Source organism: Callithrix jacchus, chromosome 9, assembly GCF_049354715.1.
Source record: "Callithrix jacchus isolate 240 chromosome 9, calJac240_pri, whole genome shotgun sequence".
Classification (NCBI taxonomy): domain Eukaryota; kingdom Metazoa; phylum Chordata; class Mammalia; order Primates; family Cebidae; genus Callithrix; species Callithrix jacchus.
The window spans coordinates 43,529,997-43,814,965 of NC_133510.1; the positions used below are offsets into that span (position 1 = coordinate 43,529,997).

General features: G+C 39.5%; 3 protein-coding genes and 3 pseudogenes across 53 annotated transcripts; 1 reads left to right on the forward strand and 5 right to left on the reverse strand.

The window, feature by feature from the left end:
- Positions 1 to 4,461: 4,461 nt before the first annotated feature.
- On the reverse strand, positions 4,462 to 5,366 carry REP15 (RAB15 effector protein). Its single transcript, XM_078339055.1, has one exon. It carries the CDS (start codon positions 5,250 to 5,252, stop codon positions 4,542 to 4,544), a length of 711 nt encoding a protein of 236 aa, XP_078195181.1. The 5' UTR covers positions 5,253 to 5,366; the 3' UTR covers positions 4,462 to 4,541.
- Positions 5,367 to 6,266: 900 nt separating this feature from the next.
- On the reverse strand, positions 6,267 to 190,921 carry PPFIBP1 (PPFIB scaffold protein 1). 50 transcript variants are annotated; one of them, XR_013522727.1, is made up of 32 exons: positions 190,764 to 190,921; positions 133,312 to 133,401; positions 74,110 to 74,201; positions 72,486 to 72,691; positions 54,616 to 54,702; positions 52,874 to 52,987; positions 50,567 to 50,698; positions 45,454 to 45,546; positions 45,037 to 45,129; positions 43,554 to 43,668; positions 41,387 to 41,419; positions 39,333 to 39,394; positions 35,461 to 35,545; positions 32,597 to 32,751; positions 29,427 to 29,542; positions 28,505 to 28,561; positions 27,170 to 27,230; positions 26,765 to 26,794; positions 24,125 to 24,296; positions 23,627 to 23,659; positions 21,413 to 21,563; positions 20,990 to 21,118; positions 19,384 to 19,534; positions 18,591 to 18,702; positions 18,384 to 18,472; positions 13,816 to 13,938; positions 13,007 to 13,132; positions 12,210 to 12,398; positions 9,590 to 9,769; positions 8,861 to 8,926; positions 8,448 to 8,722; positions 6,267 to 7,327 (listed from the first exon to the last, which is right to left on the reverse strand). XR_013522727.1 is itself a non-coding variant. In XM_078339029.1 (32 exons), the coding sequence occupies exons 4-32, from the start codon at positions 74,171 to 74,173 to the stop codon at positions 8,636 to 8,638; spliced, it is 3,102 nt and encodes a 1,033-aa protein (XP_078195155.1). In that variant the 5' UTR covers positions 74,174 to 74,201; positions 133,312 to 133,401; positions 171,271 to 171,354; positions 190,764 to 190,921; the 3' UTR covers positions 6,267 to 8,635. The 50 variants fall into 50 exon arrangements, 43 of the variants coding, with proteins under 43 accessions (XP_078195155.1, XP_035111863.1, XP_035111864.1 ...); XM_078339029.1 differs by adding an exon at positions 171,271 to 171,354 and having other exon boundaries at positions 6,267 to 8,722; positions 35,470 to 35,545; XM_035255972.3 differs by adding an exon at positions 171,271 to 171,354 and having other exon boundaries at positions 6,267 to 8,722.
- Positions 110,583 to 113,669, forward strand: LOC118144161 (uncharacterized protein C12orf71-like; annotated as a pseudogene). The gene is made up of 3 exons (XR_013522734.1): positions 110,583 to 110,692; positions 111,903 to 112,577; positions 113,257 to 113,669. The product of XR_013522734.1 is annotated as an uncharacterized protein C12orf71-like (transcript).
- A 21,283-nt stretch (positions 190,922 to 212,204) lies between the features above and the next one.
- SMCO2 (single-pass membrane protein with coiled-coil domains 2) lies at positions 212,205 to 244,043 on the reverse strand. Its single transcript, XM_035255989.3, is given in 12 exon segments — positions 212,205 to 212,467; positions 212,470 to 212,518; positions 212,521 to 212,617; positions 218,259 to 218,434; positions 220,046 to 220,102; positions 227,040 to 227,127; positions 234,440 to 234,467; positions 234,470 to 234,588; positions 235,244 to 235,368; positions 237,883 to 237,982; positions 239,964 to 240,107; positions 243,931 to 244,043. Coding segments are annotated over 11 exon segments (1,029 nt in total). The 5' UTR covers positions 240,098 to 240,107; positions 243,931 to 244,043; the 3' UTR covers positions 212,205 to 212,411.
- Positions 215,597 to 216,467, reverse strand: LOC144577729 (arginine--tRNA ligase, cytoplasmic pseudogene; annotated as a pseudogene).
- Positions 216,466 to 217,244, reverse strand: LOC144577730 (arginine--tRNA ligase, cytoplasmic pseudogene; annotated as a pseudogene).
- Positions 244,044 to 284,969: the final 40,926 nt, after the last annotated feature.

Consider the following 284,969-nt stretch of genomic DNA (forward strand, 5'->3'; position numbering starts at 1 on the left):
CCCAGATCATGCTTTTTCTTGACATTACTTCTGATTTTTAAATTAATATTATTTGAGACAGGGTCTCACTCTGTTGCCCAGACTGGAATGCAGTGGCTGGATCTGGGCTCACTGTAACCTCTGCCTCCTGGGCTCAAGTGATCCTCTCGTTACAGCCTCCCAAGTAGCTGGGTCTACCGGTACACGCCACCACACCCAGCTAATTTTTGTATTTTTAGTAGAGACAGGGTTTCATCATGTTGCCCAGGCTGGCTCCAAATTCCTGAGCTTAAGTGATCCACTGGCCTTGGCTTCCCAAAGTGCTGGGATTACTGTAGGTGTGAGATGTTTTGAAAATATGCATTTAAACATCTGTATGTGTTTGTCTGTCTTCCACCATTAAGATAGAAACTCTTTGAGACTAGGAACTTTGTTCTTTTTTACTGCTGGATTGGCAGGGCACAGAACAAGCCATACATGTAATAGGCACTCAGCAATTATGTTTGAATGAATCTTTCTTTCATTTACACTTTTTTTTTGCAACATATTACCCCAAATTGCAAAGGCTGAGCTTGACTCTATGCTATTGGAGACCTCTCTACCAGAAAGAGGAAACAGTTGTCTCTGCCAATATCACCTTCTTTAAAAAAATCATTTTTAATTGCCAAGTAATTGTACATATCAATACTTCATTTTATTAAACACTCTTTCATGCCAATGCCTAATGAAGGATAAATACAAGTCCGCAGCTGTGTTCTTCCTATTCCGGGTTCCTCAAGGAGAGGGCTATGGGGGTGGATAAAGAATCAGAGTGGATTTAGATTATTGTACTACGCACTGTTTTGGAGGAGGGAAAACAAAGCCATTTCTTGATGCTGAAGAGAATATACGTCATGTTTTTTTTTTTTTCCCTGAAGCTGCAGGCATCACAGGGATTATAAACACCCACATCCTCGCTTTCCCCCAGGATTTCTTTGAGAGATAAGTTGAAGGAAGGGATTTGGGGGCTGGTGTTCCCTAATGTTGCAAGGCTTATTTTAATTGGAAGAACACCCAGTTAATGGAAAGAAAATAGCATGCTCTTAAGCCTAAATCTAGATTGAAGTGAACGATGCGCCTTTACATTCGCTGTGGATCCTGTTTACTGGGCTGGATAAAGAATCAGAGTGGATTTAGATGATTGTACTACGCACTATTATTATTATTATTATTATTAGACTGAGTCTTGCTCTGTTGTCCAGGCTGTGCAGTGGCCTGATATTCACTTGCTGCTACCTCCGCCTCCTAGGTTCAAGTGATTCTCCTGCCTCAGTCTCCTGAGTAGCTGGGATTACAGGTGTGTGCCACCATGCCCTGCTAATTTTTGTATTTTTAGTAGAGACGGGGTTTCACCATGTTGATCAGATTGGTCTCTAACTCCTGACCTCACGATCCACCTGCCTCAGCCTCCCAAAGTGCTGGGACTACAGACGTAAGCCACTGCTCCTGGCCAATTATTCTTAATTTCATAATGAATAGCAGTCCTACAAGGTAGATATTGTCATCTCAAGTTTTTAGATGGGAAAATCAGGAGGCATTAGGGCTCCAGAAGAAATCCAATGGCACTCTCAAGTCTGCCTGAGGAAAAAGGACATCTCCATGGTAGGGGCAGGGTGCAAGGAACTAACAAAGAATAATGAAGCACCCTGGAACCAACAATGGCCTGAGATGGGAAGGGGAGGAAGCTGGAGTCTCAGGGAAGGGCCAGTTGGACAGGAGCTGTTGGGAACCAAGCGTAGTGAGGCGGAGAGGGTTGGGCTAATACATTCCAGACTTGTTCCCCTTCTGATTTCAGGCTCTCCACTGAATGGAAGCCATAGTGATGCAGCCAGAGCCCAGAAGAAGACAGAGAAGGTGGGGAGTAGATGTGGAGGTAGAACTGAAAATAAGTAGCACAGAGGTTTGGTTGGGTAAGTCTAAATGAAAGAGCTGGGATTTTAGTTTGACCTTAACTAAACTCAGAAGTTCTTTCTCCTTCCTCCATGACAAAGTTTTCACAGCTCTGGATTGTGACCTATTGGTGGTCATGATATCAATTGGTGGCTTGCAGTCAGCATTTTACAAACTGATGTAGAACAAACTATCAGAGTGCACTGCAACATGTTTCAATTATAAAGATCACAGCGGCCAGGCATGGTGACTCACACCTGTAATCCTAGCACTTTGGGAGGTGAAGGCAGGCAGATCATGAGGTCAAGAGATGGAAGCCATCCTGGCAAACGTGGTGAAACCCTATCTCTACTAAAAATACAAAAACTAGCCGGGTATGGTCGTGCCTACCTTTAGTCCCAGCTACTTGGGAGGCTGGGCAGGAGAATCACTTGAACCTGGGAGGTGGAGGTCGCAGTGAGCTGAGATCACGCCACTGCCCTCCAGCCTGGCAAGAGTGAGACTCTGCCTAAAAAAAAAAAATCACAGCAACAGAGGTATTTCTTTGGAATATACTGCACAACGCCATATTGCACTTGCATGTCTTAATTTAACCTCACAGGAAGATGCCCTAAATTCTGAAATACAGAAAGGGCTAAGGCCATAAGAAGACTGTCAGAAACAGAAGCAGTTTTAAGAGGTTGGATGCAGGCGAAAGGCTTCAGTCCACGTTTCTAATGGCTGCATATCAGTGAACAGGCTGTTCAACAACAGGAAAAGGAGCCACAAATTAAGGTCAGGAAATGGAGAAAAAATGAGCAACAGCAACCAGCTAGCATCTTTGCAGGTGAACATCTTTGTGGTCTCAGCAATTCCAGTAGTTCAAAATCAGAGAATTCTCTTTTCATATATTTGTTTATTGAGATGGGGTCTCTGTTGCCTAGGCTGGAGTGCAGTGGCATGATCACAACTCACTGCGGCCTTGACCTTGTGGGTCCAAGTGATCCCCCCACCTCAGCCTCTCAAGTAGCTGGGACTACAGGCACACATCGCCATGACTTTTTGTATTTTTTGTAGAGATGGGGTTTCACCATGTTGGCCAGGCTGGTCTTGAACTCCTGGGCTCAAGCGATCCTCCTGCCTGACTCCCAGAGTGCCGGGATCACAGCTATTCCTCCTTGCCAAAGAATTTTCCTTTCTTTTATTTTTTGTAAATTGATTTTACTTAAAATAATTTATAAGCTTACAGGGAATATTCTTTTTTTTTTTTGAGACAGAGTTTCGCTGTTGTTACCCAGGCTGGAGTGCAATGGCGCGATCTTGGTCACTGCAACCTGTTGTTGAACTGCCTCCTGGGTTCAGGCAATTCTCCTGCCTCAGCCTCCCAAGTAGCCGGGATTACAGGTACGCGCCACCATGCCCAGCTAATTTTTTGTATTTTTAGTAGAGACGGAGTTTCACCATGTTGACCAGGATGGTCTCAATCTCTTGACCTCGTGATCCACCTGCCTCGGCCTCCCAAAGTGCTGGGATTCCAGGCTTGAGCCACCGCGCCCGGCCCAGGGAATATTCTTTACCTGACTGTAGAGTATGGGCTTTGTAACTGGACAGACTTTACTTTTTTGTTGAGTCAATAGATTTATGAGTTAACTAACTAACCTCTTTAATTTGGCAAATAGAAACCTCTTAGAGTCATGGAAGACACATGCAAATTACGCTAATATATGTAAAGCATCTGACTTGACTTACAAGTACAATAAGTAATGGTGATTCCTCTTTGTACTGTTATAATTCCACACTGGCGTTTAAGCAAAAATGGTTATTATATGTGAATACATTTTCCTTACTGCAAAGGCTAAACAAATATTATTATTAAAAGGACCTGTTATATAGGTCACTGTTTTTAAACCATAGGTAGAGCTAACACTCAAGTGAATCTCAAAGTAAATCCCATCAAAGTCCTCTCAGTGCAGAGACAGCAGATAGGGAGGAGGCAGAGTAGGTTAAGTGTTGGAGGAGAAGAACACCGTGAGTTTTTCTCAGGAGTCCTGAACCAAAACTATTAAAAATATATACATATGAGGATTCATTCTGTTGCCCAGGCTAGAGTGGTGCAATCATAGCTCACTGTAGCCTCAAACTCCTGGGCTCAAGTGATCCTCCCATCTCAGCCTCCCGAGTAGCTGACCACAGGTGCAAGCCACTGTGTGTGGCTTGAAACTGGTGTTACAAATGTTAATTAAACCTGCTCAATAGCCTTACCCACTACTTTACCCTACCCACCTCCCACCAACAGATGCAAAAACACATTTTATACTTTTGAGTGCTAGACTTAGTATTTCAAACAGACACCTTTTTTTCTTTTTGCAAATCAAACTTTAAATGTGACTGTATTATCTCTTCCCATTTTTATTACTAAATAAGTAAATGAAATATTAAACTAAATTATAAGTTTTCCTGAACTACAGCCAGGGTTTTTTTCTCTCTCTGTAATTGTGATACGAATATATGTTGAACCCAGTGATCATTTTAGGTCAATGGGAAAATAAAAGAAAAAAAAATCCCATGCTGGAATGATGCAAATAGGTGAGCTTGTTTATTAGAATCTTTTTCTCTTTTCTTCTTACAGGCCAGTCACATCATACATATCCAGGTCAGAGAATGCTAATATAAACCTTGCCCACCTCTCTCAGCCCATCTTTCTTACTCAGACAGCTTCCAAGCAGCTCTTTGATGAAGATACAGTCTTCAGTTTCCAGAACAAATTGAACCACAGCCTTCCCTCCTGGCAGACGGCTCCTCACCATCTGACTTTTGACACTGTCCAGGACAACTGCCCTGATGTCTTTAGGCTTTCCCGGCATCCCAAAGATGAAAAACAGACCCAGGCAATCCTTTCCTATCAAGTTACAGAATTCTTCCAGCTTATCAAATCTACTTTTCTTCCAGGAAGACTCCTCTACCCTTGATTCTGGATTGGAAAGGTCACAAGGCTTAGATTCCACGAAAGAAGGTGAAGACATCTGCAGAGTCTGTACTGCCAGCTGAAGCTTTATTTGCCTGTCGGATCCCCAAAAGGTCCAAATCCAGTCAGCGCCAAATAGTAAGGCTTGGTGCTTGGTCATCTTGGTGGTCGTCAGCCATTCATCAATTCCCTTTTCTTGACAGAAAGTGATGAAATGGATTAAGAAGATCTCATTCAGAGTATTTGCAGCTGGGCAGAGTTTACTCAGAGGATATTCAAATCCAAGGTACTCCTTCAGCTTCTGAGCCGCATGGACTATAGCTTCACTGACCACCTCACAGACCCTGGGCACCTCTTTGCTGTCCTTCAGAGCCAACTGTTGTGATGCTTTTTGCCCCATTTTCTCTGCATTCAAATATCAAACAGGTGAATCTAGTTCAAAGCACTTCTTTTTCAAAGAAAAGGTTCTGCAGGGAAGTCCCATCTGTTAATATGGTTCATGTTTTAACTCTACAGCTTCCTTGGGTGTAGTTAAGCATATATACATACAGCTAAATACACGTTAGGCCTCTGTTTGTTAACTGGGTGTTTTGCATTCATACAGTTCCTGCTGGTTTAAGTTAGTGATATCAAATTTCACATGAAACATCTGTTCTATCTAGGTTATATCCACTCTACTTTTAATCTTTGGTAATCTCTTCCAAGATATGTTTCCTCTTTCCAAGTGTTAAAGTAAAAATAGCATGTTAGTTCTTTTTGTTGCTGTTTCTTGAGGCAGGGTCTCACTCTGCTACCCAGGTTGGACTGCAGTGGCATGATAATGGTTCACTGCAGCTTCAACCTCCCTGGCTCAGGTAATCTTCTCACCTCAGGCTCTTGAATAGCTGGGGCTACAGGTGTACACCACCACACCTGGCTAATTTTTACGTATTATTTGTAGAGATGGGGTTTTGCTGTGTTGCCCAGGCTGGTCTTGATCTCTTAGGCTCAAGCAATCCTCTCACCTCGGCCTCCCAAAGTGCTGGGATTGTAGGCATAAGCCACTGTGCCCAGCCCACTATGTTAGTTCTTCAAAGATCCATATACCTCTTTCTACAACTAACTTCTCCCAGTCTGTAGGTGAGTCATTTCCATTTGCTTTTTCTATATCCCTTCTGCCAGTACTTTTCCTTCGTTAATTTTTTTGTTTTTGTTTCTTTTACCTTTTGCCATGATTCTTCATTCCTCAGCTCAGTTGATTCTTTTCCTACAAAATCTTCTCAAACAAAGGACTCAAATTCCTACCTGTTAATACATGTTATAAACTCCATTCAAACAAATTTATGGCAGTTTATAAAGGGATCATGTTATTTTCTATACCAGAAACAAAGCCTGTTACTATGAACAATGGAAAATGAAATAACGGCAATAAAAATGAGGCAATTATCAATTAACTTTATTTCTTTCGTATGGTAACACCAGCAATGTATGATATTTTGTAAATAATATACATCATAAAAAATTAACCTTATTACATATCATCAGTTAGGTTATACTGTCCTGAATAAAAAATATTTGGCATCTGTAACAGTCTCCTTGTATTTTAAACCAGGTTCTAAGGAAAAATTGATTTTTTCAAATGGTGACATCTAGTCACATTAAAATAAAATCCAAATAAAGTCCAATACAGTAACCAAATAATGAATGGTAGAGTTTAAAGAAAATTATTATTAGCATTAAATCATTTTAGTTATGAATAAATAGTAATTTGGTACTATAAGTTTTTTAATGAATAACTTGGTAACTTGCTGACAACTTAGAAGATAATACCGCTGATATTCAAATACATTTTATAATCAAGTCCAATGGCAGGTACTGAACTGCCCACTTCCACCTCAATTTGCGAAAACCTGTCTACTGTAAGGTTGGCTACCATGAGTAATTATGTAGCACCGAATAAAAAATAGAATATTTTTCTAATATTCCTACAAATATAATAAACACAGTAACAGTTTTTGCTGCAGCGATATTTTTTAAAAAGAATATTTGGGCCCAGTGCTACAGAAAAACATGAACTACATCTTATTATCACAAAACAGCCATTACGAAATGAATTTTGTAGCCTCTGTTTTTTCGATCTTTGAAATAAAATGTTCAGACAAATATTCAACTTTTTAAAAAGCTCCATTCATTGATAGCCTGAGAAATGTACAATGAACATGTTTAGGCAGACTGTTAGTATTTTGGTGTAATGATGTAGTTAACGAAGAGAAAAACAATACTGTGAAGGTTTCTGCTTTGATTTTGGTTTCCTCAAAAACTATTTCTACAAATTTTTTTAGTGGGGGAGGGGATTCTGAATGTATTCCAGTTAGTAGGCCGGGCACATGCAGTGACTCACACCTGTAATCCCAGTACTTTGAAAGGCTGAGGTGGGAGGATCGCTTGAGGGCAGGAGTTTGAGACCAGGCTGGGCAACATGGTGAGACCTTGTTTCTACAAAAAAAAAATTGAAAAATCAGCCAGGTGTGAAAGGTGGGGTGGGAAGCCACGTGCCTGTGGTACTAGCTACTGGGAAGGCTAAGGGGAGAGGATCACTGGAGTCTAGGAATTCAAGGCTGCAATGAGCTACAGTCATGCCACTGTACTCCCTCCTGGGCAACAGAGTAAGACTCTGTCACTTTAAAAAAAAAAAGGCTGGGTGCGGTGCTCACGCCAGTAATCCCAGCACTTTGGGAGGCAGAGGCGGGTGGATCACGAGGTCAGGCATTCAAGACCAGCCTGGCCAACATGGTGAAAACCCATCTCTACTAAAAATACAAAAATTAGCCATGCATCGTGGCGTGTGTCTGTAGTCCCACCTTCTTGGGAGGCTGAGGCAGAAGAATCACTTGAACCCGAGAGGTGGAGGTTGCAGTAAACCAAGATTGCGTCACTGCACTCTAGCCTGGGCAACTGAGCATCTCAAAAAGAAAAACCAACCAAACAAAAAAAAGTATACTAATGTCCCTCAGGTTCTTCCATATGAGGTAAAGGGATCCAAGATTAAGGGTGAAATTCTTAAACTGTTCAACAATTTTGTGGTGTCATCAAAAAGGAATATTTTATATATATTAATTTCTCCTCAATGATCAACATTGTCAAAAGTCAGTATGGAGAAAGATCATTCTGACTTCTTCAGAAACCAGCTGGTATATGAACATTCTGATCACCACGTTGTTTCAAAAATGTGATCTTTTCACCATCGTCCTTATGTCACAAAATAAAAGTTCTATTTTCTATGTTCTGTATATATACATATATTTAGAAAAATATATAAAAATAAGACGATAAGAGGCAAGTGGAGGTGCGGCTGGCATTTAGTGGGCACACCGAATGCTTAAAGAAGTTCCACATATTGATTCTGAAATCATATGATGTCCTACTTAGGTGGCTACAGTGAACACTGATGTGACAGAATCATTCACATCCTGGTTACTGTTCCCCAAATCCTCCATACCATGGATGTGAATGGATGCACTCTGGTAAAACACTCATCTTAAATCCAACACTTTAAATATAATATATCACAAATTTTTACATTAAATAGAAGAAAAACAATTATACTCTCATTCACCAGTGTCTTATATTTTTGCGGCAACTTCAGAATCGGCACGTTACTCCTGCTTTCTGTGTAAACGTCTCAAGGAGCAGAAGTTGGAACAAACAAGAGACCATCTGTTGCCTGCTGTATCTACTGTGAGTATTTGGAAAAGAAAGTAGAAAAGAGACTAAGCACTCCTCATGTTCATCCAGGTGCAATGGTCAAACATTTGAGTCTTCATCTGTAATGCTGGCACTGGGGGAACGGGCAGCAAAATCTTTAAACATGTCATCTTCTTTTAACATGTGCTGGAAAACAAGGAGACAGGGAGTCACATTGAGAGCCAAAGCTCAGAACTACACATTCTCCAAGAGACATGAGGTCTTTTGGGGTTGTTGTGAAAGACAGTTATAGAACAACATTTTCAATTCATTTCGTAAACTCACCGTCAGATTGTTGATGCCTTCAGAGAATGCACCTATCTGTCTCACTGTCCCTTCTGAATCTTCCATCTGCAAAGAACAAACCAAAATGTGACATATGTGTTTTCACAATTTCAGGGAAAGTGCAGCAAGAGAAACAAGAATCTAAGAAGAAATCATGCAAGCAGCACTGAATGGGGTAGGAGCAACAGAACACTTCTGATGATAATCTCCTCTCACTACTGCAATCAGAAGTGAAAAATCAGAAGAGACACTTTACTGACACAGCTAGTCGAATGCCTTTGCTAACAGTACCAAAGGATTGTTGATTAGAGGGGAAATATGTAGTCCCACAACTTGAATCTGAAAAGGCTAGGTAGAATAACCTGTCCATTCCTAACATGTTTCAATACAGAGATGGCAAAACATAGGTAAATATCACAGGCTTTGGAGCCAGAGTGACAGGTTGAAGACCTTGGGCAAGTTACTTAGCTCTCTGTGTCTCAGTTTCCTTATCTCCAAAATGAGAATAACAACACTCTCCATGTCTTAAGGTTACCATAAACATACGTTAAGTGCTTAGGATGGTACCTGGAACATATAAGCCATCTCTAAGTGTTCACTATTTTTTATTAATATCTGTATTTTTAGTTACTTGAAAAAAATATCCTCCATCAGACACAGCATACAAAGTTCCCGTCTAGTGTCTGAATGCTGGAAACATTTGAAAAAGGTATACTGTGTTGGACTAACCTGCTCTAACCGGTCCAAATCATCTTCGTCATACAGGCGCATATCCAAACCAGCTTTAAATCCTTTCTTAGAAGCACTTCCTGATGGCTGTCCCAATTCCATCGGACAAACATATTCTTCACCATCTTCCTGTTTCTTCTTTCTCAAATTCCCAAAATTGCTAAAGGCAAGTTTCTTTGGCTTTGAAAGAAAAGCAAACAAAAACATCCAAAGGATCTGATAAAATTCCAAAGGACTGATAACATGTAATTTTTTTTGCATCATCCCTCTTCCCTACATGTCTAATTTAATTTTTTACCCCATGTAGAAAGAAAAGTAACTGGATGTTTAAATTTGTATAAAAAAGAAAGGGCATCCTAGGCATACAAATGATGCAATGATAAATGACCCTTGTTATGAATCTCAGAAAATTAATCTTATTCTTCTTCATGTCAACTGGCTGGATAGTCACTGTCTGGACTGGCTTCAAACTCCTGGTCTCAAGAGATCCTCCTGCCTCAGCCTCTGGAGTAGCTGGTACTACACGCACATGCCACTGCACCTGGCTTCATAGTTTTGATTAGACATGCCTTAATGCAACGGATTTCTCAGGGCTAAGTCCAATTTTGCAAGGTTTTTCAATCTAAGATTAGCAAAATAAAATGGACCTTACTCTATTTTTTCTTGGGCTGAGGCTATGGTTATCTTGTGTGCCTATTCTGCTTCCATAATAGAACTGGTAATTGCTAAAATAATTTTTTGGAGAGAAAACTTCAGCAACACTTAGAAGAGAAACTCCACCTTGGTCATTGGATGACTCAGGCAGATAGGAAAAAAAAAAAAGTAAAAAAAAAAAATTAAAAAGAACTTGGCACAAATTTCTGGAGGACCTGATAACCCATCAAGTTGGTTGAGATAACATATTTAGAAGAGTTAATCTAGGATACATTTAAAAGAAGAAAAAGTAATCTGAATTTGGTATAATCCATAAATCCAGGTAAATTAGGAAATATCCATTCTTTTCTGGTTCACTTTGAATCATTTCTTAAGTATCTTTTCCTGTTTACAAGGCTGGTAAATCATAAGCCAGACAAGCTGAATCTGTACAAGAGAAATCTCTCTTCTATATTTGACTTATAAAAACAGAGCAACTGCAATCAATGGTTACAGGCTCTCTGCACTACCAATGCATGGATTTTGGAAGCTCAACATCATGCTCCTCATTATGATTTTTTGAGAGACAGGATCTGGCTCTGTTGCCCAGGCTAGAGTGAAGTGGCATGCTCACAGCTCAATCATAGCTCATTGCAGCCTCAAACTCCTGGGCTCAAGTGATCCTCCTGCCTTGGTCTCCAAAAGCACTGGAATTACAGGTGTAAGCCACCATGCCCACCTAAGAAGGAGCACTCAAAAAGGGACATGAACCCTGGATCTTCAGATTAAAAGTCTGACGCTTTACTGACTGAGCTATCTGGGTGCATTACCTTAATTATTACACTTTTAAAAGATATATACTTAGTTATCCCTCAGTAAATACAGAGCATTAGTTCCAAGACCCTCATGTATACCAACATCCGTACATGGTTCAGCAGTACCTGTGTACCTAAAAAGTCGGGCCTCTCTATATGTGGGTTTTGCATCCCTCCACATTTGCTTGGAAAAAAAAAAAAATCCAAGTAGGAGTGGACCTGTGCAATTCAAACTCATGTTCTTCAAGGGTCAACTGTTCCTTCAACTTGTCAGAATAGGCAGATAGCTAGACATGAGGGGAAGCCCCTGAGAAAAGAGAGGTCTGGAAAATCTCATACCCCAGAAACCACCCAAAACATGCATGCTAGATATGAGCAGAGAGGAGGAGAAACACCTATGCAGAAAGAAATGCCCCTTAAGATGCCCAGTAATCTCTCACTCTGCAGTTTACCTGCCAGAATGTAGCTAGCTGCATGCTGATAAAGAGGAGAAGAAGGCAAAGGAGAAATTCCTAAGAGAAATGCAGGTACAACACATATAGATTTCACTGCTACACAACCATTTTAGGGCGGCGGGAATGAGCAATGCAGCTTTTAGGTAGAACTGTAGCCAATACCCAACCCACGCATGCGTACCAACTATAGTAAGGGAGGGTCCTACAAACCTGGGATGGGAACTAGGCAGGGAAAAGGTGAGGACTTAAGGCAGGAGCGGGAAAATGAGATGAAAAAGACAGAGACTTAACACAGAGGCGAGAGCTTCAAGAAAAAAATTGGACATCATAAAAACCCAACACATAACTCTTGGGTTCATTCTCTTTCAGCAGCCCACTGTGCCATGGTTTCCGGAGTACACTGTCCCTTTAAATAAACATTGTTACTGTGACCCTGCTGTTTTCCCTGCAGGAACAGCTCGTGTACTTTTTTTTTTTTTTTCCTACAATAAGCTCTTTGCTCCCTATTTCCCTTCAATAAAGCTCTCTGCTATCTGTGAACTGTCTCCCAGCCAACATCTTGCTCCTGAGACAACTAAGCACTGAGGATTCCTGCATTTGCTGGAAAGCAACCCATCCACAAAACTTAGTATATCCCAGAAAACAGAATAACCAGGTAATTGATACAATGTGGCCTTTGCGCCAAGCAATTATTAAACCGTATGAGCCTGCACCAACCTTCACTTTGGCAGTAGCTGTTAGAAGGACATAATCTGGCAGCTCCATGGCATCTCGCTTCTGGTGCTGGGCCTCAGCCCCGATCAGAAGGTTGAAATGAGTGGCCAAATGTCTTCGCAGCAAAGTCTTATTTGGTGGGATGTTCAATAACTGAGCCATTGTTTCTACATTAAAACGAGGTTCTAGAACCTGTTAAAAAAAATTAAGCTCGTCAAAAGTCACCATAAATCATACATGTTTGTATGGTGCTTTATAATTTGCAAAGCTCTTTCACTTAGGTGATCTCCAGTGATCCTCTCAACAGCCTGGTGAGGTAAACAGGGTATGGACTTCGATCTTTAATTTATATATCTTTTCTCCATTTTGCCCAAGTTAGTGAGTGATAGAGCTGGTACTCAAATCCAGGCTTCAGGCATCCCAATATCAGTGCTCTCTACCTCTCTGGGGTGCAGTCCGTGGGAGCCAACTCCTTATGCAACATCAATGTGCAGAAATACAATCTGCATCCTTGCAGGGGTTTTCAAACATGAGCATATGAGAGACAGCAGCTACATGTTATTCAACATGAAGGGGATGATAAAAGAGAACTGGCTTTAAATCCAATCTAGATTTACATGATATCAATACAAATACTCTGAAAGGAAAGATTTACTAGAAATAGTGTAGGAGGGTTGGGTCAGATGACTTTAGGATTATGATAATAATAATAGGATATGATAATAACAAACTGATAATATCCTACTCACTAGACTGATGGAAACAAAATAAGTCAATTTGAAGTTAAATCAGAGCCTTACCATGAGCCCGCCATGGACGCCACTGCCTCTGAGGTTGGGGGCATATTCTGCCAAGTCCACAGAGCGCAGCCACTCCATCACTCGATGGTTTGTCCACTTCTGAACTTCTGATGGGGTGATGCTATTCTATAGGAACACACAACCAGGATCCTAAATACTAAATTGCATTTTCTGTCTAAAAGGTCTGGTCCACAGAGAACAGTTACTCAACATCCCACTAAATGCATAAAGAAAAGGAAAAACATTCTTTCTCTAACCTAGGCTGGAGTTGCAGTGATGTAATCAGGGCTCATCACTGCAGCCTCCACCTCCCAGGCTCAGGTGGATCCTCCTACTGCAGCCTGCTGAGTAGCTGGGACAACCAGCGTGCACCCACCATGCCTGGCTAATTTGTTATTATTTTTGTAGAGACAGGGTCTCCCTGTGTTTCCCAGGTTTGTCTCCATCTCCTGTGCTTGAGTGATCCTTCTGCTTTGGCCTCCCAAAGTGTGGGATTATAGGCATGGGCCACTGAACTCGTCCAGAAAAGGAAGTCTTTGTAGATATTTATCTCTGTGGATTAGGGAGTCAGGAAAAGGAAGAAAGCATAAACCCAAGAAAAGGAAGAAGCACAACTAAAAAAGAACCCTTGGCTTTGGTTACACAAGTGGAACCACCATGGAGAAAAAAGGAAAAAATACAGAAAAAGCCTAAGAAGTGAATGAGGCTGGATTTTAAGCGTCCAAGAAAAATAGCTCTTAGTTTCACACACACGGACAGTCCCATGCCTGGGAAGTGCATGCTTACAAACCTCAATATTAAAATGCTACCTCATCAGATGGCCGCCTCCGTAGACAGTTTGGTTCAAAGTTATTGATTCTCAGGACCTGGATGGCCCTTTTGATACTGAGATGGTGTAGCACACTCACAACCTTCAAAGACAGTAAGTCATCCTGCAAAAAAGCACAAAAGGAGGAGCTCACTGTGCTGGGCTGTAGCTGAGGACTTTCTTAGGGAACCTCAGAAGACTGGAGTAAGAGGAGAAGAGCCCTTCAAACCAATATGGCCCAAAGGCTTGTCAGAGTTCTCAAAGCTTTTATACAGTAACAGAACCCACTTTTCCATTAGGAACCACTTTCCCAAAACCCCAAATTAGTATTTGCCAATGAAGCTGGCATCCACCTGTTTCTCTCTCTTCCAGATGCTCTGAGACAGGACTGTAGAACCCCACAGCTCTGGAAAACACAGAGCTCTGAAACAGCTCTGAAAAACCCAGTTTGAAAAGCACTTGCTGGGTCACTACAAAAGGTGATTTGCTTTGCCTTGATCTGCACATACCATAAATAGGGAATGCCTTTGTTTCCTCTTTAGTTTTGAGAACTTTATCTGCAAATAAAGCATGTAGGCATTGACTAAACTGCCCTCTCTATTTCCTTTCAGCAGATAGTGAAGAGCAAATAATGCTCGCTGACGAACAGGATCAGGCCTTGGTTTTCTTGTCTTTTTTTTGGAGAGACAGGGTCTCACTATATTGCCCAGGCTCTTTCAAACTCCTAGGCTCAAAGAGTCCTCTGGCCTCAGCCTTCCAAAAAGCTACAAGCCACCATTCCTAGCCAAGGCTTGGTTTTCTGAACTAAAGCACATCATAGTTTTAGGGAAAATCAGAAGAGTGCTCTTGTTATACTATTCCCTGATCTTAATAATTCTCTAGTTCTAGATTATTTTTTTAGTAAGGACCTGTTTGCTATCGAATAGCTCTAGATTATTATGGTTTATCTAGAAAACATTGTGAACCATTTTGGAAAAACTATAACAATCAGTACAAAGGTTTTGGTCAGAATTAAGGAGAGAAAAAAATGAAGTTATAAGTATCATATATATATATAACCAATCAACCCCTTCAAGGAAGAATTTTCACCAGGCTGTGGCTCTTGGGAATATTTTCAAATATGGCAAACACACCAAAACAATTCTTTCAGAAGAAGGTAATAGTGGGGGCAGTGACAAGATAAACACCAGTCTACTTCCAAGCACACCCAGAAAATAAACAAGGAAAACATCTATCTTAGACACACCTTTCTGATAAAACATTTCTCGTGAAAAAAAAAAATGTGATCTACTACAGAAATATTGAATACAAACATTAATTAGTTTAAATCCTTGAGGCTACTAACTGGGAAAAAATGATTTCCTAAATTTTTTTCTGGATTAATTTCTTAAAAGTAGTGCCCTAAGTCAGAAAAAGTATTTATTTTAATCTAAGATTGAGACACCCATTCCAAACATTTCAATGTAGGCTATTTTCATCTCACTAAAGTCTAACAGCTTTAAAAAATATCTGAATACACAATGTTTACAGTGTGATTAAAATGTTAATTATTTTTGAAATTCCTTATACTTTGAAGGATTTTTAAGAGTTCTTTTATATCAAAACAGACTTTCTGGGTGATTTTCTTCTTAATTTGGATTTATTAAAACTTTTTATTTTATAATGATTTTAAATTGTGGAGGAGTTGCCAAAGATAGAATAGAATTCTGTATACCTTTCTTTTCTATTTTTTTTTTTTTTTTTTTGAGACGGAGTTTCACTCTTGTTACTGAGGCTGGAGTGCAATGGCGCGATCTTGGCTCACCGCAACCTCCCCTTCCTGGGTTCAGGCAATTCTCCTGCCTCAGCCTCCTGAGTAGTTGGGATTACAGGCACACGCCACCAAGCCCAGCTAATTTTTTTGTATTTTTAGTAGAGACGGGGTTTCACCATGTTGACCAGGATGGTCTGATTTCTTGACCTTGTGATCCACCCACCTCAGCCTCCCAAAGTGCTGGGATTACAGGCTTGAGCCACCTCGCCCAGCCAAGAATTCTTTATACCTTTTACACAGCTTCCTCTAATGTTAACATCTTACATAATCATGATTACATTCATCAAAACTAAGAAATTAACACAGATGATAATACAATCAACTAAACTGAAGACTTTATTCACATTTCACCAGTTTGTCCAGTAAGCTCCTTTTCCTGTTCCTGGATCTAATCCACATTAAAACACATATTTTGTGACTTAGGACTTCTGAGGTCAAATTTTCAGGGTCATTTACTCTTTAAGAGCCATTTCACAGATTTCTTGTGATTTTAAGCTTGAATTTGTTCACATTGTCGGGGGGAACATACTCATACTTAGATAGGAAGGCAAATATTTACTGAATGGGTTGCAGTCATAATCGTGAGCGATTAAAAGCAGGGATCTTGAAACAGCCAGAGTTCAAACTCTCTATGACTTTCTATTGCTAATTGTGGAAACATGGTTACCAAGTTATCCAATCTCTGGATTCCTTCCTTTATACGTGTAAAAAAAGTGGGGATAATAATAATGTTATAATACTATAGATACACAGAGTGTGTGTGTGTATGTGTATCTACACACACATATGTGTATGTGTATATACATATACACACATAATACCATATTTCTATATAGCCCTATATAATTATATGTATATATGTGAACAAATTCAAGCTTAAAATCACAAGCAGCGTATGTGAAATGGCTCTAAAAGAGTAAATGACCCTGAAAATTTGACCTCAGAAGTCCTAAGTCACAAAACATGTGTTTTAATGTGGATTAGATCTAGGAACAGGAAAAGGAGCTTACTGGACAAACTGGTGAAATGTGAATAAAGTCTTCAGTTTAGTTGATTGTATTATCGTCTGTGTTAATTTCTTAGTTTTGATGAATGTAATTGTGATTATGTAAGATGTTAATATTAGAGGAAGCAGAGTGAAAGGTATACAGAATTCTATCTTTGGCAACTCCTCTAGAAATCTAAAATTATTTTAAAATAAAAAGTATTAAAAACATGTATATATAGTATACACACTGTAATAATGGTAATATTAACTAAAAGGGTTGTTGAGAATCCAGTATTAATATGAGCAAAATGCTTAAAAGAATGTTTGACACATAGTAAACGTGCAACATATGCACACATTCATATTATTTCACACAGGTTTACATGATGTGCCCACGAAGGTAAGGGCTTGGGTTCAATGGTAGAGAAGAAAAATCCATGAACTGAACTCCAGGTTTTTTTGATACTGAGAAATGCCTACTTAAATTGGCTGTTTAAAACTTTCCACTTATTTGAAAAAGATATACTTCAAGTAGTTGGGTTGAAACCCATCTTCACCAAAAATACAAAAATTAGCTGGGCACAGCAGCACACACCTGTAATCCCAGCTACTCAGGAGACTGAGGCAGGAGAATTGCTTGAACCCAGGAGGTGGAGGTTGCTGAGTCAAGATTGCACCACTGCACTCTTGCCTGGGTGACACAGCGAGACTCCATCTCCATAAATGAATGAATGAATGAATGAATTTTAAGTAGAACATTAGTAGTGGCGTGGAATCTAAAACAAGGTTCTCCTGGAATCCATCTTTCCCACTGCTGTAAAGCAGGAAATAGTCGTATACATTGGCTGGAAGGCTAGAAAGTACAATAATGAAGGAACCAGATGAAAGTCTGGCCTTCCTCCCTCCTCCTTTAACCCCAGTAAGTCCTGCTGTAGCAGAACCAGGCTGAAGTGAGATGGGTGATAGAGTTTCAGGTACCAGTTGTTCAAGGAAAAATGGAAGGGAGAAGACAAGATCCTGAAGATGTCAGGTCAAAAGGGTAGCCTCTTCCAAATGGTCACCGCACATAGAAACACATAACTTAGAGACAGCTTGGGTTTCAAAACTCTACATTCTATTTTTAAAAAATCTTTAGGCCAGATATGGTTGCTCATGCCTGTAATCCCAGCACCTTGGGAGGCCGAGGCAGGCAGACTGCTTGAGGACAAGTTTTGAGACTAGCCTGGGCCAATATGGCGAAATCCCAAATCTACTTAAAATACAAAAAAATTAGCTGGGTGTGGTGGCGTGGGCCTGTAGTCCCAGCTACTCAAGAGGCTGAGGCAGGAGGATGGCCTGAACCTGGGAGGTGGAAGTTGCAGTGTACCAAGATTGTATCACTGCACTTCAACCTGGGTGACAGTGCGAGACTCCATCTCAAAAGAAACAAAAAAGGAAAAAATATATTTATGAGACATAATTTGCATACCAGAAAATGTACCCAATTAAAGTGTACACTTCAGTGTTTATCTTGTTGAATGTATTACATATAAAATCAACCTTCTGAAGAGCTTAAATTAGGCTTCCCTTTGCTTACATTGGTGTTTCAATTATCCCAATCACAATCACCAAGTGCTACAACTTCAAATATGCCCGCCACTCCCCTCAATTCAAACACACCTTCAAACTCTGGTGGAATCACTGAAAACACTGTGTTTGCCCTACTAAATTTCTGTATTTTTCAGAGAAAAAGTTTTCCTCCCCCAAACCCCAGAAGTGAGCCACTTACAACAGTCATGTAGTGTAGCATTCGACCATCAACCCGTCCTTCATCAAACTGGGTCTTATACTGAGGGAGGCCAATATCATCCAACCATCCTAAAAGAGAGAGAAAGCAGTGTTGCCACCATGCCACAAAACACCTGTTCTTGTGATTAAAAGGAAGAAGCGGCTATGCACATAATTATTCTATTTTGTTAGAATAAAAACTTCTTACTAGTGACCCAGTTGAAATCCAGCTTCCCATGATTGGTTTCTTCTTCAGATCCCAGGGCTTGTAGTGCCAGCTGGAGCTTCTTTCGATGAAGTAAATGCTTGATTCCAAGTTCCTGAAACAATAAACATTGACTTTATAACTCTATCTATATAGGCTGGGTGCCACTGGCAAAGGATGCAAATTTCTCCAAAATGAAGCTAACACTAAAGACCCAATTCAATATTAAATTACAATACTAACTTGGTCTAAGAAAGTGTTGAACAAAAGGTCCCTGAAAAGCCAAGCCCACCACAATTAGCTTAGTGATGTGTTAGGTATTCCCCAGTGACTCATTTCTTTGTAAGCTAGGAACTGTAGCATGCATAAAGAGAATTTGACTCTTACTTTGTGCAAAATATTATAATTGGAATGAAATTTTAAATAATTAGACATAAATTGTAGGGTACTTTTTTTTCCTTTTGCAAAGTGAAATGAGTTGCATATATTACATTGAGAAAACAGGCCAATGATAAAGCCATACAATGATTTTGAGAAAGATGAGGTTAATTATTCTTCTGTAATTATTTTTCATTAAAATGCCCCTTGGCTTAAGTGTTCCATAAGGAATTATCAAGACCAGGTCCTCCCAAGACCATCAGAAAAAATAAGCATAAAGCAACTGAAAACCAAACCTTTTGTTTAGAGAGTATTTACTGGCTTCACTCATTGCCCTTTCTGGATTATAACACAACCCTACATTCATACTGTCTTCTTCTCAGTACCCATTGTGAAAACAAAACAGAGAAACAATCACCTTCTCTAGATCTTGTTGAGAAGCCTGCAAAAGCGTTTGGCCAGATGCAATCCAGTGCTTCCCAGAATTCAGGTAGGAGCCCAAGCCCTGTTCCATGAGCCAATTGCAAACCTGCTCCTTGGTCCACTTGGCAAATGGCATATCCAAGTCACTACAAGAAAATGAGTAATTGCATGAAAAATAATCCAAAGCCAATCCTGTGGCTTATACATTCAGTAGACATAGAAGTTCCCTGGTGATACACAGTTGACCATGAAAAGCTTAATTTTTTGCATACATTGAAGGAACGACTGGTACTGGAGTTGAAAGTTATCTTCTAAGACCACTGTCTTCATTTCAAATGAAACCACAAAAGATTTAATGTGACAGAGCAAGTTCCACAGAAAAAGACTAAGTTGGACAAAGATAAGTCATTGTATCAGTTTCAACCAATGTGGTTTGAAGTTTGGATTTCCAAACAGGAAGCTCAGTTGGACTGAAAGAAACTTAAGCCTAATTTGAATTAACTTCAGCAGAATTATGGTTTCTTTCCATACGGTAACCAATGAGAAGAGGGCAGTGTGTTGTCACTGAGTGCAGGAAACAATAATCAAAGCAAAATTCCTATTTTCTTTTACCTAGATACACAAATAGTGTTCCTGTTCCAGGGTGGGGGCAGGGTGCGGAGGAGGGGATGAACGTGTTTTTTTTTTTTTTAAAGAGCACAAGGAGTTCTAGTGTGTTCAAAGATAGCATATGGCAAATGAAACTGTTTGGTATTTGAAGAAAGCTAAAGAGAGTTTCCTCCTTGATGAAACTTGCGTTCAGTGTTCCACCCGTATGGGCGGGGCTGTATTTAAAGGGTTTCTAGCCTATAACACTGTTAAAAGATTTGTTTCCAATGCCTTGTACTTTATGTTTGCCAACCCCACCCTTTTATGCTCAGTGAGTCGATGTAGTAGTTCCAAGCCAGCCCTAAATTTTGATAAGAGTGTCGGAGCAGTTCTTAAAGTCTTAATGGATAAAATATTATATAGTCTTGAGATAAATATAAGAATTCTGATAGAATTTTTGTCTTTAAGTGCTTTCATAAATTTTGTTGTATACTATGTCTCTTGAGCAGTTATTATCTGCCAAATACTTAACACATATTAACTTATTTATATTCATAATCAGCTTTTGGGGTAGGTACTAATTATGATGATGAGAGAACTGAGGCACAGGGCATGGAAGCCATTGCTCAAGGTCACCCAGTTGGTAGAAAATGGTAAAGCCAGAAAGCAAATCCAAGTGGTCTGATTCTAGAACTTACTCTTAACCATTATGCTATCCCATCTTTCCAAAACTATGCTTTAGAGTACTTACAACTACCATCTATGTAAAATGTAAGTCTTAGAGCCATTCTAACACAGATGCTGCTGATGCTTTAGCTCTGGTCCCTCCCCTAGTTCACACAGCCCTCACCTTCTGTATGTTCATTAACCATGGACAAATTGCACTGCTCTAAAGACGGTGGCTCCTCCTTTCACTAGGACAGCATTAAGCAATGACTTCGTTTAACTCCATGACAGTACTAACTTTGCAGGATCCGTGAGGTCATGATGCTTCATCAGTTGGCTGTTCTCACCTGTTAGACTGTCCCAAGTCTCGAGACCAACCCAGTCGGGGCCCTGCAGTTGCCCTTGTCCCTCCTCTTTTGAATTCAGACTCAGATATGTCATCTGGGTTGAATGTAGTTGATTGACTTCTCCTAAGTCTGTAGAAGACATAACACAAACGGCCAGTATTAGACCTGAGGAGGCCTTAGACTTGCTAATCACAGAGTTTTTAACTAGTGCAGCTACTGGAACTAATCCTCTTTGTGTCGTTAACATAGACATTTAAGTTTAAACTTTAACTAAGACCCAGTGAGTTAATAAATCCCACATCACAATCCAAACTTTCTTCCATAAGAGGAATACAAAGGCCTTACAAGTTCATACCCATTTTCAGCCACTTCTAAGCAACATGTAAGACAGAGCCCATTCCACTTGTTCACTGCTTTACTTACTTTCCAAAGAGTTTCATGATACCTCTGGATTTCTTTTTGGAATCTGGAGATGGAGGTGGTATCTGGAAGGGACTGTTCCCCTGTGAATCTTTTGGCTGAGAAGAAGCACCAGCCAGGTCTAGGTGCTCTGCTGTCTCTTTTTCTGTCTCAGCTACTCCAAGAGCAGAATAAAGACAATGAATGTTAAAATATGGAATGAACATGGTAAGATATTAATCTCCTTGGTTTTAGAACTGTTAAGAATTCTTCCATTGTTCTATAAGTCAGTGATTTAGAAAGAGCACCTTGTAAATATTAAAAATGGAACACACATGTTCTGTTGCATAGTTTACGGTGTAAAATTAATAAAATTATAACCCCTATGGAGATTAAGAGTGTGATAGGACTGTCATATTCTTTCCTTGAGTGATTTGAATTCATAATGGAATTATTTTCAATCTTTCCACAGCACACAGTACTGTCGATTACCTCCTACATCTTCAAAATCATCTCCTTTTGCTTCTTGACATGACAGTCTCCTACATCTGTCATCTGATAGTGTCTCTGCTGTAGCACCCCTGCTTTTTTTACCTTCCCCCATGGCATTTTAAGATTCTGTTCTAAGTGCCCTCTAGAGGATCAAAATCTCTGGGCCTAATCTCTCTCTCTCTAAGCTCTATATCTAAATGCCTGTAATATTCCCAATTCAGTGTGTTGGGACATCTGGGACTTCACAAACTCATCCAATTTCCCTGAGAGTCTTTTCCTGTCTTAAATGTTCTTATTTGACATTTGGTTAATACTAACTAATACTGCCCCTATTGCTCTAGCTCAAACTTCATGTCATTTTCCTTTTACTCCTTCTTCTTCTTTGGCACTTATTTCAAACCTAGTTCAAGCAATTCTTTATTTATGAAATGTATTCCAATCTATTGTATCCTAGGCACTAAGAGTAAAATGAATATGCATATATTTTTCTTTTGATATAAAGTAAGTGCCTGTTGATGTTACCTTAAAATAATCACATCCACATTTGCCAATCTCAGATCTCCAAATATTAACTATTTTAGTTATTTTAGCTGTCCCTTAGTGGACGATCCCATACTAGCAAACACAAGGGCTACTGTTGTCTTCAGTGTGAGATTTTAAGCTTTATAAAGGAAAGTAAAAGTTGTATTAAAATCACAGGAACAGTGTTTCAGCAAGATCTACAAGTTGCAGAAAGTTGGTTTTTCTACAAAGCAGAGCTGTGATTACAGGTTATAATAAGCAGCATTTACCTCTTAGCATTAACAATACAGTTCTTCTAAGAAAGATGCAAAAAAACTATTTGAAAATAGTTATCTGAATAGATCAGTTTATTTTATGCATCCAGTGTTCATTCTAGACATTTAAATCCAGAGAGAGAGAAGTCCCGTTTGCCGGTCCACATGAATAGATAGGTGGATATCTACATAAGGTAACAGCACCTATTGGAAAAACCCAAAGGAACTTTTCCAATTCACATTCTTCAACCATGATGGGTACAGGTGCCCCTGAAAATGCTGCCTGGCTTATCCTCATCTTAAAACCACCATATTTCTCTTTTTTATTTTGAGAACTTTTTTTCCCCAGTTGTCTCCTGCCTTACAAAGAGGAAAACTGAGCTGTCCCTCTTCTAAAATCACTTTAGGAGTAACTCCTCAGATATCAAGTAAAGTTTCTTCTGTCATCACTGAATATTATCTCCATCTTCAAAGTAATAAAATGTCAGAAGAATGTTCCCCTATGAGAAGTAAGCCTAAAACTATAATATTCAATGTCTTCTATAAACATCCTTATTTGGCTAAACACATTTCTTTTTGGAGGCTGGGGGAAATGTAAGCATGGAGAACGGACTGTAAGGATCTGGGAGTTAGTGTGTGGTAATGTGCACTTCAAGGCTGCAAGAGCTGTAATGTACAATGCCAGGACATTCCTGCCCTGCACTCTGAGGGATGCTGCACACATCTATGTCCTCTCAAAGCTACTCACATAGTGAGTGTTATCAGCATTGGTTAAAACAGCGTTTAGGCTTAGAAGCAAAGCCTCTACAGAATCCTTTTTAGCAGAAGGTAGAGAGAACACTCTGGAAGAGAGAACTACATTTTCTGATTGCTGTCAGATTGCTTTCTAGAGATCACAGATGCTAAGAGCAGGGATTAGATTGGTTTGGAGCACAGCGCTGACAAAGGCTGGCATGCAGGGGTACAATACCTAAGGTGGGTGCACTGGCACTTCGTTTACGATCTTCAGATATCCCAACAACGCACACAATCACACGCAGCCCAATGGAGAGAACACAGAGATGACAAAATGAAACACAGATCAGACTCCTCCTCGCCAGATGCACACCGTCGAGGAGAGGCATGCACCACACTGTGCTTCTGATGTTACACACAGGCTCGATGTCAGTGTTAATTTATCCACTATTACAATAGATGGGAAATGCCATGATGAAGTCAAAGGGAATCATGATTTTAGGTCTTTCCACTAAGTTTATATCACAGGAGAGAGCAGGGTGAGAATCTATATATCTTCACAACACTAAATTAAATTCACTGATGCATTTTTTGTTAACTTCCCCCTAAGTCATTCAAAAACGTTTCTGAGAAAAAGAAATTAATCAATGAATGAGGGAATAAGGGAAGAGAAGACACTGCTCTTTTCCTTCTTCTGGAAGAATTAGGGCAAAGGCATTTTGGCCACACGTACCCAAGTTCGGTGCACTTGCTGTTCTCTTGTTACTTTTGATTTTAAAAAAGCCCCGGCCAAAGGAAGATCTGACTTTTCGAGTGCCGAAGGGGTTGTCGTCCATGGAGGTGACCTGCCCTGGGGGTCTGGGAGGCAGGGTCCCAGATGGCCTGCTTTCTGCCGGAGCTCTGTCCTGAGAGGCAGATAAGAATAGTGAAACAGCTTTCAGGTATAGCATCCTTAGCACACGCCAGGCTAACAGCAAATACTCAAGCCACATCCATGAGTTTATTTAAAAAGTAACTGAACTAACACATTGATTACCAATGTCAAATGCCTTATCGCAAGTTGAAAAAAAAATCAGTTCTGAAAGCTACTTAAGAAACAACAACAACAAAAAAAAAACATGTTCATCGCTAATCTAGAATCAATATGTTTAGGGCTTTAAATATTTAGGATACAAAAATTCTTAAATTTTGTTTGCTTCATTCCTCAAAAGACATGGAAATGTCACATAACCAGAAAAATAGCAGCAGATTTCTGACTTTTCTAACAATTATGCCACATATTTAGCTATAATACAGTTTATATTCTTATAACTATGCCAATAGAAGCCCAATATAATATAATTATTCTACAAAGCAGGCATTAGTCCAAACTTCTATGCCAGCAGTATAAGAAGATTCTACTCCAGTTATTTTAAATATTCTCCTCAAAAATAATAAAATGAAGGCACACTGAGCAACTTCATTTTGAGCTTTTTGGTTCTTTGACTTAACAATTAGAGCTGGCTATAACATAGTATGCTATATTGTTTTACCATTCAAAGATGCTTTGCCTAGACCAATGTCCTGAAGTGTTTCCTCTATGTTTTCATCTAGCAGTTTCATAGTTTCGGGTCTTATATGTAAGTTCTTAATCCATCTTGAGTTGATTTTTGTTGATATGGTGACAGGTGGAGTCCAATTTCATTCTTCTACATATGGATATCGAATTTTCCCAACACCATTTATTGAAGCGGGTGTCCTTTCCCACTGTATGTTCTTAGCATTTTATACAAAGATGCTTTTGTCTGCTTGCTCTCATTTCTCTAATAATTCTTGCCCTCTGCTTCTTTTTTTGCAGAAGTAGAGAGAAGGGTAAGGGGATATAAATATTTTAGGTGGCCGGGCGCGGTGGCTCAAGCCTGTAATCCCAGCACTTTGGGAGGCCGAGGCGGGTGGATCACGAGGTCAAGAGATCAAGACCAACCTGGTCAACATGGTGAAACCCCGTCTCTACTAAAATACAAAAAATTAGCTGGGCATGGTGGTGTGTGCCTGTGATCCCGGCTACTCAGGAGGCTGAGGCAGGAGAATTGCCTGAACCCAGGAGGCGGAGGTTGCGGTGAGCCGAGATCGCGCCATTGCACTCCAGCCTGGGTAACAAGAGCGAAACTCCGTCTCAAAAAATAAATAAATAAATAAATAGATATTTTAGGTGGTTATTTTACTCTATATATTTGCAGATCATAGAAACTAAAAGTTTATAGATGGCACGATTTAATGGTCTTTCTATCCACGGCTCAACAATGACATCCAAATCATTTAACCATTTATTGAACTGAGAGGACAAAAAGGACTCTAATTATAGCTGTCATCACTGGCTGCTTTGTCAGTCCTATCCACATTTGACTCAGGTACTAAGAGCCAACAGTCAAGAGAGTCCATCTGGAAGTAGCCTATCAGGCTATAATCTTTGCAAGGTTAATGACAGAAAATCAGAGGACAGAACAGGGACAGTGGCTCATGCCTGTGATCCCTGTGCTTTGAAAGGCAGAGTTAAGAGGATTACTGGAGTTCAGGAGTTCAAGACCAGCCTCAGCAACATAACAAATCTCATCTGTACTTAAAATAACAATAATAATAAAAATCCCAGTATGGTGGTGCACACCTGCAATCCCAGCTACTTGAAAGGCTGAGGTGGGAGGATCACCTGAGCCTAGGAAATTGAGGCTACAGTGAAATATAATGGCACCACTGCACCCCAGCATGGACAACAGAGCGATACTATCTCAAAATAAAGGAAAGAAAATCAGGGGACAGAAGAATCAAGCACATATTGATGACATCTTGAAGCACACCAAAATGTTTGCTTTAGATGGACACTGGTTGTATAATCTAATGGTAATCTAAGAAGGGACGTCCAAGGAAGCTCAGTTATGGTCATTAAGAACATGAAGTAGCATGATTGGGAGATAATGGTTTTGTTTTTTAATAACTTATTCAAGTGACATTCACATAACAACACTAACAATTTTAAAGTGCACAATTCAGTGGCATTTAGTATGTTAATGACATTGTGCAACCACCACCTCTACCTGATTCCAAAACATTTCCATCATTTGAAAGCAAAATCCCTTCCCCTTAAACAGTTTCTCCCCATTCTTCCCTCCTCTCCCTACTGGTAACCATTGATCTGCATTCTATTTCTATAGACTTATCTGTTCTGCATAGTTCACATAAATGGAATCATATCATATGTGAACTTTGTGTCTGGCTTCTCTCATTTAGCATAATGTTTTAGAGGTTCTGAAAGTTTTTATCTACTGGAGACATTTAAGCAATTTACATGTAATGGAAGTAGAAATATTTTGGCATTGTAATTTGGACAAAAAGTTACCTCTGAAGTCTTCTGAATAGATTCTTTTTCCTGTTCAAAGCAATAACAATATTTGAGGTTGTGAAGGAAATCTTTTATATAATCCTGAATTTGTCACATACAACTCTATAAGTTAAAATAATTTTATATCTACTTCTAAGCTACAAAATCTTAGTATCATTTATTTTCTAAAATGTTGTATTAAAGTCTCCATTTTTGGTTTTACATACTATTTTCAATCCTTCATATTCATACTTCTTAATATTTACTGCTAACTCTAATATCAAATAATTGTCCACTAGAGAAACCACAAACTCTTCATAAGAGTTTTATTTGCAAAAAGGGAAAAGATGAAGATCCCTAACTATTTTTTTCTCAGAATAACAGACCAAAAAAACCCAACAACAACAACAACACAGAACCCACCCCATCAGACGTCTCTTTCTTCAGACTGCCCAGGCTGCTGGACTTTTGCAGACTTGAAGTTCTAAAAATAACAGTAATAACAATTAAGATTAATAATATAAGTGGCTCTGGTGCCACTAAGTAAAACATCTTGGAAAGACACTAAAATTGTGTGTGGCTTGAATCCTGGTGATAAAAGAAAATCTGGAATCAGGCAGTCACTTATATGCTTAACTAAATGACAACATTTAGTTGTTTTAAAAGCAGGGGTGATTAACTGTCCTGCCAATAATTCTAACTGTCCTGCACATGTTAGAAGAGCTGGATAAACACTTAGGACTAGCCTTGTGATGTTAATATTAAAAAATAAGCCAGTGCTTTCCATGGACTAGTGGTGTATCCTTTGAATGTATACATTTAAACTAGGAACTTTAAAAATATTCAAGCACTATTTATATCTAATCCTTCTAATTAAAATAAAGAATGAAAGTTTTACTTTTTAATTCACAAGGGAATCACGTTTCTGAGTCTGGCAAAGCAATTCACTTTATAGTTCTAATTAAAGCATAGTAGAGGAATCGCTAATGCTGCCCATAATAATTCATTTTCTATGATAGTGAAGGCAACATGACACTATAAACATCCAGAGACTTTCTCTTTCACATAATTAGTATTCAATAGAGCCGGTGTTACTAAAAAATTGAAGGCAGAGATATGTGACCAGTTTAGAGAAAGAGAGTGACAGAAGTCATGTGTTTGGCTCTACAAAACAGAATATAAATGCAAATTTACAAACTTCTAAAAGGCATTTCTTCTGTATTTATGTGTATACGTCACCAGAAATATCAACTACCAAAATAAAGTAAAAGATAATATAGTGAGAAAAGAAAAAATCTCATCTTTGAATACTGCTCTGAAAATACACTTTCCTAATTTAATCCAGACTTTGACTTGGATAAACACAGGTATAGGTCAGCTCACAAAACTGAAAGTGCAAAAAACCCATCCCAGCTTTTCCCGCATCACATCATTCTCTGTGATGCCTTCCCACTGGACTCAACACATGCCAGTACAAAAGTGAATTTGAGCACTGAACTTCAAATGAAAACTGATGAAGGAAGGCTAAAGACCTGCAAAATTCCAGCATGAGATAACAACAAATGAGCAAGTATTTATTTGTAAACTTACAGCTCCCCGCCTTCACCCCCACCCAATTATTACAGCTGCATTAATTTATTCAGGAATTTAACAGCCTCAGTCATTTGCTGTTAATATTTAGTTATTGTTAGTATAACAGAACTCTCTTCTTTCTCAAGCCTCAATCACATATTTTACATCCAATAAAATGTAACTTACGAAAGACTATCACACAGTTGAGTATCAACAGTAGCACCAAGGATCATCTTCCCATCACTAAAATGTAAAGAACGAAAGGTAATTATTAACTTCATGAATAAAACATCATATACGTTATAAGTGAACGGGTATGTCAAAAACAAAAAATTGTGCAAAGGAAGCTATTTCTATTTTTTTTTAATGTTCTATTTTATTTGGCCTAATGTAAGACTAGACAATTTGGGAATATGTTGGCAAAGCATTCTAATTGCTTACAGACAAACTACTGTTACCCTTTTCCTGTTCCCTTCAGATCCATCCTTACATAGTAAATGACTGTGACTATTTAGTTTACAATCCTTTGACAGTAACCCATGACATAGGATATAAAAATCTAAGTTCCTTAAACTCTTTTTTTTGAGACAGAGTCTCACTCTGTCACCCAGGCTGGAGTGCAGTGATGTGATCTTGGCTCACTTCGGCCTCCGCTTCCTGGGTTCATGATTCTGGTGCCTCAGCCTCTCAAGTAGCTGGGATTACAGGCATGTGCCACCACATTCAGCTGATTTTTGTATTTTTAGTAGCGATGAGATTTTGCCATGTTGGCCAGGCTGGTCTTGAATTCCTGGCTTCAAGTGATCCACCTGCCTCGGCCTCCCAAAGAGCTGAGATTACAGGCATGAGCCATCACACCTGGCCAAGTTTCTCAAAATCTCTTTTTAACCTGACCACCCCACCTCCCCAGCCTCATCTCTTATTACTTCCTGCTTCACACCTTTTATTTCCATTAATACAGAACTGATTACAGATCCCCCAGTGGATGTCTTGCTGTTTCTTGCTTCTCCAGGTAAAAACTATGTCTGTAAATAAATGTAATACATCCTCATCTTTGGTTGATCTACTTTTTTGAACAGCTATATTGCACTGTTAATAAATGACATACTTTTCTTCAAATGAAGTCTCTGGCTTAGGAGTCAACTTTGATTTTTCAGAAGTTTCCATGCTTATAGTTGCTGGCAATAACGAAGGGACGGAAACTTGCAAGACGGTGCTGTGGAACTGTAATGTAATTATAAAAAGTCAAAAATCAATCAATCAAAACAAAACACAAGTCACAGAGTAATTAAATAAAAGTAAGACAATTAAATGGTCTATTGATAAAATCTCATAATCAGTATTCAGAACTCTATATTTGCAAAATGATTTCAGAATATAAACATCTACATAGATGAAATACTAATCAAGGAATCATCCTGGAGGAAGAAAATTTTTGAACTTGATTCTGAATAAGACACTGAGTATTGTGAATAAAACTTAGTAAGTATCATTGGGCAAGTTAATGGTAATTTTTTTTCTCTTTTCTGAGATGGAACCTTGTTATGTTACCCAGAATGGTCTCGAACTCCTTGGCTCAAGCAGTCTCTTGCTGTAGCCTCCTGAGTAGCTGAGATTACATACCTGTGCTACCGTACCCAGGTAATAATAGGAAATTCAAACAACCTGAAGCCCTGGCTCAAATCTTGGCTCTGACACAGTTGTCTAAGTGATCAGTGATCTTAGCAAATCACTTCACTAGGCATTCATCAGTTTCACCCTCTGTAAAACAAGAATGACAAAGCCTACCCTGCATGTTGCAATGATTTAACATAAGACTTCAGTAACATGTTTTGCTTTCAACATTCTACTTTTTTTTTTTTTTTTTGAGATGGAGTTTCGCTCCTGTTACCACCGCAACCTCCACCTCCTGGGTTCAGGCAATTCTCCTGCCTCAGCCTCCTGAGTAGCTGGGACTACAGGCACATGCCACCATGCTCAGCTAATTTTTTGTATTTTTAGTAGAGACGGGGTTTCACCATGTTGACTAGGATGGTCTCGATCTCTTGACCTCGTGACCCACCCGCCTTGGCCTCCCAAAGTGCTGGGATTACAGGTGTGAGCCACTGCGCCCGGCCAACATTCTATTATTATTATTATTTGAGACAGGATCTCACTTTATCATTCAGGCTAAAGTGCAATGCTGTGGTCATGGCTCACTGTAGCCTTGAACTCCTGGGATCAAGTAAGAGAAATGACCAAAAAGGAACTGCTAAATATAAGGAAGTCAATATTGTTTAGACAGTGAAATTATTTCCCATTCCCTCTCTCTCTAGACAAAAAAATTACACTAAAATTAAGAAACAGTTTCAGGGCAAAGACCAAGCACAAGTGCTATCAGGAAAACATGGTCTTCAGATGAGCCAAGGGTGTGGCTGTAAAACCCTTTGTTAAGACCTCGAGATGGACTAGACCAGAAACAAATAAAAATAGGAAAAAAAAAAAAGCCTTTGGAAGATTATAGTAGTACTGTCTCATTGAATCTCTGAAAAATGATCAAAGTCTCTAATAATAATGGGATGTCCCATTGCAGCTTTGTAGGGAAACTTAGCTAGAGATAGGCTTATGGTGAAGCTGTGGATGGGTTCTTCTCTAATACAGTAAATTATAACATGATTTATATGAAATTCTAAATGTTTTTTTTTTTTTTTTGAGACGGAGTTTCGCTCTTGTTACCCAGGCTGGAGTGCAATGGTGCGATCTCAGCTCACCGCAACCTCCGCCTCCTGGGTTAGGCAATTCTCCTGCCTTAGCCTCCCGAGTAGCTGGGATTACAGGCACACGCCACCATGCCCAGCTAATTTTTTGTATTTTCAGTAGAGATGGGGTTTCACCATGTTGACCAGGATGGTCTCAATCTCTCGACCTCGTGATACACCCATCTCGGCCTCCCAAAATGCTGGGATTACATAAATGTTTTAAGTATTATCCCAAGTTAGACTCAAAGGAACAGAGATAGTAGAAAATGAAGAGGTGGATTTGGACATCTTTGGGCATTTTTGCAGGCACGAAACTGAGAAAACTACTCATCTGCAAATATAGGCAAAGAAAGAACGACTTGGAAGGAAGAATCAATAGCCCAGATGACTGCAGTATGTGCATGGCTGGATTTTGGAACTGCTATGGACTGGTGACACCTGTGAGCCTTCCACCTCCCCCTTTTTAATGGGAGTGGCTACTGCTGTAACATTATGTCTATCCAACCATCATATGGATGTGTGGAGGACAAATAACTGTCCTTGAAGTCCACAGCTCCTTAAGTCACTGGAATAGTCCTCGAGAAGCTGTGCGCAAAAAACTGTACCTGAGGAGCTTCACCCACATCTCGACCTGGTCTGGATGACAAGATCTTGGGATGCTGATGCCTCATTGGAATGAGACTCAGGGGTCTTCGGAAAGGGGCGAGTGTATTTTGCATGGGAGACGGTTATAAAGTGGTTTAGCTAGAGGGTAGAGTGGAAGATTGTATTTTCCAAATGTGGTTGCACCAATATATCCCATCCCACCTGTCCTTACAATGTAATGTAGTCACTTGTCCATCATGGGGTAGGGTCTATGTTTCCTCTCCTTGAATCTGGGTGGGCCTACAGGCCTGTGTCCACAGCAGAAGAGATGTCATGTGATTTCTGAGACAAATCATAACAGGTGATGCAAAGTTGCCTGGGCCTCTTGGAATGCTCACCCTTAGGACTGTGAGGAAGCCAAGCAGTCATATGTAGTTGTTCTAAATGGGGCCTCAGCTGAGGTCCCAGCCAAAAGCCAGCCTCAACCACCAGACATATGAGTGAGTTAGCCTTCAGATGACTCAGGCCCAGGCCTTCACGCCACTCCAGCTGATGCCAGATAAAGTAGAGACAAGATGTTCATGCTGAGCCCTGCTCAAACGGCAGAGTCATTAGCAAAAGAAATGCTGTCATTGAAGCCACAAGGTTTTGGTGTGGTGTACAACAGATAACAAACATATTTTGATGCCAGTTTGATGCAAAGTAAGGAGTGTATAACTGTTTACTCCTTTCCAGTTGCTTCTTCCAAGTCTAAAGAAGTCAGAGGAAAATTTTATTCAATTATCTTTCAGAGTCGCCATCAGAAGTGGCCAAAATCAATTTATGTATATAACTTCGCTTGAGTTGGTAATGACAACAAGAGAGGAACCCATGTTTTTCATGTTATGAACAGTGCTTTAGCTTTCAACAACACAGTCTCTTCAACATGAAGGAAATCTTAAAAGTCTATTACTACCTCTTCAGGAACACTTGTGTTAAATGGGTCATGACTGGGAGATCCCGTTACTGGAGTGGGTGATGAACTTTTCTCCAAATCACTGAAACCCTGCGCATCCAGCAAAGTTGAGATGGAACTGGAATTGAGCAGATCTTCATATTCCCCATCTTTGCCTAGGAAAAGACAAAGCAAAGAGAAGAGAACAGTAGGTTTTCATTTATATTTCACTTTGACAAGAAGATAAGAATCCCAATTATATTGAACATAAAATTTTTTTCTGGAGCTTCTCCTGGCATCCCTTGAAAAACAACATAGGACCTAGGAAACAGCATCTGAAGCTGTGAACACCTAGGCCCAGGAGCTCTTGGGCCGCAGTGGGTACCTGTGATATTAATAGACAAAGTCATACTCATTGACTCATCAGATTGAAAGAAAATTTAAAGTTAACTTATTCCAACAACTCTCTTGTAATTTTGTTTTAAAATAAGGAGCTCAAGATTCTTAGTATAGAAATAATCAAGCTGAAGAATACCTGGTACAAAAAACAAATTCCGAATAGCAACAAAGTCCCATTTAAAAAACTTAGTTTTCATCACTGTTGTGCTCTTGAAAAAACATAGAAAGGAGAACAGGAAAAGCAAAAAGACAGATGACCTTTGATTTCTCAAGTGGATCCTTTTATGCCATTTTAAAGCAAAAAAAAAAGTCTGATGGATAAAAGCAACCACATATTCACCAAAGTTGCAACCTTGAGAATTTTTTTTACATATCTAGAGATGAAAAGGATTAACTGCTGAACAGAGCAGTGCCAGGTACTCTTTTTTAAAAAAAGAAAAAAAATGATACTTAAGACTCTAATCTACAAATAATATGAAATGGCAAAACAAGAGCACTTGTTTAAAGATCTTAATCAGACCACAGCTTCTTAATTTAGGTTTCACTAGAATGTTATCCTAATTATAATAGAATTTCGTGTTATTAGAATTGGGTGAGGATTAACTAAATATGACTCCTAGTGAGAAATCACTGTTTAGACAACTCTTTATTGTAACAGAACACAGTTTTCAATGGTTTATGAAAAGCTATGCTGCTGTACATGGTTGAAAACTACCTCTTTTGTTTACATGTTCGTATGCAGAGGAAAAAAAGCTAGAAAGAAACAATACTCAAAAAAGCCAATAGTAATCATTCCAGTGCAATTACGAGTGATTTTTATCTCCTTTATTTTCCAAATGTTTTACAATATAGTTTAACTAAAGGAATTAATATTTTTCTGCCTTGGTTTTAAACATAAGACTTGCACAGTTGAAATTCTATAAAATCAAACAATATTTTAAATGTTATGCATATGTAAAGTTAATCAGTTACAAATTTGCAATATTCCATAGAATAGAGACTTTTCTTCTGAAGGCATGGAAAATGCTGAGTGATGAGAATTGCTAGTCAACACTGATAGTTAGAGGTTCATTTGCTTACTCAGATATTTATAAAATCTAATATGCCCGATCCTGCATACAAAAATATGTTGCTGATTTTTTTTCAAAAATCCTGATCCAAAGCAGGATTCTTCTTCTCTATTAACTAATCAAAATTAAAAATTCAAAATCTGAGTGTTTCATGGGGAACTCACAAAAGAATTATTTTCAGTGCTTACATTAAGAGCAGATAACTCAACCTATGCATTACTAAAAAACAAGAGCACTTTCAAATTTCCTCCACATTTAAAGATGGCTGATGGGCCCATCTGCAGATAAAATAATAAATACAACAAAATGCACAACTATCTTTATGTATATGTCTTACAGGATTTTTCTGAATTTACCATGATCAAAGCTGAACTCAATCCCCTTTACCCAGACCAATTTTCCTTCTCTGGGCTTCTGCATATCAGTAAATGGAACCATCACCTACCCAGCTGCTTTAGTTGGAAATGTCTTTCTTGATTTCTTTCCCCTTCTTCACTCTCCTCCTCTATCTCATTACACTGCTGTGCCAGTCCACCATAACATATTCCCAATTAGTAACTACTAGATTTTTTCACTCGGAATCATGCAAGTCTCTGAATTGGTTTCTGCTGCTCCCAATACTGCTCACTTCCCTCCATGGCCCACATGTCAGACAGATCATGGTGCTGACCACTTTTTTTTTTTTTTTTTGAGACAGAGTCTCACTCTGTTGCCCAGGCTGGAGTGCAATGGTGCAATCTCGGCTTACTCCACCTCCCAGGTTCAAGTGATTCTCCTGCCTCAGCCTCCTGAATAGCTGAGATTACAGGCACCCACCACCACGCCTAGATCATTTTTTGTATTTAGTAGACATGGGGTTTCACCATGTTGGTCAGGCTGGTCTCGAACTCCTGACCAAAGATGATCCACCTGCCTTGGCCTCCCAAAGTGCTGGGATTACAGGCATGAGCCACCACCCCTGGCCACTGCTGACTTTTAAAGCCCTTCAGTGAGTCCCTCTGCATTTGAGCAAGGATTGAACTCCACCCCTTGCACGACCAGTGGTTGCTCATCATACGGTCTCATCTCATCCCCTCTCCCCACTACTCACCACCTTGCAGTTGCACAGGTGTTCTTCCTCTTAAGCATGCCACATTCTTTTTCCCTGGGTTCTTTGCCTATGCTGTCATTTTCTCTCTCTGGAATGCTATCTCAACTCCTTAGAGAGGCGCTCCCCAACCAATGACTCTACAGTACACTCACTCCTGAGCCTGGACACTTTCTGGTAGAGTGCAGTTGCTAATTGTTCAATTAACAAATGAGCTACCTAATTTGTGACAATGGGTATGATCCAGGAAAGAAACTGAGACCAAATGTGTAAGTTTATAGCCACTTAGAATCAAGCAAAGTAGAAAAACTTTTAGAATTACACTCTACCTTTTTTACCTTGGGCCAGTACCACAGTATCTTGCATTTTCTTGTACCTGTTCAGGCACTGTCGAAGATCTTCTATTTTCCGATCCTAGGAATAAAATAAATTATAATCTTTAATCCTATGATCATAAAAGATTAAAAGTGACTGATTTTTACATAAAGAATAAGCATGATTCTGCTGAGAGAGCATTTTAAAAAAAGAATAAGGAGATATGCATTATTTACATTATTTAAAGAATACTTCTAAGCTTCAGCAGAACTAACTGGTGATAACTAGACTATGTTTCCCACATACATTAAAGATATGAAAAAAGTACCTCTAAATTTAGAGATCCTATCCTTTAACTGGCATCTTTAAAAACAAAAACAAAACAAGGTAATAAGATACAAAACAAAACAAAAAAAACTTTAGTTTCATTTGCTCTCCTCTCTAACTTATAAGTCATACCTTGAAAGAAAGGCCTCCATCTTCTGTCTTTATTAGCCATCATTAATCACCATCTGGCTTCTCCCCTCTCAAAACCCTCTACCAAGGTGACTGCCTATCTATTAAAAACAATGAACACTTTTCATTCTTTTTCTTTTCCTTTCCTTTCCTTTCTCTCCCTTTCTCTCTCTCTCTCTCTCTCTCTCTCTCTCTCTCTCTCTCTCTCTCTCTCTCTCTCTTTCTTTCTTTCTTTTTTTTTTCAGGGTCTCCCTGTGTCATGCAGGCTGCAGTGCAGTGGTATAATCTAGGCTCACTGCAGCCTCAACCTCCTGGCTTAAGTCATCCTCCCACCTCAGCCTCCTGAGTTGCTGGGAGTACAGGCATCCACCACTATGCCCAGCTAATTTTCATATTTTTTAGAGATGGGGTTTCACCATGTCACCCAGGCTGCTCTTGAAATCCTGGGCTCAAGTAATCTGTCTACCTTGGCCTCATGAAAAGTTGGGATTACAGGCATGAGCCACCATGTCCGGTCCCAACCTTTTCTAATTTGACCTCTCTGTGGCACTTGACTGACCTCACTCTTTCCCTCTCCTTTCACTTCTCCATCCACTCTTTCCTTTCTTTCATTTTGATTTCTTAATCCCTTGACCAGATAGCTGTCAAACTTCCACAACCCCCATTAACTTCTTGGACTATAAAATGCTAAGCTACCAGGTTCTGTCTGTGACCCTCTTTGCTTTTCCCATGTGCTCAACTGTGTTATGAAAATGGCCTCCTTAGCTTCTCCCATTCTCATTCTGGGACTGGACATGTGGCTGGCTTTGGCCAAAGAGATATCAATAAATTTGATTCAAGCAAAGGCTTGAGGAGCATTTGCCCTTTGTGGCTGCCCTGTGGCGTGGCTCTAGGGAACTCCGAGGAACTACGTGAGGAAGCCTAGCTCAGTCTACTGGAGGATGGGAGATCATCTGGAGAAGAGGCAAGTCCTCCTAGCTGGGGCCAACCTAAACTAGGCTGTCAATCACCAGACATGTAAGTGACACTATCCTAAATTATGCATGCAGTCTCATCTAAGCCACCAGCTGACTGTAGATGTCAGCTAAGCCAAATCAGAATAATCACCTAGCCAACTCACAGAAGTACAAGAAATAATAAATGTGGTCTGTCACAAAGCAAAAACTAACTGACACTTCAACTGTGGCTTAGTCTCCACCAATTTACAACTCTGCATTTCTCCTAAAATTGATGGGGTTCACTCCCCACCAATCTATATTTCCATATTAATCCTAAAATTTAGATTCATGTTCCAACTTTCCATAAGAAATCTCCTTTACAATGTCCCATAAGCATATTGGACTATATCTACAATTAAGCTCATTCTTTCCCTTTAGTACTTGAGCCTGTGCTTGGCTCTCCAACTCCTTAAGAGCACCATCCACTGACCCAGTTGCCCGAGCCGGGAACTTACTCTTGTTTCTCAAATCCAGAGATCTTAAATCTTGTCAACCCATAAATTTCTCTAAAACCTTTTCCCACCTTACCACTTCACTGCTATTGCCTTACTTCAAGCCCTCTTCATTTCTGTATTTTTTATTTTTTTTGAGACAGAGTTGCGCTCTTCTTACCCAGGCTGGAGAGCAATGGCGCGATCTCGGCTCACTGCAACCTCCGTCTCCTGGGTTCAGGCAATTCTCCTGCCTCAGCCTCCCGAGTAGCTGGGATTACAGGCGTGTGCCACCATGCCCAGCTAATTTTTTGTATGTTTAGTAGAGATGGGGTTTCACCATGTTGACCAGGATGGTCTTGATCTCTTGACCTCGTGGTCCACCCGCCTCGGCCTCTCAAAGTGCTGGGATTACAGGCGTGAGCCACCGTGCCCGGCCCTCATTTCTGTATTTTAACAGACTCTTCACTGTTTGCCAGTCTTCACTCTCCCATTCTGCTACCAGAGTTAGCTTTCTAAAATGGCAACTCAATCATGTCACTGCTTAAGGTTTACGTGCTAAGACCCTAAATCATGAGCATGGCGTCCGAAGTGGCCTGCCCCCCACTGAGCTCTGTGGTCGGCCTCACAGCCCCTGCTCCACCAGCATCTCACGTGCCAGCACCATCCCATTATGCACCGTGTTGTTTCAAGCGTGGTCTTGAGACAAGTTTTGTCTCGTGGACTCTTTGCCTGAGAAACCTTTATTTAAATCCCAATGAACAACTCTTGCTTTTCCCCAGAATTTGCTTATATGTCTTCTTTGAAGTCTTCTGAACCCCTGAAGGCATGAGGAAGTTATGTTACTCTGGGTGCTCCTATAACAGTTTGAGCATCTCATAAGCCCTCATTCAACATTGGGAGTTTTGTTTGCGGTTGCTTTTTGAGGGACAGAAATGAAAACAAAATGAATTTCAGTGATTTTTAAAAAATAAAAGAGCGGGCAACTTGCTAATTACTTTTCTTTTTATTCAATAGTCGGAAACATTAGCAAGAAAGAGCCTATATGAGTGGGTATGACAATCAGTTTATTTCCATGCAATAAAGAGGATTCAAGGCAAAAATAAACAAGGAGATAAGAAAAAAAGAGTAACCTAGAATGTGAGAAAGAAACTTACTCTCATTCTTGAGAGAAAAATGATCAAGCCAAAATTCTTTGGCATTTTGTGTTTTTTTTTTACTTCCTTGAAGTTACTCTTTCTTTGGGAAAATGTCCCCTAGTTCTATTCATTCAAGCAGGTAAGGGGAGAGACGTTCTGGTGACATCAGCTGAACACAACTATGGCTGCCTGCTAGGTATATGGAGGTAGATGGTCAGGTAAGCCATGAAGAAACCCATTGCTTTCGTGGGGTAACTGCATCCCAGCCCTTAGCAGGATAAACATCAGATGTGGGTAACAAGAACCAACTGGGGTGGGGGGTAACCTGTGGAAACCTTGGAATGAGGCCAACATAGCTAAAGTAAAGCCTGTGCCGCTGTTTTCTGATATTTACTCTCTCAGGAGAGCAGAGACAATCACAGATGTGAAACAGGCCAGGAGTGTAATAATGACTAAATGGAGAAGAAAATTACCATGACCCTGAAGCTGAGGTTTTCACGAGCTCCCTCCTTCGCAGCCTGCAGGTAAGCCCAGAATTGTCAGTGCCCACAGACAGGATGTACTACGGAATGTATCCTCTCTATTATATGTCACCTGAATATGCAGAACCGATCAGAACTGATCAGACAGGCTGAACATTTCCTGAATACACAGGGGCAAGAGTTCTCAGTGGAGCCAGTGCTGCTGCTCCATATTCCTGTGCACAACAGCACGGCTGGGTGGAGAGAGCACACCTGCCCCTCACTGCTAGCAGTGTTCTGGGTATGTTCTTTTAAAATGGGATAGCTCATGAAACTGCAGGGAATGGTCGAAATGGTGTTAAAAAAACATCTACATGTGTATTTAAATTTCATCTGGATACCTTTTCTTCATTTGCTGCCATCAAAGACTCCACAGCTTTTTTCATTTTTTGTACTTCGATGTCTGAAAATAACATCAAATCAGAAGTCAGTTTAGTTAACACGTGTGACAGTGATAAGAAGTCATTTACTCTCCAGACAGAAATGTTTTAAGGTAAAGATGTTAATGATTTCTTTTATTTATTCTTTAAAAAGGGCATATTTAACATCCATATTCTCTTTAAAAAAAAAAATCTTAAAAGATGGACGTCTTTTATCTCACCTGAACAGCTGCCATTCTAGAAAGAAAACAAGGGTATGTGAGAACTAGCTCTCCTCTCTTAAAGCAACAGGAGAATCTTCATGAGAACACTGAATATGAAATTTCAGTGTTATAGTAATAAACACATAATGTTTTTAAAAAAGGAATTTATAGAGCAGTGCGTGAAAGCCATGAATGGTATATATAATGACAAAAGCAGAGAAAATGATAGTTATAACCAAGATGGAGGCATGAATGGTAAGCGCCTGACGGAGTGTAGTATTTACATGAGTAGTCATGCTAAGAAGCTGGTTGTGGTTCCATACATAAGAATAATAAGTACTTTGCTTCATCTATAAACTTCATTTCCAATACTGCCTTAAGATAGACTTCAAGACATAAAGGCCAAAGTAAGCTGAATGTGATTCTCCTTAAAATTTGATATTCAAATACAAAAGCATGTTACTTGAATAATAAAAACCGTAAATATTTTAAAGATGAAAAGTCACTCCAGGGCCTGGTGTGGTGGCTCATGCCTGTAATCCCAGCACTTCGGAAGGCTGAAGTGGGAGGATTGAGCTCAGGAGTTTGGGAACAGCCTGGGCAACATAGCAAGACCCTGTTTCAAATAAATAAGTAAATGAAAAGTCACTTCAAAGTGAAATCACAAACTAAAAAATTGAAACAGAAAAAAACAAATCAATAAAGTTGCCTGCTTCTGAGAAAAAAAAAATTACTGAAAATAATATTTTTTTTAGAGACAGGGTCTTACTCTGTCATTCAGGTGGAATTCATGGCACAATCACAGCTCAATGTAGCCTTGAACTCCTGGGCTCAAGTGATCCTCCTACCTCAACCTCTTGAGGAGTTGGGATTACACGAGTGAGCCACCACACCCAGTCTTCTTAAGATAATTTTTAAAACAGTGGTGCATCATTCAGCACTGCTGTAACATTTAAAATTAAAATATATTCTATAGGAATTGAGAATTTAATGTCTGAGGAAAACAGCCCCTAAGGATTTAATGTTCTTTTTTTTTAAGAGATGGGTTTCACTGTTGCCCAGATGTAGTACAATGGCAAGATCATAGCTCACTGCAGCCTCAAACTCCTGGATGCCTGTGGCTTAAGTGATCCTTCCACCTCAGCCTCCCGAGTAGCTGGGACTACAGGCATGTGCCACCATGCTCAGCTAATTTAAAAATGTTTTTGTAGAGATAGGATCTTGCTATGTTGCCCAGGCTGGTTTTGAATTCCTGGCCTCCAAAATGATCCTCCCACCATATATGGCAGGATTTATCTTGATATTGCATTAAATAATCAGGCTCTATTAATAAGCTGGATATAATCTCTGTTGTAATAAGATAATATGTTCAAAGGAGCTTCTAGACAAATAGGATCTCAGACAAACAGTGGACTTCAGAACACTGAAAGGCAAAAGCAAATTTCAAAATTATCTTTCAGTTCTGGCAAACCTTTAAAATCGTGAGTTTTCATAGTATAAAAGTGATTTTCTCCTCTGACGCTGTATCACCTAAACTGCAGGGAAAATGTTTCTTTATATCCACAACACTGTGTGCCCTGCTGTACCTTGTAGAGTGGAAGGGTTGAATCAGACAAAATCTTCAAAATAATCTTTTACCTTATTGTTTTATTATCCACCCTCTGTTTTGTACACTCTAAAGAAATGGAGGGCTTATTGATGAAGCAACTTTACATCTTTGGTGACAGGAATATTTTAAAACACATGCAAAGAACAGTCCAAGGTAGTATTTTTGGTGAATGTAAAGGCTGATGGAAATGCACCAAACCTTACTTTTTTCTTTGAGCTTCTTTTTAAAATTTTCATCTGCGCAGGAAAACCCATCAAATTGGAAGTTAGCATATATTACAACAATAAATATTTTCAAATCACTATTATTTAGTCTCCTTTTACCTAAAATAAAGGAAATCTAACCTTATAAAAACTTATTCAGCACTATTTTGTGACTGTAGGAATGGTACAATAATACTCTGTGTGAGGTTAGAAAGAGAATATAAGACTTAAATTTGAATTACTACCTCTCTCACTTCATCTTTCTGGACCTTGATTTTCTCACATTAAAATTATGTTTATGGAGTACAAGTGCTTCTTATACCATAAATAAAAAATTAGCTAATGTCATTTTGGTTGTTTTTATATTTCCGTCACAGTCTGATACCTGGTCCTCCCGAAGGTAACTAAACGCTACTTGTGTTACATGCAACTCACCACTCAAGTTCAACAACACTGAAAGGATCTATCTCCTGTCCAATGAGATGAGTCCACTGAGGATGCAGTTGGATGCCATCCCAATATCACCTTGACATGAGGTTCTAAAGACTTGCTCTCAATCCCCATATTTAGCTGGTGGGCACTAGTAACATGCAGTTGCCAGGTTGGTTCCAGTCCTCAGATCAGACTTTGGATGACATTACTCTAATATCTTCTAGCCCACAAGTCCTGTGATGCCATTTTATTCTTTTTTTCTTTCTAGAGACAGGATCTTGCTCCATTGCCCAAGCTGAAGTACAGTGACACAGTCATAGCACACTATAGCCTTGAACTCCTGGGCCTAAGCAACCCTCTCTCCTCAGCCTCCCAAGTAGCTGGGATTACAGGAGTGAGCCATCATGCCTGGTGAAATTTGAAATTTAAAACTTTCAAATTAATTTTTTTTTTTTGTAGAAACAGGGTCTCATTGTGTTGCCCAAGCTTGTCTTGAATTCCTGGCCTCAAGCGATCCTCCTTCCTCAGTCTCCCAAAGTATTGGGATTACAGATGTAAGCCATTGTGCCCAGCCCATTTTATTCTTAAAACCATAAAAGCATGATCAGCATGACCCATTTCTGAATGTCCCTTATCAATACACAATTCTATATATGCCATATAGTAGGTGATATGGGTTGCGCAGGAAAGGGTTGGGGAGAATCCATTTCCCTCAGGTTTGATGAATTTTCTGACGGACAGGGAACTGTGATACCTACAGGTATATAATGCCATGGGATTCTAGAGCCAAAAAGGACTTTAGAGATCATCAATTTCAAGTCCCTCATTGGACAGACAGTAATGTTATTAATTTTCACATAATAGATAAACATGTAACAAAGCTACACTGACTAGAATTTGTACTGCTTTGAATGACTCAGAAATTGCTTTGGTATCTCACAGTGCCACAGTCATCATTCATAATTACAAAGAAAGGTTAAATTTAAACAAGTGTTGTCAGATGTTAACATCTATTTCCAAATTTTATATTTTGAAATATAGAATTATATATTTATATTTAATATAAAAATTATTTTTTCACATATATTTCCAAATATAATTTTAAAAATATATTTCATTCAGGCTATTTTCTATCATGTACAACCTACTTTATTAGAAATTATGGTCCATATAATACTCAGAACAAACTTCTTCAGTTATATGAAAAAATATTTGGACAAATTCAGGCATTTTTCCAAAACAGAATTAGCCCATTTTTGCTTTCTAAAAGGTGGAGGGCTCAATCCCTGGTATAAATTTTTTACTAATTTTTCCAAAGATACAGAGCCATCTTTCCCCTCTCAAAAGGGCAGGAACATTTCTAAGTCCCTTACTTTATCTAATTTCAGTTCTGAGGGCAATAATCCTGGGACAGTGATGGCTCTTTTTAACTCTTTTAGCATTCCCTTGCATTGCAATTGAGACAGGTCCATCCTTGTGATGAGAATTTACAGTCTAGTAATCTTAAACACCGAATAAAGTGCAGAATCCCCGTTTTCCAGCGCTGAAGAGGAAGTTAATGGATTCCCAGTCACAGCAGAGAATCTTGGAGAATTCCCTGTGGTTCTGGGCCTGGCTGGATTCTGCTACTCTTTCTTTTAGGCTAAAACTACACATTGACTATCATCAGTTTCTTTTATAGATTTTGGAGGACTTTAACAAAATAAGATGACAAATATGAAATATATCTTCTTACCTCTATCAACAATTTCAATCCCTTCTCCTTTCATCTTGCAAACCAATTTTTCTTGTAGTCTTTTTACTTCAGATTCCTTTTCTTCTAGTTGTTCTTTTAAAGATGCCAGTTCATCCTAGGAGTTACAAATTCATTTAAAATCAGCAGATCATGACTAAAAGAGAACATTCAGAGAGCATATTAGCTCTATAAATCAATAATCAGATTTTATGAATGAAACAAAATCTACAAGAATTTAGAGGCAAGCATCAGAAATCAGACAAAGGCAATGAAAAGCAGGAAGCAAGACTATTAGCAGAGGTCCCATTTATAATAGTTATGGTATAATTATTTCAAGTTTCTTTCTAATCAAATTAAAAAGATATCTTTTAAAGTATAATTAGGGATGGGATAGCCCTAAGGTTTAAATCTTACGGTAAATTAAAAACTACAACAAAGTTAATCAAGGAAGATAATCAAATTAGATACTTAGTGTCATAAACTCCAAATAAAATGCAAATTGAAAAAGACTAGCTTGACATTTATTCAGCATTTCAAGATGGCACTTGTGCTTCCTTGACAAGCACAGAGTTTCATTAATGGGTAAGGTAGCAAGTCATGAACAACTTTAGCTAAATCATAGAACTAAATAATTCACCCTCATCACTAAGATAAAAGGACAGAATCTCCTACAATAATGGGAAAAATAAATTTAGAAAACAGATATTTAAGTCCTCTTCTAATTTTTAACTATACAACTGTGTAAGATGTTAAGTCCATCCCTCTATGTACTAACACTTAAATTTTCAGTTTCATTTCAGTAAAGAATTAGCGTTAGCAAACACATTTTGCTGGCTCTATTTAACACAGAAAACAGCTACGCAGTTCTAAGAAGTACGGCTTTATACTCGATATCACACTTTACTTTCAGAATCTCTAAAAGTATGTTTATTACATTTAGTACTATGAGAAGATGTAGTTCTCCAGTGAAGCGAGGCAGTTGGCCCTATAGTTTTGACTTCTGGTAGGAGCAGAGTGGACAAGTTCAGAACATTTCCAGCAGCAGTGGCAGGAAGTACGAACCTGTTCTCACCGTGCTGCTTCTCAGCAGTCATTTCTATTCACAGCCATGATAATGTCAACTGCTGTACCTTCAAGAAAGTCCCTAAAGAGGAAAGTGATCTCTACCTCGGATATAAAACAGAATTCTTTCACAGGTGAATGTTTACAAGTATTTAACTAGGCTTGGGTCTCAGTCTAAGAGAGTAAAATTTAATTTATAATTTTTTTCATTTTACTTGTTTATTATTTTTCACTATTGCATGGTTTCTGAAAACAACATCAGGGATCCCACTATCCCTTCCATCAGATTGAGATGATTCCTAATCAACAGGTGACACACATACAGAATGAATGCACATGCCACTAAAAACATCATCACAGCAAAACAACACAAGCCAGAAAGCAACAGGCCATGGACCCCATCACCCAACGTCTACTACACCTTCTGTGACTCCCATTTTTGTTCCATCCGCTGCTTTTCATACTGCATCTGACCCACCTTGATTTTCATGCTAGAAAGTTTGGCCATTAAAGACTGGTAGAGAGACAGAGGAGTGAAAGAAAACTACAGAGAAAAAGACAAGCTAAATAACCAAGAAAATAGTATCCATTTATAAAGGAGGTTAGATACAACTCAGAGAAAGGGCAGGTTATGTTCTGGGTGAGTTAAACCTTGTTTTTCAATTCAGATGGGTGGTGTTTAAATTCAAGAAGGTTTCCAGCTTGGGGGAAGCTTCATTTACTTTTAAAATACTTTCTTTATCATACATTAAGTAGAAAACATCTTATTTATATTACTGGTCATAGATGAATAGTGGAGTCATTTGTCTGAAAAGGTTAACCTGTGAGAAAAACTTACTTTGGTTGATTCAAGCTTTTTTTCATACAGAAGTTTTTCACTGCCCATTTCATTAACTTTCAACCTCAATTCATTGATCTCCTGAATCAGCCCCTGTCCAAGAAGAAAGAAGAAAGTACATCAGGAAAGTGGCAACACAGTTACCTATACTTATAAAGGAGCAGCTTGGAAATCCTAAGAAGTCACCAGCACCTAGGGTTCACATTCTATGAATCAGATGAGACAAATGGAAATAAATGTACTTCCTTACGAACCAAAGCATGTTTCCATTTAAAACATTCCTTTAAATCCCCAATGCTTGGTAAAAGGATCAATGCAACAATAAGAGATCTTAATACCCAGATCCATAAGACCCATAACGAGATTTAGACTCAACGAGACAGAAAATTAATAAGAATATCCAGGACTTCAACTCAGATCCGGAACAAGTAAACTCAATAAATATTTATAGAGTTCTCCATTTTAAATACACAAAATATTGATCGGCCATTATTAATACCCATTTTTAGAATGAAGCAATATTCCTGTTCTCTCTCCCTCTTTTTCTTCCTCTTTCTTCCTCTCCTTCTCTCCTTTTTTTACTTTTCAACATCCTAGTTCCTCACCTCTACTCAATACATTCCTCTGAACACCTGATTCCTTGTGATTCTCCCGTAAAAAAAAAAAAAAAAAGAAGAAGAAGAGGGAGTGAAGGAGCAAAAAAAAAAGAAAGAAAGAAAAAAAAATAAATCCCCAAGGCCTCTGCCCTAAGGTGATGGGCTTATGAAAATAAAAGGTGACTGCAATTCTGATTAAGAAAGGTAGCTTAATATCTATTATTTGTCAGATATTTCTATCCTAAAAATGACTCTCTGCTATTTCATAGAGTGCTATTTAATTCTATTTCATAGAATGCTATTTCATAGTTTAAATATATCATATTCTTTAGTAAAGGCATTTACCTTTCGAAACTTCTTAGTGATATATGGCTATTAAAAAAATTTGTAATTTCTTCCTTTGCCCACAAAAATATGGATTGCTCATCAACCCAATATGGGAGAATGGATTGAAAATTAAATCCTTTGAGCCCATGAATCCTTAAGATTCATGAAATGGCCTGGAAAATGTTTTATTTTTATTAAGTGAATAACAGGAACATGAGACTATTCAAACTCATTTTAATTTTGAGAACTATTTCAATTATTTTCATATATTACATCACAAAGTTTATCGACAGTTTTCTAATTTCTGGGTATGTGCATACAGTTTAGCAATAGTGTTGAATTTTTATTAGGAGATTATCAGGGATCGAGTTTATTATAAGTTTGATGACAATTCTCAACTTGAAAGTGCATGATGAGGGCCCTGCCATTTACCTAATTTTATAATTAGAAAATGAAAGAGAAACCAATCCCAGTGTTTACATGACACAACATGATTTTGTACCTCTTCTACAGCCACTTTTTATTTTACTTTAGTACCACTTTTTAAAGACCCAATTTGCTCATAAAACTTGTCCAAATATTCTGAGAAGTAGTGGTGTATTTTTGTCCAGGGCCCGGAGAGTAGGAAGAAAATTAGTGTTACACAATATTAACTCCTCCAAAAGAGACACTCAAATACCCTGCATGGGAAATGACTTATATTTTACAAGCCACAAAGATCCCTACAATGGTTACTATATTTTTCCTTCTCTTCTTCCTTTTTTTTTTTTTTTTTAAAAAAAAACAGAGTCTCGTTGTGTCTCCCAGGCTGGAGTGCAGTGCTACAATCTCAGCTCACTGCAACCTCCACCTCCAGGCCTCAAGCAATTCTCCTGCCTCGGCCTCCTGAGTAGCTGGGATTACAGGCACCTGTCAACATGCCCAGCTAATTTCTGTATTTTAGTAGAGATAGGGGTTTCACCATGTTGACCAGGCTAGTCTCAAACTCCTGACCTCAAGTGATCTGCCCTCCTCAGATTCCCAAAGTGTTGGGATTACAGGCGTGAGCCATGGTGCCCAGCCAGCTTCTCTCTTTTTAAAAAGACATGCATGTATTTCTGGGTCACAAATTCATATATTACAGGACAAAATTATCCAAGAATGCCAAATATTACAAGTAGAACAATGTTATAAGAAATACAACTTTGTGAATAGGGATTGTTTTAAGCTTCCAAGTGTAATGATTCAAGTTCATCAAGGCTAAGAGAAGGAATGCTACAGTGAAATACACTTCCCAGTAAACCCACAGACTTTCAATTGTGGTTTCTAATAAAATGGGCAAAATATTACCTATCATAGTTACACAATTTCTCCTTAATAAACACTTAATAATCATACAATATTTCTTAGATGATACCTATTTTCTTCTTATGAATTAGGTCAAGAACTGTTTGACATTATTCAATAACATATTTGTGATTCCTCATCTAACAGGTCAGAATTCAAGTTCAAAGAGAAAAATCAGCTTTTCCTAGTTTTTGAAACTAATCATCCTTGAATAATATGAGTCCTTAGTCATCTTTATCAATATGATCTTTTAAAATATATATTTTCCAACTTTTTCATTGTTAAGAAATAGCAGTGAATTCCTTTCTGCTATTGTTATATGTTATGGCTTCCTTGAGAAACTGGCAATGTGCAAAGAAGAAACCATGGGGAAAAAATGGAATTATAAACGGTGATAATTTATCTGTTTTAACAAAAACTATTCAACTATATTTCATGGCAGTACTTTTACATATGGTCTACATTTCCAACCTGAAATAAATCATATCTTCCCCTGATAACACAAGCTAGAAAATCTGGAAATAGCTCCCTATGTAAAACTTTATAAAATGAAATACAAATTATTTCAATCAATTTCTTATCAGAAGTTCAGTCCTTTTGAAAAAGAAAATCCCTGTTCCTTTTCCCTTTTCCCTTTCAGAGAACTCTTCAGGATCCTCGCAGGAACTGTCTCTAATATCTATGCTCTTACCAGAAGGGGGCACTGTTGAAAGATGCCAACCATCTCTCAGCAATTCCAGGGACAAGCAAGTCCTGAATCTTCCAAAGTTTAAGAACTTTTACCCTCAGTCCTTTGGAAATGTCTCTACTTCTTCCCCATGACACCATTTTCTCGGAAATTAATATTTAAATAATATAAAATTCTAAGAGAAAGTTAAATAGTATGGATTCATGAAACAGCTAGGAAAATATTTTTTATTAAGGGAATGATAACAGGAACATGAGAATATTCAATTAGTTTAATAATAAAGATTATTTTAATTATTTTCATATGTAACATCACTAAGTTTACCATATAGTTTCTAATCTCCAATATGCACATACGTTTTAGCAATAACACTGAATTTTTATTAGAAGATTACCAGGAATTGAGTATACTAGAAGTTTGATGACAAGATGACTTTACATGTGATTGGAGAGAGCATGAGTGAAATAACGAGAAAGTGGAGAAAAAAAAGTTTGATTTAAAAAAGCAGCCAGACTCAGGGGATGTAAATATTACCCTGGAGTCTTACAAAAATAAATAAATAACATGTCTACTGCAGTTTAGTCCCAACACTTGGTTAGCATCTCATACCCATATTAAGTTAACAGCAGATGAAGATTTCCCCTTGACTTTGCGGACACAATGTAGAAGACTACCTCTATCCACATCTACTGTAAATTCTTCCCTGCAGCAGAGCCAGCACCACTGCCATGTGCCCATCTGTTGACAGAGTTTTACTAACACCTTACATAGCGACTACGGGGTTATGACCTGACAAAAAAAGGGGAAAGAGGAAAACATCAACAGATTTTTAGAGAAAGCACAAAAGCAAGAATTTTTAATTGGGTAACTTTCTAAGTCTTCTGTTAAGATCCCCAACTTCGATCAAATGAGAAACATGCTCATATAGGTGACTGACAAAGAGTTTTAAGATTAAAACACGTCTGGCCATGGTGATTTATGCCTATAATCCCAGTGCTTTGGGAGGCCAAAATGAGAGGACTGCTTGAGGCCAGAAGTTCCAGACTAGCCTGGGCAACATAGTAAGATCCCATATAAAAAAAATTAAAACATGAACCAAATGAATTTTGCTACTGCGGAAACGAGACATATACCAAGATGTTCCACTACAATTGAATCTTTGACAGAAAATTTAATTTTGAAAACAGCAATGGAGTAAATCTTCCTATTTTCAGATCTATAAAGGACTTTCCTATAGTGGATAATGTATGTGATGCCTGGTACCATGCTGGCATATAGTCAGCATGAAATACATGTTTGAAATAAAAACAGAAGAGAAAAATAAGTAAAGTATTTTCTCTCCTCTCTCCATTTTCTAATCCAGCGTGACAGCTTCCCATACTCCTAACAAGGAAACAAAATACAAAGAAAAAAGGAGGGGAGATGGCCTGCAGAGAGAAGGAATTTCTGCAACGTTTTATACTTCATTTCAAATGAATATATTTCAAATGGATATGCTCTCTCCCTCCACCAACAAAACAACAGAGGTTAAGAACTTGCCAAATGTCACACAGCAAACAAACTAGAAGGCCTCAATTAATAAAATAGAACAACAGTAAAGCTTGTTTAAGCCACTAAACTGGATACTTCAAGTTATAGAATGGACCCTGAGTTTCGTAGAAATACAGCAAGTCTTATTAGAATAATTTACATGTGGATTAGACCAAAAATAAAAAGTCAAATTAAAAGACATTGAAAAAGCTCTGTGGTTTTGCGATTACAGAATGTTAGCATGTTTTCTATACAGATTCTTTAAAATCCAATTACATAGTAAATAATCAGTGTGCCTAAATAATAACTACTAGTAAAACCATGCATTTAAGCCCATTATTTACAAAATTAAGAAAACCAGTATGGGTGGACAGATGCTCCAAATATCCTAAAGTCAAAAGTATTCTTAAAGGTTGATAAAAGGATTAATATTGTATATCAAAAGTCTAGAAATAGAAATAGCCATTAGCATTTAGTGATAAGAATAATCCAAGATTATTCTTAAAATGAAGCAGGATGAGGACACATAGCAATTAACTGCCTTCCTTGTACATCTCCAGGGAATTTCAGCTTTTCCCTAGGAATGTATGTGTGTGAGAGAGACAGACAGAGTAACCCAGCGAGAGAGAGAGATTGTATCACTTACCTCTGTGTCTCTGAACTTATCTTCATAATCCAATCTGTCCTTCTCTACAGCCGTCAGTTTCAACTTCAAGTTAGATATTTCAGCCATCAGATCCAACTTCTGAGTTTCTAAGGATGTCCTACTCAGAAGCTCCTATTGGAATTTAAAAGATACATTCAAAAATTCTTTTATTATGAAAGCCACATGTGAATTTACCTCATTTATGATTGCAAAGCAGCACCTATCAAGTAGAGGATGTACTAAAGTATAATTACTAAATATACACAGTTTAAAAAAATTATTCACTTGAGGCTGGGTGTGGTGGCTCACATCTGTAATCCCAGCACTTTGGGAGGACGAGGCGGACAGATCACTTGAAGTCAGGAATTTGAGGCCAGCCTGGGCAGTATGATGAAACCCTGTCTCTACTAAAAATAGAAAAATTAGCCAGGGGTAATGGCAGGCACCTGTAATCCCAGCTAATTGAGAGCCTGAGGCAGGAGAATTACTTGAACCCAGGAGGCAGAGGTTACAGTGAGCCGAGATCGCGCCACTGTACTTCAGCCTGGGCAACAGAGTGCGACTGTCTCAAAAATAAAATAAAATAAAATAAAAAATTATTCACTTTAGTTACCTTCCTTTGATCAGAAATAAGTACATGTCAGTTTCCTGAGGAAAACATAAGTTATGTAGATACACATGCATAAACCATATATATTCTTCAGTCTGACAATGACATTGATGATGATGATACTGTTTGCTATATGCCAGGCACCCATTGTGACATATACTGTTTCAATCCTCACAAAAATCTTATCAGGTAGAAATTCCTATTATCCTTAATCAAAGTATGAGGAAACAGTAACACAGAGGTTAGGAACTTGCCTAATGTCATATGGGGGGAAAAGAAAATAAAGGCACAGCAGTAATGGAAACCTACGAGGTTTAGCTCCAGTGCATACTCCATCCTCGGCCTTACGGAGCCTCTCCTATATGTTATAGATGGTACTCAAATTTTTTCTTTTCTAATTTTGTGGGTACACAGTAGATATATACATTTATGAGGTACATGAGATGTTTTGATACAGGCATGCAACATGCAATAATCATGGAAGATGGGGTCTCCATCTTCTCAAGCAATTATCCTTTGTGTTATAAATGATCCAGTTATACTCTTATTTCAAATGCACCATTAAATCATTACTGACTGTAGTCACCCTGACGTGCTACTAAACAGTAGGCCTTATTCATTCAAACTATTATTTTATACCCCTTCACCATCCTCCACCTCTCCCTTCATCCCCCACTACCCTACCCAGCCTCTGGTAACCATCCCTCTACCCTCTAGCTCTATGGGTTCAATTGTTTTATTTTTAGATCACACAAATAAGTGAGAACATGAGATGTTTGTCTTTCTGTGCTTGGCTTATTTCACACCTAATGACCTCCAGTTCCATTTATGTTGCTGCAAATGACTGAATCTCATGCTTTTTTATGGCTGAATAGTACTCCATTATGTATAAGTACCACACTTTCAATATCCGGTCATTTGTTGATGGACATTTAGGTTGCTTCCAAATCTTGGTGACTGTGAACAGGGCTGCAACAAACACAATAGCACAGATATTTCTTCAATATACTTAATTCCTTTCTTTTGGGCATATATCCAGCAGTGGCATTGCCGGACCATATGGTAGCTCTATTTTTAGTTTTCTGAGGAAGCTACAAACTGTTGTCCATAGTGGTTGTATGAATTTACATTCCCATGAACAGTGTACAAGGATTCCCTTTTCTCCACATCCTTGCCATCATTTGTTATTGCCTGTCTGTTGGATAAAAGCCATTTTAGCCGGATGAGATAGTATCTCATTGTAGTTTTGATTTGCATTTCTCTGATAATCAGTGACGTTGAGCATCTTGTCATATGTCTGTTTGCCATTTGTATGTCTTCTTTTGAGAAACGTCTATTCAAATCTTTAGCCCATTTTTAAGTTGGATTCTTAGATTTTTTTACTATTACTATTATCTTTTTTCTTAATTATAAAACATATGCTTATGGGTGAGAGGAAACAATCTGAATGCAAAAAAATGAAAATTAAAATAAGCCACAATCCTATTGACATTTTATTCCGGATTCTAATTACATAAACACTTTATATTGTATGTATATATTTTGAAACTCTGCTACTCTCGATATTTGTTTAAAATGTGCTGGTCTAAAAGAATCAGGAAACTTACTGCTGCATCAGAGCAAACACAACATAGAAATGCAGCATCTCAAATAGTTCAGGAGGGAAATCTCATCCTGGTTCTGGCCTCTGCACATACCTGCTGCAACATCTCTTCTGTGGCATTCAACTTCTCTCTGTGCTCTTCAAGACAAACCTCCAAATCTCGAATCTTCTCCCCCTGAGCTTCCACCTGGTCTGTTAACACACTTACCTGTATTTAGAGCAAAATAGTACAATGAGTGAGAAAGAATTTGAGTCCCACTGCATATGTTATTTCTCTAAGTGGAACAAAAAAAAAAAGGAAATGATCCTACCACTCATACGATTGTAAAGAAAACAAAATCTGAGAAATACCAAGAAGACAGTAGTCCTTTGCATTTCTATTTATATGTTGCTATTTAATTTAAGGAGTCCTACATAATTTGGAGAACATTAGTGTAGATTAGGAATGTACAATACTTTTTGGTTACAGCTACTTCAACCATTTATGAAAGAGAATGTGCACAGAAATCATCTTTCTGGGGGCCAGGGTGCAGATAGTATTAGAAGAGAGGAAACGAAGTTAACGTGTGAAATAGAAATCATTAAGAACTATTAAAATTTGATACTTCAAGAAGAATGAGAAAAAGAACCCAGGGGGTGTCCGGCATGGTAGCTTATGCCTGTAATCCCAACACATTGGGAGGCTGAGGCAGGCGGATCACTTGAAGTCAGAAGTTCAACACCAGCCTGGCCAACATGGCAAAACCATGTTAGAGAACTAACAACATAAAATTAGCTGGGTGTGGGGGTGTGCACCTATAATCCCAGTTACTTGGGAGGCTGAGGCAGGAGAATCACTTGAACCTGGGAGGTGGAGGTTGCAGTGAGCCATGATTGTACCACTGCACTCCCATCTGGGCGACAGAACGAGACGAAAGAAAGAAAAGAGAAAGAAGAAAGAAAGGAAGGAAGGAAGGAAGGAAGGAAGGAAGGAAAGAAAGAGAGACCCAGGGAATTCAAGTTCCATGAGCTCTTTCAAGATGACACTGATCACAGATGTCAGTGATCAAAGCTGGGGGCAACTCAATAGACTCCAAGGTCCATGAGGAGCTGTTGGGTTAGTCCTTTGACTCTAGTGCTTATAGCAGATCTTTGAGTTTTTCCTCCATAATCATCACCCTGTAAATATACTTCAATTCATTTTGCTCAGTATATCAAAGAAAAATGTTTATCAGACGTTTAAAACATTATGAAGAAGGAAACTCAAATTTAGCCCACAAGGAGGAGTCTACGTACTGTTGTGTTTTGTCTCAGCCATGATATCACTTTTAAAATCGAAAAATTACATATATTCAGATTTCAGATTCAGAAATATAAACATATATATTCAGATTTTATACTATATTCATATATCTGAATTTCTGCTATATATTAAGATATATTTAAAAATCAGATCCAGCCAACATGGTGCTGTACACCTGTAATCCCAGCTACATGGGAGGCTCAGATAGGAGGGCTGCTGAAACCTGGGAGTTAAAGACTAGCCTGGGCAATGTAACAAGACTGTCTACAGGAAAAAAAAAAACAAAAACAAAAAACAGATCAGATGACACTGTGCCTGTATTCAGGCTGGCCCTGGAAGAGCTGAGGTTGATTAATGGTAGCTCCTTTGAAACTGGGTGTACACACCATCATTCTGTCCCAGTCCTCACCACTCCCTATTGTGTACAGAATGGCTTACCATGCTTCTTTCTTTAGCAGTCTGGTTGCTGCAAGCATTCTGAATTTGCTAACCCAATTTAAAACAGTCTTTGTAAGTATGCTGCAAAGAAAGAACAATATTTAAAAATCACTTGCCTGAAGAACGAGGGATTCTTTATCATTTTCTAAACGTGCCAGCCTTTCTTGATACACATCTCCGTTCCCAGGTAGGTGTCCATTTGTCTGAAAAAGGAAATAATACGGGTTAGGCTGATCTTCTCTAAGAATGATATATTGTGGATAAATGAACATCACAAGTGGTCTTAGTCCATGGGGCCTGAATTCAATCTGGGACAGCTGTCACTGTCAAACAGAAAATAAGAATGCAATTTGGTTCATTTACCACAAAAGAGGTAAGACAGCCATGTTAAGCATATAGGCTTGATTTTGCCAAACTAAACAATTTCTTATTAAGCAGAAAATAATGACCCACAAGGAACAGGGGAAACTGGTATTCTTCACTGAGAGCAGACACACGCCCAGGGGCAGGCAAAGCTTTGTGAGTGAGTAGGGGGCACCCCTGGCTGTCAAAGTCTGTATCTCTTCTTCCAAAAGCTTAAACACTCAGGCCACAATGACTTCCCCTGGTAGCGCTGCCTAGCCTTACTTATCTGCATTTTAACACTCTGTGTCCTGATCTTACTAACTCCTTGTGAGTTTACTTGTTTGTATAATGTTACCTTCTATTCCACTGCAGAGCCTATAAATCGTTTTGTAACCTCCCAGCATCTGACTCAGTGCTCTGCATATACTGATTCTTACTATTTCTTCCCCTCCCTCCTGACCCCACCCTTTTTTAAAAAAATCATATTTGGGTATATTTATGCACGGTATAAATGCCACAGGAAGTATAGATTGAGCAACGACATACAGATTGTTTTTTCCTCAGCTGTCTCATATGCAAGTCATGAAAGAGACACATGAAGAGGCTCACAAAGTACAGAAAACCTAAAAACATCATTTTGAAATGTATGTAGTATGTAGTGTCTCTTGTAATCTCAACATAACCATAAGATAACTAATCCCAATAGAACTTCCTGATTCTTCATTCAAATACAATAGAAATAAAAGCCACTTGAAATCTAAAAGTGTTAGATGGGGCCACGCAGGGTTCAGCTGAAAAAGAAAATAATACCTTCAGATTTAGAACCAGAAAAAACACAAACTGTATAACTTTACTGCCTAGAGCACATCTGATGTGACATCTACTGCTTTTCCAGAATTAACTGATACCATTGTTCTATCTTTACAATAAATGCAGATTCCAGTATCAATTCTTGGAATAACAAGTCATATGTTGGGAAAGAAAAACAACAGAGCTTGAGTGAAAAGGAAAATTTCAGAATGTTTTTTCTAAAAACTTTACTATACTAGATACATTTTCCAAAATGCCACAGAGAATCAGAGGCTAATTTTGTAAGGGTGTAACGCATATTTAGAGTGAATTAAAATTTTTAAATCAGCTGCTTCACCACATACTTCCACAATTACCACAGCATAATTCTGTCTATGCTGTTGACTGAAGTGCCCAGCATTAAATCACAAGTATTGTTAAGAGTGTGATGGAGTGGCCTGGACAACTTCCCCCCCTGGGGACTAACATGAAAATGAAATGTACATACTTCTCGAGGGTAGTTTTTTTGGAAAAGAGCCAGGGTGCATAATGCATGTTCTCAATCTTAAGAAAGTGCCAAGACAGGCCCTATTCAGCTTTAAATTCCTCATTTTGATTATGGACATTAACAGGCATCTGTTTTTAAAATCTCATACAAGTAATAACATTTTAGAAACAGATAAATTTCAGTAAGTAGGAAGAAAACCCCCTGCTGTTTAGAGAGGACAAAAAGCAAAACTGGCCAAGTGTGGTGGTGCACACCTGTAATTCCAGCACTTTGGGAGGCTGAGGATTGCTTGAGCCCAGAAGTTTGAGACAAGCATAGGCAACATGGTGAGACCCTGTCTCTTAAAAAAGAAAGAAAAAAAAGACATAGCCAAGCATGGTGGTGTCCACCTGTGGTCCTAGTCACTCTGGAGACTGAGGAAGAAGAATCACTTGAGCCCGGGAGGTGGAGGCTACAGTGAGCCATGTTTGCACCACTGCACTCCAGCCTGGCCAACAAAGTGAGACCCTGTCTTAGGAAAAACAAAACAAAACAAAACTGATCTTTCTTCTAGTTGGAGGAAATTTTTTTTTTCTTTTTTTTTTTGCCAATCAGTTTGAGCTTATGAGGTTGCTCAGGTTAGCCTTGAACTGATGACCTCGCCTTCGCGAGCGCCATGACCTCCGGCGGGAGCCACTTTGGACCCCTAGTTGGAGGAAATTATAGCAAGATGAGAGCAGTGTTTCCTCCCAAGCTACTCTATACAATATATAAGTGAGGTGTTCCAAAAACCAGTTCTCCAAAATTAGCTCCAAATAGATACTGAAATTGGCTCAAAATGAGCATATTCATGTTTCTCAATACTGCATTGATATTTATAAGCACTCATAACGCTCTAGGGTAGTTTAATATATTAAAAGTTACTATTGGAGGCCAGGTGCAGTGGCTTGCGCCTGTAATCCCAGCACTCTGGGAGGCCAAAGCTGGCATATCACCTGAGGTCTGGAGTTCGAGACCAGCCCAGCGAACATGGAGAAACCCCGTCTCTACTAAAAATACAAAAATTAGCTGGGTGTGGTGGTATGCAACTGTATTCCCAGTTACTCAGGATGCTGAGGCAGGAGAATTGCTTGAACCCAGGAGGTGGAGGTTGCAGTGAGCCGAGATCAGAGCAAGACTTCGTCTCAAAAAAAAAAAACAAAAAATCAAAAGCAAAATTTAAGAGCAACCAATGTTACATCCTTGTGTTAAGCAGGTAAAGACTATTCCATCCACATGTGTTTATATTTCTGCCAATTTTGTTTCCTTTGCATTAAGAATGTTGGCAGTAAGATCCATTAGGTAAATACCCTACTGTCTCTATTCTTCCTACAGCTCCCATGTTCTAGGACGTAGGCCACGACACTCAAAACCTCCCCATACATGGCGTGCTCTCTCACACATTACTTTTATTCCTTCTGCATGGACCATCTTTTCCCACTCTTTCTTCTTCTCTTCCCATTCCTTAAGGTCCACCTCTGTGAGGGCTTGCTCTGTGAAGTCTTCCTTGAATTCACTGTTTACCATATGCCAGCGACAGCATCTAGATGAGCCTTCATTACAGCAGGCATTTCTCTGAATGCACTAAGGTTAGATCTGACTCTCTCTTCTAATGGACTCTGCATCCTTTGCAAATGGATTTGCCTTGATATGTGACATACGGTGGGTGATAACTAAAATGCCTGTTGAATAGAAGAATGACAATAGGTGTTCAATAAACACTAGTTGAATAAAGAGGGTTGCATGTTTGGTTTTGATATGGCCTTCTTGCTTCTCAGTGGGTCTTTATTTATGTATCTTCTATAATCTGTCATGCACTTCATGGCTGACCTCTATCTAGACTGGCTCCTTTCTCCTGAGGCCTGTACTCTCTCTTCCCGCTATGTTTAGGTGATCTCAGAGCCTTTGTAATGGACAATAGTTAAGGTCATCTTGTGTGAACTCCCTTAGACACTTTCTCCCTCAGTGCATAATATTATAATATATATTACCTCTTAACTCTTTTCTTTCTTTCTTTCTTCTTGCAGGCTTGAAAGAACTGATTCTTAACTCCTTCCTGAAAGCTCATCATTCCAGCTCTACTTTGGAACCTTGATTTCTTGTTTTGCTGGGACCTGTAATCACTGCTTCTACTTATTTTCCATTTCTTCCTTTTAATGAGTTTTTTTCCATTCTCATTTACAACAACTACCCCAGGGTTTTGTACCCACCACTCCACTCATCTCCCGCTCCTCTCTCTCGGGTCAATCCATCTTTCTATAACCTGTTTCTACCACCTCCTCCTTACATTGTGCCATTCTCCTTTCCCCTTCTACTGGCTGACCTTCTGGATGTTGTCTTAAACCTTGCTATTTAGTGTTCCATCATATTCTGCCTCAGATAGATGACTAATAATGTTATGCGAGTTGTCACTCAGCTTGAGTTTCTCAGTGTAAAACTGTCTTACTTCTTTTGATTCTTCCACGGTGCCTACAAAATCCTGAGCACATAATTTACAATGTATTTAAGCATAAACTCTTGTTGAGTCTATCTGATTTTCAAAGCACAGAAGAGCAGCCTAAATAACTACCTTTCTACTTTAGCTCATGGTGCAACCCCTTATTGGCCACATTCAATCCAGCTAAGTGGAAATTGGAATCAACTTGGGGATTTCAACAGTACAGTATCCAACCAATAGTGTGTGTGGAGAGTCAGGGTGGGATATCCAGCTCAACTGTAACCTTGACAGTTTGATTTAATTAAAGAACTTATGGCTTCTGCCAGGTTTTTCTGGCATGATGGAGATAAACACATCTAAAAAGCTTTATCCCTCATAGAATTACAGAATCTTAGAGTTAGCCAGGATCACATGGAAAACAAATTCCCTGACTCTACATAGCAGGTGCTACACATAACATTAGTACACCATCTACTTTTCCTTTCACCATCTAAGTGGAAAGCCTTCTTTTTATATAGATTTACTTTTAATTATCAAGTATTACAATCAAGCATAAAGATGTAATAAATGTTAACATCTTTCCTTTCTGTCTGTTTAAAAAATGTTTATTACAGAAAATTTCAAATAGATTTAAATTAGAGAAATGAGCATGATGAAACCCCACGTATTCATCATTCCATTTCAATCGTTATTATTCATGGAAGGCAGGAGTCTCACCTGCTATTTTTACTTATAACGTCATGTTGTGTTTTCCTTTATTTTCTGGGTTCTATTGCTTTGCATTGGTCTAGAGTTGTTTTCCCTATTTCCCCTTTGTTTCGCTTTGTTCTTTCCTGAGCTCTGCTGTCCTGTCTAAATCCAAAATCAATATACAAGTGGCGATTTGCCACAACTATGCTTATTTACTTTATAAAACAGAAACTAATTTTGAGTGTAATATTCCCAAATCAGAATGTTTAGTACCTAAATTAAAATAGGGAAAACAGCCCCCTTTTTAAGGACAATAAATGTTAAAAAACATAGCTGGATCACTAATACTACATATACACAAATAGACGCACACACCACATTCCAGTACAATTTCATTATATTTATTTTTAAAACTAATTGTTAAAACTGTCACATGGTCTTGATTTCAAAATTCTGTTTTTAAACATTCAGTACCAAGAATGAAAAAGTAAGGCTCAGTTCATGAAATCTCCTTTATGTAAATGTTATCTCTAGTTACCAAAAAAAATAATTACTATGACAGCGTTTTGTACTCAGAATTATACCTTTGCCACACATGCAAACATTTACTGCATGCCTGCTCTCCACTAGACTCTGAACTATGAGGAACGATTGAGATAAGACTTGAATCCTTCAGCCATGAAGAGCATAATCATATTGCATTTGAGTTCAATGCCATAATCAGGCATCTTATACCGCTACTGTCCAAAGAGTCAAAGAACAAGACATCAGTGATGCTGGAAACCAAGCAACCAGGCAGTGGCAGTACTCTGCTCCCCTGTCCTCTCACTGGGTATAATGGAATGAGGGCATGAGCTTCGCAGTGTGGCGGAGGGGCTGGCAGGGACGTGTTTAGACTATAATATTACCCTAGTCATAGGTTTACGCCTAAGCCCCCTGAATTTGGGGAGGACAGAGAAAAGAAGGTCCAAGTCTCCCTAGAAGTGACGCTGCAGCTTCTATCGCAGTACAGCAGCATATTCATTCATTCATTCAATATCATCATTCACTCACTTATTCAACATTTGGTGAAAGCCAGCAATATGTGACAGGATACAGAGATCTAGCGAAATAATCGCTTTTCTACTTTGGGAAGGATAACATGAGATCAAGAAAAAAAGTCTCTATCATTCTCGTCACTTTTACCTTTTTAACTCTCCAAAAGGAACAGGGAAACCTCTTTCCATTCAATCCTAACAAATACCAGTAGTTTAGGACTCTGTGCAAAGTACATCTTTTACCTCTGGAAACTAGGAATAATGCTGATTTGGTCAATTCATTTTTCTGTGTTTGTGGACACATTCCATTGGAGTTTACTTGAAGCTATTCAAAGGGGGAAAACTGCCTTAATTTTAGCTAGGACATCTCAGTGAGGTACTGCATAACTCAGATAATTGTGATCACATATGGGATACAATCTTAAGATATACTTTGTTTGCCAAGGCCTGAGAAAACATTTCCTGGAGGCCCACATGAAAAGCAAAGCTGGTCAGAAAGCAGCAGGGATCAGAGGGTGGTAGGACGGGGACTGCATCGTGGGGCCAGGAGTCAGGGACTCACGGAGAACAGCCAGCAGCCCTGCAGAGAGTGCGTCCCATGCCTGAACTCTTCTAAGTTATGAGTATTTTGATTTTTACAGCAACTTTAAAAAATATAAATTTGGGATTAATATTATCTAACTTTTAATGTAAAAATAAGAGGGAATGTATTATGATGATTTAACAGGTCAGAAGCCAATCTAGAACACCTCATGTTCCCTGTTTACATTCTACCTTTCTCATGGGTGACGATGACCATTTTGGAGTCATTACCATTAGTATTCACCATCGGTATTTCACTTACTTTGTTGAAACTTGTATTTTTTAAATTTCTGCTGATTTTCAGATGGCCTCATAATTAAAACTGCCAAATGGTCAGACACCTTTGGGATTTCACTACCTGATCCCCGGCTGACATGGATCAAGGTCATGATCCTCAGTTTAATAAAATATAAGAATGTTCTAGGGCAACTTATAAAGTTAGACCCAAAGTAAACAACTACTTGCTTGACTCAAGCAATTAGACATACTTTTCCATTTGCCTTCTTAAATCTGGAGCTTCAAAAAGCAAGTAGTTCTCCATTATTAATATCTGTGTTAACACATTATAGTATTTCAGAATCAAAACAGAAAATTCAGCCTTAATTTGATTAAACAAGTATGTCATAGTCTACAGGTTTTCTAACCACAAGGGACACAGTTCTGAGTTTTAAAAGAAATTTGTTCATTTCTAGAAGCCTACAGCTACACTAGTAAATTCATTCTTATAGATTTAATGTCCCTTCACTGTAACAGGCTACAAGTGTTGGTAGTTTATCATATTCAGCTTCTGATCATATGAAACAAACAGGCAGGAACAATTAACAGTGAAGAAATAACCTTTATCCTACAAGAAACCAGGGGATTTCCCTGGCTCCAGCAAAATAATAATTAGAACTGCAAATGCCCAGTTGCACTAATGAAAAGGTTAATATCCATCATAAAGTACATAGCCTCTCAAGTTGGCTATCATTAAAGATTAACCGAACCTTTAGAATGTATCTGTTATTATTAACAGATACATATTTTTTCTAGAAATTTCTTAAGTGTTTCTAAAGTATTGCAGAAGCTCCTCTTCATTCTGAGAAATGTTTGTAGTCTTTTGTCACAAGATGTGAACTATGTATGGGTGGTTTGTAACCTAACTCCCCTTGTAATTGGACCCAACTCTCTTTCCCTCATTGCAAAGGGATCCTGTTAAACATTTTCCCTCTACTGTCTATGCTCTACTCTTCAGTATTACCTTTCCGACTAGCCTTTTATCGGTTGTATTGATAAGTGCTCAGCATACACCTGTAAAATGGGGATGATGGTTACTGCCACTTAGGATTGTAAGGATCCTAGTTCATACGATTGTAAGAATCCTTGCAATCCTAAGTGGCAGTAACCATCATCCCCATTTTACAGGCAAGAAAACCAAGACACAGAGCTTAAGGCATTTTCCCAAGGTCATACAAGCATAGAAGAGTTAGGGCCAACATTAAAATTCAGGTCTGCTGTCACTATAGCCTGCATCCGAAACTGCCTAGATACAATCCTACCTTATAATTCACCGCTTCCTTTTTTTAAACATCACAATCTCTTTTATTTGTCATTTGGGCAGTTTCCCTGTACTCAATATGAAGGAAGAATTTGCTAGGATTCTGTGTTTCTTAAATGCTAGAATATCATCAATTTTAATTTTTTATTGTGGTAAAATACACATGTAAAATTTACCATTTTAACCATTTTGAAGTGTATAGTTCAGTGGTATTAAGTACATTTACACTGTGTTGCAACCGTCACCATCATCCATCTAAATAAGTCTTTTCATCTTGCAAAACTGAAATTCTATGCACAGTAAGTATTATTTTCCTACCCCCGCCCAAGATCCTAAAAAAGAAAGAAGAGAGAGAGAAAGGGAGCATGAATCCAAGCTAAAATGTATACATATCCCCATTTTAAGATCATAAAACACATCCCAATTTCGGGAATATTACATTGGAAAAATCTAATATTATCAGCAAATCATTAAATTATAAGCATTTCATCTTCTATTGTTAGATTCCCAATGCTGGCCCAAGTATCTTTTTGGTTCTAAAATAAAGTCTATCATGGTAGGTGGTGATAATTCAATTTCACACCTATGCTATTATGGTGCCAAACCTCCAGTCCTGCTCTCCTTTTCTTACTTTGTTTTTGCCTTTTGCTGTCTTTCTTCTTTCATTCTGTCATTCTCTGCATAATCAAGAAAACACACTTAATTTGGAAATTGGGATCAAGGTGAGGAATACATATAAATAAGTTCGATGTACAGAAATAAACTTCGCAACAACAACAACAACAACAACAAAAATCCCTTATCTCTCTAGATCTACAGCTAATTTATTTTTATATTGTTACTTTTAGGATAAAAATGGAATCATTAGTTCTGTAAAATATTTGCCATTTTGTGGATTCTCAAGATTAAAATGTTAAATAATAAGATAGCAACTAAAAACACAGATTGACAAGCCGTTCCTTCCCAAGGAAAAAACTTAAAACAACTTCCATTCATTCAAATGTGCATTCCACTTTATCATTCACGGAACTTCATTCATTACAAACATAACTACTGAGCCAGGCATTGTTCTAAGCACCAAGGATACAGTAATTTTTTAAAAAATAAGGGCAAAAAGCAGATTCATGATGCTTATATTCCAGTTGGAAAGACAAAAAATAAATAATATAAATGTCACGAGTACATTGCACATAAGAAAACGGTGAATCCGGATTCAAGATGGTGCGGTAAGAACAACTCAGGATCGCAGCTTTCAGTGAATGCACAGAGGCTGCTACAGGTGTACCCCAGACAAGCAGGTCCTGGAGTGAACCTCAGCAGTCATACAGCAGAGGGGCTAGACTGGTAGAAGGAAACCAAGTAACAGAAAGACCTCATCATCAACAATCTGGGTGTCCCCTCAGAGACCCAATCGAAAACTCAGCAACTACTCAGACGACAGGTGGATAAATCCACAAAGATGGGAAGAAACCAGCACAAAAAGGAGGAAAACACCCAAAACCAGAACACCTCGCCTCCTACAAAGGACCAAAACTCCTCACCAGCAAGGGAACAAAGCTGGATGGAGAATGACTGTGACGAAATGATGGAATCAGACTTCAGAAGGTGGGTAATAAGAAACGTTTGTGAGCTAAAAGAACATGTTCTAAATCAATGCAAAGAAACTAAGAACCTTGAAAAAAGATTTGAAAAAAGATTCGAGGAAATGATAACAAGAATGGATAACTTAGAGAGGAATATGAATGAATTGAAGGAGCTAAAAAATACAACATGAGAACTTCGCGAAGCATGCACAAATTTCAACAGCGGAATTGACCAAACAGAAGAAAGAATATCAGAAGTCAAAGATCAACTCAATGAAATAAAACGAGAAACCAAGATTAGAGAAAAAAACGCAAAAAGGAATGAACAAAGTCTCCAAGAAATGTAAGACTATGTGAAGAGACCTAACCTACGTTTGATAGGTGTACCAGAAGGGGACGAAGAGAACAAATTCAAGCTGGAAAATACTCTTCAGGATATTATCCAGGAAAATTTCCCCAACCTAGCAAGGCAGGCCAACACTCAAATCCAGGAAATACAGAGACCACCACAAAGATACTCCGCAAGAATAGCAACCCCAAGGCACAAACTCGTCAGATTCAGCAGGGTTGAAATGAAGGACAGGCCAGGAGCGGTGGCTCAAGCCAGTAATCCCAGCACTTCGGGAGGCCAAAGCGGGTGGATCACGAGGTCAAGAGATTGAGACCATCCTGATCAACATGGTGAAACCCCGTCTCTAATAAAAATACAAAAAAATTAGCTGGGCACAGTGGCGCATGCCTGTAATCCCAGCTACTCAGGAGGCTGAGGCAGGAGAATTGCCTGAACCCAGGAGGCGGAGGTTGCGGTGAGCCGAGATCGCACCATTGCATTCCAGCCTGGGTAACAAGAGCTAAACTCCATCTCAAAAAAAAAAAAAAAAAAGAAATGAAGAAGAAAATACTAAGGGCAGCCAGAGAGAAAGGTCGGGTCACCCACAAAGGGAAGCCCATCAGACTCACAGCAGATCTCTCGGCAGAAACCCTACAAGCAAGAAGAGAGTTGGGGCCAATATTCAACATCCTTAAAGAAAAGAACTTTCAACCCAGAATTACATATCCAGCCAAACTGAGCTTCATAAGTGAAGGAAAAATAAAATCCTTTGCGAACAAGCAAGTACTCAGAGATTTTGTCACCACCAGGCCTGCTTTACAAAAGTTCCTGAAAGAGGCACTACACATAGAAAGGAACAACCAGTACCAGCCATTCCAAAAACACACTAAATGCTAAAGAGCATCAACAAAATGAAGAACTTTCATCAACTAACAGGCAAAACAGCCAGCTAGCATCAAAATGGCAGTATCAAATTCACACATAACAATATTAACCCTAAATGTAAATGGACTAAATGCACCAATCAAAAGACACAGACTGGCAAATTGGATAAAAAAACAAAACCCATCAGTGTGCTGTGTCCAGGAAACCCATCTCACATGCAAGGATACACAAAGGCTCAAAATAAAGGGATGGAGAAAGCTTTACCAAGCAAATGGAGAGCAAAAAAAAGCAAAAGTTGCAATTCTCATCTCTGATAAAATAGACTTTAAAGCAACAAAGATCAAAAGAGACAAAGAAGGCCATTACATAATGGTAAAAGGATCGATACAACAAGAAGAGCTAACGATCCTAAATATATATGGACTCAATACAGGAGCACCCAGATATATAAGGCAAGTTCTTAGTGACTTACAAAGAGACTTAGACTCCCACACAATAATAGAGGGAGACTTTAACACTCCACTGTCAACATTAGACAGATCAACCAGACAGAAAACTAACAAGGATATCCAGGGCTTGAATGCAGACCTGGAACAAGCAAACCTGATAGACATTTACAGAACTCTCCACCCCAAATCCACAGAAAATACATTCTTCTCAGCACCACATCACGCCTACTCTAAAATTGACCACATAATTGGAAGTAAAGCACTCCTCAGCAAATGCAAAACAACGAAAATCATAACAAACAGTCTCTCAGACCAAAGTGCAATCAAGTTAGAACTCAGAATTCAGAAACAAACCCAGAACCACACAGCTTCATGGAAACTGAACAACTGGCTCTTGAATGTTGCTGGATAAACAATGAAATGAAGGCAGAAATAAAGAAGTTCTTCGAAAACAATGAGAACAAAGACACAACATACCAGAATCTCTGGGACACATTTAAAGCAGTCTCTAGAGAAAAATACATAGCAATAAGTGCCCATATGAGAATAGTGGAGAGATCCAAAATTGACAGCCTATCATCAAAATTGAAAGAGCTAGAGGAGCAAGATCAAAAAAACTCAAAACCTAGCAGAAGACAGGAAATAACTAAGATCAGAGCAGAACTGAAGGAAATAGAGACACGAAAAACCCTTCAAAAAATCAATAAATCCAAGAGCTGGTTTTTTAAAAAGATCAACAAAATAGACAGACCACTAGCCAGACTGATAAAAAAGAAAAGAAAGAACAACCAAATAGATGCAATAAAAAACGATAAAGGGGAAATCACCACAGACTCCACAGAAATTCAAACCATCATCAGAGAATATTACAAACAACTCTATGCACATAAACTAGTAAACCTGGAAGAAATGGATAAATTCCTGGACACCTGTGTCCTCCCAAGCCTAAAGCAGGAGGAAGCCGAAACTATGAATAGACCAATAACAAGGTCTGAAGTCGAGGCAGCAATTAAGAGCCTACCACACAAAAAAAGCCCAGGTCCAGATGGGTTCATAGCCAAATTCTACCAGACACACAAAGGAGAGCTGGTACCATTCCTTCTGAAACTATTCCAAATAATCCAAAAAGAGGGAATCCTTCCCAAATCATTTTATAAGACCAACAACATCCTGTTACCAAAACCCGGCAGAGACTCAACAAGAAAAGAAAACTTCAGGCCAATATCCATGATGAACATAGATGCAAAAATCTTCAATAAAATATTGGCAAGCCGATTGCAACAGCACATCAAAAAACTTATCCATCATGATCAAGTAGGTTTCATCCCAGGGATGCAAGACTGGTTCAACATACGCAAGTCTATAAATGTAATTCACCACATAAACAGAACCAAAAACAAAAACCACATGATTATCTCAATTGAGCGCAGAGAAGGCATTCGACAAAATTCAACAGTCCTTTATGCTAAAAACTCTCAATAAACTTGTTATCGGTGGAACGTATCTCAAAGTAATAAAAGCTATTTACGAGAAACCAACAGCCAATATCATACTGAATGGGCAAAAACTGGAAGCATTCCCTTTGAAATCTGGCACTAGACAAGGATGCCCTCTTTCACCACTCCTATTCAATATAGTACTGGAAGTTCTAGCCAGAGCAATCAGGCAAGCAAAAGAAATAAAGGGTATTCAAATAGGAAAGGTGGAAGCCAAATTGTCACTATTTGCAGACAACATGATAGTATACCTAGAAGACCCCATCGCCTCAGCCCAAAATATCCTGAAACTGATAAGCAACTTCAGCAAAGTCTCAGGATATAAAATCAATGTGCAGAAATCACAAGCATTCCTCTATGCCAATAACAGACTTAAAGAGAGCCAAATCAAGAACGAACTGCCATTCACAACTGCTACAAAAAGAATAAAATACCTAGGAATACGACTCACAAGGAATGTAAGGGACCTCTTCAAGGAAAACTACAAACCACTGCTCAACGAAATCAGAGACAACACAAACAAATGGGGAAACATTCCATGTTCATGGTTAGGAAGAATTAATATCCCGAAAATGGCTATCCTGCCCAAAGTAATTTATAGAATCAATGCTATCCCCATCAAGCTACCATCGACTTTCTTCACAGAACTGGAAAAAACCACCATGAACTTCATATGGAACCAAAAGAGAGCCCACATAGCCAAGTCAATTCTAAGCAAAAAGAACACAGTGGGGGGCATCACACTACCGGATTTCAAACTATACTACAAGGCTACAGTAAGCAAAACAGCATGGTACTGGTACCAAAACAGAGATATAGACCAATGGAACAGAACAGAGGCATCGGAGGCAACACAACATATCTACAACCATACCATCTTTGATAAACCTGACAAAAACAAGCAATGGGGAAAGGATTCCCTGTTTAATAAATGGTGTTGGGAAAACTGGCTAGCCATGTGCAGAAAGCAGAAACTGGACCCCTTCCTGACACCTTACACTAAAATTAACTCCAGATGGATTAAAGATTTAAACATAAGACCTGGCACCATAAAAACCCTAGCAGAAAATCTAGGCCAAACCATTCAGGACATAGGAGTAGGCAAGGACTTCATGACCAAAACACCAAAAGCACTGGCAACAAAAGCCAAAATAGACAAATGGGACCTAATCAAACTCCACAGCTTCTGCACGGCAAAAGAAACAGTCACTAGAGTGAATCGGCAACCAACAGAATGGGACAAAATGTTTGCAGTTTACCCATCTGACAAAGGGCTGATATCCAGAATTTACAAAGAACTCAAACAGATTTACAGGAAAAAAACAAACAAGCCCATTCAAAAATGGGCAAAGGATATGAACAGACACTTTACAAAAGAAGACATACATGAGGGCAACAAACATATGAAAAAATGCTTATCATCACTGGTCATTACAGAGATGCCAATCAAAACCACACTGAGATACCATCTCACCCCAGTTAGAATGGCGATCATTAAAAAATCTGGAGACAACAGACGCTGGAGAGGATGTGGAGAAATAGGAACACTTTTACACTGTTGGTGGGAGTGTAAACTAGTTCAACCATTGTGGAAGACAGTGTGGCGATTCCTCAAGGCCTTAGAAATAGAAATTCCAATTGACCCAGCAATCCCATTACTGTGTATATATCCAAATAACTATAAATCGTTCTACTATAAGGACACATGCACACGAATGTTCATTGCAGCACTGTTTACAATAGCAAAGACCTGGAACCAACCCAAATGTCCATCAATGATAGACTGGATTGGGAAAATGTGGCACATATACACCATGGAATATTATGCAGCAATCAAAAATGATTAGTTCGTGTCGTTTGTAGGGACATGGATGAATCTGGAGAACATCATTCTCAGCAAACTGACACAAGAACAGAAAATGAAATACCGCATATTCTCACTCATAGGCGGGTGATGAAAAGTGAGAACACATGGACACAGGGCAGGGAGTACCAAACACTGGGGTCTATTGGGGGGAAGAGGGGAGGGACATCGGGGGGGGAGCTGTGGAGGGACAGCCTGGGGAGAAATGCCAAATGTAGGTGAAGGGGAGGAAGGCAGCAAAACACACTGTCATGTGTGTACCTATGCAACTGTCTTGCATGTTCTGCACATGTACCCCAAAACCTAAAATGCAATAAAAAAAAACAGATTATGTGCAGATACTAGGTCAATATTATTATTATCCTACATGTGTTTTTATGATTGGCACGATATTCATGTTTTGATTTTTCCTTTCTTGCCTGAATTAATCATAGTATAATCTATAAATGAAGGAATAGATATTATTGAGAGGACAATGTTTAAAGAAAATGCTGAAGTTGAAATTGTAAGTTATTTTTTTAAAAGCTCTTATTGATCAGTTGCTTTGCGGTAATTTAGACTCAGCCATAGCAAAATGTACTCTTTTTGTGTTAAAAGCCTATGAGAACACAAAGGTTATGTGAATTCATTCATTCACCCAACACGTCACCTTTGATTTTATCCTGATAAGTTTTATAAAGGCAAGGACAGTGTTGATATGGTTCAGTATTTTTTCTGCAGTGAGCCAGAGTGCTGGTCCCAAAATCAAGTGCATAAATGCTATGCATAATGTGGAATCTTATAGTAATTACCAGTTGGCAAATTATGAACTTCAAAACCTATATGAGGATATATTTTATTTTTTATGCCATCCCAAATATTTCTCTCTCACATGAAAAAGGCATGAAAGTAACACATGAATTTTAGAGTGTTTGATGGTGGTTGAAGGGTATGCTTACTTTCCTGAAGATAATTTTTTTTAAAAATTTGATTTTCTAATAAGAGTGGAAAAGTCTCTTAGACACATTAACAAACAAGAAACAATGTCATTTATGTGAGTTGAGGAATAAGTCTTTGCAGCAAGTATGTGTAGCATGAGGCAGGCAGCCTCAGAACCTTTTGGCTAAATGACATGGTTTTTTTTTTTTCTCTTAAAAGCTAATCAAGTCTCTATTAGCTTGGTCTAGTCCTGCTAAAGAAAAGAATAATGTCATATATCTGTCCTATCATTATAACAATGATACATTGTTAACCTCTTATGGAAGGGGAATGAATCACAGATGCCAGATTGAATCCCACTGGCTCTAAAATCCTGATCTTTCCCTTATACACAATTCCTCCACAAATGCAAAAAGCATGGTTAACTTGCTGTGATCTTTCCCCATATTATTTCAAATGTCCAGAAAGATACGAAATAAAATCAAAGGTTGAACTATAAAAAAAAAAAGAAAGAAAACGGTGAATCCTGAGAACAAAATAAAGCAGGAAGGTGTAAGACACATAATAAATGGGTATAATTTTAGTGAGGGTGGTGATGCAAGGCCTCATTGAGAGCAGAGCTTTTGAGTATTTGAGTAAATACCAGAAGAATCTGTGGGTGCTAGCCATACAGATATCTGGGAAAAGAGCTTTCCAGGCAGAGTGAAGAGCCAGTGTAAAAGCCCTGAGGCCAGTGTACCTGGCATGTTAGAGAATCAGTGAAAAAGCCAATGTGCTTGGCGTGGAGTAAAAAAGGAGATGTGTGATGAGAGATGAGGTCAGAAAGTCATGGGGAGCAAATCCTGTGAGGCCTTGCAACCCACAGTAAGCACTTTGGTTTTTACTCTGAGTAAGATGCGATGCCATTGGCAGTTTCTGAAATAGGAGTGAGTGTCAAGATCTAACCTATATTCACATGTAATCATCATTACTTTTTATCATTTCCTGAAATACTTTCACAGAACAGATTAAGCATATGCTAATGGAAATGTTTTAGACACATGTCAAAAACTGAACTACAGGTACACTTAGGCTACTAATGTCATTGGTGGCCTCTGGGTGTGGGCTAGGAACAGGTTCTTCTAACAATAGTAAATTCCTTTTTCACTGCATGCTAAATGGTCAGAAGAACATGGAGTAAAGAAGGGGTAAGATAGGACATTGAAATAGACTAAGGGATATGCTAGGAAACACCAGTTTGGGAGCATGAAGCAATCCCCAAAGAAATCAGCAAACCTGGACCCTTAAATCTCTGGAGGGGAAATTTACAGAGCAATAGTAAGACATTATGTGTTTTGACAAGCAAAATATCTCCAATTATCAAGTCTGTGTAGCTGCACCAGTGCTAAAGGATGGATTGTACTGTCTGCACTCAGAAATGCAGAGGTAAACAAGGTGGGAACACAGAACATTCAGCACAGGACTGGCTGGGAGCACCAGTATTTGTGTCCCATCATATGAAAATGTTTTTGCTGCAGGATGTACTCTTAAGGTTCCCAAAGGAAGCAGCTTTCCTGTCTACCACAGATCCAAAAGTAGATCATGATTCTTTCATATAATAATCCTCATTAGTTTTTATATAAACACAGTTAGCTCATAAGCATGTTAGTACATCTTATCGAAAACTGAATATCCTTTAACAGAAAATATCTCCTTTCCTCTCTCCTCCATTGAATTTGTTTTTGTGACATACTTTAGATTTTACATGTTCATCGCAGATTAAAACCACAGTATTTACCATTGCAGCTAAATAAAGGGTAGCTCTGCCACGTCATCAGTTTTTGAGAAGGATGCCTAGAAAGAGGCCTCATTGTTCAGTGAATAACACCATTTACCCATTTATGCTGGAGGTTGCAATTTTTTTGTGTGAAAAATCAGATCTTGGCGATAACCTTGAGAAGTAGGATATAAATAACTCTCACAAGCTTACCATTCCAATAATGGAACACTACACATAAATGGGTTAAAGGTCCGACTCCACAATTTAATTTGAGAACAGGAACTGAAGTGATTGCCATAAACCACTAGATGGCATTTCATGTCAAATACTGCTGTAAATCCCTGTTGCTTTTTGAATGTCTTTCATTATGCTTTCTATTTAGAATTGCCATTGGTCCTTTATAGTGAATAACCCAATATGACTGAGAAATCATCTATTATGTGCAAGATTCTTTCCCTTATAGGACTATTTGTTTTAAGCCACAGTAGGTCATTCAGGCACAATCTAAAAGCCAGTCTGTTTTTATGGGCAGAATCAGGTGACCTGTTGTTGGTACTTAGAAAATGGACACTAATATCACTTTCTAAAAAGTTATCTTTAGAGTCAAAAGAAAATTAAGATATCTTAAGGAATAAAATGAGAGCATATCTATTGCCCTATACTTCTTTTCCTTGTTCTAATCAGCTATTCTATGTTCCAAATTTTGGAATAAGCAACAAAAGAGTCATACACAGAATTTACAACACACAGACACCTACCATTTGACTCTGAAGCCATTCGACAAGCGTTTCTGCTGTTGAATCTGGGATTTGGCATCTCAAGCCTTCTTTCTCATCCGTTTCCATCATCTCTAACAATCCACGCAGGTCTTCCACAAGGTGCAGAGCTCGCAAACTTCCCATGAATGGAGAGGTGGGAGATTGGCAATCAAAAATCCCATTGGAATATTCCAGGGCCTTAGAACCTAAGTTAAACAAAATCACAGAGACAGCAATGGGATTTATGTTAGATAAAACACCAAAGCCAAGGGCAGTAAACCAGCCTAGTCACAGTAATGTACAATCAAAAGAAACAGAAAAAGGATAATTCAATCACATAAACTTCTCCAAGTCAGAGTTATGTGATGCAAAAATTAAAATCATGTAGTTGATGATAAATATCAATGGTCCAATTCCTAACAAGGAGGCCAATCATGTGGTATAGAAAGAAAAAGAGCCTGGTGGGCTTTGGTGTGAGGTGTACTGGCCTCATGGAGATGATGGATAAGAAAGTGGCAGATCAGAAAATACAAATATTAGAGCTGGTCCATTCTGGACCAATACTGAACCAAGTGACTTCTGGCTTAGAAACTGTGGATGAAGGGTTATGAAATGAACACAGATAAAGACTATTAGAGTAAATTCTGAGGAAATATGATGAGCTCAACGTGTTAAATGATTATACTGATGTGCCTACAGGACATTTCAGGGGAGATACCTAGTTGGAACTGAGAAATAGGAACTGGAAGCTTAGCAAAGAGTTGGGAAGGTAAATAGATGTAAATAAGCAGGGTGCAGTGGTGTGTGTCTGTAACCACAGGTACTTGAGGTGGGACGATTGCTTGAGCCCAGCATTTGAAGACTGTGCTATACATGTTATTCACAGGCAATCATGCCTGTAAATAGCCACTGCACTCCAGCTTGAGCAACAGACCAAGACCTCCTCTCTTAAAAGAAAAATAGATATGGCCAGGCATGATGGCTCATGCCTGAAATCCCAGCACTTCGGGAGCCTGAACAAGGGGTGGGATCACAAGGTCAGGAGTTCAAGATCAGCCTGGCCAAGACGGTGAAACCCTGTCTCTACTAAAAATAAAAAAATTAGCCCAGCGTGGTGGCAGTGCCTGTAATCCCAGGTACTCTGGAGGCTAAGGCAGAGAACTGCTTGAACCTGGGAGGTGGGGGTTGCAGTGAGCTGAGATCATACCACTGTACTCCAGCCTGAACAACAGAGCGAGACTCTGTCTCAAAAGAAAAAAGAAATATGAGCGTCATTGGTGGACAGTTAATTTTGAATTCAAGGAAACAGATCAGAATGTTCATGGTTACAGGGTGTCCTCAAAGTATGGTCCACAGACCACCTACACCAGACCACCTGAGACGCAGATTCTTTATCCTTGATTAGAAACCTAGGATGGAACAGAATTTTTGATATTTTAAAATAATGTTTGAGAATAATGCTTGTAGAAAATGGAGAAGAGGAACAAAAATGAAATTAAGGGAAGCAAAAGGCACAGGGCTAAAGAATGAAAATAAAGTGAGAAGATAATATGAAAGTTGTAGTGCAAAAGCCAAGTGAGCAGAGTCAACGTTGTGATTCCATCTTTCACAGGATGCAGATTACCTGCTATGATACCATCCATCTGCTCCAGCGCCGCAGCCAACATGTCACTTGCATCACTCATCATTTTCTTATTTCTCAGGGGCAAATTATATCTGAAAAAAAAAATGAAGTTATCATTACATCCCTTAAATGACATAAGCTTGCTAGTGGGTTTTCTAATTCAGCTTCAAATTATAACTCCACTGTGTCGTCTAATATGAAGGAAGAACTTCAGTATTGGAGTAGTAAGCTGTGGCCAATCACCTACGGTAGCACAAGATCACATGTGATACCTTTATCAGTTAATAAAAAGATTCCATTCTTGCACTTGAGGTGTTTAAAATCCACTAGCATGGTGTCCATGCTGTTCTCTAGAACTCTGGGCCTCTGTAAAGGGCAACAGGGATGGCCCATGGAAGCTTGCTGAGGGCCATGACAAGCACTGGCCAGACAAGACTCCTTTCTCCCTCTAATAACCCTACCCAATCTCTGCTCTCTTAATTTTTTTTAACTTTCTGTATAAGGGCTTAAGATTTGTCTAAGAAAATGATTCACTAACACATATACTAAACGTACGTGCGTGCGCGTGCATACACACACACACACACACACACACACACACCCTAATGGTATTAAACGTTTTGCAATGGAGCCATAGCTATCACATACTGAGTGCCTATAGTGGTTCCCACACATTTACATAAATGATCCATAATCCTTAGTCAACAACCCTGTAAAATGTGTAAATTCATCTCCATTTTATAAATGGGGATCGAAGATGTTTGATTTTTGCATGGAAACACAGCAAAGCAAATATAGCAAAGTTCAGTTTCTAACCTAGGTCTGTCTAACTTCCACTATAATACATAATTTCTATTTACCTGACCCTATCTGAAGATGAATTTATGCTGAAATTATGTCCCAATCTACTCATTGGTTTACCTGTTAAAAATTATATTGAGATAATGCATGCAAAAAGTTTGGTCATTGACAGGAAAAAGTCAAGATAATGTGATTTTCAACATTCACTAGTGCATTTCAGGTATTCTCCCAATAGACCTGAATAAAGCTCTTACTACGTTATCGATACTGTGATATAGCAAATACCTGGGAAATAAAGGGCACGCTGTTTCACAGAAACCTTTGCTCTCTGTTTCCAAGCAGCCAAATTTCACCACTTTATTTTCACAAATATATTTACAGTTCTGGTATCAGCTTCTTGGATTAGTTCTCAATTATGCATTCATTCTAACATAATGCCATATAATTGTTGTAAAATATTTTGATTTTATGGTCATTTCACCTAAGGATTTTCCAGAACTTTACTCACTTCCAAAGGTGAAAAACATCACTACCATTTAATGTGGAAATAGTACAGCATGAAAATACTCAAGGTATGTGTCTACAGTTACCCAGCAAACAAGGAGTCAAGCAGTTAGGTTATGAACCTACGTCATTCTAAAAAATGTACTCACACACTCAGCGAATGCACCATTCAAAGATGTAGAACACACATTTAATAACCACACTCCAGTCTGGGAAACTCAAAACATGAAAACTGAGAGCATAAAGGATTAAGCCAAATTACATAATTAAGTGGCTTGCATTCTCTTTCATTTAAAAAGTAGCATTTTGTATACATTTGTATATGTGTAAACACAAAACAAAGAGACAGGAACCTGGCTCAGCTGTAAACATGGGAATATCAATAACACAAAGTAATGCCCATGTTAGAAAAACATACAATCTCATTAAATTAGAAAAAAAAAAATTCGTCTTTGTTAGCAACTATATTTTGTGTACAGTATAAACACTTTTTCAAGTCCAATAGGTGTAATAATTACTGAGTTCTTCTCTGTTCTGTTCAATGAGCCTTTCAAATGCTATTACATGAAGGTATGGGACAGCCTAGACCATGCTTTTCAAAGTAGTGAAGAACTAGTTCTCAAAAAATTTTCCCAATTCATTGGAGACCAATCTCTTCATTTAATACAAATATGATGACAATGTTAAATTGCTATGAAAGTTCAAAATGCTAACTCTGAATCTCTATATTTATCAGGTAGTAGCCTACATGTACTAGTAAGGAAAAGACAGTACATGCAAGTAACAAGCACAGATGTAACACAGAGAAGGTGGTAGGTGCTAAGGAAAAAATGGAGTAGGATAAGGGGGCCCAATTTGAAAGACTTTGCAAATTAAATAGGTAGCCAGGGACTGGCAACAGACTCACAGACCAAAGATTTCTCCAATAAGTTAAAAATGGTCAAATATAAGTGGTCCAGCTCAGTAATATTCCAAGGGTAGAATTCCTAGAAATCAAAGAAAAAATGGAAAGCCTGATGATAGGATTTGGCAGAAGAAATTTTTCAACCAATAAAAATATGAAAAGATGCTTAATATCATTAATAAATGAGGAATCTAAAGCAATGTGATAATGTTTTATACTCAATTCGTGAAAAAAATTCACATAGCCAAGTGCTGTGGAGAATATAAATTTACAGAATCTTTACTTTTTGTTTGTTTTTTGAGACAAGGTCTCATTATGTTGCCAGCTGACTGGTCTTGAGTTCCTGGGCTCATACAATACTCCAGCCTCAGCCTTGATTTTACTAAATTGAAAGGCAGTAATGAAGGAACAATGGACACACAGGAGAAGAAAAATCAATAGCCAAGGTGGTAGACTTAAACTGAAGCAGATAAATAATCAGATTAAGTGTTGTAATAAGTTGAAGCTAAGGCATGGGTTTGCAAAGGCATACAGAGCAGTATAATGGACAATGGAGACTCAGAAGCAGGGAGAGCGAGAGGGAGGTAAGGATGAAAAACCACCTATTAGGTGCGACGTACACTACTGAGGTGACAGGAGCACTAAAATCCCAGACTTCACCACTATACAATTCATCCATGTAACCAAAAACCACTTGTACCCCTAAAGCTACTGAAATAAAACAATTTTTTAGAAAAATAACATTTTAAAAATTACCTTAAGTAAAAATGGAATAAGAGCCAGAGATCATCAGATTGGTTTTTAAAATTCCTAATTATGTACTGTTAATAGAGACTTTAAATATAAAGAAATATAATAGTAAAAGGATGAAAAATGAGATAACGTACATAGGTAAGCATAGGAAAGCAGGAGTGGGTATATTAAAAACCGCAAATCAGGAAGTATGACTAGAAAGAAAGATATTTTACATGATAAGAGTTAATTCATCAGGAAGTCATAACAAGCACAAATGTTTGTGCAACTAATAACAGAGCCTCCAAATACATGAAGCAAAAACTGGTAGTGTTAAGGGAGAATTAGACAAATTTATTCCACTTATATTTAACATAATACAAATATGACTGATCTGATTGGATTTAAGTCTACCAATAAGGCTGAATTTAGGTCTATTGCCCTGCTATTTCTTTTCTGTTTGTCCCATCTATCATTTGTTCTTTTTCAACCTTCTTTTGAATTGATAGATAAGGTAGGGAAAAAACTAAGTAACACGCAAGATTTGAGCAACGTTATCAACCATCTTGATCTAATTCAATGTAGAACAAAATACCTAAATGCAGAATATACATTCAAGTCTACACGTTACATTCACCAGGATAAGGCATGTATGCAAGGCCACAAAATCAGTTTCAATAAATTTCAAGTGGGTTTTAAAGAACTACACAGAAGAACAAGAAACAAAAACCTGAAGTGGTAAAATACTAAGAATAGCCCATCCATATTTACTAAGATTCTGCCTTGCCAATGGCTTGAACTATTTCAGAGGCAGCCTAATTTAGCAGGCATCTGTGTTGATAAAGCCATGTTAACTTTCAGGGCTAGGTCAACGTATTTTTAAAAATGAAAAGGCTAAATAAAAAACCTCTAGAAAATCCCCTGGTCTCTAAAAAGACTTTCTTAAATCCTCAAAAACATTTCTGAGAGAAAGATTCCTTAGGCTTCCTCACATAACTAATATAATGAAATATTATTCTAAAAGATAGAATATTATTCGACAGTAGAAAGATGGAACAAATAATACATGTAACGTTAGGTTGAGCAAAAGAAGCCAGACCAAAAGGACCATGCTACTTTCACATGAAATCTAAGAACACACAACCTATGATAGAAAGTAGAGCAATAATTACTTTCAGGAAATGGTGAGTGACTGAAAGGAGACACCAGCAGAATTTCTGTTCAATATCTTGATTGGGATATAGGTTACACAAGTTTATACATTTACCAAAACTCATCAAACTATGCAATGGCCTTTAAAACTTGTCAGGCATTAAGAATCCCAATGTCAATCCCATTTAAGTTCTTTATTTTAACCAAGAAAGAACCATTAGTTGTTGGCTAAATGTTGAAAGCATAAAATTCATTTAGAACTAATTTAATTGGGAATGGCTTTGAAACATATGCATTCATAATACTGTTTAGCTTCTAACAGAGGCAGATGTGATTGGTGCCCTCTCTGTAATTCCATGCATGCCAGCCCAACTTTTAACTATCCAAGATTTCAGGGAGCCCTTTGCCATTGCATGTGGTGATCTAAAAATAACAGAGAATTAATTTCCTTTTAATATTTAAAGTTATCAGCTTTAAATATTCCAGCACACTTTCCCCTAGAAAGAGAAAATTCTGATTCATGTAATCTACACTGGTTCTCAGAATTACCCAGACAATTAAGATCTATATAGAGTGGTAACGTTTTCATAATGCATCATTTATCAGTTCTCTTCTTCATTTCTTCAAGTCTTTCCTAGGATGACTTTCCAAATAAAACTTTTGTATTTGTTAAAATTAGTAAAGAGAAGTTGATTGTTATAAATTAGAAATAAAAACCCCACTTTAAAAATAAACTAAATAATAATGAATGAAATTGGACATGCTTGGACCTCTGTATCTACGACTATGATGATAATATGTCACAAATCAAGGATCATGAATAATCCAATTATATGAACCTGTGGTCCAAAATAAAAGGTTCAGAATATCCAGCTCCATTACTTCTCATTTTTTCCTTACCCAGAAACCTGCTAGTTATAATTTAGTTCCTTGGGTAGACAAAACCACTTAGAAAATTACAGCTTCACCATCCAAGGCAAGGCACAGTGACTCATACCCATAATCCCACTACTTTGGGAGGCCAAGACAGGAGGGTTGTTAGAGCCCAAGAGTTTGAGACCAGCCTGGGCAACATAGCGAGGCCCTGTCTTTACAAAGTTAGCTGGGCGTGGTGGCATGCACCTGTAGTCCCAGCTGCTCAGGAGGCTGAGGTGAGTGGATCAATTGAACCCAGAAGCTCATGGCTGCAGTGAGCCATCATTGTGCCACTGCACTCCAGCCTGGGTGATAAAAAACCTGTCTTAAAAAAAAAAAGAAAAAGGCTGGGCGCAGTGGCTCACACCTATAATCCAAGCACTTGGGGAGGCAGAGGTGGGTGGATCACGAGGTCAAGGGATCGAGACCTTACTGGTCAACATGGTCTACTAAAAATACAAAAAAATTAGCTGGGCATGGTGGCCCACGCCTGTAATCCCAGCTACTTGGGAGGCTGAGGCAGAATTGCTTGAACCCAGGAGGCGGAGGTTGCAGTGTGCCGAGATCACACCATTGGACTCCAGCCTGGGTAACAAGAGCGAAACTCTGTCTCAAAAAAAAAAAAAGAAAAAAAAAGGAAAAAGGAAAAAAAATATCTATAGAACAAAAAACTTCACCATCTAATAATTCTCACAAAATAGCTAATACTGGATTCTAAGTGGCTAATACATGCTTCTTTGAATAACTTGCTAAAGAAAAAAGTACCAGGAAATGTATTAATCACCACCACAACAAAGGAGTGAAGCTGGGGTTCGAAGTCATAGTTCTAACTGGCGAAGCCTCTTACTTGTTGGGTGATGTAGACAGTGAAATGAGCTCTGTTTGCAGGGGCTAATAGTTTCCTACTCCAATGGCTTAATAAAAATAAATTTAGGAAAGTCTTAGATAAGCAAGCTCTTGGGGATAAGATTCAAGCATTATAGTAAGAGACCGAAGTAAAAAAACAATAGCACCCAACAGATGTATGTTTAGGGTGTATTTCGAGTTTGCTCAGGACCCATTTAGAGCGGATTTGAATGGGGTAAAATATCAAGGAAAGTTCCGGGCATGGGTGTGGTGGCTAAAGCGTTGGCAGGACACCATAATTTTTTTGCAGAGTTGCTGACTAACTGATGTTTTAGGCCAGGCTCGCTGCCCAGTCTTTCTGTGAAGAAAAAAAAGGCGGTAAGAAAATCAGCAAGTTTCTTTGAAACTTTTGGAGAATAACATTTGCCCTAGCTTTCTCAACTTTCTTTAGGTAAAATACTTGGGTTTGAAAGAGAATCCTGAACTTCTTACCCAAATAGACACAATTCACTGAGACTAACGCTTCAAAGAAATCTCTGTGAAAGGGAGAAAGTTCACATACATTCGACTAGGCTGATAGAACACCACCGTATTCTGTGGTCATTATGAAAATAGAGTATGTTTTACACAAATTACTCATACCTTTCTCAATGGTTAAGTTTTTTGTTTTCACCAAGAAGCAGTTTCAGAAGACTAATCAACTACACAACGATTGCCAATGTTTGCAGCGATACAATCGCAGCAAAGAGAAACTATCTTAAAAACACGGCATATTTGATAGCACAACAGGGTGACAACCATCAACAATAACTTACTATACATTTATAAATAACTAAAATAATTTAATTGGAATGTCCGTAACACAAAGAAATGGTAGGCGTTTGAGGTGGCAGATACGCTATTTACCCTGATGTGATTATTATGAGATGTATGCCTGTATCAAAATGTCTCATGTACCCCATAAAGACACATATCTACTGTGTACTCAAAAAAATTAATTTAAAACAAAAAACAAACCAGATCAAAAGGGAGAGGCAGGTCAGTGGTTTGAAACAGCAGCATCACCTGTGGGTTAGTAAGAAAAGCAAATCCCTCCAGGCACGGTGGCTCACGCCTGTACTCCCAGCACTTCTGGAAGCTGAGGTGGAAGGATCACTTGAGGTCAGGAGTTAGGACCAGCCTGGCCAACATGGTGAAATCCCGTCTCTACTAAAAATAGAAAAATTAGCTGGGCATGGTGACGTGTGCCTGTAGTCCCAGCTACTTGGGAGGCTGAGGCAGGAGAATCACTTGAACCCAGGAGGCGGAGGTTGCAGTGATGTAGTGGGCTAAGATCGCACCACTGCATTCCAGCATGGGTGACAAAGTGAGTCTCCATCTCAGGGGCGAGAAAAAAAGAATGAAAGAAATGCAAATCCCTGGACCCCACACTAAGTCTCCTGAATCAGAAACTCCACGGCCAGGCCCATCAATCTGTGTTTTTCCAAGCCCTCCCAGTGGCTCTGAGGCACACTCAATCACTAGACTCACACACACCGAGGCCTGTCTTTCCTCCTTGGGACAACAAGCCCTGCCCAGATGAGGTGGGAATTGGTACCAAGGTAAATAAGGGCAGAATTCCTCTCTCCAAACCTCAGCTTCTTACTTTTAATCCATACATAACAGCTCTGAAGAAGCCATTAAGGTTTTAATTCAACAACCTCAACCATTATAGTTCCTTATGTCTGCAATACTTTGGAGACTCTTAAATACAACCCTCTTTGTTTTCTGGTTCTCTGCTACATATCTGTCATCACGTATTTTTTTCATCCCCACTCCATTAGCCTTCTCACCACCAGTCTGCTCTAACATTCGTAGAAAATTAATTCAGAATCACTTGGAAAGGGCAGGGGAAGTGTTGAAACCAGAAAAGGTTGGGGGTATTGGTAGCAACAGAGATATCTAACGTTACAACACACATTTAAAATAAAATGGGGTCTGGCTATATTGCCCAGGCTAACCTCAAACTCCTGGGCTCAAATGATCCTCCTACCTCAGCCTCCTGAGGCTTTAAGCTGTAAAATAAGGCCAGGAACAGTAGCTCACGCCTGTAATCCTAGCACTTTGGGAGGCTGAGGTGGGTGGATCACTTGAAGTCAGGAGTTCGAGATCTGCCTGGCCAACATGGTAAAAACCCCATCTCTACTAAAAATACAAAAATTAGCTGGGAATGGTGGCATGTGCCTATAGTCCCAGCTACTCAGGAGGCTGAGGCAAGAGAATCAGTTGCATCCAGGGAGCTGAGATTGCTACTCAGGAGACAGCACCACTTCACTCCAGCCTGGGTGACTGAGCAAGACTCAGTCTGAAGACCCTCACCCCACCAAAAAAAAAAAAAAAAAAAAAAAAAACCTGTAAAATAAGTACAGAATGGATGATATAACTGGAAATGTGAACAGTGTTTATTTGAGATTTAAAAATTATTGTCATTCTAAGGTTACTATAATAATGTTATTATAGTTATCTTTTTTGAATCTTTATTTTTTAGACACAAGTAGCAAAATACTTATGGATAAATTCATACAATATTTGGAATTTGCTTTAAAATAAAACGAAAGAAAATAAAGTTAAAGATGTTGATAAAACAATATTAGCCATACATTGATAATTGTTGAAAATGGGTGGTGGTATGCGGGGGTACAGTATATTATTCTATCTATCTATCTATACAAATAGTTTTTGAAACAGTCTCATTCTATCACCCAGGCTGGTGTGCAGTGGCGCAAACACAGCTCACTATAGCTTCAACCTCTTCAGGCTCAAACAATCTCCCCATCTCAGCCTTCCAAGTAGCTGGGACTACCACACCTGACTAATTTTGGTATTTTTTGTAGAGACAGAGTTTTGCCATGCTGCCCAGGCTGGTCTCGAACTCCTGGGCTCAAGCAATCCTTTCCCCTCAGCTTCCCCAAGTGTTGGGGATACAGGTGTGAGACAATGCACCCGGCCATGACCTTAACTTTTAAGATACATTTAGATAAACGTGACTGTTAGTATCAGCCTTGCCATCCACAACCTTAAAAAGTAAAATTTCATGCTCTTCTAGATGTAGATGAATGAAATTCATTATACTACTTTAGAATGACATTATTCCTAAGAGTTTGCAAACTTAGTTGCCAATATTATGCAGGAGTATCAGGGGGTCTATTTCAACTTGTTATTGCTCTACCACTCTAATTCTAACCTCACTCTTCCCTTCTTTTTAGCTCTTAAAAATCTTGAGACTCACCTCCTTCTGTTTTCCTTCACAGGCTTCACAGGCCCACCAACCTAATGTATGCAGGTTATGCGGACTGCTGCCTAGATGTAAGCAGTTCTGGGATGTGTACACCCATAGGAAGACAGGAGTAAGAAACAGCTACTCAAAACTCTGAAGCAGAAGAAAAGAGTAATAAATTCCTATACACAAGCACCTTCCAAAGGAATGTTTTATAAACCATGGTTCAATTCCTAAAATTAGAATGCATTTAAATAGAATTATTAGGCTAAAATCAGCATTTCTTTCAATTAAATAGACAACAAAAGGGTATTTCATCAGGAGTAAAGGTTAAGTATTAACGTGTGAAAATCTTGATTATTCAGATACACACACACATGTGCGCGCACGCACACACACGCACCCCTGCAACAAATATTGACTGAGGGCCTACTATGTGCCAGGTATTATAGGCAGAACAGTGAAAAAGAACAAGAAAATCTAAGCTCTGCCTTTAGAGGGCTGACATTCCAGCGGTTTCAGAGTATGTGTGCATGTGTGTGCCTGCACAGGCTTGTACATACTCATGTGTTTTACAGCCTAAGGATGCATCCTTTATACTGTGATAAAAACATTTGAAAACCACTGCTCTGAAGTAGCGTTGCTTAGCATGTGGTCTGCGGACTGGAGCTGGTGCACAAACAGTTATTGGTCTACTGTAAGTATAGAAATTGAGAATAACCATTTTAACAACTGCATAGCAACTTGACCTTGCTGTGATATCCAATTATGTGATAATTCGGCTGGGAACTCACTGTTCTTTTTTTTTGAGATGGAGTCTTGCTCTGTCACCAGGCTGGAGTGCAATGGCATGATCTCAGCTCACTGCAACCTTTATCTCCCGGGTTCAAGCGATTCCCCTGCCACCATGCCCAGCTAATTTTTTGTGTTTTAGGAGAGACGGGGTTTCACCATGGCCAGGATGGTCTCAATCTCCTGACCTTGTGATCCACCCACCTCGGCCTCCCAAAGTGCTGGGATTACAGGCGTGAGCCACCACACCCAGCCCACTTTTCTTTTTAAATTGAATTTTAGAAAATGAATCAATTCTGATGGAAAAAGAAAATGGTCTTTCCCCAGAGATAGTTTGAGCACCACTGCTCTGGGGGACACACTGGGCAGGTGTCTTGGAAGTAGGTTACGCCACACTCTGATTGGAAACTGCACCCATGGACCACAGCTGTAAAAAGCTACAACAGAGAGAGCAAGAAAACCTCAACAAATGGGGATTATGTTCCAGATTTGTTCTCTTTCCACACATACACAATGATGAAGAAAATTAAAATTAAACGGCAAGTGGAAAACCGCTAGCACCGACAATAAATTCAGAAGAGGTGGCACAAACACCATTTCTGGTTGTGTCAAATTCACATCAGTTGCAGTCACATAGTTGAACTGCTTATCTGTCTAAATATAATGCATCATATCAGCAAAATGAGTATAATTTCTGAGCTGCTTTAATTACAGAAATAAAAGCTATGTATTTTGTGTTAAAATTTCAGTTTGTCACATGGTCAAAAACATTGCATTAAAGCTGGAAGAAACTTGCTAGCATATAAAATTGATTGGGAAGACTGGTAAAAACTGAGCTAGGAAACAGTTCTGTGGAGAAATAAGTTTATAAACTAAAAATAAATAAGTTTATAAACTAAACAGTTTGTCTTGTAGGTCATTTCTGTTGGTTTCAATTCCAACTGGGTGTCAGTTACTCTCTTGGCCATATAGTAAGAGGAATGACAACACTGCTTGTTCCTTATAGCGTACATGCTCCTGGCCAGAATCACCAGTTTTTGGTTGATGGAGAAGAGAAATGAAAACCAGAGCCCCGAAACTGTACAGCTAGAAAATTCAAAATACATTCTTAACATTGTTATTTCCTACCACAATATTAGGAGACATATGGAAAATTTGTACAATTAACGGATACTGAGCCAAATACTAAGGGGTAATGTCATGCTTTTCAAGTTATTTATATTTCAGTTCTGAGTGAATAGCACTAATTGCTGGCTGAAGGGAGGAATAATGAGAACAAGGAAAGTAAGGCCAAAAAGTATTCCCCAACCCAGGAGCTGACAAACTATGACCTATGGTCAAATCTGGCCCACTGCCTGTTTTTATAAAGCTTCTTTGGAACGCAGTCACATTCATTCGTTTACGTATCATCTATGGTGGCTTTCATGCCACCACAGCAAAGTTGAGTAGTTGTAACTCACAAAGCCTAAAATATTTACTATCTGGCTCTTTACAGAAAAAGTTTCCAGCCCCTTCCCTAACCTACCTCATCCTACGGCCTCCTGAAAGTATGCAGATTCTTCTCTCATTCACCCATTGATTATACAAGATTTACAGAGTACCTATCGTATATCAGGCACTATTCTAAGTCACGAAGGTATAGCAGTGACGAAAAAGAAAAGAAAATAGAAGGAGAAAGAAAGTAAAAAGTTGTTACTCTGATGGACACATACATTCTAATGACAAGAAACCACAAAAAATAAATAGTTTAAACAGAGAGCAGGTGAGAGGGTGATTGCTAAATGCTATGGGAAAAATGACACAAGCAAAAGGAATAACATTAACATTAGATTACTATGTACTGGGCACTGTATTAAGTGCTTGTCCTGTATCAATTCAATTAATCCTTACAATAACCCTAATGACACAATACTTTCCCCACTTTATTGGTAGTGAAACTGAGGCACAGAGAGGACACCAAGTCACACAGCTAGAAAATGATGTGAAGCCAGTCTGGCAGGAGAACACATCCTCCTAATTATATATTGTGTCAGCTCTTTGTACAGAAAGGGCATGGCAGGGACTTTGAAGTTTTGATCTGATAATCAGGGAAGGCCCCATTGATAAAGTGACATTGATTAAAACCTTGAAGGAGACAAGGGGAGAAAATCACATGAATGTCTGGGAAGAGCTTCCAGGAAGAAACAACAGTAAGTGCAAAGGCCCCGAGGAGGGAGAGCTTCCTGTAGTTGATGTTTGAGGTCAGAGGGCTGGAAGGTGGTGAGCCAGAGGGTTAGTAGGCAGTGTGGTCCCAGAGGCACAGAAGGTGTGATGAGAGTGGTGGGGTAGTGGGGCCTCATGAGCCATGACAAGGCTTTGACTTCAACTGAGCATGGAGGTGGAAGGCCACTGGATGGTTCTGAGCCAAGGAATGACATGATCTGATTTATGTCTTAAGACGTATTATTCCTAAGAACACACTGCAGGGACAGCAAAGGTAGAGGCAAGAACAGCAGCTAGAAAACGACTACAGCAATTCAGATAAGAGGTGTCCTGCTGGTGGCTCGGAGCAATGGAGGGTGGGAGCAATGGAGGTTGTGATTGAACCCTAGTTATGTACGTATGTGTGAATACACATGTAGTAAACATGTAAATATATATAATGCATATTGCTATATATATATTCAGTACAAAATATATATTACTATACATATTAAGATGCATTACATATATAAATTCAGTTATAGAGAGTGAAATGCACAGATCTTCACTGCACAGTTTGATTTGTTCTGACAAATGCATACACCTATGTAACACAGCCCTGACAAGAAAGCAACATTTCTATTACCCTGTATATATTTTTGATATAAATGCTAACAGAACTTGATATGGCATTTGGGAGAAAGGAAGAACTCAAGACTATGGTCTAAGCCATAGGAGGATGGAGGGGCCATTTACTAAGGCAACTAGCTGCCCACTCTCAACTTCTGAGCGTGACAGCATTTCCTTCATCTACCAAAGGAAGGCAACAGGAGGAACTATAAAAGTAGCATCTGGGTGAGTCATTACCCTGCCATCTTTTATACTTGATGAAATACAGCCAGCACTTCATATTCCTGTGTGCCCCATCAGTGGATTCAAACAACCATGAACAAAAAATATTTGAAAAAAATTGTGTCTGTGACTAAAGATGTACAGACCTTTTCTTGTCATTATTCCCTAAACAACACAACAAAGAATTACCTAGCATCTGTATTGTATTGGGTGTTATAAGTAATCTAATGATGATTTAAAGCATACAGGGGATATTCCTAGGTTACAGGCAAATATGATGCCATTTTACATCAGGGACTTGAGCATCTCTGGATTTTGATATCTAGGGAGGTCCTAGAACCAATTCCCCATGGACATCCAGTAAACAACTATGCCTAGATCTTGTATATAAAAACTGAATGTCAAGACAGAATACTCAAGGAAGATTATCACGTCATCAAGTACTCCTGTAGCACTTGTTGTCTTCCCCCACACCCATTTTCTCTCAGCCTCTGTTACCAAGTACATTTGGAACCATTGGTTATCTCTAATAAATGTTATACTTGGCTAAGGAAAAAAGTATGTCTCTGGCAAGCAGACTTGTTTAACCAGGTCCTTGGAATGTTTTCTCTACTAGATTGAGCTTCTTAAGGACTAAAGACCCACTCTTGAAATTTCTATACCAGATCTATGGCAATGAAAAGAGTCAAACTCTGTAACGTATTTTGAAGAGATTTACTCTGAGCCAAATATGAGTGACCAATAGCTCATGACACAGCCCTCAGGAGGTCCCAAGAACATATGCTCAAGTTGGTCAGACTACAACTTGCTTTTATACATTTTATGGAGATATAAAGCATCAGTTGGTACATGTAAGATCTACACTGGTTCGGTCCAGAAAGGTGGCACAATTGGTCGGGGGGGCATGGTTAGTTCCAGATCACAGATACATTTTACAAATTTCTGACTGGCAATTGGTCGAAAAACTTTTTAATATCCAAAGACTTAGAATCAATAGAAATGAATGTCTGGGTTAAGATAAGGGGTTGTAGAGACCACAATTTTATCACATACATGAAGCCTCCTACTTGGAGGCTTCAGAGAATGGATTATCAATGTTTCTTATCAGACTTAAAAAGAGTCTGTTCTATCAGTAATTTCAAAAAGGAGGAGGGAATAATGAGTCATGTCTGGCTTCCCCTTCCCATCATGGCCCGAACTAGTTTTTCAGGTTAACTTTGGAATGAATGCTCTTGGCTGAGAGGAGGGGCCAATTCAAGTGGCTGGAATTTTATTTTTGGTTACACTTACCATGGTGATCATGAAATAAACAACTGTTTATATCCATCAAATTCCTTAAGCACCACCAAACATGCTTTGGAGTACTGCATAGGAAAGAATGGAATATTAATGGACTTGTTTGACTCTGACTCTTTCATGTCTTAGAATATCAACTTAGATTCTGTTTTCATTTCAATAAAAGTTCTGACAACCCATAACTTTCAGGAGAGAGATAATGAAGGAGGCAGAGAGGCAGAAGAAATTAAATGTGTTTAACTGTCTTGACAGGAACTTGAAAACTTGTTTTTACCACAGCTACATGTTGAGTGACGTGGGCAGGACTAACAAATGACCAATACAGTCAGAATTTTCCACATTTTACTATGGAAAATATATCACAGGACTAATGCTCCAAAGTGATATGAATAAATTTATACATTTACTCATATACATACAGTCAGCCCTCCATATCCATGAATTTCATATCCATGAATTTAACCAACCACCGATTTAAAATATTCAAAGAAAAAAATAATAAAAATTTTAAAATAAAGTAGAGCAACTATTTAGATAGCATTTGCATTGTAGTAGGTATTCTAAGTAATCTAGAGATGATTCAATATATGCAGGAGGATGTATGCAAGTTATATGCAAATACTAAATTATTTTATATAAAACTTGAGCCTCTATGGATTTTGGAATCCTCAGGAGATCCTAGAATGAATCCTCCATGGACACCGAGATACAACTGTACTTTATTCACAGAGTATTTCTCATTTACCTACCATGTTCCAGAAACTGATCTAGGAACTAAGGAGCTTCTGTTCTGCTGACCATCTCCAATTCTGTATTTGCTTCCAATCAAGTCCATCTCATGGACTTGGTGAAGGGAACTCACCTGCCAGAAACATACCTTTTCCCTAGCTAAGGACAGCATCTGCCTTACTTTTTTAAGTGGCATCCTGAAAGTTGAGTATTCTAAGTTATTGGGGTATACATTCTACTTAATGGGGTGTTTATTTGAGCTTAAAAACCAGGGGGAACAATATACTTTTCAATTTTTTGCTATTTATACCATCCGTATTGGATGCCTTCAAATTATCTTCACCTCAGGAAACTTCGATCCTGCCCTCTATTAAAGAGTAATAGAGGGTTAAAAATTTATTTTTCCTCATGAAACGTCTTGCTGCCTCTTGATGTAGCTGTACCAAGCATGGCTGGAGAAAGTTGAGTTGGATCCACTTCAAATGGCCGCTTCTAATCTTGACTGGGCACTTAATGTTACTCAAGAATCCTTTTATCCATTATTAATTCCCCCCGTCACATTTCTCACAAAGCCTGTCTCTAAAAATTCCTACAAAACTCTCCGCTAACCTGTTCCTATTCCTCCAACACTTAATCTCAGCAGATTGCTCCAAATCCCCCAACACTGAGAATATGAAAGCCAATTTTGGGGAACTCTCTATCTAAAGTTCCTGTGTAGACTTGTCTGTTCTTGGCTCTTAGCCTTCTGTCACAGAAGGGTCTTCGCCCTTTTATTCTTGATTGCATGCCAAGCTTTCAGACAATTATTCTCCTACTCTTTTACATCTTCAATCTCTTCCATTCCTCTGTTTCCTTCTGCTAAATTAATAAATATGTTGAAAATCTTCTGGATCTAAAAATTCCAGCTCAAAACAAACAAAAAACACTCCCAATCACTTCCCCTCACCCTTCCTACATTAGGATCTAGCTCTTCCTCTCCACAATGATGCCCTTGGAATGAGTAGTCCCACATTCTGCTCATGGACCCCTCCAATTTGGCTGCCACCTGAACATCACCCCCAAAATGCCATCAAGGATCATCATCTCTTGAAGACATCACAGGGCTGCAAAGTAGAAGAGGAAGGATTCAAACAGAACCAAAAAAGCCTGGAAACAATCTAAATGTCCACCAGTGGGGTTCTCAAAATATACTGATAAAACTGAGGTCTAGAAAATTTGGAAAGAAAACACAGAACTAACCAGATTTTTTAAGAAAAAAGTCTCTCATGCCCTATATATTATGCTTGCAAACAGTGGAGATAGGGTATAAAAAGGAAAGGAGGGGAAAGAGGAGAGAGGAAGGCAGAGAGGGAAAAGAAGTGAGAATGAAAAAAAGAAAATAATAACAACTAATATTTATTAAGTGCTTAGTAAGTATCCAAGAGATTTAGAAAAAACCTATTACTATTCCTTTTTATAGAAGAGGCAAATGAGGCATGGAAACATTTAAACATTCCCCCAAAAATCGTCACTTTCATGCAAACTTTGCCTTTATCCTCCAGATGACTAGTGATACCTGAGTTATCCTGAGAGACTTCTTTTGGAGGAGGGCCTGGGTCTCAGCTGAGGCCACCAGGTTGGCTGGGGACAGTCACCAGCAGGGATTGGAGTGTGGCTGGTCCCCGACCCTGGCCTGTGGATACCATTTTCTTCCCTCTACTCCACCTCTTTTGTGAAAAATGATACCACCGGGAGTTATGAGATGTTACAGAGCATACTGCTCAAGCAAATTTTCCAAGTTTCATTTTCCTTGTTTGTAAAATAAAAGTGAACCAGATAAATGTAATCCTTTTTCCATGTCTATAACCCAAGATTATTACTGTGAAGTTGGAACTAGATGAATCATTCATTACCTTATTATAAACTATGCCTAAAAGTGAGTACAGGAATATCTGACTCAACTTTTAAGTGATTGCTTTGCGCTAGTAAATACCATAAATTCCTGCCTTGAGGAAACACAGGCACATCCACTTAGCCTCTTTTCATCTTGGAATCCAACACAAACTGGTCCTGAATTCTACCCACCCCTCTGCTGGGTGTGGACATGCATTTTGCACGCATGATTATGGTCTTTTTGACATTACCCTTTCTTTGCTGTCTTCTCTTATTATGCAACAAAACACAAAGGGGGAGTGCCATTTTTTACTTCTCAACATCCTTCTGAAAACTCCAACATAGGAATTTTCTGAATAACTTGTATTATTTCCTGGATTTGAGAAAGGAAGTTAAAGCTGGATAATAGGATCTTAAGAGAGATACACTTTGCTGAGGCTTTAGGGGTCTAAAGAGGGGCAATAAATGTGGTAAGTAGCCCAAGCTCAGAACCCCCATGGTGTCAAACCTCCCCAGGATTTGTCTGCAGGAACTACAGTTTTCCGTGGCTGTATCTTCTATTCATGATTCATTCTTTGGATTAATGAACCAAATCAAGAAGGGTTTCTCAGATAGCCAACTTATAACTAAAAGGTATTAATACTAGCAAATACCACCAGTTGCTTCCTTTAGTTAGCATGGAATTTTTCTGTTTAATTAATTAACTAATAGCAACTGTCATTTTGAAGTTGTTAAAAATAAGTCACCCGTTTATTTCAATATAAATGCAAGAATCTTGGTGATTCCAATTATGTAACAATTCTTTGTTGAAGTAAAATCTGTCATTGCTTATTTTTTTAATTTAAAAAAATTCCTCCCAGAGGAAAGCTCTATTGCATTGTAGGCTGTTCTTTCTTTCTTTTTCTGCCAGCTTGAAATTAGCACCTGATAGAGAATGAGCGGAAAAATCTGCAGACAGCCTCTCTGCATATACTCATCCCCGACAACTGGCCCATTAGTAGCTTAGGAGTCTGGCAGTAAAAGTGCTCTGCTCTAAAAGCTAAGCAGAACCGTGAACACACTCCAGGACTCTTTTGTACATGCTGAGGCCTAGCATCACTATTCAGGAGCTCACCAAGTTTTTTCTTAATTTGCTGAAGGCCCCAATGTGTAAGCAAAAAGTTAAAGAAGTCGTGGGCTAGGAGGTCTTTTATTCTCTCTCTCTTTAAAATACAGAGGCTCGCTCTGTTGCCCAGACTGGAGTGCGGTGGCCCAATCATGGCTCACTGCAGCTTCAACTGCTCGGGCTTAAGTGATCTTCCTGCTTCAGCTTCCCAGGTAGCTGGGACCACAGGTGTGTACCACTACACTTGGCTAATTTTTTTTATTTTTTGTAGAGAAAAGCTCTCCCTGTGTTGCCCAGCCTAGTATTGAACTTGTGGGCTCAAGTGAGCTTCCCATCTCAGCTTCCCAAAGTGCTGGGATTACAGGCATGAGCCACCATCCTTGGTCAAGGACATCTTAATATAGTGATGAGGGGAGAAACTACCAGCTGCTAGGGACAAATCTCTGCTAAAACCATTTTAACAAGAGATCGGAAGAGAGATTAGTCCCAGAGTAGCCACCCTGCCTATTCTGGACCTGGGGTGTGGAGTCTAAGGAGCAGCGCTGTATGGAATTGTGAGGGGAAGGCAAGGTCATTGTCCTCCCGAAGGAAGGAACTGGGAGCTATTTGATTGTGACCTACCCCTAGAAGACAGGAGATGAAACTAAACACAAGAATAGTCCCTAGTGCTGGAGAGCTAGGTCACGGGACTAACATCAAGGGACAAAGAACTATTGGTGGGCCTGACACTTCAGGTCTCTGAGTAAAAATTTTTTTTTTTTTGAGATGGTGTCTTACTGTTTCCCAGGATGAAGTGCAGTGGTACAGCTTGGGCTCACTGCAACCTCCGACTCCCAGGTTCAAGCAGTTCTCCTGCCTCAGCCTCCCAAGTAACTGAGATTACAGGCGCATACCACCATGCCCGGCTAATTTTTTATTTTTAGTAGAGACAGGGTTTCGCCATGTTGGCCAGGCTGGTCTCAAACTCCTGACCTCAGGTGATCCACCTGCCTTGGCCTCCCAATGTGCGAGGATTACAGGTATGAGCCAGCACACCTGTCTTCCGAGTTATAATTCTAAAACATCCTTATATCTAAGCTCTGATAGCATATCTACCCTGGAGAGAGTACTTTTGTCAATTTAGATAGTGGAATTCGTGTGTGATACCCTGGGCTTCTTTTCTTCAGACAGGTCAAATGCCAAAACCATCAGGTTGCCAGATGAAAGTCGGAAGGTATGGGCTCCTCTCCTGGCTACCCAGCTCCTTGGGAGTTTCTGTTTTCCTCTAGGATTTTCTCTAACAGAAAGCCAGGCATGGCAATCATGAAGAGTCTAATTGCAGGGGTTTTGGTCTTTGGGATTGAAATTATCCAGAACAAAGAAAGCTTCTCAAGCCATCTAATTTCTTCTGGAGAGATGGGGTCCCAGGCCTTCCTGTGCTTAGGTACAATCAGTAATTCATGCTATTCCACCCTGCTTTTTTACAGGTTTAGGGAAGTACAGATGACGATGATGATGATGATGATGATGATTGATATGTATATTATCTAACCAACCCTAAATGCTGTTTCTGAAGGGATAAGATGTTTTATTAACCAATCACTGATATTTTGGAATATATTTGAGGAGAGCCAGAATTTGACTCATTTAATAAAAAAGGGGAGACAATTTTCTATTCCACCTATCTCTTAGGATAGGGGGAAACAAAATATGGGTTGTATTTCAGGGCCCAGAAGCCTAAGAGGGTACATACCAGTCAAATTAGCACATAATATGCTGGGGGAACAGGGAGGGGGATGAGTTCTGAAGTACAGATGGAGCCAGGTACCACGGCTCACACCTGCAATCCTGGCGGTTTTGGAGCTGAGGAGGGAGGATCGCGTAAGCCCAGGAGTTCAAGACCAGCCAGGGAAACATAGTGAGACTTTGTCTCCATTAAAACAAACAAAAAATTAGCTGAGTGTGGTGGCACACATCTGTAGTCCCAGCTACTCAGGAGGCTGAGGTGGAGGATCACTTGAGTCTGGGAAGCTGAGGCTACAGTGAGCTATGACTGCACCACTGCACTTCAGCCTGGGTAACAGAGTGAGACCCTGTCTAAAAAAACAAAAAAACCCAATAAAGTACAGATGGAGCATACAAGTATGACTGATGCCAGTGGGCTGCAGAGAGAGAGGCTTGGCAGACACTTTGACCTCCTAGAAACTGGGAAAGGCCCAGAGTAGAAAAGGAAGAAAGTAGAAAAGGTGCTTCAGGAACCAGCACCTCTGACAGCATCACTGGACAACATCAGAATGACCTCCCAGAAAAGTCAGCTGCAAACTCTCGGAATAAACATTGAGTCCACAGCACTAGAGAGCTGTGAATATCAAAACCGCACAACTAAACAAGGAAAATGAGGTATATGCAATAATGGTGTAGCTAAAACAAGGTGGCAAGTGAAAACACACTACACATCAACAAATTAAATTTAAAATCCTCAGAACTAGAATGTTAGACAGGATACAGGTCATGGACTTGGGGGAAAGGAGTGGTCCTCTTGTTCAAGGTGCTACTATCATATGGGCTTTCATTTACCTAACACTATTTGGCTTAATGACTCATGAAACAAATGAGAGACAGAGAAAGAGAGTGGGAGAGAGAGCGAGAGAGAGTGACCGCAGTGCTGACTGCAGAACCAATATCACGGCGGTCTGCTGGGTTGAAAAAAAAAAATAAAATTCAACCATAATATGGAAATTGGTTCAGATCATAGACTGAACCAATAATATTGGTTCCAAAATAAGTTTAGCTAATAAGCAAATAAAAACAAAACATAAAATAAATACAGCTTGATTTCTGAGGCTAATTTGTGGTGAGGTTCAACTACGAATGGTGCGATGGGTTTAATTATGTCCTTCCCAAATTTGTATGTTGAAATCCTAAGCCCCAGGACCTCAGCATGTGACCTGATTTGGATATAGGGTCTTCATAGAGAAAATCAATTTAAACAAGATTATTGGATGGGCCCTAATCCAGTATAACTGGAATCCTTATAAAAAGGGGAGATTTGGGCACAGAGATGTGTATTAAAGAAAGATGATGTAAAGACAAAAGAAGACAGCCATCTACAAGCCAAGGAGAGAAGCCTGGAACAGATCCTTCCTTCCTGGCCCTCAGAAGGACCCAACCTTGCCAATACTTTCAGCATCCAGAACTTTCCAAAGTGCAGGTGGCCTGAAAACCCCAGCTACAGCGCTGTATAGGCAACAATCTGCTGGCCACAATATATTCATTTCAGTGACAATATTCAACCAACTGTCTTTCATGCCCCAGTAATGAAATTCAATTAGATACAGTATATTTGGTGATTCCAGTATCATAGCAAACATTTACAGAGTGATTACTTGCTCCCAGATTTAAATTCTGTTCCTACTGAGATCTGGCAATGACCTCCAGAGGGTGTCCATTAGTGTTTGAGATTACAAAGGAATTGTGCATATGTGGTTGTTTTTCACACTTTCCTATATTCCCCACCTCGCCCCTCATAAAAGTTAGGCACTTCCATAAATACAAAAAAAAAGAAAAAGGAAAAAGAACTGAATTCATATTCAACACAGAGTTAAAAAAAAAGAAACAAAACTGTCTCTAAGTCAAAGACAAAAGTATAAGTAATTAGCAAAATCATAGCAATATTTATTCAGTGTTTGTTTGTTCTGGGAGAGGTTCATGTTAAGATCCTGGCAGAGACACACAGATACATAATATGCACATCAAAGCAATCCAATGATTGATGAATAGTTTTATACCAACAATGAAACTGCTTTTAAAAGTGTTCAATTTTGATTTTTATAGGATGATTCATACTCAGCAAGAATTAAGTTTCCTCCCATGTTTTCTGCTGCCAGGACTCAAATACTTCAAGCCACTTCCACAAGAGCAAACATGTCAGAAGAAAAAATGTTGTGCCTCTCCAACGAGGCCTTTCTCCACAGAGTAAAACAGCATAGTCTGGGCAGCAAGTGCTCAGTGCCAAACTTAGTTGCCAGCAGCTAGAGACATTCTAGGTTGTAAATCACACCTGGTCTTCAACTCTGAAAAACAGCTACAGAACTAGCAGTGTAGACACATCAATGCTGGCTTGCAAAGGTAAAAAATCAAATGTCTTTCTGGCCATGCAAAGAACTTTTTAGCCTCATGGTAAAAGCTTTTCATATTAATTATTATTACAAAATCACTACTGGGCTACCAGGGAGTTCCAGAAGTTGCACAGTTGTTCCACTTCTAAATAAGACAAAGCTATGTAGACCTGTTTTAATTTGGAAGCAAACCAACTGACATCTCCAGAGATTGTCACCATTCCTGCTGTGCAGGTCATGTCCTTCACAGAGTGCCTCACCCTGGGTGCGTAGAGGCTAAAATCCAATCCATGCAGTTCAGGGACTGCATTCCCCGTGAGGGGCACCATTTTCTAATTTGTTCAGACTCTCTAAGGACAAGCAATGGTCCTTTCCCAAGGCCTTGTTTTCAAACAGAAATAGAATGGGGCCATTTGTCAGTGTTAATAAAAATGTCATCTGCGAGTGTCACTTTCACCCTCTTCTCTGTGGATACTCCGGGATATTCATCTAGGATTATCTCAGTAAACAGCCGTGACTTTAAACACCTTTAGCTCAGGAAGTGAAGCAGTCAGTGGACTGAAGTGTAGAGAACAAAAGGAGAAATGGCTGCAAATGAGGATGAAAATACGGGGGAGGCCATGCCACGCAGGGCCCGTGGGACCATTTTGAGAATTTAAGGATTACCCTAAAAACAGTGGGATGCCATTGAAGGGTCGTAAACACCCTTCAAGGACCTGATATGACCTGATATGATTTGTGTTTCTAAAGAAAAAAAAAAATCACTCTGCCTCCTATACCATAATGACCAGAACGGAGCCCGAGAAGATGTGGGAAGAGCCGGTGAAGAGTTGGTAGACTGCACAAGGTGGAGGTAGTGAAGGCAACAGAAGTAGACAGATGTAACACACATTAGGAGACGGGACCGATGGGACTTGGTGAGTGACTGGATGCAGGAATGAAAGTGCGCGAGAGAAGGAATGATGTCCGGGATGAGGCCCGCCTGCGGTACTGAAAAGATGGGCAGCTGAGGATGCCATTTCTAAAGAACACTGGAGGAGGAGCAAGTTTGGGGGTTAATGTCATGAGTACAGTTTTAGAGTTGAGACTTTCATAAAGCAGAGGATTAAAAGGCCTTCATGATAAAATATTATATTCCATACTTATGGTTTTCTAAAATTAAATCTGAGACATGCAGTTCTGATCAGAGTTTTAGAAGTAATTGGCTACATGCTGAATATAAGATCTGTAGTTCTCAGACGGGAACAGCAGCAGCTGCGGCCAGGTAGCCCAGTTTCAGGAAGGCTCTTGGTGCACTGCAGCCTGCAGACACCCAGCCCACACTCTCCCCACACCAAGATGCCCAGAAGGAAGCTTAGCTCAGCTGAAGGATCAGTGAAGGGAGACACCAGGAAGAGATCTGCAAGGTGGTCAGCCAAACCTGCTCCTACAAAGTAAAACAAAGCCCAAAAAGGCAGAGGAAAGGATAAATCTTCAGACAAAAAAAAAAAAATGCAAATGAAAGGGGAAAACAAGCAAAGGGAAAACAGGCTGAAGTGACTGATCAAGAAACTAAAGGTCTATCTACAGAAAAGGAGACAATAAAAACAAGGAGAGTCGGATGAAGCCACAGAGAAAGACACCAAGTCTGACTGATACCCTGTCTTATCAGCGGTCCCTGTCTTCCTTCTTGCACAATCCAGAGGAATATTTTTATCCACTATTTTGTAAATACAAGTTTTTTATTAGTTCTAGAAATATTTTTAAGGAGAGAATTCTACCTCATCACATTTTTTTTAAGGGTAAATGCTTGTAAGAGGTGAAAACATTCACTGATAGTTTATTTTCTTGTATATAACCAGAAAATAGTGTGGGACATTTAATTATGGCAGACTTTGACTGTCTTGGGTGTCAGCTTAACACTTTATAGATGGGGGATTGGTTTCCATATCCTATTAACACACAGCACAGTAAATGGCAATATGGATTCACAGTCCTGCATTTAACATCTCCAACATTTACGACTACTACTACTCTCATGATGGTTTTTAGTAAATTGTTTCCTTAAAAATATTACTCTTTGGTCATGGCTTTCCCTGTCAGAGCAGTGTGCAGTGTGTAGCATCTTTGGTCACAGTAGTCCTGTTTTCCTAATAAATTTATTATGCTGAGAAAGACTGAATATGTGAGTATGCAGTGTATATGTTATTAAATTGTGAATTCATATGACATGTGTAACAGCTTATCAACATTTGAAGATACTAGTACTTGATATCCTCTTAAGGAAAATTTATTTCCAAATTCTAAGCTGGAGAGTCATTGGTATAACTTTTAAAAAGAAACGCAATGAATTTAAAAAGAATTCTAATGGCCTTTTACAGTTTCAGTACATAACTGTGTACAAATTGGAATGTCGTGCACTGATTCTCAACACAACCAATAAAATCTCAATTCAGAAAGAAAAAGCCTTATTTATAGTTCTCAAATTACTCTCCACAGACACATTCCTGTCCCCACCCCCAGAGTATTTTTGGTTAGACCAGTTGTTCTGAGAGTAAAAATGTCACAGAAGGAAAAAAATGGGGAGGAACATAGCCCCATAGCCCATATGTAGGAGTGCAAGGTCACACCTGATAATCATTACCTGCCCCAATCTTGCAATTTGCACCCATCATCATCTATGGATTTTTGGTAAATTAAGAGCAGTGGGTCTCAAAGAGTAGTGGGTCCCCCAGACCAGCATAACTTCAGAAGTTGTCAGAGAAATGCAAATCTCAGACTCTACTCCACACCTACTGAATCAGGAACTCTGAGTAAGGGACCCAGAAATCTGTATTTTCACAAGTCCTTCAGGTGATTCTAATGCACACTCAAGTTTCAGAACCTCTGACAATGCTCAAACGCGTTTCTTTCACATCTGCCTCTTAATTGTCATAATCAGTTTTCTTCCTAAGTGCTTCAACATTGCAGATGACATCTAAGTGCAGCTGCTTCCCCCAGTAATGCCATTCTCCCTTTTGGAGCTCATGCTATTTCCCACGAGGTGGACATGCAGCTTTGTTTCCATTAATCTGAATCAACTGTTGGTAGCACTGGCCCCTGTCTCTAGCTCCTTCCCATGTGTACTGGCTGCACCACTCCCAGCATACTGCCTTATAGGTTACGTTAGCATGTTCATGACAAAGAAATTGCCTTTTGTTTGAATTTATCACAGTGCCTAATCTGTACAGAAAACCTAGTAAAAGTTTAACTGGTTGCTCCAGATTAGAGTTTCTCAGGGTGGAGTCTGCTGGCATAAGTCCTTTGTAGGGACATGGATGAATCTGGAAACCATAAGTTTCAGCAAACTGACACAAGAACAGAAAATCAAACACCGCATGTTCTCACTCATAGGCAGGTGATGAACAATGAGAACACATGGACGTAGGGAGGGGAGCACCACACACTGGGGTCTGTTGGGGAAGCCAAGGGAGGGACAGTGGGGTGTGGGGAGGTCGGGGAGGGATAACATGAGGAGAAATGCCAGATGTAGGTGACGGGGGGATAGAGGCAGCAAACCACATTGCCATGTGTGTACCTATGCAACAATCCTGCATGATCTGCACATGTACCCCAGAACCTAAAGTACAATTTAAAAAAAACATTAAAAAATCATGTGGAATGCATGCTCAGAGTGCAGATTCTAGGCCCCATTCCTTGTCTATTAAACCAGAAACTCCTAAAAATGGGGCACAGGGATTTGCATTTTCAATGCATATTGAAATCTGATTTTCATTGCTATATATAAAATTCATCTTGATAGCAAGTATAGATGGATTAACTGCTTCTTGGATTAGCAGAGTACCGAGCTAAACTCTAAACTAAGGTGAAACAAACTGAGAAGGGTTTACCTTGCGCCTAATCTGTGGCCTACTTGTTAAATGGACGCGGTGGGTTATAGAGTGCTCAAACAACTACATCACATTTTGTGCTCTCAGGTTTATTAGTCTGGATATTGTGATTTAATTTTCTCATCAGTTGGGTCTTCCCCAGCCCAAACTCATGGAATTGATTTTTCAACCCCAACAAATTTGATCTTATTTTCAGCCCAGATATCTGGGCTTCGAAATCATTTCAAAAATATCCTTTGGCCTATTTCTCTTAGACTTATTCATTTGTAAATTGTCAAAGTTTATGTAAGCTTCAGCAAAACTTAAACACGGACTTTCCGGTGGAGAAAAGAAAACATTAAAATAGCTATCAAATAGCAAACAGTATTATTTGTAACTACTAACACACGGTTGTACAGCTAAAAAAATTTCCGAGCTTTAGTGATGAAAGTTAAACTTACTCCCTCACAAACTCCTCTTACCAAGTGGGTACATAGCCCCACCCTCCCCCACCCCAAAAATGCCTGCAGCAGATCCACTGTCAAAATAGTTACTGCAAAACACATTATACAATAGAAGCAGAAGGAAGTCAAGAGAGTGATTTTTCATACTGCTGCAAGAGAAATAGCCATAAAACAAAAGAGGGGGACAAGTTCTTTCTTAAAATAGCATTGTCTTTCTCAAAACAATTTGGGCTTATCTTTATCTTGCCAAACATATGCAAATCCTTTTTTTATTAAATTGCAGTGTCTAGATAAATTTTCACTAGACCTTTCTAAACTAAGCTGTGTAATGGAAACACATATACACTCACACCCCCGTGAAGTCTATGAAAATTACTAGCCTTAGGTGATTCTAATGTATGCTCTTAACTTTTATTTTGGGATTTGACATGGAATTGCCAAATTCCATTTCTGAAATCCATTTCAAGACAAATACTTTTAATACATGGATGGAACATACATTGGTTCATAATGGCTATCAGGAATTTTTTAAAAATTGATGTAATGTACGCATAGTAAAAGGGACCCTTTCAAGACAAATAATTGATAGGCTTTGACAGATGTATACAGCCATGAAACCAACACGAAAACTGGGTTGAACTGTGTAGCCCACAGACCTGCCACACATAGCTCCTTGAAATGTGGCCAGCACAAAATCAAATGTGTCATAAGTGTAAAACAAAAAAAAAACCATAATAATTTAATATTTATTTATTTATTTATTTATTTTGAGACGGAGTTTCGCTCTTGTTACCCAGGCTGGAGTGCAATGGCACGATCTCGGCTCACTGCAACCTCCGCCTCCTGGGTTCAGGCAATTCTCCTGCCTCAGCCTCCTGAGTAGCTGGGATTACAGGCACGCGCCACCATGACCAGCTAATTTTTTTTTTTTTTTGTATGTTTAGTAGAGACGGGGTTTCACCATATTGACCAGGATGGTCTCAATCTCTTGACCTCGTGATCCACCCGCCTCGGCCTCCCAAAGTGCTGGGATTACAGGCGTGAGCCACTCATATTTATTTTAGAGTGAAATTATATTTTATACATTAAGTTACATAAAATATCAAAAAATTAATTTTACCTATTCCCATGTCTCTTTTTTAGAAATTTATAGAAAATTAAAATTAGTGGTTCCCACTTGTAGCTCCAATTACATTTTTATTGGACAGTGCTGATGTGGATTATTTCTGTCCCCAAAGTGCTCCCCTTACCCCTTAGCAGCCTATGCCATTTCCCTAACCCCAGGGGCTCCTGCCAACCACTGAACTACTTTCTACCCCTAAAGTTTTGCTCTTGGTAGGTTTCAAAAAATATTTCCCCCTTTTGTCTTATAGCTTCTAATTTTCCCATTTTGTATTTTTTTTTAATAATTTTTAAAGTTGTTTTTCACATTACAAGATTTTTCAAAGCCTTGATTATTGTTTTCATTAACCAATGTCTTTTCATTAACTACTTCCCAAGCTGGTAGGCCACCATAAATGCATTTTGGGTAATAATATGGTTAGGTTCTGTGTCCCCATCCAAATCTTATCTTGTAGCTCCCATAGTTTCCATGTTATGGGAGGGACCCAGTGGGAGATGACTGAATCATGGGGGCGGGCCTTTCCCACGCTGTTCTTGTGATAGTGAATGGGTCTCATGAGATCTAATGGTTTGGAAAATTAGAGTTTCCCTGCACAAGCTCTCTCTTTGCTTGATTCCATCCATGTAAGATGTGACTTGCTCCTCCTTGCCTTCTATAAGGACTGTGAGGCCTCCCCAGCCATGTGAAACTGTAAGTCCCATTAAACCTCTTTCTTTTGGTAAATTTCCCAGTCTAGAGTGTGTCTTTATCAGCAGCATGAAAATGGGCTAATGCAGGTAAAGAGCTCTCTTCCTACAGGAGAGGTGCACAGGTGGTTCCTAATTGAATGGAGACCATTGTGTGCACATACAACAGCATCTATTCACAGATGCTGTGGGAGATCAATGAGGCAGGAAGCCTCCCATCGCTTAATTTTATTTAGCTTCAGGGAAGTGCAGAGAAAGCTTTATTTATGCTAAGAATAAGAGGAACAGAAATATAAAGGACTAAATCAGCAAAATCATTTATAGGTGGGAGGAGCAGGGCAGGAGGTTTTGGCCTGCAGACAGGTCTACTAATGGGAACTCTGGGATGACTTACGAGAATGACCACAGAGATGCAAGAGACATCCAACCTCCATCTCACTCCAGCCCCCAATGCAGGCTAACCTGTTGTCATTCTGCTTATCCTCGATTCTCTAATTAAATTAAAGTATTAATTATAATAGGCATTCACATTTCTGGCTATTTATGTTCATTCTTCATTCACTCTTCAGATACTGTATGTTATCTTTCTGATTTTCCAGAATTTAAGAAAAACACTGTAGGCCACCTCCTATCTCCATTTTCTCCAATTGGGTTAGTCTGGCTCTGAACCCTTGGGGTCCCACTTAAAGAATCAACCCTGAAACCTGAGCATTTCTACCTCTTACTTCTACCCCCACCCCAGCTTTCCTTTAAAGACCCCTAGAGAACTAGAACAAAGGTCTACACATATTGAGCATCTGACTTCTAGTCTTTTAAGGATAAGTAGTTAATTGCCAACTCTGCTCTTGATCTGCATTTTCTGGTTTCCTTTGATATAATTAACAGCACTCAGGGAGTCTATGTCCTTCCCTGTAAACATATTTTGTGCAAAATTCTTCCCACCAAGGGGATTGCCTACTCAATTTAGAATGGTGCCAAAAGGAGAACTGTTGGCCCTGAATTTCCAGATTAGATGACCCTCATTTCACCAAACCTCTGCTTAACCCAAAAGGATCCCTTCTGGGCATTTCCACTCCAACTAGAGATGCACTAGAAATGGTCTCCAGTGCGGCTCTCATGCAATTGAAACATTGTGAAAGGATGCTAACTCTGGTGGTTCCCTAACCATCACGGCCAGAATCCAGGAGGGTTTTGTTGGTCAGGCACCATGCTGGCAGTTGCTGACAATTCTGAGAACGACTTTGGATCCACCTTGCTCTGGTGGAGGCTCCAATGCATTGAGGGAGATAGTCAGATAATCACATAAATACAAGGAGAATTATTGCATGCACACATGATTTTGATATGGAATCAGAGTTGGAAAGTTATCTATGTCTGACATTTTAGAATAAAATACAAACATTTTCCCGAGAAGGGTATTGCCAAGGAAAGGCAGAGGAAGGAGTTTGTCTCCTCAATTATGCAATAAAAATAAACCATTTATGGAACATCCCACACATATAATCATTTTGAAAACTCTGCAAGGACAACATTATCATCTCTATTTTACAGATGAAAAAGAACCAGGTTAAAAATGAACCTGATGCTACTAGAAGTGGCAGGATGCAGGGCCTGGAACCTGATAGGCACTCAGGGGGCATGCACACAGTTGCTGAATTAATAAAAATTTGAGAAGTACAGAAAATAATTCCAACAGAGAGCTAGGAGAGGACTTAGGTTGCCTGTATTTGGTGTGGCATGAAGCACTATCACGCTTGGCCTAAAGTATGTAGGAGCCTTGACATTATAAAATACAATAAGAAATGCTATATGCTTATTTGTTTGGTAACTGTACAAATAATTCACATTTCTTTAGCAACTGGTTCCATCATGCAATAGCCTGGCCACAAGATATTCAAGAATTCAACAGAAACAAAAATGAGGTTAATACCTGCAATATCTACTAGAAAGAGTTGTTGTAAAAACTAAGTGAGGTCATCTATACACAGGCAGTCACATTGTCTGCAATTTTTCAAAATATTTCAGCATGGATATTTTTGTGACACAAGGGTGATAATTATTTTTGACCTATACCCTGGGGTAGTCAGCATTTGAATGACTAATCAAAAGCTCATGTAAACAGAAAACCAAGTCAACCATGTTTATCTCTGATGAATACCAGAGGGTTGTTACTTAGAATAATTGATGCTGCAAATGACTTTTCAGTGATAAAATGGTGTTCATAATGGGCTCTTAGTATTGTACAGACTTCCTTCCCCACTCTTGCATAACCCGAAAATAAGAATCCACCTAGCCCAGTTGTCTAAACCTTTCAAAAGGGTGCCCTCAGACCATGGTTCTGGGGATCTGATGTACAGCATGGTGACTACATACAGTTATCTTCTATTATATTCTTAAATTTTGCTAAGATAGATTTCACACACATAGACACACACAGTGAGGTGATAGATGTGTTAATAAACTTGACTGTGGTAATCATTTCACAATATATGCTACATGAAATCATCGCATTGTACACCTTAAATATATACCATTTTTATGTGTCAATTATACCTTAGTAAAGCTGGGTGAGGAAGAGGAAATGGTGTCCTCAGCTGAAGACTCTCCCCAGTCCTGTTTCTACATGCTTTGGAGGAAATTTGGTCACCTGATGCTGACAAGAAAATTCGTCCCGAGGCAAGTGGATCATGAGGTCAAGAGATCGAGACCATCCTGGTCAACATGGTGAACCCTCATCTCTACTAAAAATACAAAAAATTAGCTGGGCATGGTGGCGTGTGCCTGTAATCCCAGCTACTCAGGAGGCTGAGGCAGGAGAATTGCTTGAACCCAGGAGGTGGAGGTTGCGGTGAGTCAAGATCACACCATACATTGCGCTCCAGCCTGGGTAATAAGAAGGAAACTCTGCCTCAAATAAAAAAAAAAAAAAGAAAGAAAGAAAATTAGTCCAATCCTGATGCTAGAATATTGTCCCATCTGCTTCTAATGAAACGTACTTTTGTTGAGTGTTCTCCAGCTCCACCAAAAGACAGACACAGGGACCGTCTAAAGCAGCTCTATCCAACTGGACTTTCTGAGATGACACAGATGTTTAGATGACACTAATAAGGTCAGTACAAGTGGTCACTGGCCACTTGAAATGTGGCTAATGTGACTGAAGAACCAATTTTTGTTTAATTCCATTTAAATTTTAGTAGCCGCAAGTTGCTAGTGGCCACCCTATTGGACACCACAGTTTCGGAGCTTACAGAACAAGGTTGTGTGATGTTTTGGTGCCTGCTGGCCATTACATGTTTATATGTGTGGCAGAATTCAGTCTGTAAGTTGTGTTCATGGCCATGCTAAATGGCAGAGTTGTGGGAAAGGGAACCTGTAGCTCTCCTCTATTAGCACTGTGGACTATGTCAACTCAACGATGCACAAACAAATCAGCTGAGGAGAGTTCTCAAAAGTGGCAGCATAGCTGCAGGGACTCCAGAGGCAAATCTACATCCTCAGAATTGCACACCTTAATATTAGAATGAAAATACACAACTCAGAGGCTGTCATAAAATTAAATTACCAACCATGGGAAAGCACCAGACAGAGTATGTAGCCCTTGGAAGAGGTATGATACTTTTCAACCTTGAACACACCAAAACTGTCTATTTCCACCCCACCCCCCCGCCCACTTTAATTAAATACACAAGCTTTGATTAAGTTGTATCTGTTTGGGAATGAACATATAAACAGAGCATAGGAAATAATACCCATCCTCTCCCCAATCCCAAAAATAAACATTATAAATATTTCAGCTAAGAATTTCGTTTGGAAGAAGGAAGTCCTTGTCACAATAATTCTTATAAAACAAAATAAGCAATGGAAATAAGCTACTTCCTTGTTTCTAAAAAGCATCACTTGTAGTCCATTTACGTTGTTCTTTCTTCCCCCTAATTGTTTTTGCTGGTAAAATATATACAAAATTTACCATTTTCAGGAGTAGAGATGGAAAGGGAAGACGTTTGTCAACAGGTACAAAGTTTCAGTGAGACAAGAGGAATAAGACTGGTGTTCTATTGCATAGCAAGGTGATAACAGTTAATAATAATGTACTGTATACTTACAAATGGCTAAAAGAGATGATTTTCAATTGTTTCCACCACAAAAATGATAAATATTTCAAGTGATAGCTATGCCATCAGGATTAGCTTGATATGACCATTCCACAATATATATGTGTCCAAATATGATATTGTACCCCATAAACACACATATTAAAAACAACTTTAATAAATGAAAAAGAAAAAATACCATTTTAATCGTTTTAAGTGTACAGTTCAGTAGTATTAAGTATATACTACTCTGTAATACTATTAATTCCAATTTCCATAAGTTTTTGTCCTCAAAGGTGAAACAATATACTAGTATGTAAAACAGCATTTAAACATGTACAAGATTAACATCAAATTCAGAATAGTGCTCATGAGGGAACAGGGAAAGCAGGTGTTCAGGAAAGAAATAAAAGAGGGCTTAAGTTTTATCTATGTTTACTTTTTAAACATATAATGAAATAAATATGGCAAAATGGTAAGACTTGACCAAACTGAGATTTAAGTACATAGGCATTTGTCATATCATTTTCTATACTTTCATGTATTATTCTAACTTTTTTTTTTTTTTTGAGATGGAGTTTCATTCTTGTAGCCCAGGTTGGAGGGCAGTGGCACAACCTCCACCTCCTAGATCAAAGCGATTCTCCTGCCTCAGCCTCCCAAGTAGCTGGGACCACAGGCACGCACCACCACACCTGGCTAATTTCTTGTATTTTTAGTAGAGATGAGGTTTCACCATGTTGGATAGGCTCGTCTCAAAGTCCTGACCTCAGGTGACGCATCCACCATGGCCTCCCAAAGTGCTGGGATTATAGGCATGAACCACCACATCCAACCCTTCTTTAAACTTTTTATTTTGACCTAATTTTAGACTTACAGAGAAGCTGCAAACACAGTACAGGGCATCCATATACCTCTCGGCTTACACCCCTAATGTTAACATCTTACACAGCCACAGCAGAATGATCAGACCAGTATTAACTGTGGTACAACGTGATTAGTTAAAACAAAGATGGTATCGGGATTTCCCATTTTTCCACTAGTGTCCTTTTTTTATTCTACAGTCCTCTCTAGAATCACACATTGCATTTAGTGGTTCCTTCTCCTTAGTCTCTTGCAGTCTGTGACAGTACCTCAGTCTTTCCTTGCCTTTCTTGACCTGACACTTTTCAGTTACTTTGTCAAATGTCCCAAGGTTGGAGTTGTGTCAGATTATTTCTCATGTTTAGGTTGAGATTATACATTGTTGGCAAGAACACCATGGCAACGACGCTGTGCCCTCAGTGCATCCTGTCACAGGTTGAGGACGTCTCTTTCTTGTATACTTAAAATATTTAATAATTTCAATAAATGAAAAATAAATAAGTAGCTGTATTAGCCTGGGTTCTGTAGAGGTACAGAACCAATAGGAGATGGATAGATGGATGGAAAAAAGGAAGGAAGGAAGGAAGGAAGAAGAAAGAAGAAAGAGAAAGGAAGGAAGGCAGAAGGGAAGGAAAGAAAAAGAAACAGAAAAGAGAAAGATTTTAAGGAATTGGCTCATGCAGTTATGTGCACTGAGAAGTCCCAAGATTTGCTAACTGCAAGCTGGAGACTCAGAAAAGCCAATGATATAGTTACAGTCTGAGTCTGAAGGCTTGAGAAGCAGGAGAGCTGATAGTGTAAGGGCCAGTCTGATTCCAGGAGCAAGGAAGGACTGTGCAAAATCTCCTTCACTCAGTGTTTTGTTTTATTCAGGCCTCAATGGATAGGATGATGTTCACCCACACCGGGAAGGGCAACCTGCTTTACTGGGTCTACTGATTCAAATACTGGTCCATACAGAAACACCATCGTGGACACCCCCAGAATAATGTTGAACAAATATCCGAATACCACATGGTCTAGCCAAGATGATACATAAAATTAAGCATCATAACAGCTTAACTTCTAAATTAGAAACTTCCTACTCTGTATATTTAGGTTCCACATCCCATCAAGTCAAATGAATCTTAGGAAGTGTTCCAATTCTTAGTTATGATTGGCTTCAGGCCTAAGACATTATAAATCCACATCATACTATCATTTCTAAAACTTCAAGAAGCTTTATTGTAGTTGATCTTGCTTCAAGAAAAAAGGCAGCTTATACTACTTAGATATGTAATAATTGTAATCCAAGAGAAGCTAGACCTGCAAGTCAAATTAAGGCCCTAAAGAAGAAATTAACATGAGCTGTATTGTTAATGAGGACCCCTAAGCCCCCTGATCTTCTTTTGGAGGCAAAGTTACCATTTAGAGTTGACTACATTCCTCAGCATGGCATCCTAAGAATAATCTGTGTCATTGCTATTTCTATGATGCTTTAGAAAGAAAAACCTAAATGATTATATAGTTTTTTAGGGCAAGAAAAGTGTGTTTCAGGTACTTTCACTACCCGAGTTGTATATTTTAAAAGTTTTATACACATACAGAGAGACAGAGAGAGAGAGAGAGAGAGAGAGATATTATAGAGAATATATCTGATATGGTTTGGTTATGTCCCCACTCAAATCTAAAATTGTAGCTCCCAAAATTCCCTAGTGACGTGGGAGGGATCTAAAAAAAAACTTTTCTCTGAGGTTGCCTCCCTTTGAAGCTCTTCTATCCTCAGGATCATTCTAAACTTTGGTGGTTTAGGCTGGGAAATCATTTCTTCCTTAAATGTTTATATTCAGTTCAAAGTGCTCCATTCCCATAAGCAATGACAACACATAGTTCCTCCCCCAGCTCCACTCCAGCTGCATGGAGAGAAAGCTACTTACGGATTCTTTTCTAGGCCCCCAGAGTTCTGGAAGACAGTCTCTGAGTTTTTACAAAAAGCCAGAGCAAAGACCTCAGATCCCATTAAGCCGAAGAGAAAGCTGAATGCTTATTTTAAATCTTATTTTCGCATGCCCCAAATGTGGACACCATTGTTAGACCAATCCTGTACACCATATCTATCTCTTCCAAGTATCTTAGCACATGCTGTTCCCCTGAAGGATTTTCTTCCAAGGAACCAGAACATGGGTTTATTTTGGCCTGAATCAACTCCCCCAGGAATCTTCCAGGGAGGATGTGGGTGGTCAGCCTCCTGAGACAAGAGTGTGTAGAGGTTAGGACAGGGGCTCTTTAGTCAGACTACCTATGTTTGGATCCAGGCTCTTGGGTTTATGATCAAGAATGTAAGAGAGTTATACAACCATTCATGCCTTGGTTCTTCCTTCTATTGAATGGGGCATATGATGATACTTAACTGATTGAGTTGCTGTGGGGATTAAACAAATGACAAATATCAAGTGCTTAGTACAAGACCCTGCATATAATAAGTGTTAAATAAGTGCTAGGGAAAATTAGCTAGACATGGTGGTGTGCACCTGTAGTCCTAGCTACTCAGGAGGCTGAGGAACTTTGCTTGAGGCCAGGAGTTTGAGGCTGCAGTGAGCATCACTGAACTCCAGCCTGGGCAACAGAGTGGGACCCTGCCCCTAAATATAAAAAATAATTAAACAAATAAAGTAAATGCTTGGGAACATGTTGCTTCTGACTTAAACAGCTTCCAGGATTAATCCAGGTCCACAATCACCCAGGGGAGTTGTGGGCAGTCTGTGGGCACCTGCCAGGCTGCATCTGTTGGGTAGTAGAAGCTGCTTCTTTCCAACTCCAAGTCTGCCTATTTCTTCTATCGTGTCATCAGAATTCCTTAAACAATCTTACTTAACAGAGCCTACAAATTTAAGTCACTTCTACAGTGAAAACCCTGAGAGTGAGTCATGGCAAACTTTAGCTGTAATCTTGTTAAATGGAAATGGAGACAGACAAATATTTGAAAACAATCTTAAGAAATTGATAGATTCTAATGTGTTGAGGTTCTTTTAGGTCAGAAAAGTGTTTCCTGGCTTTCTGCTCTCCATTTGTGTGTGTGTGTGTGTGTGTGTGTGTGTGTTTATACACATGCCCCTTATTTAGAGCTCTAAATCTTCTAAGGATGGGAACCATCTTATACAGCCACCTGACAAGAGAAGTGACCTCCATGCGTTCATCCATCTACCCTCTAGAGGGTTGCTCTTCAGTCTGGAATGATATGGGCACAGAATATTTTGGAAGCTAAGGGACAGATTCTGTGGCTTTATATCCCCCCTTTTCCTTTTTTCTTTCCATATTACTAACTCAAACTCAGTTCTTTGTGTTGCCAAGGTAACCAACAGTCTCACAGCACAGAGTTCTGACAGTTGGACTTTCAGCCACTGAGACTCAGGATATGAAGGATTTCTCATGTCTCCCCTTTTTGCCTCAGGAGTTAGCAGCACTTTTTCCATGTGGGCAGCCACCAGGGCAGGGTATTACAGTTGTGTGTGTATGTGTGTGTATGTACGCATGTATTCTTCAGTCCTACTTACTCTGGGGCTTCACAGAAAAAGCTGTACTAAAAAGTGTCATCAGACGGTGGGAGGATGGGCATCTAAATAGCAAATCCTTTCTGGAAAGTAATTTGGTATCAGTTTAACACAGGGTTATGATATATTTGTGATGTTTTGTCCGTTAATCCTACACATAGAAAAATAAGAGACATAGTCAAAGATTTATGGAAAAGCAGGTTTACTACAGATTTGGTAAAAACAATAACTTCCACCTAATGATCATTAATAAGAAGTGGTTAAAAATTGCAGAGTAACCGTATATATGTTTGTTTTAGGCTATGCCATAAAATAATCTCAGTTTCAACAGACAGGACAGCCACATTCACATATATGTATATGTGGATATATTGTATAAGTGTACAGATATATATATATATATATATATATATATATATATATATGTACATTTATGTAACTAGAAAAGATAAGACAGTCCATCAAAATGTTTTGATAGTTATCATTACCTTTAGAAGGTGGGACTATAGCATATTTGTTTATATCTTCATATGTTTCTATATTTTTCCAATTGTATATGATAATCATCCTTTTATGATACAAAATCTTACATGTGTAGTAGAACAAATGATGAGAGGTGGACATGCTTAGCAGAAAGGATTATAACACAATGAAACAAGTTTTGAAAGGCAGAGGGCTGCCTCTTTTGCCCTTCACTGAGAGATTGTAAAAACAGGATAAGACTTCTATCTAAATGGGGTAGTTCTGAATAGAAAAGGGAATGGGGCCTGGCATGGTGGCTCATGCCTGTAATCCCAGCACTTTGGGAGGGCAAGGTGGATGGATCACCTGAGGTGAGGAATTTGAGACCAGCTGGGCAACATGGTAAAACCCCAACTCTACTAAAAATACAAAAATTAGCTATGTGCGGTAGCAGGCACCTGTAATCCCAGCTATTCGGGAGGCTGAGACAGGAGAATGACTTGAACCTGGGAGGCGGAGGTTGCAGTGAGCTGAGATGGCACCACTGCACTCCAGCCTAGGTGACACAGTGAGACTCTGTCTCAAAAAAAAAAAAAGAAAAATGGATGGATACTGTTTTTGCTTAAATACCATTATCCTCTTCTCCCACTCCCACTTATTTCTCTTTCTTTCTCTTTTGAAACTACTCGAGTTGAGAGAGATTTGTGTCTTTGAACTCCATGGCATATGCATCCTCTAACAGTGACACAGACAACTGCAGCTCCAAATCCATTTCCAACCTGAGCCTCTCCATGGGCTATTTTTCCTGTGAGGACACAACCTCCTGTGAGGACACAACCTTCTGTGAAGATGCACCTTCCAAGGGTCCTTCCATCCACTTCCTCCCTCCCATCCAAGGGGCATGAGGAACTGAAAGGATACAGGGACCCATGAAAAGACAAGACCAAATTGAGGACAAACCAGAGCGGTTTTGCAAACTAAGCATCTTCCTGGCCTGGGATGCGGACGTCAGTCCTGGAACACAGACTCAATAGCTAATAGCCTTCTAAATGGCGACAACCTGTGGATAGACAAGTTCCCAAAAGAAATGACAAAACTGTCTGTCAGCAAACTGGACAATCTTGTGTAAGAGTTTCAGACATTTCTAGAAAACCTGAAAGATGATGAAGATGATGGCACTGTGTTTCGTGAAACTACTCAGAAAGATTTCCAACTGTCCGGAGGCTCCCCTCTGGAAATGGCTCAGGTCAGTCATCAAGAACACGATGCTTGTCAAGACCTGCCAGAAAATAAACCACCAGAAAATAAAGATGTGGTGCAGTCTCCACAGACTCCTCTAAGGCTTAAGGAACATGAGCTGGCTGAGGTGAGCACAGAGACGCCTCACAGGACAAGGGAAAGGCCTGGGTTGAACCACAGAATCTTGCAATCCCTGGGAGGCAGGGCCCAGGGGGTCTGAGTGGTACCAGTGGGAGACAGATAACAAGGAAAGGAGTCAGGGTGAAGATGAAGGGAAAAGACCGAGGAATGCCGAGAGAAACAAGAGGGTAGCAAGCAAGGAGAAGGGCTAACAACTATATCTCCCTTCCCGCCAAAAACCTGTATCTTCAGTATTAATGATATTAATGGGCATTGAAACTTTGCATTTTTTTTTGAGACAGAGTCTCGCTCTGTCGCCCAGGCTGGACTGCAATGGTGCAATCTTGGCTCACTGCAACTTCTGCATCCCGGGTTCAAGCAATTCTCCTGTCTCAGCTTCCTGAGTAGCTGAGATTACAGGCAACCGCCACCATATCCAGCTAATTTTTGTACTTTTAGTAGAGATGGGGTTTCACCATGTTGGCCATGCTGGTCTCAAACTCCTGACCTCAAGTGATCCACATGCCTCAGTCTCCCAAATTGTTAGGATTACAGGCGTGAGCCACCTTGCTAGGCCTACTTGGGATATTTTTGCTAAACAAATGTGAATTCCATAAATGAGTAAACGTTGACTTAGCTGTTGTCATGGCTACGTCTACCTAACACATCCTTCATTTTCTTGGCAGACAATAAGTGAGGCAACTGCCAGCCAAAGGACAAGCGCTTCAGCAATTTCCTCAATCCTGTCAGAGCAGCTGAAGAAGGACGGCACTCCTTCCCACACACAGACCCCGTGCTGTCTTGGGTGGGCCTTCAGCTGGCTGAGGCAGCGTGTCCTCTCCCCTGCACTGAAGAGGGAGCACCCTGTAAAGGCCACCAAGCGTCCCTATCGGCCAGCACTAAGGAAAAGATGCTTTCACAGAGGCAAGAGAATTCAACCTCAAGAAACCCTTGAATTAGGACATCCCATATAGACAGATTTTCAAACTTTTTGGAAAGTTTAAAATAATCTATAATAAGGATTCCATTAATAATCCCCATCAGTTTATTTTTTCCTCAATAAACAAAATAAATGTTCTTGTTACCCATGTCTTCCTCTTCCAGCGCACCATCTTGACTCACACTGAAAGCATGTGTTGTCTAGAAGACAAATGTATTCTCAGGAAATTTTAAGTGTTATTATGCTTCCTAAATGGAAGTATTCTTTTTCTCTCCTCTCACCCATTCTTACTGTATTTTACCCTAGTTTACCTATTTTATGGATTTTAACCTGTTCTATCATTAACGCAAATCCCCATTTTCAGTAGGCAGCAGTGTGACCCATCAGATTCCCATGGTGACAGGACGATTTGGGTTGAACTTGCAAGGCTTGAGTGAGTGGCAGTGGGTATTCAGTCACTGAGGAAATTAGTTTCAATTTCAGGAGATGGGACAGCACTTCTGATATTCCCTGGCGACCTCATGGGTTCCAGCATGTGTTGCCTTGACTGTAGTAGTGGCCCACTTAGGAGCAATGTGAGGACTCTGAACGCCACTTAACCATTCAAAGTCTAGCTGTCCTCATTCAAAAGATGTGGACGATAGTAATACATACCTTACAGGGTTAGTGTGAGAGTTTATGAGATAACTGTTGCTGCAAGTACTTTCTTCTGAGGAGCTCTCCAGATAACTTGCGAGGGATATCCAAGAGTGAAAGTAAATTAAGGGTCAATTCTCACTGAAATATTTCCAACACAGAGCAGTATTTATCAAAAGCTCAGGATTTTCAGCAAATCTTAACCAAATCCTCTCCCAACCCATCCCATTGTGCCCTCTGAAATTCCTTTGCAATTGTGATTAAACCTTCCACTAAATGTCAACTTTGAGGAAGGCTGTCCTCAGCCTTCTTGCCCTAATTCTCATCCCCCGAGCATCACTACCATACTCCTCATTCAACCACAGGTTCACTCAACAACCTCCTTCTTCGGCTGGCACTACCAACCTGTGTGACCTTCAGAATTTATGTTGCAAAGCATATGACTCTTTAGTTTCAAATTCCTTCCTTTCCTCAATTTCAATTCCCTTATCCCTCTCCTTCTTCTCTTCTATAAATATTTAGCAAATAGGAGTGCCAGATGCTTTTCTAGCTTGCCAAAATAAATAAATAAATAAATAAATAAATAAATAAATAAAACTCTAAATCTTTAGGTTCACACGACTTATTTAAGAGATTAAGCCAGGCAAACATATGACTATACAGGGTATGAGTGATAATACCCTGTAGTGAGTAAACATTGAGTTCTAATGAAAGAATAACCCATTCAGCATGGGGAGGGTGGTTGTAAAAGGTTTCCTATGTGAGGTTCTTTGAGTTACAAATGAGGTTATTTAAGGTAGAGGACTTGAACTGACTTTAATTGGTGTGTAGTGGAGGTAGGAGATCTTGGCTGGTTAACAATGCATGCGAAAGAAAGTGTGGTGAATATGGCCCAGGAAAGACAATACAGTGGGAGGGAGGAGATCAAAAATCGGGCCTTTTTAGAAATATGTGCTCAAGATCACATCCTGAGGCCTCTCACTTTGTCTGCCTCCCTGAGAACACCTGCCCAACCCACAACTCACTTCAACACACTCCTCCTCCTTTGCCTGATCTTTGACTTCACCAAGATTTGGAGTCCTATCACCACACCTGTTCCCTGACTTCCATCCACTTCCATCTAGATCCAACCATACACCTCCTTCCCCAACTTGGCATGTCTACCACATCTGGTAACGTGTGCCATGCCTTGCCCTTCTCTTCTCCCAAATATTTTTAAAATCGATACTCATCAAATTCCCGAAGGGAACACACTTGCTCCTCACTCTGGTCAGCACACAAAACCACAGGGATTTCTCTCTCCATTCCCTGACTGCCTGGGAAACTCATTCTTTAAGATCCAGCTCTAGGGTTACTATGGGGCAATACTGATGCCTCAGGTAAGGATGACCCTCCTTTAGCTGTCCCCTAGTCCCTGCCCTGCCACCTTCTTGCCATGACCTGTACTTTTCAGCCCTCTTTATATGTCTATTTTACCTGTAGACTGTGAGCTCTCACGGCAAGCACCAGGTCTTAATTTCTTTATATTGCAAATCCTAACACAGTGGCCGAGCACAGTGGCTCACACCTGTAATCCCAGCACTTTGGAGGCTGAGGTGGATGGATCATTTGAGGTCAGGAGTTTGAGACCAGCCTGGGCAAATGGTGAAACCCTGTCTCTACTAAAATTATAAAAATTAGCCAGATGCAGTGGCAGGCATCTAATCCCAGCTACTCAGGAGGCTGGGATTTGAATATTGATTATTTGAACCCAGGAGGCAGAGGGTGCAGTGAGCCAAGATGGCACCATGCACTCCAACCTGGGTGATGGAATGAGACTCCATCTCAAAAAAAAAAAACCACCAAAATCATAACATAGCCTTTAGTTCAGAGTAATCCATCTCTCTGACTCTCATGTAATTGTTTAAATGTTTTTAATACACCCTGTCTATATAAATTTTAAAAAGTAAAATACAGCAGCTTAAAGAATTCCTGTTCTTTAAGTCAAAAGTGACTGGTTAATTGGGTCAAGAATAGGAGTGAAAAGGGAAGGAGACAAGAAGAGGATATGGCCATCAAGAGGAAGTCATGTGAGACAGCGACCTACTGATTGAGAAATCTATTAGACCAGATTTCTAAAATCAATTTAGAAAGTAAACTGAAAATTTACTTCAACAAATATGCATGGAGCCTTACTGCTGCTTTACACTACACACTATCATAGGCCTGAAAGAAAGATGACCTCTTACCCTCAAGAGACTTGCAACCAGTTTTGTTATTTTAATTCTTACTCTAATAATTAAGCTGTAGGACAAACTCAATCAAAATACGTTAAAAGACTGTCTACACTGAATAAGATACACTGTTCTTAGTAAGATTTCTGACGTACTTGTGTTTATTCATCCATATTTTATAAACCTGCTTAACAGGCGTGAACCTTCACTAAAATTTAAGCAATGTAGTTTGCAAGGCTTTACAATAAAGTAAGCTTTCCAAACCCTTTGAGGTTGAGTGTCATGCTATATATTAGAAAGCAAGACAAAGTATTTTAAAATAGGAAATATCTCAATATCTTTTCATTATAGTGTCAGATATGTTATCAGCCAGGTGTAGTGGCTCATGCCTATAATTTCAGCACTTTGGGAGGCCAAGGCACGAGGATTGCTTGAGACCAGGACTTTGAGACCAGCATATTCACAGCTTAAGAGGATGCATGGGTCCAAGTCTAACTGGCCACAAGAATAGGGTCTAGAATCTCTTACAAAACAAAAGAAAAATGAAGCAAATTATAAACAATTTCCTAGAGACTGCTAGTCCTTACAGCAATAATAAAGAACAATTTTGTCAACTTAAAATGAATGGTTAATTGCTTCAAAAATATAAGTCACCTTATTATAAATTGCAAGTGGGAGAACTTACATAGCATGTAGGATAACCTCCAATTTCAAGATGGATGGGTGGGTTTTACATTGCATTGCCTGGAGTCAATCTTTTCCTGCTACCTACTAATACCTCAAACAAATAGAACAAGGCTGTGCTTTCAGAAGTGAAATCAGATCTTCATCAGATAACACTCACTGAGTGAGCCAGTCATGAGCAGAATCAGTAAAAAGCCTCAGGATAATTCCCCCAAAGGATTATTAGCCTAGATCAAGAAGTACCAAGACAAAACAATTTCCGCTTTATGCCACCTTTCAAAGGAATTCCATGGTTTTAATGCCCATTTGATTTCAACATAATATGCTTTAAAAGGAACTACTTCCAAGACATCAAAATCAGAATAGCAATTTATTTAGATTTTCCTCACTTGCATCGATAAAGATTATTTTAAGTACAAATCTCTAAAATAAAGAGCTCTCATTCTAGGGCAGACGTTTCCTGCATACCCACTCACAAAGAAAACCCTTCAAGCATCTTCATAGTTAATGCGTGTTTGGATAGTTGCTTTCAAGTTTCACTTTCACTGATCCTTCTGCCATGAGTCTTTGGAGCCAAGATTTTCCCAAGCAGGGCATGGGGATGGAAAGGAGAATTTTTCTTTTAAAATGACCTCAGAAATCAAGTTACTACCATATTGCAACTAGCAACTTAATAATTGATTCATATAAGGATCAGAAATAGATGCTAAAACTATTGGGTGAATCACAGTCAGGGAAAAAAACATGCCCATGGTCTCTAAGATTATCCCACAGATCCTTCTTAGTTATTAAGAGGATTAGGCACCTTTACAATGAAGAGATCTGGTCAACAGCAACTTAGCCAAGTGATTAAATTTATCCTAGCTAATATCATACACTGTCTAAGGAGAAGCAATGTACACTTGCTAGCACTATGTTTAATTTGAATCTAATTATGAGGACACAAACACTCAGATGAGTCTAGACTATAGGACATTTTAGCAGACAACTATCTTTGACTTTTAAAACATGTTAACATCATGAAACGCAACATAAGAAAACACAAAAAAAGACAGGGAAACAAGATAGTCCATAAAAGAGACAAAAGAAACATGACAACCAATTGCTATTTGTGATTTTTTGATGGAATCTTTGATCAAAACCAAAAGCAAAACAAAAACTATAGTAAAGGACATTTTGGTTCTGAATGTGGACTGGGTTCTTAGGAATTTTAGGCTGAAATGTCAATGTACTTTCAAATAGTGCAGGAAAAAAAGAGAAAATGAGAAAGCAAAGATGGGGAAAATATAAAGTAAAGCTCTAGTAAGTAGGTAGTACAGATCTCTATTAAAGTATTTCATCTGCTAGACTTGTATGACAGTAATGTGGGATATATGTATATATAAAACATTAAAACATTTACTCTAAACAAAACTTAGAAAATAACTGGATTTCTCCAGCAATGTAAACTGGGCAATTCGTTAATCTGGATTCATTCATCCTGGCACCTGCCTTTGATGCACATCTTGGATGCAAAGAATTTTCAGTCTCAAAGATTGGTAAATATTCATCCTTCAAGATCCATCCTTCAAGTCCTAACTCTAAAAAGGTAAATTGGTTCATTTGAAAGCAGACTAGCATCTAGGTATGTTTCCAGAACATGTAAGATTTCAGAGTCTACCTAGCTTTTGCTGAGATTAAAATGAATAATTTTTGCCAAATGGGAAGATAGGTCCTCTGTCCTTTGAAATTTTTGCAAGTTCAACGCCTGAATATCTTGTGTCTACCTTCAAAACACCGTCTTGTACATTTTCTGTTTCTCACAAATCAAGAACAACCTGACACTTATAATACTAATAATTTCTTCAAATTGTTTTGATGTTTTTATTTTTTGTTCTGCTTCTTTCAACCTAACAAGAACAGGCATAGTCACCATATAATGTATTATGCATTCTGGGGGACTTCTGAGAGTGAAAGAGGGTGCTCTATGTAGTCTTTTTTTTTCCTTTTTGAGACAGATTCTCACTCTGTTGCCCAGGCTGGGGTTGCCCAGTGGCACAATCTCTGCTCACTGCAACCTCTACCTTCTGGGTTCAAGCGATTCTCATATCTCAGTGTCCCAAGTAGGTGGGACTAACCACACAGGCTGATTTTTATATTTTTAGCAGAGATGGGGCTTCACCATGTTGACCAGGTTAATCTTGAACTCCTGGTCTTAAGTGACCTGCCTACTTTGGCCTCCCAAAGTGTTGGGATTACAGGCATGAGCTACCATGCCTGGCTTATACAGTCTTTATTAACAGTTTTAAGCATTTATATCTTACATGATCAAAGCTACAGATCCTCTCTTAAACTAATACACATATTCATATATACTGATCACTTAGCAAACAATTTTAAAAGTTCAAAGACTCTCTGAATCTTATTTTTCAATATCAGATTAAAAACCCAAGTTCTTAAGTTTGACTTGCTGGCTTCAATTCCCACTACACCACTTATTTGCTGTGGATCCTGGTGAAGTTACTTAACCTCTCTGTGCTGTTTCCTCATCTACAAAACTGCAATACTAATTGTTATTAGCCTCAAAGGGCTGTGGTAAGGATTAGTACCTGGCACATAAAACTGCTTACACATTTTAGCTGCTGCTAGTTTCTGTCATGTGATTCCTTTGTCTTAAAATCTGCTACTGCTCCTAATGACTACAGAATAATGTACAAGCAACCTGCCATTAAGTCTCTCTATAATCAGATCCTGAGGTGATTTTCTGGTCTTACTTCACAATACTCCAGCCTGCCCTTCACACTCCAGAACCTTTATGTTACTTGTTCCTTGTACCTTCATGCTCCAGTGCTTTTGCCCATGCTGTTACCTCTTCTTGGAACTGCCCTAACTGCTACTTCTCCAGTCTACCCTGCTGCCCACCTACTCCCAAACGGGCATTCAAGACCCAAGTAATATTGAAGCTCCTCTGTAAAACAGAACAGGCTAGAATTAACCTCACTCTTTCTCGTGCCACCACAGCACTTCACTTTTACCTGTAGTGAGTGTATATTTTATCCAGATTTACAAAAATGTGCACTCATCTCTTTCCCTCCCACTAGACAAAAGCCCCTATGTTCTGCTTATCTTTGCATGCTCCGCAGCCCCGGGCCCAGTTTCTTGTACTCAGCAGCTCCATGATAAATAATTCGTAAAATGAACACTTAATCTGCAGGAAATAATTTAAACAGATAATATCTGAAATTGAATGTCATTTCCTTTCAGAAAACCTAACTAGCTTCTACTTTAATTAACTCTCGTCCCTGGATATTTATGTGAGGGAGGTGCATGGGGACACAGCATAGTTCAGATGTTCCCTGAGTACAAAGGCTCAGTTTCATACAACAGACAAAGCTAGTTAACAAAAGAATATCCACATCTTTCTACTTCTCTGAGTACAGACTTACAGTACAAAGTGACTTACAAAGTCACCTCTCTTTTGAATTTAAAAAGATTTTTTAAAGCCATTGCATTTCTAAATATTCTAGACATTTAAATTCATTCATGCATTCAAATCCATTTAATGAACATTAACGTGCTAGGGCTGTGCACAAAAATGAGCACGATACATAATCTCTGCGTCACATGATTACCTTTCATGGTCAGACCACTACTGTTTCTGCCCGTTGGTACACATTTATGCAAGTTAATTTAAGGAACACAGTGGCCAGGAAATTATATATCTAGGCTAAAAAGATGCATGAGACTCCTAAGGTGCCCTACTATGGGTCATCAGGCATCACTAAGAATTCTCCCTCCTCTTTCATTCATTTATTTAGGATTAATTCACTTGCTGAGGTGCCCCTAGGTGCTAGCCATTATTACCTTTAATGCCAAGAACATGATGGTGTTCCCATTCTCTAAATGGTCAAAGCTGGCAGTGGGGCTAATTATCATTTGTTAAACAACAAATAATAATTCATTGGGCACATTCTCCTTGCCTGTCTTCATCTTACACGAGCCTATTTAAAAACATATTCCGGACATTGGTCTGGCTATACCAGCTTACAGTTCATTTTTACCTTCAATGATTGGTTTTCTACGTTAACCACAGAGTGGGACTGAGAAAGCTTCCTGTCACAACAATTGGGATTACTCTGCTTCTATTATACAGTTGACTTAAGTGAATTGGCCCACTTGCTAAAATTTGTTTGCAACTCCAACGTTAGTACCTTCACACTCATTCACGGACACACTCAGAGCAGCGAGAATTCTGAGTCACCCTCACAGAGTTCCCAGCTCAGGTTGAACAAGGCAATGCTCCACTTTCTTGCAGGAGCGCAGCCCTCCTACCATAAAGTGTCCTATTCACGGTCTATTCTGTGCCACATTTTTTACATCTTTGTGCTTGTCGATCACTGTGCTGTTTAAAATGGCTCCAAGCACAGTGCCGAAGTGCTGCCTGGTGTTCCTGAGGCAATAAGGCAATGTCTCAAGGATGAAACCTGTGTGTGAGGTCAGCTTCCTTCAGGCCTAAGTTACAGAGCTACTGGCTATGTGTCAGTGTTAATGACTCAACAACATATATGAAAACGGCGTCTAAACAGAAACACACATAAAACAAGGTTCTGTATTGATCTGTTGGCAAAAGCATTGTGGCCAAAGACTTGCAAGAACCTCCCTTTGCATTTCCCTAGGAAACATCTGGTCATTCAGTGTTCACAATCATTTCACACAGCGCACAACTACCATTAAAAAAAAAAAAGAATCAACTGATTTTATTAGGTAAAGAATGCAAAAACCCAGCCATCTACTCTGAGTTCTTTCAGCTTTACCTTCTGAGAATTCAGTAGGCACAAAGTGAGGAAAGAAAAGTCACCCTCTGGATAGAGGTACTTGGTGTTTCGTGGCTCCCTCAAATCACTCACAGTCTTAGAAAGAAGAGATTGCTGTTCTGCTGGATAACAAGAGGAGAAAGAGGTCCACAGGCCAGGGGGACTGTGGATGAGGGTAAATGGATTTTTCTTGGGTGTTGCTGTTTTCTCTTGTGAGAAATCTAATACTTTAAGGTCTGCCACTCTTATTTCCTCCTTGATACTTGGTTTCAACTATCCCAACCACAGAGCAGGCCCAACCTTGTTGAAAGGCCTCTGTGTGACCTCAGGCAAGACCAATGCATACCACGAAGAACCAAAAATCTGACTCTTCTAAGCAAATAATACACTCTTTAGTTGCTAAAACTTCATCAAAAATAACACAATTTAAATCTCACCAAATCATCCAAAAGTTTTGAAAATGCCCCAAAAGTCACATTTCTCTTGGTAGAAATGTGACCTCCCCTCCTCAAGCAGGAAAACAACTTCTGGACATCAATGTATTGGAAGCCAGCTTCCCTGTTCCAGGAATTCCATGCTTAGAACCAGAAGTTTTAACAGAGCATTCCATCCTGTGTCTTCTTAATTCTTCCCCAAGGTTGATATAATGTTTATTTGTTGAACAAAGCAGTCCTCCAAGTGAAAGTCTGTTGATAAAGCTTCCAAGCAAGTTGAGAGGCCAACGCAAGGAGGAAGAACAGCTAATCAGAAATCAAGAGCAAGAAAAGTTAGATCCAAAATAGAGTACAAAACGCCCAGAATAATCCAGGAAGACAGCTGATGACTTTTCCTTGAAAATATCTTAATATCACAGTGTCAAATAGCCTCACTATGTCAAGCCAAGCATATAACTACTACTACAACCATAAAGGAATCAGGTAAAAAACAAGAAAAGCTGATGAACAGTAACAATTTGTGTTCTGAACCACAAATGAGAACATAGAATACAATTAACTGTTGTACTGTAGTTAGGATTCCACCACTGGTAAGGGGCTACACCTCAGCTCAAGGTAATAGTCACAAGAAACTCCCAGGGCTATTTTGATCTGAAAGCTGCTACAATTTCTGCAGAGATAGCACATGCTGTCATCTGCCTAGAAACTAAATGGATCCTGCTACCATAGCTGAAGACTGCACATCCCTAATTTAAGTCTCCTCTTGGCTGAAGCAGCTCTGGGCTGTGAGTTGACCAGGGACTCGAACAGTACTATGGAATGGAAGGAATGCAGAGCACACCCAGGGGACTCTTTCATTTCTTCAATTATGATGCACACAGCCTTGAGCTACTGCTAAATAATAGATTTAAGAACTATTGAAATCCCTTCTCCCACTTCTCTACTCCTGAAGCAATGGGAAACTATGGCTCACTGAAACAATGGAGTCAGAACCCAGGTTTCCCCCAAATATCATAACATTAAACCATACATCCACTAAATAAGAGTCAAAGTTGTCTTGGAACCTCTTCCCCCTTCTTAAAAAACTGTTGACGCTACATATCTAAAAGCCATCATAGATACTTAGGCCTCCTAATTAAATGTATAAATGCATGGAGACTTGAGAGAAAAAACACCACTTGCTCAGTTATAGAGTCAGCATGTATTCACACACACACACACACACACACACACACACACCACTTATTTGATCATTTGCTAAATGTATAAACTGTTCCTCTGTCTAGTTATACGTTAGCATATTTGTCTCATAGAGAAAAAAATATCAAAGTCACTGGCTGCCAATTTCCCAAGAGGTGAGGAGAAAGCAAAGCAACTGAGAATGAAAAGACTGCTATGGCTTTGACAAGATGAGCAAATAGCTTCTAACAGCCCACAAACCACACACACACACACACACACACACACACACACACACACAGCATCTGCTTGAAGAGAAAGTTCTAAAAGCCCAACTAAATCTCTATCTGATGGTAAAAGTGAGCCTAGATGTTTGGCAGGAAAAGGAGAGAGCACTAAAGAAAAAACATGAAAAGGAAAACATTTTGTGAGTTACATGATAAAAAGAAAATCATTTACTTATTGTCCAAATTATCATGAATCAGTTAAGCACGAGACATACCACAGGTGACACAATTCCAAATAAGACCACCATCCTCAAGCATTATTTTTAGAATTTTTAGTACGAACTGCCTAAAATAATATTTGGTTCACAAAAGACAGTCAGGAGACAGAAAGTTCCAATCCCCACATAATAATGAAAGTGGTAGACTGCCAAACGGGTACAGAGAAAAGGGTGTAAAGGATAAAGCCACAGTAGATGCTTTACTTTGGGGATGACATTATCTCAGTGACTACAAATTGTGGACTTAGAAACCACTGCACTACAGGGTGGAGAGATGATATAGGCAGGCCTGAGTCAGTAGGTAACAGTACAGTCCCATGGCCTTCCTTGGCCTAATGAAGAGAAGACAGAGATGAAACTGGACAAGGGGCTCCCACCTCATTCTTGTGTCTGGGTGCATTCAGCCTCAGAAGTGGTATAATCAGACAGCTTTCACCACTATCATCCATGAACCCAAGGACACTGACAGAGGAGAGAACAGGGTGTTGCCTGCACTCTTAGGCAAATGAAATTTCATATATTTGCCAGTTGCCAGAACACCTAAGACTGAAAGTACAGCCAGGAGCAGTGGCTCAGACTTGTAATCAAAGCTCTTTGGGAGGCAAAGGTGGGAAGATCAATTGAAGCCAGGAGTTCAAGATTAGCCTTGGCAATAAAACAAGACTCTGTCTCTAAAAAACTTTAAAAACAAGCAGGCATGTTGGCACACGTGTAGTCCCAGCTACTTGGGAGACTAAGGTGGGAGGATCACTTGAGCCCAGGAGCTCAAGGCTGCAGTGAGTAAGGATCACACCATTGTACTCTAGCCTGGGCAACAAACGGAGACCCAGTCTCTCAAAAAAAAAAAGAGAGTATAATGTATAAAATTACAAATTTCCTTTGTGCAAAATAACCCTAGTTTCCCACAAAGCTCCACTGGTCTCTTTTTGAACTAAATAAACCAGTTCAGACAACCAGGAGTGTCTTCACTGACTCACCATGGGGAGGGACATGCCAAGGACACATGGACAAATGTTTCCTTTCATCCTTCCTCTGAGTTTCAGTCTAAGGTGAGGCAAGTAGAAAACATATTTTTGTTAGTACTCACCACACTTAAAAGAAATTAAAAACCAAAGTCTCATATCTTTAAAAAGTAACCTGAAAACTCTCATTAAGTATCAGATATAAATCGGTAATCTTAGTAACAAGAATAAGAAATATCATTTTTAGTGCTAGATCTATATGTCCTGAAGCATACTGCTAATACTATTGTAGTCAATTATTACAGCAAATTTTGGGGGCATCTTAGAGGTGGACCTTTTAACAGCCCATTTTACAGATGTGGAAGCTGAGACAGAGAGGTCCTGAGACAAAAAAGTGGTGGAATTGTGATCTGAACGTAGGAAGTTATGCTCATATCCCCTATTTGTCTGGGAAAATACATCTTTTACTAGTTCTATACTATTTTAAGTTCAATCTTGGCTCAAGATTCATACTTTGAAGAACTGGTTTTTCAAAACTTCCTTAAAACAATTAGACTTAATGAATTTGTTCAGAAAATTCTTTGAGAGCCCCTTTCTGAGCTCAGGTCTGCCTCAATTTTTCTTTCTCTATTCATCTTCCTAGGAAGCCAAGTCTTCCCTGGGGCTCTTACTTTTCCAGGTTCTTAATCTGATTTGCAAGCTATCCTGACAGTTTCTATGGGAATCCAGACAAATCTCTCTTCTGAATCTATTTTATCTTCCCCTACATAGTCCCTCCTAGTACACAACAAAAGCCCTTCTCTGCCAGGACAACAAGCCTATCATATCAGAGAGGGCTTCCACCTGGCCACACCCCGCAAGAGTAATCTACAAAAACATCTTCATCTGATCCTATTGAGCAAGCAGCTTGGAATACCACATTGAAGTAGACAAATCACTTGGCTACACAAAGTTCAACATCATTCCAAAGTGCCAACTAATTAAAACGACTTTAGTCCCTGAACAAACAAAATACAATCATCACGAAAAGGTATGCACAACCGGGGGGTGCCAAGATGGCCAAGAGGAGGCAACATCGGAATGCAGCTCCTAGCGCATGAGATGCAGAGGGCTAGAGGACTTCACGATTCCAAGTGAAGTGCTGGATTTGTCGCTGTGGGACTGGTAGGATTCTGAAAATAGCACAGAGAAGGTGAGCAGAGAAGCAGGGGGAGTGCAGCTCAGGGAGAGCGAACAGAGACAGGGTGGGCCGATCCCACCTGGAAAGTGAAGCTGGCTCAGAGGGTTGGGGACTTCACCCTCTCGGTCCTCTGATTCTAATCCTGTGGTTCCCTCATCCCCTGCAACCCAGGGTCCACGAGAGCCCCGCCAGACAGAGGGGCGCCATGGGTTGTCAATGCAAATCTGAGCGATGGCTCCCACCTGGTTCTGTCCATACCTGGATGGAAGTGTGGACTAGCCAGCGGGATGAAACTACCTGTCCCACAGAAAGAGTGAGAGTTGAAAGCAGGGAAACAGGCTATAAGGCCTGGCAGCCCCACCCCTCCAAAACTCAAACTGAAGCCAGCGCCCTGGAGAGCTTCCCAGCAAAAACACCAGTTTGACCCCAACCAGGAAGACTGAGCTCCAGGAAGGAGAGACACCATTGGCAAGGCGGGGCTAATCTCACCTGCAAACAAACTCCAGGGGAAGACCACCGACCCAGCAGCCTGTCTGAATCCAAGGCAGCCCAGCAGCACCTCTACAGGCCAAAACAGATACAGCTCCAACCTCAACAAAAAGGCTGTATGCTCAGATTCCTCCCGAACCAACGTCAAAGTTCAAAGGGAAATAAATCCACGAAGATGAGAAAAAAAAACAGCACACAAAGGATGAATCCATCAAAGACCAGAACACCTCTCCTCCTTCCAGGGATCACAGCTCCTCACCATCAAGGAACAAAACAAGACAGCACTAGTTTGACAAATTGACAGAAGAAGGCTTCAGAAGATAGGTAATAACAAACTTCTCTGAGTTAAAAGACCATGTTCTAATCAAATGCAAAGAAACTAAGAACCTTGAGAAAAGGTTAGATGAAATGCTAACTAAAATAACCAGCCTAGAGAAAAACATTAATGTCTTGATGGAGCTGAGGAACACAGCACGAGAACTTCACGAGGCATACACAAGTTCCAACAGCCGAATTGATCAAGCAGAAGAAGGGATATCAGAGATTGAAGATCAAATCAATGAAATAAAACAAGAAGGCAGGATTAGAGTGAAAAGAAACGAACAAAGCCTCCAAGGACTATGGGATTATGTGAAAAGACCAAATCTATGCTTGATCGGCATACCTAAATGTGACAGGAAGAATGAATGAAGCTGGAAAACACTCTTCAGGATATTACCCAAGAGAACTTCCCAACCTAACAAGGCAGGCCAACATTCAAATCCAGGAAATTCAGAGAATACCACAAAGATATTCCTCAAGAAGAGCAACCTCAAGGCACATAATCATCAGATTCACCAGGGTTGAAATGGAGGAAAAAATCCTAAGGGCAGCCAGAGAGAAAGGACGAGTCACCTACAAAGGAAAGATCATCAGACTCACAGCAGATCTCTCAGCAGAAACCCTGTAAGCTAGAAGGGAGTGGGGGCCAGTATTCAACATCCTTAAAGAAAAGAACTTCCAACCCAGAATTTCATATCCGGCCAAACTAAGCTTCATAAGTGAAGGAGAAATAAGATCCTTTACCAACAAGCAATTACTGACAGATTTCATCACTACAAGACCTGCCTTACAAGAGCTCCTGAAGGAAGTACTAAACATGGAAATGAACAACCAGTACCAGTCACTGCAAAAGCATACCAAATGGTAAAGAACAACAACACAATGAAGAAACTGCATCAAATAATGGGCAAAACAACCAGCCAGTAACAAAATGGCAGGATCAAATTCAAACATAACAATATTATGTTGAATGTAAATGGCCTAAATGCCCCAATCAAAAGACACAGGCTGGCAAACTGGATAAAAAGTCAAGACTCATGGGTGTGTTGTATTCAGGAGACCCATCTGACATACAAAGACTTACACAGACTCAAAATAAAGGGATGGAAGATTAACCAAGCAAATGGAGAGCAAAAAAAAAAAAAAAAAAGCAGGGGTAGCAATCCTAGACTCTTATAAAATGGACTTTAAACCAACAAAGATCAAAAGAGACAAAGAAGGGCATCATATAATGTAACAAGAAGAGCTAAATATCCTAAATATATATGCACCCAATTCAGGAGCACCCAGAACATAAAGCAAGTTCTTAATGACCTACAAAGAGACTTAGACTCCTGCCCAGCAATAGTGGGAGACTTTAACACTCCACTGACAATATTGGACAGATCAACGAGACAGAAAGTCAACAAGGATATCCAGGACTTGCGCAGATCTGGACCAAGCAGACCTAACAGACATTTACAGGACACTCCACCCCAAATCCAAAGAATACACATTCTTCTCAGCACCACATCACACTTACTCTAAAATTTACCACATAATTGGAAGTAAATCACTCCTCTGCAAATGCAAAAGAACGGAAATCATAAGAAACAGTCTCTCAGATCACAGCACAATCAAATTAGAACTCAGGATTAAGAAAAGCACTCAAAACCGCATAATCACATGGAAACTGAACAACTTGCTCCTGAATAATGAATGGATAAACAATGAAATGAAGGTAGAAATAAAAATGTTCTTCAAAACCAACGAGAATAAAGACACAATGTACCAGAATCTATGGGACACATTTAAAGCAGTGTCTAGAGGGAAATTTATAGAAATAAATGCCCAGATGAGAAAAAAGGAAAGATCTAAAATTGACACCCTATCATCAAAATTGAAGCAGCTAGAGAAGCAAGATCAAAAAAACTCAAAAGCAAGCAGAAAACAAGAAATAACTAAGATCAGAGCAGAACTGAAGAAGATAGAGACACAAAAAACCCTTCAAAAAAAATCAATAAATCCAGGAGCTGGTTTTTTGAAAAGATCAACAAAATAGACAGACTGCTAGCTAGACTAATAAAAAAGAAAAGAGAGAAGAATCAAATAGATGCAATAAAATACGAAAAAAGGGAGATCACCACCAATTCCTCGGAAATACAAACTACTATCAGAGATTACTACAAACAGCTCAATGCACATAAACCAGTAAATCTGGAAGAAATGGATACATTTCTGGACTTGTACACACCCAAGACTAAGCCAGGAAGAAGTTGAAACCCTGAATAATAGACCAATAACAAGATCTGAAGTCGAGGCAGCAATTCATAGCCTACCAACCAAAAAAAGTCCAAGTCCAGAAGGGTTCACAGCCAAATTCTACCAGATATACAAAGAGGAGCTGGTACCATTCCTGCTGAAACTATCTCAAACAATACATAAAGAGGGAGGCCTCCCTAATTCTTTCTATGAGACCAGCATCATCCTGATACCAAAACCTGGCGGAGACAAAACTAAAAAAGAAAACTACAGGCCAATATCCACGATGAACATCAACGCAAAAATCTTCAATAAAATACTGGCAAACCAAACCCAATAGCACATCAAAAAGCTTATCCACCATGATCAAGTAGGCTTCATACCAGGGATGCAAGGCTGGTTCAACATATGCAAATCTATGAACGTAATCCACCACATAAACAGAACCAAAGACAAAAACCACATGATTATCTCAATAGATGCAGACAAGGCCTTCAACAAAATTCAATGGCCCTACATGCTAAAACCTCTCAATAAACTAGATATAGATGGAACATATCTCAAAATAATAAAAGCTATTTACAACAAACTCACAGCCAATATCATACTGAATGGGCAAAAACTAGAAGAATTCCCTTTAAAAACTGGCACTAGACAAGGATGCCCTCTCTCACCACTCCTATTCAGTATAGTATTGGAAGTTCTAGCCAGAGCAATTAGGCAAGAAATAAAGTGTATTCAATTAGGAAAAGAGGAAATCAAATTGTCCCTATTTGCAGACGACATGATTGTATATTTAGAAGACCCTATCATCTCAGCCCAAAACCTCCTCAAGCTAATAAGAAGCTTTGGCAAAGTCTCAGGATACAAAATCAATGTGCAGAAATCACAAGCATTCCTATACACCAACAACAGACAAACAGAGACCCAAATCATGAATGAACTCCTATTTACAATTGCTACAAAGAGAATAAAATACCTAGGAATACAACTAACAAAGGAGGTAAAAAATCTCTTCAAGGACAACTACAAACCACTGATCAAGGAAATAAGAGAGGACACATTCCATGCTCATGGTTAGGAAGAATCAATACTGTGAAAATGGCCATACTACCCACAGTAATTTATAGATTCAATGCTATCCTCATCAAGCTACTACTGACCTTCTTCACAGATCTGGAAAAAAACCACTTTAAACTTCATATGGAACCAAAGGAGAGTCCACATAGCCAAGCCAATCCTAACCAAAAAGAACAAAGCTGGAGGCATCATGCTATCTGACTTCAAACTAAACTACAAGGCTACAGTAATCAAAACAGCATGGTACTTGGACCAAAACAGAGATATAGACCAATGGAACAGATAACAGCACACATCTACAACCATCTGATCTTTGACAAACCCAACAAAAGCAATGGGGAAAGGATTCCCTGTTTAATAAATGGTGTTGGGAAAACTGGCTAGCCATATGCAGGGGGAGCTGAAACTGGACACCTTCCTTACACCTTATACAAAAATTAACTCCAGATGGATTAAATATTTAAACATAAGAACTAACACCATAAAAATCCTAGAAGAAAACCTAGGCAACACCATTCAGGACATAGGCACAGGCAAAAACTTCATGACTAAAACACCAAAAGCAACGGCAGCGAAAGCCAAAATAGACAAATTGGATCTAATTAAACTTAAGAGCTTCTGCACAGCAAAAGAAACTATCATCAGAGTGAACAGAATGGGAAAAACAGAACAGCAACCAACAGAATGGGAAAAAAATTTTGCAATCTAACCATCTGACAAAGGGCTAATATCCAGAATCTACAAAGAACTAAAGCAGATTTACAAGAAAACAAACAAACAAACCCATTCAATAGTGGGTGAAGGATATGAACAGACACTTTTCAAAAGACATTTATACAGCCAACAAACATATGAAAAAGTGCTCATCATCACTGGTCATTAGAGAAATGCAAATAAAAACCACATTGAGATACCATCTCACTCCAGTTAGAATTGCAATCATTAAAAAATCTGGAGACAACAGATGCTGGAGAGGATGTAGAGAAAAAGGAACACTTTTACACTGTTGGTGGCAGTGTAAATTAGTTCAACCCATATGGAAGACAGTGTGGTGATTCCTCAAGGATCTAAAAATAGAAAATCCATTCGACCCAGCAATCCCATTACTGGGTATATACCCAAAGGATGGTAAATCATTCTATTATAAAGACACATGCACATATATGTGCGTTGTGCTGCTGTTTAGGAAAGACCTGGAATCAATCCAAAGGCTCATTAATGATAGACTGGAGAAAGCATATGTGGCACATATACACCATGGAATACTATGCAGCAATAAAAAATGACGAGTTCAAGTCCTTTGTAGAGACATGGATGAATCTAGAAACCATGATTCTCGGCAAACTGACACAAGAACAGAAAACCAAACACCACATGTTTTCACTCATAGGCAGGTGATAAACAATGAGAACACTTGGGCATGGGGAAGGGAACAACACTCACTGGGCTAGGTGGGGAGGTGGAGGGGAGGGGAGGGACAGTGAGGGGTGGGGTGGATGGGGAGGGATAACACTGGGAGAAATGCCTGATGTAGGGAATGGAGGGTGCGGGATATGGCATGTATGTACTTATGCAACAATCCTGCAGGATGCAGGATGTGCACATGTACCCCAGAGCCCAAAGTACAATAATTAAAAAAAAAGATATGCACAACACATTCACAGGAGCACTATTAGTAATATGCCCAAACAGGAGACTATCTAAATATTCAGTAACTGTAAAATAGATATACAGTTGAATAGCATTAGAGCAAAGAGAATGCAAAAAAATATCGTATACAATATTGTAGATTTCACAAACATAATCAGCAAAACAAGCTAGATACACACAAAAAATATTCACTGGATGATTCTATTCATAAAAACAAACTAAACAAAGGCATCACAAGGGAAGGAGGAGCATCAGGGGAGGAGGGCTCTGGGCTGCTGTTAATTTTCTATTAATCAAGGTGCTGATTACAGAGGTGTGTCCACTTTGTGACCTTAATTCCATCAAACCATCCACTTAATGATGTGTGCACTTTCCTCCATGCAAAGAGCTGAGATGGACCCTTGGAAGCAACTGGTCCATCCATGCCCCTTGGTTGGCATAAGATCAACTGTTTCCCATGGAGCTTAGATAGCTCATAGACACAGGAAATTCATGAAAGGAATGGAACCAAACATCAGATCTCTTAACTCCCCATGAAGGTACCAAAGCTGTGTTTGAGAGGATGTTTCCCTAACTTCCTTGCTTTTGTGACTCCAGCCAAGGTTTAGAAGGATGAGAATCACATTCCTATTATGAACACAATCCAGGAGGTTCCAATGTCTTATTGACATCCATGCCAGGATGAGCATCTAGGCAAATCAGAGAAAGTCAGACGGCATTACATTCACACTCACTGGCTAGGTGACCATCAGCACACTCTTTACCTCTCTCGTATCCTCATCTAGATCACTGAAGTGTTAACTCTTACCCTGCAAGGGTGCCATGAGGATAAGGTAATAAGTAGTGTCAGAGCTGTGCCTGGTTCACAGCAAGCATTCAGAAAAACTATTTGTAGAATGAATACGAAATTGAATTAATCAAATGCTTGTCACTTGGTAGAAGCTCAATAAATAGTAGTTATTATTACTGAGCAAGAGAAATAGGAGAAAGTGGATAAATATGTTTGTGAGAAGCCACCACCTCATATTCTAAGCCTACTGGGTCATTATTGGGTCAACAGCAATTCTCACTGATATAGATAAGGTGGTAAAAATGGTCTGTGAGGTGAAGAGTGATGAAGGACTTGAGAAGAGGGCTGTGCTTTTTATTTCATGTGCTGCCAGGTCTGTGTTTTCCTTCTTGGTGCCAAATGAAGACTGGCTCATCGCCTGCCACACCACGTCTAAATCCTACAGCCACCTATGTTAGTCATACTACTCTTAAAATTTACAAGTTTTAAATGGGGGAGTGGATACAAACACTCCTAAACTTAATGAGTAGACTCACTAGAGTGAAGTAACCTTACTGCTGGAAAAAAATTCACACACACTGAGAGGTAATTGCAGACTTTAGAGAGGACTGAAATGAACTATGGCCAGAAGTGAGTTCACTTACGTTTTTAAAAAGCAGGTTTAATGCTGATTTTTTTTTCAGTTCTTCAAATCTTGGATGTACTTAGCAAAATGATCTACAAGTTCTTTGATACTGAAAAGAAACAAATACAAAAACTACAAGTTAAAATTGATTTCAAATTATAGCACACCAGAAAAAAAAAGTGACAAATGTCTGATTATATAAAAAACATCAAACTAGATAACATGAGTGTAATTAAAAACAACATGTGTTAAGGACTTCCTTCCATCCATCCTTTTTCACCTATCCTCCTTCTTCCTTCTTCCCCATCCAGCACTCCACCCTTCTCGCCCTTCCCTCCTCAGTTACTGGACAACCTCAAATATTCCCTGATGACTGATGTTTCTATTGAAACCACTTTCATTAATTTTTATAGCACGAAGCAGTAGTAGCACATGGTAAGTACTCTATGAATGTTTGTTGAGTAAATGAATGAACCATAGTTTTACAGTATTTTGTCATTAAGGTTAAAAAAAATAGGAAATACCCTCTATATTTTGTTGTCCAACAGGAAATAGTTGCAGACAATATGTAGAAATACATACACTGCTTTTTAGACTTGTGCTTCTGATTCTCTTATCTCTTTTAAACAACTAATACTTAGGGGGAAATCCTCATTAGTATATATGGGCACATGCATCCTCACCATGATATAATAATAAAATAAAATATATTTTTATACTAAAAGAATATGTAAGAACAATAAAAGTTCCTTTTGAGAAGCCCTCTCTTCAAATGCCTCAGAACTACCTCCATCCAAAGGAGAAACCAAGATGTCTCCAAGTTAAATACAAGAGATATTCCCACACGTTTCACAAATGCATACATATTCAAGGCCAGTCCTACACAAAAATTATGATGTATGGATGTGGCTGTTTCCTTTCTCTATCTGTCCTTTTGAAAATTCATTAATCTAAGATTTTTAATCAAGTAGGGAAGCGATCAGCTCCAAGGTTGCAACAACTTAACAGATATCCTTCATAAGGACATTTTGATTTTAAAAAAGCTTCAGAAAAGGTAAGTGCTTAACAGGGAAATAAAATGCATTACTAACTATGGAATTTCAGGAATGAATGGGGGTGTGGATTGTCATCATGGAATTTCTCAATACCCCATCAAATCACATCAGGTAAACATCTGTCCAGTTTGCTTTCTCCTACAATTGGCTTCATATATGGCTCATATATACACACCAATCCCAGCAAATTTTAACCAATTTTGGATATATACCTAGGGAAGCTCAATTTTAAGACTAGGATGAGGTCAGGCACAGTGGCTCACACTTCTAATCCCAGCACTTTGAGAGACCAAGGCAGGTGGATCACGAGGTCAGCAGTTCAAGACCAGCCTGACCAACACGGTGAAACTGCTACTAAAAATAGAAAAATTAGCTGGGTGTGGTGGTGCACCTGCAATCCTAGCTACTCAGGAGGCTGAGGCAGGAGAATCGCTTGAACCCAGGGGGCGGAGGTTGCAGTGAGAACGACATCGCACCACTGCACTCTAGCCTTGTCGACAGTGTGAGACTCTATCTCTAATTAAATAAATAAATAAGTCAAGTCAGTACGTCAGTCTAGGATGTGCTCTGAAAGTAAACAGTTCTATTAATAAGCAGTTTTCTAAGTGAGTTCCTATGAATCCCACCCTAAGTTGCTTCTGAGAGCAGAGACAGAAATGAGTGGACGGGCAGCAGTGGGCAGAGTGATTTCACTTTCATCCATTTCATACTTGGACCCAAGATTTAGTTGGAGAAGTGGTTCTTGAGCTGCTTATGAAAGAGCTGAAACAATCAATGTAACCAAGTGATAATTAGATTAAAAGCTAGTGCAGAAAAGCCCAGTCAGTCCACAACACAGCTGATCTAACACCAAAATCCAACCACCACCTGTCACAGGGCCTTGATGGTAAAATAGGAGTCCCCGCCTGAGTCCCAGGGCAGAGGTCAGCCTGGCTCTGAGCCGACAGGAGCTGGGTCTTCTCTTCTTCCCTACTCAGCCCCCTCATCTCCTTCCTTGGAACATCATGAGCAGAAGGAAGGGCACCTACACTTCCATGAGGACTGAACCAACAGTAAGAAGATAAGATTAGGGTGTGGGGGGACCTGTGGATCTTCACAAGATACAGTTCACTCCAGGAGTGAACAAAACACAGGGGTTTCTGCAAGTCAGTCATTTCCCAGGCCCTGCCAGGATTTCCACCAGCCTCTTTGCTGGAATTCCATGTACAAGTTTTACACGCTTCACCTGGGTCAGGGCTTTTAGCTAGGAATGAGGAGAAAATTAATAGAATAGTTTAAAAAGAAAAAAAAAAATCCTATGTTGTATGAAATCCAATTTAAAACAATATGTAAAATAGAAAAAAGGCAGGGGAGGGGGAATGGGGGAGCATTATGAGAAAACAAGCATTGCCTGAATGTGCTCCAGAGAAATCCACAGTAACTAACAGGCAATGAGCATATTCAATCCCTCCTCAGCACAGAGCTCCAATTATTTGGCCCAACTGGGACTGAACACCCAAAAACATTTATAAACATGAACCATTATATTTTTTTGAGTTTTCATCATAGGCCTTGTTTAAGAAAGTCAAAGATGCTCTTTGTTCTACAGTTTTGATCAAATGCAAAGAGACTTTAGTCATTTCCTCCGAAACAGACTTAAGCTATAAATACTAACTAACCAACATAGCCACTCACAAAAAGGCTCAATGGCAACTTTAATTTGAAAACAAGAACACATTATCGAACTGAAAAGCCATAAAAAAAAATCCAAACCCATGCGAACAACATTCCTAGAAGAAAAACCCTTAGTGTAATGACAAGCGTAATCACAAATAGCTTTTTATTTGACTCACAAACCTATCCTTTACACAGAGAAGCAAAAAAGAAACCCGGCTATATTTGTGCCCATTTAATCAAACAAACTCTTAACATCCTGCCCAAGACCTCAGGCCGCAAATTCCAAGATAATTCTCCAACTGTTAAATAAGTGATTTCTATGGATCCCTTTGAGGTAGAAAACACATTTGTCACTGTTGCTTATTTTCTAAATCCCTTTGATATCCTAAAGTATGACCATCATAACTGAGACTAACATGTTAAACAATCATTAGGAAGCAAAGTTTCTGTTTATCATAATACACAATGCCGTATTTCATGCTTCAAAACTAAAGGAATCTATTGTCTCCTTTAAGATAGGACTTAAGTGTCTAAAGCAAGGGTCTGTAAGCAGGCCAAACGTGGTCTGCCACCTGTTTTTGTAAATAAAATTTTATGGGAACACAGCCACACCTGTATACTTACATTTTGTCTGTGGTTGATTTTTGCAAGTCACAATGACACAGTTGAGTAGTGGCAACAGAGACCGTAAGACCCACAAGTATAAAATGTTTATAGCTGGACTTTTAAGAAAACATTTACTGACCTCTGGTCTTAAAAAACAGCTACTTCAGTAGACTGTCTTAAAATAAGAAATGCGAATTCTGGTTTAGTCATGTTGCCAGATAACTACCTAAGTCACTTAACTTGTAACTGCTTTAATGTTTTCGCTTATGATACACTAATTGCAATATTTGTTGGGAACTTACATACCAGGCAATATTCTAAGAGCTTTACTCTTAGTAAATAAACAACAAACTTGTTCATTTAATTCTGACAAAACCCTAGGAAAGAAGTAAATTATTTCCATCTTCTAAATGAGAAAATCAAGGCAGAGGGGTTAAATAACTTGCCCAATGTTAAGCAGCGGAGAAATCAGGACCAGAACCGAGGCAGTACAGTTCCAGAGCTCATTTCTTAATCTTCATGCTATGTTGATAATACTTTCCATTTTATAAATTATACAAAATAAAAGAAAATCTCAAAAGGTCTGTTATGTTAGGTAAATCCAGTAAAATATACCTCTGCACAATTTAGGTTAAGATACCTAAAATAAGACAATACATGGACTTCCATAGACTTTTATGACCCTTCTAAGGTTAAAGCTAATCTTGGGGTATTGGGAACATAAAAGCCAATGGATATTGTATTCTTTAGTTTTTATCATAAGTAATCAAAGAAGCTAACTGACCAATGTCTATCTTTTCCTTGGTAAGGAAGGCCTGTCCAAGAAGTTCAGGTTCTTCAGAAAGGCTTCAGGATGAAGACTTAGCAAAGAGACCTTAAATCTTCCAAGTTTATTCTCATCTAGTCTTATCCCCACCAAGTTTCCATCTGAGAAAAACACTGAGTAAGTGTCAACAGAAATTACGGAAAGATTGTTCTCATAGCCTGGCAAAAAGAGCTCTATCCAGCCACAACCATCACGTGGTGAGGAAGATGTCTGCTTGCTGAATCACCCCCACCACTTCCTGAAGTTCTCTGGGATTTGGGGAGGAAATGTGTCACCTACATGTGACCCAGTGCCCTTTTGTACTGAAAGGTAGGTTTATATGGTTCCAAATAAATAGAGAGAAAATATAGCACTAAATTACTCATCACCAATTCATGTGCAGAGATGACCTCAACTTTTTGTTGTCGTTTTGGGCTTTTTCTTTTTTCTCAAGAGACAGGGTCTCACTTTGTCACCCAGGCTGCAGTGCAGTGGTACAAAACAGCTCACTACATCCTGGAAAGCCTGGGCTGCAGCAATCCTCTTGCTTCATTCAATATCCCGAGTAGCTAGGAATATAGGTGTGCAAGCTTGACTAATTTATTACTTTATTTTTTATTTTTTATTCTTTTAATTTTTATTTATTTATTTATTTATTTATTTATTTATTTATTTATTGAGACGGAATTTCACTCTTGTTACCCAGGCTGGAGTGCCTGGAGTGAATGGCACAATCTCGGCTCACCGCAACCTCCGCCTCCTGGGTTCAGGCAATTCTCCTGCCTCAGCCTCCTGAGTAGCTGGGATTACAGGCATGCGCCACCATGCCCAGCTAATTTTTTGTATTTTTAGTAGAGACAGGGTTTCACCATGTTAACCAGGATGGTCTCAATCGCTTGACCTCATGATCCACCCGCCTCAGCCTCCCAGAGTGCTGGGATTACAGGCGTGAGCCACCGCACCCAGCCTACTTTATTTTTTTTGTAGCAATAGGCTCTTACTTTGTAGCTTAGGCTGGTCTCTAACTCCTGGTTTCAAGCAGTCCTCCCACCTCAGCCTCCAAAAGTGCTGGGATTACAGGCATGGCTCACTGTACCTGGCCTTCAACCTTCATTTTAATCACACTCGTCTCCAACTGGTTTTTAGTATCTGCAGAGTAAAGTCTAAAGCCTTGAGTTTGACATTAAAGACCCTCCGCATTTTGTCTTTCCGGCTTTTCCAATCTAATCCCCTTCTATTTTTGGTCTTCATGCCTCCAGGATGGCCTGCTTTCCCTTCAGTGTATCAAGTCTACGTCTGTTTCTGAAGCCATACTCATTCTGTACCCTTTGTTAAAAACCCTATTTTCCATCTACTACCAACATCAAAACCTCTACTAGCAACATGCTCAAAACCATATTTATGGCTCAAATATGGTTTTGGCTTCTTAGATCTTACCCAGTCATGAAGCCTTTTCATATTATGTCCCTGCGTAGTCTTCCTTTTCTCTTATTGCCAACACCCATTACTATTTCTACCACCCATTCATTCGGGTATTTAATCACATATTAATGTTCACTGTTTAAATATTCCAAAAGTCTGTTTTGCTTTCTCAGTAAGACATTGTTCCTCAAATAACAGATTCTTTCAAACAGACCCTTGGCATTTTCAAATTGCAGATGAAGAGTCCCTGACAAGTAGAGCTCACTTAGCTGAGAAGCAAATTCAAATCACAAGCTTGGGCTGTGATTTACATGGGGCCCAGCCAACCAATAAACATCTGTATTCCAAGACAGCTTTGTTTTCTTACTATCTAGTAACTCTTATAAGCAAACTTCAAACTTATTTCTTTGTGGGATTGTTGGAAAAAAGCCAGTGGTCAGAGCTAGCAATGAAAGTGAAAATCAAGTGGTACAAGGAAGGGATAGCCCTTACCCAACAAAATAAATAGACATTAAAGAGATGAAGAAATTACATGTTATGGTATATCTGCAAATCTGAAGATGGACGAGGGCTTGGGATTCATCCCTCATGCTTTAAAGGGTTTAATGTGCAGTTTTTTCTGTGTTCGCCAGTACTAAGCACAGTGCTGTAAATACCAACTGACTGAATAATCTGATAATCCCATGTCCCAGAGTCCTCAGTGAACCCATTTTCCATGCCAAAATAAAAGTCAATATAGTCAATTTCCCTCAAGGTTCCAAATTTTAGTATTTGCAATGTCTACTGACATATTACATCAAACAAGGCCCACATGTTTCTAAATTAACATGTTGCTTTGCAATCATATTTGAAGTGTTTAGTCATGGCTTGCTTTCTTTGCCAATACTGCCGAATTATTTTTTATGTTTCACAGTAAGATTCTAATTCAAAGATTCTAAGCAATTGTAGAATTCAAAAGTTGTCACTCTTCGAAAATTTTGACTGAATTGACTGAAATGATTAAAGTCTGCCATAAAGTTTTATATCAAAGTAAACATATGTAGAGTAATATGCTGTAAGGGACTGTGCTGGCAGCGTGGTGAAGGAAAGAACATGGTTCAGTTTCCTGGTATACCAACAATATATCAATTTTACTTTGTGGCAAATAGTTTAAAACTTTATTTTATATGAGAATATTATGGACTGAAATGTAAAATTTACATAACAGTGTATTAAAACTATATAGAAAATATGAATTATAGCATAAAAATTATATAACAATATCTTTATTCAGTGGGTTCAATTCAGTTTGGGGCAATAACTTTAAAGTAGATGTTCCCATTATTTGCACACTTCTTGAAGCAACAGGGTAGCATCAGAGTGGAAATCAGAGATTGCTGATTATAGTCAGTCATCATGTCCTCAGAGAAAAAAGCATTCTATAAATGTTCTGAAATATGTTCTATCCCTTTTGAAAACGTGGGAGAAATGACTGTACCACTCTCAAAATTTGGGCATCCATACCCAAGAAATCCCGTATAATCCAGCACTTCCACTAAATCATTAACTGACATGTTATTGCAAATATAACTCAAAAAATGTGAAGTCAAACCACTCAGATCCCACAAGCATTATGAAAGGGCATTCTGAACTAATATGAAATTTGTATAGTGATTGAATAAAAACAATTACTTCAGTCCACTGGTATATCACATTTTATCATGTCAGTAGAACTCCAGGAACTCACATACCCCAGTGAGGTCATCACAGGTCTGAAAAGTGGGTTGGCCCATTATGAACTCTATCATTACTGACCTAGCAAGAACAGTAAACCCTCTTTCCCTTAAAATGCCCCACATGGAATTGGCACATTTTCATTGTCGATTAGAACCATGATCTCTGTATCATGTGTGTTTAAGGAAAAAAAAAATGGATTGGTGGGTTCATTTCTTCCCCCATTTTCCCTCTCACTTTACCACGGAACAGATTGATAGACGCTCTTTTGGTGAATTAATTGGCAATTGACAATGCTCATCAAAAGCCCTAAAAATATAGTAGCCTTTGGCCCAGCATTCTACATTTATTAAGCTTACAAGAAAAACCTGGACAAATGAGCAAAGAGAAATATATACTCTTTTCACAAGAATGTTATAATATTTACAATTAAAAAATAGAAACAATCTAAATGTGTAATCTAAACAATCTAAACCCCCATCTCTACTAAAAATATAAAAAATTAGCTGGGCATGGTGGCAGGCGCCTGTAGTCCCAGCTACTCATGAGGCTGAGGCAGGAGAATTGCTTGAACCCAGGAGGCGGAGGTTGCAGTTAGCCAAGATTATGCCATTGCACTCCAGCCTGGGCAACAGAGCAAGACTCTGCCTTGGAAAAAAAAAATAATAATAAATATACATATATATATATATGCACCAGAATGATTGAGGTGAGGAGGAACATGTGGGGATAAGGAGGAGAGACTTCTTGACAGAGGCCCAGTGGGTAGGAAAGCATTCAGCAGTCAGACCAGAAGGCATAGTCAGCCATCCTAACTATTTCTGTTATATGAAAGATAATAAGAGACTTCTATTTTATATGTGTGTTTATGATATTTAATATATCAGTGCAATAATGTATATTTTATAATAAAGACACATACTGAAGGAGATGCTCACAAGTTTGATGACAGCACTATCCTGATGAAAAAGTTTCAGAGCCCACTGCAGAAGGCTTTAAAGTGGGAGAAAAATCAACATCAAATTTGAATTTCAAAAAGAACATTCTGGAGACCACATCAGAGGATGAACTTGGAGGCAGGAATGCAATTATGGTTTCAGGGCTATGAACTAGCAGTGAAAATGCAGGGAAGAGGAAAACTGAGAAAAGCATTTAGGAGATTCAGTTGGGGCATGAAGGAGGAGACGTCACTGATGACTCTATGACTGTGGTTTCTGACTTGTTTCTCTATGGTAACAGAGAATTCAGAAGACATAAAATAAAATGGCGGGGGGGTGCATAATTAAATCTTTATCACATTTGAGTTCAAAAAGCCTAAGTAACCTCTTGGTGAATACATATACAATGTAGTTGGAAAAAAAAGTCCGAAAGTTCAGTAAGGAGCCCTGTGTTCATTCATAGTTGAACTTCATCTATTTGAAAGTGGTCAGCAACAAGATGGGTTTTTTGATAAGTGCACTGGGAGAGAACACAGGTCACGGAAGCAAAGTCATTAAATAATTTTAGGAAAGAAGGGTCTAAAAGATGGGAGAAGTCCAGGAGAGGATGAAAAGAGAAGGCTGGCTAGGGAAGCCAGTCTGTTAAGTGACCCACCACACCCACAAGCCCTTAGTATGTGAGAACATCCTGGCATCATATCTGCTTCCAAAGCAAAACAAGGCCCCTCCACTTCCATCCCTCATTCTTACACAGTTGGAAACTGAAAGAGATGAGCTTGGCAAAGAAAGATGTAACACTGTCATTCTTAACTTCTACAGAAATCAGTATTTAAGCACACTATCCTAAACAACTTAATGAATCAAGACATTCTTGAGAAAGAACATTCTCTCCTGCAAACCTTGATTTTAAGTAGTCAACTAATACTAAAAAAGAATACAGCAGCACTTTTTGAGATTAAGAACAAAATCTCCCTAATGACCCAGAAAACATGAAAAAATAACTTATAAGACTATTGTGGCTACATTTGCCTAACTCTCTGACCAGTGTTAATGACGACTTCTCTTTCCTATGAGATCCCATGACCCTTCTTCACAACACCAACAAGGGCTGCGGCTTTTTGAGGCTACTATGGGTCCATGTCATGTCTTCTCTTAAGAGAAAATATGAGTTAGATTAAAGGCAAATTTTATTCTTTTCCCAGCACCCTTAAAAATTAAAAAGTCTGGCTTGGCACCATGGTGAGAGCCTGCAATCCCACCTACTTGGGAAAAAATATATAGATATATGCACCAGAATAATTGAGGTCAGGAGGAACATGTGGGGATAAGGAGGAGAGACTTCTTCTAATTAAGCACACTATCCTAAACAACTTAATGTATCAAGATATTCTAGTAAAAGAACATTCTCTTCTGCAAACTTTGATTTTAAGTAGTCACTAAGACAAAAAAAAAACACACAGCAGTACTTTTTGGGATGTTAGGTCAGAAGGGAGGTTAAGGCAGGAGGACTGCTTGAGCCCAGGAGTTTGAGGCCAGCCTAGGTAACATAGTAAGACCCCATCTCTTACACGTTTTTTAAGTCCAGAATGTCTCCATAATGATATGGAATATAAACTTACCTTGGGTTTCAATCCATATCCTGACAATATCTACTTGATCTGAATGTTGAGCCAGGATTAAACTTCGCTGGGACTAAACAACTCTTTCAGACTTTAAAATACCTTAATTATTTTAAATTATAAAATAATTTATTAAGTTGGATTTACCAGTTTACTTTTTTTCCTAAAAATTTTCATTATGGAAAATGTCAAAGATGTACTAACATAAGTAGATTAATACAACAAAATGCCAAGTACGAATAAGCAGCTTCAACAATCACCACTTAAGCCAATCTGGTTCCATTTATCCTCCCACCACCAACACTCCCATATTATCTTGCAGCAAATCCAAGAAATCCCATCATTTCTTCCATGAATATTTTAGTACGTGTCTAAAAGATAACTGTAAGACCATTATCATATCCCTGAAATTAGCAATAATCCCTATAGTTAGGCAGAGGAATTTCTACGCCAGCATCACACATTTCTAGTCAGCAATCACATTCCCAATTGCCTTGTTAAAGTTGTATCTAAAAACCATCTGTTTAAATTAGGGCTTCATCAGGACCCACCACTGTGGTTGGCTGATAGATCTTTAATGTTTTAATCTATAGCTTCCTTCTTCATCTTTTTTCTTTTTCCTTCCAAGTTATTCATTGAAGAAGCAGAGTTACTGGGCCTGTAGAGTATCCCATGGACTGAACTGTACTTGCAGGCACAACTTAACATATTCCAGTTCACCTTTAAAATTCAGACCTTATTGATATTCTGCCCTTTATTGATCTAGATTAGACAGAACAAAACCAGTGTGCTTTCCTCGTCTACTAACATTGAGTAATATGGAAGATAAACTGAACGACAATGTGCAAAGGTGCCACAAAATTGCCTTTGGGGCAGGAACAGACTTATTATAAAACAGTATTTAGATCCCAGGAACAGGGGTAGGAAACAGATGTTCCAGACTGATCCTTTCTTTCCCTCCTCAACTCCCTTTTCTGGTACAGAGAGGTTAGTAGCATGGGCTCTGGGATTTGGCTGAATCCGAGCTCCACTACTCGCTGACGGTGTGGCCTTAAACAACCTGACTCAACTTGTCTCTGCTTCAGGGTCCTTATCTATAAAATGGAGATTCCATAATTCACACTTACTATGTGAGAATTAAGTGATGTAATTCACCTAAAGAGCATGGCAAACAATAAGCCCTCACCCAATCCCCAAAATGTCTTCATTATTATCCATTTTTAGTAGTAGTTATCCATAATTAAAAGTTAAAATCTCCTCCTCAAAACTAAAGTTTAACTTCGAGGAACTACTTCTTTTCTTCACCCCTGCCCCCATCACTATCCTAAATGGGATTTTACCCTAAAGACTTTTGATTCACTTGAATTTTTAACAATTTCTGTCTATAACAGTACTTCTGAAGAAAACCCACCCCTGCTATGTGATAATATATCTTCCATATTTTGCAAACAGCAGATGGAGTCAGCTGTCCTGGAATACAATCATGGAGCTAATCTTCTACGGAAGAAGCATTTAAGTGAGAGGCAAAGTTTTTTTTTCTTTGACTATCATGGGCCAAGCCTAGCATGTAGCACAAAAACCTTCTTAAGTTCTAATCTGCTGGGCTTGGAGGTGGTGGTGTCAAACGTATCCTATGGTCTTGTGTTTTAATTACTAATACCGTGAAACTTATCATTTAAAAAATATATTTGATACCTACCACTGACTGGGCTGCATGCTGTGGGGGACAGAAAAAATAATAATAAGGCAAAGTCTCTTTCTGGGAAAAAAAAAATCATGATCCATTAGGAGAGGCATATTAATGACCTATAATGTAATTTAACATAATATGGTAGCTGTCACATGAGATGGGCAGATGAAATACTAGGAAAAACCAGGTGGGAAAAATAACTTACAATTAAGGGTAGTTATGGGGGCCATTTATGAAGGAAAAGTGAGTAAGATGGAGAAATAACATGTTTAGGATGTAGCAACATGAGCTGGTGAAACGAGATGGCAAAGTAGCATTTAGAGAGGAAAATTCAGGTTAGTACAATCACAGGATCCAGAGAATGAGAGAGCTTCAGAGAAGTCACAAAGACAAATGATTGTAGGGGATAAAGGAGTGAAGAAGTATGAGCAATGAACGTAGACCCCTCCACTGTTTATAAACTCAGTATGAAAGAACAGAGAAAAGACGGGACACCGGGACACAGGCAAGAGCACGGAAGGAGGAGTTATTAGCTATGTGCTTAGGAAGAGGACATCCTGAATGTTTTTATGCAGATAAAAGGTAGAGAGAAAACAACTGGACACGTGATACAGGAAGGAAAAGAAATGACCTCGGAGTCAAAGAAATGCTGGCAAATGAATATAGAGACATATGATGAGGTGAAAAAGCAAGAGACGCCCTAGAATCAAGACAACTAGCTGCCAGATCAGTTTCGTTCTAGTCCACGCAGCATTTCCAAAACTGGGACTTCAACATGTATAGATTTCACCTAGCAAACCAGATACCTGATTTTTCTAGAGAAAACAGAAGATGGGGCACTACAGGACCCCCATCAGTGCTGCCCCTCCGCAGGCACAGCCAGCATCCTGCAAGGCTACAACAGCCCCTGCCTATCACCCCTTTCATTTTAATAATTCCAAAGGCCCCTGTTGACATTTGAATTGTGTCTTCTGACCCAGATTTTCTCAATAAAATAAGATGGTGATGTCATCCTTAGAGAATTGAGTGGAGACTGCAGACTGGGACTTTAAAACTGTGTAAAAAACATTGTAAGAGCTATTGAAGGAAATGGGTCAGGAAGTCAACAGGAGTTGAAGAATCAAAGGACTGCCATCTATTAATGAGTCTGCTGAAGAGATGGCAGTGATTCATCATTTTGCCTAGCAGCACCCTACAGCCTGAAAGCAGCAGTCACAGGGCAGTCACAGCTTAAGACAGGAAAACAAAGGGTTCTGGGGGCTAGTAGGGACCTCAGTGAGGCGACTAGCCAGCACCCGGGCTTGAAGCAGAGTCAAAGGGGCTGGTGGCCTGGGACAATAAGAGGGGACGTCACAAGAAGCAACTGCAGATTAGGAAGAGGGAGGGAGAGAGGTGAGAGAGACCTAGAAAGCAAGATGAGAAGGTTTTCCCTGGAATTCTTCTGGCAGGAACTTGAAAATATTATCTGTATAAAAATATTAGGTGACAGACACACATCAAAGGCCAGAGAGAAGATGAACTTGGAGACTGCTGGAGAAAAGTGAAAGCATGTATAATTAGCTCAAGAGGGAAAAGTCATGCAGAAATTTACCTGTAAGGTACCTTCATCTCCCTGCCATTCAACTTCCAGAAATCAACTAGAAAAGAATTTTCTTTAAACAACAACGACAACAGTGAAAACAAGACCACATTTGGTAAATCATAATGAAAAGGGCTCAGAGAATTTTATTTTTGTGAAAGGAGCTATGTGAATGTTTAAGAAGGCTATTTCTAAACTACACACTTGACTCCCTTTCAAATATCTTTACTTATGATTTTGGAGATTAAAAAGGACACTCATTCTGTCTTCTTATATGCAGAGGACTGTATATATTCTCTCAAGTTTTGAAGAAGAAAGGAGATCAAAAGTTCAACGTTCAGTCATTTCTCACTGTCTTACTGGCCAAATGCATGTAAAAAGGAAGTGTTTATGGCTGACTTGCCCAGCGCTGTCTTTGGGGCCTGCATATTCTCAAGTCCCTTTATGTTATTAAAAACAAAAAACAAAACCACACACACATATGCACAATGACATATTAAATGCAGGGAATAATTCTGTAACGTTACACCCCGACTGACAACCTAGCAGCTCTGGGGAAAGACAGTAAGAAGAGAGTAGTGCCACCAGGATCCATGAAGGGGGAACTTGAGGCTTTATCATCATTTCCTTGCTGGCTGTGGGGGTTGTTCTCAACTTCAAGGGATCACCCACATTCCTTGGTTTATGGCCCCTTCAAAGTCAGCAATGGCAGGTGGAGTCTCCTCTTACCCTTTAAGTCTTTTCTCTTTGTGCCTGGTCTCTCCACTGGTTCCCTCATCTGCCTCATCTCTGAGCTGTCTGCTTTTAAAAGCTAATGTAATCACTTACATATGGCCCACTTAGGTCATTCAAAAAACTATCCCCATCCTAAGGTCAGCTGATTAGTAACCTTAATTCCATCTGCAAAGTTCCTTCCCAATAGTGCCTAGATTAGCATTTGAGCAACCAGAAGACAGGCAGTGTGGGGAGACATCTTTAGAGTTATGCACACAATATCCATTTATATTCTGAGGTATATATCTAATCTGCCTGGCAGTTATTTTTCAGGGCATAACCATGAACCGGCACTGCTTTTATATGAATTATTTCAATTAAACCTGCAAATGACTCTGCTAAATATTATCATAACCATCTTAATAATCAACAAAATCATGGTTCAGAAATTAAATAACTTGCCCAGGAACACAAGAGCTGGAAACAGGAGAATAAAAATTAAAGCCAGTTTTAGGCTAAAAAGCTCATTTTCTTTGAAATTTCTAAAAGATGGCACAATTACGACTTTTAAAAAGAGCAACTTCATAGTAATGGCAGTAGGGAATATCGATGTTTAAAGTTGCTAACAGCTTAACAACTGTCTTTGTAAATTAAAGATAAAGATAAAATCATAGCCAACTAACATTTATAGGACAAGCCCAGGTTAACGAGTCCTGTAGCTCCAATGAAATCTCAATAATTTTTACCAAGACAATATACACTGTCAAGAGTCTTAATAATTTAAAAAATTACAAAATAGCCATACAGTGTAATACTAGTCCTGATATAATGCAAAGCAGGCTACACAATATCATGTATGATATTGTGCATGTCTGTGTGTGTGCACAGGCACGTCTGCGTACATTTCACACATTTTCATTTTTTTCTTTTATTCAACAAATATTTATGGAGCATCTTCTATGTGCCAGACACTCATCTAGTTGCTGAGGATATAATACTAAACAAAACAAAGCCACTGCCTAGGAACAGCAAATAAACAAATAAGTGAAAACACAAGAGACAGCGATCCCATGGAAAGAACAAAGCAGAGTTGGAAAAAAGAGAGCTCGGAGAGGAGGGTTGTTATTTCATTTTGTTGACTGACTGATTCATTGATTGATTGATTGAGATAGGGTACCACTCTGTTGCCCAGAGTAGAGTGCAGTGGCAATCACAGCTCACTGGATCCTCCAACTCCTGGGCTCAAGTGATCCTCCCACTTCAACCTCCAAAGTAGTTGAGACTACAGGCACGCACTACCACACCTAGCCAATTTTTATTTATTTATTTTTTTTTTTGAGAGATGAGCTATCACTGTGTTCCCCAGCCTGGGTTGTTACTTTACATAAGCTAGTCAGAGAAGGCTGTGAAGGAAATGAATGCACTCTGCAGCTGTCTGGGGGAAAGCATCCCAAGCAGAGGGAAGAGCTAGTATAAATGTCCAGGGGAAGAGAAGTGCTTGGAGAACTACAGAAACGAAAGGAGGCAGCTGTGGCCGGAGCACACTGATCAAGGCTGAGATGATCCAGAGAGGTCAGAGAGGCTGGAGATGAGAGAGGATGCATGACTTCTGTGCCATTTTAAAGACTGATTTCCTTTCAAGGAAGAGACACCGTTGGAGGGTTCTAAAAGCAAGGAAAATGACACATTTTATCCACGATACAAAACATAAGAGCAAAACACCTATAGACACCCACTCAGAACCTCAACGTTGTTATAAAGATTACTTTAAGCTAAAGATATTTGAGAGTCAACAGATATAAAAATGCAGCTTTATTGGCGCTTCTTTTACCAAACTAGAAGCAGAAACTTAAAGAAAATTATTTTCCTCTTCAGGTGGCCTTTACTCCCAGAAAGGAGGCCAAGAGTAAACCTACAATAAATCCCCCTCCAGGGAGCTTTGTGGCCATGAAGGCAGAAAGACCAAAGACCTCTCACAATTGCAAGAACAAACTTGCTTATCCCTAGAAACCCCTTCCTCTTCCCCAAAGAAACCCAACGGTTCCTCCCAGAGGCCTTTTCTCGCTCCTCACTATTCCCTCCGCGTACGGGTTATTGTCTTGTGAGGTTTATTGCCAAGTTTAAGATGAGGAAACTGAGACCTGCATGAGAACAATTAGAAGCCAATTTATTTGGCTCTTGGGCAAGGTACTGTGGTCCTGGAGAAAGAGGCCAGAGAAGTCACACCCAACTCCGCGCAAGCATGGAGTTTTATAGGAGGGAAGGCATTCTGATTGGCTGTGGAGAAACAGGACGTGGACGTGGCAAGCTGCTATTGGTAGGTAGGCGGGATTTCCGGTGAGTAGGTTAGGTGCCAGTGCAGAGCTTAGTGTTGAGTGCAGAGGGGATTTCCAAGGTGGAGCTAGATGATGGGCATATTCTGGTGACATAATTTTCAGGCGGGTAGAGGGATGGGCGTGTCCGAGCTCCCGGCGAGGTAACCAGCTTTATACTCCATATGCCCTACTATGTTAGGTATACATGCCTCTGGCTTTAACCAGTTGGCAAGCTGCTTGCACACAAACTTTTTTCTGCTGATATTCTGTCTTTTGTTGTTTTAATTCTCAGGCCCACAGGATCTTAAAAGGTTAGAGGAAAAATATTCCTCCACAATACACAAAATCTAGCAAAAAAATCATCTCTTCAGGGGAGGTGATGATTTATGAACTTTTGTTTTCCAGTTTTATGTGTTATTAGAAGAAAAGGTTTAGTACATAGGATACTAAGTTAGTTTTCAAGTACAGAGAAATAAGGTACTGGCGGCTCCTGTGGGGTAGAACAGTCAGGATCACAAGGATAAACCTCTGGACCAGAAGGGCTGGATTTAGATCCTGACTTTGTGCCCTTTCAAACTGCCCAAGCCCTCTCAGCCTATATCTACCCATCTTAAAATAGAAGTCATAATACTCAACTCATGTGGCTGTGCTGATGTAAGTATCTCAGTCACACAGTACTGAGTTCACAGGAAGAACCCAAAACGTGGTCCTCTATGAGTTCTACCTCTAAGCACAGATACAACCTGACCTGCTTTAAGGAACAGCCAAAATATGCTAATAATTTACAATGTGTACTGGATGTAAATCATGTGTTGTACCTGAGCTTTTCCTCTTCAGTGTGTCCTCAACAAGTCTCTCTCAAAGACAATACTAGTCCCACCTAATTTAATTTCCAAAATCCAAACTGATAGAATCCATGAGGTTTTGCTACAAAGAACCCCAAATCCAAACCACCAAGAGACTCATTTTGCATTTAATTCATTCCTGAGGTTTCGTGAACTCATCTCTCCTCAGGCAAATCCATGATCCTTTATTCCTCTCCAGTTTTTCAGTCAGGATCTAAGCCAGCCAATAATTTGAATTTAAAGTGCAGGATTACTGACTGCTATCTGAGAACAAAGGGGAAAATCTTGGTGTTTAAAGATGAAAAAGCAGTAATATATTTTACACAAAGACAAAACTTCTGGATGTACATTTTAAAAACATTTGAGTAAACTTGTCCATGTGTAATATTTACCTGGCAACACAAATTCTCTCCACAGAAGAACATTACATAGATCATACTTTATCATTAAAGAAAGCCTTAGTCCCTGGTATAGTACATTCTAATTCAAATGACAATTATAGTGTTTGGTTTTCTGGGGGGAGAAAGAAACAGCTTTAGCATCTCCTAGCCTATGTGTCCTCTCCAGAAAATGTCAACTTAGCCCAGTTACATTTATTTTTCATGTAGAGAAATAGCAGGGTTTATTCCACATTGGTGCTATGTATGTACATAAAAATTTCACCATTTAATTTTTGTGTCTGGAAGGAGAGGAGCTTATAATTATGCCAAGAGGTATAACTATAATTAGGTTTTCAAATACCACAGGTATCTTTATGATCCAACTGTAAAATCACAGAGAGCTCTGGTATTGTGTGATTGGGTTGGCTTTTTTTCCCCTTGAACCATTACATTCCTCAAACCTTAGAAAGCATGAGAAAATCTAGTTAAAAAGTTGTTTTATAAATAAAGAATTAAGTGAATACAGCTGATAGCAGTATTTAGCGCTGATAAGAATGTTATACACACTCATTGATGTTAAAAAATCACTATGATGGGCCTGGTGTGGTAGCTAATGCCTATAAACCCAGCACTTTGGGAGGCTAAGGCAGGAGGATCGCTTGAGGCCAGGAGCTTGAGACCAGCCTGGGCAACATAGTGAGGCCCCATTTCTACAAAAATAAAAAATAAAAAGCTTAGCCAGTTGTGGTGGCATGTGTCTGTAGTCCCAGCTATTATGGTTAGGAGGCTGAGACAGGACGATCACCTGAGCCCCAAACTTCAAGGCTACAGTGAGTGTGGTCACGCCACTGCACTCCAGCCTCGGCAACAGAGCAAGACTCTGTCTCTATACAAATAAATAAAAAGAAGAAGAAAATCAGTGTTATGGCTATGATTTACATCCAGAAAAATAGGTTAAGGCAAATTTAGGCTAAATAAGTTTAAAAGAGCCTAACCTAATTAGGCTCTCTATGCTAATAAGGCTTTGCAGTAACACAACTTACAAATTGGGGCTATACAGTACATTTGAACAGCATCCTTTATGCTTCTACTTTGCAGAAGATCAAACATACACATAATTTATAATTTACGCAACTCTAGGCAGTGTGTGTGTGTGTGTGTGTGTGTGTGTGTGTGTGTTGATAGGGAGGTGGGGGCATGAAGGCAGAGTGTACATACATAAACTGTTTTCCCCAATGCTGTCAAAAGAGTAAGATATTTCCTGACATATATAGTGTATCGTGTGTGTGTGTGTGTGTGTGTGTGTGTGTAAAATACTATGTAATTACACATAGTCTCACCTTTCTGGACTGCTTCTATTGTGGGAAGGGCAGGAGATAAAATGATAATAAGTACTTTTTAATCTTCATTACATGATCTAATTACTGGAAGTAGCCCTGTTCATTCAAAATCATTGTTACAGATTTCAAGCACCATATAATCTTAAAACAAAACAAAACCCAGAAGGTCTTTAGGGAAAAGAAAAAGGTGTAAGAAAGAGAATATGTGAGTATACTAATACAGCATTGGTAAACAATAAAATGCCTAATAATTATATTCCAAAATATTTCTAGTCCACTTCCACTCAAATATACCCACTGCATTACACAAATCCTAAGAACCACATACACTTTATACGTATACCTAAAGTCATGTGGAGTATGATAAGCCTACATTGAAGAAAAGAACTGACTCTTGGAAATAAAGGAATAGAGCTTCAAGTAAAATAGGATCCCTTAGACAACCGAGTGAACTGCTCCCAAGATTATCAGGAAACAAAACTAGAGAATCTATTTCAATCTACGGGACAGAGAATTTTCCTGAGTATTTGAAAATATAAGAAGAAAGTTCACATTCCAGTAATTCCAGGTTTGTCCCCAATAAATCTGCATCACTCACTTTTCATATAAAACCCCTATAGGGAGGCATTTAGCACTTAAATAGACAAAATGTACTATGGAACAGTGCTGGAGACTCTTCATGACCTGAAGACCAGGTAAAAATAACATGAATATAGAAGCTGATGTTCAAAAGACAGAGTTCTCTTACGCTGTAAATGTACCCATGCCAACATCTATATTAAATATCATTCTATAGACTTCTTGGCTTCCTGGGAAACAAACACCACATTTTTAATTTTTCAGATTAAAAGTATTGTTACTAAGATGTTACTCCTAAAAACTTTAGTTTGATACAAAAAAAAGGCCAGCAGAAGGAGAGAAAATCTTGTCCTTCATTAATTTCAAAATAAATCAGGCCGTGAAGAGATTTCTAAAGCAGATACCCCCTTCTCTTTCCTAAAATACATACGGAAACCAATCATAAAGGATTTTCAAATAAGAGGACTCAATGCAATTTCAGATTTTGAAATCAAACAAAATCCAAGCCACTTAGACATATCAGTAAGCCCTATTTCAAGATTTTGAGGTTTTTTTCTTTAAGGGGAGGAGGGTCTTTATTGAGATTTTAGGAAGCTTAATCCCCCTCTCTCCTTCCCTTCAAATATACATGTTTGAGTAAATGTAAAATAATCACTCCTCTTAAAAGTACAGGTATACATATATTAACGTATCAGCTCCCAGCAATTCCAAGGATTAACCTATTTGAAACTAAAGCAGACAGGTGAGATGACTTATTAGTAATTCTGAGAGATAATCTTCTAACTTGGTCTCTCCTGGTCAACGCTTGAATATTAGGGGTGTGTTGACTTAAAAGTAGCTTACACCAGGAAAACTTTTTTCTAAAACAACACAAATCCAGACTGCCAGCAGCAAAGCACAATGGAAATTTCCTCTTCCCTCAGTAACTGACAACTTTCCCAATGTGGACCAAGAAGCAATAAACAGAGGCTCCATCATGAATTCCTAATTCCTATAAGCCCAACCTCATATCAAATGTCTGCAAAAAACCTGAGTAAATAACAATGCAAGCTAAGCCCACAACAGTTAGCCTTTTGTCACATTTTCTGGGTATTACCATGATAGCTCCTGTACGGTGACACTGGAAACTGGTTTTTCACTCTATAATAACAAATGTTACCATTGGCAAAGAATAGAAACATTGTTAAAGATTCAAGTCATAAAATATTTATTATCAATATCTATGTGTTTCATTAACGTGCAATAATGAATGTTAATGTTCTTTGTTACTCCCAGGTGGCTATGGAAAATAATATTAGCCATCTATATGGCAGAAATCTTACAGTTAGGAATGTGGGAAGTCAGAAATCTACACTGGAGCGTTGATTTCTCCAGCAGATTTTGAAACTAGCAATATCAACCACAAGATTACTCAAAACTGGCCTGTTGTTATGCCTAGAAAATACTTGACTTCAAAAGCAATAGATGTATTCAGGAAGCAGCTTTCTTCAGCAGGCTAATTGCTAATTCCAAAACATTCTGTATTCATTACTCATAATTTAACTTAAACTTCACAGTTCTAAACACTGCGTCTAAGTTTAACATTGACAAAGATGTAATTGCTTTTTTATGCAAAGTCTGTTTTAATCATAAGGCTATAATTTAAGCTATAATTTTATGTAAAATGGTGCCCAACTTGCTTAAAGAAATAATAAACATATTTGTCAATAAAATCAGAAAAATTAACATAAAACAGGGCCTTTTTCCCAAAAAATAATATTTCTTAAAAGGATTTGAGTCAATGAAAAGCTGAGCTTGTTAACAGATAAAAGAATTTAATTCTCATCATCTGTCTCTGCGTGCTGCCTCACTGCCAAGTGATTGTTACTCCATACAGAAAAGGGGAAGAGTTGGGTCAAAATAGCTTTTGCTTCAATCCTGATTTATGATTTCCTCCAAAGAAAAGCACAATTTCTGCCAAGAAGAGGAAAACAAGGCTTAGCTTTCATATGGGGGGGGTGCGGGGAACTGTAGCAACCTTTTTTGCATATAATAATCACTGTTATTTAGCCCACTCGAGTGAAACACCAAATCAAATAAAGGAATAAGGAATCTATAGTCCTGGCAGGATATGCATAAATAAGGAACAAGAAAAGCCACATTTAGAGAAATTTTCAGAGCATTTTCAGCTCTCATCAGAAACAAGCAGTTATTGTACTTTCTATTATCTGTGCCAGAGCAAAGAGTGCCTTTCTTCCACCGTTCTATCTATCTGAAGAAAATAATATTTTAAAAGAACCAGAGGTGCTAGCTATTTTACAAAACCACAGAATCTTACTGTTAAAGGGGACCTGAGCCAACATCTAGGCTGAAAGCCCTAATATTTCTGAAGCACCTCCATAAATCTTGCCACCTCCTGTCAACAGCTTGGCTCATTTGGTTACTGGAAGGGCCTGCCTTCCATGAACGAACAAGAATGCATGCCCCACCCTAGCCTCTGTTGCCATTTGAGGTCTGTCCTCAGGGATCAAAAAATACAAGCTTATTCCTTCTTCTGCTTGGCAACTAGGGATATGTTTTATAATAGCAGCCTTATCTCCCTTAACTTCCTAGGACATCACAGCCCCAATTCTTCAAAACACTTCCAAAAGGACACAATTTCCAGACCTGTGGTCAGCACGATCTCCACACCCCAACATTGGGAATATTCCAATTTGACAACATTCCTCTTAAAGTGTATGGAGTCGAGCAGAAGACTCCAGATGTAGAATCTCCAACACGGTGCACAAAGGACACACAAATTTTCAGAAAGCAACTGTTTTAAATGGAGGGAACAGCTTCACTTGGCTGAGAAATCTGGCGGATGGCAACATTTAAGTTAGGAATAATTAGTTAAAAACATTTTTGTTGGGATGGGTATAACTGCTACAATTTGCTTGATTATACCAGGCTGTGCATTATCCCCAGGGCTTAACAGAAATCTTAACAAGATTGCAAGCTAATGCCTAGAAGTTGCCAGTTTTAAGCCATTTACCGTAATAAACATCTGAGCACTAAGTGTTAACCAGATGGGTGCTGTCAAGCAGCCCTTGGTATCAAATTAAACTTGGTTGAAACACTGGCATTCCAGAAGATGCCTTTTTCTGCCCTGTACAATTCTGTGAGACAGCAGGTTTACCCAAGGCACTTAGCAAGAGTCGCTTATAAACTGCTTCCTGAATCCGTTTTTTAAATAACACATATAATTCAGAAAGCATCTAGTTACTCAACTGGAAGATAAAAAGGAAGGAAGAAAAGTAGGAATGCTTGAGGAACCATTTGATCGCTGGCTGCAGCCAGCTCAACTCCATCTGCCTGTTCTAATAGAGGATCACCCAAAATGTTCTAAGAGGTATAAGGAATTACAAGAAGACTGAATCAGGGCCACATGAATGGTGTGAATGGTGCTCCCTGCAGTTGTGAATGCAGAGTCCCTGAACATCGATGAGCTTCCTTGGCAGTCTTTTTCTTATCACTGGAGATAAATTTTGTAGACATCACACACTGGGATCTGTTGGAAGGTGGGGGGCTAGGGGAGGGATTATAGGAACAGGGAGGTTGGGGAGGGATAACAATAGGAGAAATACCTAATGTAGGTGACGTGGGAGGGAGGCAGCAAACCACCATGGCATGTGTATACCTCTGTAACAATCCTGCAAGATCTGCACACGTACCCCAGAACTTAAAGTAAAACAAAAAAAAATTTTGGGGGGCACTCTTGGCTTCTGTGGGGCGGGGGCAACCTATCGGTTAGCCAGAAAGGGCTGCAGAAGAACCAACAAACACAGCAGGGCACAAAACAGCATTCATCCAGAGTGCGGGTGAGCACCATCCCCAGCCCAGCTGGACTGAGTGGTGACAGAGGTGGCATTGTTGAGGGCCTGCAGGACAGATCAGACTTGTAGTTTCACTCTCTTCATGTCATCCTAAGCTTGAGTTCATCTTTACTTTCAATCACCCTCTATCCCCAGACTAGGCATTGTCTGGGGTCACCTGGCAATGGTTAAGTTCAGTTATCAGATGAGTTATGTGCCAAAGATTCTTTTCTTGGCCAAACTTTAGTTACGCTCATAAATCTTCTCCTAGGCCCTGCGTGCACTTCCTTGTAAAATCCAAGTGTAGCAAAGAACCCTGCTAAGTCAGTTTAGCAAGAACCTCCCACTCTCCATATCTGATCAGTTTCTACATCCTCCACCATCCCCCAGGTGTCTGATCACCCTTGCCTATCTTCAGCAAGAATCCTGTTAGGTTACGCCCAATGTTATCCCCCTTACCCCAATGCTTCCTCTAGGTATTTTTCCATCCACTGACTCCCACCCAGCTCCTTGGCTATAAACGCCCACTTGTCCATGCAAGATTCAGAGTTGAACCCAATCTCTCTCCTCCACTGTAAAGCCCTGTAGCAATGATCCTGAATAAAGTCTTTGTTCCCATGCTTTAACAAGTATCATTGAATAATGTTTTCTTTAACTTAAGTTCAGAGTTATCAAAGAGGTTAAGTTCAGAGTTATCAGATGGTCTTGAACCAGAAGAAAAAAGAAGAGCCTTTTTCCCTGAGAAACATGGATTTGGAATCCCAACTAGAATTCCACCTCTGGTACATAAGAGTGAATACAATTTTTCTCTCCCATCCTCAGCCCTGCCTGTTCCTTAGTCCCACCCTCGAAGTTCCATTGCAGCAGGACCTCTCTCAAAGTAACCAAAACAGTTGTCATTTGATCCAGTGTCAGCGTTCCTGACTTCAGTTCAGGACAACTTGGCTGGACAGTGGCTCTAGGGTCAACTGTCAGGAATTATTGTAGCCAAAAGACTTCTTGACCCCTAAACTAATAAGTGGTTCAATTCTCTTCATTAACACTAAGTTTCTCTATTCAAAAGACACGCAGGAGAAATGCCCACAATACATTCTCTTTGACATGCGATCTGTGGACAATCAGAATTTAAAATATAACACCCATTTCAATTCATTGACAACAGAACTCGGAAACCAACAAATTCAACATTTGGTGTTAGGCAGGCACCCTAATGAATTAGTTATAACAAACGTTGTGTTGGAATTGATTAGAAATGTTTGAGTCAAACAAATTTTAGAGCTCAAGAAATCTGGGAATATCTAACCCATCCCCCTTGTTTTAAAGATGAGGAAACTGGGAGTCAGATGTTCTTGAGGGGGCAGACACAGACCTGGAACACAATCTGCTACTCAGCAATTATGATTTGATGTTCTGAAGGCTCTTTCAGTATCTTCTAATATGGGTCTCCTTATGAACCACAGTCTGTCAAAATTTATTTTTAATGACAGGGTATCTATCCATTTGTAAATACTGTTTTATTTCAAGATGGCAGCTTGACACACAATCTTCACATCCTTCAGCAATATATTAACTCAAAAGAAAAATCATTAATTCTGTAAAAAGAATTAAGACAAACATGAAAAGCCAAGTGATGGAGTTGTGACAGAGACTTTGGCTGGCCAGGGTGTGAGCTCTCTCAGCACCTGAGACTGCACGCCACAGCCTAAAAGTTGTAGGAAGAATACCTAGCTGTTCATCTGCAGGGACTTACATTGCACAATGGGACATCAAATAATAATTTTTTTCTATTTTTTGGATTTCCAAGACCTTTTATGTAGCCATCATCCTGATTCTCAGCAACTGTCTAATTTACAATGTTCCTTTTAAACTTCTGTTGCTGTTGAGAAGTGGAAAGGATGTAAATTACAAATAAAGCCAGTTCCTACTAGCTAAAGGTTTAGACCTCCATATTGGTAGTGATCAGTAACATATGGCAACCATGATTATTTTTAGCGGCACGATGGCTTGCAATGGAGATGGGCCCTGCCTTTTCAGTTTAGGTGCCATTCGCTTTGGGAGTCCCTCCAGACCCCCACAAGGCTGGGTTAGATGCTCCTGGAGCCCTGAGCACCTGTCTATCAGATCACACTCTTCTGGAACCCAAACCAGGTCTATCATGATTATAAATAAACTTGAACTCTTAACTACCATGGTGCAAACTGACTTTTAATACTAGCTATGTGACCTTGGGAGATCTTCTCCAAGGTCATATAGCTAGTCTTTGTGCCAGTTTTCTCATTTGAAGATGGGAATAAGAGTACCTATCTCGGTCTTCACATTTGTTAAAAAAAAAAAAAAAAAAAAAGAGAATATAAAAATAGTGCCCACCCCCAAGGAGTTGTAACAATTAAAAACAAAGCACAGGAAAGCACTGCCACAAAGTAAGTGGGAGATAAACACCAACTATTATTGTTACTATTTATGCCGCCCTTTCAAGTCTTACAAATGTTAATTGTCCTCTTATTTGAGCTTGTTTTATGTTCACTAGTTAGACAGGATTGCAAGCCCTTATATGTGATGAGGGAAAAAAACCACAAACTTTGAAATCAGCCAGGTATGGGGTAGAGCCGAGGCTCTGTGACTTACCACATTTCGCTAATTTTAAGGTTAATTTAGCATCTCTGATATTGGAATGTGTCTTACAATTCATGGTGGCTTAAAGTCCATGTAGTAAGTATAATCTCTGTTTGATCTTTCTTGGGCAAGTTATTTAATCTCTGTAAAACTGGTAATATTATCTAACTCTCTCTGAGTTGTCATAAAGCACAAATAACATATCCATACCATCCCCTAATACCATTGCATTTTGCACTCCTGAGTCCAGTGTCTTGTGTACAGGAAATTGTTAGGAGCTGAATAAAAATTTACATATGACTTAGCAAAGCAACCCATTATCCATGTAAATGTTAAAACAGTTCCCAAATCCATTCTAGGTTAACATGCTCCAGACATCCCAGCTGGAGCAGCTTATTTAAAAAATCAGGGGCTTTAAGGACAGAAACTCCATAGGGACAATGTATGGGCACCCAGAGCCCTTTGCGAGGACCTGCAGCTGCTTCAAACACCCCACCCACAGCCTTGGATTACTGCCCAGCTCCCCCATGGAGCCACTGATAGAGTCCAGCTCCCTGTTTAAGCTGAACTCAGGTTCAAAGTTGGCCTAAGTGTATAAGAAGGTGGTTTTTACAAATTTAGTTATAACTCTTGGTCTATAATAACAACAGTTTTGAGCACTTACTTCATTATGCTCCATTAAAGCCTTCACAATAAGCCATTTTTCTGAGGTCCAGCATTTAAGTCACACCCTATCTGCCTGGCTCCAAAGCCTGTGTCCTTCACCACTATGTCCTGACTCTCGGGGAGGTTACACAACATCAGCTTACGAAATAAGCAAAGCTCTCCCACGCTTCAATATCTCACCTTCAAAACAGCCAAATAGCATCCTCCCTGGTGAGCGTGTCAGACCCTCCTACACCAGGTGAATGGGGGCCATAGAAGGGGAGAGGGCGGGGCAGTTACGTGTGCATGAGTGAGTGCCTCAGTGGCTTTCCAAGCCCCGCTGAAACTGCCACTTTCCTAGGACCCCAGCAAGTCCTAACCGGCAATGTTTTTTATTTTATCTTTTCTCATTCCTTGATTTATTCCTTATATCTCCAGGCAACACCCTGCAGATCACTTCTGGTTCTTTCTTCTTCTTTTTTTTTTTTTTAATTCTGGTTCTTCAAAAGTTTCTTTCCCAACAACAATTATTTCTCTCTGCATAGTACACATTTCCTGGCCAAGAAACTCTTCTTTAGTCATTCTTTGCAGACATGAGTCACAATGAAATGTCATAGCTGGAGATTCCTCATCCAGACTATAGAAAAGGTCATGTCCCTAACTCCAGAATGCCAATGATAAAGACACATGTGCAGGCATGTTAGAAAGATGGAGAAGTCAGAGGAAGATGTGCACAAAGTTAAAACATTCTGGTCCTTGTACTAACATATCATCCAAGCACTCATGAGATCACACTGAGAAAGATCATCCAAGTCAAGGGCTGTGGAAGAAACAGTGCACATATTCAAGAGTCTCACCTTTAGCCTTTACAGCAGAATCACTATGTTACATTAATTTCCTTCTCATCTGACAACGCCTTGAGAGCTTTTTAGTTTCTGCATCTCCTATTTCTAGCCAATCCACTAAACCAGCTGGCAGATATCCTCTTCACATTCAATGACCAAATCATCATATCTCTCCAAGAGGTTCAGAGATGGGTGTTTTTATACAGAACCTGTCACCATGGCAGCTTGACTCTGTTCAGTTTCTGAATAAGGAACACTGACCTACTTACGTTTCCACTACACCCATAATGGAAACAGGTTAGTAATATTTTCCAGGACTTGACATTACGGTGCTTCCAGGTGGCAATGCAGATCAAGGCAAAGAATACATGGAGTCCAGAGGGCTCACTGGGAAGCCAAGTCCATGGTCAGAACACATAGCCCCTGATCATCTTTGCTCTGTGCCATGATGAAGTCATCAGGCTTCCCTTCCTCCAGCCCCCACAATACACTCAAACTACTGAGACGACCGGGAGCACAACCCATTGCCTCCTTCACTTACTAGAAGGCAGAAAATGCAGAAGAAAAACCATGTTGCCTTTTGCAGATATGACTTAATCTGCAGTTGGGAAAGAGATTAGGTATAACTTTGGCCTTGTCTACTCATCCCACTTATACAATAAACCATGCCAGTTTTAGGCATTCGTTCACTGCAATTGGCTTTTGGAAATGCCAGAAAATTTATTCTTTTTTTTGCCCCCCAAAGCATATTGACTTATCCTTTGGCAATTTAACTCCTAAATCATTATCCTCAACCATGACTAAGATATCACATAAGGTGATTCAGGAACCAAGGCTATATCTTCTATATTTGCCCTCCATCCCCAGGGTCCCCCGGAAGGTTCTAAGTCTAAGTCACTCGCTTGCCTTTTGTTATGGCGATCCATTCAGCTGCATTTATATTCACATAGGATGAATATTCTGAACATGCAGTGATTCATGCTCAAGGAAAATTATTTAATTATGGGCCAGCCATTTCACAAATACAGAAGCTAAGCCCTGTTGCACCATAATCAGGTAGAAATATAATCCAAGGATCTCATAAACTTCCAAGAAGTTGGAGATCTGTTTATTTAATAGTTCAATAAGGGGTTATAATCTCTTCCTTCAGTTTTGCTAAGGGATCCAAACTTTCTAACTTTCCATATACAAGGACTTGCCATATGCTAAGCATTTGGTGCTGCCCACTGTTTTTTTCTTTTTCAAGAAGTTAGATTCTTTGGGACAGTAGAGTAGACACTGTACTGCTCCACTGAGACTTCCTTTTTAGGGCCAGTGCACCCATTCCCGGCTGCTGATGGTTCACGGGGAAGGTCCTCAGCTAGCTGCAGGACACAGCCTCGCCCAAAGTGATAGCCCCAGAAGGGGTGGCCAGTTGCCAACAACTAGCTAGTGTAGACATACAAAGGTCCACCCCCTTGCTCAAATGGGGACAGCTCTGAAGAACCATCCAGCGCTCCCCATAGAAGCAGCTGGGACCTCAGACGCAACCACATTTGCCAGTCAGCTTCTCCTCTGCCCAACCTTGCCTTGTTCCTTCCTCACAGGTGTCTCCTGAGAGCTCACCCCCAAAATCCTTCAGCAGCCAACTCCTGGTCTCAAAGTCTGCTTCTAGGGAACCTAATATAAGACAAGCAGCAGTTATCTAAGATAACTAATGCAGAGCATTATTTTTTAAATTGTACTGAGGAAGTCAAAGGCCCCTTCAGAGGTCCTATGAAGGCTGATAACAGTCTTTGAAAAATACTTGTCATCCAGCCACTTGGTTTAAAAACTACACCTTTTTGATAATCAGCTCAGATCATTTTCTGAACACCAACCCAGTCAACAGGGACAGGAATTAATTCACAAGAATACAGCAAAGTTCACAAGTGAAGGCAACAAGACCTAGCAACAGCAGTGATTTACATGTCCCCACAGCATGTGGCATTGAAAACCGCCACCAAAGCAAAGGAGACCACAGCTAGAGTTCCCAACCTTAACCATCAGAACATGGCTGCCCACACAAGACATACTTGTTTTATAACCTTAAATCCTAGCAAATCTTCATTCTAAAGCCACCCAGTGAGAACAGTTCCACGTAAGTATGAAACTGAGTCCTGAACACATTATTTATAACATTCCAAACCGGTTGTTGGTTTTTGTTTTTTGAGACAGGATTATACTCTATCTCCCAGTGGAGTACAGTGGTGCAATCCTGACTCACTGCACCCTTGACCTCCTAGGCTCAAGTGATCTTCCCACCTCATCCTCCCTGGTAGCTGGGACCACCATGCCTAGCTAGTTTTTTGCATTCTTTGTAGAGATGGGGGCATTTCACCATGTTGTCTAGGCTGGTCTCGAACTCCGGGGCTCAGGTGATCCACCCACCTCAGCCTCCCAAAAAAGCTGGGATTACAAGAGTAAGCCACTGTGCCCAGCCAACGTTCCAAACGTTTCATAACAGGGAACAATTCCTTGATGAATGATGACTTCATAGTATTTACTGCATTTCCAAGAAAGGGGATCGCAGACAGGCCAAAGCAGGTATCAGGAGCTCCTGCTATCGTCTTGCCCAGGAGGCAGCACCATCCTCCAAAAATCTTCAAGGAACTACTTGGCATCCAAACAGGCTCCAATCCAGTTTAGGGCACAGGGATAGAATTAGAGTCACAAGGCTGGAAGTCAGTGGAAAACCAGGTGCTTTTACCAGAGGGTGGGTGAGAAGGTTTAAAATGTAGCTAATGTATTCCATATGAAAATTCAAAACTCACACTAACTACTAATTTGTTACAGCATTTTACACATGATCTCATTTGATTCCTAAAGCCCTCCCAGTGAGGGCTGGGCTGGTATCATTCTAACAATTTTGTAACTGGTTAAGTGACTTGCCCAATATCATCTCAGCTAATCAATGTAGGGATCAGAGGGCCAGATTCTTGATTCAGACTTCCTTCCCATAAAAATCTGCCAATTCGCAATTTATCTATATGTTTCTCCAGGCTTGTGCACCAAGCCCCCAAAACTTGGCTCCCTCCTTCTCCCTTTGTGACTCCCACCTTCATACCACAGATTAGGATTTCATAGGAACAAGAACTGTCAATGGCACAGGGTCCTGGACAGGGCCACAGATCACCATCAAAAGTTTCCCTCTCTTCTGTCTTTCTCAATGACACTGTACAATCCAGACCCCACCCAGCTTCTAAAGCACAGTGACAAGAGGCTCAGGGGATCAAGTTATATGACTACTGTGTCCAACATCTCTAATCTGGTTCACCTCAGTCACATACACTGAGGGGTAGCGGGCAGAGGGAGAAGAGAAGGATTTAAACAGCACACCAATTTCTTAGACACAGCAACTGTTCCTAAGCCTTCTGTCCTGGGCCCACAGGTTTTGCCTACTGTTATTTGAGACACTTGGAGGATTTTACTCTTGCCAAGTTGGCATTTGTTTCTGCAGTGCCAAAATGTCTGGACTGAAGAGATCAGATGGGGATTCCCATGCTTCAGTAACACAGGCAAGCATCTCTCTGCCTCAGGTAGATGCATCGTAGTCGTGGGAGTGCTAATGAGCGCTAATTACTCTATTTACTCCCTGAGCCAACCAGCCAGCAACAAGAAATGCCTAGTGAAACTTGCTGGGTTCTCATATGTACTATCCAGGCTCTGTTTCAAAGGACTGGTGCCAAAATGATTTGAAGGGATCAGCATGGGACTACCCAACCGGATTGTTATCTCACGATCGCCGTGAGATATTTTTTTTAAATTACATTTTAAAATATATAGGCATATTTTTTTAATTATTATACTTAATTATACACGTATTGTACAGGCATATTTTTTTAAAAATTATTATACTTAAGTTCTGGGATACATATGCAGACTGGGCAGATTTGTTACATAGGTAATGTGCCATAGTGGTTTACTGCACCCATCAACCCGTCATCTACATTAGGTATTTCTCCTAATGTTATCCCTTCCCTTGCTTCCAACCCTCAACTGGCCCCAGTGTGTGTTATTCCTCTCCCTGTGTCCATATGTTCTCGTTGTTCAGATCCCACCTATGAGTGAGAACGTGGTGTTTGGTCTTCTGTTCCTATGTTAGTTTGCTGAGAATGATGGTTTCCAGGTTCATCCATGTCCCTACAAAGGACATAAACTCATTCTTTTTTATGGCTGCATGGTGTATATGTGTCACATTTTCTTTATCTAGTCTATCATTGATGGATATTTGGATTGGTTCCAAGTCTTTGCTATTGTAATAGGGTTATAATAAACATATATGTGCATGTGTCTTTATAATAGAATGATTGATAATCCTTTGAGTATATACCCATATATATCCAGTAATGGGATTGCTGGGTCAAATGGTATTTCTGGTTCTAGATCCTTGAGGAATCACCACACTGTTTTCAACAATGGTTGAACTAATTTACACTCGCACCAACAGTGTAAAAGTGTTTCTATTTCTCCACATCCTCTCCAGTGTCTGTTGTTTCCTGACTTTTTAACTGGCATGAGATGGTATCTCACTGAGGTTTTGATTTGCATTTCTCTAATGACCAGTGATGATTAACTTTTTTCATATGTTTCTTGGCCGCATAAATGTTTTCTTTTGAAAAGTGTCTGTCCATACCCTTTGCCCACTTTTTGATGGGATTTTTTGTTTTTTCTTACTAATTTGCTTAAGTTCCTTGTAGATTCTGGATCTTAGCCCTTTGTCAGATGGATGGATTGCAAAAATTTTCTCCCATTTTGCAGGTTGCCTGTTCACTCTGATGATAGTTTCTTTTGCTGTACAGAAGCTCTTGGGTTTAATTAGATCCCATTTGTCAATTTTGGTTTTTGTTGCCATTGCTTTTGGTGTTTTAGTCATGAAGTCTTTGCCCATTTTTAGTCCTTTGTATTCTGTCAATTAATAGTCAAGTCAGTACCGTTTGTTTGTCGATTTTCTCAACATTATCACCACAAACACCTCCACACCTAAATGTCCACTCTGGCTGTAAATTAAAAAATCAGGCAGACCATCCTGGCTCATGCCTATAATTTCAGCACTTTGGGAGGCGGGCCATGCTGGCTCATGCCTATAATTTCAGCACTTTGGGAGGTGGGCCATGCTGGCTCATGCCTATAATTTCAGCACTTTGGGAGGCTGAGGCAGAAGGATCACTTGAGCCCAGGAATTTGAGACCAACCTGGGTAACACAGTGAGACCCTGCCTCTATTAAAAAACCAACAAATTAGTCAGGCATGGTGGTGTGCACTTATAATCCCAGCTACTTGAGAGGCTTAGGTGGGAGGATAGCTTAAGCCTGAGAGGTTGAGGCTATAGTGAGTTATGATCATGCCACTGCACTCCAGCCTGGGCAACAGAGTGAAACCCAGTCTCAAAAAAAACAAGGGAAGAAAAGAAAAAAAGAAATTAAGCAAAGGCTTGAAATTTTAGGGAAAGAATTTCCTACTGATAATTAAAATTTGGTGAGGCATTTTACAATGTCCTGCAGTCAGCTTGCAAAAGTTTTAAGATTTGGCCAACAGTATGCTCATGCTCATTTTGATCCTTGAACTGTAAACACGACAAGAAACTTAGAAATCATGTAAATTTCACATGATACCTTACCTGTATCTATGTTTTAAGTGAAGCATATACACATGGCATGAATTATATTAAAACTCTAATTTATAAATGTGTATAAATTATATAAAAAAGATTTTCTCATCACTGTCTCTCCCTTCCTATCACAAAGGGGAAAAAATGAAAAAAACCATAGGGCAACAGATCTAAAGTTCCCAGAACAAAGGTAAGAATGTTAACCCTTAACACAATAAAGCGTATCTACATTAGCATAACCTCATCTTCTAAGTTGATTTATTACTGAAAATGCAACCATGGTAGCAGGAATAAAAAAAAAAATAAGAAGGTCCAAGACACATTTAAAGAGGATTCCCAAAGTGTATTTATTTTTAACTCCATTAAAAAAAAGACTGCACTGGATTATAATTCTAAATTAGAGCATTTATAGTAATTACTTGGTTCAATTTATCAAAATGGAAAAGCCTAAATATACATACATTATACATTAAACGGCAAGACACCCTCATGCTGAAATTCTTTAGGTAAAAATGATTTAATTTTGGGAGTTCTTTTTATGTGGTTGAACAAGGTCTGGCATAAAGACCAATCAAATGAGCACAGGGAAGGGAACATCACACACTGGGGCCTGTGAGGGGGTAAGGGGCTAAGGGAGGGATAGCATTAGGAGAAATACCTAATGTAGATAACGGGTTGATGGGTGCAGAAAACCACCACGGCATGTGTATACCTATGTAACAAATCTGCACATTCTGCACATGTAGCCCAGAACTTAAAGTATATATTTAGAAAGACCAGTCAAATCTAACCTAACTTTTAAATGGCACGAAAAATGATAATTTACTTAGCAACTTGTCTCCACTGGGTTATTTAACAACTTGGTCTTTTCTCATGATTTTCTACAATCTTCTTTTTTAATGTTTCTCTGATACCTGAATGTTTATGAAGCCTGGGCAAGTAACAACTTCATGAATGATGCCAAAAATCTCAGCTATGTGTAAGAGAAGGGTTATTGACCTTCAAGAGAGCTGTCTGTGCTTTTTACATGAACACGTAGACAAAACATGTTTTATTTTGCCTACAGGCACAATCCTAAGCTGAGGATTCATCATGCAATTCTCTAAGCAGAAGGATTTCAGAGAAGCAGATGACTTATCCACAACAGAAAAGAAAATCTACTGAACAGGAAAGTAAATAGGTCAGATAAAGAAATGTTTCTGGCATTTAAATATAGTGATACTCACTAGAATTTCCCAAGTCTGTGCAGATCTACCAGCAATTCTAAAACTATTAAACAACAACAACAAAAAAGAACAGCAGCATTTTCAGCTTTTAGATTAAGAAACAATCATTACTGAGCTTCTACAATGAATGAGCACAGGAGTGCTGCACTAGGCATTTTGCACATATTAGGTTAGTGCAAAAGTAATTGCGGTTTTTGCCATTATTTTCAGTGGCAAAAACCACAATTACTTTTGCACCAACTCTCAACTTAATCTTTTTAATATAGTTGTCCCTCGGTATCCATGGGGGATTGGTTTCCAGGATACCCACATATGCACCAAAATCTGCAGATGCTAAAGTTCCTCACATATTTACATAAAACCTACACACATCCTCCCATTCTCTCATATACTTTAAGTCATCTTTGGATTACTTAAGACCTAATACAATGTAAATGCTATGTAAATAGTTGTTGCACTGTGTTTTTATTGTTGTATGGTTATTTTGTTTAGCTTTTTCCAATATTTTCCTTCTGCTATTAGTTGAATTATTGGTTGAATCCCCAGATCCAGAGGATCTATATGCCTACAAGGTAGACATTGTTATTTCCATCTCACATATGAGAACACCAGAGTTTGGGCTGGATAAGTACCAAAGTCACAGTGCCAAGATAGGGCTCTGCAGGGATTCCAGTCAAGATATGTCTGACTCCAAAACTTAAAACAGAAGGCTGCCTAATAGTGCCACCAAGAAACTACGACCAGAAAACACAATGGTGGAATTCTTTCTTAAGTAGAGCAGGTCAACCCTAGAGTCAGAAGCTCTAGATTTTAATGATGCATCTATTGAGTGGTGGTTTCCTCCAAATTAATGGAGATGGAAACAGTATTTAACCTCATAAGGTCAAGATGAGAAGCGTCTATAAAAGCTTCGGTGAAAGGGTTTTGCAAAACAGCTGAATGCTAGGTAAGCCTTAGTTGTTACCTTCATCTTTAAGCTACCGTTAGTGCTGCTGGTGAGCAAAGAGCAAAACTTAAGGGGTTAGGACTGGATGGGACTCGGCCAGAGTCTCTGCTCCGCCTGCCTTCTCACAGACTCAACAAATGCCTCACACACCCCTTGCCAGGTGTAGTCACAGCTCGCTCAGCAAGTCATTGGCTCCAGTCACTTAGATGCTTCAGGAATCTATGGAAGCCCCCCAGTCTTCAGTAAGCTCACTTCCACCCTGAGGGAAAAGAAATGAAAAAACAAAACCAAACAAAGAAGCCTCAGCCCAAATCAGCCTCCCTTTTTCTCACCAACTTTCTCTATACTTTTTTTTCTCTCTCATACATACACAGACGTGAAAGTTCTCCATGACACATAAAGGGTGCCCATGAGCACTTCAGACCATTTATTCTCATCAGGAAACCCGGTGATAGTCTACTTCGGGATATAATTTTAAACACTGATTATTCATCATAGACTTCCAGAGCAAAAATGGGTAATTTTAGTATAGAGAGAAGAAAGTTGGAGAACCGCAAGTGCAAAAGACAATATATTAGACTGCATAAAAATTTTAAACCTCTGTATCATTAACAAAAATAAAAGACAAATCAAATAAAAAATTAGAAACCGTACGTGAAAACATCTGCAGCAACTCTGATGGAGGATTAATACGTGAAATACATGAACTAGAGTTTATGACAAGTGAGAAAAATACTAATTCCCGATAAATGGACAGAGAACATGAATAGTTCGTTAAGAAACAGCCAATAGTCATATAAACATGATTTAGCTCATTAACATCAATACATTAAAAAGAAAAACAAAATTTATTTTCTCCTACAAAATCATCAAATGCTACTAAAATGAGAACATCACTCTGCTAACAGGAGCAAAAATTAGTAGAAGCTTTGGGGCAACTGATAGCAATGCTACTCAAAACACCCACACATATCCAATCCTTTTGTTCCACATGGGATCATCTACTGTAAAGACAGGAATTATCTGAAATACAGAAAATACTGATTGTGCAAATGCTCATCACAATTGAAGAGGCTGAGCACAACAGCTCACGCCTGTAATCCCAACACTTTGAGAGGCTGAGGCAGGAGGATCACTTGGGCCCAGCACTTTGAGGCTGCAGTAAGCTATGATCACATCGCTGCACTCCAGCTTGAGTGACAGGGAAAGACCTTATCTCTAAAAAAAAAACAAAACTGAAAACGTATTTTTTACAATATGATTAAATAAATAATGAAATGGCCATAGATGGAATGTTTTACAGTCCTTAGAAATATTCAGACATTTTAGTAGTGTAAGGATATGAAAATAAAACAATGTGAAATTTTAAAAATAGTGGAACACAAAATTACATACTCAGAATACTTCATCTATGGAAAAAATATAGGAATAGAAAAAGATGAAAGAATACACACCAACACACCAAAGCTAGTTATACCTTCATGTGAAAGAATTACTGATGCCTTTTTTTAAATTGTGTCTTCTGTTTTTTTCTGTTACTCAAATTTTCTATAAGATACATGTATTACCTTTATCATTACCAAAAACGTTTAACAATTTCAAATAAAAATCCATAATAAACAATAAATGGAAATCCAACAGCTCTCCACCCCACTCCCACAGATAGGCAGGTAAGGCAGTAAACACAAGGAAACGCTGCTTTGTTTTAAATCCAGGGCCAAAAACACATAAGGCTTCTTGACTTGAAAACAAAAACGTTTCATGTCTCACGTATCCAAACAGGTTTTGGGAATTCGATAGTCAAAACAGTTTCCTGAACACCAAAATTATCTCCGAAGAACAAACTAGGAAAGCAAGCAGGAAGTTTACCAGGAATACCCTAAAAACTAATAATGGCTTTTACAGCTTTGATAAATCCATGCCAGCTCACGGAAGTACATAGTGTAACATAAACAATCTCCAGTGAGTCAGTCTAAACAGGAGAGCATGAAATCCTTAGCATAAGGCTTCTCACTGGCAAGGATCACTGATGCTGATAAAATTAAGCCTTTTGGTGTTTGCCTTTCAAAGGCTACTTTTGCAGTCTCTGGAATGGCTTTCTTGGAGCAACAGCTAACTACGCCAAACTCTTAGCATTCATTATCTTGTTTCATCTTCACAACCCTAAAAGGCAGCATTTCTCAACCTCGGCTCTACTGATATTTTGAGTCAGGATAATTCTTCATTGGTGGGGGGCTGTCCTGTGCATTGCGGGATGGTCAGACACATCCCTGGACTATACTCACCAAATGCCAGCAGTACCCCATCCCCAGGTTGTGACACAAAAAAATGTCTCTTGACGTTGCCAAGTGACTGCTACAGGTCAAAACCCCTGCAGTTGAAAACTACTGCTACAAAAGTATACAGTATTACTGCCCGTATTTGACAAATGAGGAAACTGAACCACAGCTACATGTCCATCTAACTCCAGAGCCCAAGATCCACCACTCCATACTACCTGCGTGCCCAGGTAGGAGGCCTAGCTTAGAGTATAACCAATACTGCATTTTCTACCTGGAGCATCTTTGCATCTCCATGGAGCCTGGCATAGGCCTAATGCATACTGGTTGAATGAACCAATCATCTCATCACATAAATATTTACTGAGTTCCTACTGAGTAACAGGTCTTGTCAACAAAGACACAGTCATGGTCTTCAGCTAGTCCATAATCTATTTGAAGAAATAAGACAAACTCAGAGAAGAGCCATTTGGGGAGTCAGTGTTGGAAAAAATTCTCAGTTTCCTCATTTGTAAAATGAGGTAAGGCTAGTGCTGCCTCATAATTAACTGAGATACTGCAAGTAAAGTTCCTATCACAAAGTACAATTTCAAATAACAAATAGATGCCAGATCCAAAATCACTAGGCTGGAAGGAACCTTCAAAGACAACTTTAACTCACCACCCAATTGGTACTTGAGCAGTTAAAACCCAAAAATTTTATTACCTGATTCCTGCAAAGTTCCTGCACGAATGACCTCTGATGGAGACTCTCAGCTAAGTTTTCCTGATGAACTGCTTTTGAGTGGGTCTGGAGGAAAGAGGAGAGGTTAAGCAAAGAGAAGAGCAACAGGAAAAACAGAAAGGTTTGTGGGACTTACGGCCCTGCAGGAATTGGAACCAGAATCCTCTGCACAGGAGGGCAGGGAAAGGCAAGCTTGGAGAAAGAGGTCAAGATCAGATGAGGTCACAAGATGACACAGTGGTAATAATAGCCAGGCGAGACTTAAGAAATATTTCTCCCAAGAAAAGCAACCAAAGGCTGCTACCAAGTATATATCCAACTTCTATTACGAACGGGGAATTTAATTTCTCAGACTGAAAGATCAATTTTCAGGTTGCTAGATACTTGCTTTCCATTTACATAACTGAACGTGAAGATTTTGCCACAGCAAAGAATCACTCTGCCTTAAGTATAAACCCAAAAACGAGATGGACTGGGCATCTTTCTCCCCATCTCCAGTCCATCTTGTTCTTTAGGGCACCAGCAAAGCATAAGAAAACAAGAGCCCACAGTGGCTAGACCTCTTTTTAAAATCTGAACTTCAATAGGTGAATTTTGATAAGTGAACTCTCCCAAAGCAAGTGTCAGCTAAAAGTTCTTTACTAATAACATGTAGGCCAAATCAACCCTGTCTCCATGCAGTCTCCACCGCAGCAGCACCAGGATGAGAACTCTGCTGTGAGCCATGGCTCACAGGTCAAAGAAAGCTTTGGAGTAGGCAGGGTGGCAGGGCACCAAAATTATTTGGAAATTTTGTCTGGTAGTAAGGTGTGGAGTCAAAAGAAGAGACTAACTGCAGGGCTCCAGGAGGAGGCAATGACAGGGTCTGTATCAGAGATGAGGAAGATATGAACCCAGATACACTGGTAGGGGAAATGGAGAATGATTCAAAATCGAAAGGCAAAAATGACCTTGCTGATGGCCAGGAGAGGGTCTCCTAGGCTACCACCCACAAAGCTGACACACTGCAAACTTTAACAATGAAGCTGAGACGTTAAGACCAATGGACGCTTAGGCTCAAAAGTGAGCTCTTTGACTTCTGAGACATCTTCATGGACCTGTGACCTGGGTAGTAACACAGGACTCCATGCTCAGAAAAGACCCATGGTTCATTTAATACTCTACTGTCACCATCTTGAGAATGATAATACTTTTTTATTTGCGTTTTGTTATAAGTCAGGTCCAACGGGACAATGGAGCCCACAGTGAGCAGAGAACCATGTGACATGGTTTGGATGTTTGACCCCTCCAAATCTCATGTTGAAATGTGATTCCTAACATTGGGTGTGGGCCCTGGTGGGAGGTGACTGGATCATGGGGGTGGATCCCTCGTGAATGGTTTAGCACCATCCCCTTGGTAATGAATGAATCTTGCTCAATTAGTTCATGGGAGATCTGGTTGTTTAAGAGTCTGGGACCTCCCCCTTCTATTTCTCTTGCTCCCTCCCTCATCATGTAACAAGCTGGCTCCCCTTGCCTTCTGCCATGATCAGAAGCTTCCTGGGGGCCTCGCCAGAAGCAGATGCTGGCGCTATGTTTCACGTACAGCCTGCAGAACTGTGAGCCAATTAAACCTTTTTTCTTTATAAATTACCCAGTCCTACTTTTCCTCTATAGCAATGCAAAACAGCCTAACATACTACGTAATATGTACAGCCACCATTCCTGGGCTCCCTGTTCACACAGTTTCCCAATGCACCATGAGCACAGAATTCCAGTGAACTCCTGGTACGTGGAAGTTCAGCAAGACTTAAAGCGAGTGCAAGGTAAGTGTGTTACAAACACAACTGGGTAAGCAGGCAGGTGGGTGCTGACTGCCCCAAGAGGCAAGGCCTTCCATTTGAACCAGAACTTGATTAAACACAGAAATATCTTTCTAAGAAACACAAATGACCAACGAGCCTTAGCATATCATCTCTTTCTCATGTTACTTAACCGTATTAGCCAACCACTTAGGCTGAAAATGACAGCACAGAAGGAAAAGGAAAGATAAAGCCACTCATAGTTGCTTCTCCTTTTGGTCCTTCCCTACACATCATAAGCCAAAGGTAGCTGTCAACAGAATGTGCAAGTCAAGAAGTGAAATAAAAGTAGTTAAATTTTGTGCACTGCTTCCACTGTTTCCATAACAATATACATACACACTGACTACTTTAGCAATTCTGCATATGAGTTCAATGCTCTATATTTTCATTTAAAACCAGCATTGCACTGGGTGCAGTGGCTCATGCCTGTGATACCAACATCTTGGGAAGTCAAGGCAAGAGGATTGCTTGAGCCCAGGATTTTAAGACCAACCTGAGCAACATGGTGAGACCCTGTCGCTACAAAAAATTAGTCAGGTATGCATCTGTAGTCCCAGCTACTTGGGAGGCTGAGGTGGGAGGATCACCTGAGCCCAGAAAGTAGAAGCTGCAGTGAGCTGTGTCTGCACCACCGCACTCTAGCTTGGGTAACAGAGTGAGATCCTGTCTCAAAAAACAAAACAAAATGAACAACCACAAAAAAAACCCTCAATATTGTACAATACAAAGATGAAGAGGAAATTCATGCTAAAAACTTCGATGCTTAGTTTTTTAATTTTTAAATTTAATTCATGCTATAATTTTAATGCTTAATTTTTCTTCACATAGAATGACAAGTAGCCAATATCATGACAAATCAAGAGAAAAGGCTGAATGTGAGAGAAAAAAAGCTTCATATTTTAATACCTTTAACAGCACTTTTTTCTTGCCTTTTGAACAAAGGGTCATACATTTTCATTTTGCACCAGGCTCCATGGATTATACAGCTGGCCCTGCCAAGAATCATTGAACTCAAGAGTATTATGCCTATCAATTTATACTGCACGCACTTGAACAAGCCTTTACTGACACCTTTCAAAGCAACCGCCATGAGACCCACCAATGGACTGATGGAGTAGTGATTTTTAGTACCACGTTCTTAATTACTGGATTTTTAAAACCTTTTCTCACATACCCCTGATGTCATTATCACAACAAATCTGCTGAAATGCCACAAGCCTATGTTTTTTCAACTAAAGATCTTTCTAGAAATAAATAAACTGAAAATCAGAGACCACCTTAACAGGAGGAGAATTTAATCCAGAGCTGTCTCTGTTGGATGACTCCTTTCTACAGAGTATTTCCTGGTGTCTTGGTGGTTCTGTTTTAACAAACCCTAGCTGTGGCCTCTAAAACCAGTTGTTTCTCACCACTCAGAGCTCAGATTTCCCCCAAGAAGTTGGCCTGTGAACCATTAAGTCTGGTTGTCTAAAAATTGACAGTCAAGTTTTCCTTTGTCTAATTTCATTCTCTGTCTTTTTTTTTTTTTTATAACCACTACTTTCCACTTCAATAAATTAACTTCCTGCCTGGAGACACATTCTGGCAAATGTGTCAGTTTGTATTGTTCAGATGAGAGACTTCTGTCATTCTTTCAAATTTTTCCTCCGTAACAATAATCCCCAGAGCCAGCCTCTCAGCAGCCGGAGTTACTTGTCTGTGAATTTCCTTTCACTGCTTCCTACTACTCTACGGATAAATCAATGCAGACCGCCTGCAGTGAACTTACTCAACTCGTATCCCTTCTTATCACATCTTTTCTTTTCCATTTCCCCCATCCTTTTTTCCATCCCATCAGAAGAAGGGTTCTTACAGATTTCGAGGCTAACCCACTGCCCTCCACTTGATTTTGAGTCTATCCCCATCTCTCCACCCTGGACCATGCACTCATTCCTTTCTCCCTTTCTCTTCTTTTAATATCTTCCTGTCTACCTGAGCCTTCCTCAACCCAATCCATCTACCACGTCTCTCTCGAATCAATTCCTGAAAGGATGAACTAACCAAGCCACTGCAATACATCAGCTCCCATGTAGTCCTCAATTTTTTGTACTCTGTTATTCCAACTTCATGAACTGACCTGCCACCAGGACTAGGGGCAGTCTGTTGGACACACCCTTGTAATGAGTCTGTTGCACTGAATGGCATGGTGAGTCCACTTACGCTGTGTTTCCTCCCTTGGCCACCATCGTCCTCCACTTCTCTTTGGCGGATCCTGCTCTTTCTCCCCTCCTAACTTCTTTTTTGCCTGACCATTTCTAAATATCAGGAGTCCCCTGAAGACTGTATACTTGCTTCTCTTTTTATTCTACATAATTTTGTTTGGGGAGCTCATCTATTCTGACTCTTTACATAACAGCCCTATAGAGATGATCTATCAGTCTAGGGTTTGGCCTAAACTCTAAACCTAAATTTCTAAATTCTTGCTTACCATCTTTCCATGAATAATGTCAAATAACAGTTAGTACTGGCTTTTACCACCCCATGTACAGAACCATGACAGAGTCAGGACTGTGAAGAGGTTGAAGAGACAGGCCCTGGAGCTGCACCTGCCTGAGTTGAAATTCTGAGTCTGATGCACATTATCTGTGTGACCCTGGTAAAGTTACTTAGCCTCCCTGTGCCTCAGACTCCTCATCTGTAATATGGGAATAATCTAGGTTGAAATATTTAAGGTGCTTAGAGCAGTGCTTGGTACATAAAAAGTGTAATCTGCCAGGTAAGTGTTACCTATTATTGTTATTATTCTCCTAAAAATCTGATGACAGGCGTTATTATTCTATCCATTTATACAATGAGAAAATTAAGGATACTGTGGGTCATGATGAAATCTCAAACTCCAGATGTTCAAATCTTAATTCATATTTCCCATTAAAATTCAACTTTCACTTAGTCAGGCATGGGGGCATGTGCCCGTAGTTCCAGGTACTCAGGAGACTGAACAGGATTGCGTAAGCCCAGGAGTTCACGGCTGCGGTGCACAATGATCACACCTCTGAACACACACTGCACTCCAGCCTGGCCCACACAGCAAGACATCATCTTTTTTGTAAAAAAAAATTAACTGTTGCATGTGGGCCATTCTTGATTTAGGTTTTTCTGTCCGTCTTGCTCCCCTTGCTCCATATACCCACTAGAAACACCCAATCTACTATTTCCAGAGTTATTTTTATAAAACGATAGTTCTCTCACTTCTTCCTTTCTTAAAAACATCCTGTTTTAAGGAATAATCTTGTTGCTCTCTTTAAAACCCTGTAAGATTTGCCCCAGTGTAGCTTACCTCATTTTTTTTTTTAATTATTTTTTTATTGCATTTTAGGTTTTGGGGTACATGTGCAGAGCATGCAATACAGTTGCATAGGTACACACATGGCAGTGTGTTTTGCTTCCTTTCTCCCCTTCACCCACATTTGGCATTTCTCCCCAGGCTATCCCTCCCCACCTCCCCCTCCCCCTGGCCCTCCCCTTTTCCCCCCAATAGATCCCAGTGTTTAGTACTCCCCTCTCTGTGTCCATGTGTTCTCATTTTTCATCACCCACCTATGAGTGAGAATATGCGGTGTTTCATTTTCTGTTCTTGTGTCAGTTTGCTGAGAATGATGTTCTCCAGATTCATCCATGTCCCTACAAATGAGACGAACTCACCATTTCTGATTGCTGCATAATATTCCATGGTGTATATGTGCCACATTTTCCCAATCCAGTCTATTATCAATGGGCATTTGGGTTGATTCCAGGTCTTTGCTATTGTAAACAGTGCTGCAATAAACATTCGTGTGCATGTGTCCTTATAGTAGAACGATTTATACTCCTTTGGGTATATACCCAGTAATGGGATTGCTGGGTCAAATGGAATTTCTATTTCTAAGGCCCTGAGGAATCGCCACACTGTCTTCCACAATGGTTAGATTAATTTACACTCCCACCAACAGTGTAAAAGTGTTCCTTTTTCTCCACATCCTCTCCAGCATCTGTTGTCTCCAGATTTTTTAATGATCGCCATTCTAACTGGAGTGAGATGGTATCTCAATGTGGTTATGATTTGCATCTCTCTGATGACCAGTGACGATGAGCATTTTTTCATATGATTGTTGGCCTCATAAATGTCTTCTTTCGTAAAGTGTCTGTTCATATCCTTTGCCCACTTTTGAATGGGCTTGTTTGTTTTTCTCCTGTAAATCTGTTTGAGTTCTTTGTAAATTCTGGATATCAGCCCTTTGTCAGATGGGTAAACTGCAAACATTTTTTCCCATTCTGTTGGTTGCCGATCCACTCTAGTGACTGTTTCTTTTGCCGTGCAGAAGCTGTGGAGTTTGATTAGGTCCCATTTGTCTATTTTGGCTTTTGTTGCCAATGCTTTTGGTGTTTTGTTCATGAAGTCCTTGCCTACTCCTATGTACTGGACAGTTTTGCCTAGATTTCCTTCTAGGGTTTTTATCGTGCCAGGTCTTATGTTTAAGTCTTTAATCCATCTGGAGTTAATTTTAGTGTAAGGGGTCAGGAAGGGGTCCAGTTTCTGCTTTCTGCACATGGCTAGCCAGTTTTCCCAACACCATTTGTTAAATAGGGAATCCTTTCCCCATTGGTTGTTTTTTTGTAGCAATTGCGAATGACAGTTCGTTCTTGATTTGGCTTTCTTTAAGTCTGTTATTGGTGTAGACGAATGCTTGTGATTTTTGCACACTGATTTTATATCCTGAGACTTTGCTGAAGTTGCTTATCAGTTTCAGGAGTTTTTGGGCTGAGGCGATGGGGTCTTCTAGGTATACTATCATGTCGTCTGCAAATAGAGACAATTTGGCTTCCACCTTTCCTATTTGAATACCCTTTATTTCTTTTTCTTGCCTGATTGCTCTGGCTAGAACTTCCAGTACTATATTGAATAGGAGTGGTGAGAGAGGGCATCCTTGTCTAGTGCCGGATTTCAAAGGGAATGCTTCCAGTTTTTGCCCATTCAGTATGATATTGGCTGTTGGTTTGTCATAAATAGCTTTTATTACTTTGAGATACGTTCCATCGATACCGAGTTTATTGAGGGTTTTTAGCATAAAGGGCTGTTGAATTTTGTCAAATGCCTTGTCTGCATCAATTGAGATAATCATGTGGTTTTTGTTTTTGGTTCTGTTTATGTGGTGAATTACACTGATAGACTTGCGTATGTTGAACCAGCCTTGCATCCCCGGGATGAATCCTACTTGATCATGATGAATACGTTTTTTGATTTGCTGTTGCAATCGGCTTGCCAATATTTTATTGAAGATTTTTGCATCTATGTTCATCATGGATATTGGCCTGAAGTTTTCTTTTCTTGTTGGGTCTCTGCCGGGTTATGGTATCAGGATGATGTTGGTCTCATAAAATGATTTGGGAAGGATTCCCTCTTTTTGGATTATTTGGAATAGTTTTAGAAGGAATGGTACCAGCTCCTCTTTGTGTGTCTGGTAGAATTCGGCTGTGAACCCGTCTGGACCTGGGCTTTTTTTGTGTGGTAGGCTCTTAATTGCTGCCTCGACTTCTGACCTTGTTACTGGTCTATTCATAGTTTCAGCTTCCTCCTGGTTTAGGCTTGGGAGGACACAGGAATCCAGGAATTTATCCATTTCTTCCAGGTTTACTAGTTTATGTGCATAGAGTTGTTTGTAATATTCTCTGATGATGGTCTGAATTTCTGTGGAGTCTGTGGTGATTTCCCCTTTATCATTTTTTATTGCATCTATTTGGTTGTTCTCTCTTTTCTTTTTAATCAATCTGGCTAGTGGTCTGTCTATTTTGTTGATCTTTTCAAAAAACCAGCTCTTGGATTTATTGATTTTTTGAAGGGTTTTTCGTGTCTCGATCTCCTTCAGTTCAGCTCTGATCTTAGTTATTTCTTGTCTTCTGTGGGTTCTGAGTTTTTTTGATCTTGCTCCTCTAGCTCTTTCAATTTTGACGATAGGGTGTCAATTTTAGATCTCTCCATTCTCCTCATATGGGCCCTTATTGCTATATACTTTCCTCTAGAGACTGCTTTAAATGTGTCCCAGAGATTCTGGCATGTTGTGTCTTCGTTCTCATTTGTTTCAAAGAACTTCTTTATTTCTGCCTTCATTTCATTGTTTACCCAGTCAACATTCAAGAGCCAGTTGTTCAGTTTCCATGAAGCTATGCGGTTCTGGGTTGGTTTCTGAATTCTGAGTTCTAACTTGATTGCACTATGGTCTGAGAGGTTGTTTGTTATGATTTCAGTTGTTTTGCATTTGGTGAGCAGTGCTTTACTTCCAATTATGTGGTCAATTTTAGAGTAGGTGTGATGTGGTGCTGAGAAGAATGTATATTCTGTGGATTTGGGGTGGAGAGTTCTGTAAATGTCTATCAGGTTTGCTTGCTCCAGGTCTGAGTTCAAGCCCTGGATATCCCTGTTGATTTTCTGTCTGGTTGATCTGTCTAATATTGACAGTGGAGTGTTAAAGTCTCCCACTATTATTATGTGGGAGTCTAAGTCTTTTTGTAAGTCATTAAGAACTTGCCTTATGTATCTGGGTGCTCCTGCATTGGGCCCATATATGTTTAGAATCGTTAGCTCTTCTTGTTGTATCGATCCTTTTACCATTATGTAATGGCCTTCTTTGTCTCTTTTGATCTTTGTTGCTTTAAAGTCTATTTTATCAGAGATGAGAATTGCAACTTCTGCTTTTTTTTGCTCTCCATTTGCTTGGTAAATCTTCCTCCATCCCTTTATTTTGAGCCTTTGTGTATCCTTGCCTGTGAGATGGGTTTCCTGGATACAGCACACCGATGGGTTTTGATTTTTTATACAATTTGCCAGTCTCTGTCTTTTGATTGATGCATTTAGTCCATTTACATTTAGGGTTAATATTGTTACGTGTGAATTTGATACTGCCATTTTGATGCTAGCTGGCCGTTTTGCCCTTTAGTTGTTGTAGATTCTTCATTATGTTGATGCTCTTTAGCATTTAGTGTGATTTTGGAATGGCTGGTACTGGTTGTTCCTTTCTATGTGTAGTGCCTCTTTTAGGAGCTCTTGTAAAGCAGGCCTGGTGGTGACAAAATCTCTGAGTACTTACTTGTTCACAAAGGATTTTATTTTTCCTTCACTTCTGAAGCTCAGTTTGGCTGGATATGAAATTCTGGGTTGAAAGTTCTTTTCTTTAAGAATGTTGAATATTGACCCCCACTCTCTTCTGGCTTGTAGTGTTTCTGCCGAGAGATCTGCTGTGAGTCTGATGGGCTTCCCTTTGTGGGTGACCCGACCTTTCTCTCTGGCTGCCCTTAGTATTTTCTCCTTCATTTCAACCTTGTTGAATCTGACGATTATGTGCCTTGGGGTTGCTCTTCTTGCGGAATATCTTTGTGGTGTTCTCTGTATTTCCTGCATTTGAGTGTTGACCTGTCTTGCTAGGTGGGGGAAATTTTCCTGGATGATGTCCTGAAGAGTATTTTCCAGCTTGGATTCATTCTCTTCGTCTCCTTCTGGTACGCCTATCAAACGTAGGTTAGGTCTTTTCACATAGTCCCACATTTCTTGGAGACTTTGTTCATTCCTTTTTGCGCTTTTTTCTCTGATCTTGGTTTCTCGTTCTATTTCATTGAGTTGATCTTCAACTTCAGATATTCTTTCTTCTGCTTGGTCAATTTGGCTATTGAAACTTGTGCATGCTTCGCAAAGTTCTCGTATTGTGTTTTTCAGCTCCATTAGTTCATTCATATTCCTCTCTAAGTTATCCATTCTTGTCATCATTTCCTCAAATCTTTTTTCATATATTTTTTCAAGGTTCTTAGTTTCTTTGCATTGATTTAATACATGTTCTTTTAGCTCACAAAAGTATCTCATTATCCACCTTCTGAAGTCTAATTCCGTCATTTCATCACAGTCATTCTCCGTCCAGCTTTGTTCCCTTGCTGGTGAGGAGTTTTGGTCCTTTCTAGGAGACGAGGTGTTCTGGTTTTGGGTGTTTTCCTCCTTTTTGCACTGGTTTCTTCCCATCTTTGTTGATTTATCCGCTTGTCGTCTGCATAGTTGCTGACTTTTCGATTGGGTCTCTTAGTGGACACTCAGATTGTTGGTGATGAAGTATTTCTGTTACTTGGTTTTCCTTCTACCAGTCTAGCCCCTTCGCTGTACAACTGCTGAGGTCCACTCCAGGCCCTGCTTGTCTGGGGTGCACCTATAGCAGCTGTGGAACAGTGAGGGATGCTACCAATTTCTTTTTCTGCTATCTTTGTCCCAGGATGATGCCTGCCAAATGTCAGTCTTTTGGATATAGAGGGGTCAGGGAGCTGCTTGAGGAGACTGTCTGTAATTTATAGGAGCTCAATTGCTGAGCTGTGAGCTCTGTTGTTCATTCAGGGCTGTTAGGCTGCTATGTTTGATTCTGCTGCAACAGAGCTCATTAAAAATCCCCTTTTTTTCTCAAATGCTCTGTCTTGGGGGGTTGGGGATTTGTTTTTGGATGTCTGTTGAGGTGTCCTGCCCAGCTAGGAGGCAGTCTAATCACTATTTGACTGCCGAGGCTCCGCCCTGCTGTTGTTAGGTTCGCCCTGTTGCTGCAGGCTCTTGGTCTTCTGCTGTGGTCTCCGCCACGGGCTATACCCTGCAGCGGAGTCTCTCTGTTGTAGCGGGTTGCCTCGGCAATGGCAGGCTGCGTCAGCAGTGGGCGTGTATCTCAGTAGGGGCGGGTTGCCTCGGCAACTCCAGGCTGCGTCAGCAGTGGGCGTGTGTCTCAGTTGGGGCGGGTTGCCTCGGTAATGGTGGACGCCCCTTCCCCACGGAGCGCCTCAGGGACCGTCTCCACGGCGAGCGTTTGGAATCGCCATTTTGTCTGTCCCACTGCGCTATCCCACACGCTGTGTCCCTGCAATCCCCTGGGCTGGCCCACTACCCAAGTCCCTTTCAGTCTCAAGTTCCGCCCTCTCAAGTCTCAGGTTGCCGTTTCAACAGGGCACCTGGACAAGCGCGCCATGTGGGGATCGCTGGGTAGGGCCGGCCGCTGCCACTCCGGCTGCCGGCTTCTCCAGGCAGAGCCTCTGCCTGGTGTCCCGCATCTCCTTTATACTTGGGAATTTCCCCGTTCTCTGGGCAACAAAGATCAGTCTGAAAATGCAGCTTTGACTCACCTCTCCGCGGATTAACCGAGAGCTTCAATCCTGGGTTGTTCTCACAGCACCATCTTGAGTTCCTCCTGCTTACCTCTTTTCAAACAATATTGTTCTCTCTTTTCTCTAAATCTAATCTCACAATATTCTACATTTTGTTCCAAACCCACATGTGCTCGTGTTTCCCCACTGCCTCCTCAAAATCTCCTATCCACTCTTTAATGCCCATTCAAATCCCACTTCTTCTAGAGGAACCTCATGAAACCCAGTCTCTTTCATTGCTCTGGTGACTAGTCTAGTTCATAGTATGCTCTTCCCTCACCTACCTCCAAAATGATCAATAAATAGATGTTTAAAATTTTAACATATATTTCATGAGCATTGTAACATAAACAAAATATAGTATTTAAAAAAAGAACAAAGTCCCCTTCATCCCAACTCCCGTAAGTCATCCCACTTAGCAGTTTTTCATACACTGGCAAATGTAAACCATACATATGTGCTTGTTTTTTTACTTCTTAAAATACATATAATAGACTTCCATATAAGTCATTATATTAAATCGTTTTAACAGCTAAACAGTATTCTAAATCTGCTTTTTATTATGATTATGTATAAGGTGTGCCATCTCTTTCTGCCCCTGTCTCCTATATATGAATATTCTTAAGGTAAAGATCATGTTTTTTCGTCTTTCCATCTCCAAGAGGACCTTGTACCAAGGCTGGGAATTGCTTAACACATGCTTAATGAAATAGTAACAACAATATCTGTGATCAAACCAGTGCATGTTGTGTGCCAAGAAAACAGCTGTTGGTGCTTCATATACATTATCAGATATAATCCTCATAACCACCCAATGATTCCCATTTCACAGAAGACTTAACCGAAATCACACAGCTGGTAACCATAGGGGATTCTAATCCACATCTGTCTGAATCTGGAGCCCCACCCTTCATCTCTATGCTATAGTTAGTAAACTTTTTATAAGGACATCCTCTGCTTTCTCAACCAAAGCTGGAGAACAAAAGAGTTCCAAGTATTCTGGTGTGGGCAGGTGGGAATGAGGATAAGAGACAGGAGGTGGAATGAATGCCAAGTAGATGGAGGCAAGGGATTGTAGCTGTAAAGCCAATCTACCATACAGCCATTCCATCTGTGTTTACTGAGAACCTACTAGGAGAAAGAGCGGAATTCTCCCCCTTTCAGGCTCCCCGCTACACTTTCCTTCAGTATAAGTGCCATCATTTGTTGAAGATCTACCATGTGCTGAATATACCATTATTATTCCTATTAATAGTTTCTGGCTGGGTGTGGTATAATTTTAATGATATTAATAATTTCTGGCTCATGCCTGTAATCCCAGCACTTTGGGAGGCTGAGGAGGGCAGATCAGCTGAGGTCAGGAGTTCGAGACCAGCCTGACCAACAATAGTGAAACCCTGTCTCTATTAAAAAAAAAAAAATTAGATGGTCATAGTGGCAGGCACCTGTAATCCCAGCATCTTGGGAGGCTGAAGCTGGAGAATCACTTGAACCCAGGAGGTGGTGGTTGCAGTAAGCCAAGACTGCACCACTGCACTGCAGCCTGGGTGACAGAGCGAGACTGTCTTAAAAAACTAATAATAATAATTCCTAATTATTTCTAATCCTTCCAAAAATGCTGTGGCACATATATCAGAGCTACCATTTTATAGGTAAGAAAGCTGAGACCCAGAGAGGCTAAATTACTTGCCAATATTATTAGACTGTAATAAACAGCAAAGCCAGGATTCAAGTTGTGGATCTGCATGGCTCCAAAGTCCTACCTTTTTTCTCATACAAAATAATGCCTTTTTATTTTTAAAGAAAATATGAACTAAGATTTTTAAACATTTAGACTCAGTTAAGATCACATTTGGCTGCAAGTAACTACCCCAAGTTCTGTGGTTTAACCAAGTAGAGATTTTATTTTTCTCACAAAGAGTCAAGAAATGGGCAGACAGAGTCCAGTAGAGCAGTTGTAGAAAGCTATCAGCTTCTCAGCCTCCTTCTAACTTTCTACCCAGTCATCCTTAACCCTCAAGCTTCTTGTCTTTGGTCATGCGATAGCCTGTCTAGTTTCTCCAGGGAAGAAGTACAGAGAGCAAATGGCTTAACAGGCAAGCTCACAGAGGCTGGACATAGTGGTGAGTTAAACAAAATGGGTTCAGGCTGGGCACGGTGGCTCATGCCTGTAATCCTAGCACTTTGGGAGGCCAAGGCAGGTGGATCACCTGAGGTCAGGAGTTCAAGACCAGCTTGGCTAACATAGTGAAACCCCGTCTCTACTAAAAATACAAAAATTATCCAGGCATGGTGGCAGGCGCCTATAATACCAGCTACTTGGGAAGCTGAGGCAGGAGAATTGCTTGAAACCAGGAGGCAGAGGTTGCAGGGAGCTGAGATCGTGCCACTGCACTCCAGCCTGGGCAACACAGCAAGACTCTGTCTAAAAAAAAAATGGGTTCAGTTATAGAGGAGGAAGGATGGATATCAGCTGGGCATCCAGCTGTGTCTTTCCCACAGGGTGATATGAAGTGCAAGTCATCCTACAGAATCATATTCCCTTAGTAGAGAAAAACAATAAAATAAACTTAATTCTGTGTTTAGTAGCTTTCTCAGTTATGCAAAATCACACATTGATGGAGGTGGAGGACACAAAGATGTGAAAGTTTGACAAAAGCATCCAGGCAGCTGATGCAGAGGAAAAACACTGAGACACAGGTGACTTCACACAAATGGCCCTGGCCGCATCACAGTTTCAACCAGGGTGTCTCCTGTGAGCTGTCACTGTTTCCCTTCCCCCATTCACTTCCCAGAGTTAATTCTGAGAACCCACAGGTTCATATGACTCTTCCATCATTCACAAGAAAAAGTAGAGTGTGTTCAAATTCCAGAGCAAATAAAAGAAAATTCTGCACTGTGTTGTTCTAAGCAGCAGCATCTTTAGAAAAAGATAATGGTCACAAGGGCATTCTTTATGCAACAGCAGCCACCCTGTCAAGTCACTAGATAAAAAAGTAGACCATAGAGTCTCAACCTTGTTTTCACTTTACTCTAAATAAACTAAATACAATAAACTTTCTTCATGAAAAACTCATGCAACTCTGTGGTAATGAGATATTTGTGCAGAGTACTATGGATGAAGAGAAGGGTGACAAAATACCAGCAAAAGGACATAAGTGAGCTTGATCCTAGGCACAGAAATACAAGAAAACACAGGTACATGTAGTGAGATGATACAGCACTATCTTCTGTGTAATTCTACGGTACAGTATTACTGCATACCATGAAAGAGTCCACACTCTTCCCAATGGGCCTACCTAGTTCTTCCCCAAAAGTATCTTGCTGGCCTAAAGAATCCGGCCACTTCTTAAAAGTTCAGCTTTTATTGTTAAAAGAAAAAATTAAAATTTGGCCCCTTCTCTTTATTAGACAGAGTATTGCTCTATTGCCCAGGCTGCAGTGCAATTGCATTATCTTGGCTCACTGCAACCTCCACCTCCTGGGTTCAAGCGATTCTTCTGCCTCAGCCCTCCTGAGCAGCTGGAACTACAGGCATGCACCACCATATCTGGCCAATGTTTGTATTTTTAGTAGAGACGTGGCTTCGCCATGTTGGCCAGGCTGGTCTCAAACACCTGACCTCAAATGATCTGCCCACCTCACCATCACAAAATGCTGCAATTACAGGCATAAGTCACCACGCCTGGCCTGGCCACCTTTTTGCCACTGAAAAAAGCCTTAGTCCCTCTCTTACCAGGTGAAATTGAATTTCCCCTCTTAACGAAGACACACAGCAAGAATGAGCACACCTACTCTTCTGACCTTGTCTTTTTATGTCAAATGCATGATTTCCCTAAATTAAAGGAGAGGTGAAAATGCCCAGGCCCTACTCCGTAGGTCCAGAGGGTGTGCATAAAATCTAGAGCCAGCCCCATATATGATGGTACTTGATCTTCTTCCTGTATGATCCATATTTGAGACATGACCCTTGGCCAGAATGACTGATACTCAACGCAATTTGAGTTTGTACAATTCCTTCAGGTATACACATTTTTAGGTTCACCATTGTACAGAAACCATTACATGATCTTTCTATTCTGAACTCATTACGCTTGCCAATAAAAACAAGGATGTGTGTGTGTAGACCAGTCAAAATGTGAGTCCCATCAAGTTCCAGGGAGATGCAAAACCAAAGAGCACTTACAAACTGTGACAACACATCCACCTGGACCAGTCAGACTCCAAACCCACCTTTCAGAAATAGACACTCTTCTGTGGGTTCGGACTGGTGCATATTTAGCTCAGGTTCTCTTCCCTACTCCCCAAAACTGCCTAAAAAGTAAGTAAACTTGAAACTCCTGGAAGGGCCTGTATTTTTTATCTAAAATCCAGTTGTTTGGTATGTTAGTTTTATTTTGGTTTTTTTTTTTTTTTTGAAGTGAAAAAAAATGCTCACCACTTGGCTTTTTAAAACAATATCACAGAACACCAAATGAGCATTAGTAATTATGATATCTAAAATAAAGAGTGTAAAAGAAAGATTCTTTGCATTTTGTAGGGTGGAATAATTCAGTTTAGTTTTAAATTTATGAGCTCCATTTAACACAGCATCAATTTTTGTGGCAGTGACATATATGACAAAAGCTGCAGGGTTTTTTTTTTTTTTTTTTCACTAGGAAGAAGGTTCTGACGTGCACTACAATGAATCTGAGAAATAAATGACATAACACGTTATGGATGTGCTGAACTACAAGGGCCCAGAGCAGTCTTTGGACAGTTTGATAACTGATTTAATTGTGAAATTATCCACCTTTAGTTGAACAAAAAGTGCTGGCCAGAAGACATTTTGTTCTCTTTATTCACAAAGAATACCCTGCATAGCTGGGCACAGTGGCTCACATCCGTAATCCCAGCACTTTGGGAGGCTGAGGTGGGTGGAACACCTGAGGTCTGGAGTTCGATACCAGCCTGGCTAACATGGTGAAACCGTCTCAACTAAAAATACAAAAATTAGCCAGGTGTGGTGATACACGCCTGCAATCCTAGCTTCTCAGGAAGCTAAGAATGAGAATCACTTGAACCCAGGAGGCAGAGGTTGCAGTGAGCCAAGATCACGCCACTGCACTCCAGCCTGGGCAACAGAGACTCTGTCTATAAAAAACAAAAACTCTGCATCCTGCATCAAAATGTGACAGTAACCCTAATAGCTTCAACTCTCATATTTAAATCCATCTGTTTGACCAGAGTTAAAAACAACAACAAAATAATCATGATAGTTATGATTATGGCTTCCTGAAATATTTCACAACTGGCTGCGCAACTGTGATATTTTTTCTTAATTTTAGATCCAATATGACTTTCTAAAGAAATCTCTGAAAATCACAACTGGCTGTGCAACTGTGATATTTTTTCTTAATTTTAGATCTAATATGACTTTCTAAAGAAATCTCTGAAAATAAAAATGTCATTATGCAAAACTTTCTGCCTATGTTTTCCCCTTGAAGCAACGTTTCTTTAATAAAGAATCAAGACACAAACCCAAACATGAATGAATATACATTCATTAATTCACTCCTTTACTCATTGTTTTGAAAAGGTAATTTAAACTAGGCCAGAGACATGTAACAACATCTTCGAAAAGACAGGCTGGGCACCCATGGCTCACTCCTTCAATCCTAGCACTTTGGGAGGTTGAGGTGGGTTGATCGTTTGAGCCCAGGAGTTCGAGACCAGCCTGAACAACATGGCGAAAACTTGCCTCTACTAACAATACAAAAATTAGCCAGGTGTGGTGGTGCGTGCCTGTAGTCCCAGGGGAGGCTGAGGTGGGAGAATTATTTGAACCTGGGTGGTAGAGGCTGCAGTGAGCCGAGATTGCGTCACTGCACTTCACCCAGGTTGACAGAGCGAGACCCTGTCTCAAAAAATACAAAAAACAAAAAGACAAGACAGAATACTGAATACAGTGTTCTTTCAGTTAACAGTTTGAAAACTATGCTGGTTTGGTATATAAATAAAAAGTTTTAATGTAACAAATTATCCATATAATCTAAATTAACTCATACAAATACTTTATGAATATGAAAGTTTTAAAAGAAGTTAGCTAGTCAGTAACTAAGGGAAAAATGACCTTTTCTAACTTATCTCATGCTAGTACAAGGAGTAATAAAGAGACTAAATAAACAGTTAATTAACCGTCCCTCAATGAACTTGTTCGCAAAAACTGTCAATGATGTCCTTGAAATTAGGCACTATTGATCTGGAACTTCCATGTGTCCTGGATTTCAGGACATTTTATCCATTAAGGCCAGATGACCTTAATTTTTAAAGTTGCTACTGGAAGTATGACAGTTGTTGGTCAAAGGAATTTAAACCTGATTCTACCTTTCTCAATAACTCAAACATCTCTTAAGTTGTCTGTGTTTTACTACACCATATCTGCCTCATAAACATGGACTGAGAAAAAGAAATATTGGTTTAAATTAAGTATGCAAAATTACTGCTATTACTCAAACTGTGAATCAAATTTAGAGTTTTGGTATATTCAAGTCCGTAAACTAGGACTAGTTTCTTGGAAAGAAAGTGTATATCTGAATTTGGCCCACAAGGATAACATCCTAAAGATACCCTTCTTTACTTAGCCATCTGGCTTTTGCAGCCCCATCTTTTGGTATTACAAATGCAGTTGGAACACTATCAGCCAAGGAACACTACAGTGAGTTCACATTAGCCCACAGAAACTCCACTCCACAGCTCTATCCTACTGAAAAAGTACACTAGAAAATACGATATGTTTTATGTACTCCCCCAAAGAACATAAATAGAAAAGACTTGTTCATCATTATTGCAGAGCCTTTTGCAATTTCTGTGTCTTAAGCCAAAACACAACCCAAAATTTAAATGTTCTTGTCTTTCCAATAAACCAAATTTTCCTTTCTCATAAAGCCTGCTATTTATCCACTCGATTTAATTTTTTCAGGAACTAAGAACAATACAGACCCAGATATTTCCTAAACAACAACACAACCAAACACTTCTTTCTAGTTACGCAACTTAAAGATCATCCGGCTAGAAAGACAGACAACTCCATCTATAGTCCTCTATCCCATTTCCTGACTTGGGTTTACTAGATGTACTGTTGTGACTTCTCTCTCCATCTCCTGGAAAAGCCTTTTCCTTCAGGGGCCTGGGATATGGATTTTGACTCTCAATGAAGTCCACTCCCATTTCCTCCAGACCTGGCAAGAGTAGGATCCTCACTGCTGAGGAGGGCTTCTGTGAAAGAAAGGGGAAAATTGACTCAGGAGTCTCAGCGCCTACTTTTTTTTTTTCCTGCTCCAGAAGAGAGCCTTAAAGCATTGATGAGAGGGTCCTGAATCAGTGTGTGGAGCCAATTTCCCCAACCCCTCAAGAAAGTCAATCACACCCAGTTAGTGACTGGGCACACAAAATGTCCACACAGGAAAAAGACACGGCTTGAAACAGGAAATAAACACAAATCAGGATTCTATTCTTTCACTTCTTAAAAGTATCTTTTTTCTCCCGACAGGCAATTGTTTTCTCAAAATACCAAACTTGGACTTTGAAATCAAGTTCTCTTTCTATTGCTCTCTACTGTTCTTACTGAAAGCAAGGATTTGTTTTGGTCCCACAGCTTCAAAAATTCACGTCCCTATAATTAAGAGTTCATATGCCGCGCCTTCCACCGCATTTCCCTGTTAAAACTCCCTTCTCTAAAAAAGATCCCTGAAAACACAACTATCAGCCAGCCCCTCAAGTGGCCAAAGGAAACAGATCTGAAGATTTTCACAGCCATCCTAACCTCTCCAGATACAAAGCTGGCAGCTGAAGGGATTCTCACTTAAAATATGAGTGACTACGAGTTGCAGTTTTAGAAGTGTGCCCCCAAGAGACGAGTGTTCCCACAAGCTCATAATTAATAAACACCCCAAGTGAATTCTCACATCCCGACTGGATTACACAAAAGGGCAGTTTACATTGATATGTAAGAATAACGTTGATATTCTTTCACTTAATATATAATAGGCCACTGGGAGATTAAAAAAAAAAATACAAAACTTTTTTTCCTTTCAACGAGCATAATTTTTGAATCAATGATTCATAACTTTTTGTGGCATTTTTAAATCCCCCAATACACATAGACAGAGACACACACACCCCTGGTTGGGGTTCTCAAGTATTACTGGGAGCCTAGGGTGCGGGGGTCTAAAGATACAGACAAGACCTACACGTCCAATCCTGGAGTATTCTTCACGCACAAGCTCAGGCGGGGCCCCAGGAGTTATGCCCTACCCCTCCACCCCCAGCACCCCCAAAAAGTGCCCGTTCCCATTGGGAAACAGGAGTGAGTTGGACAAGGAAATCCACCCGGGGAAGAAGAGCAGCTGCAACACCCAGCTGCAGCCACACAACGGTGCCACTTCCCTCCCGTCTCGGAGTGGAGCAAAACGCCCTTACCTGGGGGGTGGAGAGCCGCCGGCAGTAGTTCCAAAAGTTCTTGTCCACCTCCTCACGGAGTTCAAAGCCCAGTACTCCCGCCCCGCCGCCGGCTCGCAGCACACGAGTCCTTCCCGTCCCTTCTCCACCGTGCCTGCCCTACACCATGTCAGGAATCCGGGCAGGCATCGAGCTGGGAGCTGACATCACTCCCAGTTCCAGGTACCTCCCCCTCCCACTGCCGCCCTTCTCTCCTCCCTCCCTGCAGGAATCAGCCAAAGAGAGTCAGCAGGGGGGCGGGGCAGGAGGTGCCTACGCGCCCGATGATTGGACTCGGGGAACGTCACTCAGAGGAGTGCACTAATTTTATACATTCCTCGCCGAGCCAGACTAGGGCTGGAAGTGGGTGGATGGAAGAAAATGTTGCCCTTCCTACTATCTCTAAGGAACGGGGATAATGCGATAGGGAAGAACCTGGCGGGTCGAGTCTTAAACTTTTCTCGTCGTATTTGCTGCGATTCCAGATCAGAAACGAAACTAAGCCACCCGAACACCCTTTTTAAGGAGAAACAATTGCCTGGGTGTCACGGGCAAGTACGAGCCCGGCGGCGCGTGGTGTAGAAAATGGCTAGCTTTAAGCCATGCAAATAAAGGAAAACGTCAGCTCACCCTTCTGCCCTATTATCCTGGGACTGCTGGGTGTTCCCTTAGACGGGGAATGTAGAACTTCAAAAGCACTTCCGAAAGGTTTGGAAGAGACTCCTGAAAACGACCCAGCTGGTGGTGTTATCAGCCATGTGGCTGCTTTTGCTTTTAGCGACGAAAATCACATCACACAAGCTTCTCGGGCAAGTAAAATTGAATCTCTGAAGCAGGAAAAATAACACGTTTAAAGACCTTAAGGCTGCTGTTTTAATGCACACCCTGAAAAGGATAGAGGAAGGAGGGCTCACAATTGAGTTCCACAAAACACATGAGAATAATTACTGTTGAATGGAACGGAACCAACTGCAGTGGCTGAGCTATCAATTAAAAATTAACTAACATTTATCCTTGACAGATATCATGCGGTATAATCCCCTCGGCTGACAGAAAAGAAAGTATCAGAAGTTGGTTCTTCCAAGGCAGATACTGCTTAGAGGCAGAAATGAATGGTGAAAAGCAGCTTTATTTGTATGAGATATAGGCAGCATATAACCCACCATCTTCTAGAAATATAGTGAATTAATAACTTTCTATTGTTTTTCATTGGTTTTTTTTTTTTTTTTTTTGCTTATTTGTTTTGAAACGGCTCACTCTGTCACCCAGGCTAAAGTGCGGTGGCATGATCTGGCTCAATGCAACCTCCTCCTCCCGGGTTCAAGTGATTCTCCTGCCTCAGCCTCCGATTAGCTGGGACTACAGGCCCCGACCACCACACCCACTAATTTTTGTATTTTTAGTAAACACAGGGTTTCCGCCATGTTGGTCAGGCTGGCCTCGAAATCCTGACCTCAGGTGATCTGCCGGTGTCAGCCTCCCAAAGTGCTGGGATTACTGAACCTCATTGTTTTTTAATTAATGACATGCCATACATTTCACCAATCTGCCAAAATTTGTAGAGGGATGCACAGAATCCACCATTGTGTCATGCTTAATCTTCACAATCATCCTGTAAATTGAGTGTTATTAGTGTTATTTTAACAGAGGGAATCAAAGGCTCAGCAAAGTTATGTAAGTAAATTTCTCCAGATCACCTAGAACTTGTATTGAAACCAAGGTGTATTTGACTCCAAAGTCATTTTTTTCTTTCCGTACTTAAAGTATTGAGTGTCCACAATTTACACTCTTTCAAACAATAGAATGCTACAAGAAACCCACAGTCTTGGGCCACTGCTCTCAAAAACCTACTTTATATCATTACCATCTTATTACTTGTCAGACCTGCACTATTCCAAACTCGTAACTTGAATTTCTGACTTCAGTTTCCCCCAGTTCTAATTCTTTCTCTGCACCACTACCACATGAGTTTGCTAAAACGTTTGGTTTTGTCATCAACATCTTCCCCTCTAAATCATGTCCCCCTTTCCCTGCAATTCTTATCTAGCTATTTAAAACTCTCCCTCTTCTGGCTTCTACTTAACCTTTCCCAGCTTATCTCCCACTTTGCTCCCGGGAATCAGTCTCTGTAGTCAAACAGGTCTACTCACAGATCCCTGCTTCATTCTTACCTTTCAGCCTAACCGGAATCCCCATTCAGGTGTTTAAGTCCCACCCTTCTCTCAAAGCCTAATTAAATTTAAGTCCTTGTCCTCTGCCAAGACTTAGCTGTGTGCATTGAACAGAAAAAAGGACTCAAGGTTCTTGGCCTGGCTCTGCCACTTACCTATTGAGTAACTTTGGGCAAGTCATTAAAACATCCATCCCGAACCTTAGTTACCTCTGCTTTAAAATAGGGCTGGGAATACCTACGTTAAAGGTTGTTATAAGCATTGAGATTGTACAGATGTGTAAACGTGGTTATACATGTCCAGTTAAATGACTTTCCTGCCTTCCTAAGCTCTGAAGAAGAAGCATCGTGCTTATAGGACCTCTTTATATTCCTTATACTCAATTCAAGGAAAAGGCTCAATAAAAATACAGGTCATGAGAAAAAGGATCGTTGTATCATTTCTATTCTCTTCCAGTCTTTAAATGCACTCTATCGCCAAATAATCTCTCAGGTAAAAACGTCAACTGTTTCTTCTTGTTCTTTTTTTTTCCTCTCTCTCTTTCTCTCTTTTTGTGCTTTAGCCAGAGCCCTTCCCTTCTCTCACGCCCTGCCCACCATTTTGTTCAACACCCGTAACTCCCTCAAATAACTTCTGGACCGACCACTTCACCTCTCTTTTAGCTACTCCTCCTGCCCTGTCTCTCGGTCAGGAACACAATGTGTCCATCAGCGTCTGTCTCCTGCCTTGCTTCCAGATGCCTTCAAACAGAGGCTGGGTGGCTACCAGCCATTCCTCCAGCCCTAGCAGGACGGCTGCATCCAGGTTCACATTTTTCAAAAACTACAGCCAGCTGCAGAGATTGGGGAGGGAATGTCCCACCCCCACAGAGATGGCCGGATAGAAAAACAGGAAGTCGCCTCCCATCCCCTCTGCAGCTAGAGTGATAACAGCTGCCATCCAGAGTCCAGAAAACAAAAGATTCAAAGGGAAGGCTGAAAACAGGCCAGGTCTGGAGCTGTATTGTTCAAGCTAGAGGTTACATGGTGGGTGAGAAGGAAGCAGTGGTTGAGATTTCAGCCTCCTTCACCCTTCGTTTCACCAGAGGTACAGCTCTTTAACCTGCTCTACATTTAGGCTTCACCATGATACTTCATTTTTGAAGACAGTGTAACCTTTAATAAACATACTGAAACCACACTGCCCTCTGGGTATCTTGGGGAAACTCCTAAAAAATCAGGATATTGCAAGACAGGATGCCTGATGAACAGGTACCCAGAACTTACCCACTATCCCAGCTCCTGGCTGGCTTAATGCAAATGATCATTTATGATTCCTATGGTTTCAACACTAATTTACTCTGTAAATCTAGATATCTTCTGTCTAGTTTTTCCTATGACCAGCCTTACCTTTGGTAACTTTGCGAGAGAGTATGTGGGGTAGGAAGCAAGAGACACTGCAGAGCAGGAGAAAACCTGCTCAATTAGAACTTGAAATGGACCCTAAAAGTCATTTGATGCAACCACTATTAAAATGCAAGAACCCCTTCTTCAGCATCACTAACAGGTAGCTTCCAGCCTCTGCTTGAATTTATCTGGCAACCAGTAACACACAAACTAAGCAAGCAGCCCACCATTAAAGACCTTTCTCATATCCATCTGGATCCTGCTTTACAGACTTTCACACCAAAGACATCTATCTTGTGTCTGATTTAATCCTCACAAACATCCTGTAAGGTAAGTGTTATTAGCATCATTTTGACATAAGGATTCAAAGATTCTGCAGGGTTATATAGGTAAATTGCTCCAGATCGCCCAGATTGAAACCAAGCCCTATTTGACTCCAAACCTGTTTTGTTTTTTTATGTCTAAAGCATTGACTGTCCACTATTTACACTCTGACTTCTGCCTTTTGCAGTAACAGAACAAGCTGACTCTTTCGGTTATCCCATCCCCAAATCTGGGCAGGCATGATGACACCTCCCCTACTTTGGATGCAGATACCAGAAGAGGCTCACTTGGCTCCTCAAGTCCATGTCATTTGCCTGTCTGGTCCTTAACAGGCTTCCAGCTGCAGCTCTCTAAAGCACGACCCTGATCTCTCCTGATTCTAAACCCCTAAATGACTCCCCCTTACCAAGGAACAAAACTCATCAAACTTTCTTGACTGGCTTTCAAAAGACTTCACATCCTTGCCCCCAAGTTACCTTCTTAACTTACTTTCCACTCTTCTTCATATGGCCACACTGCATGAACCACATGACTTTGCATCCATGTTCCCCTAATATGTCCTCACTGTGATTTTTGCCCTTTTCTACAAATATCTGCCTCACAGTGTTGTTGCGAGGATATGACAAGATGTCATATGCAAGAGGACAGAGCACCTTGCCAGACACATCATAGGTCATAAGCAAACATAGTTTCCTTTTTCCTACCACATAAAACAATTGTACTGTGATTTTTATAAGTGGCTTATGTTCCTTTTTGGCTGCAAGTTTCTTACAGTCCTATAGAGCAGGATGCTAATTTATTTCATCTTTACATTCTTTATAAGATTTAGAACCATGTTTTGTCCTATAGACATTCGTTAAGTATTCACTGAATGAATGAATGAACTCTGTCTTTTGCTTTAAACTCATAACCTGCTATGGTCTAGATCTTCAGAAGTTTAGGAATAACTTGACCAGACTGATCACAAAGGATATGGGTGCCTCCGGTTATTGTTATCCCAGTCACATTGCCAAATACAGAGTGGGTTAAGCACATGGTATAAATCATGAACCCAAATCCAGATGAAACAAGCTTAGCTTTAGAACTCCTTCTAAAGGAAATTACTACTTATTTTGTCTGATCCTAAGCATGGCATTGGTGATAATCCAGACATTATTTTAATATCCTTTAGTTGAATATTAAGCCACTCCCTAGCTACCACCATTGACATCATTTCTGGTTCCAACCCTCCTCCTCACTCCCTCCTTGTCCATAGAGAGAGCTTAGAAGTAGGCACAATATCTTGCTCCACGTGGGGAGTCTTATTTTAATCACTTTTTCCTTGCAACACAATTGTGCTGGTTATTCTCTGGTTACCCACCAGATACATTTAAAAACCTAAGTTACATTCAACTTACCCATTTTATTAGTCTATTTATAAGTTGAAAACAATTTAATTAAAAATAGGGATAATTGGTTTTCATGGTCTTTGATTAATGTTCAACGAATGACTAAATTAAACAAATTAAATTCCATTTAACAATTAACCTCATTACAAACTTCGTTAATTGAATTTCCTAAGAAGTATGTCTGCTTTCTGAATTCTGAAAGAGGTCAGCAAGATAGGAAGCCAGCCTCTTCAATACATAGGAGCAATTCCTGTTTTTCATTGAATGCAGGTGATCTGCATAGTGTTTTCCCCAAGCAACCCAAGCCTTTCCACAGCTGTCAAACCTTTCCAGTGGGAGAGCACTTCCATCCTTCCTATCAACATGCACTGTGGATAGACCTCTTCAAAGTCTTAGGAACATGCTCAATAACAACAGAGCATGTTGTTGACTCAAAACCAGTCAGTTCCCCCTTGATTTCCACCTGCCAACAATGTTAAATAGGGCTCAGTTTTCAAATAATATATTATGGCTCACTACTGATCAAAATTTACCCAACGTGACATTCCCTGGACCAGTGCCATATATACAATTCCCAGGCTTCAGACTGATCCATTAATTTCTACTTCACTTACCTGTCACTTAGACAATCATTAATTTATTATCTCTTTAATCTTTCCTAATATTTAACTAGAATTCTTCTACTTAACTAGAACTTACATTTTAAAAGGGCAGGTTAACTTTAACCCAGACACTTCTGTTAAAGAAGACTAAGAGGAATAAATTTTAGCTAAAACAGATGTAAAATGATGATGGAAAAATTGGCTTAAACAAATGCTTTCATTGAAGAAATTTTCCTGGCACGTTGAAACGAGTTGCTGATAAATCTTCAGGTTACAGCATCTATCTCCCAAGTCCTATAAGAATTAGATTCTCTGCTACTTTCTCTTGCTCTTCCAGATTCTATCTTCAGAAATTCCTTTCCACTGAAGGATGCTGACTGTGCAGCATCTGAATTGCCAGATAATTAGCACTGTGGTTTGTTAAACTAGCCAGGATATTAAGGAAGCAATGGGAAAGTATCCCAACTATCACTTTAGTATGTCTGTCTTTTAAAGTCTTTAAACTTCTTTAATCTTATTTCACTTTAATTTCCATTTGACCCTATAGGGCTTGAATTCTGAATTGTACATAACTTAATAGCTACAGAAGTACCTTTTACATTCATTTCTGAAAAAAAGATCATCACCCATATCTGAATAAAAGAAAGTGTAAGAAATAGCACCTCTTCTCTGGTAAAATTGTGTGCTCTGGGTTATAAGACCCAGCGTCATTTAACAATTTTGAGCTTCCATTTCTTTGTCTGTGATTGAGATGGCATTAATGCCATGGTGTTCCATGAACGCCTGACGCTGCTACTCCCACAGCTTCCTTCTGAAAGTCTAAAACGGCTCTCTACATCCAGCGTTCCTCAGTGACCTTCCTACAACCCTTTAATAGCACTGATTGGAGCATGGATTCCCACCTGAATGAAGACAGTCAGGTGTAAACTTGTCAATGGCCTGCGACAAACAGGCATAGGAACTCTTCAGCACAGGTCTGTACTGAATAGCCACTTACTGGGCCACGTAAAATTTCCTTCAAGATATTTAATATGACACACTGAATATGTCTGGAAAACCAGACCATAGAGTAGAGCAGAAGCAGGGAGGCACATGGAATAAAGGTCATAAACAGAATGAATAAAGATCATACAAGAATAGTAAGTAGAAGAATGAGGTCTAGAAAATGAGATCAGAAGAAAGTAGACAGGAGCTGAAGTAAAACATAAAGCAGAAAAGGGTAGGTGCTGAGAGTCACATAGAAAAAGCAGTAGTTAGAAGCCACGAAGCAGTGGATGCCACAGGGGTGGTGAACATTAGCTACTGAAAGAATCAAAAATATAACAGCAAGAATTAAAATGGTAATGAGGATAGTGAACACAGTCCGATTTTGTGTGCGAGGTACTACAGGTTGAGCATTTCTAATGTAAAAATTCGAAATTCAAAAGGCACCAAAATCTGAAATTTTGAGTGCCAACCTGACACTCAAAGGAAATGTCCATTGGAGCAATTTGGATTTCAGATTTTTAGATTTGGGATGCGGGCAAGTTACTTACAGGTAAATATTCCAACCAACGCAAATATTCCAAAATCTGAAAAAAATTGAAATCCTAAGCATTTCTGGTCTCAAGCAGTTCAGATAAGGGAAACTCAACCTGTATTTTAAATTCCTTTAAATGTTACCTTCAACCCTGTTTCCACTTTACAGATAAGAAAACCAAGCCACCAAGAGCTTAAGCAACTTACCCAAGGTCACATAACTAGGAAGTAGCGTAATGCAATCGAGTTTGGCAATAGAGTCTGTGCGGAGAGCGAAGCTCAACTACAAGAATGATAGACCAGTAAATTTACTCTTGAATCCTGGACTGTGTTCCAGTTGTCCTGAGGCCAGACAGTTCAGTGGTTTCCTGCATGTTCTTCCTTCCTCAGGTAGTCTCACACTAAATTTCTATCACCTGAGGTAGTCTGAATACTTTTAACGCCTTACTACTTGAAAGAGCTTAACGAATGGTGTGACTTTAAATGAGATAATAAATGGGAGGGCATTTTACCATCCCTGAAAAAAATGGAGCCGACAAAGTGAAGTGTTCTTATTCTGAAGTGAGGTGAAAGTTCTTAAGATATAATCCAGTGATCAAGATTAAGTTTGTTTCTAAATCATGTTTCATTGTGACATTACTTTAGGTCAACCTCAGTCTGTCTTGGTGGTATATTTTTGCCACACATTGCGGTAATTTTAGAATGTGTTAGTTTACAGCATATAATTTTCATTGCATATTAATTAAATATCATTACATTAATTACATGGCCTTGTTCTACTTCATTCCTTCCCTAAGCAACTACCATGAAGAAGCTATAATTATAGGGGCAATGAACAAAGGCCAAAAGAAGAGAAGCTTGACTATGGTTTAATCTTCCTTCAACCTCTCATATCAGCAGCCACATCACTTAGGGTCTTGAAGATGTTTAGATTAATTTATTTTAATTATAATGAGAACAAAGTCAGGATGTAGCATATCTTGTGTCACTACAAAAAACTTCCCTCGATCAATCCCATTTTACTTTGAATTACATTTATCAGAGTAACCAGTACTATAAGGGTAGATGCTGCTTCTTATAGAACTGGTTTGTAAAATTCTGAGCTTTCCTATCAAAAGGGCGATCAATGGATATCGTAACTTAGAGTTTCCATCTGCTACCCGCACAACAGGTAGATTTGGTCACAGGCAGGTGATAACCCAATGACCACAACGAGAAAGGATTTAACAACGGGATTTTAAAAACTAATGCAACACAGTAGGAGAACAGGGCTAGTTCCCAAAGCATCGTATCTCTAAGCTGGGGGCTGAGCCAGGTTTTCAAACCATAGGGTAATGAAGTGTGATCTGACTGGATCTTGCAATGAGGTAACGTCGAAAGGCATAATCTGACTGTATCCTGCCATGGGGACACCAGAATTCGATTTCATTGAATCCTGGATAAGGCCATGAGGTGTCCACTTCTTTTCTTGAGATGGAGTTTCACTCTTTTTACCCAGGCTGGAGTGCAATGGCGAGATCTTGGCTCACCGCAACCTCTGGTTCCCAGGTTCAAGCAATTCTCCTGCCTCAGCCTCCCAAGTAACTGGGACTATAGGCATGCACCACCACGCCCTGCAAATTTTGTATTTTTAGTAGAGATGGGGTTTCTACATGTTGGTCAGACTGGTCTCGAACTCCCGACCACAGGTGATCCTCCTGCCTCAGCCTTCCATAGTGCTGGATTACAGGCATGAACCACTGTGCCCGGCTGAGGTGTCCACTTCTTAATTCAGTCTCCGATCCTCTGAGCACTTAAGCTCCCCCTGTTGCACGTTTGCTTCATCTGGGAATGGTCTGGTTACATGACCTGATGCCTGTGCTGACAGAAAAACAGCTCACAACTTTGTTATATAAAAGTTGAACCCGATTGCTCTGGGGCGGCTACACAACATCATGTTAAGAAGGAAAAGAGTTAGACCCTAGATTCAGCCCCGTTTGGGAGAGGTTGGATTGCAAAGAAGAACCACTGAGATTTTCTGTTCGCTATGCTATGAAATCCGTCAAAATACCAGCAGAATACTTAGCTCAAACTTCGTCTTATACTAAAAATTATTGTCATGTGACATTATTGTTTGAAAAAGCTTTCATGTGGGTATTTTATTCTAATCCATTCAACCTACTGGCTTCTAAATTATTTTAGAAGTTAATAAATATGTCAAATAAAATAATTGCCCCCTGTCTAAATGTCACTCAAAATCCTCTGGCTTTCTTTACCTTCTAATGTGGATTAATCTTATAAGGATCAGCTTTATTTATTCTGCCCTATTTTAGACATGAGGGTTGTGTTCAGTTGCCTTCTAAAGCTTTATTTATTTATAGAATAAAAGAGTCATATGTGTGGAAATAATAACACTTTTGTCAGAAAGTCAGGCAACAACACAGAGGCTCTGGAGTCCAAATGCCATTTGCAGTGGAGCATACTTCCTGGGTAGCAGGCAAGAGAGAAGGAGGAGAAGAAAGTAGTCACTTGTCCTGGAGCAGAGACTGGCAGACTATAAGCAAGCAAATCATCAAACAATCTGCATTGTTCACCCCAGCAGAATCTCTCATCTTTAAAATATCCATGCTCTCTCCCCACATCCCCACTTTCTCTTCCCTCTGACTAATGGCTCATTGACCGTAAATGAAGAGAAAGAAAATAAACTATTCTTTTTTTGTGATCCTGGGACTCAACCCAGGCACGACAGTTAATGTCAAGCTTTGAACACCTTTCTGGGTTGCCCTGTCATGTACTCTGAGAGCTTAGTCCTAGAATCTAATTTAATCTTCCCAACAACCCTAAAAGTAAGTGCAGTTATTATCACCACTTTCCAGGTGACAAAACGAGGCCTAGAATCATCAGAAGCGGCTCCATGGGTGACATGTGCAGTTGCACGGGGCTTCTTTGAGTGGCGGTTTAATGCTTGACTGTTGCTGTCTTGGAATTCTTAGTAACTTTTTTTTAACAAGGGACCCCACATTTTCATTTATGCTGGACCCTGAAAATTATGTCACTTATTCTGCCTAGAAGGGTTAGGTAACTTTCCTGGGGTCCCTGGATTAGTTTGCTTGGGTTATCATAACAAAGTCCCAAAGGTCAGGTGCCATAAACAACAGAAATATATATTCTCACAGTTCTGAAGGCCCGCAGTCGAAGATTAGTGTCAACGCAGGTGGCATCTTCTGAAGCCTCTCTTCTTGTCTGGTGGATGCTACCTTCTCTCTTGTCACTTCACGTGGTCTTTGGGATGAAGGCCCACACTGATGACCTCATTTTAAATTAATTACCTCTTTAGTTGGCACTTCATAATTCTATTTGTAATAAAAATTGAAAAGTAACAAAAATAAAGAATACCAAAAAAAAAGTACTCAAGTCAATGTAGCTAGTATGTGGTAGGACTGATTTGTCGGCCTTGAAAGTCAATGTTATTTCACTACATCAGAAATTTCTTTAGAAAAATATGAGAAAGGTACATTTTCAAACTTAATAACTTTAATGAAACTGTATAAGGATATCTCAATAGCAGCAGGAAAAAATCAGAATATTTTACAATTATCTAGGAAAGTCTAACAGACTGTTTAAATCTAAAGACTGAAATATTTACGATACATACATATCTTAAATTATATATGTCTTTATCTTCATTCATGATTTCCTCTAATTCATTGTATGGCTTTTTGAACACATTATGAATTAGATTATTAAGGTGCTCAGCCAACTTTCTCACAGTGTTTCTGTTTATGTAGCAATTGGATGGATATATTATCACCGTACTTTTTTCCTAATGTCTCATGATAACTCAGGCTAGGTTGTGGGTTTTGTGCTGGCATGACATCCAGATATTATAAATCTGAGCTGTTCACTCAGTAACCTTAATGTGGAGACAAAGATGCTGACTGATCACTTGCACTGACCTACTGCATACATTCTCCATGATCCATTTGTTTCACTCCTAAAACCAAAATCTTTTTTTTTTTTTAAAGGAATCATTTGACACTAGCTAATGTTGAATTTCAGCTTTGCAGTTTTCTATGACTTGAGATTGCATAAAATATACAATGAAGGATCATTAAAAATAAATCAAACATCTTAAAAATATAAAAAATTAATTAATTACCTCTTTAAAGACCATATCTCTAAATACATTCACATACCAGGGATTAGGACTTCCACATATGAATCTAGCAGTGACACAATTTCCCCTACAACAGACCCACAGCCAGTAAGTGGAAGAACTGCTACGCTTTTTTCCCTTCACTATGCTCTATTTGTCTTCATGAAATACCAGTGTGCGTATGTAAGAACAGCTCTTCTTATCACTGCTTGGAGAAGCAGAGGCACAGAAAGGTCACTGCTTGCCATCGTGAACAAAATGGCAATACAGGGAATATGTTAGTGACAGTCCTGGGACAAAATCTCAGCTCGCTTGGCGCTAAATCTACTGCTAGGCCTGTATTGCTTTTCACAACCTACACACACAGACATGGATGCCAGAAAAAACTGTGTCTCTCTACAATTATAGGTTCTTGGGCTGTCTGCCTTTGGTAGATTTCAAAATAGCACAGTTGATTCTGTTTCGAGCCAGGAAAAAAAACATCATGACTCTTCTACTCACAAGCATACAAAGACACCTCTATGGAATGAATCCAGCATACTGTAGCCTAGCCTATTTATCTCATTCTTGGCTGGCTTCAAGCTATGAGCAGTGAGCAGTGAGAAGAAAGTTTGCTGAGATAACCAAGGATTAAGGTAACTCATTTAAATGATAAACCAGGAAACTCACTTCCAGTTTGGACATGGATTGCGTTTTAATGTGAACAGATCTGGAGTCTGGACTGAAGACTTGGAGTCTTACAATTATATTAAGTTACAAGAAAGGAAGGGATGGGATTTCTTTCGAAGAGTTCTTGGATAAGAGCTGAGCAGGGAGAAGAATTTGTCACAGTGTGGCTCTTGAGTACGATGGAGCAAGAAGGGTGGCCAATCAGGGACAGAGTATTTTGGTCCTAGTCCTGGCTCTGACACTAATATTAGGCGACTTACTTTACTTCTCCAAACCTTAGTTTCTTCTCTGCAACACAATGCTTTCAAGTCCTATTTTATCTCTCAAGTTTGGTGTGACCAATGGGGTGTAGTAAGTGTTCTTTGTACAAACAGGAGAGCATGGCATACAATGTTTCATTTAAATTCAGTTCCCAGGCCGGGCGCGGTGGCTCACACCTATAATCCCAGCACTTTGGGAGGCCGATGCGGGTGGATCACTAGGTCAAGAGATCGAGACCATCCTGGTCAACATGGTGAAACCCCGTCTCTACTAATAATACAAAATTTAGCTGTGCATGGTGTTGCAGCCTGTAGTCCCAGCTACTCAGGAGGCTGAGGCAGGAGAATTGCTTGAACCCAGGAGGCGGAGGTTGCAAGTGAGCCAAGATCACACCATTGCACTCCAACCTGGGTAATAAGAGCTAAACTCCATCTCAAAAAAAAAAAAAAATTCACTTCCCAATTATTGTAATGTGATGTTTTATAATATATTATTTTAAAATAATTTTCCCTTATGATTAAAAAATTACACATCAGTGGGGAAACCAGATAATACCTTGACCAGGTGATCAAAATTAACAACACCAATGAGGAGCAGATAGACTTGTACACCTCCAGACATGATATGCTGAATGTAATACAACACCACTTAGGTAATATTCTGGCCAAAAATGCATCATCTGAACCTAATCATGAGTAAGCATCAAGCAAACCCAAATTGATAGACGTTCTGTGAAATCATTGGCCTACTCTTAGAAAATGTCAGGGGCATGAAAGACAAAGAAAGGCTGAGAGAGTCATCCAGATAAAAGGACATTACAAAGACATGACGAGACTCCTAATACAAGATCCTGAACTAGATCCTACATGGAAAAAAATTTCTATAAAGACAGCATTGGGACAATTGACAAAATTAGAATGTAGGTAGATCAAACTAATGTATCAGTGTTAAAATTCCTAAATTTTATAACCATACCATTGATCTGTAAGAGAATATTTTTTGTTATTAGGATATACACTTTCAAGTATTATAAATAAAAGAGAATGACAACATAGCAAGACCCTGTATCTACAAAGAAAAGAAAAGAAAAGAAAAGAAAATTAGCCCAGTGTGGTGACCAGTAGTCCTAGCTACTCAGGAGGCTGAGGCAAGAGGACTGCTTGAGCCCAGGAGGTGGAAGCTGCAGTGAACCATGATTGCATCGCTGCAGTCCAGCCTGGGTGACAGAGTGAGAGCCTGTCTCTACAAAAAGAGAAAAAGAGAGAGAATGATATATGCAGACTTCCAAATGACTCCGGAAAATTAATGAATGACAGGGAAATTAATGAAGCAAATGTGGTAAAACGTTAAATATTGATGAATCCATATAAAGTGCATATGGGAATTTCTCATTCTATTCTTGCAAATTTTAATTGTAAGAATACTTTTCAATAAAAAGGCTTTTAAAAAGTTAAGCCTGGCATGATGGCTCATGCTTGTAATTCCAGCACTTTGGGATCGCTTGAGCCCGTGTGTTCGAGGCCAGTCTGGGCAACATAGTGAGACCTCATCTCTAAAACAAATTTTTTAAATGTGCCAAGCATGGTGACATGTGACTGTGGTCCCAGCTATGCAGGAGGCTGAGGTGAGAGGGATCGCTTGTGCCTGGGAGGTCAAGGCTGCAATGAGACATGCTTATGCTGCTGTACTCCAGCCTAGGCAATGGAGTGAGACCCTATCTCAAAATAAACAAATAAATAAAGCTATTTCATTGCATGTTCATTGCATAAATTTTTCAGAAGAAGAAAAGTCACTTACAATCCTACCATCCAGAGGTAACTGTTAACTTTTTGTGTGTACTCAATTTCTCTAGAAGAAATGAGTTCTTTGGTGACAACTGGGCAGCATGAGCATTTGTTGCACTTCAGCTCACAGGCACAGAGGAGGGGGAAAGGAGGCAGATTAGCCCCAGTTATTGGTTTGTTGGGGCCTGTAATCTAGTCTGATCAGTGGTTCCCAGGAGGAAGTCAGTTGGGAGCTTCTGGGAAAGATTTTCTCCCATACTTTCCTGCTGCGTGTGGCATGTTGTGTTGCATAAAGATGTTTGGAGCCATGGCAGCCACCTTGGAACCGTGAGGGGAGAGCCAAGAGAATGGAAGAAATGGTAACTCAGAGCAATGACATCATTGACCTGCTCAACTAACCAACCCTGGAACCACCCTCGCTGTGGATATTTTGCCATAATGATAAGTGGCCTTATTCCTTAAGCCAATATAATTTAGATATCCGGTTACAGATAAAAGCATCTCAACTGTTAAACCTCTACTTCTAAAGAAGTTAAGAAGTTACTGCAACCACTTGCTTTGCTTATTTATCCACACATGCAGCAAAAGCCCTTCCAAAAGCAAAAGAGTTATGAGACAAAATCTGATTTGTGAGCATATGGCAGTCTCACTAGCCAGAAGCTACTGGGACAGTGTGAGCTTCTACCCAGAAGGTGGGAAAGGAAGCCAACATCACTCTCTGGTATGGAGAGGCATCGAACACTAGAAAAAGTAAACGGACTTTAGGCTTGTTCTGCCTTCCGGAGAGGATTCAATTTGGGGATGAAGTGGAGAAAGCAGAAAACATTGGAGTCCCTGGAGTAGCTCACATCCCAGCTGGGTGGAGAGTGGGGCCTTTGGCCGTTCCTTGCCCATGTCAATGACCTTTGCATCCATATTGCTTGGGAATAGTGGTCAATGGCAGAGATGATGCCAGAGGACCAGGGTTGCAAGTGGTTTCCAAAATCTGTAGTACTGATAAAAGCTGCACTTGATATTTAATAAATTTTAGTTCATCGATTTGTTAATAGTTTTTGTTTGCTTGCTTGTTTGTTTTAGAGACAGGACCTCACTCTGTCACTGAGGCTGGAGTGCAGTGGCACAGTCATAGCCACTGCAGCCTTGAACTCCTGGGCTCAAGTGAGCCTCCCACCTCAGCCTTCTGAGTAGCTAGGACTACATGCACCTGCCTTCATTCCCAGCTGATCATTCATAAATATTTTGTGAACATTTACTATCTTTCTAAGCATTCCTGCTTTCATAGAACATACAGTCCAATTTGGGGAGGCTGTGTGTCACCTGAAAAGGACACATATTGCAGCCAGATAGATCTAGATCGAAATCCTGACACTACATTTTACAGTGGGACCCTAAACAAGTTTCTGCCCTGTGTGCCTCAATTACCTCATGTATAAAAATGGGGATAATAATAATAATACCTGGCTTATAAAGTAACTGTGAAGATTAAATCACAAAATGTGCATGAAGTCCTTCACACAGTGCATGAAGCAGTAATATTTTTAAAACAACTGACTGTTGCAGTTATTACATATTATTGTTATCTGTATATCCAGCCCATTTCCTCCCTGTGGTTACCTACCACTATTAAACTTTGATGCCCTCATCCTGGATACAACTTATTCCTTTTCCTCTTTAGCCTTTTAGTGATCAGACATGTTTTCTGATATTTTTTATATAATATGATATCTGTATAATCCAGTTTAGTCTATGCTCTTGTGGAGCTTACATTTTCATGGAAAGAGACAGATAAACAATAAACCTAATAAGTATATATTATGGTAGAGATCATGACAAAAAATAGAACAGGGCAGGTTTGGGAGAGGTGGGGTTGAGATGGGAGGAATGCAATTTTAGACATGATGGTTGTACAGACCTCATTAAGAAGATGACATTTTTAAATTCACTATTTTAAAGTGTACAATTCTGTGGTTCTTAGTATAATCAGAGTGGTACAACTATCAACAGCATCACATTTCAGAATACGTTCATCATTCCAAAAAGAAACTCCAAACCCATCTGCAGTCACTCCTCCCGACCTCTGACAGCCATTAATCTACTTTGTCTCTATGGATTTGCATATTCTAGACATTTTGTGTGAGTGGAATCACTCAACATGTAGACTTTTGTGTATGGCTTCTTTCACTTTACATAATGTTTTCCAAAGTCACTGTGTTGTAGCATGTATCAATACTTGTTCTTTTTTGCAGTTGAATAATAACTCCATTGTATTGGTATTCCACATTTTTTTAATCTATTCATCAGTTGATGGATATTTGGATTGTTTGTAGTTTTTGACTATTATGAATGCTGCTGCTATGAAAACTCACATAAAAATTTTTATGTGGAAACGTATTTTCAATTTTTTTGGATATATACCAAGGCGTGGAATTGGTGAAGGTATATGGTAACTTTAATTTTTTGAGTGTTTTCCAAAGTTGTCATATTATTTACATTCCACCAGCAATATAATAGTATTCTAATTTCTCCACATCCTCACCAACACCTACTATTATCTATCTTTTTTATTATAGTCAGGAAGATAACCTTTGAGCCAAGATTTGAAGGCACTGTGGGAGTAAATCATGGAGAACAGACTTCCAGGCAGAGGAACTGGCCCGCCCGAGCAAAACCCAGGAGACCAGAGTGTGCCTGATGTGTTCCAGGAACAGCAAGATGGACAGTGGAACTAGAGAAGTGTGATTGAGAGGACAAGTAGCATGGGATGAGGTGAGAGAGCCAAGAGAAGGCGGTGACCAAATACAAGTAGTTGAAAGGACTTTGGTGTTTACTTTGAAAGAAGTGGAATGTAACTGAAGGGGTTTAGCACAGAAAGGTGGCATGATTTGACCTGCATTATAAAAAAGTATCACTCTGACTGCTGAATTATATGTGGGCAAGGGTGGAATCAGGAGAACAAAAAGAAAATTGTGGTTTTTTTTTTTGCAACAATGGCAACATGCAAAGGTGGCTGGTATCAGGGAGGTGGTGAGAAGCAGTTGAATTCTGCATGTGTTTTAAGCAACGAGATTTCCTGACAGACTGAGAGTGGAATATGAAAAAGGAAGGAGTCAAGCAGGACTTCATGGTTTGTGGTTCACTTATTTTTACTTCAAGATATATCAGGAAGTGTATTGAAATTCATTTCTTCACTATTAGATCAAACCCAAAGTTCTTAATTAAGGCAATCTCACATGTTTAAAAATATTAATCATGATAATAATAATAATACTCAAAACCTATTAAACATCAGGTTCTTTAATCCAGTGATCTCATGAGGCAGGTATTATTTTTCTCAATTTATGTATGTGTAAACAAAATCGTGATGAATTACTGGCAGCTCCCCTAAATTTGGTCCCTGCTTCCAACATAGGATCAACCAGAGAAAGTCAAATATGCACCCCCTAATCAATCACCTGGGATGTCCCAATCAGGGTGTATCCAACCTTCCCTTTTTTCCATTCTAAAGCTTTCACACTCCTCTGTCTGCCTTTGAGTCTCTGCCAAAATGCAAGTGATGGATTCCTTTGCTATTGCAAGCTCTGAATAAATAGCCTCTGCTTGTTCTCATTTGACTTGTCTTTGTTTATTTCCACAAGTGTCTTAGGTTATGTTGCCTGGGAAAAGACTCTGAGAGAAAGACTTGCACACAGGTTTATTGGGGGACACTCACAGGGTGGACTCCTGTGGAGGGGATGGTAGGAGCAGAATTGGGCAGATGGAGATTAAATGTGATACAATTATACTAGAGACCTCTGCTGACCCCACGGGGAGCTCTGAGGCTAGGATGGCCCTTTGAAAAAGGTACCCTGGGTTAGGCATTGAAGGCAGACCACCTTAGAGAAGGAGAGGAACCTTAGGTGAGACAACCTTCTTTGACTAAGACCAAGTCCAAGGTAGGGTCTTAGCTATAAACTCTCAGCAGATGGGGAATGGTTGCTTGGATCTCCTTCCAGGGAGAGAGATTAGCTGACCCCATCCAAACACAGTTGACAGTGGATCATGTCTTGAATCCAACTTTAAAAATAAGTTCAAAGCTCCTTTCACTTCAGCATAGCTGTCTTCACCTAAAAACATGACAAATGGAGATTTTGTGAAACTCATGTTCTTTCCTCTGTCCAAAACCAAAACCATATTTGTGCAGTGATTCAGACATTTTTAGCAAATGATTTAAAGTACAGCGGTTGGCCCAATTGAATACAGCATTAAAATATCTGAAATAAAACCCAACGTGACCAACCCGAAGCAGTTAGCTGAATCACCACATGTAGACATTCATACCCTTTTAATATTTCAATACTTTGCTAAATGTTTCCCTTTCTCAATAAAGTACTGTGAATTCCAGCTTTCCAGCTTGAGATGCTGACAAATTGAAAATAAATTGATGTGAAAATATTACCATTCCCACTTCAAAGATATTCATCCCCCAGGGAAAAGTATTCAATTAAGTCAAAATCCTAATCAAATATGTCTTGGAAGTTAGTGAAATATTAATTTGTTCTTTAAAACAATCTAATTCTCTAACTTACTTTGTCATTAGTGTTATGTGATTATCACAAGATTTTAAGCTTTATTAAACTCATTACTTCTTTTTGAGATTTACAGGTAAATCAGCCAGTACTGTTTCTAGATATGGGAACTTACCTGAAGATTATAAAAAACATTCACCAAGTTCTATCTATAAATTTGTCTGAATAGTCCTTGTATCTGTAAACAAGATGATAACTGTGATTTTTAAAGATCTGTCAGCATATTCTCTCACTATCACAAGATCTTTTGAATATATTAGTCATTGCTCCCAGAGCTTTTGGCTTTTTACCCATGTGTCCTGGAAATTCTTTTGCACTCACCCTCTCACCCTGCTCTCAAAGAACCTTGATTAACCTTGTATGGGATCTCAGCTAATTTCTAATCCCAGGTATCTTTTGCCCACAGAACATGGTGTTCTAAAACTTTGAATTATAAGAATTGTTAGGGGAATCTATTAAAATAAAGGATATCAGAGATTCATTTCATATTTAAAGAATCAGAACTTCTGGAGGTGATACTCAGACAAATGTATAATTAAATGCCTCTTTTTGGAATTCTGTTAAATATCACAGCTTGAGAACCACTTGCAAACAAATTACACATTTCTAGCAACCGATATGCCTAGTTTTCTGCCTACAGAATATCGAGATAAAAGCGATGTTTGGAATCCATTCTTTTCAGCAGCTGCATACATAATGGCAATCTATGAAAGTAGAAGCAACAGGCTGGACTTGGCCAACAGCGATCCATCTGTATAATAAGACCTATTAAAAATGATGACAATATAAATGCAAATAATAGGGGCTGATCTGAGAAAAATATCTGTAGAAGAAATTGGCATGGCCTAGTGATTGCTGGAACATAAAAGAAAGATAATAAAGGAGTTGAAAATTACTTCAAGGGTGTGGGAAGATGGAGGCGTCGGAAAAGTGGCTGTGATTGAAATTATTGAACAGATAAATATTAAATATAGCTCTGAGGTGAGGTGATAGGGAGACTGCAAAGATAAAAACCACATAGTTTAATTTACTTCAACAGGTATTTATAAACTACATACAAACTATGTGCACTGCATTTTCCTACAGTGTACCAAGGCATAGTTCCCAAATTTGGATTTTTATTTTTAAAAATAAAGTTCCTGAGCCAGGCACGGTGGCTCATGTCTGTAATACCAACACTTTGGGAGGCCGAGGTGGATGAATCACCTGAGGTCAGGAGTTTGAGACCAGCCTGGCCAACATGGTAAAACCCTGTCTCCACTAAAAATACAAAATTAGTTGGGCATGGTGATGTGCACCTGTAATCCCAGCTACTTGGGAGGCTGAGGCAGGAAAATCACTTGAACTTGGGAGGCGAAGGTTGCAGTGAGCCGAGATGGCACCATTGTACTCCATCCTGGGTAACAAGAGTGAAACTCTGCCTCTAAATAGATAAATAAATGAATAAACTTCCTGGATCCTGCATCAGCTCTACTGAATCCAAATATCTGGGAATGGGGGAAGTCTCTAATGTACAAAGCAATCAGTGCATTCAATCAATGGGCCCGCATTTGGGAATCACTATTCCAGACATAGTGTTTGTCTTTAAGGAATGTACAAACTGGTATGGTGAGCTCTATGCTGTATCAACTTCTAACTTTGTCTAATGCTCCTAGCTTCTAAATTTTACTAATGCTTTTTCTTTTCTCTAAGATGCTTTTTTGTCATCCCTGCCATAAAAATATTATCTATCCTTCAAAATCTAGTCAAATACGAGGGGAACTGGGACCATATTACATATCTCCCTTCCAACTTCACATCTATTACACAACAAAATACCATAAAATCCACCCTCATAATGTCTGCTTCATTCATGGTCTTTGCATTTCCAGCCCCACCTTTTTAGCTCGCCTGTACCACTGAATGGCCTTTTAACCACACTTGCACTCCAACTGCCCTCCTACTCTAATTTATCCTTTAATGGTTCTATTTAATATGATTCCTGCACATTTTAATTATAAGTGTTTTTTATATTAAAAATAAATGTTAGCATTTTCCCATTACCTACAAAATTAGGGATAAAACACTCTAGTCTGGCATTCAAAATTCTCCACTGTATCAGTTAGACTTCCTTTGATTGTAAGCAACAGAACCTGTCTGGCTAATTTAAGTAGAAAAATATATGGAATTGTTTACAAAATTGAAGGTCCAATAATTTCCATTTTTGTGTGTGATTTTTTAAAAAAATCTCATTTAAAGAGAGTGACTGATGCAACGTATTTCCAGCTCTTATTAATAATAGGAAGACAGGGAACACTGGCAGAAAGACTGCCTATAATTATGCTTGCTGGGAATAGTTCTTTCAAAGCAAAATTCGGGTGCTGTTATCAAAAGACGAAACAAATGTGAAGGAGAAAAGCCAAGAAATGCCAACTATCTCCAAAATAGGGCTCCAATTCAATTGAAGTAAAACTGGATACCATGGAGGGGAAAGAATTTTAAGCTTTCTTTTTTGAGACATCAGAGGTCAAAATGGAGACGATAACCATGGGAGATAATACTTTATCATCTCAACATACCCCATGTTGGGGGAGAAGAAAAGCTAATGGTTTGAAGAAAATGTTTTCAACAAAGTGTGGAATGATTCGAGAAGGCATTGTGACTCATGAGGCTAAAGATAAGCTGTTTACATTTTTGTATGTGACCAGTCAACTTCTGTATAATTACAGTGTTCTTTACAAAAACATTGTACAGTATTTTTTGAAAAATAAGTTAGCCAGCACACTACAGGAACAGCCAGAATTTTTACTGGGGAGAAAATTAGTAGGGTGACAGTAATTTCTGTATCTTTAGGAGGGTAACAAGTCTTCCACTTCCAAATTCAAGAAAGGCTCTATCACCTCCGTAGGTGCCACACGGTGCAGCACCCAAGCATTCTCAGAAGCGCCCTTTCAGAAACGTTTTTAGAAACATAGCATCAAAAAATAGTATGTAACATAAAACTCCAGTGACGATGAGGGCATGAAACATGATGAAAATCCTCAGTGCATGTTTCCTACAAAGAGAGAAAACATGTGTGTTAAAAAAAATTATGAAAATAATCACATTGATAGATTCCTGGCGCCTCCACCCCGGTAGCTCTATAACTTCAACTAAGTAATTGAGTTTCTCTTGACTTCAGTTTACGTTTGCAAAAGCAGTAGGTTGGAATGGAGGAGCACTTATTTCTGTCCATGGTAGGTCTGGCATTGGAATTTAAAGATTCTATAACCATGAAACAATAAAACCCCTGGATATTGTGGGGTTCTTTCCTTTGAAATGTCCTTTTCACATTCTAGCAGGTTATTGCAATCTTTACCTCACTGTTGAGGTAAATAATGCCTCTTCTGGGGCAAATAAAGGCCCAAGCAGTTAGATTTTCTCCAGGACATAAAGTATAATGTGATAAAAGGAATTGAGAGATCTTTGTCCCTGGGTTTTGTCCTGGTACTAGACTTTTATTTACAATGTAATAGAAGCTTTTTTAAATCCTTGAGGACCCCTCCTTCTGGGTTGCATCTATGGAACCATATAAATATTTTATTTATATGATTCTAAGTCCTTGCATTACTATTTTCTAGTTATAAATGTGATACATGATTAGGGTAGAAAATCCAGAAGAACACAAAGAAGAAATGTCATAGATAATTCAAGTGCTGAGATAATTACCATCTCTAATACATCAGAAGAGAAAATCTAGAGCATAACGCAGGCCATAAATCAATTTTGTGACCTACCTCAATGAGTTTTAAACCCGAGCCAAGTTTCTTGCTATTATCCCCACTGTCTATCACTTGGCAGTTCCACACATAATTGCTTTCACTTCACACATTTATTAAAGAGTCAATGTTCTTAAGATACTCTGTTAGGAAGGGGCTTAGAGAGCTGATAACAGGAAGCAAATGTGTCCTGCCATCCAGGAGCACCAAAGGCAGATTTGTTCTTTCTTATGAGAAGAGAAACAACTCACTACAAAAACATATCTAGTAAATAAACACTGTTCCTCCTAAATTTAAAAACCAGTCATCTTTGGAAATACTAAACTATGACATTTTCAAAGAAACACATTTTAACATTAAGTTTTTGGAAAGTAAACAAATTTTCTAAATCAAAGATAATATGGAAAACAGAGAAATGAAGAAACTATAATCTCATCACCCAAATATAACCAGATACATTTTTAATATTTTTTCCTTTCTTCCATTTATTCATTCATTCTTTTTGTCTTAGTTTTTAGTTTAATTTTTCCCTTTTGTTTATACTTGTCTAATTTTTTCTGTCCTGTGGTAAATACTCTTGGTACAGTTAAATTCATATTTATTTCTTGACAGGAATGAATCATTTGATTTTTATTTACAAAAATCAATACAATTAAAAAATTTAAAATTTCTATTACTAAGCATGGTGTTTATTTTAAAAGATCCAGACATTTTTTTTCGGAAAAAATTATAGTTACTAAATTAAATTGAGGGTTTTCATATCACCTGTACAAAACCAAAAAATGTCTCACTAATAATTTTATTCATTTTAGGCTTATCTTCTGTAAAGAATAAAATATTCTTTTAACTTTTGAATACTATTTATTTTACTTTTCAAACCTTGCCATGTGTAAAACCTTTGATCTTTTCTAATATTTCCACGTTATTTATGGTCAGTACATAGGGGATGACCATAAAGGGAACTGAAGGGCCAGCGGACATTATCAATAAAAGGCCACCTTGTGAAGCTAAAAATCAATTCATAATGATTGAATTAATCTATAAGACAAACTTCTTCAAGATGTTAGTATATAAATATGCTTCAGTTAAACCAATGTGTTTCCAGTTCTCTAACAAGAGATTGGGCAAAATTTCAGGCAATCTTAATTAGAATGTAATCATGTGAGAAAAAGATGAGCAACTCAACCTGATTATAATCCTCCCATATAAGATGATAAAGCAATAAGTGAAAGGCATTCAGCTATTTACTTATTTGTTTGGCCGGTTGGTTTTGAGTTATTAGTCACATACTGTAAAATTCACCTGACACATTGTACAATCCGGAGGCTTTTGGTTTATTCACAAGGCTGTACAATCATCATCACCACTATCTAATTCCAGGAAATTTTCATCACCCCGAAAAGAAACCCCATTCACTGAAGCAGTCGCTATCTCCCTATTCCCCAACACTCTGTGCCTGGCAACCATGAATCTACTTTTGATCTATTCGGATTTTCCTACTTTGAACATTCATATAAATGGAATCATTTCAATATTCCTTTGTATGTGGCTTTCATTGGATGTAATGTTTTCTAAGATCATGTAGATATATCAGTACTTCATTCTTTTTTGCAGCTAAATAAATACTTCACTTGTGGCTACACCATATTTTGTTTTTCCATTCATCAGTTAATGGATATTTGTGGATTGTTTCTACTTTTTGGCTATTATGAATAATGCTGACACGAACATTTGTATACAGGCTTTTTGTGGACACACATCCTTAGTTCTTTTGAGTATATATCTAAGAGTATAATTGCTGAATCATGTGGTAATTCTATATTTAACTGTTTTAGAAACTGCCAAATTGTTTTCAAAAGTGGTTGTACCATTTTACAATCCCACTAGTGATATACGAGTTCCAATTTCTCCACATCCTCTTCAGTGCTAGTTATTGTCTGTCTTTTTTACTGTAGTCATCTTAGTGGATGTTAAGTGATATCTCACTGTGGTTCACTGTGGTTTTGATTTACATTTTTTTAATGCTGAACATCTTTTCTCGTGCTTGTTGACCATTTGTGTGTCTTCTTTGAAGAAATGTGTATCCAAGTCATTTGCCTATTTTTCAAACTGGGTTGTTTATCTTTTTGTTGTTGAGTGTCAGAGTTCTTTTTTTTTCCCGCAGTTGAAAAATGTTCTTAATGTTCTTGTGTTTGCATCATGGTTGTAAAAAAAAAAGGCAAACAATGCTAGTCACCACTCTGGTAAAAACATACGGTGTTCAAAGCTAAGCAGGATTACATCCTTTCGAGAGGTTTTATTCCAGGGATACAGAACCCCTTGGCCATGACAGCCTCTACTGCTTCACACAGCCGTGCACACCACATGTTCACCTTCAATACCTCTCCAGTCCTGCTGATCTTTCTCCACACAATAGCATGATAATAGAACTCTGTGAAAGCAGTTGCCAGCTAATATATAGAACAGCAAGAGTGTGCAGAAAGGAGTCATCTAAAATCTTTTGCAGTATCTCAGGAAATCATAAAATGCACCGGCCTTGTTTCCATTCCTCCTCATGATACAAAATAATCTTGGTCTGTCAAGCAGTGTTTTGGAGCATCTCTTCATCAATATTGGCCATGTTTGCAGTAGACCTGGTTCTAGTGAAACCATGCAAAAAGTAAGCAGCTGTATTTCCTCGGTCATCTAGCATTTTGTCAAATGAGAAGATGTCAGTCAACCGGTTATGGGAAAGTTCAGTTTATTTAATACAGCCATAAGCAACAGATGTCTAAGAAGCCTTCAATTCCTCTGCAGTTAAGACCTTGTCTCTTACTTTTTCTTTCAATTTGTCCATGGATCATTATTGTCCTTACTCGAGGCCTATGAGATGAATTGTTTCATCTGAATATATATTAAACATCTTGTCTTCCCCTAGTATCACACTGAATCCAGCATGGGAGACTTGAGTTACTTTAGGGTCATACCAACCAATCATTTGAGCAGCAGAAAGTATTGTCTGGAAGTGTAGAGATTGTCCACTGTCCACCCATAGATAACCATATCTGCTTTTCCCTCAAATAGTATTTGTTCAAGAGCAGCCAGATCAGATGCATCATAGTTATAACCTCCATCTGATTTTTTTTTTTTCCGGAAACAGGTCTCACTCTGCTACCCAAGCTGGAGTGCAGTGGCATGATCTCAAGGCTCACTGCAGCCTTGGCTTCCCCGGCTCAAGTGATCCTCCCACCTCAGTCTCCCAAGTAGCTAGGACTACAGGCATGTGTCATTAATTTTTTTTTTTTTGGTAGATACAAGATTTCGTCATGTTACCCAGGCTGGTCTGGAACTCCTGGGGCTCAAGTGATCCACTTGCCCCAGTCTCCCGAAGTGCTCGGATTACAGACGTGAGCCACTGTACTCAGTCTCCATCTGATTTTACCATAGTTAATGCTATGGAAAATCCTGGGACCAACACAAACTTTCTGCCCTCATCCACTTGCACAGATCATCTATCATCAAATTCCTTTACATCATTCATCCTATCTTGATAGAAGGGATTCCCTCTATTCATTAAAGCGATGTCCAGAGCATCATAGATTTTACTAACCTCTTGGCAGGAGACATCACAGATAAACATCCAAGCTCTTATAATATCTAGGTTTTTACTCTGGAACAGAATGACACACTGATATGCTCATTTCTTAAACTCCTCTTCAGTATCAAATCTCTTAGATTACTTATAAAAGGCCTGAAGATTCCCAATAGAAGGTGAAGCTGTTAGATAAGCTGGAAATTTATTTTGCAGGTGAGCAATATGCATGCCAAACTGGGTCCCCAGTCTCCTACATGGTTTAACTTGAGCACATCATATGCTGCAAATTCTAAGAGGTGGCATATGCTCTCTCCTATAATGGTTGACCTGTGGTAGCATCTCAGTATATGTCAAGTTCCAAAATTATGAAGACAAATTCATGCTTTTATGTACCTCTTGGAATATTAGGAGAAGACACATGTGAAAAATTTAATTTCAGTAACATGCTATGGGCTCTCTGACAGGATTATGTGCAAGATGTGCACATAAACTTTTACAACTCAACAGCAAAAAATAAAAATAAAAAAACAGAAAAACAATTTTTTTTAATGGGCAAAGGACTTGATAGAAGACAGAGCTGAGATTCTGCTTGGGTTGGGGGCTGGAGGTAAAGAATAAAAAATGTTTCCTTAGAGGAAATTATTGCTCAGAGTGTAAATGGTGGTGTGGCATCTCCTGAACAGGATCCAAAGAGCCAGCATTTTCTGGTCATGTGTTTCCAGTACTGTCCAAGGGGAAGGCATCCTGCCCAGCAAACAAAACTTTTCAAATTTCTTATTGGTTATGTTCTTTTGGTGGAGGCAGTTGCCTCATCATGTGTAGATACCATCTTTTAAGATTTTAAATAGAGAGAGATTTTAGAGACAGAGATACATATAGATATATAGAGATAAATCTATTTATATCTCTCTATACCTAAATCTCTTTCTATATATCTATAGAGATATAGAGAGAAACTTCTCCAAATTTGTAGCCATCATGGGAAGAAAATTTAAAATTAAAGTATTGACTTAATGTTGTTTGAAAGAGTCTTCAGGCAAAAAGGAACAGACTAACTAAAAATATAATTGACATTAGTAGCCACCCACAGGAGGTCTCTGATCATATATCTTTGGTCATATATCCTTAGATTTATCTAAAGCAATAAGAAAGCAATTTATATCTACATATTGAATGCAATAGATCTTTATCTAAATAAGAAAAATACTATGACTCCAATAACATATTGACTTTTAAAGAACATAGATAATTTACAAAAGAAAATAAAACATTTTGATCAACACTTGAAACAAAATCGGTCTCAGCAGAATCCATACATTTTGGGGCCTTCATCCAGTCCTGCATAGCCTGTTGTTCTGACTTGCCACACTGTAATGGGAGGAAGAGAGTTCTGTACTGAAAAGGATGCCGGGGCCTGAGGAAGCAGGGCCTCCATCTCCTCCATGTCTGTTTCTTCAGAACTGCGAAACTCAGTGTCCTCTGCCTCCATTTGATACATCCTCAGCTTTGCATTTAGCAGTTTCACATTCTTGCAAAATTCCTGAAAAAAAAAAAAGAGCAATCAAGTACAAGAACAGAAAATGAAATACCGCATATTCTCACTCATGGGTGGGTGATGAAAAATGAGAACACATGGATACAGGGAGGGGAGTACTAAACACTGGGCTGTATTGGGGGGAAAAGGGGAGGGCCAGCGGTGGGGGGGAGCTGGGGAGGGATAGCCTGGGGAGAAATGACAAATGTGGGTGAAGGGGAGAAAGGAAGCCAAAACACACTGCCATGTGTGTACCTATGCAACTGTCTTGCATGTTCTGCACATGTACCCCAAAACCTAAAATGCAATAAAAAATTTAAAAAAAAAATCTAAATGTCTCCAAGTCTTTCTATAGATAATGCAGAGTGCTTTTCCTCTGGATCACCTCAGGGACTCACATGAGAAATCACACATAGGAAAAGATCATTGGCAGGTGCACCTTGAATGGAAGGAGACTTACGCATTCACAGTGTAAGGTAGCACCACAGTAGAAAACTAAGCAAAATCCACATGCTAATTTTTAACCACTAGATTATTAATGTAGAAAGGTATCCTTGTACTGAATTCCTCTACTCAATTTGTTCATCTTTGCAAAGTATATTTATTGGGTGAGTACTGCTACCAGCTTCTAAGATACAGTGTTAACAAAATAGACAAAGAATGCAATCTATTACAGGGGCTGAGGGCAAGTGATAAACACTAAACACATACATACATTCTATATTACATGTTAAGGTACATGCTAAAGAGAAAACAAATAGGGTGTGGGATCAGTGAGTGGCTGAGGTTTGGTGATGGGGTCATCTACTTGAGATAGGTGGGATGAGTCAGCCTCAGAGCAGCTGACGTTCATTCTTGAATGAAGATATACATGAAAAATGATACATTTATTCTTTCATTGTTTCATTCACCCAATCACATTTACCTCAATGTCTAAGATCTTGTGGGAGGAATTCAAAGATGAAGTTATTTTTTGAGGTAAAGGATATTAGGAGACGTCTTGATGAATAGATGACCTGTGAACTGAGCCTTGAAGAATGGGTAATGTGTAGACATGAAAGGCAAGCACCAGATAGTGGGATGAGAAGTAGAGGTAGCACAGGGTATGAGAGCTTGGGAGTACACTGGAACTGCAAATGTTCTGTTGGCCCAGCAGAAGGCCAGAGGGGAGGAAGAAGGCCATAAGACTAGAAACCATCATTCTCAGCAAACTAACACAGGAACAGAAAACCAAACACCACATCTTCTCACTCTTAAGTAGGAGTTGGACGATGAGAACATATGGACACAGGGAGGTGAACATCACATACCCAGGCCTGTCAGGGGTTGGGGGGCCAGGAGAGGGATAGTATTAGGAGAAATACCTAATGTAGATAACGGGTTGATGGGTGCAGCAAACCGCCATGGCACATGTATACCAATGTAGCAAACATACATGTTCTGCACATGTATCCCAGAACTTAAAGTATAATATTAATTTTAAAAATAAATAAAAATTTAAAAAAAGAAAGAGACCAGTATGTGTTGCACCATCACTCTAGGCAAAGAATGACCACTGTATTTAGATATAAATTATCTGATCTTACCATCGTTGGAATTGTGTAACTGAAATCTTACCTCCATTCTTTCCATGACTTTCTTCTTTAATTTATAAGTTTCATTACAAGCATTCGCCTAAAAAGACATCCACAATTCTCAGTAAAGTGAAATTTATATTTTTCTGGTTTGTACAATAAAATCTCACTTATTCTGACAACCCTTATAAAGTGCTTCATCGAAATTTACTTTTACTCAGTAAACTTCTTTCTCTTAGAGCAAATTCATGGTGTAATTATAACTTGCAGACTGTAAGTGGATTAACAAGATTATTTTCAATACTTCAGAAGTATGCATTTATACAACAGCAGTTAATAAGAATGCATGCTTCCCTCTACTCATTACTCCTTCCTTGCTTCTTAAAAAACTTCTGCCAGGACACAAATTGAAGAAACATAGTTATGTTTCTGAGAAAGTATTTCTTTTAAATATTTAAAATTTAAAAATTTGTGAATGTAAGTCTTCAGTATGTCAGATTGAATATTCAGGCCCAACAGCTTTGCAAAAAAGCTGTCCACAAAGAGATCTGGTTCTTTTTCTCTACTCATGTCTCCTACAGGTTGCCAGGTAGAGATAACAGATGGCTTTAGCTGGTTTCTGTCAGTAAGTACAAAACAGAGGCTAAAAGCAAACCATCACTTTCTAAGACATGAATGCCAGTTGTACGTGCATCACAAGTAAAGAATGCCTTTAAAGCTTTGAAATTAATCATACAGTAAGAGACATTCAGGATACCCTGAAAAGCAGAGCTATAGTAGGAAAAGGAGTATACTGGGATTCAAGAAAAATGAATTCTAAAGATGACACTTATAGAAATTGATTTTTTTTTTTTTTTGAAACAAGGTGTCACTCTGTCATCCAGGCTGGAGTGCAGTGGTGTGATCATGGCTCATTGCAGCCTCTGGTGATCCTCCCACTTCAGTCTCCTGAGTAGCTTGACTACGGGCATGTGCCACCATGCCCAGCTAGTTTTTTAAATTTTTTGTAATGATGGGGTCTCTTTCTTTTCTTTAACTTTTATTTTAGGTTTAGGGGTACATGTGAAGGTTTGTTACATAGGTAAATTTATGTCATGCGGTTTGCTATACAGATTATTTTATCACCCAGGAATTAAGCCCAGTAACCAACAGTTATTCTTTCTGCTCCTCTCCCTCCTCCCACCCTCTACCCTCAAATAGACCCCAGAGTCTGTTTCCTTCTTTGTGTTCATAAGTTCTCATCATTTGGCTCCCACTTATAAGTGAGAAAATGTGGTATTTGATTTTCTGTTCTTGAGTTAGTTTGCTGAGAATAATGACCTCCAGCTCCATCCATGTTCCCACAAAAGACACAATCTCATTCTTTTTTATGGATGCACAGTATTCCATGGTGTATATGTATCACATTTTCTTTATCCAATCTGTCACGGATAGGATTTTAGGTTAATTCTATATCTTAGCTATTGTGAATAGTGCTGCAATGAACATTCATATTCATGTGTCTTTATGGTAGAATGATTTATATTCCTCTGGGTAGATACACAATAATGGGATTGCTGGGTTGAATGGTAGTTCTGCTTTTAGCTCTTCGAAGAATAACCACACTGCTTTCCACAATGGTTGAACTAATTTACACTCTCACCAACAATGTGTAAGTGTTCCCTTTTCTCCACAACCTCACCAACATCTATTATTTTTGGACTTTTTAATAATAGTGATTCTGACCAGTGTGTGAGATGATATCTCACTGTGGTTTTGATTTGCATTTCTCTAATAATCAGTGATCCTGAGCTTTTTTGCATGTTTCTTGGCCATACGTATGTCTTCTTTTGAAAAATGAAGACAGGGTTTCATCATGTTGCCCAGGCTGGTCTTGAACTCCTGAGCTCAAGCAACCCGCCTTGGCCTCCCAAAGTGCTAGGATTATAGACATGAGGCACCATGCCCAGCCTCAGAAATGCTTAAAGAAATACTTGCAAGAGCAATCAAAGGCATGGATTTTTGAGGCATAGTCTGTAATGGTAAACATTGATTATAAAGCCCCAAATATCCAACAAAATAAAATTAATAATTCAAAGATCAAGCCCTGCATTATATTGGAGTGAAAAAAAGTAAAATGACATCTACTAGCAGAGAAAATTGTTGAAGAAAAAATGCTAAGTGCTGAAGCAGTTGCAAAACAATACGTATAATATGATCCCATCAAAACAACAATGTGTAAATATATGTATAAAAATGGGAAGAATATAAATATACTGACATGTTCATTGTGTTTGTCTTTAAGGGAGGAGGATTAGTTTTCATTTTTATATGAAATCATTTTATAGTGTTTTGTTAAAATAAGCATGCCGCCAGCCATGGTGGCCCACGCCTGTCATCCCAGCACTTGGGAGGCCGAGGTAGATGGATTGCTTGAGGTTAGGAGTTCAAAACCACCCTGGCCAACATGGTGAAACCCCTTCTCTACAAAAAATACAAAAAAGTGAGCCAGCTGTGGTGGCGTGCCCCTGTAGTCCCAGCTACTGGGGAGACTGAGGTGCAAGGATCACTTGAACCTGGGAGGTGGAGGCTGCAGTGAGCTGAGATGGTGCCATTGATCTCTGGGCAACAGAATGAGACTCTCTATCTCACAAAAAAAAATTATATATATGTAATATATATACACATGCTTATATATATTAAAAAATTATATATGTAATATATATATACACACACACACACATACATATAATCAGCATGCCTTACTTCTTTTAGAAGAAAAAATACATGTGTACATGTTTGTGTGTGTGTGTGTGTGTGTGTGTGTGTGTATATATATATCTATAATGGGAAATAAGTGCAAGACCAGTTCTTTGCATCTGGAAATATGGGCAAGTCACTTCATCACTGCATCTCTTTGAGTCACACTTTTCATTTCTGAAAATGAGGGTACAGACTAAGCAACAGTAAGTTCCCTTCTGAATCTAAAATTCTGAGTACATCTTTCACTGAATTTTAGATTCCATTCCCTGAAATTCTCTAAATCTGAGATTTCTTTGAAGCACTGTTTTCTTCCTTAATTGTAAAACCATTTTGTCACTACCTTGTCAAATTTGTTATCCAATTCTTCTAATTGCTTTCTACATTTTCATGATGTCCCATTTAATAAAGGGAGTATAAAACAAAAATTGGGACCAGGTGTGGTGGCTCATGTTGGTAATCCCAGCACTTTGGGAAGCCAAGGCAGGAGAATGCTTGAATCCAGGAGTTTAAGACCAGACTGGGCAACATAGTGAGACCCCCAACCTCCACAAAAAATTAAAAATTGTTGGGCAGGGTGGCACACATCTGTAGTCCTGTCTACTTGGAAATCTAAGGTGGGAGGATTGCTTGAGTCTGGGTGTTCAAGACCAGCCTGGGCTGATGACATGATGACATGGTGAAAACCCATATGTACAAAAAAAAAAAAGTAAGTAAAGAAAAATTAGCTGGGTGTGGTGGTGTGTGCCTGCAGTCTCAGCTACTCAGAAGGCTGAGGTGGGAGGATCACCTCCTGGACCCAGGAGGTAAAGGCTTCAGTGAGTCATGATGGTGCCACTGCACTCCAGCCTGGGTGACAGAGTGAGACCCTGTCTCCAAAGAAAGAAAAGTCATAATGAATGATATGTGGAATTTAAACAAAACAAATGATTTTTAGGAGAAACGTCATTTATGATAGAAAATAAAGTTTGAGATTTAATAGAAGCTGGATTTTTTCCTTTCATAACTATCCTGGGTACCAGTCTCTAAAATCAACATTAATTACATCAACAAAATATTACTGACCACATCCTATGTAAGTGGCCCCTGAGCTAGGCATCATGCTAGTTGGATATAAGTAACAAAAATATTTATCCTTAAGTAGCTTATAGGTACTTGGAGGATGCACAGTATACCTATTTTTTTAACACATTTATTCATTACCAGTCCCTGAATTGGGTGGTTTAATTATTTAGAGAGGAGCTGTGCTGTGACAATCACCTTTTATTTGGTATTCTAGTCTATTTACAGAGTAAACATCTTCATATAGCCCTTTGCAAAGATAACTGGGACAAGGTCAGTCTCTGAATGAAAGTCCAGAAATCCACATGGAGATTTTAGAAAGTTTCATGGCATGGGGTCTCAATATTAGGCCAAATAACACCCAAAGGCCACCTCAAAGTCCTCTCTGCAGCTTGAAGTTCTTTCAAATACTTTTGTTTCTGTTTTGCTTTAAAAAATAAATTTACCAATATTTCCTCCTCCCCTTTCATGCCTTTCTTAGCTATTCCATTTCTTTATGGCAAATAAGTGAGCCAATACATGTGATACTATTTTAATTTTATTAACTTATTTCTCCTTTAATTTTCCCACTTTATCTGCTGTTCCTGTATCTATTTCTAACAATCTCCACTTTCCCCTTCATCAGAGTAAACCTACAGCCATTCCTACTAACTTTGTTTCTCTAACAAATGTATTCATTTATTTATTTTGTTGTTTTTGTTTTTTATTGGTTGGTTTGTTTGTTGAGGCAAGGGTCTCACTCTGTTGCCCAGGCTGGCATGCAGTGGCTCACTGATCACGGCTCACTGCAGCCTTGACCTCCTGAGTCCAGGAGGTGATCCTCCCACTTCAGCCTCCTAAGCAGCTGGGAACACAGGCATGCACCACCATGCCTGGCTAATTTTTAAATCTTTTGTAGAGATAGGGGTCTTGCTATGTTGCTGTGGCTGGTCTCAAACTCCTGGTCTCAAGTGATCCTCCTCCCTTGGCTCCCAAAGTGTTGTTGGGGTTACAGGTATGAGTCACCACATTCAGCCAACAATTTAAAGCTTCACCTTTATATATATTACTGCATTTCTTTTTATATAGCCTTTTCCATCAGACTGTAGGCTTCTTGAGACAGAACTTGTGGCATTTTTTTTGAAGACACATTTATTTAGATATAACTTACAGTAAAACTCACTTTTTAAATTATACAGTTCTATGAATTTTGATAAATGCATACTGTTGTGCAGTCACCACTACAAGAAGATATAGAATATTTCCATCAGCCCCTAAATTTCCTTATATCCCTTTATCAATCCCCATCCCCCTTCCTCCACTAAACCCAGGTAACTAACTGCTAATCTACTTCCAGTTCCTACAGTTTTGCCTTTTTCAGAGTTATGTAAACAGAAGCACAAAGTACATAAGTAGTCTTCTGAATCTGGCTTCTTTTTTTTTTGGAGACAGAGTTTCGCTCTTGTTACCCAGGCTGGAGTGCAATGGTACGATCTTGGCTCACCACAATCTCCGCCTACTGGGTTCAGGCAATTTTCCTGCCTCAGCCTCCTTGGTTTCTTTCACTTAGTGTAATGCATGTGAGATTCATTCATGTTGTTGGATCAATCAGAAGTTTGCTCCTTTTTATAGCTGAGTAGTATTCCATCACATACATGTACTGCCGTTTATCCACATGGCAACTGGCGGATATTTGGATTGTTTCTAGTTCTTAAGCCTGCGCCTGTTTTGTTGCAGCTTTTGATGTGTATACAAAACTGTGTATCTCCAGCATAGAGAATTTCCATATATGTATGTGATGCCTTCCTCTTGCGTATTATCCCAAGCCCCACCTTCTAAAAAAAAATCTCACTTTCATTTATGTGTGTGTTTCTCTATCTTTCTCCTCAGTCTTTTAATACTCTTCCTTCCCTACCCCCACCTGCTACTGAAATCTACATTTTTGTAATACTAACAGCTGGCTTTTGGAAGAAATTTTCTAAAGTAGAATATTTCTTGGCCTTTGTCCTCTTCCCTTTTTTATAGTTCGCAATTTCCAAAGCCCAAAGATAGTGAAAAAAACTCTTTCAACTCATGCAAAATGAGATCGTGACTCAAAATGTTGGACTATATCAGTTAAATATAATTTTTCCCCCAGGCTATAGATCTGCACTGATCTGTAAATGACTTTTAATATGTAAGAGGTCCAAATAAATAATCCCTTCCTACAATAAAAGACTTTTCTCTTTCACTGCTTCCAAAATCCACTCAATTTAAACTCTTGGGCTTGAGTTAAAATTGAAGCTGGCAATTTCAGTTAAAAAAGGTTGTTAGAAACAGACTTCTTTCTTTTTCAGGGACCTTTCTTCAAAGCGGAAAAACTATCTGGCAGGACTCTGAAGTCCCACTTGTGTCATAAGTTGATCTCTACCTTTCAGTTCTAATATTCTATTACTAAGAAAATGGAACATTAGGCTGGGTGTGGTGGCTCATGCCTATAGTCCCAGCTCTTTGAAGGCCAAGATTGCTTAAGGCTAGGAGTTTGAGATGAGCCTGGACATGATGAAACCCCACTCTACTAAAATTACAAAAAATTAGCCACACGTGGTGGTGCACACCCATAATCCCAGCTACTCAGGAGGTAGAGTCATGAGAATTGTTTGAACCCAGCAGGTGGAGATTGCAATGAGCAGAGATCGTGACATGGCACTCTAGCCTGGGCAACAGAGTGAGCTGTCTCAAGAAAAAAAATTAAACCTTTCCTTGAGAAAAGTCTGTAAGAAATGCGAGGAGACACAACATCAGGAAAACTTTGGAGATTGTGAAAACCAACAGATGAACTATTCATGGGGCATCCAAGACAAACACAGGTAGATCCCTTGCACTCTAAGGATGCAATTCTTGACAAATATTTATTTCCTGGATATTTTCTCTGTACTGTTAGGTGCTGATATACAAAGCTTAAGAAAAACAGTTCTTCACTAAGGTACTCATCTTAAGGTGGCATCGAGATAGAGTTTCTTGATAACTGAGTTTCTAGGTAAAGTAGAAAAGTCTAGGCTTTTGTGTCATTAGAGAAAAGCTGTGTTACTCAGGAAATGGGTGCTCAGAAGCAACCACCAGAGAACACTCCTGCTTATGAGTCTTATTTCTTATTATTGCCTGTTGTTTAATAGGCAATAAACAATAGGCAATAACAAGAAAAAGATTGTAGGGTGGTAGGAGAAGAAGTGACAGAAATCCCCAGCCTCTCATTCTTACCCAAATCTCTAGCTTACCTCAGTGTTTGCCTGCTGATCAAGGTCAAGTTCCTTGTCCTCCAGCTTTTCAATTTGGCCCATTAGGGTCAGCATGTCATTTAATAAACTGCAAACAGACCAAGAAATGGACTAAGCCCTGCAGATTAAGAAAAATCACTCAATAGAGGGGGTAATTTTGATCTTTCAGAACTGAAACACCATTCTCATATAAAAGGATGCTTGGGTAGTGCTTGTATTGCAATGGACAGTAAGGAAATTTTAAAAAGTTAAAAGCACTCTAAGTAATCTACATAATACTAAAGAGATATTAAGCCTAACTGGACACAGGAGCTAAAAATTAAAAGGATTAAAATGTAACTTTATGAAGTTTCTAGAAAAAAAACACACAGAAAATTTGGGGGACAGGATTAGGAAAAGAGTTCTTAGGCTTATCATCAATTGCATAATCTATAAGAGGGAAAATTGCTAATTAAACCTCATCAGAATTAAAACCTTTTGTTTGCCCAAAGATTCTGTTAAATGGATGAAAAGACAAATTACACATGGGGAAAAATATTTGCTTAGCATATATCTGGCAAAGACCTTGTATCTACAATACATAAAAATCTCTAAAAAACATTTTTAAAAAACCTGTCCAATTAGAAAATGAGAAAAAGGCATGCATAGACATTTCACCAAGAGGCTATCTAGATGGCAAATAAACACACAAAAGGATAGTCAAGACTCATTAGCCATTAGAGAAATGCAAATTAGTACTATAATGAGATATCACTACATACTTAACACAATAGAAAAAAAAAGAAAAGAAGAATAGTGTTATAAAATCAAATGCCAGTGAGAGTGTGGAAAAACTAGATCATTCATAAATTGGTAGTGGAAATACAAAAGGTTTCAGCCACTCCGAAAAATTGTTTGGCAGTTCCAGTCAAAACTTAAAACTAAATTATCATGACCCAGCAATTTCTTCCTTGGGTAATTATCCCAGAGAAATGAAGACTTATTTCACATAATACATGCATATTTAAAGCAGCTTTAATCATAATAGCTCCAAACTGGAAATTACACATTTGTCCTTTATTGGATGAATGGTTAAACACATTGTGTAGATTCATATCATGGAAGACTACTCAGCACTGAAAAGGAGAGAAAGATCAACACATGCAACAATTTGGGTAAACCTCAAAAAAATTATGCTGAGCGAAAAAAATAGCCAATCTCAGAAGAACAAACTGCATAATTTCACTTATGTAGCATTCATGAAATAGCATAATTATAGACATGTGGAACAGATTTGTGGTTACCAGGGGTTAGGGATGGGTGGGAGGAAATGTCTGTATAAAGAGGTAACACAAGTGAGTCTTATGAAATGATTCAGCTGAGGATCTGACTGTCATGGTTATGCAAGACTACACAGCTCATAAAATTGCACTGAACTACACACACATGAATGAGTGCATGTATAAACAGTGAAGTCTGAAGAAGCTCTCTGGATTGTACCAATATCAAAATCTTGGTTTTGATGGTGTACTCAAGTTGGGCAAGATGTTGCTATTCAGGAATACTGAAAATAAGGGTTCCTTGTATATGTATTTTTGAAACCTCCTATGAATCTATAATTATTTCAAAATAAAAAGTTAAAAATCAAAATGGAAATATAGGTAAAGAGGGTTAAAAAAGAAAATAGGAGGAGAATTAATAAAGAATGTGACTAGTCTCATATTCACCTTCTAGTTTTTGGTCTACAGATCTCTGCAAACTGTAAAGCTCTCTGGCCCAAATACTTTATAACATTAATTCAGAAGATATTTGTTCAGTATTTACTATGTGATGGGTATTGTGCTAAATGCTGATGATTATAATAGAGAATAGTATAAGCAAGGTCTTCTTCCTTTTGGAGATAATAATGTAATGTGGATTTGCAGGCAGACAAGAAAATCCATTGAGAATATTATTAATGTTTTGGGTACTTCTGCTTTCAATCAACATGGAGTAATAGGAATTGGACTTAGCCTCCTATTTTAAACAATTTTAAAATGGAAAGAATATATAAGACAATGGTTTTCAGATGTTGAACAACAGACAATGCAGGATATGGGCCCCTCACAGGTGAGATTGACTCTTTAGTTACTTCAGATTACTCCTGGAAAGAGTTTCTGAACTTCAAGTCAGAGAAAGGGGATTCAGGAGAAGGCTGGTGGTCTCCATGAGTTGAGAAGATGAAGTTAGAAGTTCAAGGAGACCCTAGAGATTAGATTTGCCCAGCAGAGTGCCAGACAGTAGACAGCTGCACAGAGAGGAAGCTCCAGAGATCTTCCCACTTGAGAAAATCCCACTTGGTCCTTCAGCTGAGACACTGATTAGCACACAAGTGTGATTAAACTATTTGAAATGAGAGGGAAATCATAGCAGATTGAAGTGGACAGAACAGTCTCTAAAGATCAAGCAGTGCTGAGAATAATTGCCAGAGCAGAAAACTCTTGTAATACACAAGTTATCAGGTACAATACTCAGAAGGTATTGTTTCAGTAGTAGAGTCATAATAGACCTAGACTAAAGGCTGCTTTGGTCCTGCCTTACAACAATGAAAATCAAGCCTCAAAAGGGTCAAACTACTTCTAAATAACTGTGTTCCAGAATAAAGCTCAAAATTTAAGTGTAAACACAAATGTCTCAAGAATACTCAAAACCAAATGAGGTACAATTTACAACGTCTGGCATTCAATAAAGAATTACAAGACATGCAAATAAGCAGGAAGCTAAAATCGATAAGAAGCTTTAAAAAGGCCAGGTGCAGTGGCTGACACCTGTAATTCCAGCACTTTGGGAGGCCAAGGTGGGTGGATTGCCTGAGGTCAGGAGTTTGAGACCAGCCTAGCCAACATGGTGAACCCCCATCTCTACTAAAAATTCAAAAAAATTAGCCAGTGTGGTGACATGCACCTGTAAACCCAGCTACTTGGGAGGCCAAGGAAGGAGAAATGCTTGAACTCAGGAAGCGGAAGTTGCAGTGAGCCAAGACTGTACCACTGCATTCTAGCCTGGGTGACAGAGTGAGACTCTATCTTAAAAAAGAAAAAAAACTTAAAAAATAGAGGCAGTATTATAAATGATCAGATGATAGAATTATTGATAGATTATTGGTGCCCACCCACCAATAATCAAAGCCAAGTCACCCACCCAACTAATGCTATAAATACAGCTTTAGGAAAAACTAATCTTTCCCTATGAAAGCCAATGCATAAATTGAAAGAAGTGACTATTACACCAAATATACATCAACGTAGGAACCAAAGAAACATGAAAAAGCAAGGAAACATGGCATCTCCAAACAAGTAAAATAATTTTCCAGTAATATCAAATGAAAAGGAAGTCTATGAAATGCCTGAAGAAGAATTCAAAACATTGATATTAAATAAAGTCAGTGAGCTATAAGAGAACACAGGTAAGCACTACATAAAAGTCAAGAAAACAATTCATGCTCTGAATCAAATAGAAATTCTGAGACTGAATAATTCAATGAATGAAATAAAAATACAATGAAGAGCTTCAATAATAGACTAGATCAAGGAAAAGAAAACATTTCTAAACTTTTAAGACAGTTGTTTTGAAATAACCCAGTCAGAAAAAAAAAGAATAAAGAATAAAAAAGAGGCCAGGTGCGGTGGCTCAAGCCTGTGATCCCAGCACTTTGGGAGGCCGAGGCAGGTGGATCACGAGGTCAAGAGATCGAGACCATCCTGGTCAACATGGTGAAACCCCGTCTCTACTAAAAATACAAAAAATTAGCTGGGCATGGTGGCGTGTGCCTGTAATCCCAGCTACTCAGGTGGCTGAGGCAGGAGAATTGCCTGAACCCAGGAGGTGGAGGTTGCGGTGAGCCGAGATTGCACCATTGCACTCCAGCCTGGGTAACAAGAGCGAAACTCCATCTCAAAAAAGAAAAAAAAAAAAAAAAAAAGAATAAAAAAGAAAAAAGAAAGCCCTACCTGACATATGGGACACCATAAGGAAACCAAATATTTGGATATTAGAAGTTCCAAAAGGAGAAGTGGGCAAAGTCATGAAAAAATACAATTTAACAAAATAATAGCTAAAACTTCCAAAGTGTTGCAAGAGATAAAGACATTCAAATACAGAAAACCTAAAAAACCCCAAATAGATTCATATCAAAAAAAAGTGTTCTCCAAGGCTTATGATAGGCCAACTGTCAAAGTCAAAAAGAGAGAACTCTAAAAACAGCAAAAGTCACATATAAGGGAACACTCCTCAGACTAACATAGGTTTCTCAGCAGAAACCTTATAGGCAAGGAGAGAATGGGATGACATATTCAAAGTGCTGAGAGGAAAAAAACTGACAGCCAAAAATACTATACGTAGCAAAACTATCTTTCAAAAAATGAGAGAGAGAAATAAAGTTGTTTCCAGACCAGCAAAAACTGAGATAATTCATCACCACAAGAAATTCTTAAAGAAATCCTATATCTGGCAGTGAAAGAACAAAATCTACAATCATGAAAACTCACAAAAGTATGAAATTCACTGATGGAATAGATATACAAATGAGAAAGGGAAAAAAGTCAAAGATTACCACTACAGAAAACCATCAAACTGCAATCATAAACAATAAGGGAACAAAATAAGGATATACAAAACAACCAGAAAACAATTAACAAAATGACAGGAATAAGTCTTTACTTATCAATAATAATCTTGAATATAAATGGATTAAATTCCCCATTTAAAAGATACAGAGTGACTGAATGGATTTTTTTTAAATGATCCAATTATATGCTGCCTAAAAGAAACTTGCTTCACTGTAAAAACACATATAGACTGAAAGTGGAGAAATGGAAAAAATATTTCATGCAAATGAAAATCAAAAGCAAGGAGTGGCTATGCTAAGAACAGACTTTAAGTCAAAAACTGTAAAAAGAGACAAAGAAGGGTATCATATAAAGCAAGCAGGAGTGGCTATGCTTAGAACAGACTTTAAGTCAAAAACTGTAAAAAGTGACAAAAAAAGGTATTATATAATGATAAACGATCTAACAAGATGATACAATAATTCTAAATATATATGCATCCAACACTGGAAGACCCAGATATATAAAGCAAATATTACTAGATCTAAAGGGAGAAACAGACTTCAATACAATAACAGTTGGGGACTTTAATGCCAGACTCACAGCATTGGACATATCATCTAGGCAAAAAATTAACAAAGAAACATTGGATTTGAACTGCACTTTCTGGACTAAATGGAACTAACATTTAGATATTTACAGAACATTTACTGCAATGGCTGCAGAATATACATTCTTCTCATCAGCACATAGAACATTCTCTGTGATAGACCATATGTTAGGCCACAATACAAGTCCCAACAAATTTTAAAACATCAAAATCATATTAAGAATCTTCTCAGACCACTTTGGAATAAAACTAGAAATCAATATTAAGAGGAACTTTGGAAACTATAGAAGTGTATGAAAATTAGACAACATGCTCCTGAATGACCAATGGGTCAAGGAAGAAATAAGGGAGGAAATTAAAATTGCTTGATACAAATGAAAACACAGACCTACCAAAACTTATCAGAGACAGCAAAAGCCAGACTAAGAGGGAGGCTTACAGCAATAAACAACTATATCAAAAAAGTAGAAAGATTTCAAATAAACAATCCAACGATGCACCTTAAGGAACTAGAAAAGCAAGAACACACCAACCTATAAATAACAAGTAACCCAGCAACCCAATTTTCAAAATGGGTAAAAGATAAACAGAATTTCATCCAAGAAGATATACCTATGGCAAATAAGCACATAAAAAGATGTTTAATATCACTAGTTATTAGCTAAATGCAAATTGAAATGCATTTAAATGGTTGCAGTAAGAAAAAGAAGCTGATAATATCAAGTGCTAGTGAGGATGCAGAGCAACTGGAACTCTCATACACTGTTTGAAAGCCATTTTAAAATTATTCAGTGGTTTCTTAAAAATACAAATAATACACTTATGATACAACCCAGCATTCCCATTCCTGATTGTTTACCCAAGAAAAATTAAAATATATGTTCACACAAAATCTTATACATGAATGTTTATGGAATCTTTATTTATAATTGCCTAAAATCCTACATGCTTTTTCCATTGGTGAATGGATAAAATGTGGTATATTTATATAATGGAACACTATCCAGCAATAAAAAGAATCCAACTACTGATACATGCAACAACATGGATAACACTCAAATGTATTATACCAAGGGAAAGAAAGCAGACTCAAAGACTACATGCTATATGACTCCATTTATGTGACATTATGGAAAAGGCAAAACAATAGGGATAGAGAACAGATCAGCAGTTGCTAGCAGCTTGGCCTGGGGAGTGTGGTTAACTGTAGTAGAGCATGAGGGATTTGCAATGAAAAAAATGTTCTATATCTTCACCGTGGTGATGGCACAACTGTATGCATTTTTCAAAACTTGCAGACCTGTATGCTAAATAATATAACTTTACTGTACGTAAATCGTACCTTATTTTTTAAAAATATAATTTATGGTGTTGAATCAATAAAACCACAGAATTTTTTTAAAGAATATTATAAATGCTTTGGAAGTTTTTTTTAAAAAAGCCCATTTTGGATAGGATGGTCAAAAGAAGGCCTCTGTAAAGAGAGGTTTAACTGAAAGGTGAGGAAACAGCTAGGAGAAGAGTAGCCCTGCTGTAGGAAATAGTTTGGATGTAGTAGGAAAGTTCAGAAGGCCAGAGATATTTATTTCTAAGAATAGCTTCCTTTCATTAATAGTTATACACCAAGCCTTGTGTTAAGTTCTTTACATACAGCATTTTACTGACTCTCCACAGTAAATCAGTGAAGTAGCTATTATTAGTTCCCTTTCACAGAAGAAAGTTGAGGCTTTCAAAAGGTTGGTTAATTTATCCCAAAAATGTCAGTATCAGGAATCAAACCTGGGTCCCTTTGACTCCAACGCTCATTCTCTTTATACTGATGTCTAGATAAATAACAATTTATTTTATCCTTTTTTTAAAAATCTTAAACTTTTTCATTTAAATTCAGAGATACACTAGCAAATATACTTTGCATTTTTTTTCTATGACATGCAGGCTGGTTTAGACAATATTGAATAACCCCTGGATGACTGGAGACCTAAAGGCCTTCCTCTGATACTAGTAACACAGACTCAAAGAAACAATGTAGGAGAGAGATCTTCTAGAGATGAGAGAACAAAGATACAGATAACTTGGAGTTAATATTTGAGATGTTGACATTGGCTTCTAATCATAAGACTTCTAGTCCTAAAGACTTTATCATCTTAAGCCCAAAGTTTCTTAAGTTTTTAAAGCTATGAAACTTTCTGCTATTTTATGACTAACCCCTAACACCCTACAATTACCTCTTCACTGTGTTTTCTATTTCATGTATTTTTTAACAATACTTTCAATTTTCTCCATTCCATTTATGTAATCAGCTCCAAGTTCTTTCACTTGGAGACCTATCTTTGTGTTCCAGTAGTTTAGCTTGAGGAGCATGTCCTTTAGACACCTGCAGAAATATTATGATGATCAGTTTCAAAGCAGAAAATGGGAAACAACTCACATAGCCTGAAACACTCTTCCTTTGAATAGCAAGTTGCTCTGTTTAGTCATCCTTGGCCAGATGGATATACAAGCCTCAGGAAAAGAAGTTTGGGCATTTATTTGATATCCGCTTTAACAGATATTTAAAAGACTTGATGAAACAAAGCATATTTTATGTTTAATAAAAAAAAGATATATTTTTAATTTCCCTGTGTGGAATGAATATTAAATACCGATATTAAGACAGAGGTTACAACACGGTGGGGGAGGAGAGGTATACAAAGGGAAAAGACCCAAGGGCTTTACAACATACTCTTAATGATAATGATAGTTTCCTATCTAGAATATTATCTGAGAAGACTGAAATATATATTAATTTCAGGCTTCAAAGAAGAGTTTTCTCTTTCTTTTTTTCCCATGCTCTGTCTATATCCCTAAAATGTCCTTACTCCACATTATTGCTAGATCATGTAGGTAGTTACCTATGCACAGGAGTGCTTTATGGTTCAAGACATAGATGAATTTTAAATCTTCCAGACTTTCCCTAAGTTCTCTGCTTAAATTCCATTTTCCCCTCCACACATTATTAAATGCTTTCTCTTGCATGTGTCAAGGCTTACAATTCAAGGATGTTCTTCTTTGAAAACTGCAGAGATGTAGACGATTGAGAGTCCTCAATATCTGTTCCTTGCTCATCTTGTTCACTCAGGTCCTGGTCATGCTCAGCCTCCAGCTCCAACATATCCTGGTAAAAATGATGATGGAAGGAAAGCAGAACAAAAGGCTGCTACAAGATGTGGTGGTTCTTTCAACCCTACCCAATCCCCTTTCTCTGGGATCAAGCATACAGTCGTCTCTGAGACTGGAGCCTTCTGATACATCTGTAAGCTAAGCAGATATGCCCTTCTGCTCTGTCTATAGAGGAAGGCTGGGGCGAGGGCATAAAAAGAATCAGTGTCCACATGCAGAGCTCTTTTCAGTCCTGATGAGTAATTGAATTCCATCTGACCATGGACTCCAACATTCCACTCAAATTAGATGACTGTTCTGGTCTATTCAAAAAACAATCAATGTCATAAAAAAGAAAAGGTGGTGGGATTATTCTATATTAAGAGAGTCAAAAGAGATATGAAAAACACACATGTCGCATAGACCTTTTAGGATGCTGGTTTTAAAAATATGGCTGTAGAGGACATTTGGGGAGCAATTAAAGAAATTAGAATGTTGAGAGAATTAAGATTAGTATATTAATGCTAATTTTTCCAGATGTAATAACCGTATTTTGTAGCAAAAAGTTTTATTTTCAGAGATGCTTTTTGAAGTAAACAGAAGTGAGGTATCATGCTGTCTTTGACCTACTTTTAAATGGTTCAGAAACTTTCATCTATTTATATGTATAAAGATAAAGCCAATGTGACAAATGTGAAAGATTTTTAATCACAGGTGTGGGAATATGGTTAACCATTGCATAATTCTAAGTTGTCCCTTTATTTAAACTGTTTCATATCAAAGATTTTGGGGGAAAAAACCTACTCTATCAGTTTGATCAATAAAATTACTTGTTTCTATATTCTTTCCCTTGTTCTGGAAAAACATCTAAGGCATGTTCTTGCATTTCAAGTCTCTGCATGCAAAAATGGACAATAATTTATCCTTGAACACTTCTTTAATAACTATTTATAAAATATTTCTTCTGTCCTTTGAAGAAGTTTGATCTGAATTTCCTGTGTTTAAGCAGAAATATTTTTTTAATTGTACTTTAGGTTCTGGGGTACATGTGCAGATCATGCAGGATTGTTGCACAGGTACACACATGGCAATGTGGTTTGCTGCCTCCATCCCCCGTCATCTATGTTTGGCATTTCTCCCCATGTTATCCCTCCCTGACCTCCCCAACCCCCTGCTGACCCTCCCTTGGCCCCCCCAACATACCCCAGTGTGTGATGTTCCCCTCCCTGTGTCCATGTGTTCTCATTGTTCAACACCCACCTATGAGTGACAAGATGTATTTGATTTTCTGTTCTTGTGTCAGTTTACTGAGAATTATGGTTCCCAGATTCATCCATGTCCCTGCAAAGGACACAGACTCATCATTTTGTATGGCTGCATAGTATTCCATGGTGTATATGTGCCACATTTTCCTTGTCCATTCTATCGTCAATGGGCATTTGCATTGGTTCCAGGTCTTTGCTATTGTAAACAGTGCCGCTATGAACATACGTGTGCATATGTCATTATAATAGAATGATTTTTAATCCTTTGGGTATATATGCAGTAATGGGATTTCTGGGTCAAATGGAATTTCTATTTCTAGGTCCTTGAGGAAGCGCCACACTGTCTTCCACAATGGTTAAACTCAGAACTATTTTTAAACTGGAAGGAGAAAAGTTTGGAGGAGGGAGAATAGATCAGTCTCTTTTTTAAATGTCTGTGTAAACTACCGGCCAAGTCAATAGAAATAACTAACATTCATGTAACTCTTTACAAATTACTTTCATGTGCATTATTTATTTTCATTCTTGTGTGGCCATTTGTGTTTAGTGACTTGCCCAAGGTCATACAGTATAGAGAGTTGAGTGGTGGCCCCAAACAGGAAGGTCCATGTCCTAATATAGAACTAGGACCCCATGCATATTATTTTATTTAGAAAAAGAGTCTTTGCAGATGTAATTAAGAATCTTGAGATAAGATCATCTTGAATTACTTGAATGGGTTCCTAAATCCAATGACAAACATCCTAATGAGAGACAGAAGAGGAGAAGACACAGACACAGAGAAGAGATGAAGGATGTGAGGATGTGAAGATGTGAGAATGAAGACAAGAGACCAGAGTTATGTAGCCACAAGCCACTGAAGGCCTGGAGGCCCAGATGCTTGAAGAAGAAGGATTCGGAAATAGCTGAATTCTATTGGAAGACAATCTGTGAGCAGGGGGTGATTTTTATGTATGGTCATATGGTGATTTGCTCAAAGGTGAGAAATGTCACAGTTGTTTCATTAATTCCAAAGGATAAAAATAACATATAATTCACTTTTTTTTCATGGGAAGGCTAGTAAGGGCCTCATACGGTAACAGCAGCATCCAGTAGAAACAATGTCATCCCCTGCATCCCTCTTAGTTCCAAGCTCTGAAGTTCTGCACCAATTAGGAGGAAACCCTCAAACAGTTTCTTACCACTTTGAGATACACGGTGTGAAGTTCTTCTCTTCAACCTATTGTGTCATTTAACTGTCTCTCTTACCCATTTTTAGTGTCTACCTTGTGAAGGAAGTCAGTTTGAGGGTTTTCAGAGGTAGCGTCGTCCTCATGATCTGATCTGTCTAAGATGTGGTCCATTTCGATAATTTCCTTTAGCAAACTGCAAGCCACACAATCCAAACAGAGGCTGTTATTATACTCTTGGGCCAGAGCTTGGGGCTGCCCTACTCCTTTCCAAAGGGAGAACACTGAGAACTTTCCCAGCCCCAAGGAGCACCTGCTATCCTTGTACTGAGTTCTTTCTGTGTGAATAACATCTCACATAATATATCTCATAAAGTAGAAACAGAAGGGCTGGATAAGTAATAATTGGCTGAATCCATAAAGTATTTAACAGTGAGATTCTAAATTCCAAAGTAACTGCAGCTCTGCGCATATGTATGCATGAATGATTGTGCAAAATCAACAAATAAGCAAATTAATACCCTGTTTTAAAAAGTGGAGTTTAAAAACATTGTATGGTTAAATCATGGGCAGTGAAGAGTAGGTCTACAATGCCCTCTTGATCTCCACCCCCAGCTGTCTTCTCCACAATGTTTATTAGCTTCTTCTTTATTCTTAACAGAGATTCTATGCACAAATAAGCAGAGATGTTTACATACGCATGCATCTATATCTATATTGATCTCTCTATATATTACAGAATAGACCCTTTAAAATATATTTAGGGGGTATATTTATATAGTCTATTCTGTGCATAAAAGTACTTTGAATTTCTTGTTTAATAACCTATTTTGGAGTCCATTTCATATTAGTACATACAGAGCTCCTTCATTTTTAAAATGGCTACATGGTATTCCATTACGGGGCTGTATGATAATTTTCCAATTAGTTTTATTAACAGACATGTAGAATTTTTCCAATCATTTGCTATCACAAACAATGCTGGAATGAATATCCTTACATCTATATGTTGTTGTTGTGTATGTGTGCAGCATATCTATTCAATAACCCTACAAGTAGAACTTCTAGGTAAATAGATATGTATATTCTAAATTTTGATAGATTTTAATCAAAATATGCTTTAAAGAGGTGGAATCAAGGTACACTCTCAGCAAAAATGGTAAGAGTGCCTGTTTCCCACTCCTGTCTAAAACCATGTGCTACTGAAGTTTTTGATCCTTGCCGCTTTGGTATGTTGAAACTTGTATCTCATTTTGGTGTTAGTCTCATTTTGTGTGAGGTTGAGTATCTTTACCTATGTGTATAAAACTCATTTTTATTTCATTTTCTAAAATAAGGGTGCCGATAGCCTTTGCCCATTCCCTACCAGACTGTTGTTATTAATATTTTGCTGAAGAGCCTATATGTTCTCTCTCGTATGCTTTCGAAAGGGTCACAGTAAATGTGTGATACGTGTCTATAAATGTAGTTCCCAGTCTACGGGACTTGAACCCCGAGGGTGGAGGTGTTGTCAGGGTCCAGAGAGAGTCACTTCATATCCATCCTGCTTAGAAGGGGATCCTAGAATCTATGAAGATTTCTATAGACTGAATAAATACGGTGTATATGAAAAGCTGCCCAAAGTTTTCAAATGCATATGATACTATCTTCAATAACTTATAAATGCATTTAAGAACATCTTTGATATCATAGTAGCTTTCTTGCCATATGAGGGGTTCTTGGAAAATAGTTTTCCTTAAAAATGTTTTCCTACTTAAAAAGGTTGTTAATCACAGCTAAATTAGTATGCATTTTTAACATGGACTAGCAAATGTGTATATGGGTTTATACCACTGTTTGTATTCCGTCAATGCCAGAAAGTATTTTAAATGGCTTAGATCTTTAGCAGGTAAAGAGAGTGAAGCCACAAAACAATCAACATATTTTCCCAGGTTGAGATTAGCATCTGGACAACTTTTTAAAATGGGTATCTGGCCAGTTTGTGACTGTGGGCCTCTTTAGCTTCTCCAAAGGCCTACTATAGTAAATATTCCTGAGATAAAAATGCGATAAATTATAGGAAAGACTGCCAACCTAGACCCTGAACCTGGAAATATCATCATTTGCATACCACTGGTTCAAGAATATCTACAGTTGGGACCCTAGAAACTGCTTCTGCAAGCTCAGTTCTGACTTACTCCTGCATTGCGCCTTTAGTCTCATTGAGCTTTTGGAAAAAGCCACTGTTTTTCTCAGTCAACAGTTGTTCCTGGCAGTCCATCTTCATCTGCAGAGACACTTCCTCATTTAGATTTGTGGGCATGAGAGTCATTTCCCTGGCACTGTAAGGACAATAACCACAAAAAGAAGGATTTTACGGCAGGATTGGCAACCACATCCTCTTGGCTGACACCAGCTGACGTCTTCCTCAGGGCGTCTGGCTTGAATTTATACCCTTCCAAACAGGCTGTTCATTGTAAGGGACCCCAAAGCAAGCTCTTAGGTGTCTCTTCTCAAGTATATATGAGAAAGTCCTGTGTGGTTATCTCCAAGGACACACCTCAAGAGAAGTGTCTAAGCCGGTAAATGTGCATTTTGAATGCTCAAAGGAGAATACAACAGAGGAATATACAATAACCAGCCTGGAAGAATAGGAACTTTCATTTTTATAATCTCTTTCTGGTTATATAGTAATACGCATATTGTAAAAAGTAAAAAAGGCAAAAGAAGAAAGTAAAATCATTGGTACTTCAGAGTAACCAGAGATAACCCCAGAGACATCCAGACTTAAGCACTGTTAATATTCCAGTACGTTTTATTTCTGCTTCTAAATTTGGTGTTTGTTTTATTCTTTTCCTATTGTTGAAACTAGGTTATTTCTAATTGCTCAGTAGTATAAGTAATGCAGTAATGAATATCTTTGTTTAGTAATTTTCAGTGCACATCTAATTACTTAAGATACTTCCTTAGAGGTGGAATTACTGGGTCAAAGGGGTTTGCCCACATTTTTAAGGATTTAGACAAATATTTCCAAATTGCTTTCCAAAAGGTTTAACTAATATACACTAGCATCAGCTGTATCTAAGAACAGGAACCTTCATTCCAGTCTGATAGGTAAGTGTTCTCTGGAGAGCAGAGGAGTGAATCACTGGAGTACTTAAGTAGCATGAAAAATAACACGGAAAGGAGACAGGAAAGAAGGTGGAGACATGTGAGATAGGCTCTGAGAAGCTCATATGAAAAGCTGTAGGGAAAGGATAGATGCAAAACATAACTCCTAATTATACGAAGAAATCAGTAGGGTGCGTCCAGGCCAAACAGGAAGAAACTTTCTCTTCTGGATATTCAAGTGAGTGATAGCAATAGATTGGCCTAGAACTAGAGGGTGGCGTGGCTCCCAGGACCCTGAGGGACAGAGGGGATGACAGACTCATGGGAAGAGAAGACATTTTTCTGCAAGGGTGATTTATAACTAGGACTAGCAACCAGGAGGAAGAACCGGGAGGAGGGAGGCCCTGGGAATCAGAGATGTTAAAACTATTTGGATACACATGGCTTGGTCAATCATTCTGTGGCAGAATTGAGCTTTGTTCTTGACCTGTGTGGTATAAACAGGGCCCCTGTGAAAGAGAAACATGAGGACAGAACTAGAACCTTTGATGGTGATGGCGCCATTCTTTTTAACTTTGAATGTGACAAAGAATAAACCTTTGATCTCCCTCACGAAGGTCACTATGGCCTGCCAATTTTATCACAGCCCCTATCTGGACAGTTTTGTCCATTTCCTGAAGGTGTTGAGCGTTACAAAGGGAATTCCAAGCTCTGAAAGGCGAGCCGACACTGAAATCGGACTTGTTTACTATTTTTCTGGTCCAAAAAATAGAATACCATAAAAGTAATAAAATTTTCTTATTTTGACAACACTCTGACCTCTATCTCAATGGCTTCCCCAAGAGTGATTTCAAAGAAAATATGCTCTGTCAATTCAGACACCTACCCAAATTCTGCCTCCATACATTCTCTCACATTTTATGTAACAATTAAAATCCTAATAATGGCTTATGTCTGTGCAGCCCCTTACAGATTACAACATGCCTTTCACATATTTTCTCATTCAGTTCTCACAACAACATGATACAGAGGGTATTATCCCCATTTTATGCATGTGATAATGGAGCCTCTCAGAGATGATGTGATTTACTTACAGTCAGATATAAGAAGTAAAGCCAGGACTCAGAGCTTCCATGTCCTCACAGCTACTGATAAAAAGATTTTTCCCACCTCCCACCTCCAAAGATGACCTAGACCAGGGCTCTCCAATAGAACTTTCTGTGTTGATGAAATGTTCTCTACACTGTTCCATACAGGAGCTACTGGCCACATGTTTCTACTGAGCACTTGAAATGTGGCCAATGAAACTAAGGAACTGAGTTTACAGCCATATGTGCCTAGCGACTACCATATTGGACAATTCATAATTTTCTTTTCTTTTCTTTTCTTTTCTTTTGAGACAGAGTCTTGCTGTGTTGCCAGGCTGGAGTGCAGTGGCATGATCTCGGCTCACTGCAATCTCCACCTCCTGGGTTCAAGCGATTCTCCTGCCTCAGCCTCCCTAGTAGCTGGAATTATAGCCACGCACCACTACACCCAGTTAATTTTTGTATTTTTAGTAGAGAAAGGGTTTCATTATGTTGGCCAGGATAGTCTGGATCTCCTGACCTCATGTTCTACCTGCCTTGACCTCCCAAAGTGCTGGGATTACAAGCATGAGCCACCACACTTGGCAGACAACTCAGAACTTTCTAGAGCAAGGATCATCAAACTGTGGCCTACAGGCGAAATCCAGCCTGCCACCTGTTTCTAGAAATGACATTTTGTTGCAACACAGCCACACTTATTCCTTTACAAAGTGTCTATGACTGCTTCTGCACTGCCATGAGAGAGTTGAATGGTTGCAAGAGAAATCATTCGGCATAGAAAGGCTAACTGTTTACTATCTTGCCCTTTACGGAAGAAGCATGCCAACCCCTGTTCTAGACTATGACCTTCTCCTATGATGCTTGGTGTTTGCTACAATCAGTTGAAAGCAGTAAATAAGAGCTAAATTGGAAAGTCAGCTGAGTTCGAATTCTAGCATCAACACTTCACAGCTGGGCATCATCTTATTTTATGGGGTGGGGGGGGCTCATTTTTTCATCTGTGGAATGGGGCCAACATTAGTAATACTAATATTATTAGAGATGTGAGGAGTAAAATTGCACTTAACATGGTATCAGGTAAATAGCAAACACCTGCTAATGTTATCAATTTATTAAAATATAAGCAGTGGAAATGGGAGCAATTAGTAAGGTTTGTTTAACTTCAAATAACACAGTCATAAAAGCAATGCTTACACACATGCAGCACTTTCAGTTCATAGGGCACTTTCACTAAGCTGTTTCTTCTGACGCTCACAATTACCCTATGGTTAGCCAACCATGGCAGATCTCATTATGGCAGATCTCATTACCTCTATTTTGTCAGAGGAAGAAACTGAAACACAGAGATGACCCAGGACTTGTCCAAAGTGTTATTGCTAGAAAATGGTAAAAATCAGGACGAAAACCTGCAAATTCTGAAGTTTTGCAATCATCTATTATAGTTATACTACTATTTATAAATAATGCATAAAATCAATGCCCAGTATGTCTTAATGGGTTGGTTAACAGCCGTCTTACCTCACAAACAATCCATCTTTTGAAGCTAACATTTGATTAATTACATAGTGCAAGTCCTTACTACTCAAGTGTGTCTGCAGCCCAGCAGCCTCAGCGATTCCAGGGAGTTTGCTAAACATGCAGACACTAGGTCCCACCCAGACTCACTGAACCAATGCCTGCCTTTTAGCGAGATTTCAGGTAATTCATACACATATGAAAGTTGGGAGTTACTCACACTCTAGATCTTTAAAAATAGACTCCCTCTTCTTCTCCCTACACCTCTTGTCTTCATTCCTGTATGTTTATACCATTGGCTTTCTAGGATTGTTTGTTACAACTGGAGGGAATCCCTCCTCCTTCCCCCATGCCCTATAAAAGCCTTTCAAATTACACATTTGGAGAAGCACAAGTCTGAGTCAAAAGGAGCAATCAATTATTTTAAAAGACAGTTGATGTAATCACTTACATTGTGAGGGGATTGTGATCCTGTTCCAGTGGTGCTATAGCCTCCTTTCCTCAACACCGAAGGCAGAGAGGAAGCCATTTAAGAGTGGTGAACACCAAGGCAGGTAAGTGTGTGGTTGGACTTTCCCTTTATGACATTCCTCTTGGAATGCGGTGCATGCAATCCCCTCTCACAAGATTCTAGGTGTGCAGTGTTCTTCTGCCTGTCTTCTACCTGGCACATCTTCACCATCTTCCAGGACCTCAGGGACAGCTACACATTTCCCACTGTATCACATCCTCTCCTATTATTCTTGGTCAACTCGGCACCCATGGGAAGGGCCTAACAGTCTGACCTTACAAGTCCTAAGCCCCTGCTCTTAAGACATTCCTCTTCACCTACCAAAAACATTCACCACAATGGAGATGAAATACAGAAGTTTTTAAAAACATAAACTTTAGAATCACATCAGTGTTTGAAACCTGGTTTTGCCATTTATTAGCATTTTGGTTTGACTCAAAATTTAATCTCTTTTTCTGAAAAATTGGTTTACTAAGATCTACCTAATTGGTTTGTTGAGAAGTTAAAGGCACCAGGTGAGGAGGGAGTTTCAGGTAGAGTGGATGACACACAGTAGGTGCTCAAAAAAATGTTGTCAAAGGAATGGAATGAATGCATAAATAGTTGTCATGATTTTTTATGGCAATATCTTAGGTCTCGTTATCACCCTGGGCATTTCCTCAGACAAAACTCAAGTTCAGATGTGTCATCTTTCTTCCTGTAGTCTATACTGCACGCTTTACCTAGTGAGGAACCAGATTCCAACAACAGCCCTCCCACAGTCCCTGCTGGGCTAGTATCCAGCCTGCAGTCCCCACCTTACATCATGACTATTTGCTACCTTTGGTGTCCTGCATGACCTCATATTTCATTAAGAAAAATCACAAAATTCTTAAATGACTAGTTCCATCACAAAATAATCACATCATAGTATAGCTACTACTTACTGAGTGATTACAGATGTGCCAGGCAGTTCTCCAAGTGTTTTACATATATTACCAATTTAATTCTTACCACCTTTTGAAAAGGAAGGGCTCTTGCATTTAAACCCAAATCCAGTTAGTCTGGTTCCAGGGACCATGCCCGAAAGCACCATTGTGTAGACCACACTTCAGATTGGGTTATCACAGTTACTCCGCCAAACTCTTCTCTCTCTCTCTTTTTTTTTTTCTTCTTTGAGATGGGGTCTCATTCTGTTGCCTAGGCCGGAGTTCAGTGGCACAATCATGGCTCACTGTAGGTTCAACCTCCTGGGCTCAAGCCACCCTCCCCTCTCAGCCTCCCAAGTAGGTGGGACTACAGGCATATGCCACCACACCTGGCTAACTTTTGTATCCTTTTGTTTTTTGTAAAGACAGGTTCTCACTATGTTGCCCAGGCTTGTCTCAAACTCCTAGGCTCAAGCAATCCTCCTGCCTCAGCCTCCCGAAGAGCCAGGATTATAGAGATGAGTCACCGCGCCCGGCCTCTTCTGTGTCTCTGGTTGACTCCAAAATATATGGGTCCCAACAGCTGGTTTCTGTCTTCCTCAGCTCCCTTCCACGCTGGCCGCCTCTGAATGCTGCCAGCTCCCTCTGTGGGCAGTGACCTTCCCTCTGCCTTACTGCACTGATCAAGGCCAGCTGATGAGAATCTTCCCTCCACTGCCAAACAACAACTTTGTGTGGCCTCTTTTGCATTCAAAATATCCCTGTGTTTTCCCTTACCGTCTCCCACTCCCCTTTGATCTCAGAGAAAGCACCTGTCCACTCTCTCCTAAGGCGCCCTTTGTTCAGACCCTTTTTGGTTCTTGGGGATTCTGTTCCACTAATTATAAACACTGTTTGCAACTTCAAAACTTCTTTTTGAGTGTCTCTGCTGGCATTCCACGGGGAACTCCCAATTTCTTTGAGGAAACAGATGTATAAATATACTTCTGACATCCTCAGGCTCTGCCTCTGCTCTGTTGCTTTGCCTCTGTATGCAAACCTGCTTCTGTTTTCTCTCTTTCAGGAAAAATAATTTCTTCACTCTGTATTTGAGCTACCATCTTATATCTCTCCTTCTTTTTAATAAAGATGTCTCAGAATTTATCATAACACATGGCTCATTACATATTCATATTTTAACTGCTTGTGATATAACGTGTTTCTTGCAAGCGTTTTTGGGGGGATTTTTGTGTTTGTTTTTTGCTTATTTTCATAGTTTTAGAGACTTTAGTCATCTAATTTCCCTGGGGGGGGGGGCGTGAAAACAGTGCATTTGTTTTTCACAGTTATTTGACCCAGAGCCTTTTCTGTGCTCAAAGCTCTGTGTTTAATGGATCGTGCTCTGGGAAACTCTTTTTAAGGATTATAGAGAAGCCGGGCACAGTGGCTGATGCCTGTAATCCTAGCACTTTGGGAGGCTGAGGCGGGTGGATCACTTGAGGTCAGGAGTTCGAGACCAGACTGGGCAACACGTTGAAACCCCATCTCTACTAAAAACACACAAAAATTTGCTGGGCATGGTGGTGAGCACCTGTAATCTCAGCTACTCGGGAGGCTGAGGCAGGAGAATCGCTTGAACCCAGAAGGCAGAGGTTGCAGTGAGCCGAGATCACCACTGCACTCCAGCCTGGGCAACTCGAGTGAGATTCTGTCTCAAAAAAAAGAAAAAAAAAAGATTATAGAGAATGCAAGTAAAGTTCCCTGCCTACAGGAAGCATTACAAACAGCAGCAACCACAATCACAGGGCATCACCGTATTGCATCTTGGATCTCGTGACCTCGACCTTGACAGCTTTCCTGAACCACCTCTTCACATCCAGTGTTGTAACCTCTTGGTGCTACAGAAACAGACTTCCTCCCAGGCCGGCAGCTGGGTCTAACCCCAACATCTGCTCCACTCCAGCAGAAGGGTTGATGTAGTCCCAGCTTGTCCCACCTGCTGCCACCACCAGGCCACCCCCTGCCCAGAGTCCTGAGACATGACACTGAAGAAGGGTGTGGGATCCCAGAGAAAACCCTAAGCCCTGAATGTGTTAGCAAAAGGCTGAGGGCCCAGAGATTTCAGGAAGTAAACTTAGACAGGAGTATATATATGTTGATTTATATTCCCCACAGGAATCTAAACCTTTTAACAAGCGCCTTTCCCTGGAGGGATTTGTAATATTTTAATTTACTCTCAATTATTGTTGTCAAACTAGCAGTTAATTAGGCTGCTGGTTTGAATGTGCCTCTTTTTAAACTCTGCCAGGACAGACCGATACCACCTGCACACTACTGAATGTCTCTAAGCTTCCCTTCTCTCATCAACAAAATGGGGAAACAATAGCTACCTTGCAGCTTACTGTAGGTATGCAGTGGGTTAATTGTACAGAAGCTCCTGGAATACAGTAGGCATTAAAAAAAGAAGTGTCGGTCTGGAGGAGTCAAATACATAAACCTCAGGTGGCGAAGATTTTGACCTTTGGGAGAAAGAGAACATTATTCATTCTACATCTGGAAAGTCCCTGGCTTCTAGCCCTTTAGTAAAATGATAAAAATCACTGTTTTTAAGGAAATTGAATTCAGAAAAAGAAAAGGAAAGATAGGGAGTAAGGGGGCGGCGGGGGAAACTGTGTCATTTCCTATGACATTAAAGAAAGTTCTTGGAAACTCTCCCATTAGACTCTAAGCAAGAGTGATGTCAGAGCTGAATCTGTAGAAATTGTTAGCACGTTGAATGAGCAAGATTAGGGCAGGTAGTGTCCTAAACAGTGATTTTATTACAACAAAACAGTGATTTTTATCATTTTACTGTGTTGCTTTTCTAACACCTTTCAAGAGTTTTGCTATAGGATTGTAGAAAAAGAATTATAGAAAAAATGCCTACAGAAGGGTCGTGTGGCTTTTCTAACACTTTCCAAGGGTGTCATACACTAAAAGGGGCCTGAATCAAATATTGTTCTGATGAATGAAGAATAGAGAAGAAAGCTTTCCAGGGAGGGGGAATTGTCTTAAATGCCAAGGTAAGGGATTTACATTTATATAGAAGTTAATGAAAAGAAAGTTTGTCTGACAAATTGTGCTGTACAAAATTAATTGTAATTCAATGAATGTTTTAACCATTTAAACAGAAGAGAAGGCAACGATGGAAGACATTTATATAAATAAATATTCATCATCAGATCCATACAGCCAATTCTCCTTATCCCTGGGTTCTGTGGATCCAAAATATTTTAAACATTATCCTAAGTGAACTAACACAGAAACAGAAAACCAAATACTGCATGCTCTCACTTATAAGTGGGTGCTAAACATTGAGTATACATGAACACAAAGAAGAGAACAACAGACACTGGAGCCTACTTGAAGGTGGAGGGCAGGAGGAGGGTGAGGATTGAAAAACTACCCATTGAGTATTATGCTTGTTACCTTGGTGATGAAATAATCTGTACACCAAGCCCCTGCGACATGCAATTTACCTGCATAACAAACCTGCACATGTACTCCTGAACCTGTAAGTCAAAAAATATTTTAGACAATATAAAATAATAATACAACAATAAAATAATAAAAGTTTAAAAACAATACAATATTTACATTATCTTAGGTATTAGAAGTAAACTAGAACTGATTTGAAGGATAAACTGGAGGATGTGCACAGGTTATATACAAATACTACACCATTTTATGTCAGGCACTTGAACATGGGGGCAAGGTGGTTCCTGGATTTCAGAAGAGGAAAGAAAAGGGAAAAGACAGGAAGGCAGAGGAGCCCATTGGCAGGAGGGAGTTATCAAGCATTTCTGTGCCAGGGCTGACTTGGTCATGCCATACCCTTGCCCAGAAATCGTGTCTTCCTTTCTAAAACCTGGCATGAAATTGATGTAAGATGTGTGAAGGTAATGCTTCATTTATTTTTAACAAAAAATTAATTTATAAATAGAATACTATGTGCTTAAGTTAAATTTAGATTTAAAATTAGGTTTTTAAATTTATAATTTAAATAATTGTTATTAATTTAAGCACAAGCAGATACAGTTAGTGTTTTCTGCATTCAAAACCTTTTCTTAGATGTTTAACAATGCAACTGAAAGCAGATGAGAAAAATGGAGATATTGAGGAAGCCACAAATAGGTGAGGAATTAGAAGAAAATTTTAATCTTTCTGCTGGTGCAAAACAAAATAGAATGAGATGAAATACAGATTTTCCCACATTCTTCTTCCAGGTAAAACATCAACCATCCTACCTAGCCTAGGATGAGATAACAAAAAGATACTACATTTCATTTTTAACCAGAAGTACTCACTACAAAGTTTTAAATTATTAGGTCTCATGTAGATTCTGACTTCACCTGGAGTCTCAGTGACTCTGTACAGAAATCAGGAAGACACTGAAAGAAACACTGTGCAATGAAAGTGCTATCAATGTGCCTAGCATTGACATCTTTTGGCTGCAAAGACTTGAGCTACATGTTGCCTGAAACCTTCAGTTATTCAAATATGTGATTTCAAGACCCAGATGCTGAGAGCTGCTCAGAATGCTTCTCAGGAGGAGGCTGGGACTTCCACAACTCCATTCCTGGGTTGGCTGGTGAGTGGTTCTGACACTGTGAAAACTCACAGAAGACTTGGTAAGTGAAATAAAGAGAACTTGGAGAGTGTCTAATTTACCATGGCTGGCTACATAATTGTTAAAAAATCACACAGTCAGGGGCAGTGGTGCACACCTGTAGTCCCAGCTACTCAGGAGACTGAGGCAAGAGGATTGCTTGAGCCCAGGAGTTTGAGTTCAGCCTGGGCAACATAGCAAGACCCCATTCCTCCCCCTCCCATGACCAGGTTTCACACTAAGAACAGTTTTCCATTACAAGAATTCAAACAGTATAAAAATATACAGACTTTAAAAATGAGGAAACCCCTTACTTACCTTATAATTCCACTTCTCACCCCAGAGGTATCAATATCTTGATGTGTATTCTTCCCAAGGACATTTATCCATGTGTTGATGCATATCTATATACATATAATGTCTTTTATATACTCCAACACTTCTTTTTTATACAACATTATTATGATCATGCTGCATGTTCTGTCCTAAAACTTTTTATTTCTTAATATGTCATGGAACATTCCATGTTAGTCTTATACATCTTCCTCATTCTTTTTAATTATTGCATAACATTTCCTAACATAAATTATCCTAAAGTATATAAGTCATTGATTCCTCCTATTCCTGAATATTTAATTTCTTTCAATCTTGGGGGGTTGTTAGTATATACAAAACTACAACGAATGTCCTTGTTTGTGCTTCTTTTTGCACATACAAGACTCTGTTCTTTTGTTTTTGGGGATAGATTCCTATAAGTAGATTTGGTGGGGCAAGAAACTGAAATGCAAAAAACCTACTCCACAGCACACGTTTTAATGGTAAAGTTGATCAAAATGATAATAGGCTTGGTAAACTTACAAACTGTGTTCTTCTGAAAGCAATTTGGGATTTTATACTAAAAGCTCTGCTAATGTATCTTATCTTTTGACCCAGAAAATGTGCCTCCAGGAATAACCAGTAATCTCTGTGAAGACACCTCTCTATAAAGATGTTCATAGCTATTCGATTTGCAATATTAACAAATGTTTCAATATTCAGAAAGCTTGTACCAATATACCCACTGAACTGTGAAAATATGGAAAATCTTTTGTTATGAATGATACATAGACGCTGCTTGGAGTCCTTCTCCCAAATGCCTCCACATGCCTGCCTCCTGGATCCTCCCATGAAATTAGTCCCTGCCATTCAAACACAAAGGTTAATGCCTGGGACAGTCTGGGGTCTCCAGAACCCAGCTCATGTCTGACAGCCTGGTCATCCTGGGTGGTGGGTTCATGCCCTCCTGGCTGTTAAATGCTTTCTATGCATTTTTATTTAATTTCTGGAAATCATGTAAAAGTTTGACAATAAGAATTGATTAAGAGAATTATGATAATGGAAGGCCATGCAGCTATTAAAGGTGGTGCTCTGAAGATATGATTGGAATATATTGCCAAGTGAGGGGAAAAGGCAGTATACCAAACAATATTCATGATGTAATCCCATTGAAAACATTTATTCATATTGATTCAGAGAGGGCCTGGCATGGTGGTTCATGCCTGTAATCTCAGTACTTTGAGAGGATGAAATGGGAAAATCACTTGAGCCCAGGAGTTCGAGAACAGCCTGGGCAATATAGTGCAACCCATCTCTAGAAAACATTTAAAAATAAGCTAGACATGGTGGTGCATGACTGTGGTCCCAGCTACTTGGGAAGCTGACGTGGGAGAATCACTTGAGCCAGGGAGGTTGATTGTGCCACTGCACTCCAGCCTGGGCGACAGAGTGAGATCTTTCCACCTGCCATCCTGAAAAAAAAAGATTCATAGAGAAAGGCTAAAAGGAACAAAAATGCCAACATCAGTAATATCTGGATGATGGGGATTATACTTGATTTTTGACACTCGCTCTTGTTGCTTACCTGTTTTCTTTTTGAAAAAAAAAATGTGTTGCTTTAAAAATAAACTAAAACTAAAGTTCGTTAACTTGGAAAAGGCAACCTTTTTTTCTTGATTTGTGCAACATTTGCTGTACTTGCTTGAATTCAGCTCCCTGGGGCTGGGACTAAAGGGTAAGACAAGAAGGCTGACAGAAGCTCAGCAAAAACATCTGGCAGGAAGGAGGCTGGGGATGGAGGGAGGAGAGGCAACCATGTCAGCCAAATTCTGTCTCCTTTCACTCTTCCTGCTTCCTTTTGTTCAGACAGTTCATTTTGGTGAGGCTGCAGGCATTTTAGAAATTCTGCAGCGTGGGGAGCTGCCAGGGTCAGCCTTTCTGTTCTTTCATGTCTGAGCATATGTGATGGTTTTTCAGAGAATATATATAAGAATGTTCTATTCTCTAGCTGGGCTTTAATCCAAGGGATAGATTTTCAGAGCTGTGGACACAGCCACTGAATTAGCACTCACATGCCCCGGCACAGGATGGGGCAGCTGCTTTTATCTCAGCAGGCTTTGGTTAGAATGATCTTTTCATAAGATAAACCTTTGAACAATAGGGAGCATACCCAAGCCACAGGAAGACTTGACCACATTTGGAGGGCTGACGTGGAACATGTTTTCCCGTGTAGCTGATTTCTGGAAGAAGTACCCCATAGCCAGGGATCTTATATGATATGATGGATGCTCAACTCCAGAATCTTACCTGCTTAAAAACTTGGACCAATCTACAGGTATGTCTCCCTTTGGACACTGTAATAGCAATTCGAAATGTTCAGTGAGACCCCAGGAAGAGCAGGCCATGGGTTCTAATGCTCTGAGATTCTTGGCATCAAACAGGACTCCAAAACCATAGACTTCACAGGACATATTTTACAACCATGGGCCTAGGAAGGAAGCCTCAGTTCCCATAGTAGGCGGTCCCTTAATGATGTGATATCAGAAACGAGCCTTCTGAAAAGGGAACCACCATACAATACAGCAATCCCACTACTGGGCATGTACCCAAAGGAAAGTAAATCAATATATCAAAAGAATGCCTGGCCAGGCACGGAGTTCAAGATCAGCCTGGGGAACATAGTCAGATCCTGTTCTACAAAAAATAAATCATTAGCTGGCAGGGCACGGTGGCTCATGCCTGTAATCCCAGTACTTGAAGGCGGAGGTGGGTGGATCATGAGGTCAGGAGATTGAGACCATCTTGACTAACACTGTGAAACCCAGTCTCTACTAAAAATCTAAAAAATTAGCTGGGCATGGTGACATGCACCTGTAGTCCCAGCTGCTTGGGAGGCTGAGGCAGGAGAATCACTTGAACCCAGAGGCAGAGGTTGCAGAGGGCCAAGATTGCACCACTGCACTGCAGCCTGGGGAACAGAACAAGATTCCATCTAAAAAAAAAAAAAATTAGCTGTGTGTGGTGCTCCACGACTATAGTCCCAGTTACTTGGAAGACTGAGGCAGGAAGATTGCTTAAGCCCAAGGGGTCAAGGCTACAGTAAGCCATGATTACGGCACTGCACTCCAGCTTGGGTAAAGGAAAAAGACTCTGTTTCAACAAAAACAAAAAGATACCGGTCCAAAAAAAATCATATGTTTATCGCAGCACTATTCACAAAAGCAAAAATATAAAACAAACCTACATGTTCATCAATGGATGATTGGATTAAAAATGTGGTAGAATGTGGAAAGACAGACCATGGAGACTCAGAGGGTGAAGGAGTGGGAGGGGAGTGGACGAGGAGACATTACTTAATGGGTACAAGGTATGTTATTCCGGTGATGGATACCCTAAAAGCCCCAACTTGACCATTACACAATCTATGCATGTAACAAAATTGCATTTGTACAGAAAAGAAACAAGCCTTCTTTACCTCCACTTTCCCTAGTATCCATCCTATGACTCTGCAATCCTTCCGATAAAGCTTCATTCCTCGATATGATTAAAGAAGAGATCCTTACAAAATCTTTTTTTTTTTTTTTTCAGATAAATTCTTTTTTTTTTTTTATTTTTTATTGCATTTTAGGTTTTGGGGTACATGTGCAGAACATGCAAGACAGTTGCATAGGTACACACATGGCAGTGTGTTTTGCTTCCTTTCTCCCCTTCACCCACATTTGGCATTTCTCCCCAGGCTATCCCTCCCCACCTCCCCCACCCCCCGCTGGCCCTCCCCTTTTCCCCCCAATAGACCCCAGTGTTCAGTACTCCCCTCCCTGTGTCTATGTGTTCTCATTTTTCATCACCCGCCTATGAGTGAGAATATGCGGTATTTCATTTTCTGTTCTTGTGTCAGTTTGCTGAGAATGATGTTCTCCAGATTCATCCATGTCCCTACAAACGACACGAACTCATCATTTCTGATTACTGCATAATATTCCATGGTGTATATGTGCCACATTTTCCCAATCCAGTCTATCATCAGTGGGCATTTGGGTTGGTTCCAGGTCTTTGCTATTGTAAACAGTGCTGCAGTGAACATTCGTGTGCATGTGTCCTTATAGTAGAACGATTTATAGTCCTTTGGATATATACCCAGTAATGGGATTGCTGGGTCAAATGGAATTTCTATTTCTAAAGCCTTGAGGAATCGCCACACTGTCTTCCACAATGGTTGAACTAATTTACACTCCCACCAACAGTGTAAAAGTGTTCCTTTTTCTCCACATCCTCTCCAGCATCTGTTGTCTCCAGATTTTTTAATGATCGCCATTCTAACTGGCGTGAGATGGTATCTCAATGTGGTTTTGATTTGCATCTCTCTAATGACAAGTGATGATGAGCATTTTTTCATATGATTGTTGGCCTCATATATGTCTTCTTTTGTAAAGTGTCTGTTCATATCCTTTGCCCATTTTTGAATGGGCTTGTTTGTTTGTTTGTTTCCTGTAAATCTGTTTGAGTTCTTTGTAAATTCTGGATATCAGCCCTTTGTCAGATGGGTAAACTGCAAAATTTTTTTCCCATTCTGTTGGTTGCCGATTCACTCTAGTGACTGTTTCTTTTGCCGTGCAGAAGCTGTGGATTTTCATTAGGTCCCATTTGTCTATTTTGGCTTTTGTTGCCAATGCTTTTGGTGTTTTGGTCATGAAGTCCTTGCCTACTCCTATGTCCTGGATGGTTTTGCCTAGATTTTCTTCTAGGGTTTTTATGGTGCCAGGTCTTATGTTTAAGTCTTTAATCCATCTGGAGTTAATTTTAGTGTAAGGTGTCAGGAAGGGGTCCAGTTTCTGCTTTCTGCACATGGCTAGCCAGTTTTCCCAACACCATTTATTAAACAGGGAATCCTTTCCCCATTGCTTGTTTTTGTCAGGTTTATCAAAGATTGTATAGTTGTAGATATGCTGTGTTGCCTCCGGTGCTTCTGTTTTGTTCCATTGGTCTATATCTCTGTTTTGGTACCAGTACCATGCTGTTTTGATTACTGTAGCCTTGTAGTATAGTTTGAAATCCGGTAGTGTGATGCCCCCCGCTGTGTTCTTTTTGCTTAGAATTGACTTGGCTATGCGGGCTCTCTTTTGGTTCCATATGAAGTTCATGGTGGTTTTTTCCAGTTCTGTGAAGAAAGTCAATGGTAGCTTGATGGGGATAGCGTTGATTCTGTAAATTACTTTGGGCAGTATAGCCATTTTCACGATATTAATTCTTCCTAACCATGAACATGGAATGTTTCTCCATCTGTTTGTGTCCTCTCTGATTTTGTTGAGCAGTGGTTTGTAGTTCTCCTTGAAGAGGTCTCTTACGTTCCTTGTGAGTTGTATTCCAAGGTATTTTATTCTTTTTGTAGCAATTGTGAATGGCAGTTCGTTCTTGATTTGGCTTTCTTTAAGTCTGTTATTGGTGTAGACGAAGGCTTGTGATTTTTGCACATTGATTTTATATCCTGAGACTTTGCTGAAGTTGCTTATCAGTTTCAGGAGTTTTTGGGCTGAGGCGATGGGGTCTTCTAGGTATACTATTATGTCGTCTGCAAATAGAGACAATTTGGCTTCCACCTTTCCTATTTGAATACCCTTTATTTCTTTTTCTTGCCTGATTGCTCTAGCTAGAACTTCCAGTACTATATTGAATAGGAGTGGTGAGAGAGGGCATCCTTGTCTAGTGCCGGATTTCAAAGGGAATGCTTCCAGTTTTTGCCCATTCAGTATGATATTGGCTGTTGGTTTGTCGTAAATAGCTTTTATTACTTTGAGATACGTTCCATCGATACCGAGTTTATTGAGGGTTTTTAGCATAAAGGGCTGTTGAATTTTGTCGAATGCCTTCTCTGCATCAATTGAGATAATCATGTGGTTTTTGTTTTTGGTTCTGTTTATGTGGTGAATTACGTTTATAGACTTGCGTATGTTGAACAAGCCTTGCATCCCTGGGATAAATCCTACTTGATCATGATGGATAAGTTTTTTGATTTGCTGTTGCAATCGGCTTGCCCATATTTTATTGAAGATTTTTGCATCTATGTTCATCATGAATATTGGCCTGAAGTTTTCTTTCCTTGTTGGGTCTCTGCTGGGTTTTGGTATCAGGATGATATTGGTCTCATAAAATGATTTGAGAAGGATTCCCTCTTTTTGGATTATTTGGAATAGTTTCAGAAGGAATGGTACCAGCTCCTCTTTGTGTGTCTGGTAGAATTCGGCTGTGACCCTGTCTGGACCTGGGCTTTTTTTGTGTGGTAGGCTCTTAATTGCTGCCTCGACTTCTGACCTTGTTATTGGTCTATTCATAGTTTCGGCTTCCTCCTGCTTTAGGCTTGGGAGGACACAGGTGTCCAGGAATTTATTCATTTCTTCCAGGTTTACTAGTTTATGTGCATAGAGTTGTTTGTAATATTCTCTGATGATGGTTTGAATTTCTGTAGAGTCTGTGGTGATTTCCCCTTTATCGTTTTTTATTGCATCTATTTGGTTGTTCTCTCTTTTCTTTTTTATCAGTCTGGCTAGTGGTCTGTCTATTTTGTTGATCTTTTCAAAAAACCAGCTCTTGGATTTATTGATTTTTTGAAGGGTTTTTTGTGTCTCTATCTCCTTCAGGTCTGCTCTGATCTTAGTTATTTCTTGTCTTCCGCTAGGTTTTGAGTCTTTTTTTGATCTTGCTCCTCTAGCTCTTTCAATTTTGATGATAGGGTGTCAATTTTGGATCTCTGCATTCTCCTCATATGGGGACTTATTGCTATATATTTTCTTCTAGAGACTGCTTTAAATGTGTCCCAGAGATTCCGGCATGTTGTGTCTTTGTTCTCATTGGTTTTGAAGAACTTCTTTATTTCTGCCTTCATTTCATTGTTTATCCAGTCAACATTCAAGAGCCAGTTGTTCAGTTTCCATGAAGCTGTGTGGTTCTGGGTTTGTTTCTGAATTCTGAGTTCTAACTTGATTGCACTGTGGTCTGAGAGACTGTTTGTTATGATTTCCGTTGTTTTGCATTTGCTGAGCAGTGCTTTACTTCCAATTATGTGGTCAATTTTAGAGTAGGTGTGATGTGGTGCTGAGAAGAATGTATATTCTGTGGATTTGGGGATCCAAAATACACAGAGTTCTGTAGATGTCTATCAGGTTTGCTTGTTCCACGTCTGAGTTCAAGCCCTGGATATCCTTGTTAATTTTTTGTCTGGTTGATCTGTCTAATATTGACAGTGGAGTGTTAAAGTCTCCCACTATTATTATGTGGGAGTCTAAGTCTCTTTGTAAGTCATTAAGAACTTGCCTTATGAATCTGGGTGCTCCTGTATTGGGTCCATATATGTTTAGGATCGTTAGCTCTTCTTGTTGTATCGATCCTTTTACCATTATGTAATGGCCTTCCTTGTCTCTTTTGATCTTTGTTGCTTTAAAGTCTATTTTATCAGAGATGAGAATTGCAACTCCTGCTTTTTTTTGCTCTCCATTTGCTTGGTAAATTTTCCTCCATCCCTTTATTTTAAGCCTTTGTGTATCCTTGCATATGAGATGGGTTTCCTGGATACAGCACACTGATGGGTTTTGATTTTTTATCCAATTTGCCAGTCTCTGTCTTTTGATTGGTGCATTTAGTTCATTTATATTTAGGGTTAATATTGTTATGTGTGAATTTGATACTGCCATTTTGATGCTAGCTGGCTGTTTTGCCCATTAGTTGATGTAGATTCTTCATTATGTTGATGCTGTTTAGCATTCAGTGTGATTTTGGAATGGCTGGTACTGGTTGTTCCTTTCTATGTGTAGTGCCTCTTTCAGGAGCTCTTGTAAAACAGGCCTGGTGGTGACAAAAATCTCTGAGTACTTGCTTGTTCGCAAAGGATTTTATTTTTCCTTCACTTCTGAAGCTCAATTTGGCTGGATATGAAATTCTGGGTTGAAAGTTATTTTCTTTAAGGATGTTGAATATTGTCCCCCACTCTTTTCTGGCTTGTAGAGTTTCTACCGAGAGATCTGTTGTGAGTCTGATGGGCTTCCCTTTGTGGGTCACTCGACCTTTCTCTCTGGCTGCCCTTAGTATTTTCTCCTTTATTTCAACCCTGGTTAATCTGACGATTATGTGCCTTGGGGTTGCTCTTTTTGCATTTGAGTGTTGGCCTGTCTTGCTAGGTGGGGGAAATTTTCCTGGATAATATCTTGAAGAGTATTTTCCAACTTGGATTCATTCTCTTTGTCACATTCTGGTATGCCTATCAAACGTAGGTTAGGTCTCTTCACATAGTCCCACATTTCTTGGAGACTTTGTTCATTCCTTTTTGTGCTTTTTTCTCTAATCGTGGTTTCTCGTTTTATTTCATTGAGTTGATCTTTGACTTCTGATATTCTTTCTTCTGCTTGGTCAATTCGGCTATTGAAACTTGTGCATGCTTCGCAAAGTTCTCATATTGTGTTTTTCAGCTCCTTCAATTCATTCATATTCCTCTCTAAGTTATCCATCCTTGTTATCATTTCCTCAAATCTTTTTTCAAGGTTCTTAGTTTCGTTGCATTGATTTAAAATATGTTCTTTTAGCTCACAAAAGTTTCTCATTATCCACCTTCTGAAGTCTATTTCCATCATTTCATCACAGTCATTCTCCGTCCAGCTTTGTTCCCTTGCTGGTGAAGCGTTTTGGTCCTTTGTAGGAGGCGAGGTGTTCTGGTTTCAGGTGTTTTCCTCCTTTTTGCGCTGGTTTCTTCCCATCTTTGTGGATTTATCCGCCTGTCATCTGAGTAGTTGCTGACTTTTTGATTGGGTCTCTGAGTGGACACCCAGATTGTTGATGATGAAGTATTTCTGTTACTTGGTTTTCCTTCTACCAGTCTAGCCCCTCCGCTGTATGACTGCTGAGGTCCACTCCAGGCCCTGCTAGTCTTGGGTGCACCTATAGCAGCTGCGGAACAGTGATGGATGCTACCAGTTTCTTTTTCTGCTATCTTTGTCCCAGAATGATGCCTGCCATATATCAGTCTTCTGGATATAGAGGGGTCAGGGAGCTGCTTGAGGAGACAGTCTGTACTTTATAGGAGCTCAATTGCTGAGCTGTGAGCTCTGTTGTTCATTCAGGGCTGCTAGGCTGCTACGTTTAATTCTGCTGCAGCAGAACTCATAAAAAAACCCCTTTTTTTCTCAGATTCTCTGTCTCGGGGGGGTTGGGACTTTCTTTGTGAGTGTCCGTTGTGCTGTCCTGCCCAGCTAAGAGGCAGTCTAGTCACTATTTGCCTGCCAAGGCTCTGCCCTGCTGGTGTGAGGTCCACCGTGTTGCTGCAGGCTCTGCCCTGCTGCTGTGGTCTCCACCCTGCAGCCACGGGCTACGCCCTGCGGTGGAGTCTCTCTGTTGTGGTGGGTTGCCTCAGCAACAGCAGGCTGCATCAGCAATGGGAGTGTACCTCAGTAGGGGCGGATTGCCTCAGTAATGGCAGATGCCCCTCCCCCACCGAGCTGCACCGTCCTGGGTTCAGCTGTGCCTGCAATGAAACTCTCCACCTGGAGCGTTTGGAATTGCCATTTTGTTTGTCCCACTGCACTGGCCCAAATGCCGTTTCCTTGGAATCTCCTGGCCTGGCTCACTGTCCAAGTTCCGTTCAATCAGATGGGTATGCCAATCTGCCCTCTCAAGTCTCAGATTGCCGGTTCAACAGGGCACCCGGACCTGTGTGCTTTGTGCAGAGCACTGTGGAGCTCCGCTGCACTGCAGCGCTGGCTGCACCAGCCAAAACCGCTGCGCTGGTGCCCCGCATCTCTTTTATACCTGGGAATTTCCCCATTCTGTGGGCAACAAAGATCCGTCTGGAAATGCGGCCCTGATTCATCCTCCACACATTCACCGAGAACTTCAATCCTGGGTTGTTCTCACCACGCCATCTTGAGTCGGTATCACAAAATCTTAAATATCCTTGGAGCAGTGTCCTATCAGCTATGACCTCTTGAACATGATTGAATTTATTGCATCCCACTCCTGCCAGTTCACAAATATTCCCTGCAGAGAGGGATAGATATAAGGTGACTTTAAGAGTGGTAATAAAATGTTCCTATTATGGATTTCACTTCAGGAAGACAGGCCCAGGAGGATTCTAGAAGAGAAGCCAAGAATGAGGGTAGTTGGGACAGGGATGGTCATGGAACCAACCATAAACACAGTTCTCATTATTCCTCGCTAATCCTCATTATTCATAGATTGTGGATTTGCTAATTCACCTACTAAGTACGATTTATTTGTAACCCATAAATAAATATGCTTCATGCTGTTGAGGTACTTTGCAGACATGTGCAGAGTGGCAAAAAGTTTGAGTCACACAATGCACATATTCATTGAAAGTGGCTTCCAAGTGTAGTGCTGAGGTGCTGTCCAGTGTCCCGAAGCTCAGGAAGGCTGTGAGGTGTTTTGTGGAGCAAATATACAGGTTAGATGAACCTTGTCCAGGTATGTGTTATAGTGCTGTTGGCTGTGAACTGGATTTTTTTTTTTTGAGACGGAGTTTCGCTCTTGTTACCCAGGCTGGAGTGCAATGGAGCAATATCAGCTCACTGTAACCTCCGCCTCCTGGGTTCAAGCAATCCTCCTGCCTCAGCCTCCCACGTAGCTGGGACTACAGGCATGCGCCACCGTGCCCAGCTAATTTTTGTATTTTCAGTAGAGATGGGGTTTCACCATGTTGACCAGGATGGTCTCAAACTCTTGACCTCGTGATCCACTTGCCTCGGCCTCCCAAAGTGCTGGGATTATTTATAGGCATGAGCCACCTCACCCAGCCATGAACTGGATGTTAATGCATCAATGGTAAATATTGAGCACAGTGTCTTTAAACAGAAACACACACAAAACAAGGCTATGTATTGATCAGTTGATAAAAATATGACTAGAGAGGGGGCCAGCAGGGGGAAGTTGGGGGAAAGAGAAGAGACAGAAATGATTGATCCTTATAGCCCCAGTTGGGGGGTGCTATCCAGCCCAGGGCCTCCTTCTCTCCCTAGTGTCAGGCTGAGGCTCCAAAAGATAATGTTATTTAAAAAAACGTGACTAGTGGTTTGAAGGAACCTCACCCTGTATTTCCCCTGGGAGCAACAGTTTTACATTTGCTAATTCAGGGTTGGCAGAGATTTTATGGAAAAGAACTACAACGAATGATGAGAATCAACTGTAATCTGAAATTTTGGACAGAGAACAAATAGTAAATGGTAAACAACTATCTTTAGTAATAAAATAACAGACATATTTGTATCTTTCTATTATTTACATGAGAAAAGATGAATGAGAGCCTCAGTTCGGCAATTTGTAAAGTTTATCAAAATCTAGAATTCTTTAGTATAAATCAGTGTCTCATAAAAATTTTAAAATGCCTCGTTCACTCCCTGCAAGGATTTATTCAGGGAGCAACTCTTTCCCTGTGGCCTCGTTCGTGGACACACATTTGCAGTACTCATACATTGTATGTATAAGGCCGATCATACAAAAAGGCCACGAAATACAACCTAAAAAGATTTAGCCCTTTTTACCTTCATACAGTATTTTTATAATTTAATTTTATGAGCTAGGCAAATATTCTTGAAAGTCAATTTCTAAATAGCTATAGAAATAGTTACTTAGAAAAAGCCCTAGGAACAGTCCTTCACCAATGAGCATACTTTCTAATATCCCCTGGGTAATTGAGGGACTCTCTGTTCCAGGTTTGGATAAAGATTGGCAGCACTGCTCCCTCTGCGTGGGTTGTGATCTTGCTTGTGGTGATTTATCAGTTCTGAAGTACGGCTTCCCAGGAGCCCCTGAGGGTAAGATCAATGTTAACTTACACTCATCTTCATCATACTATTTGCACTGAAGGAACGATCCTAGACTTACTAGAGTTGGATTCGAGCAAACTGGGTGAGAAGAAGCCTCAGCTAGTTGATAAAATTCATTTGTAATGAGGACACAGGAGGTCCAGTGGAAACTGGGCATCAGAAAGAACAGGCGAGGTGAAGTGGTGCTTGTTAGGCATCCCAGCGTAGTTGGTAGAGGTGGGCAAGGAGGGAGGAGGGCCAGAGAAATAGGGTGCCTGCCTCCTTCCCAAAATAGGGATTGGAAGGCCTGAATCAAGAAAGGAAGGTCAACAGCCTTGAGAAGAATATGTTTCAGTGACTAGGTATGACCCTCAGAACAGGAGAGGCAGCCTGAGGCTCCACAGACCTCTCCCCTGAGAGGAGCAGAGCTGAGCCTGGAAGAACACTGTGTTCCTGCATGTGGCCCACAGAATTCATTCCTCACAGCATTTGATAAGATTGACTTAAGAGGAGACCATTATGATTGGAGTAGGGGTCATGAGCTAAAACTAGCCAATCAATGGACAGAGGTGAGAACAAAGGAAGGCAGGCAGCAAAGGCAGGGCTGCCTGCTCCAGTCTTTTAACAATCCTGCAGGAAGGGCTTGGCTAGAGATTTAGACCCAGGTAGCCAGGCATTAAAGCCCCAGAAAAGGACTCAGCCCCTCCTTTTGGTTCTCCCAGTAGGGGAAACTGGCCTTTTAAGAGCCTGTTGTACTATAGGACAAATGGAAATATCCAAGTAGAGAAATAGAAGTCCAACATGCCAAGAGGGGAGTAAGACATATTTGTGTTACCAGTGCCGTATTCAATGGATTTATATTGGATATTTTAACTTTTGCCCCCTTCAAGGGACCAAAGAGAACTAAATCTGTATAAATCTTTAACTCAATCCAAGGCACAATAGATTTTCAACCACATTTTCTCTGTGCAGAAAAAGTTTCCAAGAAGGAAATGGGGAAGAAGCCTCACTACTCCCTTCTGTTAGTCTCTTACTCTGATCCCTCCATAAGCAGTTCCCTGTGTTTCTCACAATTAATTTCAATAATTTAATTTTTGCAGAGAGTGCTATATAATTGAGGAAGCATGTCAACCCTGTTCCTATGACTTTTTTTCAGACGTATGCAGCGCGTGACAGATTTTGTCCCTTACACAAAAGTGTGAAATGTTTGTTCATCCAAATGTTGTTTATGCAAAGATCAGAGCAAGTATTTGGTTTGGGTATGGTAGCTCAAAGAAACATCTTGATGACCTTTGCAGCTTATCTAATAACGCTAGCATTGCACTCTCTTTGTGATCACGGAAGTGGGTGCAGGGGTGGTATGATTTATAATACAACAGTCTTCTGTTCAGCCAGTCTAGCACACTAGGAACATTTAATCAGGTCAAATGAGACAGTTTTCTGACCTACACAAAGCCTGCAGGGTGGCTGAGACCTAGGGTGGCCTTAGTCCTCAACTTTGTAAGCCAACATACACCTGAGTCTGCAGTGGATGGACAGTTTCCCTCTGCTTGCTTCTCTTTCTCCTGGTTCAAATTCCTTCTGTCTTTTCACTCCTTTGATTCTGGTTTGACAATTCCACTCTTCCCTCGTTATTTGGTCACCTAATAGACTACCTGTGGGAGCAGGAGATTGAGGGGTCTAGAGAATCATGTGGTTGGAGAATGAGGGTAGAGGATGCTAGAGTAACCTCTGAACGAATTATCAAAAAGACGCAAGCCTTTTCTCAATGCAAATTTTAACCTCTAGCTAGTACATATTAAGCTAATTATTCTGCTTAAAGGTCATTTATTTACTGCCTCACCTTGAACCACATTATAAAAGGGTTGTTTTTATATTGTTTATTTTTGTTTAGAACCAGAGAGAGGATTTAAAACATTTAATCCCAAGGGTCCCAGAGCCTGGCTTAAGGAGCTTAAGGGTCTGCTGGCTCCAGTTTAAGTTTTGTTCTTCAGACGCAATGCCGAGAAAAGCGTTGATTCCAGATCAATTCTCATGTTTATTTCTTTTTACTTTTATGCAGTTGGGAGAAAACAGAAAGAAAAATGGCATTAAGTTCAAGTGTGGCCACCCTTTCTATTTGAACAAGTAGTATGCTACTAGACTCAGTAAAGATCTGCCGCTTGGGAGAACTAAGGCAGGGGCACTCTATCGTGCAACTCTGACCTGGCAGATACAGCATTCTGGGCTTACATCTATTACTTATTCTGACAACAGTCCTGTAGGATACTTCATATGTATTCTCAATGTAACAATGAATAGCAGCTTCTGGGAGGAGGGTGACTTGTTCAAGGTCCTACAGCTAGTAAGTGGTAAATCAAGAACTGAAGTCCAAAATTCTCTAACTGGAAAGCTAATACTTTCTCTACTTGTTTCTAAAAACATGTATTTAATCAATAACTATTTTGAGCTGATAACTGAGCATCTGCTATGTGCCAGGTACTGTGCTGGAGTGGAGGATGCAAGCGTGCATAAAGAGACATTTCCTGTCCCTGCAGAGCTTGCAGGCCACTGAGCTCTGGTCAGGTGCAGTGTTAGGTGCTAGGGAAGGCTACAGCGGCTGAGTTTCTGGGACTTAAATGCATCAGTCCAGAGAAAGTGCATCTACAGGAGCCTGAAAACAGTTTCTCAAATTTTACTGTAAATGCAAATCATTCTAGGATCTTGTTAAAATGTGAGTTCTGATTCAGGAGGTCTGGAGTGAGGCCCAAGATTATACTTTTCTTTTCTTTTTTTTGAGACAGGGTCTTGCTCCATCTTTCAGGCTGAAGCACAGCGCCATCATCACTGCTCACTGCAGCCTTGACCTCACGGACTCAAGTGATCCTCCCCACTCAGCCTCCGGAATAGTTGGGACTACAGATGTGGACCACCAAGCCGTTAAGTTTTTGTATTTTGGGTAGAGACAAGGTTTTTCTGTGTTGCTAGGCTGGTCTCAAGCTCCTGGGCTCAAGCAATCTTCCCACCTTGGCCTCCCATGGTGCTGGGATTACAGGTGTGAGCCACAGCACTTGGCCAATTCTGTATTTTTTTTTTTTTTTTGAGACGGAGTTTCACTCTTGTTACCCAGGCTGGAGTGCAATGGTGTGATCTCGTCTCACCACAACCTCCGCCTCCTGGGTTCAGGCAATTCTCCTGCCTCAGCCTCCTGAGTAGCTGGGATTACAGGCACACACCACCATGCCCAGCTAATTTTTTGTATTTTTAGTAGAGATGGGGTTTCACCATGTTGACCAGGATGGTCTCGATCTTTTGACTTTGTGATCCATCCTCCTCGGCCTCCCAAAGTACGGGGATTACAGGCGTGACCCACCGTGCCCGGCCCGATTCTGCATTTCTAACAAGCTCCCAGGAGAAGCTGTTGCTGCTAGTCCATGGGTCATGCTGTTAGTAGTAAGGCTCTAAAGAGAAAGAAAGAGTTAGCCAGGTCGAGAGATGTGTTGTTGGTGACAGCTTCCCCATTAAAGATGCAGAATGGGCAAAGACTTGGGGAGAAAAAGATCAAGATCATCTTCAGGAAACTGTGGTTTCCCAGTAATCCTGGACTGTGGGGCATGAAGTAGTGAGGTAGCTCGAGAAGGGACTGGAGGTGAGACTGAAGAAGTAGATGGAAACCCATCAAGGAGGGCCCCATAAGCCTTGTTAAGTAAGGGGCTGTGTCTGTTACTGAGAGCAGTGAGATGCCATTCACTGTTTTCAGCTGATGAGTTCCTTTATCAGATCTGTGCTTTCCAAAAAGCACACTGACTAGAGTGTGGAAAATGCATTAGAACAGTGTTTTCAAAGCTGTCTCCATGTCAGAATCATCTGGGGAACCTTATAAAATGCCAATGCTCAGTCACTGCCCCTAACCCCCACCCCAGACAATTCAAGAGGATCTCTAAGGCAGAGGTTCTCAAAGCATGGTCCCTTGACCAGCAGCAGCAGCGACATAGGGGAACTCAGAAATGCGAACTCCCAGGCCCCATCCCAGACTTATTGATTCAGGAACTCTGGGAGTGGGCCCAGCAGCCTGAGGTTTAAGAAGCTCCCCAGGTGACTTGGGTACAGCTAATGTTTGAGAAACCCTGGATTAGAGAGCAAAGTGGAGAGAGAGAAAGGATACTTGACCAATCAGAAGCAGAGAGATGATGATGTCACAGAACCCACATCGGCTATTATTAAACTCGATGATCAACATCATCTTGAGAGAGTCCCATAGTGCCTCAAAGTGGGGAGGTTAGGGTGCTGGTTAGACACGGGATACTTTCAGAGTGGAAATTGGTCAGTGACATTTTGTCAGGAATTGATCCAATTTATAAACTAGTTAAGTTTCCGTGTTACGGATTGAATTGTTTTTCCCTCCAAATTCCTATGTTGAAGACCTACCCCCAAGTGTGATTATATTTGGAGATCAGGCCTTTGGGAGATAATTAGGGTTAGATGAGGTGATGAGGGTGGGGCCCTCATAATGAGATTAGTGCCCTTATAAGAAGAGGCACCAGAGAGCTTTCTACCTACTCCATTCCCCTCTCCCCTTCTCTTCCTCCGTTAACAATCCCTGCTCCCCAGCTCCCACCACGTGAGGACATATCAAGAAGGTTACCATCTACAAGCCAGGAAGAGAGCCCTCACCAGAAACAGACCATGTTAGTGCTTGATCTTGGACTTCTATTCTCCAGAACTGTGAGAAAATGCATTTCTGTTGTTTAAGCCACCCAGTCTGTGGTATTTTGTGATGGCAGCCTGAGCTGAAACACTTCTGGAATGGTAAGTGGTCCTGTTGGGACACATGAGTCCTTGTGGAGTTAATTATTAAAATGGTTTGTCTGTGGCCTTATCTTGGGACATGTTGGTTTGAGTGAGTTGCAGCTGTAACAAATTGAGCTTATATAATTTATATTGCAAGTTTTCAGTTTTGAAATTGTGGCTTTTGTTTCATATTTTAGAATCCTAAACTAAGGCTCTGATATGAATTATTGAAATTCAAAACTCTTAACAGGGTTGCCAGATAAAATAAGGAATACCCAGTTAAATTCGAATTTCAAGTAAACAGTAAAAAAAACTTAATATAATTGTATGCCAAATAGTGCATGGAATATACTTATTCTAAAAAAAGGATTCATGGTTTATCTGAAACTCAAATTTAACTGGGTATCCTGTATTTTTAAAAATATTATTGAGGTACAATATACATATATAATTTACCATATTTACCATTTTTAAATGCAGCTCAGGAGTAATAAATACAGTGATATTCTTTGTTTTCCCTTTATTCCCCTCCTCTCCCCTTCCCTGACTCTAGTAACCACCAATCTACTGTCTACCTCCATGAGATTCACTTTTTTAGCGGCCACATATAAGTGAGAACATGTATGAGTGAGAACATATGATATCTGTCTCTCTGTGCTTATTTCACATATCATAATGACCTGCATTTCTATCCACGTTGCTGCAAAGGGCAGGATTTCATTCTTTTTTATAGCTTAATAGTATTCCATTGTGTATATATATCACATTTTCTTTATCCATTCATCCATTGATGGTCACTTAGGTTCATTTCTTATTTTGGCTATTGTGAATAGTACTGCAGTAAACATGGGCATGCAACTATCCCTTTGATATATTGATTTCTTTTCTTTCTGATAAATACCCAGGAGTGGGATTTCTGGATCACATAGTAGTTCTATCTTTAGTTTGTTGAGCACCCTTCATACTGTTCTTCATAGTGGTGGTACTAACTTATAATCCCACCAATAGTGGATGAGGGTTCCCCTTTCTTCATGTCCTTGTGAGCATCTATTACTGCCTTCTTTTTGATACAAGCCATTTTAACTGAGGTGATAGATATGATCACATTGTGATTTTTATTTGCATTTTTCTGATGATTAATGATATTTACAAATCTTTCTTCCATTTTGTGGTCTTTTCACTTTGTCAGTTGTTTCCTTTGTGGTGCAGGAGCTCTTTAGCTTGATGTAATCCCAGTGTATATTTTTGCTTTGATGGCCTGTACTTTTGAGGTCTTAGACAAGAAATCATTGCCCAGACCAATGCCCTTGAGTATTTCCCCAATGTTTTCTTCTAGTAGTTTCATAGTCTCGGGTCTAACATTCAAGTCAGCAATCCATTTCGATTTGATTTTTGTACATGTTGAGAGATAGGGGTCTAGTTTCATTCTTCTGCATGTAGGTATCCAGTTTCCCCAGCACCATTTATTGAAAAGACTGTCTTTTCCCTATTGCATGTTCCTGATGCCCTCATCAAAGATGAGTTGATTGTAAATGCATGGATGTGTTTCTGGGTTCTCTATTCTATTCCATTGGTCTAAGTGTGTCTGTTTTATTGGTTTGTTGAGGTTTTCTATTTCTTCATGGTTCAGTCTTGGTAGGCCTTATGTGTTCTGGAGTTTGTCTGTTTCTTTTAGGTTTCCCAATTTGTTGGCATACAGTTGTTCATGAGCCTCTAATGATTCTTTGCATTTCTGAGGTCTCAATTTCTATGTCACATTTTTCATTTCTGATTTGATTTGAGTCTCTTTCTCTCTTTTTTAGTTTATCTAAAGTTTTGTTGATTTTATATTTTCAAAAAGCCAACTTTTAATTTCATTGATTTTTTTGGTCTCAATTTCATTTATTTATGGTCTGATTTTTATTATATCCTTACTTTTACTAATTTTGGATTTGGCTTGTTTATGCTTGTTTAATTCCTTGGGTATATCATTAGGTTCTTTATTTGAAGTCTCTCTACTTTTCTGATCTAGGCATTTATTGCTATAAACTTCCTTGTTAGTACTGCTTTTGTTGTATCACATAGAATCTGGTATATTGTATTTTCATTTTCCTTTGTTTCAAGACACTTTTAAGTTTCTTTCCAATGTTTTCATTGATCCATTGGTTGTTCAGGAGCATGTTGTTTAATTTTCATGGTCACACCACTGCACTCCAGCCTGGGCAACAGAGTAAGACTCTATCTCAACAACAACAAAAAAGGCATAGAGCCTCCCTCCCAAGTAGCTCGGACTACAGGCATGTGTCACCATGCCTAGCTGATTTTTATATATTTTGTAAAGACATGTTTTGCCATGTTGCCCAGGCTGGTCTTGAACTCCTAAGCTCAAGTGATCTGCCCACCTCAGCCTCCCAAAGTACTGGGATTATAGGCATGAGCCACCATGTCCAGCCACTCTATGCCTTTTAATAAGAGAATTGAGACAATTTACATTCAGTGTTAGTATTGATATGTAAAGACTTACTACTGTCATTTCGTTGCTTGTTTTCTGTTGTTTTGAGACTCTTCTCTTCCTTTGTGGTTAAGTGATTATCTCTAGGAGTATGTTTTCAATTGTTGCTTTTTATTTTTAGTGAATCTACTATAGGTCTTTATGCTGTGATTATTATGAGGCTTACAAAAACATTTTGTAGACATAAACGATATTTTAAAAAGATGACAACTTATCCTAGAGCACAAATAAAAGACTAGAAACAAAGGCACACACACACACACACACACACACACACTCTACACTTTAACTCCACACACGTTTTGACTTTTAGTTGTCTCAATTTATTTTAATATTGCCTATCTCTTAACAGGTTGCTGTACCTATTGTTGTTTTTGTTAGATTTATCTTTTGGGCTTCATACTAGTTATGAGTGGATTGCACATGACAAATACAAAAATAGAGTATTCAGGGTTTGTCTGTGTACTTATTTTTGCCAGTGAATGTTATACCTTGAATAATTTTCTTTTGCATGTTAGAGTTGTTTTTCTTTCAGATTGAAGACCTACCTTTAGCCTTTCTTGCAAGACAGAACTGGTGTTGGTGAATTCTCTCAGCGTTTTTTTTTTCTTGAAAAAGATTTTCTCTCTCCTTCAAATGTGAATGACAATTTTGTGGATACAGTATTCTTGGGTGACAGGTTTTTTTTTCATTTAGCACTTTGAAAATGTTTTTCTAGTTCCTCCTGGCCTCTGTGGTGTCTGTTGAGAGGTCTGTTGCCAGATGAATTGGAGCTCTTTTTCTTTTTGAGACAGAGTCTCACTCTGTCTCCAAGCTGAAGTGCAACAGCACAATCTTGGCTCACTGCAACCTCTGCTCCTGGGTTCAAGCAATTCTTTTGCCTAAGCCCCCCAAGTAGCTGGGACTACAGGCACATTCCATCATGCCCAGCTAATGTCTGTATTTTTAGTGGAGATGGGGTTTCATGTTGGCCAGGATGGTCTCGATCTCTTCACCTTGTTATCCACCCGCCTCGGCCTCCCAAAGTGTTGGGATTACAGGCGTGAGCCGCCACGTCCGGCCAAACTTTTAAATATATTATTTGCTTCTTATCTCTTACTGCTTTTAGGATTTTCACTTTGTCTTTAACCTTTGAGAGTTTGACTATTAAATGCCTTGGGAGTAGTTTTACTTGGGTTGAATCTGTTTGGTTTTCTAAAACTTTCCTGTACCTGCATATTTATATCTTTCTCAAGTTTAGGGAAGCTTTTTATCATTATTTCTTTGAATAAGCTTTCTTCCCCTTGCTCTTCCTCAGTTTCCTCTTAAACACTAATAATTCTTAGATTTGGTCTTTTGGGGTTGTTTTGTATATCTTGTAGATGGTCTTTATTCCTTTTTGTTCTTTTCTTTTTCCTTCTCTGACTATGTATTTTCAACTGCCAGTCTTCAAGCTGATTCTTTCCTCTGCTTGGTTCATTCTGCTGTTAAGAGCCTCTAGAGTTCTTCAACTCAGCAAATGTATTTCTCAGTTCCAAGATTTCTGTTCAAGTTTTTAAAAATTATTTCAATATCTTAGATTTCTCTGATAAATTTCTGAATTGTTTTTTCCGTCATCTTGGAGATTAGTGAGTTTCCTTAAAACTGCATTTTGAATTCTTGGTTGGAGAGCTCACAAATTGCCATCTTGTTAGGGTCAGTCACTGGATTTTTGCTTTGTCTTTTTGGTGAGGTCATGGTTTCCCATTTGCTTTTGTTTCTTGTAAGTATATATGTCTATGTCTTTGCATTAAAGGGTTAGTTATTCAAGTCACTGCTCCTTTTTAGGTCTAGGTGGCCTTAAGCCCAGGTTCACCTTGCCTATAATAAATGGTTGAATGACCTGTTCCAAATGGGGAAGGTCCCAAAGGGATTATCCCAGCAATGTGGGAAGGCTGTCTAGAGGTTCGTGCCCAGGGGGCCCGGGTGACACACCTCCTATAGCCACATTATCTGGTGTCTCTTTTGGTTGAGTTACAGAGCAGAGCTTCTGGGCTGAAGATAGTAGTCCTGTTCCCTATAGGCCTCTGCCTATCCTAAGGGATATTTCTCCCATGAAATAGTAGTAATGCTACTTGTGGGTTAAGGCAAAGACAGGTCTCCTGCTAGGAAAACAAAAAAGGTGAGGAAGTCTACTGACCACCTCAATTTCACTTTTCCAGTGCAGAAAATGTAAGTAGGAGGGAGATTTTCCATGTGGCTCATGTCTTGCAGAAGTGGGTGGAAGGGGCACTGCAGATCCAGAAGTCTGGTTCTCCTACCACTGTCTCAGAGTTATTCCATTTCTCTGTGGCCTCAGGAACTGTCTCATCCTCATACTTGAGCTCTGGTTTGTTGCTGGTGAAGATCTCAGTCCCATATATTTGTTTTTGTTTTTTTTGTGGGGAAAATGGGTGGGGGTAGGTGAAGGGAGAAGCCAGCTTGCTTCCATATAGCCAGTTTGGAACTGGAAAATCCAATCTCTTGTATTTGCTAAACTGGCAACTCTAACTTGTAAAGAATTGATATAGATAGATGAATGTTTGTTGAATGAATGCTAATGTAGTTGATTAGATGTACAGAGTAAGAAGGAGAGATGAGTGAATGATGTCTTCCAGGTTCCTGGCTTGGAAACTGGGCAAATATTGGTACCCTTCAGAAGAGTAAGGACAATAGAGGAAAAGCAGGTTAAGGAAGAAAGGCAAAGTGATGAAGTGAATTTTGGACAAGCTGAGGTTAAGGTCTCCCTGGAAAATATTAATAGGTATGACTGTAGGCTACTGGCTGCATTGTTCTGGAGCTAAGCAGAAGATCAGGATGAAATCACAGGTTTGAGAGTCATCATCAATTGATGGTAGTAAAGCCAAAGGAGTGGATGAAACCACAGAAAATAAAGCAAGTAGAAAGCAGGCCTAGGACGAAGCATAAAGGAATTCTGACATTTGAATGGCTGGCGAGTTAAAGAAAACCATGAGTGAGATATCACAGAAGCTGAGAGAGGAAGATTCAAGAAAGGGAAGAAGTGGTCTGCAGTGACTAACATTCCAGAGAAACAAATGTCAGAGAACACAAAGAGGTCACTGGTGACCTTGATGAGAAGCATTTCAGTGCTTCTCACTGGAGGTGGGATAAGAGGTGAATCAGAGGAGAAGTGAAAGCAGGAAGCCTGAGAGTGTAGGCAAGTCTTATAAAAACCCAACTGTGAAGAGGAGGGTGGTAACTGGAGAAAGACATGGGGCCTAAGGATGATTGTGTTTGTCATCAGAGTAAATAGAGTAGGTTTAAATGGCCAAGGGAAGGATTTAGAAAAGAAGATGTTGAAGACACAAGAGAGGGAGACAGACTGAGGTGTTGAGGGGAGATCAGATACAGAGCCTGGGTGAAGGGGTCTTTGGACAAAAGGAGCTCTCTTCCATATTGACAGGAAGGAGGCTGGAGGGATGGCTGTGCATGCAGGTGAACTGCTAGGTTTAGGAAAAGGAAACTGATCTATGGCAGGAGAGCTCTGTGCATAGATTCTCTCCCCTAAAAAATCCCTTCCCTTTGTGACCTTTTTATGCCAGTTGTACTTATAATATTTAACAACATGAACTGAAGGAATAAATTTAAAATAAAATTGAATGAAATAAAATCAAACTAAATGAAAGCTATGCTTTGGGAAAATCCTTTAAAAGGTGAGTTGCTACTTTTTTGGTCGAAGTAGGTGTGGGCAAAATCAACTGTAAAGTTTGGATTAAAAACAAAAAAGAACCCCCACAATTGAATAGGACTTTGCCCCCATATTGCTTTACCTAAAAAGTCCAAATTGGATATCATCAATGATAAGTCACTGCCATGATTTTTGCAGAACTCCAATTTATGGACCTTATCCAAAAGGTCTTGGCTCTAACTCAGATGTTTAATAAATGTATGACCACTATGTTTAGTTTTTGTTTTTTGAGACAAGGTCTTTCTTTGTCACCCAGGCTGGAGTATAGTAGCACCATCCTAGCTGCCTCAAACTCCTGTGCTCAAGTGATCCTCCTGCCTTAGCCTCCCAAAGTGCTGGGCTTACAGGTGTGAGCCACTGGACCCAGTCCCACTTATGTTTTAAGTTAAAATATTTAAGTTATACATGTTTCTTTTTTAGTGATTTTCTGCTTTAATAAAGCCTTTTCAGTTAATGTAATAATGTATAGTCCCAACCACATCCCATAAGGGGTTTTCTGCTGTACTTTCACGGTAAACATGGTGGAGTAATGTGTATGGTCATCTTTTGAAAGGATGACATGTTGACATAGAAAGTTTGAAGGAAATGGAAAAGTCTGAAATCACTATTCATAGAGAATGGGCAAGACAACTGGCTTCATAAATATATGTAGGCTTACTGTCATGTCCTACTTGCCTATATCTAGCCCATTACCAGAAGGGGCACAATCTTACCACCTTACTCTTAGCTAGCTCACCAGGAACATACATGGGGAGCAGTGGATGGGGCAAAGCTTTCCTTTGCTTGATCCATCTTATTGCTTTTAAATTTATACAGAGTCAACCTTAGTTAAGCACTTGGAAGCTCATTCTTTCCCTGACCTCCCTCACTCTCTCCTTTCTTTTCTTCTTTTGATTTCTTTCTCTTTTCTTTTCTGCCCCACTCCTCTTCTGCTAGACCCATCCGTGAATGCCTCCACCATGGTCAGGGCTGGAGGAAGGATTGTTCCTGGCTGCATTCTGGCAAGGCAAATGTGGGTCTCTCCAGCTGGTCACTCCTTACAGTTCTCCATACGGTTCCCACCCAACCCCTACACTTTCCATCCTTCAAAGTGCAGTATTAATAAGACAAAACCGAACCAAAACACACAAAGCAAACTGATGAGCTCCCCACCCAAGGTGAGTGCTGCAGACTGAATGTTTGTGTTTCCCTATTCATATGTTGAAATCCTAACCCCTAATGTATTAGGAGGTGAGACATTTGGGTGGTGATTAGGTCACAAGCGTGGAGCCCTTGTGAATGGGATTAGTGCTCTCATAAAAGGGATCTCAGAGAGCAACCTTTCTCCTTTTCCATCATGTGAGGACACCTCAAGAAGATAGCTGTCTATGAACCAGGAACTGGAACCCTCATCAGATACTGAATCTGAAAATATCTTGTTTTTCGATGTCTCAGCTTCCAGACTGTGTGAAATAAAGGTTTATTGTTTAAGCAATCCAGTCTATGGTATTTTTGTTACAGTAGCCCAAACAGACTAAGACAGTAGGAATGGAAAAGATTGAAGTGGGTGAAGGGAAACAAGAGCCTCATGCTGCTTCACTGAGGTTCACTGGTGGGAGATCATGAATTCATACAGAACTATGACTTTATCCAGAGATGCCTGGAATCTCTAGTGTAGAAATGGAGTCTTCAGAGAGCTGAACTGACCCAGAGCCCTACTTTGGGGTCAGTAGGGCCAAAGATAATGGGGCGAGGAGGTTGAGAACATTGTCAAAGAGTAAGCGAAGTGACAGCCTTGGAGGACCAGTCTGCAGAGGGAAAGGAGGAGAGAATGAGAGAGAGAAACAGAGAGAGACAGGGAGGGAGAGAGACAGACAGGAGAGGAGAGAAAGAGAGAGAGAACAGAGGGCTAACAAAGCAAAATAGGAATCAGGTGAGTGGTGGCATTAATGACGATAAAGAACAAATGGGAATTTTGTTTCCTTGCCCCTTTTAACAGAAAGAAAGGAAAACCCTACCTCTTTAGAGTAGTGGTTCTTTATTATGGAGATGGGGATTTTGCACCCCACCCTCCCAGAGGACATTCAGCCATTTCTGCAGACATTTTTGGTTGTCACAATTGGGGGGTTGCTTCTGCCATCTAGTGGATAGAGGCCAGGGATGCAGCTATACAGCCAACATGTCAATCTGCCAAGGTAGTGAAACCCTGCTCTAGAAAATGTGTCACTGTCATCTGAAAACTGTGAAGCACCCTCCAAAATGGGAACATTGCCCAGGAGTTTAAAACATGCCTGACTAGGGAACCCCGGCTTCTCAGCACAGTCTACCCTATCATGAAAGAGAATGTGAAGGTCTCCAAGAGGGCAGGGAGATTTCAGAAGCCCCTTGGAAGGTGGTGGTGGTGAGTGGAGCCTTCCATGGCCTGGCAGCAGGTGCCACCTCTGTGTAGCAGACAGCCTCCTACAGACACTCCCTCAGTCACTGCTGCTGCTCATGGTGTGGCACCTCCCATCTCTAGAGCAGATGCTCTCTTATTTGACTTAGATGTAGCCCCCACCCTTAAAATGTTCTCTATTTATATAAGTTTGAATTTTTTCCACAGCTGGGGAATGGCTACATTATTTTCTCCTTAGCTGCCACAGATATTATTAGTCAACTTAGCATTTTTTTCTTGTTTTTTTAATAAACTAATTGTCTAAATCCAGTGATATAAGAGAATGGATCTTTTTTAGTTGGTTTGTCTTCCTGAAAATGCTAGCATATCTTCTTTTTGTGTTCTAAAAATACATAGACAACTTCTGTACTCAATTTTGTTACAGAGGGAGGGTCATTGCTAGACTGCTCATTAGATGTTATATTTGGAAAGCTGTCTCTGTATTTTGCTCATGAAATGTGGAGAAATTATATTATAAAGATCACAAAAAATAAGAAGCCCCAACAAGTCAAGATAAAATGGACCAAGCTAATACCAGACACAAAGCAAGCAACAGTTCTCCAACAGCAGCGTGCCTCAGAATCACATGGAGGGCCTATTAAAGGTTTCTGGGCCCCATCCTCAGAGTTTCTGATTCAGTGGACTCAGGTGGAGCCCAAGAATTTGCATTCCTGACAAGCTCCCAGGTGATGCTAATGTTATTAGTCCCAGGACCACATATTAGGAACCACTGTAGATTCTGACATTTATTTTTTGATGATTTGTTTTGGCGCTGGTAATGTTTCAGAAATCAGCTCTTTATTTTTCAGAACCACACAGTATGTTACTCTGTAACGGTTGTTCCTGTGACTACACATCTGAGAGTGGAAAACATTAAGCTTTAAGATGTTTTGAACCAGGAGGTGGAAGTTGCCTTTAGCTAAGATAGCACCACTACACTCCAGCCTGGGTGACAGAGTCAGACCCTGTCTCCAAAAGATGTTTTGCACACTTGCATGTTCAGGCCAACTATTGGTATGACTTTTAATAACTTTGTTTATTTTCTATGACCTCTTGAGAGGAAATGTTTTAATAATAAATGCTTACCAAAACTGTATCTATGTAAACACATAATCTAGAGTTAAAGGAAGAATGGCCTCTAGGCAGTAGGTGTAAGCAGCCACGATTCCTTCTTTGTGTAAAACATCAGCTAGGTATCCAATTAACAATGACTTCATTCCTTTTGTGGCTCTGTGTGTGTGTGTGTGTGTGTGTGTGTATATATATATATATATATACATGTATACATATGTGTGTGTGTGTGTGTGTGTGTGTGTGTGACGGAGTCTTGCTCTGTCACCCAGGCTGGAGTGCCGTGGCATGATCTCGGCTCACTGCAATCTCTGCCTCCTGCGTTCAAGCAATTCTTTGCATCAGCCTCCCAAGCAGCTGGGATTATAGGCACCCGCCACTATGTCCAGCTAATTTTTGCATTTTTTGTAGAATCAAGGTCTCACCATCTTAGCCAGGCTAGTCTTGAACTCCTGACCTCGTGATCTACCCACCTCAGCCTGCCAAAGTGCTGGGATTACAAGTGTGAGCCACCATGCCCGGCCCAGTTTTTCAATATTTTTAATTATTTTAGTTTAAAATAGTCACTTAAAGTTGAAAGTTGGGTAGTGTTTTGGAATTTTGTTTCTCCTGACACTTTTTAAATGTTCATTCCTGGTTGAGAATATGATATGTAGTTGTGTGTGTGTGTGTGAATCTGCATCTGCCCATGGTATGGGACATCCCTTCCATCTCTACAGTAGATGCCCTCTTATTTGACTTAGAGGTAGCCCCCTCCCTTAAAATGTCCTCTTTCTATTTATATAAGTGTGAATCATTTCCATAGCTGAGGAACAGCTGTATTATTTTCTCCTTAACCTGCCACAGATAATATTAGTCAACTTTGTAGCTATACTCTTATCCTGTTTTTTCTGTTTTTTTTTTGTCACCAATCCTCTAAATCTAGTGATAAAAGAAAATGAATTTTTTAGCTGCTTTGTATTCCTGAAAATGCTAGTGTACATACACGTGTATATGTGTGTACATATATGCTTATATTTTTTGTTTATCCTTTAAAAATCATACATTTTTGTGGAAACCAAATTCCACAAGGTAGTTAAGATGTAGAGTTAAGTTAACTAATATTTTCCAGAGAACTGACACCAATGTTATAAATGGCTATTCTATGGCAAATATTAGAGAACTGTTTCAATAATACTATATCAGCCAGATGCGGTGGCTCACACCTGTAATCCCAGCACTTTGGGAAGCTGAGGCGGGTGGATCATGAGGTCAGGAGATCGAGACCATCCTGGCCAACATGATGAAACCTTGTCTCTACTAAAAATACAAAAAAAATTAGCTGGGCGTGGTGGCGCGTGCCTGTATTCCCAGCTATTCAGGAGGCTGAGGCAGGAGAATTGCTTGAACCCAGGATGTGGAGATTGCAGCGAGCTGAGATTGTGCCATTGCACTACAGCCTGGGTGACAGTGTGAGACTCTATCTCAAATAATAATAATAATATTTCATACAAATCTAATTTCATAGTATTTTAATAGAAACAATATAACAAAATGGTCCTGTGGACAAGCCAATTTAGGAAATGAGTATTAACCAGTGAAATAATCTCTGGGAGGATTTCTCAATGAGTTTAATATGCTTGTAATCATCGTGAATCTGCAGTTATGACTGTTTTCCAATGTGGCATGTTTAGGGAATTCTGCTTTAATGAATATGCTTTTGGAAGTGTTTTTGAAGACATAATGACAAATAGATTTCATGTAATGTGTCACCTCAGTGGATCGTGAATGGTTGCCTTGAGCTCTGTGTTGAGAAGGGTTCCGAAGCCCATTTGGGTTCAACAAGAAAAGTCGTGCTATTCTTTAGCTGCGTCTGCAGAGATGAGGAGAGGATGTGGCACGAACGCCATAACACAATGTGTGCCTGCTATCCCTCTTTTAGATATGAACAGGGATAGTTCTTGTTTTCTGTCTCCCATTTCTTTGTATATAGTTGTATAAATTAGCCTCTCAACTTTACAATGCTGAACTAATGATTTACAAATACAATTTTCATTTTACATATGTCAAGATTTTCCTAAGGTTTTCAAAATGTATTTCATGGCACTTGTTAAAAGGTTTTAATGTATTTTTTCCCAAATAAATAGGACATGTGCTTCAGCAACTGAGAATGAAATAGATACCAAAAGCACAAGCAAAAAATCAAAAATAGACAAGTGGGATTGCATCAAACTGAAAAGCTTCTGCACATCAAAGGAAACAATCAGTGGAGTGAAAAACAACCTATGGAATGTGAGAAAATAATTGCAAATCATGTATCTGATAGGGTGTTCACATCCGGAAGATATTTTTTAAAAAACTCCTATAACTCCACACACACATACACACACAAACACAAATAACTCAATTTAAAAATGAGCAGAGGACAGTAGATATAAAAATGGCCAACAAACATAAGAAAAGACACCCAACGTCACTAATCATTAGAGAAATGCAAATCAAAACCACAGTGAAATATCACTGCACACCCATTAGGATGGCTACTATTCAAAAACAGAATAACAGGAGTATAAGAAAAGTTATAACAAGAGTTGGCAAGAATGTAGAGAAACTGGAACCCTTATACACTGGTGACTGCAATGTAAAATGGGGCAACCACTATGGAAAACAGGTTGGAGATTTCTTACCTTAAAAAAAAAAAAAGAAAGAAATGGAATTATCCTATGATCCAGCAATTCCACTTCTGGGTATATGTCCAAAGAATTGAAAGTAGGATCTTGAAGAGATATTTGCACACCCATGTTCCTGGTAGCATTATTCACAATAGCTAAGAGGTAGAAGTAACCTCAGTGTATTTCAATGGATGGATGGATTTTTTAAAAATGTGATTTATACATTCAATGGAATATTATGCAGTCTCAAAAAAGAAGGAAATTCTGTCACATGGTACAACATGGATGAACATTGAGGCTGTCATGCTAAGAGAAATCAGTCACAAAAAGACATACATTTCGGCCAGCCGCGGTGGCTCAAGCCTGTAGTCCCAGGACTTCGGGAGGCCAAGGCGGGTGGATCACGAGGTCAGGAGATCGAGACCATCCTGATCAACATGGTGAAACCTTGTCTCTACTAAAAATACAAAAATTAGCTGGGCATGGTGGCATGTGCCTGTAATCCCAGCTACTCGGGAGGCTGAGACAGGAGAATTGCCTGAACCCAGGAGGCAGAGGTTGCAGTGAGCCAAGATCGTGCCATTGCACTCCAGCCTGGGTAACAAGAGCGAAACTCCATCTCAAAAAAAAAAAAAAGACATACACTTCATATAAGGATTTGTAGCTAAAGTATTCAATCTTATAGAAACAATGCAGAATGGTGGTTGCCAGTGGCTGAGAAGAGGAAATGGTAGGGTTTCAGTTTTGCAAGATGAAAACATTCTAGAAATCTGTCACAAAACAATGTAGCTATAGTTAACCACTAAGTGTGTGGTTCAGTAATGTTAAGGTAGTAAATTTAGGCTGGGTGCAGTAGCTCATACCTGTAATCCCAGCACTTTGGGAGGCTGGATCACATGAGGTCACGGGTTTGAGAACAGCCTGGCCAACATGTTAAAACCCCATCTCTACTAAAAATTTTAAAAATTAGCCAGGCATGGTGGTGCGCACCTGTAATCCCAGCTACTAGGGAGGCTGAGGCAGAACAGCTTGAACCTGGGAGGCAGACATTGCAGTAAGCTGAGATGGTACCACTGCACTCTAGCCTGGGCAACAGAGCTGTTTTAAAATAATGATAAAAACAAAAGATAGTAAATTTTGCGTGATTTTTCACCATTAAATATCTTTTGTAAGAGAAATTGTTGTGCGATTTCAGGGGGTTGGGCACACAATAAATTAAAGGTTTATTAAAATCATGGTTGAGAGCACACAGCAAGCTGCTTGGGTCTGGATTCTGACTCCAGTGCTTATGAGCAGTGGGGTAACCTTGTCAAGTTACTTAACTCTTACGCCCCAGTTTGCTTATGTGTAAAATGGGGGATAATACCAACATTTATCTTCAGAGTTGTTAGGAGGCTTACGTGAATACTTGTAATAGGCTTAGGAATTGTGCCAGCCACAGTAAGTATTTAATAAAGATTTGATTTTATTCTTATTCCCTCAGAACTTCAACAACGCAAGACAATTCAGATTGTAGCATTGGGCAGATGGTTCCAAGAGTAAACATGTTGGAATTAGATTTCTATATATAACGAAAGTTTAAAGGAATGCTAACACAGCCAAACTGTTGCTGAAAGTTTGGTTCTAACACAGTGGAACCTCCCAGGTTCAAGTGATACTCCTGCCTCATTGATGGAAGTGATTGGTAGTCTGATAAATTAAAATTTTTTAAAGGAAATGTTAAAGTCAGAAAAAGCCACTATTCCCTCTGTTATCTTATAAATATTTTATAAACAAATATATAGAAATATATTTTATATTTTGAACACTTTTCAGAAACTAAGAGAAGAAAAAGTAATATACAATCACATAATGGAAAGATCAGTATCAAATGCTACTATGTTTATTAACTTAAACACTTTGGTAGTGGTAAAAGAACAGACAATCAGATTAATTCAGCTCCCTGCTCACCACCACCACTACTTCCTTTCAAAACAAGTACCAGAATATACAATAACTTAATTGATGGTAATGGCAACATTCAAATCAGTGGGGAAAGAAAGGACTAGTCACTGAAGAGTTGTGGAGAAAGGGGTAATATTTTGGAAAGAAAAATAGACTCCTGTATCTTATTCTAGGCCAAAAAAAACTTCAGCTAGATCAAAGACTTTAGTATAAACTACAAAACCACAGGACATCTAGAAGAAAACTGAGGTGTGTGTTTATCTGATCTTGGGGTGGAGACATTTTCCCTCCTAAGCATAAAAACAAACAACGAAATAAAGTAAGAAAAATCAACGTATTTAACCACATAAAATTACCTCTGGAAAGAATGCTTAATTCAAACTGTCTTTATGGCAATTACACTCCAAGAAATTCATCCTAAACAACAGAAAAGACGTGTATAGTACCTGTAGGTGTAGAAGGATGTTAACTGTCATATTACCCACAATAGTAAAACTCTTCAACATCCTAAATGCTCCATAATAAAGAACTATTTAAATAAATCGTTGGCTTCCTATTCTGTACTCATTCTGGGCAAATCACGAAGTGACAATAAAAGCATCCTCAGAAACATAACTATAAATACAATAATCAGCTAACAAAAGGGCAAGTGGTTGCTCTGGAGAACAAGAATTAGGGCTAAGGTGGGAACGATTTTTTTGTTTTTGTAATTTTACTACTTTAAATGCTATCTGACTTTACTTTGTACAATTTTATTATTATTTTTTGTAGGATTCTAACTTTAAAAAAGTCATTAGGATACAAAGGCCTTGAAACAAGAGAAAGAATATCCAAGTTTTGACTATAGTTTTTCACTAGGTGGTAAAATTTTTTAATAGGTCATTTTCATTTTCTTCTTAGTACCTTTATATATTCTTGAATTTTCCAAAAATGAATGTAAAGTTCTTTTACAATCAGAAAAACAATTAAAAATGCAGTCTTCTACTAAATGTTACTATAAGAAATAGAATAGTAATTTTTTACTCCTGTAAGTTTTAATTATTTTACATATAATCTATGTGTCCATTTTCCCCCCCAAGAATAGATATTTCAGACACTGTAACTGGGTTTTGCGTGACCTTTGCTAAATCAAATTGAACATTTATGGGCTCCCAAATAATTTAACAATCAACTAATTATTTGATATTAGTCTACATGTCCCTTCTGGTAAATGGAAAGCCTTTTGGGTTATTGGTCAGTCAACAAAGTATCAAATAAAAATTTCAAGGGTTCTATTAAGCTTTAAGTTTATATAATCTAGGCATCCCATTTTAGGGTAGTTTTCTAAAAAAAAAATGTAAATTTGTTTTGATATATTTACCCCCAAGGTAAAATGTAACAGATTTCCTCCCGGACAGAAATAAATGTGAGAAGCATTTCCTTAAAGTCAGCCAAGAGCTAGGAGTGCCTAAGAAACTGTAATTCCAAGGCCAGAGGCACCCAGCTGGACAAGAATTTAAGATAATTCTTTATTGCCTCTCTCAATACCCAATGTCTTAAGCAATGGACAGTCCTCCACAGTGACTAGTGGCTGAGTATTAAAAAAAGAAAAAGGTGGCCAAGAGTAAGATTAAAAAGGTGACACAGCTTCCTATGCCTTGCCTCCCCTCCTCAACAACAAACAACCAAAACAGCCAAACAAAATGACTGAGGCTCACATACTGAAACTCCCTTTGCAAAAATTATGACAGTGAGAAAAATATGACATAGGTAAATTATGGCAGTGAAAGAAATCTGACCCAACTGGCTCCATCTTGCTTCTAACTTGCAAGCTGCCTTTATTCATTCCTTGGTGTAGGCTGAATGAACTTTGGGAAGAATTTAGTTTATAGTTTAACTTTGAAATAAAGATGATAACCACCCCTCCCTGAAACAAAGCCACTCTTTGCCTGGGGACCAGACTGCTTTTGTAAAACTAACAAATTATTTACAAGATTAGAAATTATGGCTCAGGAGTCATGCAGCCAGAGGCCACAAGATTCCTAACCTCCACAGTTGCTCCTCTGGATAACATCACTATTATAAAACCTAACACGGGTGTTCAGAGATGTTTCTGAGACCCTGCATTCTGATGGACCAGCTGATGTCACCCAAAAGGTTAATCTGGCTCAACTAGTTCTGCGATCCCATCCAGGAAAAGAAGACAGCAAGAAAAAAAGAGCTTGGACCCCCTAGGATTTCATCCCCAACATGACCAATTAGCATTCCCCATTCTCTAGTCTTCTGCCTGCCAAACTATCTTGAACAAACGCTCACCTCCAAATTTTGGGGATGGCTGATTTGAGGAACAATAAAACTCCAGTCTCCCATTTACCTGGCTCTGTGCGGCATTAAACTCTTTATTGCAATTTCCCTGTCTTGATAAATTCGGTTCTATCTTGGCAGCGGGCAAGAGTCGTTGTGTGGTTGCAGTACCAACACCAATTCCAGGGAGTCAACCATCACAGATTACAAGGTTCTATGGTCCCTTCTGCAGACAACCCCTTCCTCCCTCTGGCCCCAGGCTATCTGTCTGTGAGTTATTTATGACGTCTTTTCCCCTTCAAAGACACCTTTAAAGTTCATTTTGATTTATTTAATCAGAATTAAAATGTTATAAAAAGAAGGCAAAAGAAGCAGTAGGTTCTGTCCATTCTGAGGCCCTCTGTACCCTACTCCAGTTTCCTCAGAACAGCCCTAGAATAAGAGGTCTGTGGACACATCCACTTGTTTGTGAATGGCAAGATCAGCAGTTCTCAAAGTGTGGTCCCCAGACCAGACACCTCAGCACCACCTGGCAACTTACTGGAAATGCAAATTCTCAAGCTCCAAGTCAGACCAACTGAATCAGAAAGTATGGGGATTAGGAGACCCATAATCTGTGTTTTAACAAGTCGTCCAGGTAATTCCGATGCAACTAAATTTGAGAACCATTGGTCTGGATAAACTGCCAGAGTTTAACATATTTTGAGGATTCTTCACAAGCAAAGTTAAAGCCTGATCTTCCCATACTCTATTAGTACTCTGTACATCCCTTTAAGGTAGCAGGTATCATATTCTGTAGTTACTGCTTTCCACTGTCTTTCTACTAAACTGTGGTCTCTCAAGAGCAGGGACTGTGGTGTTTTCAAGTGTCTCTAAGGGCATAGCACAGGATAAATAAGTGCTTAAATGGAAACAAATGGTAGCATTTATTAGGAACCATTCGACTTTCTTTTAAAATGCCTTACAGATGTCTTAGCAAACAAAATTCTTTACCTCTTTGTGCGGCATATATGTATCTTCCCAAACACCTTACCTTAACTGGGTTCTTTAGGTACTTATGCTTTCCCATTGGTTATGAATTTCTACTGTTATTTGGGTTAAACTTTTGCAAAGCTTAAATTACTGTTATACTACTTATATATTTGTTTGCTATATAGTCTCAGGAATTTTTTACTAACAATGATGATGCTCTCTATAACACTAATCTCCAACATTTATTATCATACTGTAGAGCTTATAAATTAACATATCATGATCACTGTTAAAATGACTACGTCAGATGTGATAAGCAATTTATGTAAGATAATTTAATCCTCACTAAAACTCTGCAGAATATTTACAAATGAAGAAACTGAGGCTTAAAAACTTCAGTGTGCTGCCCATCTCAGACTTCTCTCCCAACCTCCATACTCACATATCCAACTATTAGACATCACCTGGATGAACACAATTTGTCTAGAACCGATGCACCTTCTACCCCAAAGCTGTCTCTCCTCATGTAACTCTTACCTCTTGAAGAGCACTGCAATCCAGAACCCCAAGCCAGAGACTTGAGTCTTATTCACTGCTTTTGCTTCAACATTTCCGATATGCAATTGGTCCTCAAGTTCTTGCCATCCTACTTCTGTAATACTAATTTGTTAAATCAGTGTCCTCTTCACCTTTACAGCCTCTTCTGTTGGCAGTGGGAGACCTGGGGAGAGGAGAGCCCTATGTTTTGGAAGATTCCCATGGGAGATCCCCACGTTATTCAAGGGTTTCCAACAGGACTGCCTTACCAATCTTCAACCCAAGGTTAGGCATGTATCAAAGCCTGGCCAATCTGTATTTTCCAGCCTGCTGACCTGGGAAGAATCTATTGTTTATTTTGCCTTCCCTTTATAAAATTTTAATTTCAATTAAATAAATTAAAATGAACTTTAAAGGCATCCCTAAAGAGGAAAAGACGTCAGATGCCAACAGCCAGACAGCCTGGGGCCAGAGAGAGGAAAGGGTTATCTGC

Coding starts and splice junctions, on each gene's coding strand:
- PPFIBP1 (XM_035255971.3), bottom strand. CDS start 74,173: ATGATGAGTGATGCAAGTGACATGTTGGCTGCGGCGCTGGAGCAGATG. Junction 41,420..43,553: donor GATTGAAATTGTTGATAGAG/GTAAGAAGATAT, acceptor TTTCCTGCGCAG/ATGAAAATTTTAAAAAGAAG. Junction 26,795..27,169: donor AGAAAGAGACGTCTGATGGG/GTGGGTTCTGTG, acceptor TGCTTTGAACAG/GAAAAAGAATCTATTCAGAA.
- REP15 (XM_078339055.1), bottom strand. CDS start 5,252: ATGGGGCAAAAAGCATCACAACAGTTGGCTCTGAAGGACAGCAAAGAG.